The following is a 243,793-nucleotide window of genomic DNA, read 5'->3' as shown; positions in this document are numbered from 1 at the left end:
AGACAAATTTGGTGCCCTATTATTCTATCCATCCATCCATTCATCCATCCATCCATCCATCCAGCCATCCTTCCATCTCTGATAGCTATATCTATTTTAGAATTAGAATTTATAAATCAGATGCTTCTCATGATACATATTAACCCATTCCTTTTGATTGAAAATTGACAGAAAGTAAATTTGATTTGCTGGTTTCTGTTGTCAGTAAGGTCTTTCTTTGCTACTTAGGTTACATAGTGGATATTTCCCATAATTTGAATGCAAATTGAATGAGCTAAATGTGCAACTCAAAAGTTTTATAAAAAACTTGGTAAGTATTCATACAATATATGATATGCTAGAAAGACATCTTTTGCAATGAATTAAATGTATAATAAAATTTTTAAATGATAAAAGAAAGCAATAGAATATATCATCTTACATGGTTTTCAAATCACTTTTAAAAGACACTTGAGAGAAAGTAAAGATTACTGAGCTAGACATGGATAGAAGCTGGGCAAGGGCTAGATCATGTGGGGTCATGTAGTCCATGTAAAGAAGATTTATAAGCAGGGAAGTGATATAATGTCACATACAGGAATCACTCTGGCTACTGAGTGAAGAATTGGGGGAAAGGATGCAAGTGCAGGACTCCAGTTGCGGCAGGAAATGTTGCAGTAGTTCAGACAAGATAATGACTTGAAGTGGAGGATAGCAATGGAGATAATTAGATGTCAGTCGATTCTTGATACATTTTGGAGGGAAAGCCCATGCCACAAGACTTGCTGATAGAGTGGGTGTGAGATGGTGACAACAAGCAACTGTGATATTTTTGATGAACCATTGGTTGAATGGGGAAGAATGAGAGAGGAGCAGGTTTGTAAAGAAGAATTAAGAGCTCTGTTTTGACCTGCTAAACCTGAGATGTGTGCTAGCATCTAATTAGAGACCCTTCATAAGAGGCAGAATTTAGGTCCCTGAATGCCAGCGAGAGGTCAGGTCTGGAAATATAAATTTAGGAGCCATTATCATAAATTCAGAGGCAAAGTGGTATCACCTAGGGAGTGTGAATTCAGAGGAGAGATATAATCTGGTACTTGTGAAAAGCACCTTAGAGTCAGAAATTTTCCCAGACCAGAAGCAGGAAGAGCAAGAAACTAGATATGCTAACCTTTGATAAAAATAAGACCAAGAAAGAATGAGTCAATCAGAAGAGGAATTAGATATGATGTAACCTAGAAAAAGGTCAAAGAGATCCACAGTGGCACTTCCCATTTAAACTCTGTCTGGGGTGGAAGTGTCCTGGATCAAAATACCCTTATTGTACGTTGGCAAAGGCAGGCATTTTGGATGTGGCCCGATGCCATTAATTTTTGAGATATTAAATCGATTACCTATTGAATGATTTTATGTTTGCTAACAGTGCTTGAATGAAGCTGAAGGAGCCCATGAAGGACTATTACCCAGTAGAGGACTCCAGCCTTGAAATGCACTCCAAGTACAGTAAGAGTTTCAGGACAGTGCTTGACATTTTTTTCCCATCCCCAACCCACCAGAATGAGATAGAGTACTATGAGCAGAGAGTACATGAAAAGGGAGGAGGGAGGAAGTAGTGGGAAGGGAAGAGAAGGGCAAAGAGTGAAGGTGTAAGGTGTGTGGGCTTGTGGGTAAGTTGGAAAGGCTACTGGGGAGACTCCAGACTTCTTTCTTTTTTTTCTTTTCTTCTCTTTTATTTATTTCCTTCCCTTCCCCTCCTCCTGCCCTGCTGTTTTTGCTGTGTGTTGTCTTCTCTTCTCATTTTCTCTCCTCTGTGATTCACCAGGATTTGATCCTGGAGACCTCTGATGGGGAGAGATGTTCCCTGTCAATTGCACCACCTCAGTTCCTGGTTTCTGTTGCACTTTCCCTTGACTCTCCTCTTGTCTCTCTTTTGATGGGTCATCATCTTGCTGTGTGACTCACTTGCACAGGGCACTGGTTCACCGCTTGGGCAGGCACTCGTGCAGGCACTGGCTCACCATGCAGGCACGCTTTCTCTTCTTTTTCACCAGGAGGCCCCAGGGATCAAAGCCAAGTCTTCCCATATGGTAGGTGGAAGTTCTACCAATTGAGCCACTTCTGCTTCCCCAGACTTTAATAACATGTTTTGGAGCTGTGGCCTTGGCTTAGTCGTGGTTGAGAGAAGACTCTGAGCCACTAGGAGGCAGAAGTTTAGTTTTGGAATGGCCATGGCACCTCTGGAAGCTCCCCAAATTGTCAATGGCAATGAGTTTTCTTCGGTAAACTCCTAGTAACAAGGAATAAAAATACTTGCCCTCTTTCTCCAACCTCTTCCCCAAATCCCAATCAAGGCTTTTATGGCCACCTTTTTCTCTGCTTGGAGGAAGGACAGGCTCTCTTTTTTTACCTGTGAGAGAGTGGGGAAGGTAAGCACATTTACACTGAACTGGAGCCAGTTTTTCGAGTTTTACTACTACTGAACCAGGAATGTTCAGATGACAAGTTGACCCAATCCACTGCTTTCCTTGAGAAAAAGAATGTGCCAGCCAGAGAATGTGAGTACATGATCTACTTTTAAGTTATGTTTTTAATGTAAATGGATTTTTTTCTAATTGTATACTTGTTTCTTGTGAGCTGGGTAAGTGCACAGCTATCCCCAGGATGGTAATTTTCACACTGTATGGGCAAAATCAGTTTTTGAACTCATAGAGTTAAGAGTCAGATGAATTCACCCGGGTAAATAACACCTATGGCTTCTCCTTGGGAAACATTTAAAAAAATTACTACTTAGAAAAATCATCTAAAAGTTGGAATTAAAGCAAAAGGATGGCTGCATATCCTTTTGATGTTACTGTTTAACATGTTCACCGTAATTATTTATCTGTGTTGAAAAATGCACCTGTGTTTGACTTTGCTATTTACTGTGTAATTAGAGACCAGACTCTGAAGTTACACATTAACCTACAGATTTCTGTCCAGTAGAAAAAAATAACCTCAGAGGTTAATGGTCTATGGGATATTAACCAGTTTTGTATCTATTAATCAGGGAAATTCATTTAACTTTCCTTTGACTGACTGTAAAAATCACCATTCCTTAAATTCTCCTTTGAACTAGACATCATCTTACTGGTTCCCTCATTATTTAATTAATGAATTGAATAAAATCTTAGATGTATTTGTTCAATATGTGTATGGCATTCTTGTGTTTAACTTTTCAAAAATTGTGCTTAAAGATTCCAACATTCCTACTTTACTCTTCTTTCCAATGTTTGCAAATTGAATAAACTGTGCTTGATCAGACTGTTGCATGTTTGATGTTGACAATGTTGAATCTTTCAGGACACCAGGATCTGCATAATAAACCTTAATCATGGCACTTTAACACAAACCTAAAAAAGTTAAAGCTTTTGGCTTACTCATATTCTGAAACAAGTAGAAGCTTGTTGTTTAGGAAGGTCCTGAGTTTAAAAGTCTGATTTGTGTATGTTCCGGATGGCTGTCAGGTGTGGGGACTCCAATAGCAGCAGCGGAAAGCTGAGGGTATCTGAAGCAGGACAAAAGGAAGTGACCTGAGCTGTGGTTTGAGCTGTGGTAAGAAGAAGAGTGACATGTTTCCAGTGTTCAAAGTCCCTGATTAGCATTTATCATGGTGAGATTTGGCAACTGTATAGTTAGAGGATACGCCGTCCGCAGGAGACTGCCCTTACTTCTGATACCAACTGTAAATTTGGGGGCCTCTTAAAACCACTCTCAGGTTTGATAACTCACTAGGATTCAAAGAGCTCACTGAACCCTGTTATGGTCACGATTATGGTTTATTATCGAGAAAGGATACAGATTAAAATCAGCCAAGGGAAGAAGTGCATAGGAAAACTACCGCACAACGGAGCTTCACTATCCTTTCCCTGTGAAGTCAGGATGTGTTACTTTTCTGGCACTGGTGTGTGACAGTACACATCAAATATCAAATTCTAACCAGAGAAGCTCATCTGAGCCTTGGAGAACAAAATTTTTATTGGGGCTTCGTCATAGAGTCATGATTGGTGGGGTGATTGCAGAGGTAATGATCTCATTTACCAGGAGATACCAACGCCCCCACTCTAAATCACATTGCTGCTTTTTCTGTTGTGGCAAGCACTCCCATCCCCCACCAAAACTATCAAGTATGGCCAACCCTCACCCTAAATCATAATATCAGACTGGCCAGTGTGACCTAAGGCCCCTTGGCAAACAAAGACACTCAATCAATCAGGCATAACATTCTAAGGGCTTAGAGATTACCTCCCAGAAGCTGAGGGTAAAGGGCAGACCACTTTTCCAGCAAGCTTAAATTCTTTGCTACACAATAATATAATTTCTTCCAGTGGCAATTAGATAAATAATGATTAGTTGCCTTGAATTACCCATAATGTACTTGAAATAATGTCTTATGAAACAGTATTATTTTCAGTGATCGTATCTTTTCATTGTAAACATACTTCAGTTACCTTACAAGTCAAAAGTCTTTTGTAGGGAAGACTGGAAAACTAGTCCCCATTTATAACATTGTTTTTATGGAAAGTGTGTATTTTGACCCAAACAACCAAAGAAACCTGCATTTGGGGAAATATGCAATTATTTTATAGTTTGGGAACACCTATAAAGAAGGAGGTTTTCTACAATGATAAAAGCAGGTAAATTAAAAACTGCCTTAGTTTAAAGGGGAAGGAAGGTTTATGTATGTATGTATGTGTGTGTATGTGTGAGTGTGTTTTGTTAATGTCATTACACCTTTTAATTTCCTTTCTCATACAGTAAGACAAACATTTCAGGTTCCTGTAGCCTTTGTGCATAGGTTTGCCTATTTCATGTGATGCTGCTTTTAATATCTTGTGGTTATTGAGAACAAACTTTTTTCAATCCCAAATTGAAATTTCAGCATTTTATCCACCAAAAATATACTTTGATCCCAGTTCCTGCCAGATTTCATTCTGCATTTTCTAAGTAGACAAGTTTAATGAACAACTTTAGACTGTCCACTTCCTTCTATCAAAGTAATTTTCATGTTCTGAATCATGTCTGCTTTCCTGAAAGATTTTCTATAGAAGATACAAATTGTTTTTCATTAATATAATAATGTTCCTTGAAAATTCAATGATTCAACTTGTTATTTATGCACGTTGAAAGATTTCTAAAATGGTTATTTGAAGGTGGTGCTGTTGGTAATTTCTTCTTAAGGCAATTAAGGGTAATTTACATTTTTTTGTTTTCTGCAACAGTGACTTAGGGACATAAAAATATTATACTGGAAATCAATGAACAAGGAATAATTTTAGCCATGACAGGAGAGGCATGCTTTCTAATAAGAAATCCCTCAGAACCAATTTGAAAAAGTATCAAAAATGATATTTTAGAGGAAAAAAAACTATTGAAAATTGGAACACAATTGGCAATTAGAATAATGTATCACCTGTGATTTACTATCTCTTTAACAAGTTTATTTTATTTAACTTTTTTTTCTTTATTAGACAAATTGTGGGTTTACAGCACAAATCATGCATAAAATAGGACTTCCCATATATCATCTACCTTGCATTGGAGTGGAAATTTTATAACAATTGATAATAGCATATTTTTATAATTGTATTATTTTAAAGTCCTTGTTTTAACTTAAGTTTCACTGTTTGTGTAGTACAGTTCCATGGATTACTTTTTAAATGTTTATTCCATTGCCATATATACAACTTAACATTTCCCCTTTTAATCATATTCAGGTATATATTTCAGTGATGTTAATTGCATTTACACTGTTGTACTACCATGACCACTTTCCATTACCAAAACATTTCCATCATCCCAAATAGGAACTTTGACATTTTAAGCCTTAGCTTCCCACTCCCTATCCTCCACTCTGTTCCCTAATAGCCTATATTGTAGATTCAGGCTCTTTATGAGTTTGCTTATTCTGATAGTTTCAAATCAGGGAGAGCATATAATATTTGTCCTTTTATGTCTGGCTTTTTTCAGTCAACATGATGTCTTCAGATCAGCCATGTTGTCACATGTATCAGGACTCATTCTTTTTTACAGCTGAATACTTTTCTATTGTATGTATATACCATATTTTATTTATCCATTCATCAGTTGATAGACACTTGGTCTGCATGCATCTTTTGGCAATTGTGAATAATGCTGCTAAGAACATGGGTGGGAAAAGATCCATTCAAGCCCCTGCTTTCAATTCTTTTGTGTATATACCTAGTAGTGGGATTGCTGGGCAATATGATAAGTCTCTGCTTAGCTTCCTGAGGAACCAGCAAACTGTTTTCCACAATGGCTGCACCATTTTACATTGCCATCAGCAATGAATGAATGTTCCTATTTCTCTGCAGCCTCTCCAACTCATTACTTTCCATTTTTTTAAAAATAGAAGCAATTCTAGTGCTTGTGAAATGATATCTCATTGTGGTTTTGGTTTGCATTTCCTGATGGCTAATGAAGTTGACCATCTTCTCATGCACATTCTGGCCATTTGTGTATCTTCTTTAGAGAGATATCTAGTCTTCTGTCCATTTTTTTTTTTAAATTTCTCTCCCCTTCCCCCCACCCCAATTGTCTGTTCTCTGTGTCTACTTGCTGCGTGTTCTTCTTTGTCTGCTTCTGTTGTTGTCAGCGGCACGGGAATCTGTGTTTCTTTTTGTTGCATCATCTTATTGTGTCAGCTCTCCATGTATGCGGCGCCATTCCTGAGCAGGCTACACTTTCTTTCGCACTGGGTGGCTCTCCTTATGGGGACACTCCTTGCACGTGGGGCTCCCCTACGTGGGGGACACCCCTGCGTGGCAGGGCACTCCTTGCAAGCATCAGCACTGCACATGGGCCAGCTCCACATGGCTCAAGGGGGCCCGGGGTTTGAACTGCAGACCTCCCATGTGGTAGATGGATGCCCTAACCACTGGGCCAACTCCACTTCCCTGTTCATTTTTAAATTGGGTTGTTTGTCTTTTTGTTGTTAACTTGAAGGATTTCTTTATATATACTAGATAATACTGGATATTAATCCTTCAGCGGATATGTGGTTTCCAAACATTTTTTTTCCCATTGTGTAGGTTTTCTTTTTACTTTCATGATAAGGTCCTTTGAGGACCAAATGTTTTTTATTTTGATAAAGTCCCATTTATATACTTATTTTTCTTTTGTTGCTTGGGCTTTGGGTATAAAGTCTAACAAGGTCCTGAATATGCTTCCTTACATTTTCTTCTAGGAATTTGATAGTTCTTGCTCTTTAAGTTTTTTGATCCATTTTCAGTTGAATTTTTGTATATGGTGTGAAATAGGGGTCTTCCTTCTGCTTTTTTTGCACATGGAGATCCAGTTTTCCTGCACCATTTGTTGAAGAGACTATTCTTTCCCCATTGAGCAGTTTTTGCCACCTTGTCAAAAATCAGTTGGCCATTAATGTGAGGGTTGATTTCTGAGCTCTTGATTCTATTCCATTGATCTATATGTCTGTCTGTGTGCCATACTATGTTGTGGGTTTTTTTGTTTGTTTTTTTAATTTTGGCAACGTTTATTGACAAGGTACATTTTTTCCCTCTCCCTGTCCCCTGCCCTGATGTTTTTTGCAGTCTGTGTCCATTTGCTGTGTGATCTTCTGTATCTATTTCTCTTTTTGTCTTCTGTTTTTTTTTTCTCCTCTAGGATTCGCTGGGATTCAATCCTGGGGACCTCTGATGTAGACAGAGATTCCCTGTCATTTGTGCCACCTCAGTTCCTGGTTTCTGTTGTGCCTCATTTTCACTCTTCCCTTCATCTCTCTTTTGTTGCGTCATCATCTTGCTGCGTGGCTCACTTGCGTGGGCACTGGCTCACTGCGCAGGCACTCGGCTTGCCACATGGGCGCTGGCTCGCTGCATGGACACTCTTTTTATTTTTATCAGGCTGCCCTAGGGATTGAACTTGGATCTTCCCATATGGTAGGAGGAAGCCCAATCATTTAAGCCACATCCACTTCCCCCATGCTATTCTGATTACTGTGGTTTTGTAATAAGTTTTAAGATCAGGAAGTGTGAGTCCTCCAACTTCATTCCTCTTTTTAAAAGATGGCTTTAGCTATTTGGGACCTCTTACCCTTCCATATAAATTTGGTGATTGGCTTTTCCATTTTTGCAAAGAAGGTTGTTGGAATTTTGGTTGGGATTTTGCATTAAATGTATAAATTGCTTTGGGCAGTTTTGATATCTTAACAATATTTAGTTTGCCAATCCATGAACATGGAATATCCTTCTATTTTTCAAGGTATTCTTTTATTTTTTTTAGCAATGTTTTGTAGTTTTCTGTGTACAAGTCCCTTACATCCTTGGTTAGATTTATTTCTAGATATTTGAATTTTTTAGTCACTATTATGAATGGAATTTTTTTCTTGATTTCCTCTTCCAACTGTTCATTGCTTATTTATAGAAACACTACTGATTTTTTGGGTGTTGCTTTTGTACCCTGCCACTTTGCTGAATTAATTTATTAGCTCTAGGAGCTTTGTTGTAGATTTTTCAGTATTTTCTGTTCATAGGGTCATATCATCTGCAAATAGGGAAACTTTCATTTCTTCCTTTCCAATTTAGATGCCTTTTTTCTTTTTCTCACCTAATTTCTCTGGCAAGAATTTCCAGTACAACGTTGAATAACAGTGATGAGAGTGGGCATCCTTGTCTTGTTCCTAATCTTAGAGGGAAAGCTTTTAATCTTTCACCATAGTGGGATGTTAGCTGTGTGCTTTTCATATATGCCCTTTATCATATTGAGGAAGTTTCCTTCTACTGCTAGCATTCTAAGTGATTGTTTGTTTTGTTTACTTTTGTTTTTATCAAGAAAGGGTGCTGTGTTTTGTCAAACGCCTTTTCTGCATCAATTGAGATGATCATGTATTTTTTCCCCTTCTTTCTATTAATGTAGTATATTACATTATTTGATTTTTTAAAGTTGAACCAACCTTGCATACCAGGGATAAATTCCACTCCGTCATGATATATTAATCTTTTAATATGCTGTTGGATTTGGTTTGCTAGTATTTTGCTGAGGATTTTTACATGCATATTCATAAGAGATATTGGTCTGTAGTTTTCTTTTCTTGTGGTATCTTTATTTGACTTTGGTATGGGATTGATGTAGGCCTTTTTAGAATGAGTAAGGTATTGTTCCCTCCTCTTCAATTTTTTGGAAGAGTTTGAGTGAAATTGGAGTTAAGTCTTCTTGGAATGTTTTGTAGAATTCCCCTGTGAAGCCATCTGGTCCTGGGATTTTCTTTGTTTAGAGATTTCTGATTACTGATTCAATCTCTCTCTATTTTTTTAAAAAGATTTATTTATTTCTCTCCTCTCCTCCCCCCGCCCCCCCCCCAGTTGTCTGCTCTCTATGTCCATTCTCTGTGTGTTCTTCTGTGATCACGTCTATCCTTATCAGTGGCACCAGGAATCTGTGTTTCTTTTTGTTGCATCATCTTTTGTGTCAGCTCTCCGTGTGTGCGGTGCCATTCCTGGGCAGGCTGCACTTTCTTTTGCACTGGGTGGCTCTCCTTATGGGGCGCACTCCTTGGGCATGGGGCTCCCTTATGCAGGGGACAACCCTGCATGGCATGGCACTCCTTGCGTGCATCAGTACTGCGCATGGGCCAGCTCCACATGGATCAAGGGGGCCTGGGATTTGAACCATGGACCTTCCATGTGGTAGGCAGATGCCCTATCCATTGGGCCAAGTCTGCTTCCCATGATTCAATCTCTTTACTAGTAATTGGTTTGTTGAGATCTGCTGTTTGTTTTTGAGGCAATGTAGGTAGTTTATATTTTTCTAAGAATTTGTCCATTTGTATACAATTGTTCATAGTATCTACTTTGCCTCAAAAACAATATTAGAGCATGTACCATTTCCAGCTATATGATTACACCTGGAACTATTCTTCTAAGGTTGAATACCAAGTTATTTCCACTGTATTTACTTTTATAATATCACAATGAACTTCTGTGCATGAATCTTTGCTCACATTTTAATTTGTAACTTTAAAATGGATTCCTTCAAGGGAAATTGGTAGGTCATAGGCTGTGAATACTTATTATTCCTGTTACAAATTATTTCCCAGAAAGAGCATATCAATTTATGCTCAGTCTGGCTATTGGTGTCTTTCTTATCCATTCTCTCTAGGATTGAGTACTGCCTTTAAAGCAAATGAATACATGTACACATCAATAACTTTAAAAATAAATTAAAATTCACATGCAAGAAAAATATTTACATTACAGAATGTTAAAATACAAAAAAGTGCAAGTTTCCTCCTTATATATGTGAAACCTAGTTCTACTTTTCTGAAGAAACCACTGTGATGGGAAAAAAAGACCACCAACTTAATATTTAAAAACAAGATCTTGGGGAATGGATGTAGCTCAAGTAGTTGAGCACCTGCTTCCCATGTACAAGGTCCTGGATTTGATCCCCAGTACCTCTTTAAAAACAAACAAACAAACAAAAAAATCCACTCTCATTGGGAGAAGATATAACTCAATGGTTGAGTGCCTCCTTCCCATGTATGAGGTCCTAGGTTCAATCCCCAGTACCTCCTAAAAAAACACAAACAAAAACAAAATCTTGCTGTTTATATAAGAACTACATTATGGAAGGAGGGGAATAGTCTCCTGCCAGGGTTTAGGGGCCACTACATGACAATTCATTCATCAATGTCATGAGAATTCTTTTTTTTTAACAAATAAATTTTATTGATACGTATTAATAATGCATAAATCCACTCAAAATGTACAGTCAGTGGTATTTGGTGTAATCACATAGTTGTGTATTCATCACTTCAATCATTATTAGAGTACTTTCGTTATTTCAATAATAATAAAAAACAAAAAAACAGACAAACAAAAACTCATCACCTCTCAATCTTGCTATGCTTTCCCTGCTATATATAGCTGCTATTCTGTTTCATTCTCTCTAGGTTATTTGTATTTACATTTTGTAAAAACTGTCTTATATATGTAGTATTCATATTTCACATGAGGTTTCACTATGTTATATCGTCCCATGTTACATTTTTAAGTATTCCTTCTAGTAATATACATGTCCTTGGACTTTCCCTTTCAACCATTTATCATAACCATATAATCACTCTGCTAGTTACAAACATTATGATGTGCTTTCACCATTTATATTCATTTCCCAAGATTTACAATCTTTTCATCAATTCTGCACAGATTAACATTCACCTTTTCCTCATTCTATTTTCTAGTGACCTATATTCTAATTATTAACACCATGAGTTTACGCAGTATATTTAGTTCATGATATTACAATCATATGGTATTTGGCCTTTTGTGTATGGCTGGCTTCACTCAACATAATTTCCTCCAGGTTGATCCATGTTGTCATATGCTTCACAACTACATTTCTTCTTACAGCTGCATAATATTCCACCGTGTGTATACACCACAATTTCTTCATCCATTGGCCAGTTGATGGACACTTGAGTTGTTTACAATTTCTGGTGATTGTGAATAATGCCACTATGAGCATTGGTGTGCAGATGTCTGTGTCACTGCTTTCAGTTCTTCTGGGCATATATATAGTACTGGCGTTGCCGTGTCACATGGCAAGTCTATATTCAACTTCCTTAGGAACTGCCAAACTGTCCTCCATAGTGGCTGTGCCATTCCACATTCCCACTAGCAGTGAGTAAGCATTCCTATCTCTTCACATCCTCTCCAACACTTGTAGTTTTCCAACTTTTTAGTAGTGATCATTCTAGTAGGTGTGAAATATGTGAGATTTCTTTTGATGTGAGTACAATCTGAATCTCCTTCTAAGAATTGCCTTGCATTTCTTGATAACATTCCAGTAGAGAAAATGAGACCTCAAGGCATTCAACTGGGAGGGGAAGCTGGACCTTGTAGTCATAAGATAAAAACTTGAAAATGACTATTTAAAGATAGTAATAACATGCACTTGAAAACAATTACAATAACTATCAAGTACAACATATCACATTTAGAAAAGGATTATGCAATTCACCTAAGAGAATAAAACAGGTCATTGTGCTTGCACAGGTATGTGAGACATCAAAAATTACTTTGGTTGAGAATTTAACTGTAAAATATGGGGCAAAGTTTATAAATATTGATTATGGAGGCTGCTTTCTTCATCATTCTCAAGAATGTCTAGCCTATTTTCTTTCAGAAATGTTCCATGTTCTCTTTCTCTCTATCACTTCCTCCCTTCCTTTGCCTCTCTTTCTCTCTAGTTTATATTTTTAAATGATTCGAGAGTAAGATGCAAATGTTGTTACATGTTATCTCAGTATACTGAGAACAAGGACAGTATCCTAAATAACCAATATATTATCATTAGAAAACATAATTTATATAATAATGTTATCCAATATACAGCCATATTTAAATTTCAGTTAGTCAATTGTACTCCAAATGTTCTTTAGAACTATTTGTTTGTTTTGGTTTTCCAATCAGGATCTACGAGGTTTGCAACTGAATTTGCTTGTCTTTGTAAAATCCTTTTTAAAATTAAACCTTTTATTTTGAGATAATTGCAGATTCAAATACAGTTGTAAGGAATAATACAGAGAGATCTCATTTACCCACCAATGGTAACATCTTGCAAAACTATTGTACAATATCACAACCAGGATATTGAGGTAGATAAAGATACAGAACATTTCCATCACCCCAAGCGTCCTTCATGTTGCTTTTTTATAGTCACACTCATGTCTCTCCTTAACCCCTTGCAATTATTAATCTGTTCTCTATTTCTATAATTTTGCCATTTTCAGAATGCTACATGAATGAAATCATGTACTACATAAACTTTTGGGACTGAGATTAGCTATGAGCTTTCATGTACAGGAGTTTGTGTGAACATGAATTTTCATTTCTCTGGGACAAAAGCCCAGGAGCACAATTGCTGGGTTGTGTGGTATTTGCATGTTTAGTTTTTAAGATAGTTTCCAAATGATTTTATGGTTTTCTAGACTGACTGTACTGTTGTACACTGCCACCAGGTATGTATGAGTAATTCAATATTATTTTATCTATTCTGATGGTGTGAAGTGCTATGTCATTATGATTTTAATAATGGCTAATGATGTTGGACATCTTTTCATGTACTTATTTTCCATCTGTATGTTCTTGTTCACAAATTGTATCTTGATATCTTTTATCCATTTTGTAATTGCATTGTTAGTGGTTTTTAAAAACAATTTTTACTGTGATCCATTTTGGTTAGTTTTTGTATAAGTTGTGAGACTTAGGTCGTTTCACTTGTTTTTGTCTCTGGTTATCCAGTCGCACCAGCACCATTCATTAAAAAGACTGTCATTGAATTGCTTTTACACCTTTGTCAAAAAACAGCTGGGCATATTTGTGTAGGTCTATTTCTAGTTTCTCTATTCTTGTCCATTGATCCATGTATCTATACCTCCTGTAATACCATACAGTCTTTTTTACTGTGGCTTTAAAAGAAGTCTTGAATTCAGGTAGATGAATTCCTCCTATTTTAGATTTCTTTTTAAAAATCATTTTACATATCGTAGTTCTTTTGTCTTTTGTAGAAATTTTAGAATAAAATTGTCTATCTGCAAAACTCTTGCTGGGATTTTGATAGGATTTGTGTTTTTAAAAATTGTATATCAATTTGGGGAGAACTGACATATTTACTGTCACAGGTTACTGTCACTTATATACAACTTATATATATTGAGTCTTCCAATCCATGAATATGGTACATCTCTTCATTTATTTAGGTCTCTTGTGATTACTATCATTAGCATTGTGTGGCTTTCAGCATACAATTTCTGTACATGTTCTTTACATGCTTTTTTCAAACATCTAAGTAGTTCATTTTTGAGATAATCATTTTGGATTTATAATTTGATTGTCCTTGTGTTCATTGTTCATATGTTGAAATGCAAATTATGTTTATCTTATATCCTGGGAGATTGCTGAACTCACTTTTCAGCTTTAGGAGTTTTATTGTGGAATCCATGGGATAGTCTATGTAGATAATCATGTCATCTGCAAATAGGGACTGTTTTCTTTCTTTCTGATGTATATACCCTGGAGGAATTTTCAGTGCTACATTGAATAGGAGTGGTGACTTTATTCCTGATATTAAGGGGGAAAGATTCAGTTTTTCACTAAAGATAGAGTTAGTTATAGTTTTGTTGTTGTTGTTGTAGGTGCTCTTTATTAAGTTGAGAAAGTTCCCTCTATGTCTATTTTCTGGAAGTTTACTTTTTAAATTATGGATGTATGCTGATTTTTAAAAGTATTTCTTCTGCTTTGATTGATATGAGCATGTGATTTTTCTCCTTTAACCTGTTAATATGGTGAATTACACTGAGTTCTGAACATTGAATCAGGCCTACATCCCTGGAATAAACCCTCTTAGTCATGTTCTTAAATTCTTTAGCTATATGCTGAATTCTATTTGCTATTATTTTTTAAAGAATTTTTCATCTATATTTACACAATTCATCATGTCATGGTGTTGGCCTACAGTATTCTTTTTTCATACTTTTTTTTGTGTGTTTTTGGTATCAGGTTAATATTGGTTTATAAAATAAACTGGGAAGTGTTTTCTCCTCTTCTATTTTCTGAGAGAGATTTATAGAATTTGTGTTTATTCTTCTTTAAATATTTAATAGAATTTTCCAGTGAAAATATCTGGGCCTGGAGATTTATTTTGTGGGGGTTTCCTAAAAATTCAATTTCTTTAGTATTTATATGGTAAATTCAATTATCTATTTCATATTGGGTGAATTGTGATAGTTTGTGATTTTTGAGAAATTGGTCCATTACATCTAAGCTGCCAAATTTATTCATGTAGGATTATTCCTAATATTTTCTTGTTTTCCTTTTGAAGTCTGCAAGGTTTGTAGTGATATCCTCTGTTTCATTCCTGATATTGGTAACTTGTCTCTTCTCTCCTTTTTTTCCTTTCAGTCTGGCAAGAGTTTCATCAATTTTATTGATCTTTTAAAACAACCTGCTCTTTGTTTCATTAATTTTCTCTGTTGATTTTCTTTTTTCAATTTCATTGATTTCTGTTCTTTATTCTTTCTTTCCTTTGCTTGCTTCAGTTTAATTTGTTCTTCTGTTTCTAGGTCTTGAAGTGGGAATTTAGATAATGATTTGAGACTTTTTCTATTTTCTGTTGTATGCTTTTAGTGGTATAACATTTCCTCCCAGAATTGCTTTTGCTATGTACCACAAATTTTGATATGTTGTACTTTCCTTTTCATTCAGTTCAATGTATTTTCTTGTTTTATATCTTGAGTCATCCTCTTTGACTAATGGCTTATTTAATAGTGTGTGCGACGGCTTGCTCAGTCGGTAGAGGTGGGGTCTGGCTGCGGACGAGGGGTCGGTCCAGCTCTGGACGAGGGGTCGGTCCCGCTTGGGATGAGGGGTTGGTCCGGCAGCAGACGAGGGATCGGTCTCACAAGGGGTTGCGCAGTTCGGCTGACGGGGTCGCCCGGCGAAGCCGGCGACGAAGGGGTCACCCGGAGAAGCCGGTGACGAAGGGGTCACCCAGAGAAGCTGGTGACGAAGGGGTCGCCCGGAGAAGCAGGCGACGAACTGGGGACAAGGGAGGCCAGGCCTTTGTCGGGGGCTCTCAGGACTGGAGGGCGCACGGCAGGAAAACTACCGCGGAGACAAGGTAAACACGCAAGTCCACTTTATTGAGGGAGAGGCAACAGTTTTATAGGGGCTGGAGAAGGCTGATTGGTCGAAGCCACACCCTGTTCTGATTGTTTGCCGGCGAAAGGTCAGTGGGCGGTACTGGACGGGGGAGGGGTGGTGATTAGGGATTGGCTGTCGCTGTTGCTGGGGGAAGGGGCAGGGTTTAGGGATTGGTGGCTGCTGTTGCTGGGGTGGAGGGCAGACTGGATTTTTCCGCCCACGCCTGGCTGTTGCTGCTGTCGGGGGAGGGGAAAAGGGCAGACTGGAATTTTCCGCCCTCCGCCTGCGCAGGGAGAAAGAAGAAGGATGCCGTCCCACAGGCATCGTGTGGCACCATCCGGGAGGAGGGGCAGCCGCGGAAGCATGGCTGCCGAGAAGGGGAGACCCGAGGGCACTCTGCGCTCATGCCGAGCTCCCTTCAGGGGTGGCGGTGAGTCCGACCAACCACCCTATTATGGGGGCATCGGAATTAGGCCTACCGCGGCCGCTCCCCTCGCCAGGCCAGCAAACCACACTTCAGCCCGAGGGGTGACCGCATTTCCCCCTTCTTTTCAAATAAGGGCCAGGATGGCAGCAGCAACAAGTAGCCGAGGCCCAAGAGGCAGTAAGCAATGAGGGAAGCGGGGCTGAAGAGGGAGGTGAGTATGACGGGGATATAAATGTACAATTTAGGGGGTGGTATCTTGCCGTTGCAAGCAAGGGTGGCCAATGTCCAATTCTTGTTGATCTCGGCGGCTATAAGATCCATCTGTTGTTAAAAGTCCAGGATGACAGCGCGTTGCAGGTAGTTGATCTCTCCTTGGCAGTGAAGACATTGTAGGAGAGGATTACTTCTTCCTGCCAGAGGCTTACTGTCCAATTAAAAGGCTGATGGCTGGGGTTGGTGAGTGCAATGGGGAGTGTGAGGAAAAGAAGGGTGACGGTTTTGGACAAGAGGAGGCTTGGTGAAGTCATTATGGGAGGAAGATAAGGAGTAAAGCATAAAAGAGGATAATAAACAGAAAGGCGATGGAGAGTAGAATTCGTTGACCGAGGTTCCAATCTTCTGGTGCGGTAGCGGCTAGACAGATGGCAGAAAATATTATCAAGAAAGCAAAGGTTATGAGGAAGAAATAAAGTATTAAAGGCTGTGGGGGAAGTGAGAAGATCATTTAGAGGATAGGGTTGAGAATGGTATGTTTAAGACAGAAGCTTTGTGGTTTGTAGGAGACTGCTTTATAAACGAAGGAGAATGAGGGCAGTAAATATAGTAACGATAGATAGGAAGATGACAGTGAGGAGGAGTCTTTGTTTAAGGTTCCAATCATCCGGCGCAACAGTGGCTAGGCCGATAGCGAGGGGTGTTGCTAAATAGACAATGGCTGCAAAGACAAAATCATCTTCTGTTTCTTTAAGAATAACTTTTCTTTAAATACTTAGTAGCATGCAATATTAGAAACCGCTTCCTAAAAGCAAGTTGGCAGGGGAGCTTGGTTGCTGTTAATCTTTCCTGTTATAAAATTACCTTTTATTATTATCATCATCAATTCAGTTTTACATATATATATTTAAGAATGACCTTTTGGAATTAGCCATTTAATACCTTAATGTAAGCTATTGAAGATAAATTTTATCTTTACAGAACACATTCCCTTACGTAAAGTTATCACAATACCTTTTACACTTGCCGCATGCAAATTAAGTTTCAAGAGTTTATGAAAAATTAGCCATCCTACTTTAGGACAAAATACGTCTTTTTGCAAAACTTATTACATTTCAGTTAGCATTTTTACAAACTTTTAACCTTTTTAATATTCATATAAGTTTTACATTCTTTATATTATCCTGTGAAGAAAAATAAGTTATTCATTTTAATCTAGGCAAGAACAACTTTTTATGAAGACGTACAGTTAATTTTGTTAACTAAGACTTACAATTTTTTTTAAATTGTAGATATCTTATTAACATTTAAGCTTATGTATTAATATAATAAACTTAAGTATTAATATAAGCGCTTATTTAATTTTTGGCCATTTGAATAGAGCTCTTTTAAAGATTTCTAGTAATTTATATTTACCATCCAGAGGTATCACAATATACGTTGACATTGAACGAACAGACAGACAAACACAGAACAATTACAACACATTAACAGAAATATATAATTTATTTACAGTTGACTCATAATTCTTACTTTCTGGTATAGCTGCTTTTAAATCCTTTTTTATATAACATATCATAGATTATACCCTTCAAGATTTCTTCTGGACTTCATGTTGCCTATAATAAGCCAGGAGGGAATCTTTTACCTTCCTGGTCCACAGCAGAAGTGACCCTATCTATAAGGTGAGTATAGGTGTCCGGGTCCCAAAGCTGACACGTGGTAAGCCACGGATTAAAGGGGAGAAGAAGGTCCCAATATACTTGAAACTGTTTGAAAGAGATCTTACACCGGTGAGTGTCTAGGAGACCGGCGAGGGCCCGAACTTGTGGGGCTTGCTTAGCAGATAGGATGTTACCCATTGCTAATGGCCTTTTGGAGCCGATAAGAAAAGGGGCCCTTACCTTGAGAGCGCGGCGATGGGAGCTGAGGTGCGCGGTGAGACGAGGGGTCGGAGCTGGTGGGGCTCCGACGGTGGTCGCGGGCCAAGAGAAGGCCCCGACGAGGGGAGGGTGGAACGACGAGCAGTGGAGCAAGGCAAAGAGTAGCAAGCGCGGAGGGGAGGAGGCAGAGGTGAAGGCAGGGGTGGAGGTGCTCAGGCACGCGCTCCTGAGAGTTTTATTGGTGCCTCTTAATCATAGTGGGTCGGTATAAGCCCCCGACATGGAAGGAGAAAGCCATCCAGCGATTCTCCCAGACCGCCGTGGATCATATGAGGTCACCAAGGTTCAGGAGCAGCAATGCAGAGCGAAAAGATAGGGGTGAGAAGAGAGGAGAGCGTAGGGCTATGGTAGGGTTACTTCAGACGTGCAAGCGCGTGCTCCCGAGAAATCCAAGGCTCCTCTTAATCATAGCGGGTCAGTATAAGCCCCCGACATGGAAGGAGAAAGCCATCCAGCGATTTTCTCAGACCACCATGGATCGTATGAGGTAGCCAAGGCTCAGGTAGCAGCAATGTTGCACGAGAGAAGTCCCAAGGTGAGAAGAGAGGAGGGCGTAGGGCTGTGGTAGGATTACTTCAGACGTGCAAGCGCGCGCTCCCGAGAAATCCAAGGCTCCTCTTAATCATAGCGGGTCGGTATAAGCCTGCGACATGGAAGGAGAAATCCATCCAGCGATTCTCCCAGACCGCCATGGATCATATGAGGTAGCCAAGGCTCAGGTAGCAGCAATGTTGCACGAGAGAAGTCCCACGGTGAGAAGAGAGGAGGGGGGGGCCGCCAGGTTATGGAGTGAGGCTGTGGTGGGGTTGCCTTGCCCCACGTTGGGCGCCAACTGCGACGGCTTGCTCAGTCGGTAGAGGTGGGGTCTGGCTGCGGATGAGGGGTCGGTCCAGCTCTGGACGAGGGGTCGGTCCCGCTTGGGACGAGGGGTTGGTCCCACTTGGGACGAGGGGTCGGTCTGGCAGCAGACGAGGGATCGGTCTCACAAGGGGTTGCGCGGTTCGGCTGACGGGGTCGCCCGGCGAAGCCGGCGACGAAGGGGTCACCCGGAGAAGCCGGCGACGAAGGGGTCAGCCGGAGAAGCAGGCGATGAACTGGGGACAAGGGAGGCCAGGCCTTTGTCGGGGGCTCTCAGGACTGGAGGGCGCACGGCAGGAAAACTACCGCGGAGACAAGGTAAACACGCAAGTCCACTTTATTGAGGGAGAGGCAACAGTTTTATAGGGGCTGGAGAAGGCTGATTGGTCGAAGCCACGCCCTGTTCTGATTGTTTGCCGGCGAAAGGTCAGTGGGCGGTACTGGACGGGGGAGGGGTGGTGATTAGGGATTGGCTGTCGCTGTTGCTGGGGGAAGGGGCAGGGTTTAGGGATTGGTGGCTGCTGTTGCTGGGGTGGAGGGCAGACTGGATTTTTCCGCCCACGCCTGGCTGTTGCTGCTGTCGGGGGAGGGGAAAAGGGCAGACTGGAATTTTCCGCCCTCCGCCTGCGCAGGGAGAAAGAAGAAGAAGGGTGCTGCCCCACAGGCATCGTGTGGCACCATCCGGGAGGAGGGGCGGCCGCGGAAGCATGGCTGCTGAGAAGGGGAGACCCGAGGGCACTCTGCGCCCATGCCGAGCTCCCTTCAGGGGTGGCGGTGAGTCCGACCAACCACCCTATTATGGGGGCATCGGAATTAGGCCTACCGCGGCCGCTCCCCTCGCCAGGCCAGCAAACCACACTTCAGCCCGAGGGGTGACCGCAAGTGTGTTATTTAATTTCTGAGTGTTTGGGGGGAATTATAGGTAACTTTCTGTTATTGATTTCTAGTTTAGTTTCATTTTTGTCAGAAAACACACTCTGTATGCTTTCATTTCTTTTAAATTTGTTGCATTTTTATTTTGTGGCCCAGGATATAATTGATTTTGATATAAGTTCTGTGACCACTTGAAAAACTGTATATCCTGCTTTTGTTGGGTGGTGTGCTCCATAAATGTTGATCAGATTATATTGGTTGATGGTGGTTTGAGTTCTTCTATAACCTTGGCTATTTTCAGTCTTGGTGATAGAAGGGTTAAGAGAGGAGTGTTGAAGTCTCGAAATATCATTGTGGATTTGTCTATTTCTCCTTTCAGTTTATCAGTTTTTTTTCACATATTTGAAGCTCCTTTGTTTGGTGCATGCACATTTAGAATTGTTATATTTCCTTAGTAGATTGACCCTTTTATCACTATATAATGTCCTTCTTTGAGTTTGTACAATATTTTTTTGCTCTGAGTTTACTTTATCTGATATTAATATGACCACTTCTGCTTTCTTTTGATTAATATTTGCAAGAAAAATCTTTCTCCATTTTTTTACTTTCAACTTGCCCATATATTATATTCAACATGAGTTTCTTTTATAAAGCATATAGTTGGATCATGCTTTTAAATTCACTCTGCCAACCTCTGGCTTGTAATTGGTTCATTCAGAACATTTATATTTAATGCAATAATTGATATGTTTACTTTTTTTGTTTGTTCTCTGCTTTTCATTTCTCTGTGCTTTTTTCCTGACTTCTTCCAAGAACTTTGAATATTTTTCAGAATTCTATTTTTTATTTACCTATAGTGTAGTTAAGGGTATTGCTTTCCTACAGCATTTTTTATTTTAATTTTAATTTTTAAAGGAGGTACCAGGGATTGAACCCAGAACCTTGTCCATGGGAAGCAGGCATTCAACCAATTAGCTACACCTGCTCCTTCCTACAGCATTTTTAATAGTTACTCTAATTATAATTCAAGTTTTATCTACTTAACTCTTCAGCCTACTGGTGTCATCATTTTACCAGTTTGAGCATAATGTAGAAAACTTATGTTCCTTTACATTCCTTTATGTTCTTTCATTTATGATGTAATTGTCTGAAATATCTCAAATATGTTTAGAACCACATTAAACAGTGGTTTTTGTTTTCACTGTCAAACATAATTTACAAATCTTAAGAGGAAACTGAAAGTTTGTTGTGTTTCTGGTATATTACTTACTGTGTTTTCCTTCTTTCCTGAAGGTCTAAGATATTTTCTTTTATCATTTCCTTTTTGTTTAGAGAAATTCCTTTAGCAATTATTTTAAAGTAGGTCTGTTGGCAACCAATTCTCTTAGGCTTCTTTCCTTTGAGAATGTCTGAATTTCCTCTTCATCATGGAGGATATTTTCAATGGAAAGAAGATTGTAGGTTGATACCTCTTTTCTTATAGCACTCAAAAAACGTACCACCTCCTTCTGGACTCCATGGTTACTGTCACTCAAATTGTTTTTCTGCTTAGGTAAGGTGTTGTTTCTCTCTTGCTGCTTTCAGAAGTTTAAACTATGTTTGGTGTGAATTTCTGTGGTTTTATCCAGTTTGGGGTTTGCTCACCATCTTGAATCTGTACACTTATTTCCGTTGCAAAATTTGGGAAGTTTTCCGCCTTTTTTTTTTGAGTACTTTTTCAGCCCTACCCTCATTCTCCTCTCCTCTCTGTCTCTTGTTATAACCCTACTGGCCCAGGGGCTCTGTTCATTTTTTCCACTGTGTTTTCTCTCCATTTTCAGACTGAGTAATTTTTGTTGTTCCATCTTCCAGTTCAATGATTAGTTACATTGTCCCCTCCATTCTGTTGGTGAGTCCCTCCACTGAGTTTTTATTTTGGTTTATATCTTTCTGTTCTAAAATTTCCTTTAGATTTTACTTTATATCTCCTATTTTTTTGAGATGGAATTTTCTTTTACTTTGCTGGGACCTGTTTTTTCCATTTGTCCATATTTGTTGAAAGATTTTTATGATGGCTGTTTTAACATCTTTGACAGTCATTGCAATGATGGATACAGGCCATTATATATTTTGTCAAAACCTATAAAATTGTGCAGGGTAAAATGTACACTATAATGTAAACTATAGCCCCTGGCTATATTTTTATAGTTGTATAGTTGATGTGTTCATCAATTGTACAAATGTACCACACTAATGAAAGGTGTTATTAATGTGGGAGAGTGTGGGAGGGAGTGGGGTTTAGAGTATATAGTAATCCCCTATTTTTTGCTGTAACATATATATATATAACCTAAAGTGTCTTTAAAAATAAAAAATAAATATTTAAAAAAAATTTGTCAGATAATTCTTTTATCTCTGTCATCTTGGTGTTGGTATCTTTTGACTGTCTTTTTCCATTCAGTATGTGATACTCCTGTTTTTTTGTATAAGTCATTTTCGATTACAACCTGGGAATTTTGCATATTATTTTATGAGTTTCTAGGTCTTATTTGCACCTTCCATTTTAAGCGGTCTTTCTTTGACACCACTCTGACTGTGGAAGTGGGAGGGGTGCTCTGCCTGGTACTGCCAAATGGGAGTAGAAGTGCAGGTTCCCCACTAGGCCTCCATGACCCCTACGGGGGTGTTTCATTGTTATATCTGGTCATGGGTGGGAGATCCAGGTCCCCACTAGACCTCCACTGATACTGACTTGAAGGAGTAGGAGTGCCTCTAGAGAAGCGGGGCTTGGGAGTGGACTTGTTACCTCTGGATGAGGCCAAAGTCCTGTCTGTCCACTAGGCCTTTTTTTGATTGTCCCTTAAAGAGGAGGGTAAAGGGACTTTGATACCGGCTGGGGCAGAAGTTCGCGCTTCTCTTTGGGCTCCTCTATCACTGTGGGGTACAGAGGATCTTGTTACTGCCTGAAAGAGATCTAAGTTCCAGCTCCCTACTCTGTCTTCTCTGAGTCCACCATTGCAGGAGGATTGGGGTATACCACCTGGTATGGTGGAGGTGAAGTCAAGTCTCCTCACTTGACCTTTGCTGTCATGGTTTGGAATGGAGCCATGGATTTTCCTGTGGCATTGGGCTGGAGTAGAAAGGTAATTATCTAAAGTTTTCATTTGTGCTAAAAGAAAGGCTGCCCTTTCCTAATCTTTTGGCTAGAGAGAGCAGGCTTTTTTTTTTTTTTTAAGAGCCTATTGGTATTACCAGGTTGCTCGTGTTTTCAGCTCTAAGTCTTGGATCAATTAGGCAAAAAGAAAACCCAGGGTACTTACCTCTGTGCCTTTCTTCAGGTTTTGGGATTCTAGCCAGTCTGCATTCTTCTCTCTATCTTTCAGTCTTATTTTATTTATTGATTTTCTTATATGCAATGTCCTGGGATTTAGTTTTACTTATTGGGAAGAATAGAGAAAAGTATATATACTCCATTTCGCCCAAAGCAGAAATTTGCATAATCTTTTTAAAAGAACTTTTGTTAATTTGAAAGGGGTAAAAAGGAATCTTGTTTTAATTTGCATTACATTTTTCTTAAATGAAATCAGAGTTTTTGTTTTTGATAGGCACTTTCATTTTATTCTTTTTCTGCTCTTTATCTGTTGCATTCCTAGCTTTTTCCTCATTGAAATGTATGAGTTTTATTTTTTCCTTAATTAACTGCTTAATTATTTTTGAGTAAATAATGCATGTATATTCCTCTAGAATTATTCTATAATCATGCATATCCACAAATATGCAAATATGTTTTAAATCCAACTGGAGGTGGTTCCCCCAATTCTTTCTGAATATTCTTGATAATTCTTGTGCATTTAATATTTCAAATCACTTAAGAATCAAAGTGATTCAGAATCATTTCATTCCCCTCACCCTCTCCAGCTCCCTTTCAGAAATTCCTATTGGTATTTTCAGTAAGATTATATCAAATTTCTAGATTATTTTAGGAAAAAAAATGGCATTCTCTAAAACACTGAATTTTCTTCTCCTGAAAGAGGATAACTTTCTCATTCATTCAGTTTCTTTATAGCTCTCATTAGCATTTGAAAACATTTTCTTCACAGAGATCTTGCACATATCTCATTAATTTCTTTGCTAAGTATCTTATTTTTTTGCTGCTTTTGTGAATGAGATCTTTTGTTTCATTTATTTTTAAAGTAGTTGGCTATTTTGTGGGTGTTTTAAAAATACTGGATTATCTGATTATTTGCAATAGTTTTTTCTGTTGATTCTTCTGTGTTTTCCAGGCATGCCATCACTTATTACTTTCAAATAATGGCAAACTTCCTTCACCCTTTCCAATTTTATACTCATAATCTGTTTTTCTTATCTAATGGCATGAGCTAGAACCTTCAAAACAACATTAAATACTTTCTTTGATGCAAACGTTAGCCTTGGCTTTTGCCCCCTGACTTTAATGAAATGCTTATACTTTTTCTTCCATTTAATATTATGATGACTTTTAAATTGATGAATGTTTATCCATGAAATAATACATATTTCCACTTATTTATTCAATTCTACATCTGTCTCTTGGGAAAGTAATGTGATTTTATTCACGTATACATTTCTTATTAAGATTATTTCTAGATATTTCATAGTTTTTGTTTCATTTATTAATAAGATATTCCCTCTCATTATATTTCCTTTTAATATCATTTTCTGATTAAAAAATGTTAGAAATATCAGAAAATACTTAAAAGTATAGAGAAAACACTAAAAGTGATTTTTAATTTTCAGACCTAGAAATACTATATATTAATATTTTGTCTGTTATTCCAGTCTTTTTATACAGAAATTTGTACATATATTTTACAAAAATGGAATTAGGTTGTTATGTAACCTGCATTTTTCAGTTAGTAATATATTACTAATGCTTTTCTCTCTTATTCAACAACATAATTTTAATAGTTTCATCAATGACAAACTGTTCTCCAGAAATTTGTTTATAGAATATCCTTCACTGCATATACAAGAAAGCTGTTACATTCAGGAGTATTTATTTCATTTGCAGTCATTTTACTAAACTTTTATTAATTCTCATACTTTTTCAGTTTATTCAGCAAATTTTCTAAATAGGCAACAATATTGACGATAAGTAATGATCATTTTATCTCTTCCTTTACAATAATTATTTCTTAGTTCTATTTTGTATCTTATTATCTTAGCTTAGACTTTTAGGAAATGTTAAATAACGATGACTCTCTTTTATATTTTGTTCCCCTCACACTGCCTCCCCCCTTTATAAAAGAGAATGCCTTTACACTTTCATTGTTAGCTATTATGCAACTGGTGGTTATTATTGATTTGAGATAAACATGCTTCACTTTTACTAAGGTGATCACATGTATGAGATTAAGTATTTTAAAATTTTAAGTCTATGCCTTGGAAGAGATTGCTGTTCATTTTCTTTATCAGAACACGGTGGTGAGTCCTTCTAAGGTTAAGCTTTATTTAGCTTTGGAAAATTGACTTCAGTTATTTCTTGAATATTACTTTTATTCCATTTGCTATGCTTTCTCTTTTGGGGAGCACTTATCATTCATTAAGTAAATCCCTTTAATTTATCCTATAGTACCCTTATTTTTTTTCACATGATTTTCATCTCTTCATTCATTTCTTATACGTCCCAAGAGTGTTTTTCTAGCCTGTCTTCTGTCCATATTGCATATTTGTCTTACAGCATCCAATGTAATTATTTCACCTCTTCTTGCTGGGTTTTCTTTTCACTATGCTTTCTTCTTATCTTGGCTTATCTTCTAATCAACACCACTTCTTATTCAATAGAGGCAATTCCTTATAGGAATACAAATAAATATTTTCGAATTTTCTTCTGTTTTCCACCGAATTATTTGGACAATAAAAATGTTTTTCTTTGTGCAGTAGAATTTCTTCATAGATATCCTATAGATTTTGTTCCATTACTCATCCTTGAAAGAGGAGAATTCTATATAGAGTCAGTGTTAAAGAACAGTTATGCTAAGTCCATTTTATCTAGCACCTTTACAGCCTGCCTTCCATGGTCTAGCTAGGGAACTTACTTGGGTTTAAGGTTGGATCTCGCATGTGTAGGAAAAACAATGCTAGTTTTCTTTCCAAATTTAAAACTCTTCAATTTGAAAGTGAAGATACTCACATTGAAATTATTCGTATGGGTTCTTATTTGACAAATAAAGAAAGTAAAAAGAGGTAGCTTCCTGGCTCATTTTGTATCTTGCAGACTCCTTTTAGTTTCATAGTTTTTTTTCCAATGATAAAACAAGCATATGTTTATTGAACTCAGAATAAATCTTACATGCTTCTAAAGCTGCTGTTGCAAACAGGCACAATGGAGTTTAAAAGGGAAGCTTTTTGAGGGGCTCTTTAACCTTTCCCCTCTGTAGCCGATTTCCTGGTTAGTGCTGTGCTGCTTGCCTGAAATGGATATTTTTCTTTCCTTTGCAGTCAGCTTCCCAGATACTTGTGGCATCTACCAAATTGAGGAGGAATTTCTATTCTCCTCCATGCTCCAGAGGCTTTTGCTTTAGGTGGCCCTGTTCATCCAGAAGTCCTCTTTCCCATCCCCAGGTAAGAAGGTATCTGGGGGTACTGCTTTGTGGCTCAGGAGGTGGGCTTCATTAATCAATGGGCTTTCTCTTTTCTCCCTTCCCTTTCTTTCCCTTCCAGGCTGTTTTCTTTGCAAAAATCGAAGGATAAATTGAGATCTTATCTATTCATCATTCTACAAGTATATAGAGACTCCTGGGGACTCCTGGCATTTACTGAATTTTCATTAATAATATCTGATGTTGCTGCAATTTTTCTCTCCTTTTGGATATTTTTATAGACATTGTACTAGGACACCTAGAAAGAGGGGTCCATTTGGACATCCGTAATCAACTCGGAAGCTTTACATTTCTTATGGCTTCTATCATGCAACTTAGCAGTTATGTCCCATCTTGTTTTATTCCTTAATAATATCACTTTTCATTTCATCTGTCTAATTAATCTTGCAAGCAAGCAGACTGTCATGTTCTGTAATCCCTATCTAACACTTGAGGGTTAGTTGGTTGGTTTTAAACCTCAAGTTTGATTCAGGGGTAGAGTGAACTTCTTTGTCCGTCCTGTTTCCTTGATTTAGATGGTGAATTCAGGTTCTAAGAGGAGTAAAGACCGTGGGGGCTTGAGCCCTCTCCAAATAAATGTATTTTGGAGGCTCTAGTTCCGGTTTCCACATGAAGTGGTATATGGGTTTGTTGTTTTCCTTGGGGACCTTAGAAGCAGAGATAGATAAACAGCAGGTGAGGAGGAAGAGCTGAGCTGAGCGGCTGCAGAGCTGTAAACAAAGGGAGCTATAATAAGAAAGGCCTTGCATCTGCAGTATTTGTTTCAATTCTGCCACCTACCGGGTATATTCCTGAATTGACCGTCCCTTGTCAGCTGACCCGTGAGACATGTGACACACTGATTTGTAAAGTACGCAAGTCACAACATCTTAAGAGTTGGGAGGGCTTCTTAGAACATACTTTGGTGTTTTACAGAGTATTGTAGGGATTCATGAAATTATTTTAGATGATTCCCTAGATGATTTTTGGTGTACACATTAACATTAGATACACATTAACACTGAATTGCTTTTCCAATTTTCTTTCAATCCTTTTGATTTAGAGAAGGAGAAAGTAACCATTTGGTACTAGTAGACCTTTTGACACTTCTTTTTCCACTCACGCAATGTCCCTAATAATGGAGTCTTACCTTTTATTTCTGCTGCCAACATTTGGTATAAAATCCCTTCTTTAAATAATTTATGAAAACAAAGTGAATCCCTTTAAGGACAAGCATTATAAAAATAACAATACATTTGTATTTGTTTGGATAATGCAAACATTGTGAAGGTGGTACCCAGAGATGCTGACCCAGTTCAATACCCACCCCACTTGCTTCTACACATGAAAAAAATCAAGACTTCTTTTGGAATGTCTTGTTGAGAGGCTAAACTGGGGGAATTGAGATGGATGACTTGTGGTGTTTGTTGTGACTGAGATGCCCTAGAGGAATGTGTAAATAAATGAAGAACGCCCAAATAAAAACAAAATCTATTTATCCAGTGCTTGATTTAGCAAGGGAGTCAGCCACCATCACTTGCTTGGCAGAGGAGTGGGATAAAGGGAAGACTTCAGGCTGTTGGCATGGGAAGGCTGGAGGTGGGCGTACTATTATACAAGTGGGCGTTCTATGTGATTGGTTAGGTTCTTTTCTTTTGTAAGTGACTATTTATAACCAACCTTTTTACTGCTTTATACCAGTTTTAATGGGAATAAAGGAGGAAGTAAAAACAGCATATTTATTAATGGTTTACATCTCTGCCATGACACAAAAGTGATTGTAACTTGTATGAATAATCATGAACATTCCATAGTTCTCCTTGGCAGATAGAGCAGTGCAATTAATAAAATCAAATAACAAGAAAGGGACTATTCTCATTGAAGTAGGCATCAAAAATTACCCACTTACCCTTTACACTGTTTTCTCCAATGGCAATATCTCATAAACTACAGCACAATACCACCACCAAGACACCCATGCCGTCAAGACATGACTTCCAGCACTGCAAGGATCCCTCAGGTGACCCTTTGATAGTCACATCCACTTAACTCCAACTCCCACACACCCCCCTCAACTTCTGGCAATCACTGATTTATTTCCCTTTTCTATAATTTTGTCATTTCAAGAAAATTATATAAATGGAATCATACAGCACGTAACCTTTTGAGATTGGCTGTATTTTTTCTCTTGGCATATTTCTGTGGAAATTCATCCAAGTTGTTGCATGCATCAATAGTCCATTGTTTATTTTTAATTGCTGAGTCATATATTTGCGGTGTGGATATAGCACAGTTAGTTTAAGCATTTGCCTGTTGAAGGGAATCTGGGTTGTTTCCAGTTTTTGGCTATAACAAATGAAGCTGCTATAAACATTTGTGTATTTTGTGTGTGTGTGAACTTGTTCTCATTTCTCTGGGATAAATGCCCAGGAATGCAGTTCCTGGGTCATATGGTCATTACATGTTATTGACTATGTTTTTAAAATAGCCACCTCCCCCTTTTAAGGACAGTTTCAAAGCTACAGAAAACTTGAGGAGATGATAGAGAGTTTCTGTATACCCCACATCCAGTTTCCTTTATTACTAACATCTTTCATTGGTGTGGATCATTTGTCACAATTAACGAACAGTATCAACTCATTGTTCTTAACTAAAGTTCATAGTTTATTCAGTTTTCCTTAGTTTTACCCAATGTCTTTTCTGATTCAGGATCCCATCCACAATATTATATTACATTTAATTTCATGCCTCCTTAAGCTCCTCTTGGCTGTGACAGTTTTGATGACCTTGATAGTTTTGAGGAGTAATGGTCAAATATTTTGAAGGATACATCTCTGTTGAAATTTGTCTAATACTTACTTCATGATTAGACTGGTGTTATGGCTTTGGGGGAGGAAAAATCACAAACATAAAGTCCTGTTTTCATCATATCATATCAAGGGTATGTAGTATTAACACAACTTACCACTTTTGATATTGACCTTGATCTCCTGGCTGTGGTAGTATTTGTCAGGAAGTTTCTGTGCTGTAAAGTAACTTTCCCATTCTCCTCTCCCCCTTTATGTAGTACTCTGTGGAAGAATGTCACTCTATGCTTAAGGAGTGGGGATTTGTCTTTTCTCCCTGCTTTTATTTATTCAGTCACTTGTTTATATCATTATGGTCACATGGGTATCCATTTTACCCTTTGGGTTATAGTCCAATACTACATTATTTATTTTTTTGCTCTAATTTTTTAGTTTTAGCCATTGGTAGCATTTTCAATTGGCTCCTGTGTCCCTTGACATAGTCCCACAGAAGCCAGTTTTCAATTTTTTAAATTATAAGACATTTTTTTTTAGCACTTCCTTACTACCTGGTACCACAAGATGGCCCATACCCAACTTGTATTTCCTTTGCCCTAGTCCTAGAGTTGGCCATTTCTCCAAGGAGTCCTGGTTCTTCTTATTGGGGAATGGAATTAGAAATCAAGATCTGGGTGCTAGGAGTGCTCTTTGTTATTGGGGCATCATTGCCTCTAAGCCCTCTCAGTTGCTAGAGCAAAGAAATATATGTGTGTATGCTAACCCATGTAAGTATACATAGCTATACATATTTCTCTATGTTCCATCTGTACCTATTTTAAACTACACATGAGTTCATACTGATGTATCCAACTCTAATCCATCCCCACATAGATCATTCTAACCTCTTGTCCTTACATAGCTCTGATTTCCCATCCCAATAGTGACAAACCTGACTCCTACTATCCACTTGAATTGAACTCGATTTTTCAATTCAAGTATACGTTACGGCATCTTCAGAGTTGTTAACCCATAATCCTGTAGGAAATGACTTTATCAGTTGGAGGATAGTGATTATATGCAGTACCTTTTCACTTCAGATTTCCTGCCTCCACCCCAAATTTACAAAGGTCAGCACCTTTTCCTCTCAACCACACCAGTGAGGCTGTTTTATATATTTGTAAAACAGTTTGATTCTCTTGCCGCCGTCTGTAGTCCTTCCTGGGATTCGTCAAACTTCTAAATGTTTTATTTTTTTAAATTCACTCTTTGTTTTTGTAAAGTTCTTTAGGTTTATTTTTTATTTTTTATTTTTTTATTGACTTTGTAATAATATTACATTAAAAATATATATATATATGAGGTCCCATTCAACCCCACCACCCCCACCCCACCTCTCCCCCCCCAGCAACACTCATTCCCATCATCATGACACATCCATTGCATTTGGTAAGTACATCTTTGGGCACCTCTGCACCTCATGGTCAATGGTCCACATCATGGCCCATACTCTCCCCCATTCCATCCAGTGGGCCCTGTGAGGATTTACAATGTCCGGTGATTGCCCCTGAAGCACCATCCAGGGCAGCTCCATGTCCCAAAGACGCCTCCACCTCTCATCTCTTCCTGCCTTTCCCCATACCCATCAGTCACCATGTCCACTTTTCCCAATCCAATGCCACCTTTTCTATGTGGATATTGGATTGGTTGTGTCCATTGCACCTCTATGTCAAGAGGAGGCTCAGATTCCACATGGATGCTGGATGCAATCCTCCCACTTTCAGTTGTAATCACTCTAGGCTCCATGGTGTGGTGGTTGTCCTTCTTCAACTCCATCTTAGCTGAGTGTGGTGAGTCCAATAAATCAGATTGTAGGTGCTGGAGTCTGTTGAGGCTCAGGACCTGGCTATCACATTGTCAGTCCAGAGATTCAAATCCCCTAAATATATCTTAAACCCCAACACTAACTGCAACTCCAGCACATTAGCATGAAAGTCTTATGAAGAGAGATCCCATCTGAGTCCAGATTCATCACACATAAACACCAGTTCCAAAGAGGGGCCATCTTCCCTGGTAGTTAACCCCATCTGCCATGACCATAACTCCCATGGGTCTCTTTAGCCCTCAAAGGAACCAATACCTGGGGGTTGTATCTGCTTTATCTGTCTCTCAGACTCTGCTCAGTTGTGCATAAGGGCAATCCTTCTGCCAGCCTCCAGACTCTTTTTTAGAGACTCGTAGCCATATAAACTCATTTCTCCTTTCCATTTCCCCCTTACATTAGGTCAAACAGCCTTTTAAAGTCATGTTATTTTATGTAGACAGGGATATTCTGCTGATCTGCATTGAACCTTCCGTATAAGGTCATTTTCCAGTTGCATCATCAGTTGGTAGTTGATAGTGGTCCCTCGGTGCCAGGGAGGCTCATCCCCGGGTGTCATGTCCCACGCTGGGGGGAAGGCATTGCATTTACATGCTGAGTTTGGCTTCGAGACTGGCCACATTTGAGTAACATGAAGGCTGACAGGAGGAAAGTTCTTTAGGTTTTGACATATACATAATGCCCATGTTTAGTTTTTAAAGAAACTGCCAAATTGTTTTACCAGAGTCACTGCATTAGTTTATATTTCTACCTGTAATGTGTGAGCTATCCAGTTTCTTTGTATCCTCACTAGCATTTGCTGTGGCTGCTCTTTTTAATTTTAGCTATTCTGATATCCCATTGTGGTTTTAGTGTGAGTTTCCCTAATGGCTAATGATGTTAAATATCTTTTCATGTGCTGATTTGCCGTTAGTGCCATTTGGTGTAATTAATTTTTTTTCCCTGTTGAGTTTTGAGAGTTCTGTAGGTTCTGTAGGTTCTGTGGCATAGAAAGATGACGCAACAAAAAGAGACACAGAGGAGAAACAATAAGAGATGCAGTAGACCAGGGAGCTGAGGTGGCGCAAGAGATTGAGCACCTCTCTCCCACTCTGGAAGGTCCCAGGATCAGTTCCCTATGCTGCCTAAAGAGAAGACAAGGAGACATGAAAGAATGCACAGTGGATGGACATAAAGAGCAGACAAGGTGGCGGGGGTGGTGGTGGTGGTGGAATAAATAAATAAATCTTTTTAAAAAACTTTTATAGTTTTGTGTTTTACATTTAAGTCCATGATCCATTTTGATTAATTTGTATAAGGTGTGAGTCCTAAGTCAAGTTTCAATTTTTCTTTGCCTATGAATGTCCAATTGCTCCGGTACCATTTGTCAAAAATGATATCCTTCCTCATTGAGTTGCTTTTGCACCTTTGTCAAAACTCAGCTGGGCACATTCATGTGGTTATATTACTGGTTTCTCTAGTCTGTTCCATTGCCTTATGTGTTTATCCACCTACCAAACACACTTCATTACTGTAGCTATAGAATACATCTTGAAGTTAAGTAGATGGATTTCCCCTACTTTAGACTTCTTTTTAAAAATTGTTCTAGCTATTATAATTCTTTTGCCTTTCTGTGCAAATTTTAGAATAATCTGGTCTATATGTACAATATTGATTTTGATAGGAATTGTGTTAAAATATTATGATTGGGCAGAATTGAAATCTTTACTATGTTGAGTCTTCCAATCCATGACTACAATATGTCTCTTCATTTATTTAGATAGTCTTTTATTTCGTTCATAAGTATTGTGTAGTTTTCATCATACAAGTCCCATAACACATTTTGTATGTTTTGTTAGATTTATACTTAAGTGTTTCATTTTTGTGAGCAATTATAAATGGTATTATATTTTTAATTCTAATGACCATATGTTCATTACTAATACATAGAAATACTATAGAGTTTTGTATATTTATCTTTTATCCTATAGCCTTGCTGACCTCACTTACTGGTTCTAGAAGACTTTTTGGTAGATTCAGTGAGATATTCTGCGTAAGCAATCATGTTGTCTGCAAATAGGGACTGTTTTATTACTTCCTTTCTGATCTGTATGATTTATACTTACTTTTCTCGCCTCATGGCATTGGCTGGAAATTTCAGTGCTATACTGAATAAGAGCAGTGAGAGCGGATGTCCTTGCCTTATTCCTAGCTATTACATGGTATATACATAGCTATTTACAGTCTACTGTAGTCATCATTTTATGTGTTCAAGAGAAGCATACAAACCTTGCTTCCTTTTGTCACTCTACTCTTCTCCCCCATTCACAATATAAATATTTCCTCTACATGCATTTAGAACCATATCAGCTGGTTTTATATATATTTTTCTTCCACCATTGTAATTTAGAAAACTTCAAGAGGGGAGAAAATTTGACTATATCGATTACATTTTTTTATATTTTCACTCTTTTTATGGTTCTTTTTTCCTTCCTGGTGTTCCAAGATTGTTCCTTTTATTGTACTTTCTGCTTACAGAACTTCTTTAGACATTCTTTTAGGGTAGATATAGTTGGCTGAATAATTGGCCCCAAAGGTATTTGGTCCTAATCTCTAGAAATGTCATCTTACCTGGCAAACACTTTGTAGATGGATTTTATTAAAGATTTAGAGAAGAGAGGTTATCCTGGCTACCCAGTCAGGCACTAAAAAGGCAGAGAGCTATTTGACACAGACTTAAGACAAGGTCATGTGACCACAGAGCAGAGACTGGAATGATGTGGACATAAACCAAAAAATGCTGGCAGCCACCAGAAGCTGAGAGAGGCAATAGATGATTTTCCCCTAAGGCCCCCCCTGGGAGAATGTGGCCCTGCTGACCCCTTGATTTCACCTCTACCTCCAAATTTTATTCTTCGTGGAAACCATTGTATTTTGTGTTTTTAATATGACTTTTGATATCTCAATTCTGATCTGTTATGGATTGATTTATAGAATTACTCACAGAAGGCAAACAATTTTAATTTCCCAAGGGAGAGGATACTTCTCTCTTATCCCCTTGTAGCACCTAGTAATTACTAAATGCTTACTAGGTATCAGACTCCAGGCCAGGCACTTTGACATACATAATTCATTTAATTATGTAATTCTCACAGGGACTCTATAAAGCAGGTGTTACTTATCTTTTACAGAAAACTAAACTGAGGCTTTGAGCAAATCACCTCTTAAGCATGTTTCAAGGTTACATAGCTAGTGACAAAACAGAAATTACATCCCATATCTCTTGACCCTTGATTCAACATTATCTCCCTTTCCTAATTACTTCAGGAATGTTTATTTTATTTCCTTATTAGACTGTAAGTTCCTAGAAGTCAGAGGCTTCTGGTCCCCTTGTTCATTTCTTATTTAGTTCTAAAAGCTTCTTTCCTCTTCCCATCTCCCCAAACTTGATACATTTTATTACTGAGAGAATCACCATTATGTATTGACATAGCCTGTGTCCAGAGTTCTCCATACTAGAATTCTATTCTGAACCAAATACCAGTGTGGTCTAGACTGGCCCTCTAGGAGATGCAAGGATTTCTCCTGTTAAGAATTAACAAGCCAGAAGCTTAGAAGAAACAAGAGACCTTCTCTGGTCCGAGTTCCACTGAAGTTCCCATTTGGATTTCTAAAGAAGTGGGGGCAAGGAGAGGGGAAAGTATGGGGGCCTCTTACTGTACCAGCCAGGGAGAAGGAGAGTATCCCAGGGGAGAAAGAACAAAGAGAAAGACCATGTCCTGGCATAGTGGCAGTGGGGCAGAGCTTGCCTCTTTTCTCTTATTCATAGTATCAGTGGCTAAATATTCATGTGTTTATTCAATAAATATTTATTGAGTACTCTCTCAGTACTGGGGATAGAGTGGTAAAAGAGACAAAAACTCCTGTGCTTGTGGAGCTTATATCCTAGAGATGGGGGAAGACAGAAAACAATGACAACAAAAAGATTAATAAGTATTGATATAGTGTGTTAGAAAAATAAAGATGGAGAAGGGTAAATCAGGGAAGAGGAATGCAGTTTGCTGCAGTTGTTAGCAAGGATGCTGCTTGCAATTTTAGTTAGGATGGTTAGGGGGATTTTCACCAAGAAGATGTCATTTGTGTTAATGATCAAAGGAGGTGAGGGAGGTATAGATATCTAAGGGAAGAACATTTCAAGGAGACAGAAGAGCAAGTGGAAGCATACCTGGACTTTTCAAGGACCAGCATGGTGGCCAGTAGGCCTCAGTGAAGTGTGTGTGTGGGTGGTGGTGGTGGAAGAATTGGGAGAAGTAATGCTCCCTGTTGGCCACAGGGAAAGTTTTGACCAGAGAAGTAAAAATATCTGAGTTACAGGTTTAGCAAGATTAGAATCTGTTGACTAATTGGATGTGGGGATTTAGAAAAAGAGAGGAATGAGGGATGATTTTGTTTGTCTTAAGTGTAGTGTTGCCAATAACCAAGATGAAAAAGACAAGGGTGGGAGGTGTTAGAGGAAGCTCAGGAGTTCTTGAGACAACATTGTGGTTAACAGTGTGCCTCACAAGTATTATCTCATTTGATTCTCCCAACAACATTATGAGGTAAATATTTTTATTCCAATTCTCAAATGAGGAAACCGAGTCACAGAGAAGTTAAGAAATGTGCCCAATGTCCCACAGCTGGTAAGAGGTGGGGCTAGGATTTAAACCCAATGCCTGGGTTCTTGATTAGTGCCCTGTACCACTGCCCAACATTATACATATAATAATGGCCATAATGGGCCTATTTGCCCATTAAAACTGAGACCTAATGAGTATCCTCCAACCTCTTTGGATGTCTTTGGAAGAGACATCCAAAGAGTCTCTTCCTCCTGGGGTGGTAGATGAAGGGAGTGTCTAAGGTCAGAGACTTGACCACTTTCAGGTCAATAGGCAAAAACCATAAATTATTTTAAAACTGTGCTGTGTTGTCATTGATTATTCCAAGGAGAAAATTTTTTTCTTTTTTCTTTTTTTGAGAAAGGGAGTTATGAGTCCAGGTGACCAAAAGACAGTACTGATCCTGGAGTTGACTCTTGGTCTCTCTGTTTTAGTTTGCTAAAAGCTGCTGGGAGCAATGTATAAAAAATGGGCCGGCTTTTATAACGGGGATTTATTAGGCTAATAGCTTACAGTTCTGAGGCTGTGAAAAGGTCCACATCAAGGCATCATAGAGATGCTGTCTCACTGGAAGTCGGCTGCAGGTGACGTGGACTCCTGCCACGTGGCAAGACACAGTGGCACCCCTCCAGCCTGGGTCTTTAATCCAGACTTCTGCTCTAGGCTTACTTTCTTCCAGAGCTCAGCTGTGGAAAAAGGCTCATGATTCGTCTCTTCCCTCGCCTCTCAGGGGTCTCTTTCTTCACCTCTGTGCTCTGATGATTCCAGCCTCTGGTCTCCGAGACCTCTCTCTTCACCTTTCAGGGTTTCTCTGTCTCTGCAACTTTTCCTCTGTGTGTCTCTGCTTTCAGTCCTTCATTTACAGGGACTCCAGCAAGACAACCAAGACCTGCACTGGGTGATGCCTCACACAAATAACCCCATCAAAGCCCCCACCCCCACCCCAACTGAATCCAATCTAATCAAATAGTCCCACACCTACAGGAATGGATTAGCTCCAAGAACAGGATCTTCTCTGGGATCTTCAAAAAGCTTCAAACTGTCACAATATCTTATAAAAATCTCCCCATAAAGATCTGTGGCCAACAAGAGGCAGATTGAGGGAGGCTGCAAAGAGGCTTGTGAGGCCTGAGGACGGTTCATGGCTTGTCATGTTGCTGAGAACATTTTCTTTTTCTGGCATATTACATAAAAATACATGATAATTAAAGGAAGCTGTAGGTTTTTTGTATTTTTTGGGAAGATTGTAGTTAGTGATTTATTTTGGGGGGTGGCGGTATTAGGAGTAGGGTAGAGAACTCTTGGAGAGGTTGGAAGGGCTGAAGAAAGGCTGAGGAGAATAAAAGCAAGTGGCTCTTTGATAGCAGGACAAAATAACAGCAAATCTCAACTATAGCTCAACTCATCTCCCCTTATTTGTCCACAAAGCAAAGTTACTTTTTAAACTTGTAATTGACATATGGCCAAGGGTCAGTAGAATCCAGATTGGTCTTTGTACAAATATAGAAGGAAACAAACCGTTACTATTAGGGGCCATCCTCAGATGCAGAAATAATGCCACAGCCTTTTTCTCTTTTCTATCGTGATAATTGTAAAGCAGGATTTTATCTGATTGGGAAATTGTACTCTTTGAGGAAATAATTATAACAAGACAACAGTTGAACATGGCCTTCATGCCTTCACTTGTGCGAGGACTGAGGAGAAGGCATTTATCACACACACAATTTCTGGAGCTAGTCCTCAGTAGCAAGACAGGTGAAACTAGAGTCCCTTGTTTCACCCTCAACTTTTAACAGAAGACTGCAGTTAACTAGGAGTGTGGTCTTGGGCAAGTTACTTTGAACTTTTAAGCTTCTACACTGTTTCCTAGACTATAGGAATTATGGGGGATTAGCATAGGAGATGGTGGAGGGAGGCAGGGAGGATAAAGGACTGGGGTCAGGGGAGGAAAGAAGAGAACCAAATGACCAGGTCGTGGATTCAATAACTTCTTGAGGCTGTGCCAGCTTTTTCTGATCGCTTGGTGATGTCTATTTTTTTTCTCCCACAAGGTGGCACTAATTGTTTAGAAAACAGCCTAGCTAACATCAGAATACCCGCTACGGCACTCCTGAATTTGCTGGGAATGAGCTGCAACTGACGTTTAGAGCAATTAATAACGCATTAGAAAATTTACTAACAGGGTTAATCCACATTGAGTTAATTAGAAAGCAATTTCAAGACTGGGGAAGTGGGGGAGAGATGAGCGTGTGGGGACGCTAACTCTCCATCCACCAGTGCTGTGGCAAGTCTGCGTGATCCCTGAAGGCTCTAATCTAGCAATGACCTGTTAAATTTCTGCTCCTTTGCCAACTGGAGCCCCTTCTAGGCTGAGAGGGGCAGAAGACATCGGGGTGCGAGAGGGAGGGAACTTCCCTTTTCAGTGTAGTGGAATAAATCTTGTCCTAGGACCTTGGGGACCTGGATTTTGATACCATTTCTGGTACTAATTCCCTCCTGTGACATTGAACAGGACACTGCCCTTCAGGAACAGTTAGTCATCTATAAGATGCACCCGAAGGACCAGATAACCCCCAAGTTCCCTTCCAGCTCTGGCATTCGATTTGGTGATGTTAAAAGACAAGAGTTTTGCTAGCGGGAGATATATAGATACAACCTTATGTATGTAATCACAATGTCACTAAACAGCATCTGCTGGATTATGATAAGAGTGCAGAATGCAGTATTCATACACTGAGACCACATCTGCAGGAGTAGATTTTGATTGATATCAGCAACTGCAGTTCATTGCTGTCTGGAAGAAATTGAATTTGAAAACATCTCTTAAAAGAGCCTGCTGGGGTGGGGGGCAGGGAGACAGGGAGATAAGTGTAGGCCAGCCCGCTTAGGAGGTTTGGGGCTTGGATGGAGAGGCAGGTGAAAGAGGGGCTTCAGGGAGCATGTGCCCCTAGGAGCTTCCAAGATTAACCCCAGCTAATCACCTAGCTGGGAGGGCCGTCCAGGCTGGAACCTGGCTCTGAATCTTCTAGACTGTCTTTGCCCTTTTCATTCTTTGCCTCCTGCTAAATTTGACCAGGACCAAATTTGATGGTGTTTTATCTTTAATTTGCTTGGAACAGCATGGAATGCTAGGTAGCTGTGACTTTGCTGTTTTCTGATGAAAGTCAGGGTTTGCTCTAGGTGGATCTAGCTATGTGGAAAAGATTTGAAAAAAGGCTAGTGTCTGGAATTGTAGTGGCAAGGGACAGTCACAAAGGGTTCATCCCTTAGCTTGTTTTTCCAGGAGATTTACTGGAGGTCTCAGGTCCCAGAGGGGAAAGTGATTTCAACAAGAATGGGAGAAAGAGCTCCCAAGCATAATGAGGAAGGATATGAAAATATTATTGCTCCTGCTCTTGAAGAATTTGGTATACACAAAACCAGATTTTATAAAAGTACAGTAAAAATAGGTTGACTTCATATGCACCCGATATTTTATTTTGTCTCATTCACTAATATTTTATATATTTGTAAATTTTGTTTTTTCTATGAATAAAAGTAACATTGATAAATTGATTGATAAAAATGAAATAATACAGACATCTATGGTAAAAAAAAAAAAGTTAAAGTGCTACCTTTATCCAGTCTGACTCCCCCACCTACTCCAACCTCCCCACAAAGCCTGGTGCGTGCTTTTTGATGACTCTTTAAATAGCTAACACCACCACCACACCCTAATTTGACAAGGATTCCTTTTATGCATTTTTCCTTTCTCTTTTCTATTAGAGAAGTTGTAGGTTTACAGAAAAACCATTCACAAAATACAATGTTCCTACATACTGCCCTATTATGAACACCTTGCATTAGTTGTTACAATTAATGAAAGACCCTTTTATAATTACATGATTAACTGTTTATATGTACAGTACTATGGTTTTTGTTTGTTATTTATTCTTATTCTAGTAATACATATTTGAACTAAAATTTCCTATTTAACCACATTCAAATATAGAATTCAGTGCTGCTAATTACTTTCACAATGTTGTACTGCCATCACCACCATCATTACCAAAACTTTACAATCAACCCAAATAGAAGCTCTGTGTAATTTGAGCATTAACTCTCCATTCCTTACTCCCACCTGTTCCCTGGTACCCCATATTCTAGACTCTGACTCTATGAATTTGCTTATTCTAATTATTTTTAATCAGTGAGATCAATCAATATTTGTCCTCTTGTGTCTGGCTTATTTCACTCAATATTATAAAGGTTCATCTATGCCATGTTGTCACATGTATCAGAACTTCATTCCCTTTTATGTCTGAAAAATATTCTATTGAATGGATACACCACATTTTGTTTATCCAGTGAGCTCAGAGAAACTTCCCAACTCTGGTTTGGGGTGAGAGAGTGAAAACCATCTCTGGACTTGCAGTGCTGAACCTGGGAAAGTTTCAGACAAACCAGGACAGGTGGACACCCTAGTTTCCCTTAACTTCCAAGTGAGCTGATGGAGCTGAAGCCTGGTCCTTGGAAGTTCAGATTTGCTGCTTTGTTCCAGTTCTTGGAGATGTTAATGCTTTCCTGTTTCCTTTAAGGTGAACAGGATATTTGACACTTTCTTTTCCTCTGTGCGAGTCAAGTGGAGATGCAGGAGATGTCCCAGATGGTGGACAGGGCACCTGCTTCCATGTAAGTCATTTTGTGACACTTCTCTACTTGACCATTGTATGAAGAGGACATCAAGGCCATAAAGCTTACATCTTAGAGGCCCTGCTTCGTGGGGATTTGAACATAGTTACAGTCTTCCAGAAATTCTCAGCTCCTACCTACCCAGTCTCACAATGTCCCCTCAAATAGGAACCTTGGCCACAGGCTCCATCCCCTCATGCATGAACACACCGAAGCTGTTAGAAACCAGATGCTCATTTCTCCTCCTCCTAATACTGCTGAAATGATTTCTGCCCTGCCTTTAGTGGAGGAGCAGAAGCTAGATTCCCAGAACTTTCATGTGGTCAGACAGAACCAAGTGCAAAATAATGGGGCAAGAAAAGGAGTGTTTAATCAGGGCACCAGAGCACAGGGAAGTATTTGCCCCTGCTTCCTGGACAGTTTCCGCTGAAGTTTTGACAAGGCAAGGCCGTCCCTCAAATCTTAGGTGCTTAAGGAATGAAGATGGTATAAGAATTATAAAGGGGAATTGAAACAGAGACTGTGCCAGGTGCACTGGAGTTCATCCTCAAGTCTTCTTCACACTATTTTATGAGGCGCCTTTCATTATTCTCCTTTTACAGTATAATGGAATGGTTCAGAACATGGGCTTTGGAATCCCTTACCACCTTTACCATTTAGTGGTTGTGTGACCGCAGGGAAGTTATTCCTTCGCTCTGAACTTCTGTTGGCTTTTTTCTAAACTACAGATAATCATACCAAATGCATAGGATTGTTGTGAGAATTAAATGGCATATAAAGTATTTAAAGACCTGGCCCGTTGCTCTCAGTAACTGGGAGTGGGGTGGGGGTGGGGCTAATATTATCAATCCTAGGTTTTAAATGAGGAGATTGAGGCTCAGAAACCAAAGATCTGAGTCAAGATTTTAAATCCAGGTCTGTGGACTTTGAGTCTTATAATGTTTAAACTTAGTATAACTGCAAGGAATATCAACTCTCCCTAACCAAGCGTTGACCAGGTATGAGGGTTCTGGGATTGTTTAGACTCCATTTCCCAAAAATAATATTTTATAGTATAGTTAATGTTTTATAAGCATTTTCAAAGTGTCAGGCAGCCTTCCAAGTATTTTCTCATAATAATGCTCACTGTTTTCCCATTATTGACTCTTTGAGGTATCTATACTTGGTATTTCCATCTCACGGAAGAGGAAATGGATACACAGCTATAAATGCCTGACAGAATCCAGACCTTATCCTGGGAAGATCATTTTTCACCCAGACAGACTTGGGGAATGGCCTGGCATCTTTGGCAGTGCTCCAGCACACACGCATGCACGATTCTACTGAGGTCCCCCTGCCAAGTTTCCTGAAGAGCCAGGTGCCAGCTGGAGCTCCTGGCCTGTGATTGGCTGCCATCATTTGTGGTTAACCCCTCGGTGGTGGGGGAGGCTGGGAAGGACAGGCGAGGTTGATAAACAATTCAGTCTACTCTGAAGGGTGCCAGAGCAAGGAGGGAGAGGAGGACACACGTGGGCTTTATTCTGGCATTGCGTAATAGCAACCCAATTACAAACATCCCAACACTTTGAGGAGGCAACCTGCTAAGCAAGGTAACAATTCATATTTTGGATGCCTTGAGTCACAATGTTTATGCCATTTTTCTGTTTCTAATCAGAAATATTTGTGCTCTTTTCCTTGCAGGGGATGAGGGGAGGGAGCAAGGGAAGTTGCTTCAATGTTTTTTCTTTCTAATTTTTGAAAATGGGAAAGCAGAAAGAAGCCAAATTTAGGAAGACACTGGAGGCTCATAGAGATAATGCAAAATTTCCAAATTGTTGCAAATGCATGCTGTAGGCATAGGAAGGATTTAAGGAGTGTTTCCGGAAGAGATGAGTAAAGGAATCACCCGAAGGAGTTTCTTGGATAAAATTACTCCTTAGTCCAGACAAGAACAATAGTCAGGAGCAAGCAAATTCCAGGGTGGGAGGAAATGTCTAGTTTTCCAGGAATTGCCATGTATTGCCAGAAATTTCCTGAAGTAGATTGGACTAAGTAGGAGACTAGTATTTCTCAAAATAATGGTATGTGGCCCACTTATATGAGAATCACTGGAATGCTTGTTAAAAAATACAGATTTCTGGACTCCATCCCAGACAAACTTAATCAAACTCTCTGCTGATCTGCCTTTTTAAAGAATTTTTTTAATTTTTTAAGTAAGCTCCCTAGTGTTTCTGCTACATATGAACCTTGAGAATTACCACTGTAGAGACACTGCTTTAGGTTAGGCTCTCGAGTCAGGATTCCTGACCAGGGGTATGAGGGTATTTTCTTTCTGCAAATGGCTCAAGCAGCAAGTTGCCTGGAGGAAGGGCATGAATCTTAGGGTCATTTTGTGGGTGCCTGAGACTTATAAAAAGTCTTTTGATGTTGACAACCTTTTGGTGCTTAGTATTTGGTAAATGGAAGATAATAAATCTATTTGTGGAATGAGTAAATGAATGAGTGGGACAGGTGTTACCCAGCGGTCACTTGGAAATCATATATAGAGCAGGTTGCAGATGGCAAGAGGGAAGGTTGGGGGCCAAGTATAGGCTATGTGTATATGTAGGGTGCAGAAAGGGATGGAAAGGAAGGCTGGAATGCGGCTGCTGTGGCCCTGTCTTGTGGAGTTAAAAATGATAGCTCACATCATAAAGTGCAGCTTCAGCCCAGTCCAAGTCAGCCCAGATTGGTTATCAAATGGATCCGTGCCTGGTGGAGAAAGGCGCCCCTGCAGTTGTGATGGCAGAAAGATGGCAATGCTTAGATGGCAGCTCCCAGCAGGGCTAGCGCTAAGCCAGAAACAGCCTCTCTGTCTTTTAGATTCTGAGGCTGATCTACAGCTAAGTCCTTTTCCAATTTCAGAGTGTCAGAAAATGACCACAAGATAACTCTTCATAATCCTAATTTTGTGTTGTCTACAGGTGCATTTTTTGGTCCTCTATCCACACGTTCACCAGAAAAGAAAGGAGAACTAAGGATGGTGGTCAAATTTGACTTAGCCAGGGCTTAAACATTTTTGGGGGGAAATTTTGTTAGAAATATGCAAATATGGAAATAAGATTTATGGGTTCACATAAATCTTGTCTTTAAAACATGTTTTTCCCTCCCAGTATTAACTGATTATAAAATTTTAAAAATAATACATATTTCTTATTTTTCTTTCTTTTTTCTGTTTTTTTTTTACGGTATTTTCTGGGAAAAGTTAAAATGATACAAAAAAATGAATAAACAGGAAATGAAAAAGGCCCTCTTACTGTTGTCAGTACTACTCTGTAAAAATTAAATATTAAGATTTTAGTGTATATACTTAAAGAATTTTTGTACTTTCAGGTATATACAAACATGAAAGTATATGCAAATAGGCTCCTACTCTATGTGCTATTGTCGTTCTGGTCTCTGTTTTTTCATGTGGGCATCTTTTCATGTCATAGCTGTATATAGAAATCCATACAATGCATATGGAAATTTTAAATTTCTGTATGATTAACCATTGTATGTCTGGACCATAGTTTATTTAATAATGTCCTTTTGATGACTATTGGTGTTTCCTATTTTTCAAAGTAATAAATTTTTTTTGTCTTTATTTTTTTAATATTACATTAAAAAAATATGAGGTCCCTGTAAACCCCCCACCCCACTCACCCCAATCCTCTCCCCGTAACAACAATCTCCTCCATCATCATAAGACATTCATTGCATTTGGTGAATACATCTCTGAGCACCACTGCACCTCATGTTCAATGGTCCACACCATAGCCCACACTCTCCCACAGTCCACCCAGTGGGCCAACTAGGAGGACATACAATGTCTGGTAACTGTCCCTGCAGCACCACCCAGGACAACTCCAAGTCCCGAAAATGCCCCCACATCTCATCTCTTCCTCCCACTCCCTACCCCCAGCAGCCACCATGGCCACTTTCTCCATACCAATGCCACATTTTCTTCGATTACTAATCGCAATAGTTCATGAATAGAATATCAGTAAGCCCACTCTAATCCATACTCTATTCCTCCATCCTGTGGACCTTGGAGTGGTTGTGTCCACTCCATATCTATATCAAGAGGGGGCTTAAATTCCACATGGATACTGGATACAATTCTCCTTCTTTCAGTTGTAGGCACTCTTGGCTCCCTGGTGTGGTGATTGACCTTCTTCACCTCCATGTTAGCTGAGTGGGGTAAGTCCAATAAATCAGAGTGTAGGAGTTGAAGTCTGTTAAGGCTCAGGGCCTGGCTATCACATGGTCAGTCCAGAGATTCAGGTCCCCTGGGTATACATTAAGCCCCAGCACCAACTACAGTTCTGGTGAAAGTAACAGGAAAGGCTTGTGAACAAAGATCACATCTGAGTCTAGCTCCATCACACAAAAACACAAACTCCAAAGTAGGGCCAACTGACACGGCACTGAACTCCATCTTCCATGAGCATAGAACCTGTGGGTCTTTGTAGCCCTCAGAAAAACCAATACCTGGGGTTGTATCTACTTTAGCTGTCTCTGGGACTCTGCTGAGGTGTGCATAAGGGCAACCCATCTGATAACCTCCCAGCTCTTTTTGGAGACTCATAGCCATATAAACTCCTTTGTCCTTTCCATTTCCCCCTTTTATTCCGGTCAAGAAGCATTTTTAACTCCTGGTATTATATGTAGACTGAGATATTCTGCTGGTTCGAGTTGACCCTTTTATTCAAGGTCATTTTCTAGTTACATCATCAGCTGGTACTTGGTAGTAATCCCTTGGCACCAGGGAGGCTCATCCCTGGGAGTCATGTCCCACGCTGCAGGGAAGGCAACACATTTACATGCTGAGTTTGGCTTCGAGACTGGCCACATTTGAGAAACACAGAGGCTCTTAGGAGGTAACTCTTAGGCACCCTGCGGCTCTAGGCCTTGTTCTTATTTCAGGTGCACAGGCTCACAAGCATAGTCATTAGTATCAAGGGTTCATTGTTGGACCTTCATTCTTTTTTGGTCTTTGCCATTGCACTTGGGGGATTGTTGCTGTTCTTTTAGGGACTGTGATAGAGCTCCCCTGGCTAGGAACTCAGCACTCCCTCAGTTGTTGTGTTTAATTGTATCCACTATGAAAATATCCAAATATTTTTGTGTACCCTGGATATATGCCCTGGAGAACTCCCTGCCAACCATATGTCCCCTGTCAATAACATCCCACACCAGTATTCCTCCCCGGCCATTGTTTAACCTCTCTGTGATCCAAAACTTCTTCAAAAGTGAAGCCCAATATATCGCCAGGTTCCATTAATAGTAAAATGGAATACGTGTTCTATATCTAACATATTAATTTAGAAAAATTAAGGTAAAAATAAATTGTGGTATCACAAAATTAAAAAATGCAAAAGCTTTGTTTTTGATGTTTTGCCTTCCATTGCTGCACTAAGTGTTGCCCTGTATGCAAATAGGCAAGGCAACTTCTGTCTTTTCCTCAGTATCTACATTCTATCTTTTTCTTTTCTTTTTTCTAATTATTAAGCTTATCTTCACAAAAGTTTTAGATCACAGTAATTCATATATACAATATACGGTACTCCCACATATCCAACATAAACCCTTTTCCCTTCCACAGCAATAATCTTTTTACATATTCATACTATATTTACTGAAACTGATGTACAGATATTGAGTCAATAGCTTTCAAACAAGGTAAATTTTTAAGACAAATCTCTCTGTCTATACAAATGTCACTATGTAACTGGGGGGATGTTTCTATAGAATAACTTCTGAGAGGTAGATTTATTTCATCAAAGATAAGATACAAGACAACCGGGGGAGGGGGGGAGTTAAATAAATAAATAAATCTTTAAAAAAAAAAGATAAGATACATATTTAAGCTTTATAAAGACAGTGCTAAATTTTCCATGAAAAATATTATACCAATTTATTACATGCCTTACAGGAATGTATGAAGATATCTTTATTTCTCCATATCTTCATTAATGCTGCTTAATATCAATCTTTTTCATTTTTCCTAATCTGATAGGTAAAAAAAAGATATCCCATAACATCTAGTTTTTAGAAGGTTTATCTTCTTCCAAAAGTAATATGTGTTTATTTTAGAATGAGTGAAAATCATAGATAAGGATAAAAAGTATAAAACATCTATAACTTCCAGAGGTAATCACTATTAGTATCTTAGTGGATATTCTTCTACATGTCTTTAAAACATAAGAACAATAAACCGTCCCTCCCCCCACACCCTGTTGCTTTTAGTTTGAATGGACTTTTCAGCGTTGAGTTGGAAAATAATCTAATAAATAAGTGTGAATTTGGATGTCAATGACTAATCCTGCTTTGTGATGGCACATTTTCCATGGGAATATTTGCAACTCCTAATGGACTCCAGGAGATAGAAAATCTTAACTCAATGAATCAATGTGTTCTGGTAAATTTGACGTAACATTTCAGTCCCCTGGGAGTCAGGGGAAAAGTGGGTGGGGAAGGGAGATAGTTCTAGGGAGCCTTCCAACCTGCCCTGTGATTGGCTGACTCAATGTGTAAGTTCAGTATTTAGCTTGTGTAGTCCCAGAGATGGTCATGCAGTTTTTGATAACTAACTCCTCAAAATATTGTCTTGGAATGCTAGAGAAAATGGATGGGAGGTGAAAGGCTAAAAATAAAAAAGGCATTTGGGAATGAGTTTAAGCCAACAAGGCAGGGGAGACAGATAGAAAGACACAGGTCAGAATTAAGGAACACTATTAAACGATAAACAACTTTGAGGTCTTTGCTCGACTGCAGTGAAACACTTTTGAGGTTAATGAGATTTTTAAAATGGTTTGGAATTGATTGACTCTCACAGTCCTGCATGTGGAACAATCTAGCCTAATTTCCTTTTTAACCAAGCCTTGGAAATTTCCTTTTAATTTTATGAAAAAATCAATTCCTGAAGCATCATGCATGAAAGATGGAACAAACTTCAGTAGTTTAAAGAGACGACTTAAAATGAAACTTTGTTGGCAGGAGTTGGAATTAGTCCTTGGTACCATTCCCCACCCCCTAAACCCCAGCCGAAGTGTGTTCATCTGAGGATTTGTCTCCATGACTGCCTGATTATAAAATAAAGCCCATCACTTTGATCAGTTGATTAATCAAGGGGAAAAAACTATTGTTTGATATAATTGGTGATTTGAAAGAGTTAACCCAGGCAAATTTGAAAGATGTCAATGATAGGTTGAAGATACAAATGCTTTTCTCCAGTTATATGAACTAAAGAGCTTGGAGGAAGATTGGGCTAATTGCTTCTAAAGAGTATTAAATGGCATCTTCCGATTATTTTTCTATATCGCTACTGATGTCTACCTTACAAGAAGATGGGTGGTATTTCCTGAAATATGCAAATGTTAATGATTTTTACCAGAAGAATAATATACTTCTCATCCTTTCCTACTAAAAACTACAGAGCTAATGATCATTGACCAGTAGAAGCCCTCAAGATGACCTGTAGAAGTTTTATCTGAAACCACTTGAATTTTTCATCTTAAAAACTCTTCAGAATTTTAGTACGTACATGACCGTGGTTTGTTACAGGTTTAGAGTTGCATGGTATTTGTTTCTAATGTAGATGCAGCCTTATGATTTACAGCCGCACTTGCTAATTAAAATTGTAAGCATAATTGCTATCCATGATACTTATTATTAGTTTGCATTCATAAAGCTCAAAATTCACTTCATCCTTTCAAGCAGTAAGTAATTAGTTTCCTTGGATCTGTAACTTTATCATCCCTTTACGACCTGTTTGGAAGAAATAAACAACCAACCTCCCAGAAGACTGCTTTAAAAAACTGGAAACATATTGTCCAGCTAGTGCAATGAGTCTAATACAAAGTGAAAAATACATCTTTTCTTTGGTTTTATTATTTTTTAAACATTTATTTTTTATTTATTTTCCCCTCCCCATCCCAGTCCATTTGCTGTGTCCATTCATTGTGTGTTCTTCTGTGTCTGCTTGTATTCTCATTAGGCAGCTCTGGGAACTGATCCTGGGACCTTCTGGAGTGGGAGAGAGGCGCTTACTCTCTTGCGTCACCTCAGTTCCCAGTTCTGCTGTGTCTTCTTATTTTCTCTACTCTCTGTCTCTTGTTGCATCATCTTGTTGTGCCATCTCTCTGAGTCAGCTGGAACTCCTCTGCGAGGTGGCTTTCCCTTGCGGGGCAGCATTCCCACACAGGGCTGCACTCCTGCACGGGGCCGCATTCTTGCGTGGGCCGCCACTCCACGTGGGCCAGTTCACCACGTGGGCCAGCTTGCCCTCACCAGGAGGCCCAGGCATCGAACCCTGGACCTCCTATATGGTAGATGGGAGCCCAGTTGATTGAGTCACATCCATTTGCCTTCTTTGGTTTTAGTAGTCATTTTGTCCTTGCATTTAGTAATCAGATAACTATTGAGAACTTAATGTGTACTAGGAAATTTGGAAAGACAAAGATGAATGACTCCACAATTCTATCCTCAAAGACGTTAAGGTTCGGTAGAAAGGAAATAAGATAAATACACACACACCTACATATAACCTTATATGTGTATGTATGTATATCAAACCTTATTTGATATTTGTATGTATACATATATGTATATGTATGTGTGTGTATATCAAACCATGGTAGTGCATTTACTAAGATACTAAGATATAAGATGTAAATAATCATAAGTACTATAAGAACAGGTAATGTCTTGTTCATTGCTTTTGATCAGCACCTAACATAATGTTTTAAAATAAGGGTTTAATAGGTAACTTTAAAAATAAGTTAATGAATAAATAATTGAATATATTCATTTTATTTCTTCCAAGATGCATCAGTGGGATATTGATTAAAAAAATCATTCTCTCTCATAAATTCTCTGTATTTTTTCCTAATCTGACTTGTTTTAATTGTCCCTAGGTACCTCGGCCAGCATGGCTGTCTCTTTGCCACCCAGTCTGGGACTCAGCTCTGCCCCAGATGAAATTCAGCACCCTCATATTAAATTTTCAGAGTGGAAATTTAAGCTTTTCAGGGTGAGATCCTTAGAAAAGACATCTGAAGAAGCCCAAATGCAAAAGAAGGATTCCTCGGAGGGGAGATCCTTTCTGGAACAATCTCCAACTGCTCTGGACAAGGCTAGTGGTCAGAAGCCAGCCCTGACTCAGCCAGCATTAAAGGTCCATCCCAAATTTTCGAAGAAATCCTTTGATGATGAGAAAGCAAGGGACAAATCAATCCATCAAGCAAACCTTCAACATCTCTGCCGCATCTGTGGAAATTCTTTTAAAACTGACAGGCAGAACAGGAGATACCCAGTGCATGGGCCTGTGGATGGTGAAACTCAAGGGCTTTTGCGAAAGAAGGAAAAGAGAGTCACTTCCTGGCCAGACCTCATTGCCAAGGTTTTCCGGATCAATGTGAAGGCAGATGTTGACTCAATCCATCCCACCAAGTTCTGTCATAACTGCTGGAGCATCATGCACAGGAAATTTAGTGGCATCCCATGTGAGGTTTACTTTCCAAGGAATGCAACCATGGAGTGGCATCCCCACACACCATCCTGTGATATCTGCCACACTGTCCATCGGGGACTTAAGAGGAAGAGCCATCCACTAAATCTGCAGCTCAGCAAAAGACTCAAAACTGTAGTTGACCGAGCAAGACAAGCTCGTCAACGCAAGAGAAGAGCTCAGGCAAGGATTAGCAACAAGGAAGTCATGAAGAAGATCACTAACTGCAATAAGATTCATCTTAGCCCCAAGCTACTTGCAGTGGACTTTCCAGCACATTTTGTGAAATCTGTCTCCTGCCAGATCTGTGAACACATTCTGGCTGACCCTGTGGAGACCAGCTGTAAGCATGTATTTTGCAGAATCTGCATTCTCCGATGCCTCAAAATCATGGGCAGCTATTGTCCCTCTTGCCGATATCCCTGCTTCTCCAGTGACCTGGGGAGTCCAGTGAAGTCCTTTCTGAGCATCTTAAATTCCCTAATGGTGAAATGTCCAGCGAAAGAGTGCAATGAAGAGGTCAGCTTGGAAAAATATAATCATCATGTCTCAAGCCACAAGGGATCACAAGAGACTTTTGTGCATATTAATAAAGGGGGCCGGCCCCGCCAGCATCTCCTGTCCTTGACCCGAAGAGCTCAGAAGCATCGTCTGAGAGAGCTCAAGATGCAAGTCAAGGCTTTTGCTGACAAAGAAGAAGGTGGAGATGTGAAGTCTGTGTGCCTGACCTTGTTCCTGCTGGTGCTGAGGGCAAAGAATGAACACAGACAAGCTGACGAGCTGGAGGCCATCATGCGGGGACAGGGGTCTGGCCTGCAGCCAGCTGTGTGCTTGGCCATCCGCATCAACACCTTCCTCAGCTGCAGCCAGTACCACAAGATGTACAGGACTGTGAAAGCCATCACAGGAAGGCAGATTTTTCAGCCTTTGCATGCCCTTCGGAATGCTGAGAAGGTCCTTCTGCCCGGTTACCACCCCTTTGAGTGGCAGCCACCTCTGAAGAATGTGTCTTCCAGCACTGATGTTGGCATTATTGATGGGCTGTCTGGACTCTCCTCCTCTGTGGATGACTACCCAGTGGACACCATTGCAAAGAGGTTCCGCTATGATTCAGCCTTGGTGTCTGCTTTGATGGACATGGAAGAAGACATCTTAGAAGGCATGAGATCCAAAGACCTTGAGGATTACCTCAATGGCCCCTTCACTGTAGTGGTAAAGGAGTCTTGTGATGGAATGGGAGATGTGAGTGAGAAGCATGGAAGTGGGCCAGCTGTTCCAGAAAAGGCCGTTCGTTTTTCATTCACAATCATGAAAATTACTCTAGCCCAGGGCTCACAGAATGTGAAGGTGTTCGAGGAAGTCAAACCTAACTCTGAATTGTGTTGCAAGCCATTGTGCCTTATGCTGGCAGATGAGTCTGACCATGAGACCCTGACTGCCATCCTGAGCCCTCTCATTGCAGAGAGGGAGGCCATGAAGAGCAGTGAACTAATGCTTGAGATGGGAGGCATTCCCAGGAATTTCAAGTTCATCTTTAGGGGTACTGGATATGATGAAAAACTTGTCCGGGAAGTAGAAGGTCTTGAGGCCTCTGGTTCAGTCTACATCTGTACCCTTTGTGATGCCACCCGTTTGGAAGCCTCTCAAAATCTTGTCTTTCACTCCATAACTAGAAGCCATGCTGAGAACCTGGAGCGCTATGAGGTCTGGCGTTCTAACCCCTACCAGGAGTCTGTGGAAGAACTGCGGGATCGGGTGAAGGGGGTCTCAGCCAAACCTTTCATTGAGACGGTTCCTTCTATAGATGCACTCCACTGTGACATTGGCAATGCAGCTGAATTCTACAAGATTTTCCAGCTAGAAATAGGGGAGGTATATAAGAATCCGAACGCATCCAAAGAGGAAAGGAAAAGATGGCAGGCCACACTGGACAAGCATCTCCGAAAGAAGATGAACCTAAAACCAATCATGAGGATGAATGGCAACTTTGCCAGGAAGCTAATGACCAAAGAGACTGTTGAAGCAGTTTGTGAATTAATTCCCTCTGAGGAGAGGCATGAACCTCTGAGGGAGCTGATGGACCTTTACCTAAAGATGAAGCCAGTATGGAGATCATCATGTCCTGCTAAAGAGTGCCCAGAATCCCTATGCCAGTATAGTTTCAATTCACAGCGTTTTGCTGAGCTTCTCTCCACCAAGTTCAAGTATAGATATGAGGGTAAAATCACTAATTATTTTCACAAAACCCTTGCACATGTCCCTGAAATTATTGAAAGGGATGGGTCTATTGGGGCATGGGCAAGTGAGGGAAATGAGTCTGGCAACAAATTGTTTAGGCGCTTCCGGAAAATGAATGCCAGGCAGTCCAAGTGCTATGAATTGGAAGATGTCCTGAAACACCACTGGCTGTATACCTCTAAATACCTCCAGAAGTTTATGAATGCTCATAATGCATTGAAAAATTCTGGGTTTGATATGAACTCACAGGCAAGCTTCGGGGACACATTGGGCCTGGAGGACTCTCTGGAAACTCAAGATTCAATGGAATTTTAAGTAGGGTAATGTTTTATGGGATGGTTTAACAAATGAGTTTTCCTTTGGCTTGTTCTGTGGCCTTTTCCTGGCACCCTTCACTACCGAAAGTGAGGGTTTACCACCAAGTGGCTGGTTGGAGCGAGAGGTCACAGATGCTGAAACCATGTCAGGAATAAGTAATTGATGAGCTGCTTGCTTGAGCCCATTAGTGAGTTCAGAGAAGCAACAGGAGAAATCAATTATTTGAAAGCCCTATACCTTGGAGTAGGAGTAACTGCATAGGACCTGAGATGAACAAAGTCATGTGTGTGGCGGGGACTGAGTGAGGTGAAAATCAAGCCAAGCTTGTCAGAAAAGGGGCCAGGAAAGGAACTGGCTCGGTAATTTTGACTTTGCCCCCTCAATTTACTATATTTTGTTTCAAGATATGTTTTCTATTTCATTTTTGTAGAATTCTTCATTTTATAAATTCCATCTTTATTCTCTAAGATTCAGAAAAGCTTTTCAGATTTGTTTAATGACATGTTACATTTGTATGACACACTGACCTTTGCAGAGTGCTCTCAATGCATTTCCTCATTTGGTAAAGTTACACAGAAGTACCCTAAATCAAGAAATTTTTGTGTGTGTGGAAAACAAGAAACCCTTTGTGAAAATCATTCATTTCCTGACTTTACATCATGTCTTTAATTGTAACCTTAAGAGCTTAAGAGGTCATCTGCTACCATGGATTTTTTAACAGTGAGGTTAGAAGAATACAATTATTAGCCATTAAGCTACTAAATCTTCTAACACATATTTACTTAGCTGCCAGTAGCCAAGTATGATACTTTATTTTTACTTTTTATTTCAGTTAATTAATTGGAGTCTCTGAAGTATCCAAATGCTTTTCCATACAATTGCAAGGCCGCAGAGGCTTTTAAAAATCCAGGTTTACACACTGCATAAAAAGCAGATTTAACGTATTGCTGAAAAATAGTTCTGTATGAAACCTGGGTCATTTCACTAAATCTATATTCACAGAACCCTTCCTTCTGTGATGTGTTGCTTTATTTTATTATCATTGGTTTACTTTCTGTGTAGTCACATTTTTGTAGCAGAGTAACTATTTTTACACATTTGCTAAGTTTCAATGGAAAGCTTATAATACAGTGGAAGTATTAACATTTGTATAGTTCTTTTGTTGTTGTTGTTTGTTTTACTATTTTTGGAATATTTTCACACTCATTTTGCCTCATTTATTCTCACAACAACTCTGTGGGGATAGGCATTGTTATTATCCCTACTTGATACAAAGTTAAATGATTTGTCCAAAGTTGCAGGGATAATAGATGCCTGATTTAGAATCTGAACTTGGGCTTTTTGTCTCCCAATTCCATTTTCTTTCCTCCACAAAAATTAACCACTATTTTTGTTTATGAGGTAGCATCAGAATTTGTTTAGGATCCACAATTACTACAGATCATAACCTTGGGATTATGTGGGGTTTTTGTTTTGTTTTGTTTTGTTTTTTGGAGAGGGGAGTGGAGGGGGGAGAGGGTTTAAGTCATTTGTATACTTTGGGTCTTTTGATATAAGAAAGTAATGCTAAGGCTCCACCGAGCCACCAAAGTCTCTGGTGGCTCCAGTTATTAGGAAACTATTGTCTGCATCCTTAGGAATTTGGGATTTGCCAGTTGCTGGCAATTTAGAGCAGGCATGGGATTTTATATGCTAGTGAGTCATAATGTTAGTATTAATTAGTTTTTTTCTTCTCTTTGATTTTATTGTCCATAATTGCCACTCTTCATACAAAGTATATCAAAGAGCTTTGTAATTGAGTTGTCAAACATGCATCAGTGACATTATCCTAAAGGGTATGCACTTGGTGCTCTTGCAGGGATTGACGCCCATATTTACTATTAAAAAATACAGCATTTCCTTTGTTTTTGTACACAAAACATCAAATATACTTGCAACTTAGTTATCAAAATATATACATATTTTAATATAACTTTTTTCCCTGGAAACTCTTAGTTTTCATCGGAAAACTAATGGATTTCTAAGTCACCTCTTCCCTTCATCCCATTTAATCCTTATAGTATGTCTCTGCACTAATAAACAGCTAAATTCATCCTACTCCTTAAAGCATGCTGGCAAAAGTTTTTAGATTTGTTTCCCCGTTTCTACTCTGTTACTCAATTGGTGGCACTGTACATACTTCCAATATTAAATTCTCTTTTTTTTAGCATTGTAGAAACTATTTTGAATGTCCAAAACTAATAGCGTGATATGTAGCACAACCTTCCCAATAATTGTTTTCATAGATCACATTTTGATAAACTCTAGGAACATCTGGCCATAGGAATTTCAATATGTAGAAATGCTACCTATAGTTGTTTTGCCCTCAAATTTACAGTTGCAATATTCGAGACCTGGTTTTATACTTGAGTTTTATTTTTAACAATGTCCATTGTAAATGCAGTCACATACTCCAGGAGACTTCACCACACTGAAGGCAGCATTTTTTCAAGTACAGACTGGGACTTCAGAGTGCAATGCATTTTTCTCCTGTGAAACCCCAGTCTACAAGTTTTCCTGCCAACCCACTGAGGTGCACTGCAGGGACCAGTGATAAGGGCTGATGAAAATTGATGAACGGTTGGTGCGAGGTCAAAAAGCACTTTGGATTAATAAACATGCACTGAGAAACCAGAGCAGGAGGAAAAGATGCCTTTTTCTTCCAGATGAACTGGAATTTAGTTTTGCCTCAATTTGTTTTCACAAAATACAGATGAAGATAAAGATTTTTTTTTTGATTGAGTGTGTGGGTCTCGCATTACATCAACTAGAATTTAAATTCCACGCAGCTAGCAGGCAGGATTTGAAAGCACTGGTGCTGGTTGGGAGCAACAGATCTTCATCTGGATGCTAAGGATTTTTGATTACAGTTATGTATGTGTTTTCACGTATGTGAAAGATGGTCTACTCTTTAGATGTTGAGATTTTAAATGAGTATTCATTTTACTTTTTTGCCTCTTTACTACAGTAATCGATATAAATATACCTCAGAATTCATATTTGGCGAGATCTTTCTTTTTGTGGAATCGCACTTCACTTTATTTTCTTATAAATAATTACACAGTTTGTTTAACAACTTCCATAGCCTTCTTTTTTGTTGTTTTAGGAAAAGTTCAGGTATGGAGAGGCAATGGATTTATTTGACACAGGGGATCTGTATTCTCATATCAAATGTTTTAAAGTTAAACAAAATGTCACTTTTTAGTACTTACTTTAATTTTTAAACATTTCTATTCCATGTTAATGTTATGGTTATTGTTAATTTTATGTATAAGTTTCTGAAATAAAAGTTTAAGATTTGAAACTAGTGTATATTGTGATTTATATTCAAATAATAATATTGAGCATAACATTTAAAAATGAAACAACTCCTTTTTTCTTGAGGGGAATCTAATTAGTTGGGTGATATTTTGAATAAAGGGCAACAGAACAGTGATAATGAGTATAATTTATCCTAAGGTAGGATGAGAGAATTTGGTTCCAGATACTTAAGGTAAATATTGAAACTTTTGAAAATGTAGGATTTGAAAATCATTCTCAAATCTTTTGAGAATCTGATGATCTATATGACCTGTTTTCCAGAAAATTCACATACTCATATACTCAAAATTTTGTTCAGAGTGTTTGACTTATTCAGGGTTATACAGATAGGGGAAGAACTGACAATTTCTGTTCAGTACTTTTCCCATAATAATAATAATAATAGCTACAATTTAACAAACATTTTTTGTGGCTGTGGTCAGCAGTTTGCATACATTTCCTCAATCAATCTTTTTGAAGTCAGTACTCCCATTATCTCAATGTTATTCAGCGAGTTTCATGAGGTTTACCTTAGCTAGAGAATGGCAGAGCCATATCGTCACAATTTCCCCTCCAACTCTGTCCAGCTCACCTTTGCCTGCTCATCTCACCATCCACACATTTTCAAGCATCTTAGCCCCAGTTTTTCTGGAGGCTTTCCAGCTCCTTTTAGGGCAGTCAGAGGGCCTGACTGCCTCTGGAGAGCTGTACTGAAGCAGTCTAGTAAGATGGGGAATCAATAGTTGGATCTGGCCTGGCAAGAAGTCCACGTGGACATCAATATCCCCAAGATGGCTGCTGGAAGACTCTCGCAAAAAATCCAATTCAGAGCACGATTTCCTCTGGAAGCCAGGAGAAGCCCTGGATGTTCTCCCCAGGGCCTTATTATTGGGGGATGGATGGGTGGGGTAATCTATCAAAACAGCAAATAGCTGGGACTCCTCCCCAGCCAATAACAAAGGGGTGGAATAATTAATGTTTAAAAAGCAAGTACAAAGGCTGAACTCTCTCTCTCTTGCCTTTGGACCCCTATTCTGACCTTCGTCCCTGCCCAGATCAATATGCAAGTAAACCTGGGAATTTATAATCTATAATGGGAAATTGTAGTCTGTAAATCAGCCCTCTCTATCACTTTTCAGCCCCTTCCTCTCTACCTGGGACCTATGATCTGTTATTTTCTCCCATTTCTCTTCCTTCCCTATCTGAACAAATTACTGGCCTAACTAACCTAACATGCTCTTGAAATTCATTTCCGCAGCATAGTCAAGAACCTAGACAAAATCCGGTTATAGCACCAGTTTTTAAAATGTTGAAATATGTCTGTACTTGTTGGTAAATACCCTGTGCCCCAAGGCCCTGAGTGCCCACTTACCACCCTGGCTATTCTCCAGGAACCCCTGGACTGCTGTACCATGCAGCAACTAGCAGATTAACTCCAGGCACAGCAAGTGGCCTCCAGACTTGACCCCCAACAGCATCAGCTTTGTTGGACTGTTAAATATGTTGACTATTTCCTCTGCCTTCGAGAATGTGGGATTTCCTTATCTTTTAAGGCCCAGCTAAGTCCCACATCACTCCTGATAGCCTTGCTAACTACTGCAGCCTACATTTTAAAGCAAATATTTATATGATGCCTTCTATGAGCACCCACCATGTGCCTGCCATTGGTGACCCAGTAGCGAACAAAATAGCCAGTCTGTACTCTCAGGAGATAGTCATTAAATAAAAAATAAGACAAATAAATGCGTGGCTATGGAGTCTAGGAGGTTTCATGAAGAAAAGTCCTGGGTGCATTGGAAGTACAATGGGCAATGCAGGGGTGCAATAGGAAGTACAATAGAGCAATGGAATTTAAACTGGAGGATCAGAGAAAGTATCTAGGAAGAAGAAACATTTAAGCAGAGACTGCTTGGATGAATGGGGTGAGGTCAGGTGAGTTACCAAGAGATGACAGACCTGGAGCAGACTTGGGCTGTGGGAAGACTGAAGTGGGAAAGCTTTCTGCGGTGTTTGCTGCCAGAGCAGGGTGAGTAAAGGAAAGAGGGGGGCTGTGTGACCCTGGAGAATGAGGCAGAGGTCTCATCATAGAGGATGCAGTGGGCTTGGTAAGGACTTCAGATCCTACCCTGAGTGCAAAGGGAAAGCGTTGATGAGTTTGAAGCAGGCACGTGATGGATTCCATGCTTTGCCAGGTGTGGAGCACAAGTGGAATGCATTGGGAAGGTATGGAGTGTGAGAGAATTTTGTCCAAGATTCAGAAGGCTTATGCATATAAATCTAGAGTATGGGGAGCCAATTTCAAACATCTTTTCACTTCAGTAAAACACTGCCTGCTACTTCATAATCTCCCACACTCTTAGGTGACTGAGACGCACCCCAGGCAGGAGGAGATGAAGAGAATTCCTGCAGTCCTTGGAAGCTGTATCTTCTCATGAAGTTAGCATTTCTTCCCTGGCTTTTCTCTTTCCTTTTTCATGGAAATTTCCTTTTCTTTTCCTGGCCTTTTAACAATCTGGTCTGGTCTTTTTCCCCCCTGATGATGACAATATATTTCGGTCTTCACAAAATAGCTACTGACTTTCTTGAAGGCCAAGACCTGCATATTTTTAGACTGAGGTCTGACCAAGGTCTAAATAAATACCAAATGTTCCCATAGCCATCTCTTCATCTTTGTCTTCAAGAAGTTCATACATTTTCATGACTTTAAAATGGACTATTCAGCCATCTGTTGCATAAACACACAACCCTCTCTTTTTCTGAGTTACATGTCAAAGAGTCTTTTCTACATTTAACAATTTTCTTGGTCACAACCTCTCTTCAAGAGAGGTCAGTATGATATTTTAGCCCAGTTTCTTAATTTTACCAATATAAAATTAAGCATGTCATTAGGCTCTGACAAGCTTTCTGAGAACTTCTGCTCAGACACATCCTCGGGATCCTGTCCCTGCTGGGGCTGGGAAGGTGTCGTCTGGCCTCATCCTTGCGAGCTTGAAGATGCTGCTCCTGTCCTGCTGGTCCTTGTTCCGCCCCAGCAGGTCCCACTGTACCCCACAGGATGCGTCCCGCAGCCCCGAACTTGCCCCTTGGGCTGGTGGCAGGCAGCAGGACAGGATCAGAGACTTGGGTTGAGGGTTCTCGTCTCCTTATTTGACTTGCCGTTGTCCTGTTTGTTCCTCTGGACACTGTGCTGGCCAAAGGACTTTTGTCTCCACCTAAAAAAGCAGTTCACCCCGTGGTTTCCTATTGCCAGGAGACCCCTCCGCCAGGGCTGGGGGGTGCCTTCTGCGGCTCCTCCCAGGTGCCCGGCGGGGCAGCGGGCCAGCCCTGCTTACTGAAGTGTCCTCATGCCCGGAAGGGGGTGTCGGCCTTGTGGCCAGCTGAGTGAGCTCCGTTTTCACCTCTATTACCTGGGTCTCGGTTGAGGTGCCAGAGGGAGTCGGGTTTCTGGCTTTGCCTCAGCTGCCCTCGCTGGAGCACACTGAGGGAGGATGCTGGGCGGGTGGGGTGACTTGGCGGAAGGGTGCGTGAGCACCTCACTTCTGGGAGGAGGTGGGCTGGGAACAGCCTGCTGGGCCGCTCTGCTGGGTCCATTTGATCCTGGCAAGCCGGGCGGGGGCGAGTCTAGGTGACGCAGGCCCTGTCCCTGGCCTTGCTGGTGCCTCCTGTGTGCTGATGTTAATAGCCATTTGGCAAAGCATGTGTTGTAACACTGCCTAACGTTTCTCTTCATGCCTGGACGAAGCTGTCTTCAAACTCTTAAAAAAATTCTTAATTTTACCAAATTGTTAATTTTACCATTAAGTGTACTGCTATTGTATGGATAGCTCATACTATGCAGTTTCAAATTTAATTGTCACTAAGTGCTTCAAGTATATGAATTTATCTCCTATAATTCTTCTGCCTTGCCCTCCTTTCCCCATTCTATTTGGTTTGGTGACACTATAAATTCCTTGAAGAGGGGCTCATGTCTCATACTTCTTTTGTAGGTACCATGATATTTAATATGGATTTAATGCTATATTAACATGGGTCTTGGATTTTCAAGAAATGCATACCGATGTATGTCCTGAAGAGGTCACTGACAGAGGAATTGATCCATACATCAGGGATTTTTAGGCTTAATTTACTCATACCAATCAGCCTGTTAAAATGAGTATTATTGATAATGTTTCCTTCCCATTTTTGCAAATAATGATTCAGATGAATATACATTTATTACATCAATATCTGGAAAAAGGAGAAAGGATTAGCTGTCTTAGAAATAAGTGTGCAATATTAGATGTTTCCTGACAGAATTAGGTTTGAGAAAATGTGACATCATCTATGGTAAACTCCAAGACAAAAAGCAATATTCTATGCTAGAGTGCTGTTTGCTGGCATAAAAATATTTCGGAATTCTTGTCACAGTGGATTAGAATGGCTGCCTATTTTATCCAGATTCACCATGATATCTATTCTTATCCTCTCTGAACTCTTTTCATGAGGAGAGGAAAATATCTAAGACCTCATCTCCTTCTGTGATATATGCTGTACTTTTAGTTTTTAAATTCTATGTGATATTTTGATTGGTTAAGTTATTTAAAAGGGTTTATGGGAAACGGACTTTGGCCCAGTGGTTAGGGCGTCCGTCTACCATATGGGAGGTCCACGGTTCAAACCCCGGGCCTCCTTGACCCGTGTGGAGCTGGCCATGCGCAGTGCTGATGCGCGCAAGGAGTGCCGTGCCACGCAAGGGTGTCCCCCGCGTGGGGGAGCCCCACGCGCAAGGAGTGCGCCCGTGAGGAAAGCCGCCCAGCGTGAAAAGAAAAGTGCAGCCTGCCCAGGAATGGCGCCGCCCACACTTCCCGTGCCGCTGACGACAACAGAAGCGAACAAAGAAACAGAAGCGGACAAAGAAACAAGAAGCAGCAAATAGACACCAAGAACAGACAACCAGGGGAGGGGGGAAATTAAATAAATAAATAAATCTTTAAAAAAAAAAAATAAAATAAAAGGTTTATGTCCACAACTTACTCTTTATTTATTAAAGAATCAGAAAGATAATAAAACAATTGCAAAAGTGAATACATTTTAGTTCATATATAATGAACTTAATTCAATGAACATTTATTGAGCAATTATAGAGTGCCAGAAACTGCGCTTAATGTTGAGCAAACAAAGTTGAGGAAGAAACCGTACTTGCTTTCAGAGAGCTCAGTGTCAAACAGAAGGCAGGTATAGTATATAAATGTGTTATATAAATTGGTAGTTGTCTATTAAAGAGAGACAGTGTAAGCTATGTCTTGAGCACAACGGGAGGGTGTTGCACTCTGTTTAGGGCCTGGGGGCTTCACAGAGGGCATCGAGATGGAGCTAAATCCTGAAGGCTTAACAGTTGTTCAACAGGGGGAAGGCTTTTCCAGAAGAAGGATGTTTGACACTGATGGAGGTTCAAATTGAAGAATGCTACTGGGAGGGAAGGGATGGGTCTGGAGAATTATGTCATGCAATACTGAGGAGTTTGGATTTTATACCCCAAGGAAAAGGGAAGCCACTGGAGTTTTCATCAATTAAATATTAGTTACTATTTTTAAATGATTACTGCAATCTCAAAACCATCAGTGGATTGGAGGGTGGCAGGGAAGCCAGTTAAGAGGTTGTTTAAACAGGATAAGCAAAAGCTAATAAGGTCAATGGCAATGACTACACAGAGAATGCAGTTTTCTTTCTATCTTAACAGAGCTATACTTGTACTTTTCACTGCAACTTCAGTGGAAATGGGGCTATTTCATCTGGGATGTTTAAATATATACTGTAGCAGAAACTGGCTATCTACTCCCTCCATCCATTTTCTTTCTAAGGACACAAAACTAAACCACAATTCTTGGCCCCGCACATGGTGATTATTTCTTCCCAATGGAATGTCAGTGGAAATGTTATGTCATTGCAGGCTGCGACATTTACAAATAGGCGAGTCTTCTCCATGCTCTCTCTTTCTCTTCCTTGTCTCTAAAGTCTTGAGGACACACCATGAAGATGAAAGTGGTAGGGTTGCCAGATAGAAGGAGCCTGGACCTCTGAGACACATCTTGGAGAAAAACTACCCAGATAAACACCCTGATAAGGAACATGTTCAATGGAACCCATGTGAGCAAGAAATAAACTTTAATGTGGTAATTTACTGGAATGTTTGGGATTTTTAAAATTACAGCTGTTAGTGTTAATTACCCTGACTAATACTTATCCTTCCATTTTCACCCATGTAGTCAGACACAGGTTTTTTTTGGTTCAATTTATTCTCATATCTCTTGCTTCTTTAGTTTTCTCTTCTTTTTTCTTTCTTTTTTGCAGTGTGTGGACACTTTAATATTCATTCAATAAATACATATATATTTTGAGCATCAGGCTCTCTACTAGGCACTGGGGATGCATTAGTGATTAAACAAGGAAGATCTCTACCCTTACTGAATTAAGAGTCTCGAGGAGGGAAAGCATACATAATTATAACAAAACATAACAAAGTGTTATCATTTTTATGCTAGAATAGAACATGTTACTTGGACTGCTCACAGGTGGAGACAGATGCAATTTATCAAAGAATTCAATTCAATTTGATTTGATTCAATTCATTTCAATGCAACAATTTGAATATTTACATTATGTTAGGCATCATGTTAAGCACTCAGGATATAGAAATAACAAAGACATTTTCTAGTCCTCGTGGAACAACTAGTTGGTTGGAAAAGCCAGACATTCAGTAAACTTAGCAACCAGTATTTTACTGGTTTAGGTGTAGCCATAGAAATAATTACAAGATTCTGAAGTAGCATCAAGGAGGGAATGATGGACTCTATGTAGTGTGATAATATTTTGAGATAGTGCTTGACTTGTTTTCCTCCTATTTCTTCCTTTTACCCTGGCTTTGGGTAACAAAAGTCTACATCTCAAGGATGAATGGAAAAAAACTGAAAAGATGAGCATTAGTTTTTACAGAATACGTAATGAGTAAGAGTTGCTCTATCATGCTTCACTCACTCATTCATTCATTCATTTATTCAATTCCTATTTATGCCATACTTACCACACACAAGGAACTGTTTCTATGACAAGATAAAAGATTTCTTGGAAGGGAGTTAGAGAAGAAGCTGTGGTCAACTAACTACAGCCCAGAGAAAAGTGGCCCAGAGAAAAGGGGCCGTTCTACTCTGTGTCTTGGGCTGACCTGTGGAGTTGGGGAGAATAATAGAAACCCCAGGCACATTTGGAGGGTTCAAGAGTAGAGATGATGTGCATCTCACTTCCCTATTAGAGTTGGAACCCAGGGACACTCAGATGTGATGTGGTAGTGAGATACGTCTAGCTAGGAAAACCAGGAAGAGGAGATGAGCCTCAAGCTTCCCACTGTCCAAGAGTGGCACAAAAGTAGACAAGTCCTAGATAGTCCCACAGAGAGCTGTGGCCCAGGTGGGAGAGGAAGGTGTAGAGTGGTCACCAGCCCCTCATATAAGCCCATCAGGAACGTGACAATAACCAAACAGAGAAGTGGATCTAAAAGGGACTTGGGTTTAAGATGGAGGAGCAACTCAGCACTGACCTTAAAAGACGGATAATTACAGGCCCACTGGGAGGGTGGCTGTGACAGCAGAGTGAGGAGGGATGAGGACCCTAAGGACTGGATGCTCCCCCTCCTGACAGCTCAGCATATATTTGTGCCTGGAACGTAGATCAAGAAGTTGGGTGAATAAAGGGGGAACCCTAAATTTAAATATTAAATTTCTACCATATAGTAAAAAGGATTCATAATATAATGTGTGCTGTTATAGGAAATAGTATCATTTCTTGCACTCCTGAGTATGTAAACTGATATTTGTAAGAACTCCCGCCAAATTGGAAGTGGTGAGGTTCAGAGAAGCCTTCTTGGAAGAGTAAGAACTGGGATGTAAAGAGTGAATGGGAATCTGCCAGATGGACTGAGGTATTGGCAGGAGTTGCGGAGTGATTGAGGGCAAGGTATTCCCTGCTCAAGTGACTGCTTGCTCAAAGGCCCTGGGGACTGAAATAATCCTGGTGTTCAGTAGAAGTGCTGTAGTTCTGCATTTTTGGGTAATGCCTACTAAATGTGAAGGGAGAGGTGAGCAGGGAGAGGACAGATCACTATGGACCATTCATGCTATGCTAAAGCAGTGATTTGTCCTCTTCACCAAATTTCATGTATTTTGTTTGATCAATTTATGGTCTAACAACAACAACAAAAAATGATTTCCAATTGATTACATATCATTTCTGACAAATCTGATCTCACAATTTGACTTTCAACACAGGATGAGAATGTGTATCATTAACCATAACTTCTAAACTAACTGGAATGTTAGAGTGAGCACCTTTCTGACAATAATCCATAACCACAAGCCTTCCTCCTTTCAGCCTACCTAAAATACTATTACATGGTACATGATAATGTCTGGTCTCTATTTTGTATTTGTCATTTGGAATTTGTAATTACACATGTTCATTATCTCAAAATCCCTGGCAAGTAGAATTAAATACCTTCTTTTGTGTCTGAGTGTGTTTCAACAATTTAATACATTTAAGAACGCTTAATAAAACAAAATAAAAAAAGTAAGATAAGTTGGCAGAAGATTGTGACTGAGAAATACAAGCCCAGCTTGCCCTTTCAGGGTAAAGCTCTGAGAAAGGCAGCCTGACTTCTGGGAGGCCTGCATATCAAAGTGCCCCCTGGAGTACAAGCAAAGTAAGTTTGCACCGCAAAATATCATTTTTAAATCTTCATGACCATCGAGCATCATTCCAGAAAATCAATAGCGTTATAAGGATCCTATTGGAGAAAACAAGAAGTAATGCTTCTGGAATCCTCTTGCCTGCAAACCCACACGCAAGCGTGGGCAGCTCAGCAGGCACACCTCCACTGCCTGCCCTGGGGGAAAGCAGGGGCACCTCCAGGCAGCCAGGGGCCCAGGTCAGCATGCCCCACCCCCACCCCCACCCAGGCTACCCTCAACTCCTGCCTGCTGACCCAAGGGCACCGATGCTGGATCCATGGGGGCGCAGCCCAGTGGCAGTGACCACTTTCGTCTGTAAGACAACGGAGCCAGAAGGGCTAACTTGGCCAGGAAGGGACAAAACAGTGAACTGCAGACCCAGGAAACTCTTATCATCCATGGTACAAAGCAGTGCCCCCCCACCCCCAATATAAAATAAATGTAACTGTAGCTCAGGGGCACTGGATCCACACAGAGGTGGACAGGCCTCCTGGAGGGCAGATGAGAATAAAAGTGGGAACTTGGAGAAACGAAGTGGAGAGACATTTGAAAGTATGACTCTCATATTAACAGTCACTGGGGGTAACCTATCCACAGAGCAATGGAAATGAGGACCAAACGCCCTGAGGGGGGAACAGAGCTGCGGAATCCTGTGCCTGCGGGAGTCTTCCAGGTGGCCAGGCTCTTGACTCTGCACACCTGACTGAAAAATGGCACGTCGCCGTAGAGCCTCCAGTCAGGGGCAGCGGCCTGAGCCGCCAACCAGGGCCAGTGGGCAGGGTTAGAGGCTCAGGCCCGCCTGTTCGGCAAAAACCTTGTTCTTCTCTGGGCCACGTAGACATACCAAGTCCAGTGAAGAGGCCAGAAGGTCAACAGCCTCTTTTTAAATGCTTTTGACCCAGAGAATCTGGAGAGTAATGAAACCCTTTTTTGAATACACACACGTAACAACAGTATATGTTTAGATAGTGTTTTTATGTTTATATTGATTTGTTTGACCTTCACAACTGTTCTCTGATATGGGTGGAGCAGCAGGTGATTTTATTTTACTGATGAAATATTGGAGGCCCTGGGCCCTGCCCTTTTCCCCAGGCTCGTGTTGCCTCCCACACTCCTTGTTTACCTTTTTTTAACCACACTGATCTTTTTTCAGTTCCTCAAATGTGAGAAGTTCCATCTCATTTCAGGGCCTTTGGACTGACTATTCCTTTTTCATTATGCTTTCCTTTCCCCTAACACATTGAATTTTTAAATGAGTATAGTCCCTTAAAATGGTCACCTTGGAAAGCCATATACTTACATCTTGATATGTCTCTCCAGCAAAAATTTGGGGACTTAACTTTGGAACCTATTTATCAGCTGTATCAGAAAATCCATTTTGTTAGCTTGTACTCACACTTCCTTTTTTTACCTAAAGTGGCAATATACTGAGTCACATCCTTGTCTTTGCAACACTAAGTTTTGAATGACATTTTGTCTGCTTCCAAAAATCTAATCCTTTCTAAGAGAGGAAGAGGGACAACTGCTGACTGTCTTCAAAGGAATGAAACATAGGCTCTGTGTTTATTTTAAAAGCAAACTCATTATGTTTTTTGTTTTTTTTTAGGTGCTCGGGTGGGGATTTGAAACTGAGACCTTGTATGTGGGAAGCTGATGCTCAACCACTGAGCCACATCGGCTCCCCTGAGTTGGTTTTTATGTTTATTTGCTTGTTGTTTGTTTTTCTGTTTTTGAGAGGCACTGGGAACCAAACCTGGGACCTCCCATGTGGAAAGCAGGTGCTCAACTGCTTGAGCCACATCTGCTCCCCCTCATAATCTTAAAGTTGAATCTAATGAAATCATTGGCAAGATGACTTAAAAGCACTTATTTTTACTCAAATATATGGTTAGTAAAAGCAAACTATTTGTGACTTCCTCCCCCCACCCCAAAACAACAAAAGGAGGTACATTGATGATATCTGAGTTTGACTGTAGGACTGAGTGAGTTCTATATTGAATCTATATTGAATCACCTAGATTATCAGACCTTGACCTCACTGACTGCAAAATAAATATGGGACAATAATTCTTCAGCTCTTGAGACCTTGTATATTAATTAAGAAGAATGGAATGCATCTACTCTTTGGGGGGCTATCTCTTTTGGACTCCTGTGAAGAATATTTCAGCTCCAGCTTAAGAAGCTTTCTATTAACAGATTAAAAAAATGAATCAAAGCAGAGTGATCCTGGGAAAGTTAAACAGTGTAATGTTGCCCTTATTTGGGTAATTAGGTAAGATGATAAATTGAGTTAATCAATATAAAGAGAAGACATTTAAAATATTTGATCAGTTTTATATAGGTGGTAGAAACAACAAAAAATCAAAACAATAGTACAGTTAGCTGTTCAAAAGAAATATTCATCAAGCAAATTTATTGAAACAGAGTGAACATGATTTAATTTATCCATGCTAATGATAGGACCTGAGACACGGAACTATTCACAAAACTCATACTCGAGAGCTTCATCTCCTGTATAGTTTATGTCTCTTCTAAATTTGGTAATAGTACTTTACACAATGCCAATGAAGACTCTTGAATAGGAGGCTGTTGCTTAAATGCTTAGGGAAGGTGAAATCCTTCTCCAGAAAAATACTTCAGCAGGGGAAGACATGTGTTTCTAAGGTTATCTACTGACATCAATTAATTATCAATTGATGTCTTGAAGCCTCTAAATTAACAGTCCTTTTAATTTTTATTCTGGCAAGTACCTAATTGAAACTTAGCAAACTCACTGATTTTCTAATATTCGTTGGCAGCGAACTCTATATGCTATATGATATTTCCTCAACCTCAATGAAGCGTTTCAAGTGAATGGCTTTAGCTCATTATCTGTGCATTATGTGATGGGGGGATTCATGAAGAAGGTACATGATTATAACTAGAGAAAATGTAACAAACAATGTAGATTCTTTTGATCCTCCTTCATATGAGCAAAGACTATATAGCTGCCAAAGATGTAGTTGTAAGGATCTTGTTCTGTGTTTTAGTTTCCTAGGTTTCTCAAAGCAAACATGGTGAAATGGGTCAGGTTAAACAATGGGAAGTTATTCACTCGTGGTTTTGAGGCTAGGAAAATGTCCAAATCCAAGTATTATCAAAATGATGCTTTCTTCCCACAGACTCTCTGCCAGTGATCCTTGCTTCTCTATCACATAGCAAGGCACACGGTGGTGTCTGCTTGTCTCTCCCTTCCCTCTTAGGTTCTTCTGATTTCAGCTTATTGCTTCTGTGCTTTCTCTTATGTCCGAATTTCATTCTCTTATAAAGGACTCCAATAATAGTATTAAGACCCATCCTAATTGAGGTGGGCCACACCTTAACTGAAGGAACTTCATCAAAAGGACCTATTTACAATGGATTTACATCCACAGGAATGGATTAGATTTAAGGACATGTTTTTCTCTGGGGTACATACAGCTTCAAATCACCACATTCTGTTAAGGGCATAGTCCGAGAAGTCAGCTTAGAGGTTTAAAAAGAACACTGAGATACAGGTGATCTGGGCTTTAATTTTTGGCTGACAACCATACCCTATGTTGCTTGAAATAAGTCATTCACTTTCTTTGGGTGATAATTTCTTTACCGGTTTAATGTTTCCTAAATATTCTATAGACTAATTGTGACCAAAAATCATATAAAGTATATAAATATACCTTAATTATTATAGCTTCGTGTTTAAGAGTTCTTAAATTAAAAAAAATTCAGATCAGAAATTCTCATTTAAGATATTCTTGAGTAAAATATTTTCAAAATGTCTAGGTTCTACAATGACTGTATTTAGCATTGCATTATAAGCAGTTTTTCTTGGCACATAATTCATGTAACTATAATAAACACAGCCATTCCCAATAAACAAAAATGGCAATATGCTTTTTAAAATCATCATTACGATTCTCTAAAATTGGCTTAAAATTAGATGCACTTAGATCTCATAGGCTTTTGTGAAACTAATCAAACAATCTTCTAAGGAAGGATTTCTTGGCAGGAGTCAAGATTTTTGCAGGGCCTTTTTTGCGGAGGGATTTCAGTGGGGGCTTTTTCAAGGGCATGGCTCTTTTGGGGGTTTGTAGTGCTCTTGCTATCTCCACATGCTCATTGCAATAATACTTGTTGCTTCCTTCTGACAGATGGATGAGCGTGCGCTCTGCCAGATCCATGCACTGAGCATGGACCCAGTGCCCGTCCTCATGAGAGCAGTAGATCATAGCAGGTTTGTTGAGCTCAGTTGAGTAGAATGGTACCCAAGTGTTGATATCCACATTACAAGTAAGGCAACACGTAATCCAGTAGCCTGTCTCAGACTCATCTTCCTCATCATCTTCATTATAGGTGTCAAATTCATCATCCCCACCAAAACTATTTGCTTCTGCACTGAAGCAAAATTCTTCCGAGTCTTCAAAGGGTGTGGAGTCTCCTGGATCTTCTGTTGATGTCTGACTGTTCATCAATGTTTTCTCATCTTCATTTATATCATCTTCAGCACATTTCAACATATAGAAATAGAATGCTTCTGAAACAGCCTGCTTATTGTCTCCTGGTATTCCAAGGAAAACACTCCCATTTCCCATGTTGTTTCCAAACCATACCTTGCTGTGCTTAATATCTGGGGTCCAATCTGGTGCCTCCATCTCACGAATATCTATCTTGTTGTCATCTAAAGTGACAATGTTGCAGACCATTCTTTTTTGATTTTCAAGCTGATAGCCACCAACAATGACAAATTCATCATTATTAGTTTGAGTCAAGATTGCACTGGAGACAGAGATTCCTCCTGATAAGACCGTGCAACTCACAGCTGGGCTACCCAGGGGGAGATCAACCCTTACTCTGAACAGATTGGCAGGGCGGATGTTATTGGTGAGTGAATGACCTCCTAAAATATAAATGGTATCATTTCTGGCAATGGAGACATGAAAAGATATCCCATCCTGAAGTTCGGGAAGAATGTAGGATGTAGAACACCCAAATTCAAAATCCACCAAGAAGAGATGGGGCAAGCAGTCAACTACACTGTTCCATTTTTCTGTGGTTCTTTGGGCAGAAGGCATGTAAGATCGTCCTCCAAAGAGAACGCCCATACTTTTCCCTCGACTATACACTACATCAATGGAATGGCCATATCTGCCTTCAGGAACATCACCTACCAAGTCTTTCTCCGTGCAGCGAAAAGTAAATTTTTTGTTGTTTTTGCAAACAATAGACATGACATACATCTTATCTGAAAGTTCATTGTTTGGTGTTTTCCCTCCATGGATGATATACTGATGCTTTTCAGACTCGAAGTTGCCTTTAAATATGCAAGTGGCTGGATAGCGAAGAGGAGGAAGGTAGCAGGAATCCTTTGAGAAAACTGTAGGCTTCAGTTTGAGATGGTTATGCTTTACATCAAAATGGAAAACTCCTGTGGGGCAGGATCTCTTGGGCCAGCCTTTTTGACCAAAGAAGAAAACTTGTCCATCAAAATTCATCAGTGAGAAGCCTGGTTGAATTAAAGTTACGTTATTACTGACCGTTATCATCTGTAGAGACATTTTCTGAAGGTGGGTAGATCTTTTATCTGAAAGAATAAAAGAAAAAAATGACTTACTCTACCTCTTCATATAAATCACTATGCTTAGACTTCCTGACATCTAAAAAGCATGTTAGAAATTTCCTCCCACAAGCTTGCAGTGGGACTAAATTAACAAAATCCAGGATGTTAGCCATGCAAAGAGCCACAGAACCTTCCTACCTAGTATATTCCAAGCAACTGGGACATGTTTTAGGCATGGACTATCCACCATTAGAATTCTGGGAATTGTAGTCAATTTTTCCTCAAAGATGCACCACTCCTCTGCAGAAAGGACTACATTTCCCTGGAGCTGGTTCTCTAAGGAATGTGTAGCTAGGGTAGATTGCTTTGTGGCTCCAGCATAGGACAGTTGTAGGAAGTCTCTCTGAATAAAGACGGGAAAAGTGTCGAGGGACTAGATGGGCTCCAAGGCCGAAAACCAGGAAATGGGAGGTGAGAGTGGCTGATACACATTCAACCCGCGTTGGGGGGAGGCTGCAGCACTATGAGACGTGTTCGACAGTCCTCTGCTCCGGTGGTGCTGGAGCCTTTCCGGGGAACTCTTAAACAAGGTGACCCATTAGGAAGCACAACTGCTCCAGGCCGGAGTGGGGTTGCTTGGAAACCGCAGGTTGAAGGGACGCCTCGGCGCAGGTTGTCTTAACTGATGCCTGCCTGGAGCTTGGGAACTCGACACAAAGTTGCATCCCTGATTATTTTTAGGTCGTTGGAGCGTGGGGGTGGGCACCGAGGTTACAAAAGCGGTGACGATTTCATAGGACCAACAGATTAGTCTCTGAATGCCTAGAGTCTGAAAGAATGGGTGGGTGAAGAGGTGCAGAATAATGCTTTTTTATCAGTCCTTTATTTAGAAAAGAAAGTGGAGTAGACTTTGGCAGTGCCACTCTAAAACCCCTTTGCTTCCTCAGCCACTTTTACTCCTGTTTTTAGGACTCTTTTCAGGAAAAAGAGAAGGTCATCAAGCACATCCCCGCCCCTTCCCCTCCGTTTTGTTTTTTTTTTTTTTTGTAGGAATATAGTGGCAATTATTTCAGGTCTCTTTCGAGGGCAAAAACTTAGACCAAAGTAATTCTTCTTTGGTAATTTTTTTTTTACACTTTTTAAATTAAAGTTAACAGATCACTAAGAACGCTACATTAAAAAACATAAAAAACATAAGAGGTTCCCATATAACCCTCTACTCACCCCCCCACCCCATGATTTTTGTAAATTGCATTTTTTTGAAGATATATACATTGGTAATTCTTTAATAAGCAAAAGGATACCAGAATTAATCAGGGTAATATTTGTACTACAACATTTATATAAAGGTATTTGTCAGATGAAATAAGCTTGTTAAATTTTTATTATTATCTCTCTTAGAGAGCTATTAGGGACCTTCATGTGAAATATACTCCCTGTTTTCAGGGTGAAGCCCTAGATACCAGAGGTTAAAGGAAACAAAATAGATTCATTGGCTTTTGAGAATACATTTTTAAAATGTTCCAAAAAACAGTGTAAAACTTCAGCTGAGAGTATGAACTCCGAAGGCTGATTGGCTGGATACAAATCCTGGCTCTGTCACTTACTAATTACATAATCTTGGATGCGTTATTTAAACTCTTTGTGCCTCAGTTTCCTCATCTGTAAAATGAGATATACTTTACCTACTTCTTAGGTTGTTGTAAATTATGATTATTAAGTTAATTCATTAAAAAACACTTAGAACAGAGCTTTGCACATAGTAAGTGATTTTTATTATGATTATACTTGATCTTATCAAAAGTAAGCTTTTCAGTGCACAATTACTTGCCAGTCATGGCAGATGTTGGTTATAGTGTTTGAATTGGTCAGAAGGGGCTTTAGGATCTGGGAAATTGAAGAGTTAGTATAGACTGATAATCTTTTGGGCTAACAGGAATCAGATAAGCATATACTAGGAAGGTGAGTTGAATTCAGATAACAGGACACATTTTATTCTTTTTGTCACCCTTTTTTTTTTTTTTTTTAAAGATTTATTTATTTATTTAATTCCCCCCCCTCCCCTGGTTGTCTTTTCTTGGTGTCTATTTGCTGCCTCTTGTTTCTTTGTCCGCTTCTGTTGTCGTCAGCGGCACGGGAAGTGTGGGCGGCGCCATTCCTGGGCAGGCTGCTCTTTCTTTTCACGCTGGGCGGCTTTCCTCACAGGCGCACTCCTTGCGCGTGGGGCTCCCCCACGCGGGGGACACCCTTGAGTGGCAGGGCACTCCTTGCGTGCATCAGCGCTGCGCATGGCCAGCTCCACACGGGTCAAGGAGGCCCGGGGTTTGAACCGCGGACCTCCCATGTGGTAGACGGACGCCCTAACCACTGGGCCAAAGTCCGTTTCCCTGTCACCCTTTCTTTAACCCCTCTTTAAATAAGCACACTCTGAAGTTGGATTGCTTGAGTCCAAATCTTGGCTTTAACACTTAGTTGCTGTGTAACCACTTTGGGCAAATAATTTTCTGTTTTTTAAAAATTATTATTATATATAAAACAGGGATATTAGTACCTCTTCCTTGGGTTGTTTGAGGAATAAATGGTATAGTACCTGTAAATTACATTGCACAATATTTGGCAAATAGTTAAGTACTCAATAAATATTGGCACTATTATTTATTTATCTTTATTCCCCTTACAAAGGTTCCTTGGGCGATTTAGATTCTATGGTAACACTAATGAGATGTTTGGAGATTTGGGCCTTGAAGCACATTTGTGGAACAGATGTAATTAATTACTAAATATTCTCTCATACTTAAGATACTTAGCTTACTTCAAATCCTTCACCATGGGAGAGTCCTCAAGGTGTGATCTTTTAATAATCATCTTGTAGGTTATTAAACCAAGGGTGGAAATAATGAATGAGAAGGATTATTACCAAAGTTATGAAAGCAAACCTTTCTATTCCTCCAACCTTGGTGGTTTGTAGGTTCAGTAACTTACCTTGCTAAGGAAATAATCTGGGCAAGTGTTTTACTTATTCATGGTTTATTCAAGTATATATATATGAAAACGCATATGTGGCATTAGGAAAATGTTACCTGTAGAAACCAAAAGGAAATAATTGTTGACCCTCAACTCAGTAAATGAAAGCTGCAGATAATTACACTCAGCATGGTGTATGATTGGTCACAGAGAGTTGCCCACCTATGTGGTGGAGGCAGCACTGATGCCAAAGCCTGCTTGTTTTAAACACTTGTGAAGACTCTTCTTAGGTTATAAAACAAACCAAACGCGGGTAATGGATTCCAGATCTCAAGAGCTGAACATACACCAAGGACACTTGCTTTTAAAGGGCAAACTTTTAAAAACAGGTTTTCATTGTAGCCCATTGCCTTCATTTAAAGGTTTTTATAGGAATTTTGGCCTCTCATAAATGCAAGCAGGATTATTTTAGATTAAACAGAAACAGTTTCTAGGGAATGCTCTAAAGAAGAGATTGCCCATTTTCGTATCTCAATCCTGGTCCCTAAAGATTTTTGCTGCCCTGGTGTTCGCTCGCCTCATTATAATTTCAGGACCCTAAAATCAATGGTAAAGTTTAGTACCCCTCTTGTAACACAGTTCAAATATATGTGTATTTAATTTTTAGATTACATATTTTAAACCATGACCAGATGATTTATGTATTTAAAGAACGTACAGAAACTTCAAAAGTGTTTATATATTATTTTGCCATATTTATTTAGATTTTAAAGTTTTGCTTTACTGACTTGAAGGTTTTCACTGGAGTACACTCTTGTACATTTTTCATGGTTTTGATATGACAGTATTAGCCACATCTTGGTTTTTAAATGGGTATTTAAAAGATTATGCTAAAACTAAATCTACTGAAGTGCTTTTTCTTTAAATAGACTTGATAAAAACAGGCAGAGCTTTAAAAACAGGACACTGTTTTTCAACTGAGGGAAACTTTAGAATCAATACATTAAACTTTCTTTCTAAAAGTTAGAAATATAGGACTATTAAACCTAGACGATTTTTCCAACCCCATGCTAACATTCACCAGCAGGAGGATTTTTGTTTCTTCACTGTGAAGCTAGGGCATAGTTGAGAATCAAGGAAGGCTAATGATGTGAAGTCTGCTGGGTTTGTAGTTTCCTGCGCTTGAACTGAGGGTTTTTTTTCCTTCCGAAGAAAGATACTGGGAAGCATTAAATCTTACTGATCAGTGTTACTTATGTTTTCCTGATTGCTCCAAAATAGTAGATAACTTCTTATAACTGCCAGTAGTTAGTGCACAACGAATTTACTCTCTTGCAGGTTAACCAGGTCTGAGGCATACAATGCTTGATTTTAGCTGGCAGTAAAACTAGGATAAGGTTTTCCTTCTGACTCTTATGCCAGAGAAGCATTTATGCACTAAGATTAATACATACTGCTCTGAAGGCATAGTAATTAAATCCTTGCACTCACCAGAGACCAAAAAACACAGTTTCCAAGTTCTTAAACGTCCCTTTCCCATCTGGATACCCAATCCACCTGTAATTCACACACTTCTGAATTGTGGCATCATCTTTCCCTTCAAGTTACACATAAAGGCTTTGGTAGAAATGAAGGTATTGGACCTACCTGAAGGCCAGAGAGGCTGCTCACCCCTCTCTGAATCTCTGCCGCTAAACCAGGTACTAAATGTCAGCACTTGGGAAGATTCATTGACTGTAGAGAGTGTGTATGTGTGCCTACAGATGTTCTAATGAACACTGAGCTAAGGGGAGTAACTGACTGTGACCTTTTTTTTTCTCTTTTGATGGTTGAGGGAGATACCCACTAGAGTGTACCCTCAAGATTTAACCATTTCATTACTAGCAAACAATGAAAACACAGTTCACTAGTCACTTGTAAATAAAAAGAAATCTGGTTGAAACATGATTTACTTTTTTTTATTAAAACATTTTAGAAAAACACAGAAAAATTAATATACTTACTAAGAAATACGGTTGTAAATCAAATGGGAAATTATTTGTCCTAAAGCAGAAATCACTAATACCAATGACAGTAATTTTAACTTTGAATTGCGCTTCTGTGAAGTTTTTTTATTTTATGCAGGGCTCAGAGGAGTTCTAATTATTGGAGGCCAACTGCTGGCTTCATGACAGTGAGCTGCCGTGTGATGCTGCACATTGTAGTCATTAAGAGAATGGACTTTGGAGTCAGGCAGAACTGGTTTTCTTTGCCAAGTCTGCCATTTTTCAGACGGAGTCATCTTAACCTTTAAGCAGGTTTTCCATCTCTGAAATGGAGAGAACAGTAGTATTTACCTCAAAAGATTGTTGCAAAAAGATTAAAGGGTAGAATGTATTTAAAGTGCTCAGCCAAGGAGTGCATTCCACAGTGGTCTTAATAACAAGAGCTATCTTAAGATAGCCTTCCCTACATCCCCCACTTGGAGGTTTCACAAAGGAAGAATAAACCAAAGGCTTGAGAACAGATGTGGCAAGAACTGACTTAATTTTAAAGCAACTCATTAGAAAGAGTTACATCAAGAAAAAACATAAACCACCTGTGAGCCTCTCCCCTCACTATAAATCTTTCCTTTTCTTTGTGCTCTATTCTAATTTTTTCTAAATATAATCATGTTTTAAGAATGCATTTAATTTTTATCTTTTAAATGTTACATTTTATATACATTGTGCAGTATATATTTTATTTACCACTTTAGTGTCTCTTTTTACAATTTAAAATTTAAAAAAAATTTTTCCCTTCCCCCTCCCCCTCTACACCCTATTTTTGCTGTCTGTGTCTATTCACTGTGTGATCTTCTGTATCTATTTCTCTTTTTGTCTTCTCTTTTTTCTCCTCTAGGATTCACCGGGATTTGATCCTGGGGATCTCTGATGTGGAGAGGGGTTCCCTGTCACTTGTCCCACCTCAGTTCCTGGTTTCTGCTGTGCTTCACCTTGACCTTCCCTTTCATCTCTCTTTTGTTGTGTCATCATCTTGCTGCGTGACTCACTTGAGCAGGCACTGGCTCACCGCATGGGCACTCGGCTTACCGCATGGGCACTCGGCTTGCCGCATAGGCACTGGCTCGCCATGCGGGCACTTGGCACAGGCACTTGGCTCGCCACGCAGGCACTCACGTGGGCACTTGGCTCACCATGTAGGCACTGGCTCTCCATGCAGGCATGCTTTCTCTTTTTCTTTTACCAGGAGGCCCCAGGGATTGAACCCCACTCCTCCCATATGGTAGGCAGAAGCCCTATCACTTGAGCCACATCTGCTTCCCACAATTTTTATTTTTATTTATTTAAAAAATTTTTTTTGAGATAATGGAAATTGAACCCAGGTCTGCGTACATGGGAAGTAGGTGCTCAACCACTGAGGTACATCCGCATCCTACAATTTTTAATAGTTGCATAAAATTCCATGAAATAATGTAACATAATTTATCTACCCATCCACAATTTTTAGGCATTTAATTAGTTTCCTTGTTATTTAGATGATAGAATGCAGCAATCAGAGGTAGACAAATCTGGATTTAGTCTCAGTTCTGCTCCTTACCAGCTGAATGATCTTTTTGAGTTGCAGTTCCTATATCTCTAAAATAGGGCGATACCTACATTATTGTATTCATGATTAATAGATACATAAAGTGTCTTGTATATAGAATGTATCAATAAATCTTGCCTAATGATGGTGATTATATAGATATATTTGTATAAGTGACTGTTGTCATTATTTGCAAAGTTTTAGGATAAATTTTTAAGTTTGATTCTTATCATTTGAAATATTGGCTCATCCCTTAAGAAAGCAATCATCTCTTCTAGTTATTTCCAAGAATGATATTTTTGTTTGTCTGCAATGAGATAATGGATTATTTCCCCAACCTATTTGTGATGTTATATAATAATTATAATACTTAAATTAGAACAATAACAAATAAGGGCAACAACCTTAATAAAGTTTACATATTGGATAACTCCACAATAAATACGAAGTAAGAAAGACTCCATGGAAACCATAGTGGTAGGTCTTGGCAAGTGTTTTAGCCTTTGGACTTTACTGATAACAAAATATGGGCAGAGTGTACCATAATATTTACGTATTGAATGGGTTAGTTGTCTTCTGAAGAGACTTGAAATTAGCAGCACACTTGGAAATGAGTTTTAAAACCTTGAGCCCTTGTGGTGCCTTTAGGAGACTATTAGACTTGTGATCTCAGTCAAGGTGCCTGATGTATCCTGGTCCTCATATGGACACTAAACATGAAATAGTAAATATTATTTTCTCAGCATAGACACTAAACATGAAATAGTTAACATCATTTATGGAGCACCTAGGTATTGGAGAATTTTTAAAAATCGCAGACAGAGATCATGCTCTTAAGGAACATATAATAGTAGAAAGAAGCAACTTTTGATTGTTGAGAAATGTTCCTGACATTCTTCTCACAGTCAGCCTTTCTTAAAAGTTCACCAACATGGAAGTCACAATTATCATTTATGCAACTCTTCCTTAAGGCTTAAGGCAGAATTGAATTCAATCTCCCACTGAAGTATATTGATTTACTCCTCCTTAAAAGACAGTGGACAATGAAAGAATACAAGTCAGTGTAGTAATGGAATAAACCTTTGTTCCACAGGGAGATAAGATAAAAACTTGGTAATGTGTTATATTGACATAATAAGTGAACAGAAAAAAAGCATAGTTGGGACAAAAAAATAGAATGTCAGAGATAGACAATGACTTCAAATCCAAACCCTTTATGCATTCAAACTACTCATGGCCAGAAAGCTTAAGTAACTTAACAGGTAAAGCAGCTGCAGATGTGTACATGGTGGGACATGAAGGGAAGGGAGGACCACACACGAACACACACAATTTTGTGAACTTATGACGATTTTGTCACCCCCCCACCCCCGCAAGAAATGTAGTGCACTTCTGGAATATTTCTATCCTCATTTTATAAACGGAGAAACATCATCACTTGATGAGTTAACAAGCATTAGAGAGAAGGTTAGTGGCAACTTTTCATAGTGTTAGGATAGGCATATACAATTATTTCTCTTTTAATAAGTGGCTGATTTTGAAGGGGATAATAAAACTAGTACTGGAAACAGAGCTCTTTGGCTTGTTGAATGAATCACACATATGAACCACAACCGAAACTGGTAAAGAAGAGAAAAGAGGAAGGAAAAGGAAATACATAGAAGGAAGCAATCTACAGTTAGTATGATGGATTGTCAAGAGAAGAACGTGACAAGTGACTTGTCATTTTTTATTTAAAGCAGTTAATTAAATATGGCCACCTGACTAGAATGAATGATATATTCCTATAAGAGTTCCATGATCTCTGACTGAAGGTGGACTAAATATGTTTTCTGTAAAATGAAACGAAGGAAAATTTCAGAGGAGTTTTGCAATGTTGTGCTGAAAGATAGTCACATTTTTATTTTGAAAAAAGGAGTCGGTTTGTAGTTTTTCTACCTTTGGGTATAGGAAGCATGTTGGCAAAAAATTATGTATGCATGCATGAGTATATGAGGAAAATGGAAAATAAAATGTTGAAAGAACTTGGAAACTAAGGAAGTACTGTACTACCTCTTAAAGCCCATTTATTGTCCCACAGTCATTGAAATTTAGAATTAAAAATAGCTGGGAAACACATCTCTAAAATCTCATTTCTTTTAAGAGAATGTCAGATGAAAAGGTCGATTTTATTTGCAAGATCTGGCATTTTAAAACACTTAGAAATGAATTCCTGCAAGCAGAGTTGATTTAGTTCCGTTGGTCTACACCTGCTCCTAACCAGCTGTGTGGGTTTTGCTTTAAAGTAGGCTTTCTGGTATTGTAAAAGTGCTGTATACTGTGCAGGTGGCTGACAGGCTAGGGAAGTTGGAGCGAAGGGGATAACTTTAATTAAGAGTGGGTGTCTTTGTGCAAGTGGTTATACAATACAGATAAAAATAAGCATTAATGGGACGTTGCATCCCATGAGAAGGTGGGATTACATTTAGCTAATAAATCTTTTATGATTGAAATATTAATGCATGATTATAGAACTATAAAGTTGGTTCAGAAACTCCACTGCCTTATGGATTCACAGCTTTATCAGGGTCCTTGAAAAAATGTTCATGAAGACACTTAACTGTCATCATCCATAATTCATTGATGTAGTTGATAACACTTTTGAAGATAGGATATCAGTTTTGAACATAGTTCATATATGTGTATGGTATGTTTTTCTTGATAAATGTACTAGTCTATAGGTCAGATAATGTGCTGATAGGCGTTGTTAGGGCATGAAGGTAGGGTTAGGTGTTTTCTTGCAATTACAACTGCTGTAAATTTTTCAAAAAAGCACATAGACAGATATAGTATGGAAAAGGTAAGCTTCCTGATTTCAAGAGCAATGCATTTCCTGAGATTTGTCTTATGGGCATATCATGTAGGTTCCATGTCTAAAAATCTGTTTTTTTCAAAACGATAGGGAGTGAGTGGGATAGGAAGTCCCAATGTTTAACTGTTTGCATTTTCCTTTGTTTAATGGAGTTAATAACTACGTAATTGAAAATAGTCAAACAGGCTAATACTTGGGTGACCTGCCTCAGTGAATCACTGTAGGCATTTGAGACTGACTTAAACAGCTGGGAGGAAGGGTATGTTTGGGGGAAATAAAATTGATTTTATACAATCTGCTGATGAACAGCAAGGCTTAATGAATGATAGCCTCAAGAAACCTCATTACAGTATTGAATGGATGAGCAGGAAAGGGAAGCAGATTTTTCAAGAGGAAAGTTTCTGCTAAAACATACCATTTTATAGATTAGTATCACTCCCCTTCCCCCAGAGCCTTCTGTAGGAGAAGAACTATTAAAATGCCTGAGCTCCAACATTCGTGGCAAACTTTAGTGATGATTTTATTTTCTTAAATGTCTTCTGCTTTAATTGGCTTAGTCCTATCCTCCTGCTCCTTTCCCCTTTTGCAAGCTTTTATTTTGAATAATTATAGATTCACAGAAGATTCACAGGAGGTTGCAAAGAAATGTACTGGGAGGCCCCATGTCTCATTAGCACTGCTGTTCTCCAATGGTAACATCTTGCATAACTATAGTATAATATGAAAATCTAGACATTGATATTGGTATTATCCACAGAGTTTATTCAGACTTCACTAGTTATACATGCACTAATTTTGTGTAGCTCATTTTGTAACAGTTGGAGCCTGGCAAAACCACCACCTCACTATATCATCACCACAAGCCTTCCTCATATTACTCCTTTATAGCCACATCCATCCCTTCCCCACTACCTCTAACTCTGGGCAACCGTTAAACTGTTCTCAATCTCTGTAATTATGTTTTTTTATGAATATTGCATGAATGGAATCATCCTTTTCAGATGGACTCTTTTCACTCAATGTAATTTATTTGCAGTTTATCCAAGTTGTTGCATGCATCAATAGTTTGTTCCTCTTTATTGCTGAGTAGTATTCCATAGTATTGATTCACCTGTTGAAGGTAATTTGGGTGGTTAAAGTTTTTGGCTATTACAAATAAAGCTGCAGTGAATATTTATGTACAAGTTCTTGCATGAAAATATGTACTTATTTCTCTGGGATAAATGCCCAAAAGTGCAACTGCTAGATCATTTGATAAGTCCATTTTTAGGTTTTGAAAGGAACTGCCAAACTTTTCCAGAGGGGCAGTACCATTTTAGAGTGTACACGTGATCTGCTTTCTCGGCCTCCTTGCCAGCATTTGGTGTTATCGCTATTTTTCATTTTAGCCATTCTGATAGGTATACAATAGTATTTCACTGTGGTTTTAATTTGTATTTTTCTAATGGCTAATGATGTTGAGTATCCATGTGTTTTTCATTTATATCTTCTTCAGGGAAATGTCTGTGCATTTTTTTGATCCATTTTTAATTTTTTTGTTTTAATGTTGAGTTTTTAAAGTTCTTTATATATTTTAGATGCCAGTTTTTTGTTGGATATGTGATTTTCAAATATTTTCTCCCACTTTGTAATTTATCTTTCCATCTTTTTAATTTGGCGAGATTCAGTTTATCAATTGATCATGATCTTACAAAACATACTTTTAGTGTCAAGTCTAAGAACTCTTGGCCTAATCTAAAAATTCTTTCCTATTTTCTCCCCCTGCTTCTTTCTAAAAATCCACTATTTTGCATTAATATGTTTTAATTTTCTTCATTCCTATTACTACCTTCATTTTAAAAAATACATTCCATCTCATACTGCTCTGATTTAAAAATAATCATGAAAGGAGTCATCAGAGTCATTCCTGCTGCAAAAAGAAAGTTCTGCATTAAGAATATATAGATTATAATCCTCTTTAGGGAAAGAGCCGGATCTGTTTCTTTTAGGGCAAACTTTGTGATATCTATTTTTATAATATGCATGCACTGAAATTACGTTTTTTATTAGATGCAGTTTTTAGTAAGAGGGTCTTATCTCTTTTCTTTAAACTGAGATTTGTCAAAGAAAAAAGTATAGCTGTTAAGATATACCTACTTCCGGACTTCTGCATGGAAGACAGTACAGCTCTCTTCTGAAGCTTCTTGGTCAACAGTACTCCCCTCCCACTTTCTCCTCTTCCCCACATGCTTCCCTGCTCACACTGTCACCTTTTTTTTGGTGATAAGGAAGATTTACATGCCTTTTAAGCGATAGAAAAGACTCATTTGATAGACATTTATTACTTGATGTGCAGTGTGTCTTTTGATGCTAGAATTATGTGTATGTTTTTATCTAATCCAGATAAAAAGCAGTAATGGAGTTCAGGCCCTTTTCTGTTTTGTCGGATATGTTTTGTTTTGCGTTTCTGCTTTCCCCTTTATTCCTTCTATCTCTTCCTCTTTTTTCTTGTTTGTTTTGGTAGGTGTCTGTTTTCACTTCCTTAGCTACTCAACAAATGCCATGCAATGGGCTTTAAACAATGGGAATTCATTTCTTCACTGTTTTAAGGCAAACAGAAAGCCCAAATCAAAACATCATCAAGGCGATGCTTTGTCTCTAAAGACTGTGGTGTTCTGGGCAGTTGCTGGTGGTCCTCGGCAAGGCACATGGTGGCATCTCCTGCTCTCTCACTTCTCTTCCAGGTTCTATTGATTTCTGTTTCTGGCTGCTCCCTTGTGGCTTTCTTTCTTTCTGAATTTCACTTGTAAAGGACTCCAGTTATAGGATTAAGAACCATCCTGGTAGAGATGACCCACACCTTAAGTGAAGTAACCCTATCAAAATGTCCTACTTACAATGGGTTCATACCCAAGGAATGGGTTAAGTTTAAGAACATGTTTTTCTGGGATATATACAGCTCCAAATCCCCACAGTTTTCTAAAGCAGAGGTGTTTTGCATGTTATCAGAATACAGAATGCAGTGGGTGGCAAGGATATACCCATCCATGGTGAGATTACTGCTTTGTGTTAACTTCCTGCTGGCTTCATGGATGCCATACAGTTTATCATCATGAGCATCTCATTACTGTTTGTAATATGAGAACCACATAGTACTACTGCTCATCAGTAGAGTCATTAGGTAAAAGCAGCTCACCTGAACATTTTTTCCCAGACTCCAGCATTTATTCTCTGTGTTTAGACTAGATAACCTTCAGATTTCTATCAACTCAGAGAGTCTGGCAGTTTTTGTCATTGGATTTCTTTCTTCTTAATATGGACTAAAAAACACAAGAAATATTAGAGGGAGCAAATAGTTGTAGTCCAATCAAAGAAGAAGAAGAAACTATTATATGTTGGTCCTCTTCTGTTGTATAAATAAATCTGTGTAATTATACTGTAATTTGGTTTTTTGGAGATTTGGCCGTTTGCAAAAAATATAAAGGAAGACCCAGTCTGTGAAGTACCAAGATTGAGAGTTTCATTTCCTTAACAAAGGTGAATTATTTTGGTAACATCCTATCTTACCTTACAGCACAGCAGTTGATTCTTGTTGAGCAGAACTATAAAAATTTTAGGAAGTGGGCTTTGATTGCCCACTTTCTAAAGAATCTTTAAAAATGTGTTATTATATATCTGCAAGTAGCAGTAACAAACCTAATAGTTAAACAACAAACAAACAAAAACCCTTCTTTGCAGACATGCCCTGTGCCATTAAAAAGCAGGCTCTGCACTTTGAGAGGAGACTGGCTTGTGGTGATTTGTTCTTAAGGCTTACTGTTTTGCTACTTAAATTTGCATTTAGTTTGGGTAAGTGCTTAAGCAGGGAGCCTGAAAATAAACATGAAAGATGTGTTAAATCAATGGAATTAATTACATGTAGCACAGTTCATGACAGTGTCCTTTCAGAGAGCACATAGCACTGACTGGCTCAGGTGGATATTAGTTTCCGTATTTGATAGCAGAAAATAGGACTCCAGGGAAGATTAATCATTTTTTTTGCTATTTCTCAGTGACTTGGTAGGAAGAGACCTCTGTTCCTAACCAGGATTGTGGTCGTCAAGGGAAGTTTAGTAGTTCAGGCAGAGCAGTGTATGCTCTCTGTGTTTCCTTCTGGAGGCTGTGGCTGTGAAAGTTTTTGCTTTTGATTTACTAACAGATATTTTCACACATTGACTTATTATCACAGTGTGTTCTGGATCTTTCATACAGAGCTCTAAGCCTTAAGAAATAAAAACAAAACCAAAACAAAGACTCCTGTTATCCAGGCACAGCTTTTGTTTTGTTTTATTTTTCTTTTGTAAAAATACTTCATGGTAAAAACATGAAAGTACGTGAATGGTAAGTGAGAACACTTTGCTTCCTTCTAGAAAACCACTAGGATTTGCATAAACCACTTGACAGTCTGGTAAATGATTATCTGCCGTGTCAGTCCCTGAGGACTTTTAATATTAGGCTGTTTTTTTGTTTTTTGTTTTTTAATAGATAAGGAAAGTTCTATATTTGAAGATGTGTATTTGCTAAACTGTTCAAATAATGGCAGTTTGTGAAACTGGATTTTGTGAAAGTCTTAGAGAAGTCAATAAAAACATGAAACCATCTCTTCTGTATTGTAATAACCATATGAATAAAATTAAAGGCCTTGGAGGATTTTGAATTTGTCTATGCATAATCTATTGATTATTCATCTTTAGTACTGCTGAGCTATGTTAAGGATAAAAACTCAGAATATACCAATTTGAGAACTGGAAAGGAAGTTGAAAGAAATTTCTACTATCATTCTTAAAGCATCTACAAGGAGACATTTGCAGCAAACCTGGCTGCTTCTGCTTGGCACTTGTTCATTAAAGTAGATTATCAGAAATAGTTGGAGGAGGGTATTGATAAAATACATTGTTGGAATTTGCTGGGGTTCCATTTTGAAAAAAAAAAGCAGATTGACATTGATATTCTGGTAATTAAGTAAAAGTCCTACTGATGGTAAAATAATAGCCACCTATGAGTTTATTAATCATTATTATCTAGCAACTGCAAGAGTAATTTATTAAGTATTGCATTGCTGCAGCCTAAATTTGTCCAAGCTATAATATACTTTGTAGTATGTCTAATTTTCAGGTACAAATATTTTGACATAGTTGCTTCCATTTTAATCTGGGACTGAGCTATACACTTTGTTTTTCTCTCAGCCCTCTCCAAAACCATGTTTTATGTGGGGTTGTAATATATGAGAAATTATATTGATTTATCTTTAGGTAACATCATTACCTTCAAAGACAGAGCAGTCACAGTCATAGTAGATCTTTCTGTAGGCAGAATGCTAAGAATATTCTAGTGTCATCATCATCATCATCGTCATCATGGCTAACATTTTTTGAGGTACCAAGTGTACTTACTGAATCCTCACTACAATACAATGAGCTCTGCGTATGTTTGTAATTCCTTATTTGAAACCCTTGTTGTCAGATGTTTCAGAAATCAGAAATTTGGGGCGTCTAGAAAGGTAATCAATGCATATACCATATTTTACAAAAAATCTCAAATGGTGAAAGCACCTCATAAGCAAGCCTATTAATATTTCTGTAGGAAAATATGAATAGTCATACTGAATGGAATAAATAAAAGTCACTCATATTAATCCAGATCAGGTTTTGCCACCAAATAAGTTTGGGCATCATCCTATGAAAATGTTTTTGGTTTTTTTCCTCAATTCTTTTGTATTTTGCAATTATGGTTGAGGAAGTGTAGGCCTGCATTATTGTTGTCCCTCTTAATAGATGAGGGAAAACCGAGGCCCAGAGAGATCAAGTAACTTTCCCAGTGTTACACAAATAGTGACAGAGCTAGCATCTACTATATATGTTTGAAAAAAAAATAGGTGAGATCTGTATCTTTTATTAAAAAGTGAGATGTTCATATTTATTAAATTAAAAAGCAAGTTGAAAAGTAATAAATAATATGACTCAAATTTGGGGAAAGAACTATTTGTATAAACATAGAAAAGGGTTTAGAAATATGGTCTTCAAACTGTTGACAGCAGTTATCTCTGATGGATGGGATTGGGCGGGGTAAGGGGTTAATTAAAAACCTTAAAATTTTTACCTTGAAATATTTGTATTTTATGATGGATAAATGTATAAGGGAAAGATGGAAGGAAACTACAATTCATAACTTGTTTACTTTGTTTCAGGAAAGTAGAAGGAATGTAGGCACTCTCTCTGCTATGCAGTGTTGGAGAACTTCTTTTTAATGGCTTCCACAAATTACATAGGGCAGTAGTTACTTTTCTGCTTTCTGTAGCAGAAATTTTCTCAATTTTCTCAAAGCTATGAAAGAACATTTTACAGAATGAATGGTGTTTAACATGATGAAATATCACAAGTAAAAATAAAATTCAAACTGTGCAAGTCCAGGACTGAGGTATTGCATCTTAATGGACAGGCATTTAGTTACTAGCAGTATGTTATAAATGAACTGACATGTGGAAGGGCCACCAGAAAGGCAAATGTGGTCTTCAGCTCCATAGCAGGAGTGCAATTCCTCGGATGTGGGATACAATATTATTGTATCCTGTGCTGGTAAGACTGTATCTGGAGTCCTGTCTTCAGTTTTAGATGGGGTATCTTAAAAGGGATATAGGCAATGTGAAGTCTTTTCCAGAGAGAGTCATCAGGAGGATGCAAGGACTTGAACCCAACCTCTACAAGGTGCAGGTGAAGAAACTGGGCATATTTAGCCAAACATTTTGCCAGCTTCTAGCAGTGCTTGGCTGGAGTACCTGCTCAAATGAATAATTGTAGCTGAGTATTGATTGACTGCCACTGATATGCCACATCCTGAGCTATTAGGCATTTGGGATGGAAAGATGAAAAAAGATGGACCCTGCCTGTTAAACGGACTCTGAGTCTAGTGGAGGACTATATAATGGAATAGTATATAACTATTTCCAATACAGTGTGGTAAGTGTAACTGTAGATGTTTAGTTAAGAGGCAGCTTAGAGGAATTATGATTATTATTAATAACTCTTCCTGTACTGGTGGAAGATGGGAGAGCAAAGGCTTCAGAGAGATATTGAATTCTGAACTGGGTTTTGAAAAAGGAAATTAGTTCAGTGAATGAAATGAGGCCATTAGAAAGGACAGTATGGACTACTGCAAATATTTTAAAGGATGTCATATACAAGGATTGAAATTATTCACTACAGCCCCAGGGTCTCAGATACTAGTTGGGGCAAGCTACAGGGGGACAGATTTAGGCTCAGTTTTAGAAAGAGCCTTTAATAGAGCCATCCAAGGGTTCTTTGTCATGTTGAGTTCACAATCCTTGGATGTGTTAAACCTCAGGCAAGTCAACTGATAGTTCCAGGGCAAGGATGGGAGCAGGGTGGTGTAAAGCAGTGGATTGAGTACAGCAAAGTGAACTGAAAATAGTGCTTCAGTGAAAATAGTGACATGTGTAAGGACTTGGGTTCTAGGATCAGGTTCCTAGAACTGGCTCTTCTACCTACTGGCTCTGCAACCTAGATTAGGATTATTATAATAAAATGCTCAGAACAGTCCCTGGAACATAGTAAGTGCTAATAAATTGCAAATAAATATTAGCTAATTATTGTTATCATTGATGGGTAGGTTGACATACTTTTTAAAATTCCTCTCACTTTGAAAGATTTTGAATTTTAATTGTGTAATTATGGGATGAAATTCCTATGAATTAAGAAGATGGCAGTCAGGCAGGGGTGTCCCCTGTGTGGGGAAGCCCCACGCATGGGGAGTGTGCCCCGTAGGGAGAGCTGCCCAGCGTGGAGGAAAGTGCAGCCTGCCTAAGAATGGCACCACCCACACGGAGAGCTGACACAACAAGATGACGCAACAAAAAGAAACACAGATTCCCGTGCTGCTGACAACAACAGAATTGGACAAAGAAGACACAGCAAATAGACACAGAGAACAGATAAGGGGAGGGGGGAGAGAAATAAATAAATAAATCTTAAAAAAAAGATGGCAGTGAGGAAACAAGAATAAAATTGAGATGCAAAATTCAGCAGCAAAGATATGAATACAACTTTGGTCTCTTGAACTAGTGTTTGTTGATCTATCCTTTTGAGGCCTGGGAACTGTTCTACCTACTCATCCAGAGTATTTTCATACTAGACCTTGTGTGGCGTGACTCTCTCTAATCTGTGTTTTTCTTACTCTCATAGATAAAGCTGCCCTGTGAATAGGAATGCCTGCCCAAATATCAGGATTGGAGATCATGGATAAAGATCAGTTAACTGAAGAAGTCTTGGATAAGTTTGTTAATTGCCATGAGCAAACATATGAAGAATTTCTGAGTACTTTTACTTACATCTCAAAAGGTAAAATGGAAGAGTAAACTTTCTACAGCAATAAAGAATTTTATTATAATGTTATGTCTTTCCTGATTTTTCAGAAAGAACATGAGACCATTGAGTGAGCATTCATTTCATTCCTTTGATCACGCAATTCTTACTAGGGTATTCATGACTGATACATGTTTATGAATGCTTTTTCTACAGTCAACAGTTGTATTAGTCAGAGCCACTGAATTTGAGAGTTAAAAAGTGTGCTCTCCTGCCCTGCCAGCGGGTGTACGGAGACCACGAGGACAACAGGGTACCCGAGAGAGGGAGTGGGCAGATGGTGGGGAAGAACCACTCAGAGCCGCACCATGGTGTGTCGTCTTCTTCCGTTTATTCTTTTTGTACAGAGCAAGCTTATATAGCACCTTAAGCATTCGTGTTGCAAGGGGATTGGTCAGGGCTGGAACAAGACCTTATATGGCTTGGAAAGGGCTCCGGGGGAAAAAGGGGCGGGGAGAGGCAGGAAGCAGGGGGAAACTGTGCTGAATCATGCCGCCCGCCATTTTTTCTACTGGTGTGGGGCGGTCCGCAAAATGGCGGTAGCGCCCCCAACAAAAAAGGACCTGAGAAAATATTTAGTCTACTATATTCCTTGGAGTTTTGACGAAATTCAAGTGTTAATAGCCTATTTAAAACTTTTAGGAAATATAGCACACTGGTTAAGCTTGTGGAGTTACACTGCACGTATTTGGACACTGGCTTCGCCATTCACTGGCTGTGTGACCCTGGGGAAATTATTTAACTTAGTGCCTCCCAGTAATGGGGATAACATTAGTAGCTTCCTTAAAAGTTGGTGAGGATTAATTGAGTCAATCCCTGTAAAACCTTTAGCATAGTGATAAACTGAAGCCTAAAGTCCAAATCCATGCTTTGTGTTTCAGTTGTGTGTTTTCCTTGGCACACAAAGTGCTGTTGTTGTCTTCCTTGTTTAATTTGAGTGAGCATTTAAAAGTTGGGACATTTTACATAAAAATCTTGATTTCTGGTGTTTCCTGATTAAGTCAGAATATCTGTTATTCCAGGGTCAGTATTCCCTCAAGGCAGTAATCAGTTAGTGGTCAGGAGCCAGTGGCTATTGTCCATGAGCTTGTGAGCTGTCAAGTTTGTCATGTTCTCTGGCACTCACACAATTTAAGTATGTCTGCATTGCCTGCTGCGTTGATTCCAGTGGCTCTTGTAGGCATTTGAGTTTGTAGTTTTTGTTCTAAGTATTGCTTCAGATTGCCTCTAGCTTGTTCTCAACCGTGGTCATTTCTGAGTCCTTTCTTCTTATTGGTGAAGCCATTGGTTCTCCATCCAGATACCAGAGACCATCTTAAATCGTGGGGTCCAGGAAATGAGTATTTTATAAAAATCTCCTCTGGTGATTCTAATGTGTACCCAAGGTTGAGAGTAGGGGGTTTCATAATCTCCAAGTCATGACACTCTCAAGATACCTGACTCCTGATTTCATGTGTCCTGAACAGTTGTGATAGAAGGGCACGTATAGTGAAGATAATGATTACAACCTGTTTCTTTTATTGTAGAAGGTAGTTGGAATATCATTATCTGTGGTTTTGTTTATACTTAGGGGAAATGGAAGATCTAGGAAATATGTAGTTAACTGTGGGGCTATTAATGACTTGCTTTTAACATGCTATGTTGATCAAATTAAACTTGTTAATGGCTAAATCATTTTCTATTCTGTGAACTTGGATTCAGGAAAGGGTGTGTGTTCTCTGAGCCTAAAGATTTAACTGCTGTTTTCTGGATTCAAACATGGCAGTATGGATGGCTCAAAGAGAGGTAAAAACAAGGATAAAAGCTGCAGAATTAATGCTATCTGTTAAGTCAATGACATTTTGATGATCCCAATTATTTTTGAAGTTATTTATAAGGATGACTCTATTTATGTACCCTGGAAGAGTAAGGAGTTCTTGCAAGGAGTTTGATATTCCAAGGGAATTACAATGTACTTGTTTTGGGGATAAAGGGTCTATTTTGTTTTCAAATTCTGATATGATCATTGCATGCCAAGAAAGCAACTGGTACAGATCTGGTGACTTCATTTTTTTTTTTTTTTTGAGGGACCTGGGACTGGGAATGAACCTGGGATCTTGGATGTGGGAAGCTGGTGCTCAACCACTGAGCCACATTGGCCCCCCGAGTTAGTTTTTTCATTTGCTTGTTTGTTTTTTTGATTTTTGACCGGGAAACCAAACCCAGAACCTCCCATGTTGGAAGCAGGCATTCAAACACTTGAGCCACATCCACTCCCTGGTGACCTCTTTTTTTTTTTTTTTAAAGATTTATTTTTATTTATTTCTCTCCCCTTCCCCCCTCCCCCAGTTGTCTGTTCTCTGTGTCCATTTGCTGTATGTTCTTCTTTGTCCGCTTCTGTTGTTGTCAGCGGCACGGGAATCTGTGTTTCTTTTTGTTGCATCATTTTGTTGTCTCAGCTCCGTGTGTGCGGCACCATTCCTAGGCAGGCTGAACTTTCTTTCGTGCTGGGCAGGTCTCCTTACGGGGCGCACTCCTTGAGTGGGGGGCACCCCTACGTGGGCGGCACCCCTGTGTGGCATGGCACTCCTTGCGCACATCAGCACTGTGCGTGGGCAGCTCCACACAGGTCAAGGAGGCCTGGGGTTTGAACTGTGGGCCTCCCATGTGGTAGATGGACTTCCTATCCATTGGCCAAGTCCGCTTCCCTGAGTTCAGTTTTATGCCCCAAATTGAGTTGAAATAAATGATTTCACAAATCATATAAACTGCATCTTCATGCACATTAGTTTTTTTATTTTTTTTAATTTTCTTTCACAATATCCTTAGGTACCAGTTCACATTATAAACTAATGATGTCACAGAATTCCTCTTAAAACACCAAGAATTGTGAGTGTAAAAATGTCTTACACCAGTAAGCATCCTTTTTTCCCCTCTGAAACATTTAAATGTCTTCTGAAAAACCAAACAGGACTTAGGGACCAGTCTAAGAGTTGAATGATAGTTAGAATTGGTCAAGGTGAACTTAAAAAGATATAAAAGTATTTCCTCAAAGTCTCCATTTTTCCCTTTCCCAGCCTTCCTTTGACTCAGTGCGTTGTTTTGATATGTAGTGGGATCTTTTCTCTCTTCAAGTGGTTATCATTACATGTACTTTTGTACATTTCCCTAGTACATTTAGTTTCTTAAGTCCATTACCAGTTCCACTGACTGACTGTTCTATTTGTTTTTCTAATAGTTATATGCCATAATGCTTATGGGATTCATTTTCTTTCCATGAGTATTAAAAGGGTCAGTAATCCTATTAAAAATATTTTCCCAGAAAAAATTAAACTGTAGCCTTATTGAAAGAAATTCACATTACTGCTTTAAACTCTTGCAAAACAGTTATAAACTTAATATTGCAGCATAATTTTTACTACAGTACATTTACATTGATCATATTTTGCAAGGTTTTTTTTTTTTTTTTTTTAGCCATTCTGGTTTTTTAAACCATGGAATGTATTTGATAGTAAATACAATGTTCTATCAAAATGTATGAAGAGACACATTGATTATTAGCTCTCAACAGTGTCTATAGTTCAAGAGGGTAAGACCAAGTTGTAAGATTATATGTATATATTAGAAGACCAGTCTGCAGATTTTGATTTATTCATTATAGATGAAGATATTATTATATCATTGACATCACTGTGGATAAGATAAAAGACTAAGTTTCAATCTTTTGTATCTCAGTTTCTATCATTAATTTATACTTTTTAGAATATCTATCTAAAGGAAAAGAGGATTCTTTTTCCTTGTTTATCGGATTTCTATCATTTCTTTAGACTGTGCAAATACAAATATGAATACTTCTATTTTTTTTGTTAATACATTCATTCATTCATTCTGTTAGTGTAATGTTATAATCTCAGTATTATTTTAGGTGCTCAGGATTCAAAAATTAAATCAGATATGGTTTGTGTCCTCAAGTACTCAATGGGAGAGATAGAAGAAGAGATGGTGGGAGAGATATTAATTAAGCAAGCAGAAAAGTACACTAATGCCGCAGTGGAAAGAAGCAAGGGGTGCTGCCAGAACTTATGGGAAGGGTCCAACCTATATTTGGAGGAAGGTAGTAAAGTCTCCCAGAGGAGAGGATGCTGAGGTAAGTCTGGAATAAGCACTGAACCAAAACTTGCCTGGGGCCCTAAGATATTAAGGAGATAGAACACAAGAAATTTTGTTGCATTAGAGCCAAATTTGACAGATATTAAAATGCCTCCATGGTGATTGTCATTCAGGGTCACAGCTCCATTTGTTTTAAACAGTGAGGCTTCGAGATGGATCTGTGGACTTGCTTTAGGAAGGTTTAGAGCTATGTTTAACCTGCTGAAAGAAAAAGACTATTTCTTTTCATTTCTTTCCACCCTGGTATTACCACACTTTCCAATTTGGAAAGCATTCACTCCCACCTTTCAGAGTGATTCAAATGGCCTTCACACAGAAATGGTATATTTAAGAAACCTGTGACTTAGAAATTGACATTAAAACCGCTCAATTCCATTTTGTTACATCTGGTAAACTTGAAGAGTTATAGTAGTTACTTTCTCTGCAGTTTTATCCAATTCTCACTCTCTCCCTTTCTCTTTCTCACACACATGTACACACTCAAAATTGCTGTTCTGATTTTGTTCAGGCTGAATGATTAATTTCCATTAAAGTTGCCCATTTTACCAGCTATTCAGGTTAAAATAGTTTGGAGATTGAGATGAGTCTACTGTGCTTATTAATTCTTACATGACTGGTTTTCATTCTCTTACTTTATTCTTAAAATACCTAGGATCCAGTTTCCCAAGTTGATTCTACCAGTTTTCAGATCTTCTGTGTTACTACATATTAACAGATTTCTATTTGCTGCCATATTTATCTTCTTTAGCCTATTTTCTTATGTCCAGATCAAAGATTTTGTTTTGGATTTTGATGTATAATTTTGTTTCCATTTTTAAATGTGATTATCATTTCACTTATAATACATTGTGCTTTTAGCGTTTTATTATTCTTTTAACATATCTTTGGAAAAAATCCTTTCAACTCAGATTCCCTTCCTGCCATTGATATTTGAATTAAATTCCCCCTTAGGTAGAGCAGTGTGTGTCTGAATGTTCAGGACAAATGGCCATGCCTGTGGCTTTAGAACTTGGTGGTGATCTGGCATTTATTTGATAGTTCCAAACTCTTGGAAGAGTTTCAAAACCCTAAATATATTTCTGCTTTTCTTAGCTCTTAGTAATATAAAAGAGTTTCATCTAGGGGAAGTGGCTGTGGCTCAAGCAGTTGAGCTCCTGTTTACTATATGGAGGACCTGGGTTCGATCCCATGACCTCCTGGTAAAAAGAAAAAAAAATGGCATCCCAGACCAGTGCAGAGAGGCACAAGGACCCTGCACAGCACAGCGATGCACCAAAAAGATGATGATGTCACCAGGAAAAAAAAAAGTGTTTCATCTATGCTTTCCACTTTATTTACCTGAAGTTCTTTAAGGAATTTTGCCAAAGCTCTATTTGCCACCTTACAAATTTTTGGAAATGGTCTGCGATGTGGGATCCTATAGGTCGGTGCCATCCAGTGCAGTAGCCACTAGCGCATGGGGCAGTTGAGCACTTGAAGTGTGGCTAGAGCTGACATGGAGGTGAGATGTTATTTTTATGTAATTTTAATTACTTTAAATTTACATAAAAATTGATACTTGATTCAATTTATAGAAAACTCAAGTATAATTGAGACAATGTGGGTATATGAATCTACTTTTTCAAATGTACATTTTATAAAAGCTAAATACAGATCCAGTGTTTCTGATGAAAAATTGGTGTGTGAATTGAGATATGCTACAAGTGTAAAATACCTACTGGATTTTGAAAACAATATTTATATTGATTATATTTTAAAATGACAATATTTTGGTAAACTTGCTTAAATAAAATACATTATTAAAATTAGTTGAGAGGGGGCAAGATGGCGGCTGAGGAGAGGGGGCAAGATGGCGGCTGAAGAGGGGGCAAGATGGCGGCTGAGGAGAGGGGGCAAGATGGCGGCTGAGTGAACATCCCTGTTAGAGTCTTCTGCAGGGAATCGGCTGGGCGGCGTTGGAGACTCTTTGGGACCGGATTGTTTCGGGATTTTTGCTGGTCCGGAGGTGTCTGGACATCGATTTGGAGGGAAGGTAACAGAGAGGATTCGTCTGTGAAATATACACGGAGATCCCAGCTACCTGTAGAGGATTCCCTTCTTGGGTAGGCGGAGACGAGGCATCTAGCCCCGCTCGGTGGGGCTGAGCCAGGCCGGGCCGGGCCGCGGTAGCGTTTGGAGCCGGGCGGGGCCGGTGCAGGCCCTGGCTGCCGGCCGCGGTAGCGCTTGGAGCCGGGCGGGGCCGGTGCAGGCCCCGGCTGCGGGCCGCGGTAGCGCTTGGAGCCGGGCGGGGCCGGTGCAGGCCACAGCTGCGGGCCGCGGTAGCGCTTGGAGCCGGGCGGGGCCGGTGCAGGCCCCGGCTGCGGGCCGCGGCAGCGCTTGGAGCCGGGCGGGGCCGGTGCAGGCCCCGGCTGCGGGCCGCGGCAGCGCTTGGAGCCGGGCGGGGCCGGTGCAGGCCCCGGCTGCGGGCCGCGGCAGCGCTTGGAGCCGGGCGGGGCCGGTGCAGGCCCCGGCTGCGGGCCGCGGCAGCGCTTGGAGCCGGGCGGGGCCGGTGCAGGCCCCGGCTGCGGGCCGCGGTAGCGTTTGGAGCCGGGCGGGCCGGTGCAGGCCCCGGCTGCGGGCCGCGGCAGCGCTTGGAGCCGGGCGGGGCCGGTGCAGGCCCCGGCTGCGGGCCGCGGTAGCGCTTGGAGCCGGGCGGGGCCGGTGCAGGCCACGGCTGCGGGCCGCGGTAGCGCTTGGAGCCGGGCGGGGCCGGTGCAGGCCCCGGCTGCGGGCCGCGGCAGCGCTTGGAGCCGGGCGGGGCCGGTGCAGGCCCCGGCTGCGGGCCGCGGCAGCGCTTGGAGCCGGGCGGGGCCGGTGCAGGCCCCGGCTGCGGGCCGCGGTAGCGTTTGGAGCCGGGCGGGCCCGGGTCAGGCCCCGGCTGCGGGCCGCGGTAGCGTTTGGAGCCGGGCGGGCCCGGGTCAGGCCGCGGCGGGTACGGAGCCGGGCAGGGCCGGTCCAGGCCGCGGTGGCGGGAGGTGGACGCCGGAGCCGGCTGGGCCGCTGTAGCGAGCGGAGCTGGGCGGAGCCAGGCCAGGCCAAGGCGGCGTGAGAAGCCGGGCAGAGCCGGTCTAAGCCTCCGCGGCGGGCGGAGCCGGGCCTGCGGAGGGGTTTCTGTTTTTTTTTTTTTTTTGTTTGTTTGTTTGTTTGTTTGTTTTTTGTTTTTTTTTTTAATTTTACTTAATTTTTTTTTTTTTTTTTTTTTGAGCATCTGCAGTACTGGGGAGTTCGTGGGCCCTGGGCGGCCTATTGGGGGTTTGTGGGAAGGGAGGTGCTTGCAGACCCATTTGGGCAGACAGACGGGGGGGTTTTAGGGCAAAGCGGGGGGAAGTTGTTGTTTTAGATAGTGTTGCAATTGTGACACGTGTGTACCTGTATCTCTCTTCTCCCTATCCGTTCCCCACCGTTTGCCCATCCTCTTTTTCTTTCTTCCTTTCTTCTTGCCTTTCTTTTTTCTTTATTATAATTAGTTTGTTTTTTTTTTTTTTTCTTTCGGTTTTCTCTTTCCCTCTTGTCCCTCATCTTCCACTTATTTTTACTTTAATTCAAGTATACAATAGGTGCTACAGGGAACACCTCACATTTGCTGGGTTTTCCCATCCTCCACTGCCTCATTTCTGTGTGAACTGATTTAGGCTACCTACACTATCCCCCTTCCCCTGCATCTTGATATCCACTATCATCTACTGTCTCTCCTATATTCCACCCCCCACCTCCCGTTCTTTGATCCACAAAGTGTCTAACTCTTAATTTCTAATACCTTTGTTCTGTTTTCTGTCTATTATCCACTCTTGAAACTATTACCTTTCTTTTCTTTTTCCCTCTCTCATGAAAACAATAGCTGTGTAGTTCATACCATATTCCTCCCAAATTCAGTCATCAACTTCATAAAAGGTACTCTACCTACAGCTATAACTCTATACAATCTACATGAATCTAACCTCCATCCTTCCAGATCTCATATTCCTGCTTTATTAACATACGTCACCAATACAACTTTACACTTTTCCCTTGCTTACACAATTGCCTTTCTCCAACACTAATACTTTCCTCTAAAGTGAACTTAACCAACAACAAGTAACTAGAATAAGAAGAAAAAAAGTGACAAAGAGAAGATATAACACCTGTGCAAAAATAACAACTAATTAACCTCCAAGAGCAGACAAAGAAGCTAAGGAACTGATTAAATTCGTCAAAATAAAGAGATGACCAGAAAGCAACAAAAATCTACGAACCAAACCAATAATCAGGAAAACATGGCTGAATCCAATCAACAAACCAATAATCACGAAGGGGAGCAAAACTTGGCACAAGCAATGAAAGATCTCAGAACATTTATCACCGACAAATTTGATGCAGTAATGAAAGAGGTTAACAACATGAAGACATCACTTGGAGGGGAAATTGCAGACATACGCAAAAACATAACAGATATGATGGGAATGAACACCACAGTTCAAGAAATCAAAAATACACTTGCAGCAAATATCAGCAGACTAGAAGAGACAGAGCAGAGAATTAGTGATGTGGAAGACAGTACATCAGAAATCAAACAGATAGTAGAAGGGGTCAATAAGAAGATAGAAAAAATCCAATTAGGATTTAGGGACCTGAATGACAATGCAAAACGCTCAAACATACGTATTATAGGCATTCCAGAAGGTGAAGAGAAGGGAAAGGGGTCAGAAAGAGTGTTGCAGGAAATAATGGCTGAAAACTTCCCAAATCTACTGAAAGAGACAGATGTACATATCCAAGAAGCACAGCGCACTCCACAAGTCATAAACCCCAACAGGCCCACCCCAAGACATATACTTGTCAAATTATCCAATGCTCAAGACAAAGAGAAAATCCTAAAAGCAGCAAGAGAAAAGAAAACCATCACATACAAGGGAAGCTCAATTAGATTAAGTGCTGATTTCTCTTCTGAAACCATGGAGGCAAGAAGACAGTGGTATGATATAGTCAAGGTACTAAAGGAAAAAAATTTCCAACCAAGAATACTCTACCCAGCTAAACTAGCATTCAAACATGATGGAGAGTTCAAAATATTCGCAGACAAACAGAAACTGAAAGAGTATACCAACAAGAAACCTCCCCTTCAAGAAATTCTAAAGGGAGTTCTGCAGGAAGAAAGGAAAAAACAGGAAAGGCAAAGTTGGAGGAGAGTATAAGACCAACAACAACAACAAAAAAGACAAAAAAAAATATACAAACAAAATATGACAAACACAAATCCAATCAAAATATGGCTAACACAAATAATTCCTTGATAGTAATAACACTGAATGTCAATGGATTAAACTCACCTATCAAAAGATTCAGACTGGGACACTGGATAAGGAAATATGACCCATCCATATGCTGTCTACAAGAGACACATCTTAGACCCAGAGACGCATGGAGATTGAAAGTGAAAGGCTGGAAAACAATCATACAAGCTAACAATAACCAAAAAAAGGCAGGAGTAGCTATATTAATATCAGACAAAATAGACTTTAAATGTGAAACAATTGTGAGAGACAAAGAAGGATACTACATTTTAGTCAAAGGGAAAATCTGTCAAGAAGATCGAACAATCATAAATATCTATGCCCCTAACAAGGGTGCCTCTAAATACGTCAGGCAAACGCTGGAAAAACTAAGTGAAAGAATAGATACATCTACAATTATAGTGGGGGATTTTAATACACCACTATCAATTCTGGACAGAACATCTCAAAAGAGAATCACCAAAGAAACAAAACATCTGAATAGTATATTAGAGGAGCTCGATCTAATAGACATATATAGATCGCTACACCCAAACACAGCAGGATATACATTTTTCTCAAGCGCACATGGATCATTCTCCAAGATAGATCATATGCTAGGCCACAAAGAAAGGCTGAACGAATTCAGAAAGATTGAAATCATACAAAACATTATCTCTGACCACAGTGGAGTCAAGCTGGAGATTTGCAAGGGAAAGAAGCCCAGATTTCACACCACGATTTGGAAATTAAACAACACACTCTTAGAAAAACAGTGGGTCAAAGAGGAAATCACAAAAGAAATCAATGACTACCTTGAAACAAATGATAATGATAACACAACATACCAAAATTTATGGGATGCAGCAAAAGCAGTACTGAGAGGGAAGTTTATAGCCATAAATTCATATATCAAAAAAGAAGAAAGAGCAAAAATTGAAGAACTAACTGCACATTTGAAGGAATTAGAAAAACAACAACAAAGTAACCCAACAGGAAGAAGAAGGAAGGAAATAACAAAGATAAGAGCAGAACTAAATGAAATAGAAAATAAGAAAGCACTTGAACAGATAAACAAGACCAAGAGCTGGTTTTTTGAGAAGATTAACAAAATTGACAAACCTTTAGCAACACTAACAAAGAAAAAAAGAGAGAAGATGCAAATACACAAAATAAGAAATGAGAAAGGCGATATCACCACTGACCCCACAGAAATAAAGACTATCATAAGAGGATATTTTGAAAAACTATATTCCAACAAAAATGACAATCTAGAGGAAATGGACAAATTCCTAGAAACACATAAATAGCCCATATTGACAAAAGAAGAAATTGATGATCTTAACAAACCAATCACAAGCAGAGAGATAGAATCAGTTATTAAAAATCTCCCAACTAAGAAGAGCCCAGGGCCAGATGGCTTCACAGGTGAATTCTATAAAACATTCCGGAAAGAACTGACACCAATCCTGCTGAAACTATTCCAAACCATCGAAACAGAAACAACATTACCCAACTCCTTCTATGATGCCAACATTACCCTAGTACCAAAGCCAAACAAAGACATCACAAGAAAGGAAAATTACAGACCAATTTCTCTAATGAACCTAGACGCAAAAATACTTAACAAAATACTTGCTAATCGTATTCAACAACACATTAAACGAATTATACACCACGACCAAGTGGGATTCATCCCAGGTATGCAAGGATGGTTCAACATAAGAAAATCAATCAACGTAATACACCATATAAACAGATTGAAGGAAAAAAATCACATGATTATATCTATTGATGCAGAAAAAGCATTTGACAAAATACAGCACCCTTTCTTGATAAAAACACTCCAAATGATTGGAATACAAGGAAATTTTTTGAACATGATAAAGAGTATATATGAAAAACCTAAAGCCAATATTGTTTACAATGGAGAAATCCTAGACTCCTTCCCTCTAAACTCAGGAACAAGACAAGGATGCCCACTGTCGCCGCTCCTGTTTAACATTGTCTTAGAAGTACTTGCTCGAGCACTGAGGCAAGAACCAGAAATAAAAGGCATTCAAATTGGAAAGGAAGAAGTCAAAATTTCATTATTTGCAGATGACATGATCCTATACATAGAAAACCCTGAGAGATCTACAACGAAGATTCTAGAACTCATAAATGAGTTTAGTAAAGTCGCAGGTTATAAGATCAATGCGCAAAAATCAGTAGCATTTCTGTACACCAATAATGAGCAAGATCAGGAGGAAATCAAGAAACAAATACCATTCACAATAGTAAATAAAAAAATCAAATACTTAGGAATAAATTTAACTAAAGAGGTAAAGAACTTATACACTGAGAACTATACAAGATTGTTCAAGGAAATCAAAGAAGACCTAAATAAATGGAAGACTATTCCTTGTTCATGGATAGGAAGACTGAACATTATTAAGATGTCTATCCTACCAAAATTGATCTACACATTCAATGCAATCCCAATAAAAATCAATGCAGCCTTCTTTAAGGAACTAGAAAAACTAACTATGAAATTTATTTGGAAAGGAAAGAGACCCCGAATAGCCAAAGACATACTGAAAAAGAAAAACGAAATTGGAGGAATCACACTACCTGACTTCAAAACATACTATAAAGCTACGGTGGTGAAAATAGCATGGTATTGGCATAAGGAGAGACATATAGACCAATGGAATCGAATTGAAAGCTCTGATATAGAACCTCACATATACAACCACATAATATTCGATAAAGCCACCAAACCCTCTCAACTGGGAGAGAGTGGCCTATTCAACAAATGGTGTCTGGAGAACTGGATAGCCATATGTAGAAGAATGAAAGAGGATTACCATCTCACACCTTATACAAAGATCAACTCAAGATGGATCAAAGACCTAAATATAAAAGCCAAGACCATAAAAACCTTAGAAAGCAGTGTAGGGAAACATCTACAGGACCTTGTAATAGGTAATGGATTTATGAATATCTCACCAAAAGCACGAGCAGCAAAAGAACTAATAGATAAATGGGACTTCCTCAAAATTAAAGCCTTCTGCACCTCAAAGGAGTTTGTCAAGAAAGTAAAAAGGGAGCCCACACAGTGGGAGAAAATATTTGGCAATCATATATCTGATAAGAAACTTATAACTTGCATATATAAAGAACTCCTACATCTTGAAAATAAAAAGATAAACAATCCATTTAAAAAATGGGAAAAAGACTTAAACAGACACTTCTCCGAAGAAGAAATACAAATGGCAAGAAAGCACATGAAAAAATGTTCCAAATCTCTAGCTATCAGGGAAATGCAAATCAAAACCACAATGAGATACCATCTTACACCCATAAGATTGGCAGCTATGAAAAAAACAGAAGAATACAAGTGCTGGAGAGGATGTGAAGGAAGGGGAACACTCATCCACTGCTGGTGGGAATGCAGAAGGATCCAACCATTCTGGAGAACAGTATGGCGGTTTCTCAAAAAACTAGCCATAGATTTGCCATATGACCCAGCAATACCACTGCTGGGAATATACCCAGCAGAACTGAAAACAAGAACACAAACCAATATATGTACACCAATGTTCATAGCAGCATTGTTCACTATTGCCAAAAGTTGGAACCAACCCAAATGCCCATCAACAGACGAGTGGATCAATAAAATGTGGTATATACACACAATGGAATACTACTCGGCTGTAAGAACAAACACAATACAAACACATGTGATAACATGGATGAATCTTGAGAACCTTATGTTGAGTGAAGCAACCCAGACATTGAAGGACAAATACTACATGACCTCAATGATATGAAATAAACAAGCTGCCCTAGATAGCAAGAGACTGAACGATAGGCTTGCAGGAAATCGGAGGGTGGAGGAAGGATATGAGCCGATGTCTGCAGGGGTGGAATTTAAGAGGAGATGGTGGTAAGTATGAACACAAAGAAGAGATAAAAGGGGGGCAAGGGGTTGCCTTTGCTTGGGGCTTTGCGGGTTTGAGGGTGGCTGGGGAGGGACGGGTGGGTAACGTTGCCCAAAAGTGGGGGGAGGGAGGGGTAGCATATGAACCAGGAGAGGGTCAGGTGTTGGTGGAGAGTAAAATGCTGAGAAAATCATATCAAAATATAATAAAGAGGGTTACCTGTTTAGAATGCTCGGAGGGGAGGGTCTGATGCAGGACGGGCTCCTGGGGAATGTCTAAATGCTCATTCTGCCAGAGTGGGTGACACCATGGGGTAGAAACCCAAGTAGTGAGAGTGGGGGTGGACCCACATCCTGGGGAGGACTAATGCCATCCAATAGAGGGAACTGTATCCCTCGAGAGAAAGGGTGGCTCCCAGGGCATTGGGGCAGTTGAGCAAGTTAGGCCCTGAACACTATTCCATCTATCTCTGGAAGTGGCTCCTCAGGAAACGGAGGTTGGCTATCACTGAGGGCACCAAGGTGGAAGGGAAAATGGACGTTAAATGTGTGGAACCAAAGTAAATGGGGGGTAAGAGAGGAGTTTCTTGAGAGTACACAAGGATGGATATAAAACATGTAATATTACACCATAACATATAGGAGATGACAGACTGATAGTGTAAACCATAATGTAAAACATAGGATAACTAAAAATGTAAAGAACTGTGTATCCTAAAGTATGCACCATAGTGTGGACACAGATGTCACCTTGTTAGAGAGCTGGTGTCTCAGACTCTGTACATCACTTTAAGTAAATATGATATGAATAGGGCGTAAGAGTATCACTGTGGAAGGGAAGGGGTTTTCTGGTGGATGTGTGGGAGTGCTGTATATTATATATATACATTGCTGTGGTCTAGGACTCCTGTGAAGAAAAGCTGAATAATTAGGGGGGGGGGAAAAAAAAAAAATAGGATGTGGAATTTTTTCAAGTCAACATTCTTTATCTAAGTTCTTTATCTAACTTTATCCAAGTTCTTTATCTATCCTTTAAACTCATCGCTATATGCCATTCCCTAGTAAGGGACCATGACATTATATTGGGCTTCAAATTTCGGGGAGTTCTGGATCACAGAGTGTTTCAACAATGGCAATGGAGGGATACTGGTATGGGATACCAATGACAGATGATATATGACTGACAGGGAGCTGTACAGAACATATGTCCAGGGTGCATGGTAATGTTTGGATATACTCATAGTGGCAACAATTAAAAACCACAGTAGGGGGGGTACTGGGTTCCTGGCCAGTGGTGCTCTGTCGTGGTCCCTAGGGGAGCAGCGACAGTCTCCCAGGTACAGTGGTGGGGACCGGGAGGGAGTGAGGGTTCAACAGTGAGCCCCTGATACTAATGACTATGCTTGTGAGCTGATAAACCCAAAATAATAACAAGGCCTAGAGCAACTTTGTGCCTGGGAATTTCCTTCTGTCAGCCTTCATGTTACTCAAATGTGGCCAGTCTCGAAGCCAAACTCAGCATGTAAATGCAATGCCTTCCCCCCAGCGTGGGACATGACACCCGGGGATGAGCCTCCCTGGCAACGAGGGACCACTATCAACTACCAACTGATGATGCAACTGGAAAATGACCTTATACGGAAGGTTCAATGCGGATCAGCAGAATATCCATGTCTACATAAAATACCATGACTTTAAAATGCTGTTTGACCTAAAGTAAGGGGGAAATGGAAAGGAGAAATGAGTTTATATGGCTACGAGTTTCTAAAAAAGAGTCTGGAGGCTGGCAGAAGGTTTGCCCTCATGCACAACTGAGCAGAGTCAGAGAGACAGATAAAGCAGATACAACCCCCAGATATTGGTTCCTTTGAGGGCTAAAGAGACCCATGGGAGTTATGGTCATGGCCGATGGGGTTAACTACCAGGGCAGATGGCCCCTCTTTGGAAATGGTGTTTATGTGTGATGAATCTGGACTCAGATGGGATCTCCCTTCATAAGACTTTCATGCTAATGTGCTGGAGGTGCAGTTAATGTTGGGGTTTAAGATATATTTAGGGGATTTGAATCTCTGGACTGACAATGTGATAGCCAGATCCTGAGCCTCAACAGACTCCAGCACCTACAATCTGATTTATTGGACTTACCACACTCAGCTAAGATGGAGGTGAAGAAGGACAACCACCACACCATGGAGCCTAGAGTGATTACAACTGAAAATGGGAGGATTGCATCCAGCATCCAGGTGGAATCTGAGCCTCCTCTTGACATAAAGGTGCAATGGACACAACCAATCCAGTGTCCACATAGAAGAGGTGGCATTGGATTGGGAAAAGTGGACATAATGGACAAAGGGTGTGGGGAAGGGCAGGAAGAGATGAGAGGTGGAGGCGTCTTCGGGACATGGAGCTGCCCTGGATGGTGCTTCAGAGGTAATCACCGGACGTTGTAAATCCTCACAGGGCCTACATGATGGAATAGAGGAGAGTGTGGGCCATGATGTGAACCAATGTATATGGGGTGCAGAGGTGCCCAAAGATGTACTTACCAAATCCAATGGATGTGTCATGATGATGGGAACGAGTGTTGTTGGGGGGGGGGAGAGGGGGGGGTGGGGGGGTGGGGTTGAATGGGACCTCACATATATATATATATATATTTTTTTATTATTATTATTTTTTATTGACTTTGTGGTGGTATTACATCAAAAATATATATTTTTAATATATATTTTTACATATATATTTTTGATGTAATATTGTTGCAGAGTCAATAAAAAATAAAAAAATTAAAAAAAAAAAAAAAAAAAAAGAAATGGATAGTTTAATGAGTTATTATCAGGGATCATGCTTGTAACCATCACCCAAGTCAAGAAATAAAGCTTTGCTAACTACAAAAAAAAAAAAAAAAAAAAATAAAATAAAATAAAATAAAATTAGTTTCACTTGTTTTTTTTCCCTACTTTTTAAAATGTGGCTACTGGAAAATTTAAAACTGCATATGAGACTCATTATATTTCTGTTAGTGCTGATATAGACTAGAGGTTCCATAGTTGGCTGAATATCAGAAAAACTTGGCAAACTTTTATGAAAATACAGATTTCTAGATCCTATCCCAGGTTTAGTAAACGAGACTATAGAAAGTGGTCCAGGAAGGAATCTGTGTATTTGTTAGATCCTCCAGGTCATTCTGATGCAGCACTAATTTTGAGAACCATTTGTCTAGAGGACAAATTCTGTAATACATTCCTTTAACAGCAGGACTATCTGTACTCCTTTAAGATACCAGATAGTTATTGAAAGATCATTTCTCTTTAAATTGTAGAGTTGCAAGAGACAGTCCAGTGCTTTTTATTTTTAGATTCAGTCATTCGTATATTTACTAAGCATTTGTAATATATTTAATCATCAAAATGACACACAGAAATAGCTATCACTATTTCTTTTTGTAGCACAGAGAACTAAAAGATTATTATAGAACAGTAACTTGCTGGTTAAGGACTTGCTGGTCAAATGGACCTGAGATCCATTTCCATACCACTGTCACAGAAACATCTGCGATTGTGAGATTGTAATGAAACCAGTTACTGATAGCAGCATTTGTGCTTAGCACTTCACATGCGTCATTTCAATTAATCCTTGTAATAGCCTAGTGAAGTATTTTATATTTTAAGTTTTCTTATTTTTATATTCCCAATTTACAGGTGAGGAAACCAAAGTTTAAGGTTGACTAACTTGCCCAAGGCCATGTAATTAGTAAATTGTGAGTGGGACTAGAGGCCTAGTCAAGTGTGACTCCAATGCCCACACTGAACCACTTTGCTTTTCTGTCTTCCTAACAGCATTGGATGGTTCTCAAGATTTGGGGGTCACTGGCATATAGATAACATGAGAAATAGGATATGATACCTCCAAATATATTTATTCTGTCTTCTCTGAGTGTCAGCTCCATTAGGGCAGGCTTCTTGTGGGTTTTGTTCATGGCTATTACTCTAGTGCCTGAGATAATCCCTAGTAATGTTGAATGAGTAAATGCTTAATAAATATTTGTTGGATAAATGAAATAAAAAGAAAAGAAAAGACAGACTGACAGAAAGAGAGAAAGACAGAGGGCCTCAGACCGAACCCTAAAGAACACCTGCCCCTTACCGTGAAGGAGATCGTATCATGATGTCCCAAGTCTGAATTTGATATAGTAGGTAACTGGGAGCCAGAGTAGAACTTAAATAGAAAACAAACACCACACTTTGAAAGTGATTTCAAAAGGTAGAGGCAAGGGAGAAGGAAACAAACATCTGGAGTCAGGGAGACCAGCCAGGAGCCTGAGCAGAAATGCCTCCAAGGACGTCTGGACTGGGTTAGTGGAGAAGAAATGGAACGCAAAAGTGCTTTTGAAACACTGCAAGGGAAGGAATGGCAGCAATTGATAACAGGCAACTGAGAGAGGATTAGGGAGAAGGGAGGGTCCAGTTGCCAGAATCTTCTTGGTAGATACTGAGGCTAACAGAAGCAAAGGTACTTGTTCAAGTTACCCAGATCTCATTTCAGGACTCCTTTTACTTTTTTCCTGATTGAGTGTGTAACTTCTGTCAAGAGCTTATAATCCCAGGCTGGAATTTAGTTTATACTTCTGGACTGATAAATTTTGAGTTGTCAGTTCAGCCAAAAGAATATCACTGCTCACTCTTGACAACTTCTGAAAAAATGTAATTAAAAATGAAACTGGTGACAGCACATAAAACAACTTGTTTCCGAAGTTGACATGTCATTTTGGTCCCAAAAGCTATTTTGAATTTGAACATTAGAAATGCATCTTTAAACTTCCATGGGGGTACAAAGAAAGGCTTTTCCCGATCTGAAGAATGAATTTAGAAGCTTGTGTAGAAAAATACCACAGAGGAAAATATAGAAAGCAGCTGGTCCTCTTACCAATTTCAAAGAGGAAAAGAATTTCAGTAGAGCATAAAAACAGCTTTCTCTCATAAAAGAAAACACAGCAAGAAAAATAATCCTTGCTGTGTAGCCTTTTGCAGTTGTTTTCTATCGAGTATTAGATAGAGACCATCAGGCTTAACATTGTTTTGATACCCTTGCAACTGGCAGATTGCCTGCCTGAGGAAGTTGGAAACGAACTGACCAGTTTTAATGCTTCCAGGTGGCACTTGAGTCACATTTTTTGTGCTGTTGTTATCAGTCATTGAATTCCCTACTGAATATTGAGGGATGTTTTTAGTTCACAGGCCATTTGCAGTGTCTTTCTGTTTCCTTTTTTTCGTTAGCCACATTAAGACAAAGAAAAAGCAATTCGGGAAGCACTTTTGCAAATGTGAATTTAGCAGTAATGAGCAAAAAATGGAAAATAACAGCAAATAGCAGTGGACTTACTTGATTAAGACCTTGGCCATGGGAATAATGTTACCTCAAGAGAAATTTGCAGTAGGCATCATATGAATAGGCTTATTAATAAAAGCAAGTAGGCAGTTTGAAAAACTAATCTTTTATCCCAATAAGAATGAAACTTTTTATTGATGTATCTTTTGGTATTGATGAAAAGATTGAAAGGGAAGAAAAAAGTTCACATTCATCATAAAGTTAGTAGCTATCTGTATGCAACCTGTTTATCTCACCATAAAATCAAATATCAGGTAGAACACTGAAGGAGAAAAATTTATTGAGTGAAGTGAACTAATTTATAGCAGAGTCCTATGGAAGAAATAACATCAGCAGTATTAACATTAACCTGTCTTTGGGGAAACATCTGCAAGCTGTAATTAAGCACTTTTCATTTGTTTCTCTCTTTCTTTTGGCATCACTAAATCACTACAGTTAGGGAAGAAATTGACAAATTAGGAAACACAGAAAACTGCTGGTTCAGTTGCAGAAGGAAATTTCCCCCCTCAGATTATGACAGACTTTGAGCTGATTGAGCCATTTCGTTTTAGATACATTAGCATAAATCTTTAGCTGCGATTGTTCCTATTCATATTCATTCTGTGTGTGAATATTTGATTCTGAGATAATCATTTGTGGGTTTTTAAAAATTTTTATTTTATGTCTGCTTTAGGTGTAATTGGATAGGGAAAGAAAATGCATTCAAGTATTTTTAACATTTTTAATTATAATCATTAAATTGATTTTCTGCAATGCTTTTAATGCATGGTATTTTGTTACAGTAAATAAATATCTTTTCTAATCTCTTCTCAGTGAAATAAGATATTATGAGAGTTGTATTTTTAAAAATTTTTTCTACAAATAAAAGAATCATTTTCTCCAATTTGCTTTTTATATCTTTTCAACTTTATATATATATAATATATGTGGTATATTATATTTTATGTGTACATATAAACTAGAGAGGTGAACTTTCTTAAGCAAAGGGGATTTTGAACTTTTACAAAACACAAGGAGAGAACTACTAATAGCTAAATAAACTTTTAAGATGGTTACTATAACATTTATATAGCCAATTTAAACAATATTAAGTGGGTACACACTTGTTTTGTATGTGTTTCTCTTTACCTTGGGATATTATTTTTACTTTGGTTGTTAAATGTATGGTTATTACTTGAAGGAAAAGGGTAAATTGCTTGAGGTGAAACCGAGATGTCCTTTAATTCAATTGAATGGACACTTATTCAAATTTGAGTGGTTTTAGCAAAATATTCTTTCAGCTATGGAACAATAATATTTTCTTTGAAATGATCAACTAAACCAAAAGGCATACAAACAGGAAACCTTATCTTAACCAAACCCATATCTTGAGTATATGAAAATCAAACCACTACTAGTATGTGATTTTTGGTGTCTTTTTGTTTGTTTGTTTGATTGTTTCTATTTGGATTTGTTCCAATTGAAATAACTTTTCAAGTGTTGTAAGTTAGTTCACTCTTCTTGCAGCCCACTACTCCATTAGCACAGGGAGAAGTAACTCTACCAGTTTCTGTGTTTTCTAGACTTCACCTGTCTTTGCATTAGATTTTGTAGTATACGAACCTCTGATTAGAAAAACGTTATCATGAGTTAAGGACCATATTTTCTTTTTTCCCCCCTTCTCCTTAAGTTATCCTTTGTATGACTTGTAGGCAGTCATTTAATTTCTGGATATTGGGTTTAGTCCCGAGCTGTACTGTCAATCCAGTTCTTCTTGCTAGCGTTGAGGTCGTTTCAGTATTGACAGTGTTTCTGCTGTGATTTAGGCAATGGCTGGAATCTGGGGATACAAAGATGAATGAGACAGTCTCTGCCCTAGAATAATTTATCACCTGATATACAGTTCTTATTTATTGCTATCTGCTTTTAAAGGATTGCGTGATTCCCTAATGCTTTAGATGTGTGAAGGCAGAAGAACAATCTATATTTGTATAGATGTATAGTTAGAGGTTGATTGATTCGGCAATACTAACTATCCTTTACATAGCACCAATAAAAGAATATCCATAATATTGCCTTTAGTTTTGAGGTCTCAGTTTCAGATTAAGTAAGCACTCTATGGTTTAAGAAAAGAGCAGTAAGAATGACTACCACAGTGGCTTTTCAGACTGTTCTTTTCATGAGGTATGCCCTATAGGTTTCCTGAAAAAAAGGGAATGTGAAAGCCATGTGTAACTTGTCTACTCTTGTACTGCCTCACCACCATAAGCCAATGCTGGAATCATAGATTATTGCACATTTTGCAGAAGAGGTTATTCTACCTCCTCAAGTTTGAAAACTTTGAAGAAGTATTTTTTTTTGTAAAGGAGAGAGGACAGAAAATTACTCCCTCTAACTTTCTCGATATCAAAGGAGTAGAAGAGGTTGCCTTAGGTAGATCTATCTTTGTACAGACAGGAGAAGGGAATAACCTCAGGGTAAAGGAAAATCTTTTAGGTTGAAGAGATTTAGCTTTATGAAAATTGAACTATACTGCCCTTATTTCTCATTTTGTTATGGCAGGGCTGGTCTAATGGAAAGGGTACTGTTGTAGCTTAGGAGTCAGAAGACCTGGGTGCTAGCTAGTCCAAGTATTGACTAATTCCTTGAGACCATGGTCCTGCCACTGACCCTCTCGGAATCTATAAGCCAGGGATAATGTTACCTGCATGGTTAGTCTAGTGTGGTTGCAGTGAGGATCACATGAAACATATATGAAGGTACCTGGTAAATTTGCAAGACTTACCAAGTATGATGTTTTATGTTTAGTGGCCTATTTATGATTTAAAAGAGGAACACCAAAGTTAAATATTAAATAACTCTTGACTCTACAATATTTGAAATGTAAAATATTTTCTACATTGTAAGTTCACATCCTACTCCTTGAAGTAGTTAAAACCAGCTATGTATAGTAGGATCTAGAGTGTACTTTGTATAGTATAGGACTAAACAGTTCAGGCAGTAACCCTACACTGGCCTCTGGTGGATAGACTAAATAATATGCCTGTGTATTACTGTCAGGCAAAAGGATTTATGTGAAAAGATAAGTTAGCAGATACTTCTTTTTAATGACCGATTTTCAGATTCTTATGTGGGAATTCTACCTTAAGTGTATGCACAGTGTATGGGAGAAGTTTATTGAAAATGCAGATTCCTGAGGCCCTGTCCTAAATTCTGATTTAGTATTTCTCGTGTGCAGCTCAGGATTCTTGACTTTCAAGCCAGCATTGAGAAATATGCACTGAAAGAGATCAGGGAGGGTTTAGGGAGATACATGAATTCTCTGAAATTCTGTCCTCAGTTTTGTAAATATTGTATTTTCTAAGAATAAGTCCATAATTTTATGACATTATAACCCCTCCCACACCCAAAGGGTAAGAATAATTATTGCGCTTTAAATATGACTTTTTGTTGAATATTACCATTTTATATTATTTATGAGGCACTTTTAGTGAAAACTGTGAAGGATTATAGGAATAATTTTACTGTGGTATTGCTGATCTGTGATACAAAGATTAGGAAAAATTAGCTTACAGAGTCTTAGGGTAGATTTTGGTTGAGCATGCATTTTTTTCCCAAGTCTGAAGGAATTTTTTTCTTTTAGTTTTTTTTTTTTTTTTTTTTTTTTGAGGAACTGGGTCGGGGTTAAACCTAGAACCTCATATGTTGGAAGCTCACACTTAACCTCTGAGCTATACCAGCTCCCCAAGTCTGAAGGATTTTAATGCACGCATCCATCCGTGGGCCAAAGTTACTCCTTAAGTGGGACATCTCCTTGCTACTTTTCTTTATTGTTGTGGGAAGAACTGTGATCTTTGTGAGAATTTTGCCATTAGCAATGGCACAGGTAAGAGACTTGGGAGACCACACAGGCTGTGGAAATATCTTGTTATATGTACAAACAGGAAGTGCTCCCCAATAATTTTGTTGCTTCTGGTTTATATTTCATTTATATATGTGTGTGTATGTGTGAGGTTATATATAAATATATGTACACACATGTGCATGTATATGTATTTTATATACAACTATATGCTTATATATATCATTGTATTTCCAGGAAGACTTTTTAAGAAGGAAGGCGAGGCATATAGGTATTCTCCCTATGTTCAGGATTAGAAGAGACTTGGTTGGATCAAATACTTTTGATCTCCTCTATAAATAAAAATAAATTTTACTTTTTATTTATGATAGAAAAAAAATAGACAAGCCAGAAAGGCACAGAGACACACACATACCAAAACAAAAGCAAAAACACAAACACTCTTTCTATAGCAGTAGAATTTTTAGCTTCTCTATGACCATCTAAAATAAAGATTCTGTTTCTCAGATTGCCTTGCAGCTGGGTATAGCCATTCAAATAGGTTTGTGCCAGTTCGATGTCTGGTGAACTGATAATGTGCAACTTCTGGGATATAGTCTTACAACGTGCACCCTACATTCTTTTCATTTTTTCCTCCTGGCTGGCAATTGGTGATAATTGGAGCAAATTCCTTAGTTAGACCCAGAGAATCTGAGCTCTGCTATTTCCTAACTATATGACCTTGGGCAAACTACTTCAAGTCTGTAAACTTCAGTTTTATACATATAAAATGGATATAATAACCTCTACCTCATAGACTAGTTATTAGGATTAAATAGTTTTGTATACACACATATACATTTACTTATGTTTATTGTAACTGAATTATAGTAAGTGCTCAACCTAATATTTGTATTCATTTTTTTTTTAAAGATTAATTTTTTTATTATTTACTTCCCCTCTCCTCCCCCGGTTGTCTGTTTTCTGTGTCTTTTTGCAGTGTCTTGTTTCTTTGTCCACTTCTGTTGTCGTCAGCGGCACGGGAAGTGTGGGCGGTGCCATTCCTTGGCAGGCTGCTCCCTCCTTCGCGCTGGGCGGCTCTCCTTATGGGTGCACTCCTTGCGCATGGGGCTCCCCTACGCGGGGGACACCCTGTGTAGCACGACACTCCTTGCGTGCATCAGCACTGCGCATGGGCCAGCTCCACACGGGTCAAGGAGGCCCGGGGCTTGAACCGCAGACCTCCCATGTGGTAGACGGACGCCCTAACCACTGGGCCAAAGTCCATTTCCCTGTATTCATTTTTATATTCAGCACATTTATTATAATTATTTTATAAAAATGTGATCATATTATACATACTCTTTTTGTAATTTGCTTTTATACATAACATTAGATTGTGAAAATCTTCTCATCATTAAATATTATTTAATAGTATTTTTATTTTTTTTATTTTTTTCATTTAAAATATTTTTTAATTCATTTTGAAAAAATATTACATTCAAAAAATATGAGGTCCCCATTCACACCCACCGTCCCCACCCCACCACTCCCCCGACAGCAACACTCTCCCCCATCATCATGACACATCCATTGCATTTGGTGAGTACATATCTGGGCATCACTGCACCTCATGGTCGATGGTCCCCATCATAGCCCATACTCTCCCACATTCCATCCAGTGGGCCATGGGAGGATCTACAATGTCCAGTAATTGTCCCTGCAGCACCACCCAGGACAACTCCAAGTCCCAAAAATACCTCCACATCTCATCTCTTCCTCCCATTCCTCTCACCCAGCAGCTACCATGGCCACTTTTTCCACACCAATGCCACATTTTCTCGATTACTAAGCACAATAGTTCATGAATAGAATATCAGTAAGTCCACTCTAATCCTTACTGTATTCCTCCTTCCTGTGGACCTTGGGTTGGTTGTGTCCATTCCACATCTATGTCAAGAAGGGGCTTAGATTCCACATGGATACTGGATGCAATCCTCCTGCTTTCAGTTGTAGGCACTCTTGGCTCCATGGTGTGGTAGTTGACATTCTTCAACTCCATGTTAGCTGAGTGGGGTAAGTCCAATAAACCAGAGTGTAGGAGCTGAAGTCTGTTGAGGCTCAGGGACTGGCTATCATATTGTCAGTCCAGAGATTCAAATCCCCTAGATATATCTTAAATTCCAGCACCAACTACAATTCCAGTAAAGTAACAGGAAAGGCTTGTGAAAAGAGATCACATCTGAGTCCAGCTCCATCATGCAGAAACACCAGCTCCAAAGAAGGGCCAACTGACATGGCAGTGAACTCCAGCTGCCATGAATATAAAACCTGTGGGTCTCTTTAGCCCTCAAAAGAACCAATACCTGGGGTTGTATCTACTTTATCTGTCTCTGAGACTCTGCTCAGGTGTGCATAAGGGCAATCCTTCTGACAACCTCCAGACTCTTTTTTTAGAGACTCATAGCTGTATAAACTCATTTGTCCTTTCCATTTCCCCCTTAATTTAGGTCAAAAAGCATTTTTAGCTCCTGCTGGTCCACGTTGAACCTTTTATTCAAGGTCATTTTCTAGTTACATCATCAGCTGGTACTTGGTAGTGATCCCTCGGCACCAGGGAGGCTCATCCCCGGGTGTCATGTCCCATGCTGGGGGGAAGGCAGTGCATTTACATGCTGAGTTTGGCTTCGAGACTGGCCACATTTGAGTAACACGGAGGCTGTCAGGAGGGAACTCTTAGGCACAGTGCTGCTCTAGGCCTTGTTCTTATTTCAGGTGTACAGGCTCACAAGCATAGTCATTAGTATCAGAGGCTCACTGTTGGACCCTCATTCCTTCCTGGTCCTTGCCGTTGCACCTGGGGGACTGCCGCTGCTCCCGTAGGGACCATGACAGAGCCCCCCTGGCCAGGAACTCAGCAACCCCCCAGCTGTTGTTTTTAATTGTTTCCACTATGAGTATATCCAAACATTTCCATGGACCCTGGACACATGCCCTGTATAACTCCCTGTCAACCCTATGTCCCCTGTCAATAACATCCCATACCAGTATTCCTCCGCTGCCATTGTTGAACCACTCTGTGATCCAAAACTTCCTGAAAAGTGAAGCCCAATATAATGCCAGGTTCCCTTAATAGTAAAATGGAATATAGCGATGAGTTTAAAGGTTAGATATAGAATACATATTGATTTGGAAAAATTCTACATCCTATCTTTTCTTTTTTCCTAATTATTAAGCTTCTCTTCACAAGAGCTATAGATCACAGTAATTCATATATACAATATACAGTACTCCCACATATCCAATATAAAACCTTTTCCCTTCTATAGCAATAATCTTTTAACATATTCATACCATATTTACTGAAACTGATGTACAGATATTGAGACAATAGCTTTCGAACAAGGTAACATTTGTGTTTACATTGTGGTTTATACTTTTGGTTATACAATTTTCTAAATTTTTAGTTATCCTATGTTTTACATTATGATTTACATTATTAGTCTGTCGGCCCCTATATGTTTTTGGTGTAATATTACATGTTTTATATCCATCCTTGTGTACTCTTGTGAAACACTTCTATTGCCCTCACAGTTACGTTGGTTCCATCTATTCAATATCTATTTCCCCCTCACCTTGGGGCCCACAGTGACAGTCAATCTTCATTTCTTGGGGAGCCATGTTCAGAGATACTTGCAACAGTGTTGAGGCTTGACATGCCCAACTGCCCTAATGCCCTGGGAGCCATCATTTCTCTTGAGAGATACAGTTCCCTCTATTTGATGGCAGTAGTCCTCCCCAGGATGTGGGTATACCTTTACTCTCATTATATGGGTCTCTACCCAATGATATAACCCACTCTGGCAAAATGAGCATTCACATATTCCCTAGGAGTCTGTCCTACATCAGATTATCCCCTTTAAGTATCTTAAACAGGTAACTTTCCTAATTATATTTTGAAAAGGTTTTCTCAACATTATACTCTCAACCAACACCTGACAATCTCCTATGTTTGTATGTTGCCCCACCCTCCCCCCAATTTCTTGGGCAATATTACCCATCCGCCCATCCCTAGCCCCCCTCAAGCCCACAGAGCTCCACCCAAAGGTAACCCAATGCCCCCATTTTATCCCTTCCTTGTACACATACTTACCTCCAGCTTATCATAGATTTCACCCATGTAGATGTCAGCTTACATCCTTCCTCTACCCCCTGATTTCCTGTAAGCCTATCTTCCAGTCTCTAGCTCTCTGAGGCAGCTTGGTTTACTTATTTCATATCATTGATGTCATGTAGTATTTGTCCTTCAATGCCTGGGTTGCTTCACTCAACACAAGGTTCTCAAGATTCATCCATGTTATCACATATGTTTGTAGTGTATTTGTTCTTAAAGCCAAGTAGTATTCCATTGTATGTATATACCACATTTTATTGATCTACTCATCTGTTGATGGGCATTTGGGTTGATTCCAACTTTTGGCGATAGTGAACAATGCTGCTATGAACTTTGGTGTGCATATATCAGTTTGTGTCCTTGTTTTCAATTCTGCTGGGTATATACCCAGCAGTGGAATTGCTGGGTCATATGGCAAGTCTATGATTAGTTTTTTGAGAAACTGCCAAACTGTCCTCCAGAATGGTTAGATCCTTCTGCATTCCCACCAGCAGTGAATGAGTGTTCCCATTTCTTCACATCCTCTCCAGCATTTGTATTCTTCTGTTTTTTTCATAGCTGCCAATCTTTTGGGAGTAAGATGGTATCTCATTGTAGTTTTGATTTGCATTTCCCTGATAGCTAAAGATTTGGAGCATTTTTTCATGTGCTTTTTAGCCATTTGTATTTCTTCTTTGGAGAAGTGTCTGTTTAAATCTTTTTCCCATTTTTTAAATGGGTTTATCTTTTTATTTTCAAGATATAGGAGTTCTTTCTATATGCAAGTTATAAGTTTCTTATGCGATATATGGTTGCCAAATATTTTCTCCCATTGTGTAGGTTCCCTTTTTACTTTCTTGACAAACTCCTTTGAGGTGCAGAAGGCTTTAATTTTGAGGAAGTCCCATTTATCTATTTCTCCTTTTGCTGCTTGTGCTTTTGGTGTGATGTTCATGAAGCCATTTCCTACTACAGGGTCTTGTAGATGTTTCCCTACACTGCTTTCCAAAGTCTTTATGGTCTTGGCTCTTATATTTAGGTCTTTGATCCATCTTGAGTTGATCTTTGTATAAGGTGTGAGATGGTAATCCTCTTTCATTCTTCTACATATGGATATCCAGTTCTCCAGGCACCATTTGTTGAATAGGCCATTCTCTCCCAGTTGAGAATGTTTGGTGGCTTTATCGAATATTATATGGCTATATATATGAGGTTCTATATCAGAACTTTCAATTCGATTCCATTGGTCTGTGTGTCTCTCCTTATGCCAATACCATGCTGTTTTTACTACTGTAGCTTTGTAGTATGTTTTGAAGTCAGGTAGTGTGATGTCTCCAATTTCATTTTTCTTTTTCAATGTGTCTTTGGCTATTCGGGGCCTCTTTCCTTTCCAAATAAATTTCATAGTTAGTTTTTCTAGTTCCTTAAAGAATGCTGTGTTGATTTTTGTTGGGATTGCATTGAATGTGTAGATCAGTTTTGGTAGGATAGACATCTTAATAATATTTAGTCTTCCTATCCATGAACAGGGAATATTATTCCATTTATTTAGGTCTTCTTTGATTTCCTTGAACAGTCTTGTGTAGTTCTCTCTGTATAAGTTCTTTACCTCTTTAGTTAAATTTATTCCTAAATATTTGATTTTTTAATTTACTATTGTAAATGGTATTTGTTTCTTGATTTCCTCCTGATCTTGCTTATTATTGGTGTACAGAAATGCTACTGATTTTTATGCATTGATCTTATAACCTGCGACTTTACTAAACTCATTTATGAGTTCTAGAACCTCTCAGGGTTTTCTATGTATAGGATCAAGTCATCTACAAATAATGAAATTTTGACTTCTTCCTTTCCAATTTGAATGCCTTTTGTATCTGGTTCTTGCCTCAGTGCTGGAGCAAGTACTTCTAAGACAATGTTAAATAGAAGGGGAGACAGTGGGCATCCTTGTCTTGTTCCTGAATTTAGAGGGAAGGATTTTAGGATTTCTCCATTGTAAATGATGTTGGTTGTGGGTTTTTCATATATACTCTTTATCATGTTCAAAAAATTTCCTTGTATTCTCGTCTTTTGGAGTGTTTTTTATCAAGAAAGGGTGCTGTATTTTGTCAAATGCTTTTTCTGCATCTATAGATATAATCATGTGATTTTTTTCCTTCAGTCTGTTTATGTGGTGTATTACATTGATTGATTTTCTTATGTTGAACCATCCTTGCATACCTGGAATGAATCCCACTTGGTCGTGGTATATAATTCATTTAATGTGTTGTTGAATACGATTAGCAAGTATTTTGTTAAGTATTTTTGCATCTAGGTTCATTAGAGAAATTGGTCTGTAATTTTCCTTTCTTGTGGTGTCTTTGTTTTGCTTTGGTACTAGGGTAATGTTGGCATCATAGAATGAGTTAGGCAATGTTCCTTCTCTTTCGATTTTTTGGAAAAGTCAGCAGGATTGGTGTTAGTTGTTTCCAGAATGTTTTGTAGAATTCACCTGTGAAGCCATCTGGCCCTGGGCTCTTCTTAGTTGGGAGGTTTTTAATGACTGATTCTATCTCTTTACTTGTGATTGGTTTGTTGAGATCATCCATTTCTTCTTTCGTCAATATAGGCTGCTTATGTGTTTCTAGGAGTTTGTCCATTTCCTCTAAATTGTCATTTTTCTTGGAATATAGTTTTTCAAAGTATCCTCTTATGATAGTCTTTATTTCTGTGGGGTCAGTGGTGATATCTCCTTTCTCATTTCTTATTTTGTATATTTGCATCTTCTCTCTTTTTTTTCTTTGTTAGTCTCGCTAAGGGTTTGTCAATTTTATTGATCTTCTCAAAAAACCAGCTCTTGGTCTTGTTTATCTTTTCAAGTGCTTTCTTATTTTCTGTTTCATTTAGCTCTGCTCTTATCTTTGTTCTCTCTTTCTTTCTTTTTCCTGTGGGATTACTTTGTTGTTTTTTTTTTACTAATTCCTCCAAATGTGCAGTAAGTTCTTCAATTTTTGCTCTTCTTTTCTGATGTATGAATTTATGGCTATAAATTTCCCTCTCAGTACTGCTTTTGCTGCATCCCATAAGTTTTGGTATGTTGTGTTATCATTATAATTTGTTTCAAGGTAGTTATTGATTTCTTTTGAGATTTCCTCTTTGACCCACTGTTTTTCTAAGAGTGATGTTTAATTTCCATATCTTGGTGTGAAATCTGGGCCTCTGGCTCTTGCAGATTTCCAGCTTCAGTCCACTGTGGTCAGAGATATTATTTTGTATGATTTCGATCTTTCTGAATTCATTAAGCCTTCCTTTGTGGCCTAGCATATGGTCTATCTTGGAGAATGATCCATGTACACTTGAGAAAAATGTATATTCTGCTGTATTCAGATGTAATGATCTGTATATGTCTATTAGATCCAGCTCCTCTAATATACTGTTCAAATATTTTTTCTTTAGTGATTCTCTTTTGAGATGTTCTGTCCAGAGTTGATAGTGGTGTATTAAAATCTTCTACTATAATGGTAGATGCATCTATTCTTTCCCTTAGTTTTTCCAGTGTTTGCCTCACGTATTTAGAGGTGCCCTTGTTAGGAGAATAAATATTTATGATTGTTCATTCTTCTTGAGAGATTGTCCCTTTCACTAATATGTAGTATCCTTCTTTATCTCTCACAGTTGTTTCGCATTTAAAGTCTATTTTGTCTGATATTAATATAGCTACTCCTGCCTTTTTTTGGTTATTGTTTGCTTGTAAGATTGTTTTCCAACCATTCACTTTCAGCCTTCATGAATCTCTGGGTCTAAGATGTGTCTCTTGTAGACAGCATATAGATGGGCCATATTTCCTTATCCAATGTCCCAGTCTGAATCTTTTGATAGGTGAGTTTAATCCATTGACATTCAGTGTTATTGCTTTCAAGGAATTATTTATGTTAGCCATATATATATATATATATATATATATATATATATATTTTTTTTTAAGATTTATTTATTTAATTAATTCCACCCCACCCCCCCGGTTGTCTATTCTCTGTGTCTATTTGCTGTGTCTTGTTTCTTTGTCCGCTTCTGTTGTCGCCAGCGGCATGGGAAGTGTGGGTGGTGCCATTCCTGGTCAGGCTGCACCCTCTTTCGCACTGGGCAGCTCTCCCTACGGGTGCACTCCTTGTGTGTGGGGCTCCCCTATGCGGGGGACACCCCTGTGTGGCGCGGCACTCCCTGTGCACATCAGCACTGTGCATGGGCCAGCCCCACACCGGTCAAGGAAGCCCAGGGTCTGAACCACTGTTAGCCATATTTTGATTGGATTTGTGTTTGTCATATTTTTTTTTTCTCTTTTTGTCTTTTTTGTTGCTCTTACACTCTCCTCCAACTCTGCCTGTCCTGTTTTTTCCTTTCTTCCTGCAGAAATCCCTTTAGTATTTCTTGAAGGGGGAGGTTTCTTGTTGGCATACTCTTTCAATTTCTGTTTATCTGTGAATATTTTGAACTCTCCATCATTTTTGAATGCTAGTTTAGCTGAGTAGAGCATTCTTGGTTGGAAATTTTTTTCTTATAGTACCTTGACTATATCATACCACTGCCTTCTTGCCTCCATGGTTTCAGATGAGAAATCAGCACTTAATCTTATGGAGCCTCCCTTGTATGTGATGGTTTTCTTTTCTCTTGCTGCTTTTAGAATTTTCTCTTTGTCTTGAGCATTGGATAATTTGACAAGTATATGTCTTGGGGTGGGCCTGTCCTGTTGGGGTTTATGATGTTTGGGGTGCGTTGTGCTTCTTGGATATGTACATCTGTCTCTCTCATTAGATTTGTGAAGTTTTCAGCCATTATTTCCTGCAACACCCCTTCTGACCCCTTTCCCTTCTCTTTTCCTTCTGGGATGGCTATAATACGTATGTTTGTGCGTTTTGCATTGTTATTCAGGTCCCTAAGTCCCAGCTGGATTTTTTCTATCTTTTTATCGATCAATTCTACTATCCGTTTGATTTCCGATGTACTGTCTTCCACATCGCTAATTCTCTCCTCTGCCTCTTCTAATCTGCTGCTATTTGCTGCGAGTGTATTTTTGATTTCTTGAACTGTGGTCTTCATTCTCATCATATCTGTTCTCTTTTTTCGTATGTCTGCAATTTCCTCTCCAAATGTTTTCTTCATATTGTTAAACTCTTCCTTTACTTCATTAGGTTTGTCTCTGATATATGTTCTGAGATCTTTAATTACTTGTGTGAAGTTCTGCTCCCCTTCCTGGTTTTTAGTTTGTTCATTGGATTCAGCCATGTTTTCCTGATTACTCGTTTGGTTTGTAGTTTTTTGTTGCTGTCTGGTCATCATTTTATCTTGATGGGTTTAATCAGTTCCTTAGCTTGTCTAGTCTTGGGGATTAATTAGCTGTTGTTCTTGCATAAGTGTTATATCTTCTCTTTGTCACTTTGTTCTTATTCTAATTTCTTGTTGCTGGCTGAGTTCACTTTGAAGGAAAAATTAGGGCCAGGGAAAGGCAATTGTGTGAAAAAGGAGAATGTGTAAATTAGTATTAGTAATAAATGTTAACAGAGCAACAATATGAGATCTGGGAGGATGGATATTAGATTCATGTAAGTTGTGTAGAGTTATAGCATTAAGTAGAGTACCTATAATGAAGTTGTCAACTGAATATCGGAGGAATATAGTATGAATTAAAAAGTCAGTGTTTTCATGAGAGAGGGAAAGAGAAAAGAAAGACAATAGTATCAAGAGTGGATAAAAGACAGAAAACAAAACAAAGGTATTAGAAATTAAAAGTTAGACAATTTGAGGACCAAAGAAAGGGAGGTGGAATATAGGAGAGACAGTAGATGATGGAGGGTATCAAGATGTGGGGGAAAGGGGATAGTGTAGGTGGCCAAAATCAATTCACACAGAAACGAGGAAATGGAGGATGAGGAAACCCAGCAAATGTGAGGTATTCCCTGTAGTACCTATTGTATAATTAAAATAAAATAAAATAAGAAGAAAAAGAGGGAGAAGAAAAAAAGAGAAGAAAAAAATGGGGGGGAGGTGGGCAAAGAAAAAGGAGGGAAGCAAGCAAGAAAAAGAAAAGAGAAAAAAACAAACCCCTAAATAAATGAAAAAAGACCTTAGGGGATACAATGGGAGAAAAGACTAGGAGATAATGCAATATTAGCAACCAAGACAATAAAATAAGAAAAAAAGAAAAAAGAGAAAAAGGAAAGAAAAAAAAAACCGCAAACGTCGAGGGCTAGGACAGTCTAGGATCTCAGATGGACCTCAGGGCATGGTGTATTCAGGGATGGGAAGTCTGTGATATTGCAGACTCAAGAGGTGTGAGTCTCTGGGGTGTGGGCCAACAAGGTTTAGGGGACAAAGACCTGGCAATCTCAAATCCGGGTAACAGGGAGCCTGGGAGCACCGCAGTACAACACAGCCTTCAAGGATCCCGGCAGCTGGGTGCCAGCCCTATGGGGGAGGGTCACATCCGCAAACTCTGACCTCTGTGTCAGAAACCCCAAATTCCCCCTCGCAAGAGTCTCTTCTGTCGCTGTCTCACCAATTCGACTTCAGGACACCTCCTGCCCTGCAAGCCCCAGAAACAGCCTGCTGGGGGCGCCTCTATATTGCAACCAATTTAAGGACACCGGGTTGATCGGCAGCCAGCCCTAGGGGGCAGGGCTCTAGCCGGAAGCGCTGATCTCTGTGTCAGAAACCCAAAATTACACGCCTCGCAAAAAACTGTCTGTTTCACCAAATCGGCTTCCAGACACCTCCCATCTGCAAGTCCCAGAAACAGCCTGCTTGTGACGCCTCTTCATTGCAACCAATTTAAGAACTGCTGCACATCAACAGCCTGCCCTCGGGGGCAGGGCTCTAGCTGGAAGCCTGATCTCCATGTCAGAAACCCAAAATTCCACGCCTGGCAAAAAACTCCGTCTCTGTCTCACCAAATCGGTTTCCAAAGACCTCCTGCCCTGCAAGCCCCCCAAATAGCCCGCTCAGGGCTTATGAATTCCCCAGCACCACAGAGCCTCCAGGAATCACCGTTGCTGTGCCCCCCTGCCCCAGGAGGGAGCGTCCTGCGCGCAGCCCCTATCTCTGTGAAAGAGAGCCTCAATTCTACACGAATCTTCTCTTTCACCATCCCAGCAAATCGATGTCCAGACACCTCCTGCCCTGCAAAACCCCGAAACAGCCTGGTCCTGAAGAATTTCCAATGCTGCCCTGCTGCTTCTTTGCAGGAGAGACTATTAGGTGCACTCAGACACCATCTTGCCCCTAATAGTATTGCCTCTAATAGTATTTTTAATGATTGCATAGTATTATATGGATATGCCCTAATTTATTTCCAGTTTCTTTTTTGTTTGACATTTAAGTTATTTCCAGTTTTTGGCTGTTATAAATGATGCTGCCTTACAAATTCTCATTCACTAAATAAATGTTTACTGAATGCCTATTATGTGCCAAGCACTGTCCACATAATTGAACAAAAGAGACAAGGATCGTTGCCTTCATGGACTTTACTTTCTAGAAGAGGGAGACGGACAACTAACAATAAGCATAATAAATAAAATATTTAGGTTAGAAGATAGTAACTGCATTAGGAAAGAGAAAAAACAGAACATGGTCTAGGGAAATCATGAGGGAGTGGTAGGGGTGTGTAGGGTTGGAGTTTTTGTCAGGTGATCTGGTTAGGCCTCCTTGGGAAAGTAAAACTGGAATGAAGTCTAGAAGGAGGTGAGGGAGTTAGCCTTGACGGAAAAGCATTTGTGTCTGAGGAAACAGCCAGTACAGAGGCCCTGTGGTGACAGCAGTGCCTGGCCTGGTAAAAATAGTGAGGAGGAATGTGGCTGAGTGGCGGGAGCAAGGGTGAGAGGAACAGAGATGGGGGCGCACCAGCCTTGTAGGCTTTTTTGACCGTGGCCTTTTTTTTTTTTTTTCCTTGTAACTGCATCTTTGCACCCTTCTTATTTATGGCCTTTGTATACATTCCTAGACATGGAAATGCTGGTTCAAAGATATGCAGAATTTTAAGGCCTTGATTAAAATATTTCAAGGGAACTGATTAGATATTTTTGGCTTTGTAGTAAAATCTTTGCTCACATACTTAATTTTTTCTTTTAGGTAAGTTCTTGGATGTGGAAAGCTGGCTGAAAGATATGTAAATTGTCGAACCTTTGAGTAAATAGAAGATTTAAGGGAATAGATGATATGTTTCTTATAGACAGAGGCCATGTCTTAAAACTTCCTTAACTCCTCTTCCATTCTTCCATCCTAGCATAGTGTTAAATACATAGTGAATATTCAATATATAACTTGCTGGTTGAAGAGTTGAGAATCAATCTATATGACAGTCTTAATTTACATGTCCTTTAGAGTGGAGAATGAATATTTTCCCTTGATTTTTGGTGGTGACTAAACACACAGACACCAATACCCCTGTGCTGTTTAGGCTATTGTGTCATCTAGGCCAGGTAAGTGTGCCCAGTTGTTTGGTCAAGCAAGCACTGGGCTAACTGTAATACAAAAGCATTTATGGACTTTAGTTACCTTGACTTTACTGCAATTGTAAATCATAGATAGCTGATTATATTTACATCAATCAGAGATTGCCATCAGCAATGAGTGATGCTTTATCCAATGAGTTGAATGCTTTAAAAGGGGAAGTGATTCCAGCATTGAATGAGAATTTCCCAGCTTGTCTTTGGACAGCCAGCGTCTCCCAGAACTCGTCAAGAACCTTCATTGGACTTTCATTATAGCCCCTGGTCACAGCCTGCCTGCAGAACCTGGACTTGTGCATCCCCATGGTCATGTGAGAGACTCATAAAATTGCATACTATTGACAGATATCTCTTGTTGATTCTGTTTCCCTAGAGAACCCTGGCTAATACAGTCCCCAAATGGTTGGAATGCACCTAAATGTGGGATATGTGGTAGGCAATTGCTGTGAATTGGTTGATTCATGGTTTTGGATTGCGTTTCCTCTTCCCCGTTCTTCAGCATCTTCAATTGGTGCCTGGTACCCTCATCCTTCTTAGGTAGTTGGGGGATTTTGGGCTAATCACTTAGCTTCCTTGGGTCTCAATTCCCTCATCTTTAAAGCAAGGATGGAAGTAGCTGCTCTCTAAGGTTTTTCCCAGTTATTTCTTCATTTGTTATATCTTACTAACCATTTCTCATGTGTTGGAAGTTCCTATAAGAGAGGTCCCTGTTCTCCTTAAGCTTAGGAAGAGACAGCAATGAACAATTAAGCAAGATATTTTCAGATGATTTCTGGGCAGTATGAAGAAAAGGAAACAGGTCTGTATGATAGAGAGTGGCCTGGTTCTTTGACTCTGACCATACTGAGGAAATGAGTGAATATCAACGAATATCTGTACCTCTATCATTGTCTGGGTGTATAGAGAAGCTGGGACTCCACCCAAGCTGTCCTTTGTTTTGATTTCATCACAGTGTGGCATACTGAATTGGATTAGTGATGGTGATCACTAATCAAGGAGGTTCAAAAAGTGGAAGTATCCAATATCCATCAACTGGTGAATGAAAAGACAAAATGTGGTATAACCATGCAATGTAATATTTCTTAACAATAAAAAGGAGGGAGGCAATAATACAACATGGATGAACCTCAGAATCATTATGCCTAGTGAAAGAAGCCAGATACAAAAGACTATAAACAATAGAATTCAATTTAACATGGAATGTTTAGGAAAGGCAAATCTTCATAGCAACAGAAAGTAGATTAGTGGTTGCCTGTGGTTAGGATGGGAAAGCAGAGGGAGTACAAATGGGCACCAGTGACCTTTTTTGGGGTAATGGGAATGATCCAAAATTTAATTGTGATGATGGTTGTACAATTCTGTATGTTTATTAAAAATCATTGAATTGTACACTTAAAATCAATGAATTTTATGTTAAGTAACTTATACTCAATTGAACTGTAGAGAAGCAAAAGTACTTACTGTTCATGAATACTTAGAACCTTAACCTGTATTCTTCATTGGATGAGTATGCGACCTTGCTAACTCTGGGTTTGGCTTAAGTATTAAGTTTTTACATATCTGTAAATATTTACTATTAAGAAAATAAATAGTTTGTCCTTAGAGTTGTATGTTTCAAGCAGAAAAAGGATTGGGGTGCAAAAAGGAGCAAACTTCTTGTATGCAAAAAGATCCTACCTTGTACAGACAGTGTCGCCAGTGTCTGTCATCCTGTCATGGATTCTGGGACACATGGGAAGCAATGCTCAGAAATGCTGCATCTGCTCCTACTCTGGGCCTTTCTCATCTTGACTAAATTGTTTGGAAATGCAAGTTCATCTTACAGGGTGGCTATGTGTGGCCTCTTTCTACCAAACCGTAGCCCACTTGACAACTCACAGGCATGGTATATTATCTTTTTTCATAATTACAGAGATTGTTAAAAAAAGTTACTTAGGGCACACCAAATTATATGTAAAAGAACAGTAAGGATTGCAGTGGATAGATGAAGGGAGTATTCTGATATATCTAAAGGGAGGAAGCATAACCATTTGGAGATAGTGTGTTCATTTTTGTTTTAGAAACTCTATAAGAACTTTGTGGGTTTTTTTACCCTTAAATCTCTTCTATTTTCACCACCACTCCATAGCACCTAGGAGATATTGTGGGTTCAGATCCAGACTGTGGCAAAAAAGCGAGTCACATGAAGTTTTTGGTTTTCTAGTGCATATAAAAGTTTTGTGTACATAGTACTGTAGTCTATTGAGTGCAGTAGCATTTTATCTAAAAATACAATATACAGACCTTAATTAATTCATGTGACAAAGATACATGAAGTGAGCACATACTGTTGAAAAAATGGCACCAATAGACTTGCTTGATGCAAGAGTGCCACAAACCTTTAATTTGTAAAAAATGCAGTATCAGTGAAGTGCAATGAAGCAAAGCGCAGTAAAAAGGAGGTCCACCTGTACTTCTCACCCAGGTTACTGCAACAGCGCCATACTTTCTGCCTCAAATACCTGAACCACTCTGTTTCATTCTGATGTTTTTCCCAGGCCCTCCAAATGTTAGGCCCTTCAGGTGTTACTAAACACATACTCCGATCTACCTGGAAATGTTCTGAGATTCTTTCTCAGGCCTTGTGCTTTTCCACATTGGGGGCTTTGCTCACATAGCTTTCCCTTTGTGGAATAACCTACAGCTCAACCTGTAGAAACTGGAGCCAGCATCAAAGTCCAGCTCAGACCCCTCCTTTCTATGTGCAGGCTTTTGTGAGTCTCCCAAACTGTGATTTCACCTTTTTCTGTCTTCGTTATCTCTCATATCACCTGCCATAATCATCCTTTAATTTGGTGGTTTGTATACCTTACGTAATTTCCTAGTTTGTGAACTCTGTAAGGGTAGGTACTAGATTTTACCCATCTGAAAAGGTTATATCCTTTTAAATGATACCCATCTTTAAACTCAGAGTTTATGCCTAGGATATAACCTTTAAATAGAATGAACTGTATAACTCAAGCATCACTCAGGTTTTCTTCCAACTTTCAGCAACTGTTGGAGATTTGGACTTGAAGGGTATCGGGAATGAAAGAAAGAGAAAAGGGAGAAGAAAACAAGGAGAAATATAACAAGAGAGCTGGGATCAGGGGGTATGCGAGTAATGACTCCTCAGACAACTTTATTGTTTACAAGGGGGTCTTATATACCCCAGTGTATGTGCCTGTACACACGAACACTACCCTATGTGACATTAAGCATAAACATTAGCATTAACATAGTGTATTTGACATTAAGGAGCAATATGTATTAACTATCAGCATTACCCATAGTCTAAGGAATTTTAGAAAAAAATCTTATCTCAAGGTACAAAGTCTAAGTGTTCTAGTCACTACAAAAGGTATGAGCTCATCTTGTCTTTCAGCCTTTAACAGCTTCATCCCATTTGCAGGGAACTCCCAATCACTGCATTCCTTAGGTTGCAAGCGTAGTCATGGAGACAGCACCAGCATGGAGACAGCACCAGCATGGAAACAGCACGTCTCTCCCTGAGAGGCCACTGTGCCTCAGTTTCCAACAAGCAACTTTACATTCTTCACGTTTTCTCTAAGTGCTTAACACTGGACGTTTCAAAAATTTCAACTTACACCTAGTGTGTCTGTCTTCTCAGGCTTTTGACACACATTCTTCCAGGCCAGCTTGTACACTTGTGCCTTGGCAGGTTGGAATTATGCCTGTGAATAATGAGTCGATTATTATCCAGCCTGGGGGAAAGCACAATTATTCCTAACTGGCCAGCTGAGGTAATCCTCTCTTCCCTGTGCCCTTTCAAATGAAGAACATAAAACAGTTGGAATTCAGAGCACTGTGAAGGAAATTTAGACAAAACATTTGTCTGCTGAATTTAACTTCTTTGGATTTATTCTGATTTATGACTGATAGGTTTTTAAATTGCTTATTTAATCCTAACGACTATTGCTTCAGGGGAGGCCAGATACCAAGGAGCATATGATCAAGGAGCAGTGGAGTGAAGTAGTTTGGCTGGACAAATCAAGAACAAACATTATTGTCCAGAGAAACATTGCTCCAGGCTAAGAGTAAAACGTGAATATCACCCCCTGACTTTCAAAGTACTCAGCCTTGTTATAAACATGACTGTGTCTCCCCTATTCTCTTTGCAGAAAGCTTTTTGCTGCTCCCCAGTGTTGTGCAGAATTTCCCCCCATGAATTTTTCTTTCCTTCTAGCAATCTATTCAGTATCTCTCTGCAGCTGAGAGCATGCTCTTGATTTATATTGCTATTGACCAGTGTGCAGAAGAACAGGCACTCAAAGGTTGCTGGCAGGATCTACTCATGGATTCTGGGATTCGTTGTGTTGATCTATGAAAACTCTACTGTGGGAGTGAAAACTCCTCTAATCTTGTTGACACTACTCTGGCTTTTGTCTGAATGAATTTGAATTTTTTAAGAAGTTTCTTTCAAAATTGAGTTCTCTGAAAGCGATTCCTTTTACCTGGAAGGCATGTATCTAAATGTGGTTAGTGTCTAATTTATCAGGGAATCAATAGTTTCAACCTTTTCAAGGAGTGTGACCCTTGTCTTTGGCCTGAATTTAGCGGCTGTGGTTGTATTTGTGGCTTTGTAATGGTAATCCACCGGAAGCTCGTCTGTTTAGTATCAAAAGGAAATTGAAACTCCACTGCTTCAGAGTAATGAAACCTTTCTAAAGCTTTAGAAAAAACTTGTTCATCTATATGGAAGTTTTGACTCAGAAATACCCAAAGAAATGCTCTGTTAGGTCTCAATAACTTACTTGTTGTCTAAAATATTGCTGTTAGATTTCTGGAGTATATTATGTCTGACACTCATTTCAAAGCTTGGAACATTAGAGAGAAAATAACAGGGGGGAAAGATGTCTGATGCAAAACAGAAACAGAAGATGAGAGGAACACTTGGGTGGCACGTTTGGATTGCCATCAGGATAACTCTGGGAAACAGCATCTGGCTCTCTAATCAGGCTTTAGGCCACTTGGAATTCTGGGCTATGCCAACATCTGCCATTTTGACATTATCATATTGAAAGAGGCCTATTTTTCCTATCTCATCCTGCCAAGAGATTTATTATTTGCTGGACTTTTTTTTTTTTGGTGATAAAAATACATTATAAGGAGCACTACTGGGTCTTTGGCCAGATATAGTATGTACTCTTGTGAAATTACTTTCAAGGGTTAGGAAAGAAATTGTAGATCCAATTAGGGAGAGAACAAGTTCTTCTTTGCGTCTTCTTGAAGCCAGGTTCCTCTAGGTTCTTGGCTATGTTACATAAAAGTATTTAAAAACATGCTGATTTAGTTAGTTTATTGAGTAGTTTATTGAGGAAAATGGGAGAACAGAAACAGGAAAATAAACAGATAATGTGTCCTCAGCCATAGGTGTGGGCTGCTCCAGCCAGAGAGAGAAATTTGGCTTGTTTGGTTACCTTTTAAGCTACTAATTATTCCTCCCCTTGCTAATATTCAGGGGAGGGCCCCAGCTGTTTGCTGTTCTGATTGATTACCCCACCTGTCATTTCCCCCAGGTTCCAATGATGAGACCTCTTTAGGATACCTGGCGCTTAACCCTTGCCCTCAGACGAAATTTCGTTCCAAATGCAGTACTCACGGCTGGGTTCTCGCTGTATTTCATGGCCCTGTGTTTCGCAACCATGCTTTTTTTGCCAGGTCTTAGACTCATTTTCCCTTTTCCTAAACTAGCCTGCTTCATTCTGGTATTTAAAAATGAAAGCTGTATGTTTATGGAAGGAGGGACTTTTAAAAGGGTGGACAAGAAATTGTGTTAAATTTGAGACCCAAGTCAAAACTGTGATAGATGGTTCTAAGAGTAATTCAACATCAGTATCAGCATTAGCAGCTAATAATTCATTATATTTTGCTCTCTTTTTAGAAGGAGACCCCCTTGAATACCTGTCAAATAACCTACGTGTTTTATTGGAAATAGTATATGGTACATAAGTGATTATGAGAACAAATAGAGCTTGTCCTTATGAAACGTGTTATTCCTAGACATCACTGTGCTTTTCAAGTATTTAAGTCAATAGACTATTACAATATGCTGTGCTAGGTATATAGTATATTCTTGATAACTACTAGAGTTATGTTGTGCTAGATCTCAAGGATAAACAGGCAGAGCTGAAGCTATTCCACCTTACATTTCTTATTATGAAACAGTGCACTGAAGAATGGCCACTTTGGATTTATTTTGATTTATGGTTAGAAGTTTTCTTCTCTTTTAACTGTGGTTTCTCAGATAACTCCTTCTGTTTCCAAGCATCTCCATGCTTATCTTGCTCTTTATCAGTCAAAGTTTTAGCTCAAGGAATTGGCTGGCGAGTCTGAAATCTCTAGGGCAGCCTGTCAGGCTGAAAACTCTTGGGCAGAAGTTGATCTTCCTCCCAGAAACCTCCATTTTGCTCTTAAAGCATTTCATCTAACTGGATGAAGCCTGCCCAGATTATCCAAGATAATCTACTTTACTTAAAGTCAACCAAGTATAGATGTTAACCATATCTATGAAATACCTTCTCAGCTATATATAGATTAAAGTTTAATTGAGCAACTGGATACTATAGCCTAGTCAGGCTGGCACACAAAACTAATCACCTCATGTTCCATCCTGCTACCACTTTTTATTGTTGCCCTAAGACTGACTCAGGGCATCTTTATGGTTGTAAAAAAGGAAGAAGTGGGGGAAGATAAGTCTAAGACCATTGCTTATCTGATCCTCAGAGTTCTGATGACATCAGCAGTGTCCTTAATAACCCTCCCATCACCTTACTCCCCTATCCCTGCCCTTTTCTCCCCAGGAGCCTAGGCTGGTACTTTACACCTGTTCCTGTCTTCATTCATCCAAATATTTAAATGGCAATATGCAATAGATGTTGAGTGTATATAATGGAGAGAAAAGGACATGGTCCCTGCCTTCAAATTGCTTAAAGTCTCCAGAGGAGAAGACATTAACCTAGGAATCATACAAATATACATCTGTAGTAAGTGCTGTGAAGGAGAGCTCCATGGCATGAGAGACTATACAGTAGGAGAACTGCCCTTGTCCAAGAGAAACTCTAGAAGCAGATCTGAAAGAAGAGGCAAATAGCTTCTAGTGGGAAGAAGTGAGAGAAGGCCAATGCAGATGGGTCTCAGCAACAGAGGGCATTGAATGGTGCAGTTTCAGACGGGAGAGAAAGATGGGAGCAAGCTCCTGGGAGGAAATACACAAAACCACCTAAGTCTGACTTTCCTTGAAATGTGGCTAAATCTGTTCTTCTTGGGGAACAGAGATGGTCTAATGCAGTTATTTTCAGAGGTGTGTGGTGGTAAATGGGGAGTGTGGCATGTTACCTATTTTTAATTGAGGTTTGTGTAAGATTTCATTTACAAAATGTTTCCATTACTAGAGAAAGTTGGAAAGCCTCTGGTCTGGTGAAAACAAAAGAACAACACTATGAGTCATCCTTTATAAAAGTTTTGTTCTTTCTTACTAATAAATCAGAAAACAGGAAAACCCAAAAACTTAAATCTCAATTTATTTTTATTTTTTACAACAGGTTAGGAATGTAGCGGGAAAAATTTAGGGATTGTATTCTATATTATTCAAGCTAGGCTAGGCTATACCCTATTAACAAACAAACAATCCCTAGAATTTCAGGGGTTTAACCAGTGGAAGTTTATTTCTTGCCCCTGCCACATTCTGCTGTGGGTTGGGCAACTCTCCTTGCGTGTGCCTTTTCAAGTAGTGACTTAGGGATCCAAAATCTATTCATCTTGTGATGCTGCCATCTTATATACATGGCTTCCAAGGTTGCTCTGGAAGGGACAGAAAGACCACAGACAGTTGTGCAGGGAGTTTTGTGAACAAACCATCTATTACACGTGGCCTAAATTTGTCTCAATCTAATTTGCAAGAAAGGCTGAGAATTGTAGTCTTTTGCTGCTTCCAGGAAGAGGGATGAAATAAGATTTGGTGAATACATCTTTTGCACAAATTTTCCCAGGGAGGAATGAAACCGAAGTTGAAGATCATAGGTGATAGTAATGGCAAAGGACAGAGAAGTCCTCTCTGGAAAAGGAAGAGTCATTGGAGACATTGAAAAACCAAGAATTGCCTGTAGGGATTTGCTATGGCAAATCCTACAAGATAGGTTCAGGAGCAGAGTGAAACAAGTTGGTGAACCCTGTCCCATTCCCTTACTATACTCTACCATGAAAAGTTTCCAGAGACGTTTTTTTTTTTTTTTTTTTTTTAATCTGTGAACCTCCTTAGGCAGCTATCTAACTGAAAAATGGCCATGTTTGTTTCTCCTGAGCCATCAGTTGCATGGCATCTAAATTGGTAAGATTCTTGGTGTTCTAATGATCACAGCCTGGTGCACTCTAGCTAGAATCTCATATTTGCTTCTGAATATTGGTGGAATTGGTAGAATTAAGATTTCAGTAGAAGGAGTGTTACTAAACAATAGTGTCCCTGTGTTAAATTAAGAGTATACTTGGCCAAATTTGTTAAAACTAGATATAGTATTCTTCCAGTTTCCAGTTAATCAGGTATCTAACCCATTTTCACCATGACCAAGTGATGTGAGCCTTACATTTATATTAAACTAAAACCACTTTATTTTAATTATTTTCCTTTTTTTTTTACTGTTGAAATGTTGCTGAGGAAGGACAATTTTAGGCAAGAATTAGCTGTGGTTAAAAAAATGTAGCAGCTTAACTTGATTATGCATTAATCAACAAAAGCTAGCATTTAGAAGATATGTAACAAACCCTAGTCAGAGTGACTTGGAAGGTAAGAGTGATGTCCTTAGAATATATCCATTGTCAATCATTCTTTTACTGCATGGTTTGTCATTAGGAAATACATCTGATAGTGAAGGGAAATCACATTTGAACTTCCAGAGACCTGACAATGACTCCATTTCTGTCACTTGGCCTTTTTTAAATACCTTTATCACTCTTCTAGTGATTGCTGGCCTAGATTCTTTATTTGCTGTTGTCGTTTGCAGCAAGCGAGTTCCAGTTTTGGAATATACTTTGCACTCTTGGTTCTTTCCCTACTATAGTAAGCTTTTCTTCTTTGTCTCCTTTTGGGTCTTCTCCCTCCTCCCCCATCCTGCTTCTTTGTTTTTCTATTCTCTAAGGATTCTTTCCCTTCATTTGCTATACTATTTTAGGTGGCCTAGCACAGTGCCCCTAAAGTGTTCTAGAGTCGGAAGGCCTGGGTTCAAATCCCCACTCACCATTTACTAGTTGTGTACCCTTGAGCAAATTACTTTACCTGTGGGCCATGGTTTCCTCATCTGTAAAGTGGTGATGGTTAATAGTACTTATATGTAGGTTGTTGTGAGGCTTCATTGGGATAATTGGCATCCAATAAATGTAAACTCTTATTAATTTTGTTTTTTTCTTATTAATTTTAATATTACTACTAACAATGGCTTAAACCATCCTGCCAGTGTAATTGACTACTAGTAGATCTTTACCTACAGCTATGATGTCTCTTGCCATTTTAGCCTAAATTTGCACCTGCCTTGAGGACGTTTCCACCAGGATTTCTCATGGGACATCAAATGCAATATGGCCAAAGCTAAATTCATCATCCCTCACCAAACTTGTTCTATTTCTTTTCCCTCCACATTTCTGTTAAGGCCATTGTGATATAATTTTCTCAGTCTCTTAATTTAGGATTAATCTTAGTCATTTTCCTTATTCTAAGGATATAGTAATGAATGTGCCAGATTTAGTACAAGGATGTTCATTGTTTATAATTTTAAACAACTAGGTATAAGAGATTGGTTAAATAAATTTATATTTATGCAGTGGAATTCTCTATAACCACTAAAATAAAAATATTCAATAATATGGAAAGATATATTAAGTGTAAAGTTATGATACATTACAATATGTACAGTATGATTACATTTTGATTTTTTGAAATACATGGATGCACAGAAAAAAGAATAGAAATATGGCAACTGAAAAATTTTTGTTTTGGTTTTTCTGACTTGTGGAATTGTTAGAGGTCTGCAATAATTAACAAGGTGTAGCTCAGTTTCCCCTAATATGCACTGGGGTAAGGCTAACCCCATCCCCCATAAGCCTACATGCCTAAGGGCATGGCACTTCGCCACAGGTTAAATAAAGAGTCCATATAGAGACTGGAGTAAAGGGAAATGAAAACCTTCCCTACCTACATATCAGAGGGAGATAAAATTCCTACAGAACAAAGAAACATCTGCTCCTGCAGCATCCCAAAAAACCATAGTTCCCTAACCCACTATCTTCTAGTCACTATCAGGGAAAGTTTTCACCTCTAGGGCTTCCTATTGGCCCCTGCCCCTCACTGGGACCCTCAACCACCTCCCACCAACTATCATTTCCCTGCCTACGAAAGTTCTGTATAAATTCAGGGCCCCCCCTTCCAGGAGTGGGCTGAAGTCTCTCTTCAGACCCCCACCATGCTGGTGGGGGAACTGAAGTCTATTCTTCAGACCCCCTTCGTTGGGAGAGCTTCTCAATAAATCTTTCTTTGTCTATAGTCATTTCAGTCTCTGTGTCCCAGTAAGCGCTGTATTTTCTCCAACAGGAATAACGAGTGACTTTCAAATTTAATTTTTTTCCCTCTTGCAAATTTTCTAAAATCATCCATACATTCCATAAGGAAAAAAATCCATTTCAAATTTAGAAAAAAATGGATGGGTAATAATTTACTCTTGAAAATGTCTAAGAGTTTTGCAGATACTTACTTAATTGACCTTATAACAATGGCCAAGAACAATGCTGGGTACATAGTAGGCACTCAAATATTTGTTGAATGCTGAGTGAAATAGTTGTAGTTTTCTACGTTTTTTTAAAAAAATAACTTTGTAATGTTAAGAGTACTTACTGCCTCAAGCATAGTTTCTAGAGTTCTTTGAAAGGTAATCTTTTTTTGGATGAATGGATTTCAATAAACACAAAGTAAACCAGATTGGGTGTGCTGGCTGTTTCCTAATATTATGTAACTTATCATTTCACATTTCAGATAATGTGACTAGAAGAGGAACATTTGAAACTGATTCTTCAGGTAACACGTTCACCTCAGTAAAATTTCCACGTAGAAATGTACCAAATGACCACCATCTTAGAAATAAAGCCGCCTTTCTTTGTACTCCATCACAATGTTCAGAAGAACAGGTAATACAGCAGCACATTTATAAAAAAGGCCTGAGGGGGGAAAACATTCTTAATGGATGACAAAAAAAGAGACCTTAAGAACTTAAGAAATATTGGATCATTATTAGATCAGTAACTCAGACTCCTAATTCTAGAAAGAGTGAATGCCATTGGGACACTTTATTGAAAATCATTGTTACAGTTCATGATTTTAGTAGCCAGCCTTTATGACAGTAAAATGGGGTAATGAGGTGGGAGGTGTTCCTGTTTTACACATGAGAAAACGGAAATCAAGTAATCTCCTCTAGGTTATACTATGAATAAGTCTACAAGACAGAAGTGAAAGAAATTTGGTATCCCCATTTTTCATTAAAAGCCTCTTAAGGATCTGCCATGTATGTTTTTCTTGAATTTATCTGTATATTTTAGCTTATCCTCTGTTTGGGATAAAAAAGATCCTTTTACAACTCTTGATGTAACATGGGACTTTCTTTTACTTCTTCTGGATTCATCTGTTTTTCAAGTAGAATTCACTATACTGATTTCTCTGAGATTTGGTCATTAAATGTTGGGTGCTCTCTTCCTAATCTTCAAGATTTGTAGACTATGCACATTCTCTTTAGCTATAGTTTTAAATTATCAAATAATAACCAGAAGCTGTTCTATTTTCTAAGCCATTTGAGTTTCTACTTTCTAGCTCATCAAGTCTTCACTATGATATTGTGCACAGAATTGTATATGTTATTGTGGTTTTATACAAGGTAACAAATATCTCTGTTAAAATGTATGTATATACAGCAGAGGTCTATAATTCTATATTGCCAGAATTTGCTTCCAGTAAGGTGATTGTGGGAAATGATTTTTTTTTTTTTTCTGGAGGATACATTTTCTTTTGGTCATTGGGATTATATTATATATTAAGCCTTTGACCAGTACGTGAGAGGCAAGGAATTGTTGAACAGTTTTATTTTCCAATAACTTGAAAATTTGTCCTTCAGGTTTTATGGGGATGGGATGGAATATGGGATAATGAGGTGGGAAGTGTTACTGTTTTACACACGAGAAAACTGAGGTCAAGTAATCTACTCTAGGCTACATTGTGAATGAGTCTGCAAGACAGAAGTAAAGATCAGATCTCCTGAAATCTGTTCCCTGATAACTGCTATGGTTTAGTGAATCTGGTTCATATGCACAGCTAATTAACAAAAAACAGAAGAGGAGTTTTGTCCTCTCAAGGGCTATGGGATTAGCTCCTTTATTTTCAGTTGTTTCATTTTCCCATCAATATGTCTCCACTGTCTTTTCAGATAATAATGCATGAAGGCCAAAAAGTTGACAGTTCCTTTCAAGGTGATCTGAGTCAAGCAGGAAAGGTGAAGGTAACGCATGGTTCCATTTTTTTCCATTGCAAAAATAACAAAAACACAGGGTTCTTGCTGTTGTTCAAATAAAGTTGGAGAATTCAGTTGTTGGTATAAAAAAAAAATTTTTTTTTAATTGGTGTTTTAGTACCTTAAAATATCTTAGTGTGGCTGGGTTCTGGGTCTTTTTTCCTCAAAGCTTAACAAATGGAAGGGGTGCTTTGACAGAGAAACATACGACTAGTTCCCCTCAGCATACAACATTAAACAAAATAACAATACAACAGCTTCTCAAAAATTTTTTAGAGAAGTTGTATGTTTATAGAAAAATAATGCAGAGTACAGAGTTCCCATACAGACTCCCTTCCCCCAGTTTTTCCTATTATTAACACTTTGCCTTAGTGTGGTACCTTTGTTACAATTATTGTAATTATACTATTAACTGTAGTGCATAGGTTACATTAGGGTTCACTACTTATTTACAATTTTATGGTTTTAAAATTTTTTATCCCAATGAGGATTCCCAAATTTTAGTACTGAAACCATCACTTAGAAGCCGAATGTATTGCTGTCACGTGGATGCCAAGAATTAACTGCATTTATATATTTACAAACTATGGAAGTGACCAATCTGATCTCCTAAGTAATAGCCATAGACTAGCAGATAGAGTTGGGGAAAGAAAGACCCAGCCTGTCTTTTGAATTCCAATTAGGAAATTTAAATTTGTAATTTGAAGGCATTTTGCTATGCACTTGTTTTAGCTCATGACCATAAAATACATTGCGATATTATGCCTTTCCGCCACTGGATCTCCTTCACACCAGTGGTGAAATAATTTTCTTATTTATGCTCTTTGATATACACCTGAGAGGAATTCATTTGTGTCTGAAATGTTACCATTTTGTTAATCTAAAATGTCTCATTGTCTGCTTGCTGTGGAAAGCAGCATTCTGTGTGGAACAGTTTTTCACTAAAATGCTGCTTTTGTGTCTGTAAAGGTCATTTGCTCTGCTTTTTACCTTTGAAGTAATTTTCAGTTTTATTTGCTTGAAAGAGAGAACACTTGATTTTTTTGCCCTACTCACCTCTCTTGTGATTTACCGGGGGCAGGATGAATGAACCGCTGTCTCCTGCTTTCTTTGGTTTCTTCTCTCTGGCTTTTCAGAGTGCTATAAGTAAGCATGCTGTTATGAGAAGAGCCATACTCTCCATTACTATTTGCTTGGAAACAAAAGTAAAACAACAACAGTAACAACAAAACTATACTGTTTTGTACTATTATGGTGATGACATATATTCTGTGATAGAATTTGCAAGAAAGCCCATTTTCACCCTTTTGGTATGGAGATCTTACTATAGGGTCTACAAAATTCAGGCCAACCTCCAAATTTATTGCTTCTTTCAGGAAGAAGGAAAGCTGGGTGACCACAAAGGACTTTAGCTGGGACTCAGAAGTTAATGAGAAAAGTGGATTTAGCTACTCAGCTGAGTGTTGTGGAAGTGGACATGTTGACTCTTAATTGCATTTTTCCTTTAGGTCTAATATGCATAAAAATGATGCCAATCCTTTTCTAGGTAGACAATTTTCTAGAGTTGGAAGACTTGAACATGGATGAAGAGAGAAAGCCACAAATGAGCCAGGGTATGCTTTCTACTTTTCTTTATATATATACTGCTTGACCCCTTTCTAGAAACCTCTAATAACACTTTAGAGAGCTTCCTTTTTTTTTTTTTTTTAAAGCAATTCCTATCACTGTCTTCTCTGAGAGACAACTGGAGTTGTGATTTTTTTTTTATATTGAAGATTACAGCTTAAAGGTTATATAACCATTAAAGATTGTAAAGCCTTTCGTCTTAAACCAAAACCAAATAAAGGCAACCCCTTCTCAACCTACCATGCGATTGATTCTTGAGTATTTGTTTCAAGTAGAGCTGTTTTTAAATCAAACCCTTATTTTCTAGAAGCTCAATGTTATAAACTGAGTGTTACCGCCTTTCTCCACCCCTCCTCCCCTTCCAGCCCCCGCCGTCCTTCCCGCCAGTCCCGCCCATATTGCCAACCCACAATCTGCCCTCTTCCCCAATAACTGCTTACCTCAGGTCTATCCATCAGCTTCAACCTATCCACAGCTGCCCCTTAGCCAGCCCTCCCTTCATCACACCCCTCCCTCTACCCAACCCTATATAGCTAAGTGTACTTCTGTAATAAAGCAGACCTGTTCCTGCGCTCAGGCGGTCTCTGTGGTTCTTTCCTAACCGCGCGTCCCCCACGCCTGGAGAGCCCCGGTGCTCTCTCCCTGGAGCACCCCCCGCCGGCGGTCCGGTAGGAGCTGACCCCCCCGACTCTTGGGCCTGAGCGAGACAGAGACCTCCCCGCTCAGCAACAACTGGCGCCCCCAACGTGGGGCAGCTCCTCCCCTGGCCCCTCTCTGCTGCTGCTGCTGCTGCTGTGATCGTCTTCCTCTCCAGGTAGGGACCCCTCGCCCGGACGAGCCCCAAGGGACCCCTCGCCGTCGTCCCGTCCCTATCCCGTCATGGGCGCCTCTTTGTCATTGTGTCAGGCGCCGCAAGTCAGAGCCCTCGCTGCCCTGCTCGATGCCAATGGAGTCCGCGTCTCCTTGCGGCAGCTCCAAAAGTACTGGGATCTCTTGCTCCCTTTTAATCCGTGGCTCGCCACCTGCCAACTCTGGAGCCCGGACACATACTCGCGACTCATAGATCGAGTCACCTCCGCCATGGAGCACGAGAAACGCACCTTCCCAGCAGGCCTCTTACCCGTTCTCGTTGCCATTCGCGCCTGTCTCCTTGGCACTCCGACCGAGGCCGTTTATGAAGCTTCTCCTAAACGGCCTCTAGACTGTGATCCCGATGAGCCCGCCGACACTGACTCTCTGTCTAACCAACTTGCTGCCGCTCTCGAGCGCAAACCTCCCCGCCCGACCTCCCCGCAGCAGACAGAAACCATTCCTGCCGCTCCCCAAGATGGCGGACTTCTGCCTTCTTCCCCCACTTCTGCCCAAGATGGCGTGCATCTGGCTTCTTCTTCGCCGGTGTCCTCTTCCCGCCTCTACCCGCCTCTTCCTGCCCAGTCAACATCCGGTTCAGGCCCGGAAACTGCGTGGTCACCATCTTCCACTAAACCGGAAGCACCCCTCGCGCCATCTTGTCCACTGTTGGATGTCGCAGCTTCGCCATCTTGGCTGGCGCCTGGAAGGGTCCCACCGCCATTTTGTTGTCGCCCGGAAGCCGCTAAGCCGCCATTTTCTCACCCGTGTTCCGCTTATCCCTTGCCGCCGCCGTACGGCAATAGCCCTTCACCTGCCTTGGCTGCTCCATCAGTCCCTGGTGCCATGTCTTCTCAAACCCCCCAGCTGTATCCGTTGAATCCTCAGCCCACACAGCAGCGACCCCAAACTTGGCTACCCTTTACAGCGGAAGAGGTCAGGACCCTCCGCAAAGCTGTAAAGGAAGACGGAATTGGCAGCCCTTATGCGCAGCAACTACTTGAGGAGTTGGGGACCCAACTCGTTCTCCCATATGACTGGATTGCACTAGCCCCTGCCATCCTGACGCCGGGTCAATTTATTGAATGGCGCGCCCATTACCAAGCGGCTGTTGACCGGCAAATCGTGGAGAATGCCCAAGCCGGCGTCCTCGATCCCTCCGACGCATACACGGGTACCAACAATTATTCAAACCCTCGTTCTTATCTCGAAATTGACCCAGGGTTTTGGCATCGGGTAAAAGTCCTCGTCCAGCGGTCATTCTCTCTAGTTTCCACCAAGCAGCCCACCAAGCTCGCGCAGCTGCTTCAGGACCCCAATGAAACTTTCCCAGCGTTTGTCGCCCGCGTCCTGGAAGCTTGTCAGTGGAAGATTTCCCGCGAGGATGCCCAGTTTGCGCTGGCCAAAGAACTTATTATAGACGGGTGCCTTGCGCCGTTCCGGGACGTAGTCCTTCCCATACGCGACAAAGCTCTGCACGAATGGGTCCTTGCTTGCCGTGACGTCGACCCACAAGTCAAAACGCTCACCGCTGCCTTTGCCTCTGCCATGGCTGTTTCATCCGGCCCCACTTCCGTCTGCTTTCGTTGCAGCCAGCCCGGCCACTTCGTCCGCGAGTGCTCTCAGCCAGGCCCAGCGCCCCGCTCAGACCCGCCGTTGCGACGACCAAGGGGCCTTTCTACGCCATGTCCGCGTTGTGGGAAAGGATATCACTGGGCCCGTGATTGTCGTGCTAACCAGAATCCCCAGCAGCCTTTAAACTCCCAGCAGGGCAGGCCTCAGCCCCGCCCTCAAGAGGCCCTCAGGAAAATTCCCAAGCCATAATGTGGACAATGCCCATCACGCACCGCCAGAGACCCTCATTAGAGCTTAAAATGGATGGGCAATGGCTCGATGGGCTCCTGGATTCTGGCGCTGAAGTCTCCTGTGTTCCCTTCGAGATTGCCGCATTCAATCACTGGCCCCTCGAAACCGGCCCTCAAGTCATCGGCGCCACAGGAGCCACTGCCTCCTGGAAAACATCCCAGCCTCTGCATTGGAGCGACCGAGAAGGCCATGAAGGCCAAATTCGTCCACTCGTCCTCTCGTCAGTCCAGACCATCTTATGGGGGAAAGATGTCCTCAGCCAGCTAAAGGCCCGAATCACCACAGAAGCCTTCTCAGCCGCGCTGCCCCCCCCCCCCCCCTTCTAGGGGCCACTGCTCCCATCTCAAAACCTGACCCTATCCCTCTGGAATGGGACACAGAGGAGCCCATCTGGGTCGAGCAGTGACCCTTGCCAGCTCACAAACTGCAGGCTCTCTCTGCCCTCGTCGAAGAGCAGCTACAAGCAGGGCATATAGAGCCGTCCACTAGTCCCTACAATGCACCAGTCTTTGTCATTAGCAAAAAGAACACCGGCAAATACCGCCTTCTCCACGACCTCCGTGAGATCAACAAACATATTAAGCCTATGGGGTCACCTCAACCAGGATGCCCGCACCCCACCGCAGTCCCCCAGCATTTTCATGCGGCAACCATCGACATCAAGGACTGCTTTTTCTCTATTCCTCTTCATCCCCGGGACTGTCCGAGATTCGCATTCACGGTTCCACGCATCAACAACCAAGGCGCAGCTCAGCGATTTCAGTGGCGCGTATTGCCCCAAGGCATGCGCAACAGCCCGACTATGTGCCAACTGTATGTCAACCATGCTGTTGAGCCGCTGTGCTCCAAGTTCAATCCGGAGCACACATACATCCTCCACTACATGGACCACCTCCTTTTAGCAGCGAGCTCCAGTGCGCTCCTCAATGATCTGCTCTCGGCAATAATAGCAAACCTCTCCAGCCTCGGGCTTACTGTGCAGTCTGACAAAATAAACCTCCAGCCTCCTTTTCAATTCCTAGGCTTTCATTTTCACCGGTTCATCCAACCTACAAGCCCAAAGCTCCACCTCTCTCAAAAGATGACATTAACTGAACTCCAACAGCTCTGCGGGCAAATTAATTGGCTTCGCTCGGCGCTCCCTATCACAACAGCACAAATGCAGCCCCTCTTTGAGCTCTTGCAGACCAAGGATAGCCCACCAACTGCAGTCACTCGCAACATCACCATCACCCCCGCTGCCCGAGAAGCCGTCCAACAGGTCAGCGCCGCTCTACAGCAATGCCGCCTAGAGCGGTTCTCCCCTGACCTTCCAATTTTTGCTTTAGTCCTGCCGACGCCGGTCACTCCCACGGGTCTCTTATGGCAAGATGGCCCCCTCCTCTTTCTTCATACGTCAAAAAGCAAGCTCCCAAAAATCTGCCCTTTCATAAGGGCCTGGATCGTGTTGGCCACTGACTTAGTACTTCTCTCCATACAAACGTATGGCATCCCGCCACACACCATTGTTTGGCCTTTAGATGCCAAGGAAGTTATCTCCCTCATCATGAACAATGCCCAAATGCAAAGCCTAGTAGAACTCTTTCGTGGCTCCTTTGACAACCACTATCCTCATCACCGATTGCTGCAGGGAATGTCTCAATTGGCGTTTTCCAACCCGTTCCGTCCATTGCCCGCACGGAACCCAATCCCTTCAGCCATCACTGCCTTCACAGATGCCTCAAAAACGGCGTTTGCTGCCATCATATACACTCCTGGGAATCCTGAGCCACGGCAACTGCTGTTCGCAAATGACTTTTCTGTTCAAGTGGGCGAGCTTCTAGCTGTCGCTGCAGTCCTAACAGTTGCTTCCCTTCTGGGTATTGTGGGAGCAGGCACAGGGATCGCCACCCTCGCCACACAGTCCTCTGCCCTCTCCTCTCTCAGACAGGCCGTTGACGAAGATATTACCTATCTTCGTAATGCTGTAAAATACCTAAAAGACTCTCTTAACTCTCTCTGAAGTAGTTCTCCAGAACCGTCGCGGTCTCGACCTCCTCCTCCTTAAAGAAGGGGTTCTATGTGCCGCCCTTGGAGAAGAATGCTGCATATACGCCAACTCCACCGGCCTGGTCGAGGACAACCTGAAGAAAGTCCAAGAGGGACTAGATAGACGCCGCAAAGAGCGAGAAAACGCAAAATATTTTTCCAGTGTTTTCCATACCCTCCTCCCATACCTCCTTCCATTCCTAGGCCCCCTTATCATCATCCTTTTAGCCCTCACTGTGGGCCCCTGGGCCATCAGAAGGATAGTCCACCTTGCCAAAGACCAAGCCAATGCAGTGTTCAGCTCCTTTGTACAAGTCCACTACCAACGCCTCGCCACCGCTGAGTCCCCCCCCAGCCGTCCTCCACATCCCTTCCACCCGCGCCACCTGCTCCAGACCGTATGCCTGTAGCTTCTTGTCTTCCTCCCCCTCGGGCGAGGGATTCAGGGGCACCACGGGCCCGTTTCGCTGGCAAGGCTCGGCGCGCGCCAGGCGCCGGCGTGCGCCGACCCTAATGGCGGGCACATGCATCCTGGCCAGATGCTATGTCATCCGCTCACGGCCAGCCGGTCCTCGTGGTCTCCCCCCACCCCTCGTCCTATTCCAGTACCCGTCCTTATAACCTTCTTTTTCTCCCCCTCCTCATAATCCTTATCTCTTGTTGCTGCGCACGCCGAGTCATTCACACCCACCGTGCGCACCAAAACTTGTTGCTTCTATTTCCTTTTAAAACAAAAGGAGCAATTGTTACCGCCTTTCTCCACCCCTCCTCCCCTTCCAGCCCCCGCCGTCCTTCCCGCCAGTCCCGCCCATATTGCCAACCCACAATCTGCCCTCTTCCCCAATAACTGCTTACCTCAGGTCTATCCATCAGCTTCAGCCTATCCACAGCTGCCCCTTAGCCAGCCCTCCCTTCATCACACCCCTCCCTCTACCCAACCCTATATAGCTAAGTGTACTTCTGTAATAAAGCAGACCTGTTCTTGCGCTCAAGCGGTCTCCGTGGTTTTTCCCCAGCCGCGCGTCCCCCACGCCTGGAGAACCGGTGCTCCCTCTTGGGGCAACCCCCGCCGGTGGTTCGGCAGGAGCAAGCCCCCCCGACTCTTGGGCCTGAGCGAGGACGAAACCCCCACGCTCAGCTACAACTGAGATTATTTTTAAGGGCTACAAAGAATATCAGTTGATCATAAAAATCATAGTGTTGGAGAAAATACAGCTCTTACTGGGATACGGAGACTGATTGACCATAAGGAAAGAATTTATTTTTTGAGAAGCTCTCCCAACGGAGGGGGTGTGAAGAACAGACCTCAGTCCCCCCATCAGCATGGTGGGGGTCTGAAGAAAGACTTCAGCCCACTCCTGGAAGGGCGGGACTTGAATTTATACAGAACTTTCCTAGGTGGGGGAATGACAGTTAGTGGGAGGGGGGTTGAGGGTCTGAGTGAGGTAGTGAGGGGGTGGAGGAAGTCCATGGCTTCTTGGAATGCTGTTGGAGCAAATGTTTCTTTTGGTTTTAAAGAGTTTGTAAAAAGTGAAGGTTTCTGTCTTCATCTCCCTCTGATATGCAGGTAGAGGTAGTAAAGATTTCCATCTCCCTCTGACACGCAGATGGTGAAGATCTCTATCTCCCTTTACTCCTGTCTCTATGGGGTTACTTTGTTTAACCTGTGGGAAAGTGCCACATGGGGGATAGGGTTTACCTTTTTCCCAGTGCATATCAGGGGAAACTGAGGTGCAGCTTGTAAATTGCAAACCTCTAACACATAGAAATATCAGAATTGAATGCAAAAAAATCCAAAAATAATATCTACATTTTTGATTTCATAAATATTTATTAAATATGTAAAAACAAACATGTAATATTAAAGCTGTATTATAAATAAATCCTCCTGGTTTTCTGCCTGGGCTGTACCGGGGAAGAGGGCTTCTTAATGCTAGTCAGTTTTTATTAATATAGATCATGCATATTTCCTTTTCTGGTCAACGCTTTTATGTAAGCACAGGTATCCTTTGTTGCTCAGAGGACCTCCAAATTGTATTCAAAATTAGGGTTATTCGTTTTGAAGACTCTCTTTGCTGACTTAATATGCAAGAATATTTCAAAGTCAATGTTACATGCTAGAGAAGGGGTGCTTTCTATAAGGGTTTGGTTGTTGGTGTAGGTGTTGGGTTCTTTAGGTAGTCAGAGACATGAATTACGGTCATTATTGTTGGGGGAGGGAGACTTATTAGTAATCAGACAGGAACTAAAGGGGATGGGGGTGATTGGTTTGGGGATAGGGACTTTCTGTTTAAGTCACTATATAAGCTCCTGCTCTGGATTCTCTGGAATTTGAGAAGGCCTGGATAATTGGAAGAAATTAGCATTTTTATTCTGTGCAAAACATCTCTACTACTCCACTGAAGAAATCATTTCTCAAGCCCTCTATTAACTGGCGGGCTTTGTAGATTTTTTAGTTACTTATTTGGTTCAAGTGAGATTGGAGATCTAAAGAAATCACATTCTCCAGGGACAGTTTCTCTTACTTTAATATGCTAGGGGTCTCTGAATTTCTAATTGAAGAGCAGTTGAAGGGGCTCCGATTGGATAGGAAGGGAGAGCTAAGGATTTATTAAGAAGTGAGCACTCTGTTTTTTAGTGTCACTGGTGGGGAAGGGGTGCTTGTTATAAAAGCAGATTCCTGGGTTCTGTCCTTAGAGAGAATCTGATGCAGAAGGTCGTTGGTGGCATCTGACAATCTGCATTTTTAACCAGTACCCCAAGTGGTTTTGATGTTGGCAGTCTGTGGATGACACGTGGAGTCAAATGGTTCTAGTCTCCATGTAATACATTTGCATTATAACATTAATCTTATAGGAGAACACAGAAGTGCACTTGTTGGATATTTTTGTGATGGTTTAAATTTCTCACTTCCTGCCAGTAATGAGAAGGTTTGGATACTGATGTAAACTGGCATAGCCACAGGCTTGCTTCAGCAAGCTTTTACCAAAACCTTTACTGATTTTTATTATATCAATCTTTTAAATTACCCTTTTTCATTATTTACACATTGTTTACTTTAAACATTTTTTTGTTTTTTATTTTTTGTTATAATATCTATTTCTTTATTTAAAAAAAAACTTGAGGGGGCAGATGTGGCTCAAACAGTTGAGTGCCCACCTCCCACATGGGAGGTCCCAGGTTTGGTTCCCTGTGCCTCCTGAAAAAAAAAAAAAACCCACAAAAACAAACAGCAAGCAAAGCAAATGAAAGAACCAACCCAGGAAAGCTGATGTGGCTCAGTCACTGAGCACTGGCTTCTCACATAAGAGGTCCCTGGCCCCCGTACCTCAAAAACAAACAAATACCTTGAATGAAAAGGTCTCAGTAGGGTGATTTTTTTTAGAAATCAGATAACAGGCAGTCTTGCATATGTGTGTGTGAGAGGTTAGTGAAGCTGAACCAAGTCTCAGTGGACTGAATGAGCCAGTCAAGAACTTCCCACATGTAAAAATAATGTGAAAAGCCTAGGCTAAAAAGCATCCCAGGCTTCAGTGATCTATTCCAATTACCAAAAAGACCACCAGGGCTTCAGTTTTCATAGTGCACAATCTAGGGGTCACTTGGAAGGAAAAAAATTAAATAGTCTGTGCCAAGGTGAATTTTACTTTGGGTCTAATTTGTATTACACTTCAGGAATGTGAGCAGAAGGCAAATATTTATATCAGATGGGAAATGTGACATTTTAAATAGGCAAGTTGCTTGTATAATTTTGGCAGCTGGGAGGTTTTACTGATTAGATTCTGTTATTATTGTTTAAGCAACCTATTTGCCTAAGGCTGCAAGGAAGTGGAATGCATATTGTTTTTCTATCATTGACTTCATTTGTTCACTGTATTTACTTTTATAAATATTCTCCAAGTTTCAGGAGCATGATTCTGTTGCAATATTTGGCTTATCTTTTGGCAGCCAGGGATGGAGAAGGTGAAGACAGTGTTTTAGAGGAGCAATTTTGTGCAGTGGTATTGAGCAGTTGTCTGAGGGCTGATATTTTAGCACTACAGTGCTTAGTACACTGGTGTTTGTTTGACATCAAGCTAACCAGTTTTTCCTACCTTTAATGTGAGATAAAGTAGTTAACCTGATGGTAACGAGCAGTATTGTTATTTGGAATAGATACTAGTTGTTATGCTGAGGCCATTAGAGCAGTAACAGTCTTCTGGTCATCTTTATTTTCTTTTCCCTGAGTTGGCCCAGCTTGTTTTCTGGTTGAGGTCAGTTGACTTAAGAGACTCTTTGAGGTTGAGTTCTGAGAATTATATACTGTCTTACAGAAGTCACTTGACCAGGGGCATATTTATACTGTGGTTGATTGTGTAAAATGAGAACTGGCATTCATTCCAACTCAAAGATTGGCAGCCTTGTTTGATGTTCATTTTCAAGTTTTCTAGTACTTCCAAACATTTTTAGTCACTAATGGACAACTGCATACAAGTAAGGGAATTGGCTACTTTAAGAAATTATTTTCTTATCTGCAACTTTAAGTAGGTTTAGGCAGCCTAGTGAATGACTGGGGCTGGTGTCTGGAATATAATGAAGAATAAAACAAATCCTGTCCTCATGGAATTCATAATTCAGTAGAAGAATCAGTCACTAACTAGATAATCACTATTATAGGATTACAAATTGTTCTAGATCTCATGAGGGCATTTGGCAGGAGAACCTAAATTTCTCTGTGGGATCAGAGAATCTCTGAAAAAATAGAATTTGAACTACCTAAAGCAGGGATTCCTAACCTTATTTGATCTATGGAGTCTTTTGCCAGTCATGTGAATACCACAGACCACTAGGTCCACACTATACCATGTATTGTTTAATAAATATGTCCTCTAATTTTTCTATGTGTAGACTTATCTATAAGGTTCTGCTTGAAAGCCATATATATATATTGAAAGATTTATTTTTAATTTATTTCTCTCCCCAACCCCCCCTCAGGCCCCCCTGCCCCTTTGTCTGCTTTCTGTGTCCGTTTGCTCTATGTTCTTCTGTGTCTGCTTCAATCCTTATCAGCAGCACTGGGAATCTGTGTCTCGTTTTGTTGCGTCATCTTACTGCATCAGCTCTCCGTGGCAGGCTGCACTTTTTTCACGGGGGCGGCTCTCCTTACCGGGGGCAGTTCTCCTTGTGCGTGGGGCTCTCCTAAGCAGGGGACACCCCTGCGTGGCACAGCACTCCTTGCGCACATTAGCACTACACATGGGCCAGCTCAGCACACGGGTCAGAGGCCCTGGGTTTGAACCCTGGACCTCCCATGTGGTAGGTGGACGCTCTATCCGTTGAGCCAAATCTGCTTCCTGAAAGCCATATTAGCCACAGAGAAAACCTGCTACCCAGTCCTCGTGATTCTACTCCATTCTACCCTTCTCACAATTCTTCTGCTTATTTCTCCCTGAGGGAGGAGGGAGGCTTTATGTAATTGCTGAGATTGGGAAAAGGAACTAAACATCCTTTTGGACTTTTGCTGTTCAAAGGTATATCCCTTTCCTTCTGTGCCTGTCTCCTGTCTTATAGTAAACACACTTAGTTGGGGTGTAGACCTGCCTTGTACAGCGGTTTTCAATCTTTGGGACACATTGAAATCACCTGAGGAGTTTAGAAATATGCTTCTCTTTTGGTCCTGCTTTTGGAGAGATTGTTTCAGTGGCCGGTTGTGACCTGGGCAGTGACAGTTTTTAAAACTCTGCAGATGCTTCTAATATGCAACTAAGTCTGAAAACTGAAGTTGGAGGTTTATGTAGACCCTACTCTCAGTGTTTTATAGATGTGAAGCAGTTCTCCATATACTTGTCTGGATAAGTGATAGCTGTGCAGACTTTCTCTCATATTGAATAGGCCAAGAGCTATTTTTGGGAGGAAGGCCTGATAAATAAGCAGCCCAATTGAGATTGTGATACAAGCACCATTTTCCAATTCAGCTGTATCTATCTTATCCTTGGATGGACAGTAATCTTTCTCATTTTGAACTTCCACTTTCATTTACTTTACTTTTTTTTCTTCAAAGAAGTTTCTAGTTAATGTGTCTCTTATAAGAAGCATACTGTTTATATTGTATATATATTTATATACACATTTGCACATATATATACATATATATACACATTCTGAAACCTTTGTCTTTTAATTGGAAGATTTAGTTCCTTTATATTTAATATAGTTGCTGATGTATTGGGGTTTAAAACTGTTATCTTATTTTGTTTTCTGCTTGTTTTGTGTTCTTTCCCCCTCATTTCCTGCCAATTTTGGACTTATCAAGTATTTTTTATTATTCCATTGTTCCCTATGTTTACTGGTTATAGAATTCCAAGTTTGGATTTTTTTGAGCATTTTATTTTTAAAGATATTATTCCATTATTTTCTGACTTTCATTGTTGAAAGCTCTTGAAAAATCATGTGTCAAGTTGATGTTTCCTGACGTTTTAAAATATTTTCCCTTCCTTTTGTTTTTCAGTAATTTCATTATGATGTGCCTTGGTGTGGTTTTCTTTGCATATATTTTGATTGGGATTTGTAGAGATTCTTGTAAGTGTTGGGAATTTCTCAGCTGTTATCCTTCAAATATTGCCTGTGTCTAAGATCTTTCATCATGTCCCATGTATCTCTTAAGCTCTTTTAGGTATATTCTATCCTTTTCTATTTCTTTTCTTGCTTCAATCTGAATATTTACTCTTATCTATATTCTACTCCACCAATCCTTTGTTTCTAATCTGCTATTAAACCCATCTATATTTCAGTTATTGTAATCTTTAAAGTAGTTCTGGAATATTTATTTTTATGCATTTCAGATCTCTCCTGAAATTATCCATTTTTATCATGTAGTCTTTGAACATATTACTCAGTTCATTTCTCATAACTCCAATACCTGAGATCTCCTGTGTGTCCATTTTTATTGCCCATATTCTCTTTTGATATCGTTTCTTCTTATGCCTGGTAATTTTTATTTGAATGCTGAACATTGTGTGTAAGAAATCATAGAGGCTTTGCATGATACTGTCTTTCTATAGAGAAGATTTTCTTCAACATTTTGCAAGCATTAGAGTAGGAATAGATCACCAGATCCAGTCAGAAATTGACCTGATTCAAGATTGGATTTCAGCTTTGTGAGGGCTGTTGTATTCTAGTTCTTGCTTATTTCTAGAATGTAGCTCTTCAAACCAGAGTTCCTTCTTCTTGGAAAGAATTGAAATAGTTTGTTTTTCATGGGTCACCACATATACTTGAAAGAATGACTGATAGCCAAAAAGTTTTAAAGATGATGATATAACCCTGTCACTTGAAGGCAAGCAAATGATAGTATACATTGCCAATGATAGAATTGTCAATGAATCAAGTGAAAATTAGAGTTTTGGAAAATCTTTGTTTTTGAAAAATATATTTTCCATAAATATTTATTTTGACATATAATGGATTGTTATTTTTATTGACTCAATCAGTAAATATGAAAACTTATGTTTTAATTTCTGTGATAAGTAATGACATCTATAACTGATAAACATAAATTATTTGGGGTCTTCAATCACTTTTAAGAGTGAGAAACACTGAGCTACAGTATCATAGCTGGAAGGCATGGCTTGCTAAAGCATTTATCTATATCATTATTGTTCTTGTGGAATACCCAAACTTTCAGTAAAATTAGACCATTTCTATGTGGCACCTGTGGTGGTTTGAAACTGTGTGTACCCCAGAAAATCATGTTCTCAAAGCTATTTCATTCCTGTGGGTGTAAACCTATTATAAGTAGGAAATTTTGACTAGGTTATTTCCGTTAAGGTGTGGCCCAGGGTGGATCTTAATCAACTTACTGGAGTCCTTTATAAATGGGATGAAGAAAAAGAGAGAGAAATAGAGCATCACCTGATGATGCTTTGATTTGAACTTCTTTTTTTGAGCCTCAAAATTGTAAGTTTGTAAGCTAACATATTTCTACTGTTAATAGCCAACCCATTTTATGGTATCTGTTTTTGGAAGCCTTGTGAATTCAAACAGCAACAAAGGAACAGATTGGTTAGTTTTATAAATAAACCAGACAGATTAAATAGTATTATAGTCAATATTATTAAATGTCAGGTAGACTGCTCACTTTTTATTGTCATATTAGATTATGTAGTTATATGCTCTGACTTGCTGATCATTGACTAAATACAGAAAGACAAATGTCATGCATACATAGTTTACAAATATTGGAAATTATTCTTAAAGTTGAAAAAGAAGAGACTGAAATATTTTCAACCAGTCTTGCTGTCTTATAGTGGTTTATTTTGAGAGTTGCCCTAACTTTACTATGTACCTTAGAAAAGATGGTGGGGGAGCAGGTGTAGCTCAGTGTTGAGTGTCTGCTTCTCATGGTCAAGGTCAAGGGTTCGATCCCTGGTACCTCATAAAAACAAAAACAAAAACAAAAGATGGTACTATTTAGTTAAGATGACAGTAAGGCCTTTCATTGTTTTTCAAATAACAGTAAGATCAGATCGTTTCTGAAGGCATTTCAGTTTAAGAAAGTTTGACACAGAACTTTGGAAATTCCATTCCACTATCAGTGAATTCAATTGTTTTTCCCCTTAGGTAATATGAATATATAATTATTATACAAGAATGAATATATAATATAAAATGGTTAAAAGATACCTTTGTTTTCTTAATAACATGCCTTGCCAGATTGTTCAATCCATAAGGTTTCACTTTTATAAATTTCTGTCACCTTTAGAATTAAGGCCATTCAGTTTTGTTCTTGATTATTCTGATTGGTTTTATAGGTGAAAGTCATCCCTGTAACTACATTTAGTTCTTGAGGGCAAGGACAATACTTATTTTATATCACCCACAATGTCATATTGGCAGGTAGACTCTTGATTCTTGATGTTCAGTTTAAAAGTTAAGATGCAAGCAATTTGCTTCTTGTCTGCAATTATTTGTGGAGAATTTACTATGTAAATATCAGGTGCCCTGTTGGCATCAAGATTTATGAGTTTATGCATTTTGCATTTGCAGTGAGGAAACTAATGACAAGAATTTTAAATGTGAGGGATACTGAGTCTTACTGGTTTGAAAGATGTGTTCCCATGGAAATGGAAGTTTTTGAAACAGAGTATTTTTGTTGAAAATCCTACCTCCTTTGCAAATAGAGTAGGTAAGTGAAGAGTTTTAGTAAAGTAATTGCACAGTTGTCACCTTCAGTGCACAATATTGAATATTGTCAGTCACAATAATGATTTTAAGTAGCTTTGAAGGCAGAATTGATTTTTTAAAAAGATTTATTTATTTATTTCTCTCCCTTCTCCCCCCCCCCCCCCCCATTGTCTGTTCTCTGTGTCCATTTGCTGTTGTGTTCTTCTGTGTCTCCTTGTATTCTCATTAGGCACCTCCAGGAACCAATCCTGGAACCTTCAAGAGTAGGAGAGAGGTGATCATTCTCTTGCACTACCTCAGCTCCCTGTTCTGCTACATCTTCTTTTTATCTCTCCCCTGTGCCTCTTGTTGCATCATTTTGCTGCGCCAGCTCTCTGCATTGGCTGGCACTCGTGCGGGGTGGCGTTCCTGCATGGGGCGGCATTCCTGACAGGGGATCACTTCTGGGGGACAGCACTCCCACATGTGCTGGCACTCCATGTGGGCCAGCTCACTGCATGGACCAGCTTGCCGTCACCAGGAAGCCCTGGGCACTGAACCCTGGACCTCCTATATGGTAGATGGGAGCCCAACTGCTTGAGCCACATCCGTTTTCCCAGAATTGATTTTGATTTCACATTTGAACATATATTTATACTGGTAGTGAATGGGTCTTGTAGATACTGTTTTACATATTAATAGGCCCAAACCTTTCTCTTTGTGTCTTTGCTGTGGGTGGACCCCTAGCCAGGCTTGTACCAGTCCTAGACAATTATACCAGAGGATCGGTGAGGAAGTTTGGCCTTGAACTATAAGTAGACACCCACCAGCCTTATTGAGTTTAAAAATAATACTTCTTTGGGTTCAAAATGCTTGAGAATTGACTTAATGTTTATTAATCATGTGAACGTGCAATAATAGTTGCATTTTTTTGGCTCTGGGTTTGGATGTATATATACTCTGTTAGATTTAAAAATACATATAATGGAAAGTTTTATCAAAAAGAAGTTCATAATGTGACATTGTGGGTTAAGAGCATGGGCTCTGCAGAGAGACTGCATGGCTATGCCACTTTCTAGTGGCAAAGAGTAAGGTTACTCTTTGTGCTTAGAGTTCATTATTTGTAAAATCAGAAATAATAGACGTGTGGGGAAGATTCATTGAATTAATGCATATAAAAAGCCAGGCATATAAATGTTTGCTCTTGTTATTGTTTTTCTTTCTGCTAATAAGTTACATCATAGCCTAGGATTTCAATAATTAATCATAGCTGAAGTACCTTCATCTCCACCTTATCCCTCCATTTTTGTTTCCAGGCTGTATGCTATGTTCTCTGTTGTTGGAGTTTAAGAATTTTGTAATTATGCGTATTTTTTTTTTTTAATTTTGTGAAGGTGTTATTTGCTGTGGTGAGAGAGATGTATTTCAAATAAGTTTCAGTTTTGAATATCAGTAACTGCTCAATTATCTCCCTATATACGCTGCCATTGGCAACAGCGAAAACATGCCTGTTGTTAATTAATCACTTCCACTGAGAACTTAGTTATGGCTTAATTAGGATCATCATTGAATAGCAGGCAGCATCTTCCTGAGCCCGCTGCAAGTTATTGGCCAGCTTGGACAAGCCCTTCTAGTCCTATGAAAACTTAGACTGTGGTGATGTGTTCCTATTTGTTTTTTGTTTTTTGTTTTTGTTCTCCTTACAGAAATGCTGGAAAATCACCAGTTGTCTGTGATGCATCTAGGTATTACCACACATGAAAAAATGAGGGAACATATCTATTTATAATGGCTCTATCAGAAAACCAAGATTGGTTATTGACTCTTGTGATTGTGCTAAACAAGCTGGAAGAAAGTTGTTGTTTGCAGGTGTTGAAAATTAGACCATGCATTCTGAATATGACAGAGTAGTTCATTTTTCTACTGAAAGTTAAAGTACTTTCCTTCTGGCATCATTGTTTTTTAATATATATTTTTTGAAATATTGCCATATTGTTACAGGATGAAATCAACACTCTATTTTATTTCTCTTCACAACCTCAGGAAAATATGGAAAAATGAGGCAAAAGTATCATCATTTTTCCTTCTTTTACTATAGAAGTAGATACTAGTTTGGGTGTGAGAGGAACAATTAACTTACTCCAAAAACAATAGCCCAGACCTTTTAGATGAAATGTAACTTTATAATAGGCATATAAGAATAAATGCATCAAAGACTTAGGTTTTCTAGAAAGGAGAATCACTTGAGTCAAGACCCTACTGTGAAATTGACCTGTACTTCACTTGGGCATGTTTGCTTCCTTGTTTGGACTACTGTGGGCCCTGAGATGATTTAGGTAACTTGTGAACTTGCTGAAAGGATCAAGTGAAGTATTTTATATCCAACAGATTTGCTGCTGCTTCCAGGAGAAGTGGAACAGGATGTAAGCCTCAGTGTTACTTCCTGCTTTCCTTCCGTGGACCAGCTTCTGACCTGTGAAGGCAAACCAAGGCCCACTGTAAAAGACGCAGACAGACAAATGGAAGAGGTACTCCACAGGGAATTCCATTAGACTTGAAACTGCTTTGATTTCGTTACCCTTTCTAAGAAATGCTGCTAGACCTCTGCACTTTAACATTTTTCTTTGATTTGGGAAAATTTAGAATTCAAGTTGCTTAATTGGTTCTTCTCACTGCCATCCATTGTTAATGTGTGCTTTTCTTTTCAAACACAGAAAACAATTATGCTTTCACGTGGAAATTATTTTATTTTATGATATATGCCATGCTGTGGAACAGTGCTATCTGCAGACTATATGACAGAAAGAATGGCCAGTTTTTTTTACCTCTTTTCATTTGAACTGGCCATTTTTCCTTTTATTAGTACTTCTAAGGTCCTTATAAGCCTCTTATATTAGTTAAAATAAGCCCAGGCTGCCATATCAGAAAGTCCCAACAACAATTCAGTGGCTAAAAGGAGACAGAATTTTATTTCTCTCGTGTAATAGTCTGAGAAGAGCGTTTAAAGTGAGCACGTCCTTCAGACACTCAGGCTCCTTCTTACTGGATCTGCACAGTCTCTTAGAGCATTGTCCTCATGGGCATTTTCTATGCATGCTCACTATCACATCCAGAGGACAGGGCGGTGAAAGCATCAGGCAGCAAGCTCCCCCAAGACAATGGAATCAGAACCCTTCATTTCTGTTCACATTCCATTGGCAACTACTTAGTCACATGTCTTATCTAGCCACAAGGGAGGCTGGGAAATATCTAGGTTTGTGCTTTAAAAGCAGAGGGGATTGGAATCTCTACCATACCTTTATGTTCCCGAATGTACAACTTGACATTATTTTTTGCCATTGCTTTACAACTCTTCTACCTATACTCAGCAAATGTGCACCAGTAGAGGTTGCTGGTGGTATGGGATAGTGACCTTTATCAACTGCCTCAGTCAAGCATAAATGGCAACCAGGCACAAGAAGTTATTGATTGCTCTTATTATTGCTTCCTAATAAAGTCCCTAGTGTGTTTCTTAATTATGTAGTCATTCAGGTACTAGTCTTGTCACTTGAAGATACTCTGTTATGGAAGTAGTCATTCAATCAGAAATTATGCACACATTTCAAATTTTTTTGTCTTTTGTGTATATATATGTATTAATTATTTTTTTAGAGAAGTTGTAGGTTTACAGAAAAGCCATGTATAAAATACAGAGTTCCCAAGAACCACCCTATTATTAACACTGTGCCTTAATGTGGGACATTTATTAAAATTCATAAAGGAACATTTAAAAAAATATTTTTTCACTTTAATTTTCTTTATTTATCCCCATCTCCCCCAGGTGGCTCTCTCGTCTATCCACTCACTGCTCCCTCGCCTTTTCCAGGAGGCACCAGAACCTGAACCTGGGACCTCCCATATGGTAGGTGGGTACCCAACTGGTTGAGCCACATCAACTTCCAGGAACATTTTTATAATTATACTGTTGACTCTAGTTCATCACACATCTAAGTTTTAAATTGTCCTTTTCTTAGAGAACTTTGAGATCACAAAGATACCTCTAAGGTTCTACCAGATAAACTAGCAGGGACAGCTACTTTTCCGTGTGCTTTTTTTTTTTTTGTTATGGATTGCTTTAAGTAGTAAGAAACTAAAATTCAAAGTCATTTCTAGTAGGAATCAGTTTCTTTTAAACACTTATTCATGTTCTTGGCTTCAGTCATGCCCATAAAAATTATTGGACCAGTGAATGGTCATGGCATCTACTATCATTATAGAAATTGTTATAAAATGATTTTAGTCAATCAATTAAAAAAAGCTGAATGATTTCTGGAATCTTTCAAGTAGTCAGGAAATGCAAGTTAAAACTCCATATATATGATCATATCTTTAAAAGGAATATACATTTCTTACCAGAAAATATGAACATTTTAAATTGTTAGAATCAAATATGAGCAATTTCTGAATTGGCAAACTCACGAGCCATAGATGAATAACTTTTGCTGTTTAAGTATCTGTAGCAGTATCTTTGTAGGGATTCTATTCCTAAGCATTATTTGTTAGATAAAATTTTCAGAATTATTTAGAACCACAATACTGTGCCAACTCTGCCTTGGTTTAATGGTATTAATCTTTTTTTAAAACACCCAATAACAGTAAAAGAACATAGCCATCAATTTCCTGCAAGGGCTTTTTAGGGCTCAAAATGGTAGTTGCTTTCTGTGACTTTAATCTCGAAAGATGAAAATGGATCCTGGGTGTCCAGACTTCCTCTTAATCGCCCGTTAAGGATCCATCAATTTTCTGATGTGGGTTGGGCCAGTTTAAATTTTTTTCTAATTTTGTCACTGATTTTATACATGTTCATTTTTCCCTTAAAGTCAAACATTTTCGAAGAACCTTCCACTTTCTATTTGTGAGTAACTTCTTGCCTTGGTTACTCTATTTTGATGAATTTTAAAAGTTTTGAATGGCTTTATAGAACAAAAAGAGTTCACTTTAGGAAGATGAAAAATTGTTTTCTCCCCCCGAGAGCCATAAGAAAGAGGGCATAAAGAAACCTTTAGGCATTTTAATAGATCTTCTGATTTTCCAATTCATGATGGACTCTAAAAATTTTCACCTATAAAGACAGTTTATTTACCATATTGTTGTTTAAGATACCCTACAGCCAAACACTGCTGCTACTGATTTGAGCATTTAAATTCTGTTTTCTTTAATTTGCCTGTGTGGAACTATGGGTGGAAGTGATTCCTCCTTTAACAGTATATCTGTTAGAGTAAATCACTTGAGCAATTTTAAGGAAGCTAGCTATTTCCTAATAGTGTGTTATTCCCTGAAGGCTACAAAAAGATTTCAATCCGATTTGAAATTAGACACCTGAAATCCACATATTTCTCTCAGCTCCTTAGGCAAAATTAACAAGTTAATAACTAATTCACAGTTGATTTTTGTTTAGTAGGAGGGGATCTGGTATTCCATGGCACAAATTCTTCTCTTTGAAATAAGTAAAAAATTTCAGTTTGTATTGTAAAAATCTTGCAGTTTTATAGTTTAGAACCCTAAAACGAACCTAACTTGAAAGAATGGAATTCGTGAAGCATTCCACAACAGCCAACCTTGAAATGCATAGAGATGTAACCTTTCTATATTTTAAAAGCTGTCATTGGGAAGATCACAGTGATGTCTTCTGAATTCCAATTTACATCTAGTCTCACTTTGAATTTCATATGTGCCCCTTGTTTTGAAAGACTTTAAATTCATTCATGTGTGTCTTCAGAAGCTTACTTGATTAAAATGCCAAAAAAGCAGAACCAGTGCCGAGCATATAGTTCATAATAAATAAAGGTAATAAATATTTATTGGATGAACAGATATGTAAACAAAAAGCCTCATTGTTTACTAGGAGTGAATTTCTGATATAATAACACGGTAGAGTCATTCTCTCTTTTCCTGTTTGTTCACCCCCCATAACATGTAACATGTTCATGTCTCCCCCATCCTTAACAAAACAAAACAAAACAAAGAAAGATACAACCTTCCTTTCACCTTAGACCCTCTAGAGCTGCTGTCTATTCTTCTTCCTCCTTTTCCTCCAGACTTCATAGGACATTAGGCCCTAATGTACCAGCTAACTCTGCTTCCTTTTGCCTCACTCCCCATTTGATATACTGCAAAATGTCCTTGGCTTCAGACACCTTACTGATGTATTCTGAATAAGGCTACCACTTACTTTATAACTGCCAAACCCAATGGATACTTTTCATTATTTTAATGAAGCTGTCTACTGGGTTTGACATGGTTGATCATTGCCTCCTCCTCTAACAGTCTTACTCCACTAGCTTTCACTTCACTCTTCTCTGGTTCTTCATGTGCTCTTTTGCTGCTTCCTTTGGATTCTTTCCTCTACCACCTAAGAGTCACTGTTCCTCAAGGTTCTATGCTTAACCTACAGTTCTTTTCATGCCACATACTTGGATTGAATTTCATCTTTAAATTACTACCCTTTATGCTTAGGTTTCCAGATCTGTATCTTTAGCTTGAAACCTTTTTCTGAGCTTCTGGTTTGTATGTTCAGTTGTCTATTGGGTATCTCCACCTGGATTCTTTCAGATACTTCAAATTCAACATGTTAAAAATTGGCTTATCTTTACCTGCTTCCCTTCCTGCATTCTCCCTTTTCTTCCCTTTTTATCTCCTGTCAGTTATCAAGTGCTACCAATTTTGCCTTCTAAATATTTTTCAAATCTGCTACTAGAGCCCAGTTCTCATTATCTGTCCTTCTCACCCCTGGCAATGGCTGTTGTCTGTTTGTTTGTTGTTTGTGCTTGTTGTCTGCTGGGGTTTTTTGTTTGTTTTTGTTCTTTTTGCTCATTGTCTGCTTGTTTTTTTTTTCTTTAGGAGACATCAGGAACTAAACCTGGGACCTCACATGTAGGAGGTGGACACTCAACTGCTTAAGCCACATCCATTCCCTGCTCATTTGTTTTTGCTCATTGTCTGCTTGTTGCTTGCTTGTTGTCTTGCTCATTGTTTTTGCTCATTGTCTGCTTATTTTTTTCTCCTTGTCTGCACCTTGTTTGTCTTCTTTAGGAGGCACAGGGAACCAAATCCAGGATCTCCCATGTGGGAGGCAGAATCAACTACTTGAGCCACATCTGCTCCCACTCTTGTTATCTGTTGTCTGGACATCTTAAGCATACTCCTGATTAGTCTCCTAAATCCAGTCTCGTCTCCCTCAAATCTACCTTCTATTTAATCTTCAAAGAGACCTATCTAGATATAACCCAGAAGAGGGTAGGATGGCTTTCTGTTTTGTTCAAGGTTATGTTTCCAATATCTAAGATAGTCCCTGTCTGTCTCATGGTAAGGAGAAATTGTAGTTGCTTTCTGTGTAAAAATTGAATGAACAAAGGGATTTTTCTAAAGTGCATAGTCTCTACCCTGCTTAACTCCTTCATTAGCTTTTCATCATCTCCAGGATAAATGGCATGCAGGCCATGGTCTGGCACCATCTTCACCTCTTTCCACTTTCTACCTTGTACTTTATGCTCTAACAACCCTCAACTACTTGCACATCTGCACATGTGAAATTCTGTAGCTTATTTCCATTGCATGCTCATGTTAACTCCCTGTCTGCAAAGCACTTCTCTCAACCTGGTTAACTAATATTCACTCTTTAACTTTCTATTTAGGCATCACCTCTTCTAGGAAGTCTGCCTTCTCTGATTCCTTCCCAATCCCTCTAATCTGGGCTGGGTTATGTATCCCTTCCCTAGTCCCATCATCCCCTACTCTGCCATTCGTACTTACCACATTTTACTATAATGATCTGTTTATGTGTCTAACTTGTTAGCCTGTAATTTTCTATAGTTCTTAACTTCGTCTTTGTATCCCCAGCACCTAGCACAATGTCTAGAATTTAATAGGAATATAGAGTTTATGGAAAGACTATCTGAATGCTTGTGGAAATACCTGAATGATTGCATGTGGGAATAAGAGTTTAGTTTGTATTTGAACTGTGTATGACCTGTTCCTTATTGTAGATGTTGCAGTTGCTCCCTATTATTGTAGATGATGTTGCAGTTCTTATAGCAAACAGCTGTTCAGTAGTTTCCAATAAATATGTGGACACTAGGTTGAGGCTCTCAGTTCCAGAAGCTGTGAGTCCCCTGGTCCCATTTTTATCTCTTCTCTGTGTCTTTCTCTCTCTCCTTTATTTTGTGAAGTTCTGCATTGCCTTTCTTTCGAGCCAACCTATCACTGAGCGGATCTCAGCAATTGCAGGAGGCTATTCCTTTGATATTTGACTTAGGGATATACTGACCACATTACAGTATCAAGTGGACAGTGATACCTGCAAATATTTTAGAAAATCCTGAGTATCATATTTTGGTATTGAAATTACTGAACTATTTCTTTTCTTTTTTGCATTTATATTTCAGCATTTAATTGATTACCTAGGAAATTAATCTTATAATAGGTATTGTTAATAACCCTTAATTTCTAAGGAATGAAATTTGTATATTTTAGTATAATTTTATTTCTTTAAGTACATTATCAATGAATAATATTTGTATTGGCATCATATTTACTGACTTGCTAAGAACTTTATTTCTCACTATTTCTATGGCCAATACTATGTAGCTGATGAAGAAAATCATGTTCCAAAATAGAGAAGAATTAAAATTTATGAAAAAACTTACAGGAAAATAAGACTTTTCCATTTATGAGCAAATTTCCGTATCTCTTTTACCTTAATGGTTGGATATTGTGGCCATAAGGTATATAGGAACCCCGGTGAAGGAAGAGGAGTAAGAACACAATGTTCTTAGAACTAACTAAATCATGCAAGGTAGTCCTTATTAGAAAGTCTTAAAGGATAGAATACAACATTGAAGGAAGCCTTACTCTATCTGGGTTGTTAATACAAGGTAGGCAATGAATCTCGTGATGAATGGAGAAGGTACTAGAATGGCAGTACTCATTTGAGAGCAAAGTATACTTTAGCACTTTCCCCTTTATGTCTCCATAGTCTTTTGCATTGTCGTTGGAATGCATGACACACGAGATTGAAATTGCTCATTTACTTCTCTCTCTTCTCCTTAAGGTTGTGATTCCTTGAGGACATAGAATTTACTATATTCATCTTATGTTCCAACATGTCATACATAATGGACACTCAATAAATAAGTGGCCATTGAGTGACTAAATAAAGGAAGGGAGGTGAGAATGTGAGGGTTGTTTGTGTTGTATAACAGGAGTGTGGGGACGTGGTATGGTATCGTCAGGATTTTAAGCAGAGGGACTTGTCTAGTTTGAAACTGCATTTCAGCCTCAGTGGGAGGGGGTTGAACTAAAAATTACTCCATCTAGTGAGAGTGGCTAATTAGGTCTAGGCAGGTTTTAGGGTCTTCAGAGCAGGGCTCCAAGTTCTAGGGCAGTGGGTACACATGGTAATGGTTAGCCTGAAGCTTGGTGGAAAGGAAGCTTGGCCTTTTCCCAAGAATGAAAAAGCCTCAAGAGTATCTTCAAACTGAATGCACTGGTAGAGATGAGGCTTCTCCTCATGTCCTGCGAGGGTGACTTAGAACTGGCTCAGTATTGAAGTGTGGCCCAGCTGCTGGCCTCAGGACTTGCCACTGAGTGGGGCTGGAGATGGCAAGGATGCTGATGTGCAAGAAATGAACATATTGTGTCATGCCTTTCTCCATTTGAACCTGCCTTACCAATGTTGCCCTGATGTCACTTTGGCTGTGGTGACTAGCTTCCTGCATCCTCAAGCCTTTTTAAAGATGGTCATGGCATTACATGTGGTCTTGAGTACTTGTTTGATGGAAGGCATGGGAATTGTCCAGCTAACTCAGAAAAGATGTTTTTTCCCAAAGGCTTTTTCTGAAAGACTGGACTTAGTGAAACTTCATAGTTGATTTTTGCTGGTGTTTTTGTTCATCCAAATCATGCTTCTCTCCTTACTAATTGTGTTGCCTGGGGCAAGTTACTTAATTTTTCAGAGCTTAACAAAATGGAGGTAACAGCGTCTACTTGCAGCGTTGTTTAAAGATTCCTGGCGGTGTGCCTAGCACATGGTAGGAACTCACTCAGGGGCAACTCCCAACATTGTCTTTGTCAGAATAGCATGCCAGCACTTCTAATAAAGAGGAAACAAAGGAGTCTCTGAAATTTGCCCTCTTGATGGTTTTGCAAAGAAAGGATGATAGATGGCTGGGAGTTTGCTGTAGAACTACGTAACTAATTACAAGACATCACTTGCTGGAGAAGAAATATCTACTTTTCATAATTTTTTTCCTTTAGTAAAAGCAGATAGCTTCTGAGTTACATGTTTCATTTTCAAGAATATTGCAAAAACCACTCAAATGAGATCATCTTCCATGGAAGAATATTTAAGTTAATTATAGCTGTAGGGCATTTTTTTTCATTTTGCATAAACCATAGTTTTCAATTATATAACCATCACCATATTTAGTATAGAGCTACACAGAGGTGCTGGATAATTTCATTGTAGCACACATCATTTGCTTTTGGAGAGGCTTTTAAGGGGTTGATACAATGAAATTTAAAAGCGCTCACTCTTTTTTATTTTTTATTTTTTTAAAGATTTATTTTTATTTATTTCTCTTCCCTTCCCCACCCCCAGCCCCTCACCCATGCCCCTGCCCCAGCTGTCTGTTCTCTCTGACCATTTTGCTGCATGTTCTTCTTTTTGTCCACTTCTGTTGTTGTCAGAGGCACGGGAATCTGTGTTTCTTTTTGTTGCGTCATCTTGTTGTGTCAGCTCTCTGTGTGTGCGGTGCCATTCCTGGGCAGGCTGCACTTTCTTTTGCGTTGGGCAGCTCTCCTTACGGGGCGCACTCCTTGCACGTGGGGCTTCCCTACGCGGGGGACACCCCTGTGTGGCAGGGCACTCCTTGCGCGCATCAGCACTGCACATGGGCCAGCTCCACACGGGTCAAGGAAGCCCGTGGTTTGAACCACGGACCTCCCATGTGGTAGACGGATGCCCTAACCACTGGGCCAAGTCTGCTTCCCACATTCACTTTTTATTTATTGGAAAATATATTTTTTATCTAAGTTAGGAAGTCTTTAAAAATTATGAATTATGAATAAATAGAGACAATTGTTGTATCTCTTTGCAGCTACTCTGACTTGTAGATAAACTCTGCAATATTTTAAAAATTCTTGGTAGGAATAAATGGATCCTGTAATTTTTTATTTGAGATGATGCTATGTATTTTAATTCTTACTTTTACTGGCCTAGGATTTATAAGTATTATTGGAAGAAGTATATCAAATGTATAGTATTTTTATCTTAAAAATTATGTTTCATTGATGCGGTCTTTTTTTAGCAAATGTTCAAATTGTGTTTAAGATTGATCAGCCTTTTAAGGTGCAGTTTCTCATATTTTAATATAACTTAGTTTTTCCATATGCCTCCAGCCCTAGCACTACAAGTGGTAGAAATGTAACGAATGTGTGCAAGGGAGACTTTCTGATTCTTGCCTTGGGCAGAATTAGTTAATGATATTCATTCAGATGCAGTGTGCTACAAATGGGGCATATTAAGAGGCTTAAATTAGGTCAAATTGAATAATTGAATTTGTTCTTTCACTTAAAAACAGATTAATCAGCTGAGAGTGTTGAAGTCTAAAAAAAGTTTAATTAAATGTTAATAGAGAGTTTATGTTTTCAACTTTATCTTCATTTGAAACTATTCATCTGTTTTTTCCTTCTTTCTTGTCTTTTATAGATACATGGAGATGAAGTTCAGGCTTTCTCACTCGATGAAGAATTTGATTACGACAAGGTGATGCTAACCCCCAAGTGCACTCCTGCCGAGCTGGACACCAGGCAAGAGCCATCCAAGCCGAGGAGAGAGAACACCGGCGCAGGCTTAGAGGAGCCTTGTGACTGATGCCCTCAGGCATCTGTGCATTTATTTTCATTTTGTTCTTATTTAGGGAGCATTAATAAGAATAAAAGATCAACCTTCTCTAATCCCTTTGTGGACTTTTATATGTGTGCATTCATTTTCGGAGTTATTTGTCCGTGGAGAGATAGACCCACAAGTTCTCTGCCCTGGCAGAGGTCTTTCCTCTCTCGTGTTCCTGCGTCCCATGACTGGTTAGGGTTTGATGGGGATGGGAAGTGGGGACAGGAAACGACACCTACTGAAGGGTCCATTTTGATGGCAGTGTTGCTCTAGGTGCTGAGGGGTACTGTAAAGAAGATTGGAGACATGATCCCACCTTCTTGGGAGTGCAGGACTATTGCATGTGCAAAATACATTGTAGCACGTAGAGAAGATTTGCTTACATGTGTAGGTCACAGGTCACAGCTGTCAGAGAAAGTGATACATATGTGGGGTTTCACTGAAAAGAAGGCATCTGGGAACTGATTATATGCCATTAAATTCTTGCACTTTGTCATTGCTATTAAGTCTGGTGTGATGATAGTTACAAAATACGAGGAATGATCTCTATTCCCCGAAGCTTCAAATTACAATTTGAGAAGGAAAAGCATAGGCAGAGAAAACAACTAGAGAATACAAAAGCATATTTTGAAGTGCTAATTGTGTAGAAGGTCCATAAATGCACTAAGTGAAGGAGAAAAGAAGGGTATAGCAGAGAAGAAGGGGCAATAGTGTGTAGGAAGTCATTTTTATTACCGATGGAATCAGTAAAAAATCAAATGTATTTAGGCTTAATTGCTTTTCATACAGGCCTGTGCTTGTGTGGGTGTGAATGGTGTGTATGTATTTGTAAAAAAGTGCCCTTTATATTATTTACAATATAATTCTCTTGATTTCAGATTGGGGAAGAGTCAAGTGGTCTCCCCATCTATTTTTCTTTTTTCATTCAACAGACTTTCATAAAACACCATTTACATGCCAAGCCTTAGGCTAGGCAATGGCAGAGGATGCAAGTAAATTAGATATGGTCTAATTTAATGGGGAAGACAGATGGATGCACAAATAATTACAGTAGAACTGCATTGTCCAATATAATAGCACTTGACCGTGCTGGCAGAGCTGACTTTTTAATATTATTTAATTTCAATTTAAAATTTTAAAAAACCTGATATTTTATTCAGGTATTGGAAAATTTGGAACAACTTGGGCATGTTAAATCTACTTTTTCAACTGGAAATTTTATGAAATCTGAAATCAGATCAATTATTTTTTATGACAAGTTAGTATCTAATTAAATATGCTGTAAATGTAAAATACACATTGGATTTTGAAGAACTAATATGAAAAAACTGTACAGTATTTCCTTATATTTTTATGTTCATATATTTTATATATTTATGTTGATTACTTGTTAAAAAGATAATATGTTGGTATAGCAGGTTAAATAAAGTAGATTATTAAAATTCACCAATCTCTTTCTAACTTCTTAATGAAAATTTTGATAGAAAATTTCAAATAACACTTGCATATTTTTATTTGACAGGGCTGTAGTGGGGGCTAATCCATGTTGTCAGAGTAGTGTATATCAAGAGCTGTTGGAGCAAAGCAAGTTGTGGTTATTTAATTATGCCTTGAGAACTAGGGAGTTTTCACAGAGGAGAAATTTGAGCAGGGTCATGAAGATTCACTGGGAGGTTCCGAGGCAGAGAAGAGGGAAGGACATTCCAGTCAGTGTGAATAACATGGAGAAGGGCATGAAAGTGTGTAACAAACTGTATTTGTTTCTTTGGTGCTTAAGCAAATGCCATGCGATGGGCTGGTTTAAACAATGAGAATTATTGAGATTAGTAAAAAGTCAAATCAAGGTGATGCTTTCTTCCAGAAGGTGGTGACGTTCTGGGACAGGCTGCTGGCTTTTCTCAGTCCTTAGCTTGTCACATAGCAAGGCACATGGCAACGTCTCCTGGTCTCTCTTTTCTCTTCTGGGTTCCGTTGATGTTCAGCTTCTGGCTGCACCCCTGTGGCTTTCTCTCTCTCTCTCTCTCTCTCTCTGCATTTCATTCTGCTTATAAAGGACTCCAGTTATAGATTAAGATCTATCTTGATTGAGGTGGACCATGGAACTTCTTCAAAATATGCTACTTGGGGAGTAGATGTGACTCAAGCAGTTGAGTGCCTGCTTCTCACATGGGAAGGTCCTGGGTTTGGGTGCTGGTGCCTCCTGAAAAACAAAAAACAAGTAAACAAACAAAAAAACCAACTTAGGGGAGCTGATGTGGCTTGGTGGTTGAGTGCTAGCTTCCCACGTACAAGATCCTGGGTTCAATCCCTGGCCCCGGTACCTGAAAATAAAAAGGTGCAACTTACAATGGGTTCACACCCACAGGAATGGATTAAGTTTAAGAACATGTTTTTCTGGGGTACATTCAGCTCCAAACCACCACTCAAACTATGACTTGTTTGAAGAAAGAACCTTGCTTTCTGTGGGCCTAAGGTACAGGCAGCTGCAGGAAAGGAAGTAGATGAAGGTCAGATTCTGAGTTTTAAGTAGAGAAATAACAAGATAAGAAATGTATTTCAGAATTACAACTCTAGTGTGAGTATGAAGGATAAAAGGAATGGAAGTGAAACTAATCATGGAATCCAGTTTGGAGTCTGTTGGAATAGTTGGTGTAAGAGATGATAAGAGCCCAAAATTAGGGCAGTGTGGGCAGAAGATACATGTTTTCATTAGAGATTTGAGAGGAGAACCCAGAAGTATTGTTGACACTGTGGGGATGAGAGCAATTGTGAGGTTAAGAAAAGATTTTGGCCTGTAATTTACTATGTAGCATGCTGATTTAGGGACATAACCACCCAAGACCAAAGATTCTTTCAAGTTAATATAGCCTTTTGAGGTTTTAAGTAAAGAAATGCTTCATCATTTTCAAGACACCCCCATTTTATTGACTTAAATAGCTTTATTAACAGAAATGAAGCCTTTTTAAATGTTTAAAAGGACTACATTTTATTGGAGTATTTAGTTATCTAACTTTGCAGGGCAGATGGCAGGTAAAGATTACTGCTGAATATCTGTAGTGTTGGCATACCATGTCTTGGTTTTCTTCCTTTTGGCAATTCTTGATTACTGCATTGTTTGGGACAATTGTGCATTACCGCAAAAGTGATACTGGAAAATGGATCCCTTAAAATCTTTGAAGGAAATGTTTTGTCTTGATTGGGTCATTACTCTTGCCCTAACTAGCAAAAACTCTTCCTGCATGACTGCTTTTCAGCTTAAAGATCCCTTGAATCAATGGAAATAATTTGTTTCAGTGCCTTTAGAAGAAGCCTGCGCTTCTATGAACGTATCATGCTTATTTGGATCAGGTAAGATTAATAAAGTAGGAGGTAAGAGGAAGCGTTCAGAGTGTAGATACCAAAATGGGAGAGAAGAACATGAATATTTAAAAAATATCTTGAAATAATGTACAAACTAGCTGGAATGGGGGAAATGTCACTTCAAGCCTGAAACACTAGTCCTAACTTGTTCAGTGTGGTGGCACACTGAGCAATCTTGGCAATTCAAGATCCATCTTACGTGGAGTGGCTCAAAAAGAAGAAAAAAGATTCTGTCCTGATGTTGAATTTCCTCAATTCCTTCATCAATAATTCTCTTTTGTTTTCCCATGAATAAGATAAAACTGTATCCTTGTTTAAAATAAGAACTTTTCTCTATGTGCCAGGTGACTCTATGGTTGAATTAAAATGTGTAAAGATTGTTAATGGAATATCATTCATTTCATTTGTTTCTTAGATGGTGGTGGTAAGAGAATACAGTAGCATGGGAAATGATATGAAAGAGACAATTTTGTTGAGAATTTTCTAGAAAAAGATTTCTCCATATACTGAAGAGAAGTCTACACTCTTCACCATGCCTACCCAGCCCTTAAGTAAGCTGGCGCATACTGCCTCTCTCCTCTCATCTTGTATCATGTTTCTCCCTTTTTTTTCCCCAAACCCTCCACCTTGCAGCCATCTTAGGGCCTTACTCTCGCTTGTCCTTCTGCCTAGAATGTTTTTGCCTTGGTCTTCACATCACTGGATTCTCTGCATCACTCAGATCTCAGATGAAATGTGTCTCCCCACAGTCTCTCTCTGACCACCCTATCTAAAGCAATCCCTTTCTCTCAACCTCCACCCTGTCCCTGTGCATCCCATCACTTAACCTCCACTTGGTTATTATCTAGCTTTTTCTCCTATTAGAATGTAAAATGCAAGAGGGCTTCCGAAAACTGCCTGGAGAAAAGTAGGTGTTCAATAAATATTTACTGAATGAGTCAAACCTATAAGTAAAACCCAATTAGTTTGAAGAACTTGGAAGTCCATTTCATCAATTTGATTTGCTTAGACATAGGTTGAGCCCTGTACTAAGAAGGGTTCTTCAGAGTAATAGAACCAACTGATATATATGTAAGGAATTGGGTCAGAAGACCTTTTGATTCTAATCTCTTTCTGTATTCCCTCTGCTATTTTTCAGACCTTTCTTTTTACTTATCTCCCTCTGGAAGTCTTACTTTCTAATTAGTCTAAAGCAGTTCTTTTCTCTCAATTCTCGCTTTCTGTACACATTGATTTCATATTGTTTCCTGTTGCTACAAATTTGCTTCAAAACTATCAATAGCTGCTCAATGTCTGCTGAATTATTAAAAACGTCTCAACTTGACATTCAAGACCCTGTTCCCATGTGCCCCATGATACTGACAACTGGCTGCTCATGGCTTCTGGCTATTTCCTTCCACCTTCTTGCTTTTGTTTCTAGTGTTCTTTCTTTCTGAAGGGTCACCCCTCACATCTGCCCAGTGAATTTCTCCTCATCCTTTAAGATGCATCCTGGAGGTCACTTCCTTCATGAGGCCCTTCTCATTCACCCAACCAGGTGTAATATCTTCTTTCCCAAGGTCTTGATGTTGTTTTGTAATATTTTGGGTATTCATCCTATTCTGCTTTGTATTATAGTTATTTGTGTACAAAGTTTTCCCCCCAACCCTGAGAGCAGACACCAAATCTCACTCCTTCTTGTGTCTTTATTAAGAACTGTCTCTTGCACATAATGGCACTCATCACTGGCCTCGTTTACTTCCAAATTCAGGTTGAGTGCTACAATAATGGATCATTTTAACTTTTAGCCACTCAACTAACATTAATCCAGTGTCTTGTTTCTTTGTTACATTTTATTACAGAAACAAATAATTGATGTCATGATTTATGAACAAATTGAATTTATGGTAAAGAAACTAAGGAAAAATGTCTGAACAAGCTGCACCAGAATGTTGATTTATTGAGATAAGAAGCAAGAAGTAATTCTATCTAGTGCAAAAGTGGGGGAAAAAAAGACTCAACAATATAATTCTAATGTAAGTAAATTTTGCATGAAGGAATACAGGAAGTCAGGCACCAAAATAATGACAAGCCAGAAATAAAGGCTATGGTACATGATATATAATTATAATGTCTTTTATATCTACAAAGATGTACAGTCTTTCTGAAGAGTTTTTGAATTGGTTCCACTTCAGATGGTACTAGATTGTTATCTCCATTGTGTGTACTTAGAATATTGACATCTCTGTTAAGATTTATAAAGGAAATCCAATAACTCTCCAAATTGTGTTAATATTGGCTATATTTTCAGAAATTAACATAAATTTTAGTTTAGATTGAAAAGTATTTTCAGAGGCTGGCTTATGTGCAACGGTGGTAATGGCGCTTGAAGTAATTAGTGTGTTTAACAACCAGGCAGAAAAAAGCACTAATTATTCTCATCATCATTTTTTTTTTCCCCACAAAGATAGGAAAACCTGAAAAGGATTTGAATCATATGAAGAGTTGGGTTTTATTTTATTTATTTTAAAAACCATGGTCTCAGATATCTCTGCAAAAAAAATGGTCTTCCTACATCCTTTAGGTTTAGTGGGTCAGTTTCTAGGACTTGCAGAGGACATAGCACTGGAAATTAGAGGCCAGTTCATTCCTGAAGAGGCTTTGATTCCTGAAGAGCTTATTATACCTTTCTTTAAATGTTTTGGTTATAGTGCTATCCTGCTATTGATGTGTTGACTTTCATGACTTCTGATCACTCTATTTTAAGGTATATAAAATACATTTTGCATGTTTATATATCTGTATATGTATGTATGTACACAGACATATTGGTGTGTGTGTATGTATATATATTGCAGTGGTTGGGTTTAATATCTTTTTTCAGAGGAAAATATGCAACATTTGTCTGTAGTTAATTCTTTATTCCTTGTTATTGCTTTGACCTGTAGGCTTTACATATAGCACGTGCGTCTGCATCCCCCCAATCCACTGGGTATAAGTGCAACATACAGAGATGCATATTGCTTGTTGTTTTGTGCCTGAAACAGCTGAACACCTGGCTGCTCATGTGCAGGTGCACAGAACTCTGGAGAAGGGGTTTTAATTTAAAACAAACAAAAAGAATATATGCAAGTCGCAAATGAGTGCTTGTGGTGTTGGACTTAAGATGCTTCTGTGTTCAAAACAAATAACGATATCTGAGTCTTATGTGACAGGGCCTGTGGAAAGTGCTGGTCACAGTATTTGTTTTTGGATAAGTATTTTGGACATACTATTTTTCTTCACTTACATAAGGCTACTCTATTTGTCAACCCAAACAAGTCCATTGTATATTACTTAGTTATTATCTTTAATTTGTAAGGATCACACAAGCTTTTACCTAGATTGTACACAAAGTGATCACTTCTCATTGTGCTGAAATTAGGTTTTAATGTGCTAATTATCAGTTAAATAGCCCATTTTAATGCCATCACAAGAGTTTAGAATGAGAAATGAAATAACTTTTGCAAAAAGTGTGCATTTTCTCTAAATCTGACTCATATACTAAAATAATCATTGATCAGAATAGAATTAAGAAAATACTAATATCAATTGAATGTCTTCCACATGTGCAGCATCATCTTAGGCAAGGTGTGAGGAAAAGGACAAAATAATGAATGAATGCTTTATCACATGATAGGCAGATTTTGACACAGGGAAGAGAAGTCGATGTAATACTCTGGGGAATCCAGTGGTAAACTAAGTATGATTTAGCTTGACCTATTGCCTCAGATGAAGTTTTATAGTTAAAAGGAGAAGAAAATAGACTTTATACTTTCTAGAAGTTGTAGCATGAATTGCAAAATATCATTATATGTGTATATTACATTGGCCCCTCTCGTTCCCCTTAGACCTTTTTGCTGCAGGACAGATGGCACATGTTCGGCTTGTGGTGGGGAAGGTTTGACATCAAAGGAAAAGAAACCCTTGAAACTCATTCCTCTCAGCCCACAAGAACAGCTTCTCTACACCACAGCGATGAAAGCTGGAGATAACAGGGGCATTCCCACCACGGCAAGCTCTCTTGTGGGTAGCTGACAGTTGACACAGGTGGGCGTAAGGTGCCATCCACCTTTTGAAGGTTGTCTGTTGAAGGGGAATGCCTCTTCTCTGGGATGGGTGCTCTGCTTTGGGCCAAGCTGCAGGTTCTGAGAAATAACCAGGTGGTGAATACCTGCCTGGCTTTTCAGAAAATCAGAGGTGACTGTCAAAACACCCACAATCATTCAAAGGCCTCCAGGCAATGTGATGAGTCGGTGACATTTGGCTGTTTGAGGGACCGTCTTGATCCTTTTTTTTTTCAGGGGTCAAATTGGATTTCTGAGCAGATGGCACATCTATCTCCTCCCACAAGCTAGATGAGAGGGAGGCTTGGCCTGTTCAACTTGGGGTGACTACAGCTAAACTGCCTAAGTAGTGAAGCAAGTGTTAAATGAGTCTGCCATTCACCAGCAAACATTACTTCTTTTAAATTCCACTGTACTATTTTATCTTGACCCACAACCAAACAGAACTCATTGTAATACATTATTAGATACATGATAGTTGGCTCATTAACAAAACCCTCCGAAGAGATGGAGTAAACAATGAAAACTCCCACACCTTAGCACCATCACGTACTACAATATTTTTTCTTCTTTTCATCAAAATTCTCCACTTAATTAAATGCCTTGTAAGTCAGCAAACAAGCCCTCAGCTTCTTTTATTGCCTTTTTTAAAAAAGTGAATTAGTTATTTTTTGTCCTTCTGCCTAGCAAATAAGCACAAATTTCTGTTAGTGCTGAAGGTTTATTTCATTGAGTGCTTATGATGTGCCAGGTATTGACATCATAGAGTGACAGTCGTGAACAAGACAAGACCACATATTAGCGGGCAATGCTATGATGAACATTAGTGTGGGTATGTGAAAGAAAGTATTTGGAGGGTTAGGGAAAACCTCATTAAGGAGGCCACAGATACTTTGAGGCTGAAGTGACAAGATGGATCCAGACCTGGGAAAGAATGTTTCAGGCTGAGCAAACAGCTAGGATAAAGACCTAAAGTGGGAACAAGCCTGGTGGCCAGAGGAACCTAGGAAGGCCTGGGTGGCTGGAGTGTGAGGGAAAGCAAAGGTTGTTGGGGATGAGGTCAGAGAGATAGGGAGGGTCAGAGAATGCATGAGTGTTGTAGTCCATGGTAGGGAGTTGAATTCTAATCTCAGTGCTATGGGAAGCTATTGGCTTTATGCATTTAAGAAATCACTTCTACTATGTCAAGATGGGGTCAAGAAAAGGAACAGGGAGACCAGCTACATGGCTAGTGCTGCAGCCATCCAGGTATGAGGTGATGGTGGCTGGGCTTGGATGCCAATGGTGGAGGTGGAAAGATGTGAATGGATTCAGGCCCTGCTTTGGAGATAGAGTTGATGGGACTTAGTGAGGGGTCTAGAGATGGGGAAGGTGAGGGGACGAGAGGACTTGAGGCTGAATCTTAGGTTTTTCTTTACAGGCTCTCTTCCAACCTCCAAGGGATAAAGTAGGATAATGAAAAAGGTGCTAATTGGGGGCTGGGATTTGTCTGAAACTTCCAAAAATAACACTGCATGATATATGAAGTTTCATTGTCTATTTTTTAAAAAAAGATTTATTTATTTATTTCTCTCCCCTTTACCCCCCGCCCCAGTTGTCTGTTCTCTGTGTTTATTTGCTGCGTGTTCTTCTTTGTCAGCTTCTGTTGTTGTCAGCAGCATGGAAATCTGTGTTTCTTTTTGTTGCGTCATCTTGCTGTGTCAGCTCTCCGTGTGTGCGGTGCCATTCTTGGGCAGGCTGCACTTTCTTTCGTGCTGGGTGGCTCTCCTTATGGGGTGCACTCCTTGCACATGGGGATCCCCTATGCGGGGGCACCTCTGCGTGGCAGGGCACTCCTTGCGCGCATCAGCACTACGCGTGGGCCAGCTCCACATGGGTCAAGGAGGCCCGGGGTTTGAACCGTGGACCTCCCATGTGGTAGACGGACGCCCTAATCACTGGGCCAAGTCCACTTCCCTCATTGTCTATTAAGTACTATGCTTTCTAACTTGGATATGATATGTCTCAGGATAGATGCTATATTCCTTTTTTTTCAAGTAAAAATCTATGGATTACTTCCTAAATGCTACTACTTTGCAGTAGCGTAGCTTCATTCTTATTTATCTCAGGATCTGCAAGAGTTTTTAGCCAGTTGTATGGCCATCTCTGGTACACACAGTACCTAGCATAGACAGGAACTGAATGCAGTAGGAACACAGATGTAGGAGTTTACTACTCAGTGTGGTCCACAGAGCTGTGTGGTTCTGCATACTGTTTGTTATGAACTGTTTGGTACCAGTGCTTGGTGAGATAAGTTCAGAAATGGAGGCTAAGCATTTAGATACTTTGAGAGCAATTCGAAGTTGCCGTGACACCCATTTCATTTTTCTAGTAAATCATTTTTATTGTAATTTACAAATGTATCCATCTGAGATGGATTGGAAATTAAAAAAAAAACAAAACTGATCCTTTACCCCCAGATAGTTTTAAAAGCACAGATTTAGGACAATGCCTTTGCTTTTCCAAGTGAGAAAGGTATACACATGGTGGCATCATGTGACAGGTTGAAGGTATTTGGGGAAAACAGAACAAGTGCTTACTGAATGATTTGTTGGCTTCTTCCCATCACAAGTGAGTCATGGGGGAGTCCAGGATCCTCCTGACTTGCCTAACCTCTGTGGTACTGAAAATTGAAAATAAGCAAATAGAGTAATTCCAGGAGTCCACATTATGTGAAAGAATTAATAAACCTGAACTTGAATAGACAAGAGAAAACTTATGTGTGGAGGCCAATTTTAACTATGTCTCCTTCCAAGGAATGTTGTGTAAGCTGCTGCCAACCAGTGATTTGAAATTGGTTTTGCCGTTTTAGAATGCCATAAAATTTGGAGTTGGAAGGCACTTCAGAGACTGTTTAGTTCAATTCCCTCATTTTACAGATGACTTAACTGGTATCCTAAGGATACCATTTGAGAAGAAAATCCCGTAAGATCCAGAAGCCAAGGATGGAGGGGCACTGGTTGATCTTTCTGCTGAAGTTGAGGGTGGTTTTCTCAATGCTCATTTCTCAGTGTTGTCATTTTGATAAACTTTCTTCATATCTCTGTGAACTTGGAGTTTGTAAACTTGTTTTTAGTCTCCTGTTTTGACATAAACCAAAGTTTGGTTCAGTTGTAAATCTGGAGAGGAAGAATACAATTTGTGGGCTATAGCCACTTTCCTCAGTTTGTACACCTGATGGAAATATTTGCAAGAAAACTTCATAAAGTGTTTTTATGAAGAAACCAAACAAGTGTGATTTGTCTGCTGTCTCCCTTTTTCCCACTTCCAATAGGAATTAACAAGCATGTAATTATTTTAGTTAAGGATTTTCAGGGTTTAGTGATTAAGAGGATGAGCTTTAGGGTCAGAAGGGCAGAGTATGATTTCAGCATATATTAGGTGATTGCATAAATAATTTAACCTCAGTGGGTCAATTTACTCATCTTCAAAGTAGATTAATATTACTGACTTCATAGTGATGTTGTGAGGGTTGAAAGAGATGACACGTGTAAGCACTTAGCATGGCACCTGTATAAAGTAAGTACACTAGATAGAGCATTGTGGTCAGATGTACCTCATGAAGGGATGGGGGTAATGAACGCAGAGAGGATCAAGTTAGGCTACTGAGTCAAGTCCAGTGTGGGGATCACCTATTACTTAGACATGACAAGAGAGGCCCAGTCTTCAGACTAGAAATGGAGTGGGGTGATGGGATACCCTTGGTGGAGTTGTTGGTCTGCCAATGTTTTATCTGCAGGGAATTAGAAGTGGTGACAGATCTCATCTGGGCAACCTGAGAGTGAAGCCTGAGCTCTAAGGCTGAGGGTCTCTATCTTAGAGGCCTATTTGTGGGAAAGAGGGAGGTGGGACACCTGCAAAAGTTGGTCACAGAAGAGGACACTGAGCAAAGCAGAATGTTAGAGGCAAGCAAATGAGGATAGAGGTGTCAATTAGAAATTGAGACAGAGGTCAGGTCATTTACTAGTAAAGAGCAACTTGTACTGAAGGAAAGCAGATGTCTCTAACAAGGATTTGAATTGGTTTGAGTTCTTATTTTCCTACCCTTGTATCATCAAATGGAGCTAGAGGAGGACATCAAGCTTCATGGCTTTGGGGAAATTTCTCAGCCTCTTCATGCCTCATTTTTCTTACATGTACCTGGGTTATTTCCTACTCTGCAGGGCTGCTATGAGGAACAGAGAAAATATATGTCCAGTGTCTGGCACAGTGTCTAGTATACACTAGGTGGTGAAAATTAGCTGCTATTTTTATTTATTAATGCATCTTCTGGTTTCAGAGGGATACAAAGTCCTTCCAAGTTGAGTAGTCTGGAAAGATGGACACATGACAGTAAATTTACTTTCAGAGTTTCAGTAAATTGAATGGTTTACTTAGACTCTTACTGCCTTGAGATGCTCTATAAAAGCTTCTGTGGTCAGATATGAAAAACATCTCCCTTGCCATTTCAAAGTGCATATTTGCATATTTAAGGATCCTGCAGTAAAGAAGATCATTTTGCTTAACTTAGTAGGGAGCATTTCCCAAACTCACTGCCTCCTTTTACTTTTGTTTTGTTTTCTTCCCTTCCTCCCTCCCTCTCTTCCTTCTTTCCTTCCTTTTTGTTTCCTTGAGCACCCTAGGATTTTGCTGGCTTTGACTAAGGAATACTAACTCTGACTTTGAATATCTGCTCTGAATAATCCAACTCAGTGGGCTCTTCTAATGAAATCCCTAAGCTCTCCAACATATTTAAATGAAAAAAAATTAGAAGTATGATTCATTTTACTCTTTGTCAATACTTCTGAAAAATAGCTTTCTCTTCTGTGAATTAGTGCCAACCTGATTGGATTTTCTAGAGGAGCATTTCTCAAACTTTAATGTGTATGCAAATCACCTCGGGATTTTTAAAAAATGCAGATTCTGATTCAGCAGGTCTGGGGTGGGGTCTGGGATTCTAATAAATTTCCTGGTGAATAGGGCTCATTGCAGATCTATGTACACAAAATATACATTTGAACAAAAGCTGCCAGGTGATTTTCAGGAACACTAAAGTTTGTGAGGCACTGGTCTAGATCAGGGTTTTTCTTTTTAAGATTTTTATTTATTTATTTATTTCTCCACCCTGCCCCCCAGTTGTCTGCTTTCTGTGTCCATTCGCTGTGTGTTCTGTATACACTTGCATTCTTGTCAGTGGCACTGGGAATCTGTGTTTCCTTTTGTTGCATCATCTTGCTGCATTTGCTCTCCGTGTGTGTGGTACCACTCCTGGGCAGGTGATGTTTTTTTCACGTGGGGCGGCTCTCCTTACAGGGCGCACTCCTTGCATGTGGGGCTCCCCTACGCAGGTGGCACGGCACTCCCTGTGCGCATCAGCACTGACATGGGTCAGAAGGCCCTGGGTTTGAACCCTGGACCTCCCATATGGTAGGTGGACGCTCTATTAGTTGAGCCAAATCTGCTTCCAATCAGGGTTTTCCATCTTGGTATTATGGACCTTTTGGGCCAGATGATTCTTTGGTTTGTGTGTGTGTGTGGCGGGGGGAGGGTGGGGGGGGGATCCTGTGCATTGTAGGATGTTTAGCAGCTTTTCTGGCTTCCACCCACTACAGACCTCCTCTCCCCTTCCACCTAGTTGTGATATTCAAAATGTCATTAGGCATTGCTAAGTGCCCCCTGAGGAGTAAAAGTGCCCCCAGTTGAGAACCACTGTTCTAGATCCATCAAACTGTCTCTCTTTCTGTCCCTGGGCCATTGCAGAGAGATTTTAAATGAGATGATCAAGTGCCGCTTGCCTATCTATAGTTTCCAAAGTTGTTGTACAGCATCAGAATCACCTGGGGAGACACAGCTTTACAGATTCTGACTCACTGGGTTTGGGGAGAAGTTTGGGAACCTGGTTTTTTTTCCCCCCAATAAACATAATAGTATAGACTTACATAACACTTAAACTGTTCCAAGCACTGCTTTAAGAACTTCATAAATATTAAGTCACTCAATCTTCATAAAACCTTACAAGGAACATATGGATATTATCTTTGACAGAGGAGGAAACTGAGTCACAGGGAAACCTTTTAAGATTACTGAGCTAGCGTTGGAAATGGGGGTTCATTTTCCAGAGTCAGCACATGTAAGCAGGGCTTACATTGGCATTGCCTATGTCCTTCATAAAGCAAATAAAAGGGGGGAGAGGAGCAAAGGATTGTTAGTAAATGGTTTGCCAAAATCTTTCAAAACATGGACTTTATGGAGGTGTGGGGAAGCATATGATAAAAGGGATCGATATTCTTCAAGAAATTAGGCAATTGTGGGTGATGATTACTCATGTACCGTAACGTTGCTCTTCTGCAATATTCCATGTCCTAGGGGGATTTGCTCGAGTAACTAAGGAGAAAATTTAAGGGGCCATGGAAGTGCCGGAGTAGAGATTTGATACCAGGGAAAGCTTTTGGAATCCCCGCCCCCCCCCCACCTTTGCAATGGAGGCAGATGCTTCTATTGGCTGAATATGCTCTGATTTGGCACACAGTAGAGTGTACTGAGCCTCATTATGGAAGTGAATATTGCAAGTGAACAGTTTCTTTTTTCTCCCCAGAGAATTGGAGATGAACACACATGGCCAGCCATTTTTTCTCCCTACCGCTCTTCCATTCTAAGAACTGTTAAGGATCCTATCCCCACCCAGGCTTTTAAAGACATAACTCCAAGCTATAGTGGGAGAAAGAACATATCTTATCAATCTTTTTGCCCTCTTCTAAGTCTTCAAGAGGAGTTCTGGCTAAAGATTCCAGGCACTCTGAAGACAGCTGCTGGCAGCCCCAGAATAAATTCACTTTCTGAGTGCCCGCTGTCCCCTGTGGCCTGGGAGCTCTTTTTGGTAGAAAGTGTGATCTGCTTTGAAGGAGTATCTGAAAATTCTGCTAAGCTGAGATATTTTGGAACACCCAGTCTTTTAGAATCCTCATTTGGAAACTAAAAAAGTGATACGAAAATCAATTACCTTCACACATGAAAAAATTCCTCATATGGTTAATCTTCCTTTTCATAATTTCTTGATTATGTTTGTAAGTAAATTGCCTTGATTATACCTTGGATGGAAAGGAATGTCTTTTAATTAATTTGAAACACGCTGTAGTGATGCTGATTTGTCCCATAGAGTGATAAATTGGGTTGAAAGCAGTAAGTCTCTTTGACAAGAATAAGCTGCAGTTGGGTTTTTATTTTTATTTTTGGCTGCGCTGCAGACTCAGAGCTCTGCTTTCTTAAAGGGACCCACCAAAGAATTGGTGCCTTATTTAGAAATCAGGCTGGCTTTATTGGCTTTTGCTGCATGTTCATTTTAGGGTGGTGATTTTGGCCACCTGCTCTTGTTTTTGTTTTTTTTTTAAACTAATAAGGTCATAAACAAAGCTAAGACCCCTGAATTCTTTGAATGACAAAGCTGGATAGAGCAATTTCAAAGTGATAGCTCCCAGGCTCTTGAGATTTCTGGTTTATAAAACTGGCAAGCAGCTTATTTACCTTTTGAAAATATTTACATACATTTCAAAGAGACAGAGAAAGAGCTTACAAAGAAAAGTTTTCTCAAGTACTCAAAGAAAAGGGAGGGGCAGGTCTCTTCCCTTTTGTTTGCATCAGGGTGAATTGTATTTCCTCATTATTAATTTGTATCTATCCTTGCACCAGCAGCTTCAGCATCACCTCGGAACTTCAGTTAGAGATGCAAATTCCCACATGCCAACCACTGAATCAGAAACAGTGGGGATGGGGCGCAGTAGCCTGTGTTTTAATAAACCCTCCTATGGAGCCCGGGGCTTCCTTAAGTTTGAGAACCATCGTAGAGCGCTGTTGACAGCTGTGCCTGTGAAAAGGAATAGGGGAAGGCAAATAATTTTGTTATACTTGAATCAATAGTTATCTGTAGTTTTCATTAGTCACCTGCTCTGTTATTACATGTTACCTTCAAACAATTGGCAAGAAATTAAGATACCTGATATTAAGTTATTAGATGAACTTTAATTTAACCAAGGTGGTAAAATCTTAATGACTTGGATAATAGAGAGGAATGAAAGCAAAAGTGTTATATATACATAAATATATATACATATTTATGTATATGTGTGTGTGTGTGTGTGTATAGCACTTTTATGTTCATTTGGCTCTAGAGTGCATTCTCTAATTTAATATATGAACTGTTGCTTGATTTTCTGGCAAATCACAAAACACCCAAATCAAGTAAAGCCATAAAAGCTACACTCAAAAGAAACTAGACAATTGCACAATTTTCTTGCATGGACCACCTGGATCTCCATTACAGACCAGATTTGTCTTTTATGAGTGCTTCTCAATTTGGGCTGCAAATTGGGAACACCAGAGGATATGTTTCATGACAAAATTGCGGTGACTCAGAGCAGCCCTTGAGTTGGGAACCATTAATTCTTCCAGCCCATCAGCTGACACTAGTAGTGAGCAGATGGCCTTGCCCAATGAACCACTGCTGTCCCCTTCTCAGCAAGGGCCAGAACCTGCCATGGACCTCAAAGAGGAGAGCTTCAGAGATCCAGCTGTAGTTCCAGGTGTTGGGGCTGATATGGATCATCTGGCGCTGTTCGGAACACCCTCCTTTGAGTCTGCCTTGAGAAAATTGTCTTCATACATCAAATATGACCCTTTCCTGAGAGGCAGCCCCAATAAACTGATTACCCCAATAAACTGATTACTGATGGAGACAAATGGCATTCATGATGCAAACAAGCCTTCTTCAGGAAGTGGGACCAAAGGGATGCTGCTGGGGTTTGACTTCTTAGGAGTTTTGAATTCTCCTGTGACAGACCTTCCCTTGGGCCCATGAGCCTGCCTCTGCCCATTAGCACCATGGTGGTGGTTCTGCAGCTCAGCCAGAAGCACCAGGATGCTGCTGCAGTTAGAACATGCAGAAAGAGAATGCGGAATTGAAAAGCCAGGATGAGGAGCTCCACCGGAAGCACCTACAGATGATGAAATCCATGGACAAGTTTTAGGGATCTTACTCCAGATGATGGAGGAGGCTCAGGTACAGAAGGAATTTGCCAAAGCCAAAATCCAGAAGGTTCTGAAAGAAAAAGATTAACTTACTACAGATCTGAACTCCATGAACAAATGTTTCTCTGACCTTTGCAAGAAGTTTGAGAAACGGAAATAGGGGATAGAAGGCAATTGCAAAAATGAAGACTTGCTGAAGTGTGTAGAGGATTACATATTAAGAATTGAAAAGGAAGGCCAGAGATACCAGCCTTTGGAGATCCAAACAGAGGACAAACTTGACATAGCAAAGAAGGAAATCACTAAGGTGCAGGGGAAGCCCCACATGGAGGCATGGCCTTCCAGCTGATGCTCCATTGCTTGGAGTAGGCCACTGAGCAGAAGACTAAAGAAAACGAACAGATCAGAATCTGGGATGACCTGATTTCAGATTTAAAAATCAGCTGAGAAGTCACTGGTCTCCGTGCCTTCCTGGCCATCGATCTGTGTGACTGTGTCTAAGCAGGTCTCCTGTATTTTTTTCTCTTTTCTCTCTTATATTTGACTTTATTGGAGATCAAAGTGATCCTTAAGCTATAGAAAATTTTAAACATATGATATTTTGACTTCTGAATGTTACACTTTTCTGCTACTTATTAAATGTTGATGTTAATCTTTAAAATATTAATAAAAAAAGGGAAAAATGACACACATATATACAGAGTGATCCAGAAGAGCCAAACACAGGAAGCATTTAGTTCTATGTCCTTGAAGGGTTCTTTTTATTAAGTTGACTTTTTTTAAAAATCAGCTGTCTATCATTCTCTTATGGGGTCTTACTAAAATGAAGCAGACTTGTAAAAATTATTTGAAGTGAGATTCTTTTTCAGTAGAATATATTTCACATATGGGAGACTGAAAAGGAATAGAAAATTTTGCATAATATTTAAAAGTGGATGTTTGCTTGGTAAATAAAGCCTTATGTGACCCGTGAAATCATCAAAATGATGACGGGTACAAATTGCACATCCAAGATTGAGACCACGTAGGTCCTCATCCACTCTGCTTATACCCCTAGGGAATTGCTGGTTCCTGACAAAAGGGTTTCTGCAGCCACAAGTGGGCCCTGGATGCTTGCTTTCTCTTTGCTTCAGTGCTTTTCTTTCAAGCAGCAGAGAGATGAAAAGCTAAAGAATTTTAGTATAGCAGAGGAGGAAGGGAAATCAGGAGCCGGGAGAGTCCCTTTACTCTAGTCAGGTCTGCTTTTGAACTACTATCTGGAGAATTTATTGCCTTCACCACTCATTCATGCATGTTAGATCTTGCTTTTAAAAAGATAATTCAAGTGCTGCATCTCTTCCCATTTGGCTGAAGGCCCCTTGAGGCTGGGAACAATGCGGTCATCTGGCTTCTGCACTTCCTATAGTACTTACTCCATTGTTGAGGATGTAGAAGATGCTCAAGAAAGATCCAGAGAACTTAACTGAAGAGCAATGGTAGTGTAATGGGGTGACATTTTGAAATAGGTGTTTCCTTTTTTGTTTTGCATTTCCCTACACATAATCTTCTCTCTTGTTTACTTGAGGATGCATCCCCCTGCCTCTTAGGATATTACACGAGGGATGCGAAGAGAAAGAAAGAGGTAATATTCCAATTTTGATATTTAAAGTAGTACTTTTTCTTTTATCCCTCCACCCCCCTGCGGCTTTTTGAGTGCTTTCTGCTCTCTGTGTCTGTTCACTGTGCGCTCTTCTGCGTTTTTGCTTGTCTTCCTTTTTGTTGCATCACCTTGCAGAGTCGGCTCTCCGTGGCACTTGTGGGCTGGGCAGTGCTCTGTGGCACCCAGGCCAGCGGCTCTCCATGGAGTGCGGGCGAGCCTGCCTTTACAACGAGGCCCCGGGAGGTGAACCCAGGGCCTCCCATATAGTAAACGGGAACCCAACTGATTGAGCCACAGCCGCTTCCCTAAAGCAGTACTTTTTGATTCTGTAGGAAGACATAAAGATCTTTGTCAACAGAGAAAGATATTCCAAATTCCTTTTACTTCCTCCATCTTTAACATACCAAGAAGAGGTAGATGTCAGTGGATTAAAGCATAAAGACTCTCCAAGTTGCAGAGGTGACTTCTTCTGCCTAGGACAGCTGGGCCACAAGACTTGATGCCCAGACAGAGAGAATTTGTAGAGGAAGTGGAAAATCCACAGTCCACCCCTCCTGGCCTAAGGGAATTGTGAGAAAAAGATGGGGAGAAGGAGGGTAGTGAGGAAGGGGTGAGACACAAGGGTTTTGATTTCCTTTTTCTGGGAGGCCTGAAGGTAAGACTTGTGTGTGTGCTGTAACACAAGCCGCATGTTTGGGTATGTATATATGTGTGTGTATCACCGACAGCATGTTTAGGTGTGTGTTGTAACAACCAGCAACACTTGTGTGTGTGCATGTATGTGTACAGCAAGCGTGTGACACCAGCAGCATCTTGGGATTCTGGGTGTGAATGAGCTTCTCAGGCTGCCCTTGCAACAACCTGTGGACAGTTTCGTCAAAGGCGGCTTGTCAACACAGACCGGTTAGGCTGAGAAGGGCCTGGGGTTGGCTTTTCCGAGTTTCCTTTATTTCTCAAGTGACTGAAAGGGACTTGAATCCCTTATGCTCCCAGGGCTGACCACTGACTTTTGCAGAGCCTGACTGGGTTGCTCATAGAAAGGGGTTGCTTCTGTGGGAAAATGAGCCGTGTTGCTGAGGACAGCAGGTCAGCAATTCCTGGCCAGGCCTCCGGGGTGCACCCACTCTGGCAGCAAATGCTGAGCCGGGCTATTCCGGCAGCCCCTGTGTGACGCCAGCCAGGGACTTGCAGAGGCACCAGCAGAATGTCCAGGGCACGTGGCCCTGCCTCGGTGGTCTCCAGTCTGGGAGAAAGCAGAGCTGGGCCCTCTGCAACAGAGGCCAGTCCTGGCTGTCTCCTCTCTGCCCCCTGAGGCCACAGAAGCCACGTCCTTCCTTTCATACCCACGGTGCCATCTTAGGAGCAGAGGAAGGGGGGACCAGTCCCTGAAACACTGAGCACTTCCCCCATCCACCCAAGCAGAGATGTGCTTCCCAACGAAGACTAAATTACTAGACTGGACAAACTCCGTGAAGGCCTATGAAGAGGACCAAGATCGAGTACAGAGGAATAAAAAGGCTATTTGTGTGTCTGCATACGGTGTAAGTGTCTTTTGAAACTACTACACTGTTTTTATTCCCATATTTCTTAAAATTCTTAAGGAATGAGCATTTCCTAGTCTCCTCTATATGGTCCAAAGTTAGAGCTCTGCTTAAAAAGGCATCAGCTGGAGGCAGAACTTTCCATGGTAGAGATAAGGTGGTGAAAAGCTACTGCAGATGAGCTGAGACTGAGCGTCAGAGGAGCAGCCTGCTGGTTTGACCCAACGCTGCTCTCTGGCGGACTCAGGCAACAGACTAATGTGGTTACTCTCTTATAAAACCTCTTCTGTCTTCACAGGTTCAGCCCAAATGTCTTACTTTACATTTACTCTCCAGGAATGAGGAGAAAAGCTACTTCGAATTTAATTATTTAACGAGGAAACACCAAAGCTGTCATCCACGGAACTGAAAGACTCTCCATCTCCCAGTGCAAATAATGGTCCCCAGATATGAATTGTGTGTGTGTCTATTTCACACTGATATGGAGCATTTAAAAAAAGGCAAAGCATTGTGAGAATTACAAGTAGCATGGACATGGAGGACCTAGCCAGGCCCTGACATGCTGTAGGACCATTAAAAATACGGGGTGAACCATAACAGTATGGGGATAACTGGTTTTTTTTGGAGCTGGATATTAAATTCAGTCTTCAGTCTATAAGTATATACCAGCTATAGGGCGAAGGTCTGCCAGGGGAACAATCAAATGACCTGTTGTCAGAAGTATGCTGGCTGAAGGTGGGGCTGCCATTTATTTTATGCCCAAACTTGAATCTTTCCACCCAATTTCACCTTAACCCTCTTAATATCCACACGACATAGAAATTTACATATTGATCATATTGATAAGAAGACTCAGACTCTGAAAGTTTAGGTGACCTGCCTAGGTGCCCCAGCTGATGGGTAGGGAGGTTGGAATTTAAGCCTAGACCTGACTTTAAAAAAATTTTTTATTATATTTTGGATCAGTTGTAGGCTTACAGAAAAATCAGGCAGAAAGTACAGAGTTCTTATATACCCTCACACCCACCCAGGTAATCTTTTTGCATTAACGTGGTACATTTGTTACAAATGATGAGTCACTATTATTATAATTATATAATTAACTACAGTCCATAGTTAACAATATAATTAAACATTAGGATTCACTCTTTGTGTTGTCTGGTTCTATTTTTTAAAATTTTAAAAATTGTGGTTAACACATTTATACGCACAATGGGAAGAGGATGTGGCTCAAGAGATTGCATTCCCATCTACCATATGGGAGGTCCACGGTTCGATTCCCGGGGCCTCCAGGTGAAGGCAAGCTGGCCCATGCAGGAGTGCTGGCCCCCATGGAGTGCTGGCCTGTGCGGAGAGCTGGTACAACAAAATGATGAGCAAAAAGAGACAGAAAGGAGAGACAATAAAAGACACAGCGGATCAGGGAGCTGAGGTGGCACAAGAGATTGAGTACCTCTCTCCTACTCCGGAAGGTCCCAGGATCAGATCCCAGTGCTGACTAAAGAGAAGACAAGCAGACACAGAAGAACATAGAGAGCAGACAATGAGGTGGGGAGGGGAAATAAATCAAAATCTGGAAAAACAAAACAAAACAAAACACACACACAAAACATATATATACAAGGCAAATTTTTCCAAGTACCTAGCTTTGATTTTAAGACCCCCGCTCTGTCTGCTACACAACACTGCCTCCTCATGGGAGAGGTGAGAAAATCTCCCAGGGAGACCCAACAGTTGCGTTTTGTTCTTCTCCTTGGAAGAGCAGATTTCATTTACAATAAAAAAAAAAATTAAATATCAACGCTTTCTTTCCTAGGTGGTCAGCAACAGGAGAGCTGGGGCCACGCCCAGTTTGGTTAGTACCTTCTCCACAACACATGACACAACACTTGGCACATGGTCCATGGCTGGTTGTAAGTAACCATGTGCTATTGGGACCCTGAAGGCAAACAAGTTTCAAATATTGTTCTCTGCAGACTATCAAGTTTACTGAGATATGTCTTCAGTTCATTCAGAAAAGTATGACATTCTTTTTTTTTTTTCCTGGATAACGTTCAAGACGGTGTGTGAGATTCTTTGATGTACACAAAACTCCTGCATGATTGATAAAGAGGTAAGAAATGTCAAAATATAGGCAGGCTAACTGCTGGACGGATGACAATTGCTAGGGTTTTTCTGAATCTCTCCCTTTTCACCTTCGTTTTTCCCTCTTAAAAAGGAGGATAAGATTTGGCTCCTAATGGTTGGGAGTGAGCCTCTATGAGGACTGGAGAGTCAGAATGGGAACGAGAGCACTGAATTAGAGCTCTGGCCATACTTAAAGAACTAGCAACTGAGCTTCAGGAAAGGCAGGCAGGCTTATTACGTGCAGGCGCACAATAGCTACTAACAAGAAAGAAACACGGTTGGGAGAGAACAGAATGGATTGAACGACAGTGACTGAAAATGGATTACCCCGTTCTCTTGTGCTGTCTATCGTCTTACGTCCATCTGGAAATAGGCCACTTCCCTTCCCTCCTAGCTGACGTCTGCGCTGAAAACGCAAAAGCGAACCGCGGAGGAAGGCTTGCGAGGACGCGCAGCCCTTAAATGCGGCGGGGAGTATTTCCGCCTCCGCCATTTTCAGCCTGGAACCACTTGGGGGCAGTGTTGCATCAGTCCTTGGGCTACCGTCGCCCACAGCCGGACTCCAGGTGAATTCAATAGTTTCGCAGTAAATTGGGAAATGCAAGGATCGTGTCGGTTTAACCAGCAAACATTATGCTTGTCTTTGGTACCACTGATTGTGTTTTCGATGATAAAATATAGCATACTCTAGGAAAAGTAATACGTTATCACCCCTTGTTAGAACACTCATGTAATTCAAGCAAATAACCTGCAGGGACACGGTCTGAATTCCTGTCTTACACATCCGGTGCCCCCCAAGATCAGACTAATTAGTTTTAGTCCATCGAGCCAACACCTGCTTGAGGGGAACATTTAAAGTCACTAAAAAAAAAAAAAAAAAAAAACCCTGACCAAAAAACATCCACCAAGAAGTAAGGAAACTGGGCAAAGTGCACATAGCAACATCATGTTGCTGTTCTCAGTTCTAAAACAAATCTTACAACCTATCCTGGTGGATTCTCATAGAGAAAACTGTTTTCTAATGTAAGCTTTTTCCATTCAAATTTCTGTTTGCAGGCCTGAAGTGTTTTTAAGCACATGGGAAAATCCTCCCTCCTTATTAGGACACAATCTGAGGACATATTCAGGCTTGAGTTCTTTTAATATTCCCTTGAGCCCCTCATTTCCAGTTGTGTCTAGGGAAAAATACTAAAATGAGATTTGGGGATGCAATCAAGTGCCACACCATTTCAGGCCTTTCAAAGTGCTTGAAGCAGAGGCTTAGATTGATTATGGAATATCTATGATTTTCAAGGTGAGGTTCCGGATGTTAGTTTTTGTTTTTTAATCTCGAAAATATTCAGGTGTGAATGAGTTGTTTCCATGGATCATGTCAGGGAAAACATTCTGCTTGGTGGGTTCTCAGAGTTTTGTGAGCATCCGCATCACCTGGAAGATTGGTTAAACCAGTGTGCTAGGCTCCATCCTCAGAGCTTCTGATTCAGTAGGTCTAGGGTGGGACTTGAGGATATGCATTTCTTACAAGTTCCCAGGTGATGTGAAAGCTGCTGGTATGGGGACCACATTTTAAGAAAGGCTGGGCAACTGTGTGTGTCTCATTTAGATGCCTTGCTTTAAAATGTTGAGAAAGATTGGTTCAGTGGAATGAACAGCTGCTTAAGGATCTAAGCATGCAAGGTCAAGTCCAGACCTCATAAGGTAGGTGGATGTGTGAGGCCAGTGACTTAACTTCCTACAACACGGATTTGTCATGTGTATGAATGAGATTGTACTCAGCTGTCAAGATTTGAATCCTGGTTCTGCTAATTATTATCTGTGGGACCATGTGCAGATTACTTAACCACTTTGGTTCTGCTTCCTCATGGATAAAAAGAGAGGTGATGTTTTCTTTTAGTGTTATTTGGGGAGTAAAATATTTGATGTAAAGTCTCCTCTCATAGGCTTTGCTGCTCCCTTCCTCCCCTTTCTTCTTTCCTTAATTGGTATGTGAACCTGATAGCACTTTATAAAATGTAAAACTACATAGGAATGTTAGTGCATATTTTACTGAAAAATTGCTTTATGTGCAAGCCTCTTCAGCAACTTTAGGTGGTTTGTTTTCACTGACTAGCCTAGCTAGTTCAGATAAATGATCTATTTTTGTTTCATAAATTCATAATTATTTGATGGAAATCACTGGGTAAACCAGATGTTTGCATAATGTAACCCAGGATGCAGGAGGAGGCATGGATAAATCCTGGATTTTTCTCCAGATTGGGCTGGTTGACCTGCTTCCCTCTTTCAGCTCCCCTTATTTACAGCATGAACAAAGAGCCGGGAGATGGATGAGTAAACGCAGCTTGGTTTAAAGAATGGGGTCAGCAGGCCTCAAGAGAGGCTGGTGCCCTAGCAGTGCAAACTGACTGGTCTCCACCTTATGGCCATGTCTACTTGATGTTAACATGACTTGTAAAGTGAAAAAATAATTGGTCATATAACTCTTAGATGATCTGGAGATGTTAAAGACATCTAATTCTGTTTTTCTCAGTAACTTGTTGTACAACTTGGGGTTAGTCATTTTCCTTCCGTGAGTTTCCCCAACCATAAAGTGAGGGGTGTGCATGAGAGCAGGCTTCAGGGACTACCCAAAACTCCTTGCCAAATTAATTTTCATCAGATTCTTAAAGGATCTATGGGATTACAAATTTTAACCCACATGTGTTACTAGAGTGAGTACTCAGCTCTAGCTTTGCCTTTCTGCCTGTGCTGCTAAAAACACATTTTGACTGGGGTTTTACTGATCAAGTAAAATGGATCAACAAGCTCTTTTGATATTGTGTTGATACTGCTTATGAGTCACATCACTAAAGGAAATCAACCTGTTAAACAATAGCAAAGTTTGGAAAAAGATCAATGACAAAGGAGAGGCTAAAGCCCTAGCAAGGCTTTCTGGTAGTATGTGGCAACATCTTGCTGAGGGTATCACTGCAAATGGGCTCCAGAAACTGGGCTTTATCAATATATCTAGAATTGATCAGACTGAAGGTGATTATCACTCACTAACTCAATTCACATGAGATTAATATATAACATGGAATGCCAATATGATTATTCGCAAAGAGTAAGATAACATCTGCTTGTGTCTGGATGACTCCTTTTATAGGCATTGAACTGCTTTGAAAGCTGTATTTAATCAGTGGGTTTTTGGGTAAGGACTCAGAACAAAGGGCCACAGATAGTGTTGAGGACAATTTCTTTTGGGTCCGGATGAGATTCCAACAGGCTGACATCAATTATGCTTCAGTAAAGACCTTGTAGACTTTTGCTTCCTCCTATTCAGACTTAATTTGATTTGTTTTAATTTAACTGGAACTTTTGGCTCCAAGTTCATTGGGGGGTATGCTTCACTTTGCCCCCAGGTATGGCCTAAAAAGCCAAACATTTTTGTTAGAGAAGATATTCTAAGGCATCATTGTGTGAAAACCCAGTTAAGTTGATGAGATGTAGAGCCTAGTTTTTATTCACAACGTCCTTTAGATGGTTGGTCTACATTGAAAGCAATGATATACATTATTATTTTTTAGTTTCTTTCAACTCTTTCAATGAAACTGAGACTTCTGGTCAAATACACTACCAGATTTTCTCACTGTAAAAGCCTATGGATATAAGAGCTCTCTTAAGTAGATTCTGAATCTCTTTTCTTCTCCCAAGTGAATAGCTGACATAGCAGAAAGGTGCTTATTTATCAGACTTTTTTTTTTTATGATTTCAAATTTAAAAAATTTTTGTATTTTGTTATTTATTTGTTTATTTTGTTTTATTTTTTAATTATCTTTTTTAAAAGTTAATAGATCACACAAAACATTACATTAAAAAACATGAGGTTCCCATATATCCCACTCCCCACTTCCCACCCCCCTCATTTTTTTAATTGTATTTTTTTCGAAGATACATAGATCACAAAAAATTTTACATTAAAAAATATAAGAGGTTCCCATATACCCTCCCAACCCCCACCCCACTCCTCCCACATCAACAACCTCTTTCATCATTGTAGCACATTCATTGCATTTGGTGAATACATTTCGGAACACTGCTGCACCGCATGGATTATAGTTTACATTGTAGATTACACTCCACACACCCCCACCCCGCCCGTACATTCAGTGGATTATGGCAAGATATAATGTCCAGCATCTGTCCCTGTAATATCATTTAGGACAACTCCAAGTCCAGAAAATGCCCCACATCACATCTCTTCTTCCTTCTCCCTGCCCTCAGCAACTACCGTAGCCACTTTCTCCACATCAATGCTACAATTGCTTCCATTACTAGTCACAATAGTTCTATAGTAGAATATCAATAAGTCCACTCTAATCCATATTTTATTCCTCCATCCTGAAGACCCTGGGATGGTCATGTCCACTCGACCTCTATATCAAGAGGGGGCTTAGATTCCACATGGATGATGGATGCAATTCTTTTGCTTGCAGACTGACCTTTTGTTCCTCTGCTAACTTGTCAGATGAGCAAGCCTCTTACCAGTTTGATAATAATACTGTTTACCCTCTGCTCCCCTATAGACATATTGAGACCTTCAGACTGCTCCTGCAGAATCATGCCCACCTGAGCAGGCATTTTGGAAATTCAATCAGTAGTTGTCACTAACTTCTAAATGTTCTGTCTTCTGGAGAGTGAAGCAACACATAATGTGAGTGTGCCTCTCAGCAGGCAAGCCTGATGTATACATGCATGCATTTATACCAAATAATCAAGACATTTTCACTTTTCACAATCATCTCCTCACCAGTTCTCTCCAGCATACCTACATTATGATTTGATTTATGAAAAATTATCTTACCCAGGCTTGTCAGAATCATACACACTCTAGACGGTGAACCAAGATGTTGATACCATGCTATCTTATACTTGGGATGCCAGAGATTTTCCTGCAGATGGAAATCAGAGGTGGAAAATTTCAGTAATTCAAACCTGCAGATTAGGATGTTAGATACAGTCAGACTCTTACTAACGTCAGGCAGAAAGCACCGACATGAAACAGGTGAAGCTTGCTATCTCAGACTCTCCCTTCTCTTTGACCTCATTTCCCACCCTTGGGAGTGGATCTGCCCCAGGTACTCAGAAGATTGCCACAGAGACTGTCCCAACTCCCTATCAGCACCAGTGCCCTCAGAAAATGGTTAAATTGATTCCTTCTAAGGCTTAAATGATTGACTATGGCTTAGTATGTGATCTATCCTATATGGTGTTTGTATTTTAACAGAAAAAAATAAACCAAAGTATTACATTATGAATTCTAGAATTATAAAACCAAGTTATATTACTACATTTACTACAGCAAAATGGTAGGTCAAACTTTGAAGGAGTGGTAGGGGGGCTGATGGGGTGTATGCTACCTGAGTCTCATTAAATCAGACTTTGTCTCTTATTTTTAGACCTGAGTCCTCCGCACTTTTTTCTAGCTGTGCAATTGATATAAATAACATAATGGCTAATGCCACTCCTTTGAGATCAAGCCTGCATTAACCTGTGGGGTTGTTTTATAGTAATTAAGTGATAAAAAAACCTCTCTAAGGTTCGTGTGTGTATTGAAGGCTTTTGTAGTTGATTAGCAGGGGAGTGGAGCTGAAGAGTTTAATCAACCACTGAAGTTGTTAGGTTCAAGTTTATGCCAGCACCATGGTTGTGATTCTGTATGAAGGAGGGAAGGGAGGGAGGAAGGAAGGAAGGATGGAAGGAAGGAAGGAAGGAAGGAAGGAAGGAAGGAAAAGAAAGACTTCCATCCACTGACATGCAGCACACAGGTTCTTCCATTTCGTTGCAGGTTGGAGATTTGTCCTAACCTTTCTCAATTCCCAAGCCAGGCTATTCTGCAAACTGACCTCGTGAATGTGCGTGGGCTCAGCTGGGGAGTGAGTGGTGCTGATGAAGAGCCTGGTTTCTCTGGGGCCAGGCGGTTTTGTCCCTAGGCAGACACTGCTGACTGCCCTCACTCAGTCACACTTGGATTATTAGTCCCAGAGTAAGAAGGACAAGAGGATGTCAGTGTATCCATATACTCCACCCCAAATACGGGAAGTTGATAGGATAGTAGTGATATCACCTCTGCAAGTAAAGTCAAGCACGTCTTCTTTCCTGCTCCTTCATTCATTCACTCATCAAATGTTTATTGTAACTAATAATCTATCCAGACCCTGGATTTGGTGCTGAGGGAAATACTCAGCGTGATAAGACATGGTTCCTGCCCTCAAAGGGCTCAAAGTAAAGACTAGTTTCCTAGTCTCTGTATGGAATGCTTTGTCTTTTATATTCTATGAAGTGAATGAGAAGAATAATTGATTATTTCTTGGATAAAAATGAACAGCTTTTACAGGAGGTGTCCACTGAGTTGAAGCTTGAAAACTAAGGAAATAGCCAGAGGGAGGGATGAGAAGTATGTAGGATATTCTAGCCAGAAGAAACAATCCAACACATAGAAACCCTTGGAACAGAATGGCAGAATAGTAGTTTTCTGTGGCTAGAGGGAAGAATGATGGGTGAGTTGAGTGGTAGGGAATGAGACTAAAAAAGGAGGGAGGGGCTGGAAGGGGGCTTCTGAACAACGCTAAGAACTTTACCTTGTAATATACCATGTAGGTAGTAAGGGGCCTTCAAATATATACTTTTTTTAGCTGGACAGGGTGTTTTGTGATCAAATAAAAATTTTTTTAGGAAGGGCCTTATGCCAGCACTGTGGACAATGGATTAGAGGAAGAATGGGTAGTGTGACTAGTTAGGGACGCTGATGTTGCAGCCCAGGTGAGAGATGATGGGGTCCAAATCAAAGCAGTTGCAGTGAGTTTGTGAGGTCGTGGGCCATTTTAGGAGGTACTTAGTGCCATAGGCATAACCTTATTTGCTATAGTCAGGTGGGGTGTTTTGGGAGAAAAGTAGAAGAATACTCTTACAAGAGAAAAAGAAAATGAGATATTGGCAGTATTTTCTCCTTAAAGAAAGGGGACTTTGTTTAACTAAAGGGTTTGTGTTAAGTGCTCTTGATTGTTTTCCCATCTCTGAACAACTTCACTACTTTGATTCAGAACCACATAACTTACACTGAATTACACTGTACTGGAGAGTGGGAATACAAATATGAGTTAGACAGGGTCCGTCTTCTCATGGCGCTCACAATCTGTTGGGGAGGGACAGATAGGTAAGCAAATAAGTGCAACAGAATGTGGCCTGCTATCACACAGGTATGTACAAGAGACCCAGCCCTGACACAGCATGGTAGGATTGTTCAGGCCATTGCATGAAGGGTCCGGAGGAGCAGAGTGAGGTGCTTTGATGTGGGCTTTAGAAAGATCACGGCCGGGTGGAGGGTGGATTGGAGTTAGGTCAATCTAGACTCTAGACTCTAGAGCTGCAAGACCAGGCAAATAGACAAGAAAGCCTCATTTGAGCCACAAGCCTGGCTCTGCCACACTGTGGAAAGGAACTGTGCCTTGTGGGTTCTGGAAGCTCGCCTAAGTCCTAGCACTGCCTTGGGCACCAACCCCAGCATTCCCTTTGGTCATTTAGGGATCCTGGAAGCTCGCTTTTCTTCTTGTTGGTGTTAAGGGCTGGGCATTGGTCCTGCTGTAGAAGACAAAATAGGGGAAGAGGTGAGGGAAGAGAAGACAGAGAGTGCTGCTACCTTGGGAGTGAGTTCTAGGTGGGTGTTGACATGGGAAGTTTGCATGAGGCTCCTAGATGCTTGGGTGCTGCAGTGAAAGGGGACAGGAGAGCAGAATGGCCCTGAATGGTGAACGAGAGGAACGTCCTTTCTTTTTGTCACAGCCCAGTCCTAGGTAGCACTTCGGTTCTGCTTTTATATTACTGCAGTAGTAATACTAATAGCAATAACATAGAACTCTAAGCACTTTAGGTATATTAGCCCATTTAGGCATCACGACAACTATATGAGGAAACTGAAGGTTAAATAACTTACTTAAGCTAGACCTAGTAAGTGGTTGAGCTGAGCTTTGAACCTATGATGTCTGGCTCCAAGATCCGTGCCCTTGACTACCATGCTGTCTCCCAAACTTTATCAGTAGAAGAGGAGATGAGTTCATTGAAGTCTGAATAATAGCTATTTCTTTATCCCAGCAGTCCCAAAATGAGTCACTGCAGTGCTGTTTGGTTTACAATACAGAAGGAGAAGGAAGGATATTATCCTTGTGCCCCTGACTTCCAGGTTAGCTTAGATGGCTGTGGAGGGAGGTGGCCAGGAGCAGAAGGTATGCTGGGATGCCTCACATGCCAGCTGGACCTTTGGAGGCTGAACTGACCGCCCTTGAGGGAATGCTGTCTTATTGGAGCTACAGATGCTATTCCCAAACCTGTGCCTCTCCTAATCAGCCTGCTCCTGGAAACGGTGGGCGGCTGAAGCCAAGACCACAAAGGAGAAGATTAGAGGCACCTGAGATCTCACCCAGGCACGGACCTGGAAGATGAAAAGGTGAGTCTTGTTTGAAATTGCATCTCCCGGGCCCACTTCAATGCCTGAGCTTTCAAGCAGAATTGTGGTGCACACACTTTTCTTTATTTTTAAAAGGTAAAGCATTGATTGTTCCGGAGACAAGACCCTCACCTCAGCTGTGAACTAATGCCTCAGTCGAATGTAGGATCAGTCTCTCCATGGCTGTCTAACCCCTGAGCAATGTTTTATAGCAATTACCTGTACAACCAGTTGCCATAGTTACCTATTGTCTATCCTTCAAGAGGAGAAATATCTTGCTAGGCTAGTTAGCAGGAGAAATAGGTGCTGAGGCCTGACAAGAAAGAGTGGGCTATATGCAGAAAAATATCTTTATCCATGTAGTGACTGGTTTTAGAGCATCTCCCCTATCCACAGGCCAGTGACCGTTTAGCCCTTCCCCTCCCATTTTCTAGGGAAGCATCCCAGCTCACAGGGGTGCGCCTGGCACAGCCGTACTTGCCCTGGGTGACCGTATCGTCGTGCTCATCATGATGGGACCACGGTGAACAGCCGACCCAGGCTGGGGCAATCAGGTTCTCTCCCTTGGAAATCGCAGCTGAAGTTTTTCCAGTCAGTCTGTCTGCATAAATGGCAGGGCCTGTCCTACATGGGCTTGGAAGCCTGGGCACCGTTTTCTATCACGCAAAACGAGGACGAGGGAAACAAGCTCTGCACAGGGAGAAGAACAAACCTGTTTTCAGTGGGGGCAGAGAGCAGAGGGAGAGCCTCTTAGAGTTTTTCAGTTCCTGAGGTTTGATTACATAGCCCTGGAGTTTCTTCTTTCTCATATAGAATATTCCCAAAGACTGCTATCTAAGACATGAGACCATAACTCCTGGCCCTGTCCAAAGAAAACTCAATAATGGAGTAACTGCTGGTTCTTTTCTTACTGGTGACCTTTAAAGACAAAAAGAAGATCTTTTATCTGGGTTAAAAAGTAAACCAATAACTTGCATTCAAGGACCCTGAAGGAAATACCCTAGAGGAATATGTCTTCTTAATGCTCTTGTTTTGCTTAAATTAAAAGTGTTCGGCTTCATGTCTTTCCAAGGAGAGGTGCCTGCTAAGCTTTAATTTTACATGGGAAAATGATTTTTTTTTTACTAATTGGAATGAATGGGCACTCTTTCTTCAATTTATCTCAACTCCTGTGAAAACAAAGCAAGCCGCTTTGCAGGAAGTGTAGGGGCTTGCAGGTTCTTCCTACTGCCCTTGAATTCTGAGGTCAGTGTATGAAAAGATGCTTCTATCAATTAACATCACATTAGGGAGTTTAAGTAAAGAAAAATGCCCAGGTCTTACTTTTTAATCACAGTGAGGCATTTAGGGAAATACTGATGAGATTTCAAAAAAATTTGGGAAGATAAGCAAAGGCCTAGAGTGAATAGAAAAAGATGTTGATTTAACTGAACTACAGTGGCTGTTTAAAAGGTCACTGAGCAGAAAAAAGGAACAAAGAAATTGGGAATAGTTTGTAGACTTAGCTAACACAATGTGGGTCAATAGAAACAACTACCAAAAGGATTCTGGTATTTGTGTACCTCAAGATAGTTTCTACTGTAGAGAGGAGAAGAGATATTTTATTTGGGGCATTTTATGATGTTCTGATGTTTCTGTGAAGGCGTAGCTTTGGTTAGTGCAATGCAAATACATTTCAACTCACATTTGGGACATTGAGAGTTGAAGTTCTGAACATTTGGGACATTATCTTGTTGAGGAACTGTGTTGAGCTGGATTCTGAGGGTACATGTGGATTCTGAGATTTGGTGGGAAGAAGTATTGATTAAGGATTATTAATGAATGAATACAAGAATGCTGTACATGTAGCATCCATGAGACCAAAAGTCACAGACTGATGACCCATGGGACAATATGAGGCCTGTGAAGGGTTTTATTTGTCCCAGGTGGTCTCCTAAAAAAACCACCAAATTTGATTGAATGAACAGTAGAAATTTCATGTTGTTAAAACAAACAAGCAAACCACATCTTCAGTTTCTTTTACAGCAATACTGGGTATTGCCACAGGGCAACATCAGGATGGGGTTGGGTCATGGCTTGGTTCCAGCCTGGCCCCTGCAGGCATTGACGTGTGATCCTAGCCTAATTACGTCTTCTTTGGGCTCAGGGATCACATGCAGGACGTGGCCACTAGATGGAGAAGTTACAACTTTTTGTTATGAAAATTGCCATACGAAACAGAAAGGGCTGAAACTTCAAGATCATCCCTGCTTAATAGGCAGAAAAAAAGGGCAGGCAAGTATGGCAACAGCAGTACCATGTAGCATGGTTATGTGGAAACAAGACCACGTGCTGCAGCATTCCCAAAATAATTGGTTACAACTATGTTTTCTAGAGGCATGGGGCAGCTTTGAAAATCGGCCAGGATGAGGATGTGACCTGTAAAGGCAGAATTCTGGAAGAATCTTCCTAACTCTTCCATTACTTATGGATTTAGCCCAGAACTCCAGAGCTATGTGTCCAACTACTTGCTGTCTTCGCTGGTTGTGTCAAAGATACCTCAAATATAAGAGTCCAACAGCTAAAGGATAATCTAGGGACTATATAATATGATCATTTTGGTGGTAGATGAGGATTAAATACAAATACAAGGTGTTAAAAATATCGGATTTAGTTTTATGAGATGTGAATATGAGCAGTTTTTTTGTTTTCTGTTTTTCATTTTCCTCATTAACAAGGAGACCTTGGTCATGTCATTTAACCAATGTAACCATTCATTTTTTGAAACATTGGAGAAACAATTGAGTTTGCTTTTAGGATTAAATAAGATAAATGTGCCTGGACAGGGTTATTATTATTATTTTTTGAGATACTGGAACCAGTGATTGACCCTGGAACCTTGTATGTGGGAAGCTGATACTTAACCACTGGGCTACATCAGCTCCCCTGAGTTGGTTTTTAATTTGTTGTTTGCTTGTTGTTGTTTTTTTAGAAGGCACCAGGGACTGAACCTGGGGCCACCCATGTGGGAAGCAGGTGCTTGGCCGCTTGAGTCACATCTGCTCCCCTGGACAAGAGTAATGCTTCCATAATTTGTTAAGCTGCCTTTTTTTTTTTTAAGATTTACTTTTTATGTATTTCTCTCCCCTTCCCCCCCCCCCCCCCCCAGTAGTCTGCTCTCTGTGTCCATTTGCTGTGTGTTCTCCTGTGTCCCCTTGGATTCTTGTTAGCGGCACTGGGAATCTGTTTCTTTTTGTTGCGTCATCTTGCTGTGTCAGATCTCCGTGTGTGCGGTGCCACCCTGGACAGGCTGCACTTTCTTCGTGCTGGGCGGCTATCCTCACGGGGCACACTCCTTGCGTGTGGGGCACCCCCATGCGGGAGACGGCATGCATGGCACGGGACCCCTTGCACGCATCAGCCCCGCGTGTGGGCCAGCTCATCACGGGTCAGGAGGCCTTGGGTTTGAACCTTGGACCTCCATGTGGTATCCGTTGAACCAAATCCGCTTCCCAAACTGCCTTTTTTATTTTTTATTTTTTGAAGTTGAAATAAAGTTATTATTATTTTTTAAAAGTAGGTTTCCAAAATGGAACTCATCACCCTCAACCTTAAATCCAGCCTTTATCCAGTGTCTTTATTTCAGGGACTAGCACCTCCTCCCATTCTGATATGAAAACCGGGAACTTTTGTTCATTACCTGCCTCCTCCTCAGCACCTTTACCAATCAGTACAAAACCCAGTCAGCTTTGCTCCTGTTCACTCTGTCCCCTTTTCTTTACCTCTACTGCTCTCACATTCCAGAATTCCCACTGCCTTTTGTCAGACGTCCTAATTGGCCTTTAACCCCCTCACTCCCCTCCAATCTATTCTCCACGCGGTAGCCACAGGCATCTTTACAAAACTCACATCTGATGCTTTTTCCTCCCTGGAAGGAATAGAAGTTCAGTGGCTTCCTATTGCTCTGAAGATACAAGTCCCATTTCCTTAGCACAAAGGCTTGGCATTTGCCTTTTAAATGCCTTGCATACCTTGTCACATTCCCCTCTACCTTAGCAAACTGATCTTCATAGGGAAGCGTGTCACTGCAGTTCTGAGACCAAAGTATGACTGGGAAGATGTTTCCATAGGGGATAAAGAGTAGAAACAAATTATTCTCCTTTCTTTTGGGTGATACTTTCTTCTTAGTTCTTTCAGTACCCACTGTAATTATAGCAGCCAATATTCCAGACTTTTCCTGTTGCCTAAACGTCAGCAGCCCATCCTTACTTAAAAATGATAGAGGAGTAAGGGGTTCGTATGCTTGAGGTGAAAAGTGATTAAGTGGCCCAGTGCCATCTTCTGGGCCTTATAGTTCTTTTGGAAGCAACTGTTTAGAGACACTTGGTTTTGGGCTGTAGCTATGTAGGTCATCTCACCTTCAGAAGACCAGCCTCATTTAAATTTACTTTTTTGGTTGTCTTGGTATATCACATCCTGAACCCTGTATAGCCATGCAGCATTGATTAGTAGCAGTGAATGATGGTCTACAGAGCTGTGCTGTCCAATATGGCAGTCATTAGCCATATAATAGCTACTTAAATTTAAAATTATCAGAGTTAGGTGAAATAAAAAATTCAGGTCCTTAATTGCAGTAGCCATGTTTCAAAATCTCAATATCTACTTGTAGCTAGTGGCTGACATATTGGACAGCAATGATATGGGATATCATTGCAGAAAATTCTCTTGGCCAGCACTGCTGTAGAGTTTCCCATAGTAGGGATCATTGCTAGATAGACTTGATGCACTTGTAGTGAGAAATGTTGATTTTAATTAAAATTAATCAGTCTTCTATTTTAAGTGGTGGTTGAGCTTTTAGTAAAACCGTAAGGAAGGAAAGTGAATCCTTGTGGTCTGGAGGGAAGGAAGTAGGTCAAAGGGAAAAACACGGAGGGCAGTTGGTTTTGAAGGGAGAGAGAGAGAGCCCCTTCCCCTTTCAGTGATAGGAGGATGCAGAATCCGCATTTGAGTGTTTTTCTCCTACACCAGGCTGCCTCCCTTGTGGACACAGACGATTATCCACAGGAAAACCCAGTCTAGTGTTCTTTTTACTTTTCCGTAGGATTAGACCTGTTGTTAAGGAGAAAAATGAACACTGGGAATAGGGCAACTAAATGCCAGTCATGTGGCCCACTTCCAAAGAATTTCTGCCTTCTGTCCCAGCAATGCTGTTTTTTTTTTTAAAGTACCTTTTATGTGCCTTCTCTCTTTGTTTTCCTTCTGACATGGTAGGGAATTGGATGATTCTATTTTGGTGCATGATGGTTAAATTACATTCAGCTGAACAATTATTATCCTCCTAAATAATAATAATGAGAATAATAACTACTAATGTTTATTAAGGGTTTACTATGCTCCAGTCTCTGTGATAAGGATTGCATGTACTTGATCTCATATTTAAGAAAACCTCCAAGGTTAAGTGTACAGGTCTCCATTTTGGCCCTACCATTTACTAGCTGTGCCTCATTCTCCTAAGTATTGCGAGTTCCCGGTGTTTACTTCACTTTTGTTAGGTTTAAATGAATTATATGGAAACCATTTAGAATAATGTTTGCATATAAAAAGCACTCAATAGTTATTCTTACTCTCATTATCTCTATTTATAGTGGTGAGAAAATATGGGCTTAAGGAGGCTAAATAATGTTCCCAAAGCCAACTCTTTAGCAAATGGGGGACCTGGGTTTGGAACCCTAGCCCTTTTGAAGCCGAAGTCATTTCCTGAACCCCAACTGCTCCCTGCTAAAACATATGACTCTTTCAGTTATGTTAACATGTTACCAAGTAAGATAATGCACATGGGAGTGGTTTTAAAATTATTCAGTCAAGGTTAGATTATCATCGTCGTCATCAACAAAAAGCACTACGTGCTAATTTTACTTGTCTCAGATTTATAACACCAAAAACTGTTATTGTTTTTAAAGAAGTAGAGGCAATTTCTTTAGCTACTTAAAAAAGGGATGTTATCATGTCTGTGACTGTGAGCAGAGGTGCTGGAGGGTTTCCAATTTGTTCTAAAATAACGTATTTGGGGAGTTACCCTGAAGAGCAGGAATCCAGCCTTTATAGAAATGAAGATACCAATTAGGATCTCAGAGGACTGAAGAATCCTAGGAACTGGAAGGCAATTATGCTAACAGAGGACTGTGGGTGCTGATGGTGAGGGAAAAGGAATTGGTCCCCAGGAGTACAATAAAAATTTAAATGTGATCTCTATTGTTAAGGGGCGCAGACTTTGGTGGTGGAGGAGGAGGATCTATAGGCAACGTTTTGTAACTTGTCTGGGGATTTTGGTGTCATAGAAGGGACACTTAATCTAGGTCTTGATGGATGAGTAGAAATTTTCTGAGGAGAGTGGAAAGGCAACCTAAATGGAAGAGGGCAAAGAACAAATTAGAAAGACCTAAAGAAATATTTCTTGGTTAAATGATGAGTTATTTCATCTTGGAACTTGGGGCACAGAGAGGCACGTTTGTGGAGATGAACGTGTGCAGGTAAGTTATGTTAAGAGTCATGCTAAGGGAACCATATGTGGCTCAACTGACAGAGTGTCTGCCTACCATACTGGGGGTCCGGGATTCAATGCCCAGTGCCTCCTGGTCCACGTGATGAGCTGGCCCATGTGCAGTGCTGCTGCGTGCAAGGAGTGCCTTGCCACACAGGGGTGCCCCCTGCGTAGGGGAGCCCCACGCTCAAGGAGTGCATCCTGCAAGGAGAGCCGCCCTGTGCAAAAAGCGCAGCTCACCCAGGAGTGGTGATGCACACATGGAGAACTGATGCAGCAAGACGACACAACAAAAAGAAATACAGGTTCCCGGTGCTGCTGACAGGAATACAGGTGGACACAGAAGAACACACAGTGAATGGACACAGAGAGCAGACAACTTGGTGGGGGGAAGGGGAGAGAAATTAAAAAAAAAAGAATAGTCATGCTAAGAAATGCTGACTCTATTCCAGCTGCTAGGGAGTTACTAAAGGTTTTAACCGAGGGGAGTAGCTTGATTAGACTTGTGTTTTAGAGAAGTAACTTGGTTCCTGTATGGAGAGCCAAAGGTGAAGCGGTGAGACTGGAGAGAACACTTATGAAGACTCTGAATAGGGCAATGCTGAGGGAGAGGATGGATTCAAGAGATATGTTAGTGGAAAAAAAAAACAGAAACAGCAGAACTTGGTGACCAAAATTAAAGAAATAAGAGGAAGAATTCAAATCCATTTACTTAGTTCAAATCTATTTACTTAGTGCTTAGTATGTGCCAGGCAATGTGTTAAGCAGAAAAGATACAAAAGCAATTAAAGAATGGTGTCTGTGTTTAAGTAGCTGGAAGGAGAGAAAAAGATAATGATAAATACGTACAATGCAATGCCATGCATACATTGGTAAAGTGTGTACAGGAAAAGCACCCAGGCGGTTGCCAAGAATGAGTCTAGGTTTCTTGCTCCAGTGACTGGGTAGATAGTAGTATCATTGAATGAAAGAGAAAATTCATATGAGGAGCAGGCTTCTGGGGGAATTGAATGGTTCAATTTTTAATGCATGGGTTTTGACATTCATGAGACATTGAGAATTTTAAGACATTCTAGCAATATAGCCATTTACAATCTTATATTCTAGCTTAGCCTGGATTTGCAAGTCACAGAAAAATAAAGAACATTGGTTGTCCTTAAAAATAAACCCTGCTGGCATGATGTTTCTCCTTTTAAATATTTTTGTTATGAATATAAAGAGAAGAGAGAGATTATTAAATGTCTCTTTACCTCCTGCAGTCCTGACTTGGGTTTTAAAAATTCTTCCTGCACTAATTACTAGGGTCCTGTCTATTCACCCTGAACACTTCTGGTTCAATTATTATTATTTTTTTTAATAAAAATAGTTCTGAATGCTAATCTTGTGGTAATCTTGTTTTTATTTTGCTTGCAAATGGATGATACCCTGAGAAGAGAAGGTCTTGAAATCAATTTTGCCTTCTAAAGGTCAGGTGGCCTGCACATTTACAGTGAGCTATGTCTAACATGGATTAAACAGAAATTTATAGGCAAGTGGAGATTTATGCAAAACATTTCATAGTTTGCAAAGAGTAATGCAAAATTCAAGTGTAAATACATTAACTTAACCAACTGTCTGGAAAGCAAGTTTAACAAAAGCTGGAAATAAATGTAATAGAAAACCGCATTAGAGACTATTTTAAACTCTATTTTTTTATTTAATAGAAAATTTCTTCTAGGGAGCTCAAAGAACTTGGCAATGTTTTACTAGTTTCAACACTGATTTGGAGCCTCGAATACACTAATTCAGTAGAGAACAATTATAACCCTGATGTTAGGACTCAAGGATGACATATGATTATAGGTTTTCCGTATAATAGTGGGAGAGAAGTTTTATGCATCACTGTGTTCAGGAGGAAAGTGAGTATAACTTGGAAATGAGCATAAACAGATCTAGGATATCATTTTATATGTCTATAAAGAAGGCATTTGGGGCCAGCTGTGCTAGCATGGAGCACTGATTCTCAGCTTTCTGGATTTCACTGACCTACGGAGCACTGAAGGTTTGCCACTACAGAAACCTACCATCTACGATTACCCTAATTTATGAGAGGACGTTTTAGCACCAAACGGCAGGAAGAACCGTGTGGCAGTGATTGCTGTGTGTTCAACAAAAACCAGAGCCAGACTGCAGTTAGATGAGTGGAAGTGGGCCTGGCCCATAAAAACCTCCCGAGCAGTTCTCTCTCTCATTCTCTGTCTGCAGAATGGATGCCAAGAGGTCCCGAGGTCTCGGTGGTAGCTGAATCTGTCGGACTGGAGCCTGTGTACCCCGTGGCCCATGGATGGCCACCTGCTGGCCTGGGCGAGCCTCGCTGAGTTCCGAGAGAACAGGTGCTGAGCTGGAACTCAGACCTCCGAGGAGCAGGACATTGGCCAATGGTGTGGATATCGCTGGGGACACAATGAAACTGATTCTGGGACTGTGGAAAAAAGACTGGACACTGGAACTAACTGCTGCTACAACCAGCTGCTACTGGCAGGGTAAAGAAGTGTTGCAGATGTGACTTTGATAGCAATAGCAAAAACAAAACAAAACAACCCATGAGTAGCACATATCTTTTCCTTCTAACCATACAACCTTTGTAGTACCTGGTATTGGCAGAACCTTCAGGAAACAGCTGATTGAACAGAACATGGTTTGCAGAATTCCAGAACCAGTATCATAAAACTGAGTATAAAAAAGATGGGTTTTGGGCAGAGAGACAATAGCTTAGTTACCTGTACCATAAGAAATAATCCTTGATTGTATCAAGACACTAAGATTTTAGTGTTTGTTGTAGCTGCTAGTGTTACGAAATCAAAACAGATCTCAAAAATAAATTTAAGTGGAATAAATACAGTCTTTCAAAAGTTCTCCAAATTTTCCTTATTTTTCTCATTTCATGAATAAACTCATCTTCTGTCTCTGTCCATGAGGGTGGGGCCAGTGAGTGTGGAGCGCTAGTGCAATTAACTCTAACCTCTCTTTCAAGTTTTTTTTTGTCTTTATTTTATTTAATGTCACATTAAAAAAATACGAGGTCCTCATATAACCCCCACCCCCCTCACCCCACTCCTCCCATAACAACGACCTCCTCCATCATGATGGAACATTCATTGCACTCAGTGAACACATCTCTGAGCACTGCTGCACCACATGGTCAGTGGTTCACATTATAGTTTATACTTTCCCCCAATCCACCCAGTGGGCCATGGGAGGACATACAATGTCCAGTAACTGTCCCTGCAGCACCACCCAGGACAACTCCAAGTCCTGAAAATGCCCCCACATCATATCTCTCCTTCCCACTCTACCCTCAGCAGCTACCATGGCCACTTTCTCCACGTCAATGCTACATTTACTTCCAATACTAATCACAATAGTTCCAGAATAGAATATCAGTAAGTCCACTCTAATCCATGCTCTATTCCTCCATCCTTTGGGCCCTGGAATGGTTATGTCCACTCCACATCTATATTGAAAGGGGGCTTGGATTTCACATGGATGCTGGAAGCAATTCTCCTGCTTTCAGTTGTAGGCACTCTTGGCTCCTTGGTGTGGTGGCTGACTTTCTTCACCTCCATGTTAGCTGTCTGGGGTAAGTCCAATAAATGAGAGGGTAGGAGTTGTAAGTCTATTGAGGCTCAGGACCTGGCTATCACATGGACAGTCCAGAGATTCAGGTTCCCTGAGTATACTAAACCCCAGGGCCAACCACAGGTCTGGTAAAAGTAATAGCAGAGGCTTGTGAACAAAGATGACATCTGAGTCCAACTCCATCCAAACTCCAAAGTAGGGCCAACTGACACGGCACTGACAAGTATTTGTATTCTCATTTGTGTTGCATAATCCTCTGTGTGTGTGTGTGTGTGTGTGTGTGAGAGAGAGAGAGAGAGAGAGAGAGAGAGAGAATTTTGTTGGGGGCAGGAGCCAAGGGGGACAGTAGAAGAAGAAGTGGTTATTTTATTATCTATTTCCTTTGTGCTCCTTGGATTGGGTTTGTATTTCTCTGATTAGAGGAGTAGGGGTGAAAATTGCCTTAACTGCTTTTTGTGAGAGATCTGGTCAAGGGAGTGTTGCCAGTAGCTCACATAGCTGTTCAAGGGAAACTTTAGATCCAAGAAGAGTTGCTTTGGGGTCCAAGCAACAATGTGTAAAATGGAATCGGGGAAGAATTAATTCTCTATATTCCTGCATGGGCCTTGGCAGTGCTCTAGCAGCTCACAAATTGAGGACTTCGGGTACATCCTGAGAAAGCACATGGACCTGGCCTTCTGACCTCAACAATTCCCCTTCTGCCCCTCTCTCACTCTTCCAACCACGCTGGTCTCCTAGCTCTTCCTGAATATGCCTCCTCCTGCCTCAGGGCCTTTGTTCTTGCTCTTTGCTCAGTCTGGGATGGTTAGCTCTCAGATACCATTAGCTGAGTCTCTTATTTCCTTCAGGCCACCTCTCCAATGCCACTTTATTAGCAAGGCCTTCATCTCCAATTGCCATCTTCCTCCCTCCCCCTCTCCCTCCCTCCCTTCCTTCATTCTTTCCTTCCTTCATTTCTTCCTTCCTTCCTTTCTTCCTTCCTTTTCTATATTTTCACACTAGAATATGAGTTCTATGAAGACTGGAACTTTTGTCTATTTTGTTTCCCAGTATATCCCCAGTACCTAGTCTCATGCCTGCAGAATAGTACCTATTGTTTCTAATATTGCTTGGCCACAGTAGGTCCTCAATAAATATTAGTTGAATTAATTTTGTTGTTGTTGTTGTTGTTGAAGACTTCCCTAGCATGGGCATGCTACTCCTTCCATGTGACCTTTCTAAAATATACTTCCTGTTTTGGCAGTTTCCTTCTTTAACCTCTTCAATTGGCTTCTTTTTGCTCTCAGAATGGAGTTCAGAGGCCCTAACATGGCCTTTGAAGTGCTTCGATACTTGTTCTTGTTAATATCTCTATCCCCACCTCTTGCCACTGATGTCTTTGCACTCTACAGTCCTGCCGTACTGAAATACTCGCAGTTCTCCTGTGGAGTCATTTCTCGCCTACTTTCTGGGTTTTGCATATGATACTGCTTCTCCTTTGAAGATATTTTCTACCTCTTTCATCCTTTAGGATTCAGCCTGAACATTATCGCCTCTGGGAAGACTTTCTACCCTCAAGGCTGGTTTAGTCCAGCACTGCCTTATGCATTCATCATGGTATATTGTGATGATCCAGCTTATTATACTTTTGAGCAAGAAGTACTTTGAATTCTACTATTTAAAATATCCACAAAATAGGGACTAGTATAGGTAATTCCTGATGAAGGCATTTGAGCATGAAATGGGGAAGATAGAATGATAAAACTGAGTTTTTAGGAAACGGAGAGGAAGAGGAGGTCCTGCCTGGGCATATCTGTCTACTGGTACGACGGCATCCTACAGGAACCCTCCACCTTGGCCACTCTGGGTAAAGCTATGACCAGGCAGTGTTCGATATTGGGAAGTCCCATCTGGGATGCTGGTTGTCCAGCATGCCTTCAAGTAAACAAACACACCAAAAAATTAGGCAGGGAGTCTATCAGCACCTGGAGAACCATAAGAGGTACAGGATCTAACTGTCAGAAGGGGAGCTGGATGGATCCACGTGGGCTTCAGGACTGTGTAACAAACTTTGTGCTAAGGATGTTTGGTGAAGTAAGGGAATCTGAAGATCTTTGCACCAAGTACTTTGTTCCAAGGATTCTTGTTATGGTAATGGGGAACCTGAGGAGAAATTCAGCCATGGAGGGATCCAGGGAGTGCTGTGTCTTGTGGGTTATTTGAGGGCATGCCTGGGTGTTTGGCAGAAAAAGAGCCTCAGGTAGCTTATCTGGGAGCCTAGAGGCTTGGCCAGATCACTGGATCCCAGAATTGGGAACCTTACTTAGCTCATTAGTCATTGCCTCCTCGAGTTCCCAGAGTAACCTATAAAATACAAAGAAAAAGCCATTGCATAGTAACTGGCAATCTTATTATTATGATGTCAGGAGCCTGTGGAGAAGAGAGCAGTATAACTGCCTGAAGCTTTGGACCTGGATTCATAGAGAACACAGAAGTCTCTTCTCCTGGGAAGTCTTTCTCCTCCAGTAGGAGGGAAGACTTTTGCTGTAGAATCTTATGACTGTCAAGAAAATAGCACCTCCAAACTCCTGCCTCTGACCTTCTACATTTAAGACCTCCATCACATTCTGAATATCCAAATTGCTCAACTTTTCCATACCATAAGGATGTCTTAATACAGTTAACTATACCTTTAGAAGGAATAAAGCATTTATTTGCAGATTTGTAGGCCATTGAAATAATTCTGCTTCATAGCTATCAAATCTCGGGCATGAAAAGGATATAGATAAGAATTCTAAGTTGTTCCTAATGGCTTTATGCTTCCGCCATTTTGGTTTACTCTTCAGCCCCAGCACCCGTGAGCAGCTCCATGACTGTAAGCAGGAAGCAGATGGTGCAATGTTAGGGGCAAAGGTTCTGGAGTCCTGGGTTTGTGAGGTTTCGGTTTAAGTTCTTATGCCTCAACTTTCTTGTCTGGAAAATGAGCATAATAAGAATCTGTGTACCTTTTAACATTGTTTTGTGCATCAAGAGAAATGATGCATTTAATCTGCCTCATAGTAAACACCCAGTAATGTGACCCTGTTATTACATTCACATTTCACAAATGCCCCATCAGGACAGTAAGATAGTTTCTGGATTATTTTGTTTATTTCCAGGTCATTACACTGTCAGTAGCTCATAACAAGAGGTCAGTGATTGTTCAAGGAATAAGGAAATGAAAAACTATTTTGATTCAGTAGGTCTGACGTAGGGCCCAGGAAAAGCTCCTCAGGTATTTCTGATGTCAGTGGGTCTTGGACTATACTTTGAGAAATGCTACTAGGTTCACTGGCTTACAAGATGAATCTTGTATGGACAAAACTATTTCCTATGTATCAGTCAGGGTTCAGGGAGGACAACAGAGCCACTAAAATTATTATGGGAATAAGCAGTTGACCAGTTGACCACAGATATTTGCACCCCCATGGTGTGGAAGGAGCTGAGGAAGTGAGAGTCCTGGAAAGGAGGATCAAAGAAACAAGCACAAACCATGATAGCCTGAAGCATTGCCACTGATGCGCAGGTCAGAGCTTGCAGGAAAATCCCAGAAACTGTATGTGTCTGGCTGTCAGAGTGGAACCACTATGGGGACTGATGGAGAGGTTTGGGAGCTGCTGCCTCTGGTGGTGGGCATGGGGCCAGCATTAGGAAGAGGAGCTAAAAGTTGGAGCCTGCCAGTCACTTCATTTGTCTGTCACCATGTCTGCCCTACGTGACCTTCCAAAAATAATGACTTCTTCATTTCTCCCACAAGTTCCCCTTTTTTGCCATGGCTAAGCCAGATCCATATGGGGAAGGGGATCTTGCACAATGTAGTTCCCAGTCTTAGTCAAGTAGTCACCGTCCACTCTGACACATAATAATGCACTAGAAATAAAACATGACACCCTTTCCACTCCACTGCCCTCGTGTCTCAGTGCTGTATATTCATTCTTTCTCCTGAGTTTTTGTGTATTTCAGGAGCACTTTCGAGAGAATTCCAATGTCTTTGTTAGTGAGAAGGTCAAAACGACCTAAAAATTGCCTGGTACTTCAGGGAACCAAGCTCAGCTGACTAGAAAGCACATGACGGAATTCTAGATTTGCAGCCTGGCCCACAGAAACTCTGGCTTCCCGTGTCTGGAGATTCTTTGCAAACCTGAGAATATTTGGCATGTTGAAAAGTATGCACACTGAGCTGCGTCCTTGAGGCAGCCTCTCCTGCCAGCAGTAAATAACTATAAAACAATAGATGTAGATGTGACCTGAATGGAATATGTTTAGAATCTTATCATTAGGAAAACTGGAGGGTCACATTTTCAGTATTAAGCCAATTGCAAAGAGAGAAACATAAGTGGAGAGTGTATCCACATGACTGATATCACCAAGCAGCCTCAGAAATGACCTTTGCAAATGAATAGCTCCAGGGATAGCAGAATCCTCCTTGCCAGGCAAAGGAGGAGGATACCTCCAGTAGGTTCAGTGATGGTCTCTAAAGATATCAGGTCCTAATTCCTGGAACCTGTAAATCTTACCTTGTTTGGAAAAAGGGTCTTTGCAGTTATGTTTAAGTTACGGATTTTGAGATGGGAAGGTTATCCTGGGTTTTTCAAATGGGTCTGGAAATAGAGGCAGAGGGAGATTTGAGACAGAGACAGAGGAGGAGGCATTGTGAACTGCAGAGGCAGGGACTGGGGGGTATGGCCACAAGCCAAGGACTGTGGGTGGCCACCAGCAGCTGGAGGAGTCAAGGAACGGGTTCTCCCCTAGAGCCTTCAGAGGGTGCAGGGCCCTGCTGACACCTTAATTTTGGCTCAGTGATACTGCTTTTGGATTTCTGGCTCTCAGAATTGTGAGAAAATACATTTCTGTTGTTTGAAGCCACTGTGTTTGTTGTAATTTGCTACAGCAGACACAGGGAATGAATACATTGTCCTTTTCTCCGCCATCAGCATCCCCCCTTCCCCTCTGCTTTGGAATGGCGCTTCCTGTTTGCTGCAATGGGGCTGCTGGTGGTGGTGGGAAGGGTGAGCCATCTTTTTGTCCTGAGTCCACAGCAGAGGAAATCTGGCTTTCTCGCACTTTATAGTCCAAGGCAGAACTTTGAATTTCTTCCCTTTGTCGAAGCAAGAGTTTTCTTGCTGTATTGAAAAAAACTATATGTTCCATATTTAGCCCAGTGTCCTTTAGCCCTCTAGACAAACAACAAAACAAAAAACCCAAAACAGCAACAACATAGCCTCCATTTGGCATAACTGCAGGACTCTGTGCCCTTTGACATTGTCACAAATGGGTCCCTGTCTTGGTTGTTTCTTGTCTCCTCTGATTTGGAAGGTCAGCCTAGGAGCTCTTTTGGCCTTTATTTGCTGTCTAGTCTTTCCTTCTTCAGGTTTCTGTCTTCTCCCATGCTTCTGAGTCAGAAAACCAAGGCATATGACAGGGAATGAAGAAAGGGCCTACTTTGTTTGATGGTAATACTGCTCATAGTCCCTGAGACCTCAACTTCCTTGTGAAGGGCTTAGTATAGCACTGGGCATGCGGTAAGCATAATGTAAACACTAAGTTACTCAATTATAGCACAGTTGTTTCTGTCTTTCACATAGCTACACAGCAGCATCTGTATATGGAAATAATATGTCTATTATAAATGCATAAATATACACAAGCACACATTTGTATGGTAAAATTTCAGTGAATTCATAGTAAACCTTCTAAATTTTCATTTGTTCACTCAACAAATACTTATTGAGGGGGCTGTGCTAGCTCTTTGAGTCACAATGTTGACTCAGATTGGAAAATTTCAATTCAGTTGAGATTTTATGGTAAAGTAAGTATGGTGTGCCAAGGGAGGCAGTGGAATAAAGATACTAACAAATTCTTTGACCATCTTCTCATTGAGAGAGGAGACATCTATATCCTCTCTTCTTGAATCTCAGTTGGTTCTGAGACTGTGTTGTCCAGTTAAATATGCCACAAGTGATATTGTGCCCAGCTTTAAAGTAGTAGCAGCATTCTCTTGGAACACTTGTTCTAGAGGAAACTGGTCATCATATAATGGTTCTGACTATTCTGAGAGTACCATGTTGTGAGGAAGCCTAAGCTAGCATTGTGGAGGCTCAGCAAAGTCTGGCAATTCCAGCCACTGCAGCCAGATGCCACTGAATGAAGAAACCATCTTGGATATTTCAGCCCCAGCAGATGTGATGTAAAGAAGATCCCGGAACTCAACTGGCAACTAGAAACTGGCAGCTAGAAACAAGGTCCCAGACATATGGCCCAGTTGACTTTTTATGCCTGCTTCAGCTATTTAGCCATCCCATCATTATCCCAGCTTGGTCTGTACAACATCTTAACTTGCTAAATTGTGAGCTTCATTGAATGACTGTTGTTTAATACTACTAAGTTTGGGGGAGGGGGCGGTTATTCCAAAGCTATGGGAATTGGAACAGGACCCTAATCTAGACTTGGAAGATAATTAAGATATCCTATATTTCACATATCCAACATTAAGGGCACTGAACACATTAAGACACAGAATTCTTGAACAATGCCTATCTGCAAGATCCATTCTCTATTCATGTGGGAGTGTTAGAGGCCAGTGCCTCTTCAGGCCTTAAGCCTCAAAGTCCTTTTTCTTTTGATGAACTCCCCATTTAAAATTTAATCCCCATATAAAATTGCTACCTGTGTAGTGCCATCTGGTCTCCTGAGAGCTGGGGTTGCAATTTGCTACAATGGCCACCCTCCAGTGACTCTATGGGTCATTACTGCAGCCTGCTTATTCAGCCTTTCCTCAACCCATGGTTCCAGGCCATGGAACGCTATGTGATTCTGCTACCTAATCTGCTTTGCTAGAGAGCCCTGCCCTTCTCTCTTCTTGCTTGTTATTTTTCTCCATCCAAAGTTACTTTCTTGTATCACTGTGTCCAAAGATCCCTGGAACTTTTATTCCTTCAACTCCCTTCATGATACATTGAGGAAAAGCAGCATCCCTGGCTCAGCACATGGGCCCTGGAGTCAGTCTTCATGCGTTTGAAGTCTGACGCTGCCTTTTCCTCTCTGTGTGACCTAGGGCAAAAGACTTGAGCTGACTGAGTTTTACTTTTCTCAACTACAAAATGAGGAAAATGATATTATTGATAGGAGGATGAAAAGCAGTCATTCATGTAAAATGCTCCAAACATTGCCTTGCCTGGCATGTAGCAAGTGATCAATAAACCTGATCAGCTCTTATGATTTGTAACATCCATCTTGCGAATGGTGATAACCTGCCTATTATGGGGCTGCCCACCAGTTTCTAAGTTCCTTGATGTCAGATGGAATCTTGAGCACCGTTGCCTCCCCAGTACCCGGAATAATCCACAGCACACATTGGTTGCTCAATAACTGTTCTGCGAAAGACTGAATGCTACACAAACAATTTAACGACTGTGTTCTATCAGTGGAGTTCTGATGACATCATCTTCATAAGAGAAAGTGAAAGTGGGACAGTGGCTTGATGCGGAGAATGTTCACTATCATTCTAAGACTAGAAAAAATAGAAAGTTGATTGGGAGGATAACTGTCAAACAACTGCATTCGTATTCTTGTATGGTTCTCGTGTATGATTTACTGCATACTTAAGGTGGTTGGTGAAGAAAAACAGTAATGATTAGGTTCCTGAAGAAGTGGGGGCCTAGAGATCTTGAAACTGAAACTCCTTGATTGTTCATGGAGGGGCTGTATAAATGAATGGAGAATTATTGATTTATACATAGAATCTACCTTGTTTAAGGAAGGATTTAAAGTGGCTTACGGATAACCATATAATACATATAATACAATATGATAAAAGGAATTAAAATGAAGTGAGGGAATTGAATCCAAAGAAAAATAAAGGTTAAAAAATTAGATGAAGCTAAAAATGAAGGCTTATTCCCAAATGTTTGTTTTGCAGTTGTATACACCTTCCAGGGTGTGGGGTGGGGTGGGGTTGGGGAGGTTAACAAATCTGAAGCTGAGTGTCCTACTGGTGTTTATGTGAAAACCATAAAACAGCCAATTACGTAAGTCACATTTTGGAATAATAATGCTAACAGGTAGCACATGTCAAGTGCTCACCCAGAGCCAGCCATGGCTCTAAGTGCTCAGCATAATCCTCACACTAACCGTAGGGTAGGTACTTGGCCATGGTCATGTGGCTGGTGTGCAGTTTGTTTGTTTTTTTAAAGATTTATTTCTCCCCCCTACCCCCATTGTCTGCTCTCTGTGTCCATTTGCTGTGTGTTCTGTGTCTGCTTGTATTCTCATTAGGCAGCTCCAGGAACCAATCCTGGGACCTTCCGGAGTGGGAGAGAGGCAATCATTCTCTTTCACCACTTCAGCTCCTTGATTTTGCTAAATCTCTTATTGTCTCTCCTCTGTCTCTTTTTGTTGCGTCATCTTGCTGTGTCAGCTCTCCGTGTTGGCCGGCACTCCTGCATGGGGTGGCACTCCTGTGCAGGGCACCCTATGTGGGCAGGCACTCCATGTGGGCCAGCTTGCCTTCACCAGTAGGCTCTGGGTATCAAATTCTGAACCTCTTACATGGTAGACAGGAGCCCAACTGCTTCCTGATGGTGTGCAGTTTTCAAACCAGGCAGACCAGGATTTGAAATCTACTTGTTGATTTAAACAAGAACAACAAAGACCTGGAAGAAATTTTTTCTTTTTGGCTGTTAAAGTTTCCTGGGATTCTCATTTGAGAACTATCCGAGACCCTGCAATCAGAAAAGGAGATGGGGAGCATGCCATCTGGGGTGGTTCTCAAAGTTGGCCCCAGACCAGCAGCATCAGCCTCACCTGGACCCTTGTTAGAAAAGCAAGTTCTCTGCTCACTTCCCATGTCTACTGAATCAGAAGCTCGTGGGGAGGACCCCTGCGGTCTGTATTTAATAATCCTTCCAGGCGCTTCTGATGTACACCCAGGTTTGAGAACCACTGCTCTAAAGGGAAAGGGACTTCTGGTGCCCGAGAGGATGCCTGGCTTCCCTTGACCTTGGCCAGGAGCTTCAGGAGGTAGAATGGCTCATGAAATCATTCTATCCACTCCTCTACTCATTATCCTAGAAAGCTGGGAGATGCAGCCGTAAAAACTTGTGACAGTGCTTCAGAGCAAGCCCTCAGTCACAGGGAAGAACACACAGTAATCACACTCATGCCTCCTCACGTGAGTTAGCAACAGTGTTCCACAAATTGCTTTCCCTTGGTGAATTAGGGCTTTTTACATTTATTTTATTAGGTAAAGAACCAGAGGCTCAAGAGAGTTTGACTTATGTCATACAATTAATACATGTCAGAATCAGAACTGGAATCCTATTTAGTCTACCACTGACTATTATCTATCTAGCTATCATCTATCTGTCTCTCCGTCTATCCATCCATCCATCCATCTATCATGTATCTATCTAAAGAAGTTGTAGGCTTACAGAAAAATCATGCAGAAAATATATAGTTCCTATATACCCTTTCTTCCTATTATTAACACCTTGCATTACTGTGTTACTTTCGTTGCAATTGGATGAAAGACTATTATTACAATTTTACTATTAACTATAGTCCATGGTTTACATTAGGGTTCACTCTTTGAGTGGTACAGTCCTGTTTCTTTAACAAAAATTTTTTTCTAGTAACATATATCTAATCTAAAATTTCCCCTTTTAAACACATTCAAATATATAATTTACTGCTGTTAAGTTCATTCACAAGATTGTGCTACCATCACCACTATCCATTACCAAAACTTTTCCATCACTACAAATAGAAATTCTTTACAATTTAAGTGTTAGTCCCCCATTCCCAACCCCCACCTTGGCCCCTAATATCCTGTATTCTAGTTTACTGACTCTATGAATGTGCTTACTCTATTTTATATCAGAAAGATCATATGATATTTGCCCTTTTATATCTGGCTTATTTTACACAATATGATCCGACTATTTTTTTTTAACACTCTCCTCTCCAACTCCATCCATGCTATCCACTCAGCCCATGCCCACACTGGCTTTCACCTGGGTTATTGCAGTGGCTTCTTCACTGGTCTCCTGGGATTTACTCTTGTCCCTCTCCAATCCATTCCATTAAGTCATTCATTGCACTCACTTTCTTTTTTTGGAACACCACTATGTGCTAGGTACTATTCTCAGTGCTAATGTATAGCAGTGAAAACATCATAGGTGTCATGCAACTGGTATAGCAACAGGGGTCCTCTTACACTTTTAAATTGGATCATGCTGCCTTCATGTTTAAAAGTATTTAAAGGCTTCTCTCTGTCCTCAGAACACAGTTCAGATCCCTTGCCTAGACTGACAGGCCTTGCCTGAACAGGTGGCTGTCTCTCTTGCCTGTCTAATCTTCAGCTCTGTCCTTTGCTCCCCACGTGCCAACCATCCTGGTGACTTGGGGGTCCTTTGATACTCCAAAATCTTCTTCACCTCTGGACCTTTGAACAGCCTGTCCCAGGGCCTGGAAAGCTTTCCCCTTGCTCCTTGTGTGTTGAAATCTTTCTCTTGATTCTTTGGGTCTCAGACTAAATGCCACTACTTTAGGGAGTCCTTTCCCATCCAACAGCACAAAGTTACCTTCCCTCACTCTGATATTCTCTACTCAGCCCCTCCATGGCTGGTTTCTCCCTTTCACTCTACCACATTGTGTTTTATTTCATCAGTTTATTCTCACTGCAATGTCAGCTCCACGACTGACCATGTCTGTCTTGTTCACTGCTGCTTCCTCTGCAGTTGGCACAGAATCTGGCACCTATACTGGGTACTCAAAAACAGTCGAATGAATGAATGAACAAATGAATGCATGTAGGAGCCTAGCTCCATGTTCATTCCATGACACCAGCGTCTAGTGTCTGGATATGACCGGGCCTTTTTTTCTGCATCAGCTGCAGTACCACCTCCATCTACTGCTCTTTCTGTTCTTATACCTCCAGCTCCAGGAAACTTGATACAAACACACCCTGCAGCACAGTACAGGGTGCTTGGCATAGGTATTCTCAGATACTTGAAGCAGAGAAGGGACTGAACACTGTGTGTTTAAAAATTCACTCAGCTCAGGAAAAAAATGACTTCAAAGCTAAGAGCCCTCTCAGCTATAATGTTTAGACTTCTGCAGCTTATTCAGCCTTTTCTCATAAGGGCACATTGGAAAATAGGAAATTGGAGAAGGACTCAAGGAAGGATGTGGAAAAGCCATAAATATGTGAAGCTCTTTTCTGGGTGCCCAGAAGGGATGTAAAGAGGGACTCTAAGAGCATCCCTCTGGGCTACTGAGAGGCTCAGAATTAGAGTCAATTCCTGTAATGGCATTTTGCTTTTCAGCTTTACAAGATGATTTCTTGTTGGGGTTTTTTACTCTACTGAGTTTAGTTTTGAGTACTTTGGCTTCACTGTTTGCTTACAAGCAGCCAGGACAATTGCTTGTAAAGTAAGGGATTCCTCTGAATCTTTATCTTTGGTTTAAACTTCCCTCCTGAGCTTTAGATTCTTTTTTATCAGACTGCCTGCTATAGATCTCACCTGGATATAAAACAGCCATTTCAATCTGAACTTGCCCCAAATAGAATTTATTCTCTGTTCCTCAAAATGAATCCTTCCTTCTGTAGTTCCTTCCAGGTCAGAAGGCACCACCCTCCATCGTCACCCAAGCAGAAGTGGGTGGGCATCGCCTTGCATGCTGCCCTAATAGTGACGGTAATAGGTAGTGTTGACTGAGCACTCCCCGTGTGCCTGTGCTGTGCTAAGTGCTCATATGCTTTAACCCACTTAGCCATCCCCAGAACCTGTGATTAGGGCACTGTTGCTCTCCCCACTTTACAGGTGAGGTAACTGAGGCTATGCACAGGTATCCTATTATGTCTCATTACCAGTAGTCTGTGTCTTTCACATGGCAGCCTGGCATAAATGCAGATCTTATTATGCCATCGCCCTTCTTAAGAAGTTCCACTGGCCCCCCATTGTCATCAGAATACAGCTCAAACTCTTAGGCAGGAGTATTGGGTCCTTCAAGAACTGGTGACCCAGCACCCTTGCAACCTCACCTCTAACTGCTCCTATGTTGTACCCTATATACTAGCTATGCTGCGTGCTTGTGACGCCTTGAAATACGCTTTCTTTCCCCGGTCCTATTCAATTATTTTTTCATTCTATGAGTGTGCTGGGGAAGTCTCCCCATGTGAGACATTGTTCTGGGCCCTGGTGATATCTCTGTGAACAAAACAGATAAAGCTCCTGCCCTCGTGGTACCTATGTTCTCATGGGGATGTCAGACAATACTCAGGCCAACAGCTGAATATGCAGTGTCATGGTCCTGTGTGCTAGATGGAGACGTAAAGCAGGGGAAGGGTAGAGGAGTGATAGAAGGGCTATATTTTATAGGAGGGTCAGAGAGGGCATGTTGCAAAGGCCCAGAGATGGTGACTTTCCTGAAATGTTTGAAGAATGTCAAGCGGACCAGAGTGGCTCAAGTGGTAAGCTGGGGGCGTGGGAAAGAAGGAAGGTCTCTAAGATACCAGAAAGCCAGGTTGCTTAAGGTCCTGAGGCCATGGTGAGGGCTTCCATTTTATTTCAGGTGTGATGGTAAGCTATTGGAAGTTTGAGATCAGGGAGTGGTAGAATTTGATTGGCATTTTAAAAGGCTCACTCCGACAGCTATGTGACTGTGTGGTGAACAGACCATAGCGGGGCTGGAGTAGAAGCAGAGAGACCAGGAAAGAGGCTCTGTGCAGCTCTTGTTCCCATTCTGGGAATGCCATCTCCCCACTCACGCCTTCACTTTTGCTTGGTGACCATCTACCCAGCTATCTTCATGCATCTCAGGCTGCCTCTACCCAAAAGACTTCCTCAATTCTTTTTCTCCATTCTTCTGACACAGAAGTGTCTATCTCTTTCACAGTACTTAATCTTACTTTGTTGTTTTCTCCAGAGGTACCTGGGATTGAACGCAGGACTTTGTACATGGGAAGCAGGCACTCAACCACTTGAGTTACATCTGCTTCCTAATTAATCTCATTCTTTTGTGGCTATTTGTGTACGTGTCTGACTTTCCTAATTGACTGTGAGTTCCTTAGGGACAAGGACTATCTTAGTTTCTGAGGGCTGCCATAGCAATGTGCCACAAACTGGGGTTCTTAAAACAACAGAAGCTCATTGTCTCACAGTTAGGCTAGAAGCCCAGACTCTGTAAGGGATAATCCTTCCCTACCTCTCCCTTGCTCCTGGGGGCTTGCTGGCCATCCTTGGGCTTCAGTCTCTGCCTCAGTTGTCATATGGTCTTCCTGTACTGTGTTAGTCTCAATTCTCCCCTTTAAAGACACCAGTCATATTGGGTTAAGGCCCTTCCTAATCCAGTTTGACCTCATTTTGACTATTCCTACCTTCATGGCTTCTATTTCCAAAGAGGGTCACAGTCACAGTTTGTTTTTATAACTCCTGGCATGACACTTGAGGATTGATAGCACTCAACAAGTGCTTGATGAATAGAGGAGAGAATGAATGAATGAACAAATGAATAGCTTGCTTGGTAAACACTAAACATGCACATGCTTATTTGACTGAACAAAGAGTGGCTTTAAATAATTCAATTCAGTCTAAAAAGGGCTAGGTATGCCTAGACCAATCTTAGACTAGAGTTTCCAGATGTAAAGGCATCATATTTCAGAAATGGTTGTGGAAACTTGATTTGTGGAGTCCTTTTGATTATAGTGCCATCTGTTGGCAAAAGCTCAAGGCTGTTAGCTCATTTACCAACCTTTGTTCATGATTTCTATCACCACTGCAGAGGAGCTGGGGGACTTAGCATACTAAAACAATGCAGCCAGTATCAGCAAGCAGAACCGGAAATCTTACCGTTTTGTTTTAGGATGTCGAGGACTTCCGCAAAACTCACTCCAGCTTGTTGAGGTGGCTGATGGCTTCTCAGGTTACTCATTCATTGAACACACTTTAATTGGTTTTCTCTATGTGTGTGCCCCACTTTAAAGAAACCTGATATAAGCAAACCCTTTTATTCAACAAGTGATTGAAAAGTGATTTATTTGATGAATGAGTGAAATCATTATAGGATTCCTTTAAATAGCAATCTTCTTTAGTATATTTAAAAGGCAGTGATTTGTTAAAGGAAAGCATTCACATGCAACTTCAAAAGGGCACATCGAACATGAACTTTGAAGGGCACATTGGCAATGAGATTTGTGTAGCCCTAAGCTGTATAGTGTCCATCAGCAATACTTACCGAGCATCCCTAGTAGGCAGTGTCCTGCGACTGTTGCCAGGAAGCACAAAAAATATAGAAGGGACCAGATTCTGGCTGTCAGTCTAGACCTGTGCTGTCCCACATGGTATCCACCAGCCGTATATGGCTATCGAGTGCTTGAAATCTGGCTAATGAAACTGAAGAACTGAATTTTAAATTTTATTTAGGTATAATTAATTTAAGTTAAAATTTAAAATGTGATCCCTGATTCAATTTTTGGAAAACTTTTTAGTATGTTTGGAGCAACTTGGGTACGTGATCCTTTACAATTTTGTGGAGTCCAAATACAGATCAAAGATTTCTGATGACAATTTAGTGTTTGAATTAAAATAGGCTATATATGTAAAATATATCCTGATTTTTGAAGACTGTAGTAAGAAATGTTGTAAAGGACCTTGTTAATAATTTTTATACTGATTGCATGCTGAAACGGTGTTTTAAGTCTCTTGGAATTAATTTGTTAATAAAATTAATTTAACCAGTTTAGTTTTACTTTTAAACATGTGGCTATTCATTTAAAAAAATTTACGTACATGACTGACATTATATTTCTACTGGATGGTGCTAGCTTAGAGGAATTTGCAGTCTGTGTTAGCGATGCCCCATCACTTCTTCCCCACCCCTATCCTGTTCAAGGTAAAACCATCCAGTCTTGATACTTCGGGAAGCCTCATGTGCCAATGACCCTGGCCATGTGAGCCCATTTAATTAGACCAGGCCTGAACAACCAGGGTTGAGAACCCATGTTATAATATTTGGTAACTTGTTTGGTCTTTAATGTGGGCCCCTTCTCCAAGGATGTTAATCAACTGTCAGAAGAGCTCCACCTGCCCTCCCTGAAACTTCTCCAAGCTGAGCCAACCAATTTTCTCACCCAGGATCTTGGAATCAAGACATATGACTGTTGCTCGTAAGAAGTTGTTGGGCATGGAATTCCAAGGTCATGAGTAGGAGAAAGCCCCATGGTATCCCAGTCACACTTAAGAAAGTAAGAGCCTTACAGAGACAGCTAGAGTGCAAAATAGAGGGTGGGTCCATGCTCAGAGCCACAAAGCCCCAGAAGAAACATACTGGGGACCTGGATGCACTCCCCACAATAGGGTTTTGTGAGTCTCTTGATCTTTATAATTCTCCCTTTGCTTGGGTTGGATTTCTGTTTCTTAAAACTAAGGATTCTCTCTTTCTTTCTTGTACACACACACACACGATTACAGAAACAAGTCAAACATTTGCCAAAAGTAAAAAGCATCAAAGACTATACAAACACTGAAATTAGAGACATGCACATTTATGCAAGGGCAGAGGAAAAGTGGATGAGGGGTGTACTGGAATAGAAATCTCCAAAGTGTGGCTGTAGTAGTCCACCAAAGGGGTGCCAATGCAAAGTACCCAGAAATCTTTTGGCTTTAAAGGGTATTTATTTGGAGTAAAAGCTTATAGTCCTAAGACTGTGGAAAGTCCAACTCAAGGTACCATATGAGGCATTTTCTCACCAAAGCCAGTAATGTGTTGAAGCAAGATGGTAGGCGATCTCTGCCGGGTTTTGGCCTTTCCCTCTGGGTTTCCCCTTCCTCTCTTTGTGGGCCCTGATTCTTCCTAATCTCAGCTACAGGCTGGCATAGGGCTTGTCTCTCAGGGCTTCCTGTGTCAGTCTCGGCTCTCTTCCCAAGGTCAGCTATAAGCTATCAAGCAAATGGTCCATCTCTCCTGGACCATTTGAGCCTCCTCCTTTCTGTCACCTGGCAGGATCAAAAATGACAGAGTTCTCTCTTCTGTGTGTGTCTTCTTGAGTATCTCTTTATATCAGACCCAGCAAGGAGTCACGCCCTCTGATATAGTCAAATAAAAAAGCTGTAGGGAAGTGGATATGGCTCAACTGATAGAGTGTCCACCTGCCATACGGAGGGTCCAAGATTCTATACCCAGGGCTTCCTGGCCATGTGGTGAGCTGGCCCACACATGCCACATGCAAGGAGTGCTGTGCCATGCAGGGGTGTCCTGGAGTAGTGGAGCCCCATGCGCAAGGAGTGAGCCCTGCAAGGAGAAGTGCCACACATGAAAAAAGCACAGCTCACCTGGGAGTGGCGCTGCATACATTGAGAGCTGACACAGCAAGATGATGTAACAAAAAGAGACATAGTTTCCCAGTGCTGCCAAGAATGTAAGTGAACCCAGAAGAACACACAGCAGATGGACACAAGAGAATAGACAATGGGGGAAGGGAGAAAAAGAAATAAATCTTTAAAAAAATAAAAAATAAAAAAATAAAAAAAGCTGTTGTCTTAACAAGTAATCTAATTAAAGGCCCCTCAACTGAATTTAATGCAAATGTATCTCACTCAGAAGAATAGATCCATTTACAAACATAATCTTTCTCTTTTTGGGATTCATAAAATATTCCCAAAGTGCCACAGTGGTCTAGAGGTCATTGGGAGGGCTGAGACCCTTTCAAGGGGGTCTCCATAAGGTCATAATTATTTTCCTAATTTTGTTAGGACCTTCTCACTCTCATTCTCTTATGAGTATGCCGCGTGATATTTTCCAGAGACAACATTTATGTGATATAGCAACATATTCAATGGAAAAGCAGGTATGAGAACCCAGTTGTCTTCTATTAAACCACACATTAAACAGATTTATAAAAAATGGAAAACAGTGTTACTCTTCTCACCAACTATTTTCATTCTGGAAAATACAGTTATTTTTCATAAAATAATGATTTAAATTAACATGTAAAGAATTTATTAAATATTATTAAATTTCTCAACTTTAATTGCTAATATGGTAAACATCCATAGATAATAACTCCACATAAACAAAAACTCTTTGGGGTCCTCAATAATTGTTAAGGGTATAAATGGTTCTGAGCAGAAGATGGTGAGATTAATCAGAAAAGAGTTCCTGGGGTAGAGAACTGGTTTAGAGTTGCTCTCGGGTTTTATGTTCCTATTCTCTGACTTCCACATAAGGTGCAAGCAGTGGTGTGATTACAGCTGTTCTCAACCCTGACATCAAAATCAACCCAGGAAACTCCAAACAAATACAAACTCCCAGGCCTCTGTCCATCCCTTATCCCCCACCCCCCTCCTTAATATTTGCTCAATGTTATTCTTTTGAGAGTTGATCCAGGAATCTATATTTTTAAAAAGTGCCTCTGGTTTTCTTTGTACAACATGCAAAGAGGAGCAAAGAAAAGACACCATTTAATTACAAGGAGATGGGCCGCAGAAGATTAAAAGCAAATGAAGGTGCCTTCCCAGCCTGGATACTGGTAGTTTTGCTGGGAGCTGCATGAGTGAGCCCGGGTCTGGGGGCTGGTTGTTAGAACCAGCTAGAATCACAGGCACAGAAGTAGCTGGTGCTCCCGACGCCTTTGCCAAGGCTTGTCATTCAGCACCGTGAGCTGATCGCGTGGATGCATTCACAGGCTCTCAAGGGCACATCCTGACACCCAGGAACCCATCAGAGTTACTAATTGGAAATGATGAGCTACTGTAACCATGAGTCAGTCCTTGTGTCTTATTTCCAGAGCTTCAGTACTTCAAACAATTGTCTCAGGACTGAAAGTGTCTTCTGAGGCATAGGCAAGCTCTATTGCCAGAGGTAGGCGGGAATTTGTCATTTGTAGAGCAAGACAGCAGAAGATTTCCCCAGGATGGTATTGAAGCTATTTTCTTAAAAGTGAGGAGACTCCCCTGCAATACTGTATAGACTCACATTGATTTCTTCTGAGATTTTAAGTAGTGCTGTATTTATTTTCCCTCTGGATACAAGGAACGTACGGGAGGGTTGGTATGGAATTTTCTTTTCATTTCTTCTCGCTCTGGAGGGATTTATTGATATGGATTGTGGGTTTATTTTTGGCTCTCCAGAATGATTTTCCTTCCATTGTTTTCTTTTGGAAACAGACTGCCGTTTTGGACATAGGGGTACTATATGATAAAGGCCTGTCCATTCGTAATGTCCTATTCTTGGTAAGAGGACCTCATGTTGCCTAATTCTAGTAACTCCAAATAGCACCCTTGCCATAGACTTCAATTTTTTTTATAATATCTTTTTTTTTTTTCCTTCCCCCACCCCCTCCCACTCCCAGATGGCTTCCTCCTCTGTCTGCTTGTCTTCTTTAGGAGGCACTGTGAACTGAACCCAGGACTTCCTGTGTGGAAGGCGGGTGCACAATTGCTTGAGCCACTTCTGCTCCCCTGTAGACTTCAATTTGAATGCATCCCCTGATCTTCTGTGGCAGGACATCTTTGCCCTGGAAACTGAGTTGTCTGAGAGGTAGACAGGAGTTACACGAGGACCAGTAAGACTCTGCTCTTAGAATTAACCTATGAAGGTTGGGAGAGAAAAACTCTCTTTCTACTGGGGTTGCTAGAAAGGAAAGCTGGGGAATGGGGCTTTGATGGAAATCATTGTAAGCTAGAAGACACGAACATACCAAACACAGCAGGAAAGAAAGTAAAGATTGTGTGAGAGAAAGCTCTGATGATGTGGTTTGAACCCCTGGATCCAGCTGAGCCTGAAATCAACACATTTCTGAATTTTCCAATTCCATGCATGAATACATTTTCCTATTTTGCTCCAATAAGTTCAAGTTGGCATACTAATACTTTGTCCTCATAGATAAGTGTGTGTGTGTGTATATATATATATATATATATATATATATATATATATATATATATATATGGAAATCTAAGGAAAAAGAAATCTCTGTATTCATATACACTAACTATACCAAATTCTTTCTAAGAAGCATCTCACTTTAAGCAGAACTGTTCCTTTTGATCTTGACTGCAGAGAAGAGGTTTAATACCAACATAATATTGATCATAGATAGAGAAATATAAAATGTGTTGTCACCATTTGAAATATGATGTCAATTAATAATGTAAGGATATTTGTAAAACACTTTATTTTTTTTATTTTTTATTTTTTTAAATGTTTTGGTAATGTATGGTGGTGATGGCAGCACCATATTTTGTGTTTTTTTTTGTTTTTGTTTTTAGAGATTTATTTTTATTTTTATTTAATTCCCCTCCCCTGTTGTCTGTTTTCTGTGTCTTTTTGCTGCGTCTTGTTTCTTTGTCCGCTTCTGTTGTCGTCAGCGGCGCGGGAAGTGTGGGCGGCGCCATTCCTCGGCAGGCTGCTCCCTCCTTTGCGCTGGGCGGCTCTCCTTAAGGGTGCACTCCTTGCGCGTGGGGCTCCCCTACGCGGGGGACACCCCTGTGTGGCACAGCACTCCTTGCGCGCATCAGCACTGCGCATGGGCCAGCTCCACACAGGTCAAGGAGGCCCGGGGCTTGAACCGCGGCCTCCCATGTGGTAGACGGACGCCCTAACCACTGGGCCAAAATCCGTTTCCCATTGTAAAACACTTTAAACCTTTATGTTTGAAAATTTCCATTTCAAAATCTAGCTCACATTTTTTTATGTATGATCACATATAAATATATATTATTTTTCAAAGATACCATACCCTGATAAAACTATTCTGTAACTTGCTTTAATTTAATTTATTGCATTGTTTTAATTTCATTTAATTATTGATGTGTTAAGAATTATTTCATGCATTTTGTTATCATTTTAATTTCCTCTTCTTTGAGTTATATGTTATGTTTTGTTTACCACTCTTAGCCAGTTTACCTAATTTATAAAACATATTAACAAATTTTCCCCATTTTATTTTGTAAATATTTTCTACTAAACTTTCACTTGCCTTTTTCTATCTATCTGTCTGTCTGTCTGTCTGTTTGTCTGTCTATCTATCTGTCTATCTATCTATCTATCTATCTATCTATCTATCTATCTATCTATCTATCTATCTATCTAGTTTGCCATAATTTTCCACTGATTTTTCTATAATATAGCTCAATGTAAAGCAATTGAATGATACATTGGGGTCATTCACCATTTTTGATGGGCTAGACCAGTACTGTCCAATAGAACTTTCTGGGATGATGTAAATGTTTTTTATCTATACTGTCCCATCATGTTAGCCACATGTGGCTATTGAAATAGTGTGACTAAGAAACTAAATATTTAATTTAATTAATTTAAATTTATGTTTACATAGCTACACATGGCTAGTAGCCACTGTATTTTTCTGTGTTTTTCATTTTCTGCTTTATCACTGGGAAAACAGTTTCATGTTAAGCCAGAGAGGGAGGTGATTAGAGAGAAGAACAAAGTCAAGTGGCAGGTTTGCTTGTCTGGAACTAGAGTGAGAATAAGGGGATGCTGGTCTCCCAGGGCCAGATTTCTCAGTGACTATGGGATTTGGTAAATCATTTCACGTCTGCTGCCTCATCCTGAAACAGAATTCACCCCTAACGTACAGGGCTGGAGCAAGCATTCTGTTGTCAGGAGGGCTGAGCTTCAGAGCTGCTGTCACTACCAAGTGGTGCCTTGTGGTTGGAAACTTATCTCCCATGGCTCCGCTGTCCAATGACAGGGTCACTCTTTTACTTTTCCATTATTTAGTATTCTACTTCCCCTGGATTTGGAGGAACTGGTAAGATGCATTTTTCTTGTCCAGACGTTTCTCTTTGATGGCCTTTGTAGGTTCTCTGCTGGGGAATGTTCTGGGCCGACTCTGGGTGGTAATGGTCAAAGTATACCTGGTCCCCTCTGTTTTTGGAATTTGTGACATCCTAGTGCCTAAGTGTCACCTAAGCCATTAGAAGTCTTGTTTTGTAACATATAGTCATATCAGAGTCTTAGAATAACCATTTGAGGCAAGCAGGAAGTGATTATGATATAGATTTTGTTATTCCTATTACACAAATGAGCAAACAAAGAACTGGGCCTGGCAATTGGTCCCTGTGACTCAAGATTCACTTTCTATAATGTGTTCACTACCTGTGCAAATGTGTACTTGTGTAAGTGTGTGTGTAGGTGTTTGTATTTGGGGAGATGATAAATAGTGAAGGAGGGCTGCATGTTGAGCTATGAAATGAGAGATCACAAACATAATAAATGAAATTGGAATTATGACAAACAAATGCCTCATCAATTCAATTCAGATCAGTATAATAACTGGATGCTTCTGTAAAATATTCAAGACCATTTCCCTTATTATTGGACAAAATTATTTCATCATATTCTAAGTGTCTACACTATTTGTCACTTTTAAGGTCTCATTTTCCTGTTTACACTGGGTTGTGAGATAAACAATTACATACTTCTGAAAAGAATCAATATGTAAATGTGTCCATTCAACAAACACAGAAGCACAAAGTAGGAATGTAAGTGGGTTTTCTTTTTTTTTTTTAAAGATGTATTTATTTATGTAATTCGTCGCCCCCCCGCTCCAGTTGTCTGTTCTCTGTGTCTATTTGCTGCGTCTTGTTTCTTTGTCTGCTTCTGTCGTCAGCAACACGGGAAGTGTGGGCGGCGCCATTCCTGGGCAGGCTGTACTTTCTTTCGCGCTGGGTGGCTCTCCTTACGGGCGCACTCCTTGTGCGTGGGGCTCCCCTACGCGGGGGACACCCCTGCGTGGCAGGGCATTCCTTGCGCGCATCAGCACTGCACATGGGCCAGCTCCACATGGGTCAAGGAGGCCCAGGGTTTGAACCGTGGACCTCCCATGTGGTAGACGGACACCCTAACCACTGGGCCAAGTCCGTTTCCCTGGAGTGAGTTTTCAACTTAAGTGCCCACACTATTTAATTGGTAGTGACTCTTTGGAGAACTGGACTGTCTTGAGTCAGACCTGAAGGGGCTTTGGGACTTAGTAGAAAAGTATGCCGTGATTGGTTAGTGGTGTCTGCCATGAAAACTAAATTATAAGGTCTATTAGGGCAGGGAATGGTTTGTATCTATTATCTTCACTGCTATGTGTCTGTACCTTGAACTGTGCCCAGCACAGAGCACATAAATATTTTCTTAAACCAGTGAGCACTGAACTGGTGCTGTGTGCTGTGTAGGTCAAGCATTTGCCATTTCCTATAAGGAGATTAGAGCAGAATGAGACATCCTAGGAAGCCGTACAGAATAGCCTCCGGTAAGCGCTGAGTCTGATTCTGGTCTTTGGCAAGTTGCTTCTACATCCTCACCATGTCCTTTCAAGCCAAAGGGAGAAATTGCAGCTGGAGGGGGTATGGCAAAGTGCCTGAACTGCTAGGACTCATGACAAGGCTTTGAATATTGAGGCTGCAGTTGCTTTGTCCCTGCTCACTTGGAGATTTCCTGGTTCCCAGTTCTTTCTTTGCAGTGGGGATTCCTCTGCCTCTCTAGGTCTTTAAAGTCACACTCTGGATTAATTTCTTAGCGTTGCTGTAACAAAATATCACAAACAGGGTGGCTTAAGACAACTGAAGTATATTGTCTCATAGTTTCAGAGGCTAGACGCCTGAATTAAGGCGTCAGCAGGGATATGCTTCCTGTGAAGTCTGTAGGGTTCTGGCGGTGGCGTGTGGGCAGTCTGTGGCATTTTCTGGCATATCGTCTCTGCCTCTGCCCCACAGCTGTCATCTCTCTCTGTCACCTACTACCTGTCTCCAAATTTACCTCTTCTTATAAGGATACCAGTCAAACTGTATGCAGGCTCACCTTAATCCAATTTGGCTTCATCTTAACTAGTAACTTCTTCAAAGTCCCTATTTCCAAATAGGATCACATTTACAAGACCAGGAGTTAGGATTGAACAAATCTTTTTTGGGGGCACAATTCGACCTAAAACACACTCCCTCTGCTTCTTGTCTCAATGCCCTGCACTAACCCACAGGTGGGCTTACCACACTGCTGGAAATCATAATAGGTCTTTTTAAAAGAATGCTTTTTTGTGTGTTCTGGGCACTATCCTTGGCACTTGATGTGTTATAACTCATTTAATCCTGACAAGCGCCTTATGGGGTGAAAACTTATTATTTGCTGATGAAGAAAATTGAAGCGCATAGAGGTCTCCATTCTCATGGTCACATAATGAGTAAGTGGCAGAACAGAGATTTAAATTTGGGACTGCCTGACTTCAAAGCCCATATGCGTGGGCTCAAACTGGCTTGCTAGGTCTGGACCCATGGATAGACATTGACCTCTGTAGAAGTTGTGGGTGCCCCCCCAAACCATGCTAGAGTCCCCCTAGTGCTGGTAACTGGCATATTTTCTTGGAGCTGATGCTTCTCCTCCTGTCTACATGCAGAAGAAATAAGCCAGGCAGTTCACAGTCTCTACCTGAGTCCTGGATTCTACGCCTGTCCTGAAAATGCATTGGTCCAAACCACACACCCTTCTCTGCCCCCAGCCCTCTAAACAGTAGTTGAAGGTACTCACTCATAGCATTGTGTGCAGCCTGTCCAGCGGCCACTGCAGGCATCATGTTGTTTTTTAGCAACTCTAATTAAATTTCTAGTTAATTGTTGCCAGTGTTCTCCTTCAGGAAGCCCGTCAAGGGATTTTGCACAATTGCCTTTGGAAACACATTTTGGTTCTTATCAAGCATACTTGGTAGCAAGTTCTTCCTTATATCTCATCCAGTTTTCTCTGGATTCATTTCGGCCCAATTCCTTCTTATGTCACTTTTCTAAGAAAAGGAAAACTGCTGATCTTCATCCCCTTTCAGCTTTCATAGAGTGGAAGATGTCAGCTTTCTTTCCTTTATGGAATTTGTAAAATAATAATTCTTCTTGTTTGGTTGATCTCTTTTATGTAGTAGTAGTTTTCTATGGCTACTCTAACAAATTACCATAACTTCAGTGGCTCAAAATAATACAAATTTATTCTCTTACTGTTCTGGAGGCCAGAAGTCTAAAATCAGTTTCATTGGGCTAAAGTCAGGATGGTTCACTCTGAAGCCTCAGAGGAGATGCTGTTTCTTTGACTTTTTCACTATTCCTTGGCCTTTGGCCACTCTTCCCTCTTCAAAGTACATCTCTCTAATCTCTGTTTCTATTATTACATTGTCTTTTTCTCTAACTCTGATCTTCCTGTGTCCCTTTTATAAAGATGCTTAGATGGGTCCTTAACTCACATCAGCAAAGTTCCTTTTGCAATATAAGGTAACGTTTACAGGTCCTGAGGAGTAGAACATAGACAATTTGGGGATCCATTATTTAGCCTACAGCAAGATAACATGTCCAGAGTAGAAGGCCTCATTTTTGGCAAAATATCTTCTATTATGCTAAGGTTATCCTTCTTCACTGATTATATTACTCTTCAAAAAATGATGTTCCTTGAAAATAATGGATAGTCAGTGAGTGTTTAGAAAAGAGATAATTAAGATGAAAACAAATATACATTTAATATACATTTAATGATACCATTCATAGAGTACTTAAGTTTTTGTAGAAAGTCATTCCCTCATGTGAGAGAAACTATATGCCACAAATGCCCCATGGAAGTTTCTAGAAGTTGTATTTTCCTAAATAGTATCCTGATTCTTAGCTATTGTAAAGACTATCTCATCTCAATATTTTGTGTTAAAATGAGGAATGAAAGCATCAGAAATAGTAAAGGAATTGTTAAAGGTCTCAATCAGTACATGAAAAACTAGATTAGAAATTAGATCCCCTAGTTCCCAATTTAGTGTTTCTTCTCTTCACCCCTGCTGATTTTTCCTCAGGGGGAGTTATTATTCATTGTTCATTAATTCATTCATCATTAATTCATTCTGTGGACAATGTTAAGTGCCTCCTCTGAGCTTATTGTTGTGTTCAGTTTTGAGATTGGATGAATATCATAGACTCTGCCTTCAGATAGCTTGGAGTACAGTAGGAAGACAGACATGTAGGCAAAATATTTGACTGTGGTGGCATAAATGCAACAATAGGTGTGCATATAAGGTATAGAGTAAGCTCCAAAGAGGGAACTGTTACTTTTTTATTGTGAGTCAGAGAAGGTTTTTAAGTGGATAAAACCTCTGAACTGGGTACAGAAGGTTACCAGCAGTGGGATTAGTGTATTCAAAAATTAGTGTATGTAGAAATTAGTGTATGTAAAAACATGCTTAAATTGTACAGAGTTTCTATTTGGGGTGATGGAAATTTTGGTAATGGTTAGTCATGATGGTAGCCCAACATTTTTAATATAATTAACAGCACTGAATTATGTGTGTGAAGTGGCTAAAAGAGAAAATTTTAGTTGTTTGTATGTTACAAAAATGAAAATAAAAAGCATAGGGTTGTACAGCACAAAACAGGGAACCCCAATGTGAACCATGGACAGTTATAATAATATTCTTTCATCAATTGTAATAAATGTACCACACTAAAGCAAAGTGCTAATAATAAGGGGCGTATATGGGCTCTGTGTATTCTGCACAATTTTTCTGTAAATGTCCAACCTCTCAAATGAAAAATAAATGCAAAAAGCGTAGACAAATGAAAATAGCTTGATTTAAGGGAAGGCTATGTGAGGTTTGGTATTTCTGGAATGCACTTTGAGGGTGGGAGATGAGGTTGTTGGGATAGTATAGGAGACTGGGGTATTTGGAGTGTTTTGTTTCTATTTTTGAGCTCTTGGAGAATATTTCTCCAGTTCCTTGAGGCCTTTGTGGAACTGTCAGTAATGCTGTCATCTACTTCCACCACAGTGGTTAGTTCAGAGATAGGCATGTGGTAGGGGCAGGATCAACTGAGGTCTTCTCAGAGATTGCTACGTATTCTGGATGAGACTTTTTTTTTTTCCTCTGCAGCAGATAACTTGGGAAAAGATGGATGTGGAGCTACTGGCTGCCCCCCTCAGCCCCTCCTGCTACTCTGCAGGGTGTAGACAAGGAAAGCTACATGATGGAGGGAGACAGAGTTCTGGTGATGTTGGTGAAGCCCCTGGATCCAGCCACACCTGAAGATCCATGTTTGGATTTCCTAGTTATATGAGTCAAAATCCTCTTTTTTTACTTAAAAAAGAGTGAGCTTTGGCTTTCCCATCAATTGTGGATCAATATAGGAAAGGAACTTTGATTTTACCCCATTGGTGAGGGACAGTTATTGATGGGTTTTAAGTAAGAATTTGAGTGATCTGATACCTAATGCCTTCTATTTTCCTAGTGAGTAAGAATGTGGGGATATGCTGAGAGTGAGGGGTCAAGGCTGTGTAGGATGTTATAGGGCTTTGGAACAGTCAATGGGTAGGATTCTTGTTATGAAAGTGTTAAAATCCTTGTATTTCAATTGAGTTTCGAAGTGAAAATTCTAAATCTACTTCTAATATAATAAAATGTTGCATATTATAAAACGTTTTCACTTTCAAGGCATTTCACTTAACTACTATATTACCTTATGCTAACTAAATGTAGTGCTAAAAAACTTGGGTTGTTTAGCCAGGTAGACCTGAATTCAATGCTGTTTCTGCTACTTACTTCTTGTGTGAGGTAGGTAAAGTTACTTAGTCTTTCTGAGCTTCAGTTTCTTAATCTTTAAAATGGTGTTAATAATAATACATGTCTACATTGATAAAGATGCTTTTGGTTGTGAAGAACTGAAAAACGCAGATCAAATTATTTAAACAATAAAGTCCAAGAGAAAGGGAAGCTTCAGGCAAGGCTTGATCTAGCATCTTAAATCCCCAGTTTTCTTGCTCTTTACTTCTAGGCTCTGCTTCTTCAGCGTTGGCGCTATTGGAAGCATATCCTCTCATGGGTCCAGGATGTCTGCCAGCACATAATGGAGTCACTTGCTTCCATGTTCAAGCCCAGCAGGAGAGAAGCCTATATCTCAGCATTACCAACCAATTCCCAAGGTTCCTTCCAGCTATGTTGCTCACGTTTAGTCCACGCCTGAACTGTGGTGAGGGGCAGAGGGACCATACTACACTGATCGATCAAGCCGTAGAGCTAGGGCTGAGGTTAATGCCATAAAACTGCCCAGGGGAGGATGTCAAGGTGGGTGGCTTCTCAAGGGAAATTCAGAGTACAGTTATCAGTAGACAGGGGGAGAGAGAGAGAGAGAGAGAAAGAAAAGAATACCAGACAGCAAATATCAGGTATCTAATCAGTTAACTCCTTCTTAGAGTTGTCCTCTGGAGTAAACGAGACAACATAAATAAAGCATTTAGCACAGTCTTTAGCACACAGGCAATAGCTCAATTAATATTACCTGACTATTTTAGTTAATATTTTACCTTTCAAATATTTATTTTATTCTGTAAATGATGTATATACAAAGTAGAAAATATGGAGATGGAAAGCAAGCACCCTTTATAGAGGGAAGGAGCAGGCCTCATAGTGGCCTTTTTGCTTACAGGAAACTGAGGCCCTTAGTGAGACTAGCCCAAGTTCTCATGTGGCAGGTTGGGGACCAGACCCCGGGCCTTTCGCCCCCAGCCCAGCCGCCTTTCCCATTTGGTTGTCCTGCTCTGATTATCTGTCTGGTTTTCCTCAGCTGCCTGGGTAGAGCTGGACTTGCAGTCGGCCTGACAATGATTTATGGCCCTGGGAGTCCCCAGGAAGGCAGCTTAGAGCCTCTGTGAACAAGCAGGCTAAGGGGAGCGGCTCCTTCAGGAAGTGGCGAAGCCTCCATCCGAGGCTGTGCTGTCTGCGACGCCGTGCCCGGGGGCGCCCTCTTCCCTGTCATCCTCTGCCTCAAACCTGTCATCAAGCAGGAAGCCGCAATTAGGGAGGCCACTTCCAGCTGTGCTGCTCTAGGCCCACGCTATAGGATTCCCTCCCACTTCCCCCAAATGTTTCCATTAGGGAGGGAGGGGTCCCCTTTGTAAGATTGCTCCCTGACGGCCGCAGGACACAAAAGGGCCAAATTTCTGTCAGAAAGCTGAAATCGGTTATTGCTGACAACAATAACAGTGCCTTGGACATGACCTAGTTTATTGCTCAGCACTTGGTCCGAGCTGATAAATTCTTTGTGAGACTGACTGGTCGAGTAAGCATCCAAAGGGAAAAGTAGCAGTAGGGCTGTGGGAGGCACATCCCGGGAGGGACGAGGGGATGGAGGAAGAGAGAGAGCGCACAGGAGACAGAGAGGAGTGGACATGGGTGTGCTCATTTATTACCAGCAATAATTGCTGTCTTTTATTAAGTGACAGGCACTGGGATATGTGTTCTACATATGCTTTATCCAACCTTCACCACAAAATAAGTATGATTATTCCTGGGGAGCGGATGAAGCTCAGTAGTTAAGTGCCTGCTTCCCATGTATAAGGTCCTCAGTTCAGTCCCTGGTCCCTCCTAAAACAAAACAAAACAAAGCAAAAAAGTATGATTTTTCCTGTTAGGGTAGTTATAAAACGAGGACCTTGAGAGGCCCCAAAGCCCAATTCAAGCTCCAGTCTGATGTCAGGGCTCAAGCTCTTTCCACATTACGCTATTTATCCTCTCCAGCTGGTGTCTTCTGGGTTTCTTTCATGCAAGTCTCCTAAACTCATTTTACAAATCTACTAACTAGTCATGGGTCTAAATTATCATTTGGATTAGCTTTGAGAAATTCAGGTTCCTAAAACAGGAGCCAAGAGTTATTGAGTGCAAGGATGTATATATGTGCTTGCCTGTGTGCGAATCTTAATTGTGCCTGTTGTGGTTGCAGCCTGTATCTGTAGTAAAATTTTATTAATTGTGGCCCTACATCTCCATTGTCAGCTTAGTGTAATCCTGAGGCAACTGGCTGGAAGTGACTAATGAGAATAATTTCTTGATCGATGGGTTGTTCTTTCTGGATTTAAAAGGGCTGTGTTAAAATGATGGGGCCTCATTTTCACACTGTATTTTCAATGTCTAGATATAAAATGTTCAGGATACTTGGAGGTGGCCTCTAGAGCCAGGCTTTCTTTCCTGCCCCTGGCATCTAGCTGCATCCAAGCTACAGGACTGGAGTAGTTCATGGAATCCACCAATACCAGATGTGGTTCTGGGCAGTTGTCCTGAAATGCCTCCACCCCTGCCCTTCCTTTTTTGCTTTCATTCTTCACTTGCACATGTCTCCATCGCTAGTAATGCAACATTTGTGCCTAACGTTATGTTTCTCTCTCCTCTTTGCCAGTAGCTAAGCTCACTCTTGGCCTCTCTTTGGGAGGTGGCCAGTCTAGCCCTGGGGGTGGAAGTGGTGGCTCACATTTGGGACCCATCCAGACTTTTCGGGCCTTTACATTCTTTCTTTCTGCATCAGCCATCATGCCCACATTTTTATCATCAGTCATTTATTTCTTTTAACTCTGAAGAACTTTAATATTTGGAGAACCTTATAAAATTCAAATAACCCTGAGAGGGCTAATACCTAAGAGTTTACCAGCCGTAACCCTTTTGAGAACTCCTAAGCACACTGCCCCTTGGGAGTGGGCTATAGGCATAGGTATCTGGGACTGAGAAAAGGCACAGGCAGGTTTGGGGAGCGGGGTAAGAAGAAGACACACAACACAAATATCTATTTCTTGGCTTTGCATAGAGGTGGACTTTTCCCTGCCAAAAGTTAGTGGGAAGTTCCAGGAAGGCCTAAGGATCCTGTGATCCAGACATGGGGGGAATATATGACAAACTAGTTCTTTTGTCGGCAAGGGCAGTGCTTCTCCACAAAGGGTCACAGCAGTGTAGCCCTGTCAGAATAGCATTTGGAAAATGCCACCTGATGGCAACATATACAGACCCTCCCTCCAGCCCTCCAGTTTTATGGCACCCAGAGCAGGGCACCAGTAGAGACTGGGCTGGCTACCCACTTGGTGGAACAGGCAGGAAAAGATCTCTTTTGCAGGATTGTGAGGACTAAATATAGCAAAGGATGAGATATGCTGCTCTAGAAGAGTATGTTATGATTTCATCAGCCAGGAGATCCTTTACCCTGTCTTGTAGTTTTTGGTGTCTCTGAAATTCCTACCACATTGGCTGCTACAAAATCAGAACTTAGTAGAGGTTTTATGAATGCTTGGAACAAATGGCAGGCTGGGGGAACAAGTAAAGGGTTGAGTGTTATTTAGCATTTTGGGGTCATGGTTTAAGGGTAACATCTATTCTTTCTAGGTAACTATGACTCAAAATACTTTTCTTGTAAAATATTTTGTCTGGCAAGACTCTTCAACATGAATGTGATTATTAGGACATTTCATCCATCCGTTCTTTCTGTCCATATATCTATCCATCCATCCATCCACCCATCTGCTCAATGTTTTTTGGGTACTTACTCTTTGCCATGTTACTTTTGGAGCCTATATCTGGATTTTTTCTCCCCTGAATACACAGCTTTTTACCAGCCAAGTAAAATGTTTCATTACTGGGCTGGCAGTATGTGTGTAGGATCCATCCATCCATCCATCCATCCATCCCATACACTTGAGCACCTATTGTATGCTAGTTACTGTGCTGGGTGCTGGGAATACAATGGTGAGAAAAACTAGATATGTTCTTGTCTTAAGGTATCTTATAGTCTGGTGGGAGGTGACAGAAGAGAATTGAATCACTTACCTTAAAATTATAATTTTGACAAGTACCATAAAGTAGAGTTTCCTGGAGTTGTAGGAAAGGACACTGAGAGAACTGACTTAGTCCAGGAGGTTGGGAGAGGTTCTCAGAGAAAGGAAATAGATGGGGAGATAGAAGAAAGAGAAGGAGTTAAGAGGAGTTGTTCCAGGCAGAAGGAACAGCATGTGCCAAGGCAGGATATGTCATAATGTTTGAATAACTGGGAGATGCCCTTGTGGCTGGAGTGATGACAACTAGCAAGCATGGGGGTGAATCTTTAAAGCTATACAGCAGTGTAAATGAACATCTGTCAAGTTTGCAACTGTCCACCATGTTTGGTCATCTTTCTCACATTTGGGGGATTTCCCACACCATGAGCTCCACCTCCCTCAACCTAGAAATCAGAACTCTTTTCCTGACCTCCCCTGCAATTGAGGCTTGATAATGTTCTAAGCACCTGCAATCAGAAGCTCCCCATCTTCATGTGACTTATTTCAAGAAGAATAATGTGAGTTGAAAGGTGCCAAGGTGCCGTGCAGAGTCCACCCTCTGGCAAGTGGGATGCAGAGGCATCCACCTTTCAGAAGCAGCAGCGGTGGAGGATCTGTGTCCAGTGCTCAACAAAAGGACGGTAAACTGGGGCTCTATTCTGAGGGAGGAGTTCAGAGAGTTCTTTGTAAGAGTCTGATGATGAGGTTGGCTGTTATTTGCGTCTATGGAGCTTCTGACTCTGTCTTTTCAATAGGTCCTTTGAATTACTGAGTATCCATGAATGCATTTATTTTCTGCCTCATCCACTTAAAGTGGGTTCTATCATGAGGAATTAAGATTCCCAGCTGCCACAAGGAGCAAGACCCTGGAAAGCCTTGGAAGTCATGATGAGGACTTTGATATTTATCCTAAGAATAATAGGAAGATATTGAAGTATTTTAATTGGAGATTGGGGGAGAATAACATTCAAATCCATGCAAATGCATTGTCGTTGTTCTAATATGTCCTAGATTGGCAAAATATCCTATTGGCACAGTCTGTAAAGAGCAGCCCACATTTTCTGTCCCTCGTTGGCCAGTTGTGGTTGATGGGGTGCTTGTTCTGGTAGAAAATAAGGGCACATGCGGTGTTAAGGGGAAGGGGTCAGAGACAGATGAGGTGCTGGGTATTGATAAGTGCTTCCCACTGTTGGTAACATGACATGCCCAGCAATGATTATATTCCTCCAGCATATTGGGGAAATAAGGATGAGGGCTCACAGCTTGAAGCAATGCGCCTGGGGTCTCTTGCTCTTCCAAGCCCCTACCAGTCACTGCTGAGGGGATCAGCAGCTGCAGCACAAGGTGTATCCTGACATGGGAGTTGGGAAGCTCTGGGTTAGAGGGCAGGGGCTGGATTTCAACCCTTTGATTGCTGCTCCCTTGTTGATACTGCTTCTCTCTTACATACCTTCGGGTCCTTATGTCATCTTTCCCTGGTCTCATTGTTGGTATCCTGTGTGTCCATCCTAAACACAATGTGCTGCTTTCAATTTGTCATGTCTCTGATGTCTTTGAAGTGGTCCAGGCTGGACTCAGCCTTTCATCAGTGTTCAGATTGTAGAAGCTGGATCATGTCTCTGCGCAGCTTCTTTGCCACCCCTGTGTTCTACAAGTTCTATTGGTGAGGAAATCCTCGTTAATGAAAGAAAACAGTTCAGTCATGTTTCAGTTAAACTCCATAGGAAAAAAGACTTTGAATTCTTCTTAGAGAGAAAGGGCATCTGCATCTGGAAAGGTATTGGAGCACAGGGAAACAGTTGGTTTGAATAAGGTCACAGATTAATTAGAACTGGGCTTAATTAAAGCTGTGTGAGCATCTGGACAATGCTGCCAACAAAAGGGATCATCTGGGTATCTTTGAACAGTCCCTTTCTCTGCTGAGCACTCATTCTCTGGTTTGGGCCTTGGTTCCAGCTGCTGTGAGAGACTTCTGTGCTGGAAGCTTTTCCAAGTCAATTACACAGTCTTCCCTCTGCCTGGTTAGTTCGGCTAGAGTGCTGTTCGAATGAAGTCAAGTCTTAGGCTTGATTCCCATGTGGGCCTTTGTTTCAGTCTGTTCTGCATCCCTGACTCTATATCTTTCCATATGGGGAGAAAACCCACTGCATGGGCGTGGAGTGGATGGGGCAGTGTGTGAGTCCTCACCATCTCTCCCCTTCATTCCACTTGAGGAAGGCATGGCTTTCTTTGAAATACAGCAGGGCTCAGCTCATGTGTCCCTTTAGGGAACTGGGTGCTAGAATCTTGGAAATGAATTCAACTTGGAAGAGAGCACACACAGGTCACACTTAGAAGGTGGCTGCCCTCATTGTTTTCTTCATCAAATTCTGCTCTCCATCTGGATGTCCTTTAGAGAGTAGCTGATGAAAGAATCCATACTAAATTGGAATGACTAACAGTGATTTAAAGTGTTATCCATATTAGAAATGCTTATATTCTTGACCTAGGCAATGCATTTTTTTCTGAAACTGTCACAGAAGTGTATCTAGACTGAGATGATCAACCATTCTGATAGGCACAGAACTGAAGGGGTTCCCAGCATTAGCCTTTCTGGGCTGAGACCCAGAAAGTCTTGGGCAAACTGGGATAAATGGATCACCCTAATCTAGGGTAGTAGTGAGGGGGGAGGGCTATTTGGAGGCTGAGCATGCAGAGCTGGGTGTCCCCTGCCTCTGCTTACAACCTGAGCAACAACACTATTTTATGTTTTGAAGTTCTAGATAAGATTTCCCTTGAGAAGCATTTGAAAAGCAGTGCTCTCAAAGAATGAGGGTCTTGAAAGAAGTCTGTAAGGAACAAGAGGAGGGAAAGATGTTTAGGGGCAGAGGTTGTCTGAGGTCCCCGCCTTTCACCAAGAAGGCATCCACTGCTCTCCTGACATGAAAAGCAGGGTTTGGCTGCAGTCACAGCAGGGAAAGGAGGAGCTACTTTGTATGGAGACTCAAAGGGAAGGGGCTGTTTTGGATGTAGGAAAATACGTGATGTGATAACTTATGCTTTTACTTGTATTTTATCCTTTCATTTCTTTGCTGAGGCAGGAATCTGGGCACTAATTTTTCTTGTCCCAGGAGAGTTTGTGTCAAGGTAGAATGCAGAAGTTGCCTATTAAACGCTTTCTTTCCTGGCTTTTGTTTTCATCAAGACTCACTTAATTGATACAATATGTTTAGTGCAATTGAGGGCAATGGCATGGGAGTAAATGGAAGACTTTTTGTTACCTAAAGGGGATTAAAGACGAAGGTTTTTGAACATCAAAACCCTTAAAGAGATGGCAAGACTTTAGAAGGCAACAGCTATATGGGCCCATGAGAATTTGTATCCAAGTGATATGTTTATATTTTTTAAATCTCAAATGCAGCATGAAAAGATGAATTTTCCTTCCTCTGGAGGCTATTAGGACTCTTCCCAATTTTCGTTTGTTACCACAAAACCCAATCTCGCAGTTTACCCATTGTCACCCTGAACCTAATGACCATGTAATTCAGATCCATTCTACCCAGTTTCCTCCCCTTTCATTTTGGAAACTTCCCTTTTATTATATCTTTAGGCCACTCAGGTTATGATTTACTAATGATTCTATATTCTCAGTATCTTTGAGTACAGAAAAAAACAAGACATCCCCTGACGACTCCATTTACTCTGCAGATTTCTTGTATGAAGTTTACATTTTTCTTCAATCAGACCCTGGAGGTATTTCCCTCTGCTGTTTCATAGCTATTTCTCTCTATCCTTCTTATAAAAGCAACAACTCCTCCTTTCAGTAATCAAATGGTAAAGTAAGAAGACATTTCCTCTATCTACTCTTGGATTTAAACAAGCTGGAGAATAAGAAACAGAAAATGCAAACTCCATCTTTAAAACACCAGGAGAAATTTGTAACTTTGAGGAAGGGATGTCAAATTCAGTAAAAGTCACATAGTGGTTTTTCCATCAGGAGAGGATGTCTATGGCTGCTGATCTCAGATGAGCCTGGCAGAGAGCAGTTCTTCAGAGTCAGTAACATACTGTTAGGGACAAAACTTTGTTTTAGTAAGGATTAAGTTCAAGCGCATCTAACAGAACATCCCAAAATAATAGTGGAGCAGTTTGATATTGTTTATGAGTTCTAAAAATAGATATTGAATTATGTTTGTGAACTAGTCTGTTCCTCTGGGCATATTAGATTGGACTGGATTCAGAGGTTTCACTTTCACTTGATTAAATAATGATTAAGGCTTTGATTGGGCCATGTCAGTAGGACATTGAGTCCCCTGCCTTCTTGACATGGCGGAGGAGAAAGTTTGAGTTTTAATGCTGGAGCCCTGGGAAGTAAGCATATAGAGAAGAAGACACGTGAGGAAAAAGACAAGGCTCCATTAGACATGGCAAAGCCCTGGGAAGAGAGACTAGACATTCACCTGGCTGTTTACCACTGGCCCTGTGGAGAGAGCAGAGCAGCTGAGCCCAGAGAGAAACGAGCCCTGGGAGAGAGACAAGACTTGTCCCAGCCTCTGGCTGAGATTGGAAGGAGCTGGGACCACAGAGCCTTGGGAGGAGGGGGAAGACTGAACCCTCACAGACATCGCCTGCCATCTTGCATCAACATGTGGCAACAGACTCTGGGTGGGAAAGTACCCTTGTGGTACCTTGAGCTGGACTCTTCAGGGCCTTATGACTGTAAGTGTCTACCCCAAATAAATATCATTTATGAAAACCAACTGATTTATGGTATATTGCATCAGCACCCCATTGGCTGACTAATACAAACAGAAAGAAGTTTTTTAACTCTCTCATATAAGAGAAGTCTAGAGGTGTGAGTCCAGAGATGTTATAGTGCCTCCACAGTTTCTAAGACATTAAGTTATCTACCTTTTGGCCCCACCATCCTAGCATACAGCTTCCATCTTTATGGTATCCTCCTGATGTAAGAGTTTGCCAGAGCATCAACCATCACATTCAATGCCAGGCAGCAGTAGGGAGGATGAAAAGAGCTTTTTTGTTCAATTATTTTGCCCATATTCCTATTAGGTTGTCTGTCTCTTGTAAATATTCTTTGTATATTCTGGATATGAGTCCTTTGTAGGGTCAAGTATTTCAATTTTTCCTCCTACTCTATGACTTGCCTTTCTACTGCTTTAGTGGTATCTTATTAATGAACAGAATTTCTTCATTTTAATACCACCCAATTTATTAATGTTCTCCTTATATTTAGTTTATTTTTTCCTTCAGAAATATTTGCTTATTTCAAGGTCATAAAGATGTTGTTCTTTGTTTTCTTTAAAAAAATACATTGTTTTATCTTTCACATTTCATCTAAAATCTATCTGCATTTAATTTTTGCGTATGTGTGAATTATGATTCAAGCTTCATTTTTTTACTTTATGGATATCCAATTTACCTAGAGTTGTATAACAGTGAATTTGGCTGGCCTTTGTCTGTGATCCTGGAGGGTAACCTCTAAGTCCTTGGAGTTGCTGGAATGATAGGACTGTCTTTGTTATTCATGGTGGGCCCCTGGACCATGCCTGATAGTTTGCGCTGAGATGACTCAGGCTGGGGGTCACCCCACTGGTGGTCTTAGAGTGTGGAGGGGCTGACCACATGAATAAGCTTGTACATGTGATTAGGGGTCTACTCCAGGGAGAGAAGAGGATACTGGAGGTTGAGTTCAACCATGCGGCATTGCTTCAATCAGTCATGCCTAAATCAATAAGCCCCATAAAAACTCTGGACACCAAAGCTTGGGTGAGCTTCCATGGTTGGCAACTGATGTTCCAGGAGGGTGATTCATCCTGACTCCATGGGGAGAAGACACCAGAAGCTTCACATTCGAGTCCCTCCCAGACTTTGCCTATGCATCTCTTCTTTTAGCTCCTTCTTATTTGTGCCCTCTTTGCTATAATAAACTGTAATCATAAGTTCTGTAAGTCATTTTAATGAGTTATCAAACCTGAGGGAGTAGTGGAACCCCCAAATTTTGTAGCCAGTTGCTCAGAAGTGAGCGTGGCCCTGGGAACCCCCCGAACTTGGAGTTGTTGTCTGAAGTGAGGGTGGAGGACTATAACCTTTTCCTGGCCTACTCTGGGTAGTTTCTGCCAGAATTGCTGTGTACCTAGCATCACTTATTGAAAAGACCACTCTTTCCCTGCTGCACTGTGAAGTCACCTTTGTCATAAGTCAAGTGATTGTGGCATGGCCTATTTCCATAGCCTATATTCTGTTCAGTTATTTAATTTTTCTATCCTTACACCATACTACACTGTTAATTCCTGTAGCCTTATTTAAAAAAAAAGATTTATTTATTTATTTCTCTCCCCTTCCCCGCCCCCCACCCCAGTTGTCTGTTCTCTGTGTCTATTTGCTGCGTCTTCTTTGTTCGCTTCTGTTGTTGTCAGCGGCATGGGAATCTGCGTTTCTTTTTTTGTTGCGTCATCTTGTTGTGTCAGCTCTCCGTGTGAGCAGCACCATTCCTGGGCAGGTTGCACTTTTTTTTGCGCTGGGCGGCTCTCCTTATGGGGTGCACTCCTTGCGCATGGGGCTCCCCTATGCGGGGGACACCCCTGCGTGGCAGGGCACTCCTTGCGCCCATCAGCACCACGCATGGGCCAGCTCCATATGGTTCAAGGAGGCCCGGGGTTTGAACTGTGAACCTCCCATGTGGTAGACGACGCCCTAACCACTGGGCCAAGTCCGCTGCCCCTGTACCCTTATAATGTCTTATAATGGTGTGATAAGTTTTAATATCTGGCAGAGTATGTTCTCTAACTTTGTTGCTCTTTTTCATCATTGTCTTGGATCTTCTTGGCTCTATGTTTTCCAAATAACTTTAAAAATTAGATTGGCAAGTCCTATAAAAAGCTGCAGGAATTGTTATTTGGATATAGATTGCATTGCATCTATAGATAATTTTGGGGAGAACTGGCAGATTTATAATATTGAGTCTTACAATCCATGAAGATGGAATATCCCTTCATTTGGTTAGGTCTTACTTAATTTCTCTCAATAATATTTGATTGTTTTCCGAGTGAATGTTTTGTACATTTTTGGTTAGATGTAGTCATTGGCTTTTGATGCTATTGTAAATAGGTGGATTGGAGAATTTTACTTTTTTCCTCCTTGATTTGATCTCTAGTCCAGAGTCTGAAATCTCATGGGGGGGGATTCACTCTTCCTTTTCTTATACAGTAGAAGAAAGCAGGGGTGAAGGAGAGGGAGAGACAAAGAGAAGAGAAGCCGAAAGCAAGGTTAAAACCTTTCCTCCTGGAAAATGGACCGAAGGAATGCAGGCTCCTGTGAAGGCATTTGAAACAGCTCCACAGTAATGGCGCCTGCAAATTCAATTTCCAGACTCAATGGGTGCCTGTGATATAGTGAGTAAATATGTCATTTAATAAGGAGCTCATTAGTTCCACTAAGATGGACAAAGCAATTCAGAACAACTTTTTTTTTTGCAATGCCTAGCTATTAAACTTTTTTTGTTTTGGCTTGGTTTTTACTGCTTCTGGCTTTCTTTCTTTTGCTGTTTTCCCCCAAACTTCCCACGATGAAATTTTCTACTTGTCAGTGAGATCATTTCAGCTTCAGAGACAAAAGCTTCTCACCCTCAGCAGAGTCCTCCTCTGCTTCACACCAATAACCCTTAAGAAGCAGGGAGGCTTCATCCTTTCTTCTCTTTGTCTTCTGCAGCTGGTTTATTATTATTACATGGTCAGGTAAGAATGGCAGTATATTTTAGTCTGTTTCTTTGAATACAGATATTACCTCAAACTTCTTGGGTCAGATTGCTCTGGTTTTGCTCATTGATTTAGTGAATACATGCCATTTTTGTCTCATATCCTTCCCCTTAAAAAGAACTCTTTCTTCTTGGTAGCCACTCTTCCTTCACTCCTATTCTATTTTCTTTAGAGGGCATTGACTCCAGCTCTAGCTTCAGCTTGGTCAGCCAGAGAACTGTATTCTCTTCACAATGATTGTTTTAGGGAAGGATGTGTGGCCTTGCTGGTGACAAGGAGACGAGATGAGGCTTTCTGGGGAATGATGGCAGAGAAGCACACTCTCCTTCGTGTTAGGCTTGACTCTTACAGGTTTTGTTCTGGAAATGACAGCAGCTACTGTTATCACCAAGTGGATTCTAAGAATGAAACCATTGTGTAGAAGAGCAGAACTGGGAAAAAGACAGATCCGACAGTGGCAAGCTTTGAACTCCTGAAGTAGAAGGCATGCTCTAGATTGTTAATTTTGTGAGCCAATACATTTTATTCTTTGTTTAAAGCAGTTCAGTGTTTATTTTGTGGTGTGTGTGTACGTGTGTCTGATCAAAAGAATTCGGATTCAGTGGTATCCAAGGAAAAGAAGAGGCTTAAACTTAAAAACCTTGTGTAGGATTCCTTTACGTGGGTACTAAGTTGATTCTGTCCTATATTATCCTGCTTTGTTAAGGTTGTTGAAATTTAATCACATTTAAAAAATATATATATTTTTTATTATAAGAGGTTGTGAACTTTACAAAACAATCATGCACATGTGTAGAATTCCCATACAACACCCTTTCACCAATATACCACACCATGGTGGAATATTTGTTACAGATTGTGAGATAACATCATCACACTATTACTACCAATCATGGTCCATAACATATATTTGGCACAATTTTTCCATAACCCCCATTATCAGCACAGTACATCTTTGGCGTTGATGCAAGAATATTACAGTATTGCCATTAACCACAACCCACAGGCCATGCCAATTGTATTTTTCCCATGCTCCTCCACATTCATACCACCCTTCAATAGTGATGTACACCTACCCTAGCTCACAAAAGGACACTCTTGCATCTGTACCATCAACCACAAATCTCATCCACCTCTAGATTCATTATGTTATTCAGTTCCTAGATTATTCTCTAGCCTTCTTTCAATTAACATTTACATCCCTAGACTACCCTTGTCAACCACAATCCCATTTATAAACTGCTACTCACTATAATATGTTACCATCAACTGCTTACACTCTTTTACAGTCAAGTTAATTAAAATTTCTACATACATTACACTTCAGTAGTCCTTCTCAGCTCTTCTCTTATCTCCTAATAACCTATCCTTTAGGTTTTAGCTCATGTGTTTATTCTTTGCACTTAGTTCATATCAGTGAGACCATGCAATATTTGTCCTTCTGTCAATACAATGACTTTTAGTTAAAAGGTAGCAGCATTTCTAAAATCCTCCCCACCCCATCCCTCTGCCATGCTGAGGCCAGAAGTTACATATAGGCCAGAACTCTTGTTGCCTGTATAAAAGGATGTGACAATTGCATTGCATGTGGCAAGATGAGACATAGGGTTGGACAAAATTATTTAGAGGAAGAAACATTTAGGAGGAGGAGAAGGTCCTGGGTTATTGCTGAAAATCTGGTAGAAGCATCTGGTATCTGTAATTGC

General features: G+C 40.3%; 3 protein-coding genes across 9 annotated transcripts; 2 read left to right on the top strand and 1 right to left on the bottom strand.

Moving 5' to 3' along the window:
* The first annotated feature begins 2,167 nt into the window (after positions 1 to 2,167).
* Positions 2,168 to 55,994, top strand: RAG1 (recombination activating 1). Of its 3 annotated transcripts, none has more exons than XM_058305554.1 (3): positions 2,168 to 2,534; positions 26,472 to 26,594; positions 49,503 to 55,994. In XM_058305554.1, the coding sequence occupies exon 3, from the start codon at positions 49,517 to 49,519 to the stop codon at positions 52,646 to 52,648; it is 3,132 nt and encodes a 1,043-aa protein (XP_058161537.1). In that variant the 5' UTR covers positions 2,168 to 2,534; positions 26,472 to 26,594; positions 49,503 to 49,516; the 3' UTR covers positions 52,649 to 55,994. The 3 variants fall into 3 exon arrangements, 2 of the variants coding, with proteins under 2 accessions (XP_058161537.1, XP_004483230.2); XR_001117987.3 differs by lacking the exons at positions 2,168 to 2,534; positions 49,503 to 55,994 and adding exons at positions 22,887 to 23,134; positions 32,227 to 32,467; XM_004483173.3 differs by lacking the exon at positions 2,168 to 2,534 and adding an exon at positions 22,887 to 23,134.
* Positions 55,995 to 68,738: 12,744 nt separating this feature from the next.
* RAG2 (recombination activating 2) lies at positions 68,739 to 70,322 on the bottom strand. The gene has a single exon (XM_004483174.3). It carries the CDS (start codon positions 70,320 to 70,322, stop codon positions 68,739 to 68,741), a length of 1,584 nt encoding a protein of 527 aa, XP_004483231.2.
* Positions 70,323 to 70,658: 336 nt separating this feature from the next.
* Positions 70,659 to 163,387, top strand: IFTAP (intraflagellar transport associated protein). Of its 5 annotated transcripts, none has more exons than XM_058305557.2 (9): positions 70,662 to 70,795; positions 83,143 to 83,222; positions 87,923 to 88,078; positions 134,362 to 134,513; positions 135,800 to 135,871; positions 137,430 to 137,496; positions 153,782 to 153,921; positions 155,214 to 155,298; positions 163,140 to 163,387. In XM_058305557.2, the coding sequence occupies exons 3-9, from the start codon at positions 87,946 to 87,948 to the stop codon at positions 163,151 to 163,153; spliced, it is 663 nt and encodes a 220-aa protein (XP_058161540.1). In that variant the 5' UTR covers positions 70,662 to 70,795; positions 83,143 to 83,222; positions 87,923 to 87,945; the 3' UTR covers positions 163,154 to 163,387. The 5 variants fall into 5 exon arrangements, with proteins under 5 accessions (XP_012376911.2, XP_058161539.1, XP_004483232.2 ...); XM_058305555.2 differs by having other exon boundaries at positions 70,667 to 70,795; positions 155,214 to 155,294; XM_012521457.3 differs by lacking the exon at positions 83,143 to 83,222 and having other exon boundaries at positions 70,659 to 70,795; positions 155,214 to 155,294.
* The last annotated feature ends 80,406 nt before the right edge of the window (positions 163,388 to 243,793 follow it).

Source organism: Dasypus novemcinctus, chromosome 10 (genome assembly GCF_030445035.2).
Source record: "Dasypus novemcinctus isolate mDasNov1 chromosome 10, mDasNov1.1.hap2, whole genome shotgun sequence".
Taxonomy (NCBI): domain Eukaryota; kingdom Metazoa; phylum Chordata; class Mammalia; order Cingulata; family Dasypodidae; genus Dasypus; species Dasypus novemcinctus.
This window is presented reverse-complemented; position numbering and strand designations above follow the sequence as displayed.

Coding starts and splice junctions, on each gene's coding strand:
- RAG1 (XM_058305554.1), top strand. CDS start 49,517: ATGGCTGTCTCTTTGCCACCCAGTCTGGGACTCAGCTCTGCCCCAGAT.
- RAG2 (XM_004483174.3), bottom strand. CDS start 70,322: ATGTCTCTACAGATGATAACGGTCAGTAATAACGTAACTTTAATTCAA.
- IFTAP (XM_012521457.3), top strand. CDS start 87,946: ATGCCTGCCCAAATATCAGGATTGGAGATCATGGATAAAGATCAGTTA. Junction 88,079..134,361: donor TTTTACTTACATCTCAAAAG/GTAAAATGGAAG, acceptor TTCACATTTCAG/ATAATGTGACTAGAAGAGGA. Junction 137,497..153,781: donor AAAGCCACAAATGAGCCAGG/GTATGCTTTCTA, acceptor TATATCCAACAG/ATTTGCTGCTGCTTCCAGGA.